The following is a 238,698-nucleotide window of genomic DNA, read 5'->3' as shown; positions in this document are numbered from 1 at the left end:
CCGTAGAATGATTGCATTTCTTACTTTAATGGCGAAAAGATGTATTTTACAACATTGGAAAGAGCTTAATGCTCCAACTACCTTTTTTTGATTTTCTCAGACGATTTTATGTTTGAATTTGGAGAAAATTAGAAGTAACCTTTACGATTCTTCATTTAAATTTGAACAGATTTGGGGACCTTTTATTCGATATTTTCATTTAATGTAATATATACCCTTCTTGTTTTTTTTTCACTGTTTTTAATGGAGGTCGGGATTGAGGACGTGATTTTAAGTTTAACTCTGTTTGGTTTCAAGTTAGCCCATTGCTTTGCCTTGCTTTTAGTTAGCTGCACGGTGGGTTTTTTTTTGGGTTTTTTTTTTCTTTTTTTTCCATTGATATATATAAAATTTAGTATACTATTATGTTATCTTGGTTTCTTATGCTTAAATTACATTGTTTGTAATATTTTCTTTTTGGTATTGTTATCTTTTGGAATTTTATTATACTTTAACATTGTATTAATGTTTATATGGCTTACCTTTTTTGTATACTTACTCAATAAAAAGATTTAAAAAGAAAGAAAAGAAAAAATACTTCATTTACAATTTTCAGTCTTACAAAGACAAAGTAAATTGAAGACATTCAAAACAATACAGAGGAAATACGAACAACAGGAATTCTGCAGATGCTGGAAATTCAAGCAACACACATCAAAGTTGCTGGTGAACGCAGCAGGCCAGGCAGCATCTGTAGGAAGAGGTGCAGTCGACGTTTCAGGCTGAGACCCTTTGTCAGGAAATACTTCAAAGGAAATACAACTAGCTCCAGGTGGAGCACAGACAAAACAAATCAAGAACAAAAAAAGCAAAAAGGCTGCCAGACAATTTACAAGATTAAATAAATAAACTTTCAGATAAAGAGTTGACACAATAGTGACATCACGGAAGCAATGTAAAGCAAAATCAATAAAGAAATCTGGTTAGGCACCACACCCACTCATGAGACTAAACAGGTCAAGGTCACTATGACTGTGAGGTAATATGACACTGAGCCAATAAGGGTTCCCATATTCTCTCAAATGTATTCTGTGTACTGTATTGCGTTCGTGCAGACGCAATCTTTCCATTTGTGTAATAGACAACATCTCCTTGAGCCAGTGTGCGAAGGTGGGTGGAGTAGTCGACTTCCAGGTCAAAAAAATAAGTTTCTTAGCCACCACCATTCCTAGATGCAGAGCAATCTGCGTGTCATGAGGCAACTCAAGAGTCTCTGCAGAGCATCCGAAGATGACTGGGCTGAATGTCTCTAGAATAGACTTTTGGGAGCCGCTCAAAAATTGCAGTCAATTTTTCTATTTTTCTAAGCTCCATGTATCCATCTAGGAGTCTCTTAAAAGACCCTATCATTTCCACCTTCACCACTGTCGCAGGCAGCCCATTCCATGCACTCACCACTCTCTGCATAAAAAGCTTACCCCTGACATCTCCTCTGTACCTGCTTCCAAGCACCTTAAAACTATGCCCTCTCTTGCTAGCCATTTCAGCCCTGGGAAAAAGCCTCTGACTATCCACATGATCAATGCCTCTCATTATCTTGTACACCTCTATCAGGTCACCGCTCATCCTCCTTTGCTCCAAGGAGAAAAGGCCAAGTTCACTCAACCTGTTTTCATAAGGCATGCTCCCCAATCCAGGCAACATCCTTGTAAATCTCCTCTGCACCCTTTCTATGGTTTCCACGCCCTTCCTGTAGTGAGATGACCAGAACTGAGGTCAGTACTCCAAGTGGGGTCTGACCAGGGTCCTATATCGCTGCAACATTACCTCTTGGCTCTTAAAGTCAATCCCACATTTGATGAAAGCTAATACACTGTATGCCTTCTTAACCACAGTGTCAATCTGTGCAGCTGCTTTGAGTGTCCTATGGACTCGGACCCCAAGATCCCTCTGATCCTCCACACTGCCAAGAGTCTTGCCATTAATGCTATATTTTGCCATCATATTTGACCTACCAAAATGAACCACCTCACACTTATCTGGGTTGAACTCCATCTGCCACTTCCCAGCCCAGTTTTGCATCCTATCAATGTCCCGCTGTAACCTCTGACAGCCCTCCACACTATCCATAACACCCCCAACCTTTGTGTCATCAGCAAGTTTACTAGCCCATCCCTCCACTTCCACATCCAGGTCATTTATAAAAATCACAAAGAGTAGGGGTCCCAGAACAGATCCCTGAGGTACATCACTGGTCACCAGCCTCCATGCAGAATATGACCCACCTACAACCACTCCTTGCTTTCTGTGGGCAAGCCAGTTCTGCATCCACAAAGCAATGTCCCCTTGGATCCCATGTCTCCTTACTTTCTCAGTAAGCCTTGCATGAGGTACCTTATCAAGTGCCTTGCTAAAATCCATATACACTACATCTACACCTTTACCTTCATCAATATGTTTAGTCACATCCTCAAAATATTTAATCAGGCTCGTAAGGCACGACCTGCCTTTGACAAAGCCATGCTGACTATTCCTAATCATATTATGCAGATTTATAGATTTTATGTAAGTAAGATTTTAAAATTGTATATGTAAAACAATGTAATACTATAAAGGTTTAAATTAAAAGGTTCATATTGAGACTCTTCTGATAAAGTATCTTTCTGATAAACTGAAATATCTGTAAAGGAGCTCTATCAGCCAGAATTCACCAGGGATATGTTACAGCAGACATCTGTAGTTAAGTTTTAAGAATGCCTTTAAAGGGAAGTAGGACAAGGGAGGGAGATATGACAACTGAAGGCTTGGCATCAATCGTGGAGCAATCAAATTCAGAAATGATCAAGGAGGCAACTGGTAGAAAACATACTTTTGCAGGTTATAGGGCAACTGGAAATCATAAAACAAACTGAAAACAAGAGAACTCTTCTTCCGCCGTCTCCGTCTCCGAGCCTACTTCTTCGGCAAGGACTCTCCCACCCCCACCGATGACTCCTTCTCCCGTTTTCAACCCTCCTCCTCTTCATAGACACCCTGCTCTGGTCTTCTGCCTGCTCTGGATCTCTTTATCGCTAACTGCCGACGGGACATCAACCGTCTTGACTTCACCGCACCTTGTTCCTATTCCAACCTCACTCCTTCCGAACGCTGTGCTCTCCACTCCCTCCGCACTAATCCTAACCTTACTATTAAACCCGCCAATAAGGGGGGTGCTGTTGTAGTCTGGCGTACTGACCTCTACCTTGCCGAGGCACAGCGACAACTCGCGGATACCTCCTCTTATTTACCCCTCGATCGTGACCCCACTAAGGAGCACCAGGCCATTGTCTCCCACACCATCACCGACTTTTATCTGCTCAGGGGATCTCCCATCCACTGCTACCAATCTTATAGTTCCCACACCCTGCACTTCCCGTTTCTATCTCCTACCCAAGATCCACAAACTTGCCTGTCCTGGTAGACCTATTGTCTCAGCTTGCTCCTGCCACACCGAACTCATTTCTGCATACCTCAATACTGTTTAATCCCCCCTTGTTCAATCCCTTCCTACCTATGTTCGTGACACTTCTCACGCTCTGAAACTTTTCGATGATTTTAAATTCCCTGGCCCCCACTTATTTATTTTCACCATGGACGTCTAGTTCCCATATACTTCCATCCTCCATCAGGAAGGTCTCAAAGCTTTCCGATTCTTTTTGGATTCCAGACCTAATCAGTCCCCCTCTACCACCACTCTGCTCCGTCTAGCGGAATTAGTCCTTACTCTTAATAATTTCTCCTTTGGCTCCTCCCACTTCCTCCAAACTAGAGGTGTAGCTATGGGCACCCGTATGGGTCCTAGCTATGCCTGCCTTTTTGTTGGCTTTGTGGAACAATCTATGTTCCGTGCCTATTCTGGTATCTGTCCCCCACTTTTCCTTCGCTACATCGACGACTGCATTGGCGCTGCTTCCTGCACGCATGCAGAACTCGTTGACTTTATTAACTTTGCCTCCAACTTTCACCCTGCCCTCAAGTTTACCTGGTCCATTTCCGACACCTCCCTCCCCTTTCTAGATCTTTCTGTCTCTGTCTCTGGAGACAGCTTATCCACTGATGTCTACTATAAGACGACGGACTCTCACAGCTATCTGGACTATTCCTCTTCTCACCCTGTCTCTTGCAAAAATGCCATCCCCTTCTCGCAATTCCTCTGTCTCTGCTGCATCTGCTCTCAGGATGAGGCTTTTCATTCCAGGACTAAGGTGATGTCCTCCTTTTTTAAAGAAAGGGGCTTCCCTTCCTCCACCATCAACTCTGCTCTCAAACGCATCTCCCCCATTTCACGCACATCTGCTCTCACTCCATCCTCCCGCCACCCCACTAGGAATAGAGTTCCCCTTGTCCTCACCTACCACCCCACCAGCCTCCGGGTCCAACATATTATTCTCCGTAACTTCCGCCACCACCAACGGGATTCCACCACTAAGCACATCTTTCCCCCCCCCCCCCCCCCCCGCTTTCCGAAGAGATCACTCCCTACGCGACTCCCTTGTCCATTTGTCCCTCCCCATCCCTCCCCACGGATCTCCCTCCTGGCACTTATCCTTGTAAGCGGAACAAGTGCTATACCTGCCCTTACACTTTCTTCCTCGATACCATTCAGGGCCCCAAACAGTCCTTCCAGATGAGGCGACACTTCACCTGTGAGTCGGCTGGGGTGATATACTGCGTCCGGTGCTCCTGATGTGGCCTTCTATATATTGGCGAGACCCGACGCAGACTGGGAGATCGTTTTGCTGAACATCTACGCTCTGTCCGCCAGAGAAAGCAGGATCTCCCAGTGGCCACACATTTTAATTCCACGTCCTATTCCCATTCTGATATGTCTATCCACGGCCTCCTCTACTGTAAAGATGAAGCCACACTCAGGTTGGAGGAACAACACCTTATATTCCGTCTGGGTAGCCTCCAACCTGATGGCATGAACATTGACTTCTCAAACTTCCGCTAATGCCCCACCTCCCCCTTGAACCCCATCCGTTATTAATTTATTTATATACACACTTTCTTTTTTTCTCCCTCTGTCCACCTCACTATACCCTCTGGTTTTTCCCCCTCCCCCTTTTCTTTCTCCCTGGGCCTCCTGTCCCATGATCCTCTCATATCCCTTTTGCCTATCACCTGTCCAGCTCTTGGCTCCTTCCCTCCCCCTCCTGTCTTCTCCTATCTTTTCGGATCTCCCCCTCCCCCTTCCACTTTCAAATTTCTTACTAGCTCTTCTTTCAGTTAGTCCTGATGAAGGGTCTCCGCCTGAAACGTCGACTGTACCTCGTCCTAGAGATGGTGCCTGGCCTGCTGTGTTCACCAGCAACTTTTATGTGTGTTGCTTGAAAACAAGAGACAAAGTTTTAAAATTAAGGTATTTATTAAATGGGAACCAGTGTAGGGTGGGGCACAGAAGTGACTGGAGAGAACTGGCAGAGAGTTATGACATGGGCAAAAGTATTTTGCATGACCTTGACCTGAGGCAAAACAGATTGAAACCATGTTAATAAAGTGTATAGACATGGATAAGAGCTTTTGTAACAGCTGAGCTGAGGCATGCGTGAGATTTTGTAATGTCACTGAGTTGCAAAGCGAAGTCAATAGAAGCAACCTATGTGTGATTAGGAGGCTGAGATTGGAGACTGTGAGGCCGGTGACTGAGAGACAGAAGCCCAGTGTTTTGCAGTGTCGGGTTATGGTCCAGAGAGTGGTGAAAGGAGCTGTCAGAGAGCTGCTGTTCAGTCCCTGCAGTTCACCAGACTACAATAGCACCAGTCTTCTCAGTACGTCCTGCAGTGTATTTTATTTCAGGTTCACCAACAGCTGCAGTATTCTATTTTTGGATTACAGAGATGGAAACTGGCAGTCTCCGTGATGTGATCCAAAGCTGATCCTGTGAATTTACTTGACAATGGAGTTTCAATTTCAGGCAATAATTGTATCCTGTGACTAGGGAATGAAATCTCTCACCAGAAGTAAAGTTAGTCCTGACGAAGGGTCTCTGCCTGAAATGTCGACTGCGCCTCTTCCTATAGATGCTGCCTGGCCTGCTGCGTTCACCAGCAACTTTGATGTATGTTGCTTGAATTTCCAGCATCTGCAGAATTCCTGTTGTTTGAGAAGTAAAGACAGTTGTTTTGGTATTCTGAATATTAAGCAGCAGACTCTTTCTCTCCATCTGGTACTGTAAGCCGGACAAGTAGTCTGATGGTTTTGAAGCAGTAGAGACCATCAAGAGAGGTCAATCTGTGCCAAGGGTTGATATATCCATGCACAAATGGAAAATGACACTGTTTTCAGGTGATGCTGTTAAGATGAAGCAGACATACAGTATATAAAGTCAAAGAAGACCAAGTATAATTACAAGATGTAACCGTGTGGATGAAGTAAGATAATATGCTCTACAATTCTGTGGCTGCTGAGAGTTATATAAGAATGTGACCCGGGGCGAGCATGGTCCAATTTGCTCGATGATGGTGGACACATTTGAGGGGAGTACTAGCAGTGGCAATGTAAGGCTGCAGACAGGGTAAGTTAGGATAGATTACATAGGATGCTATGAGTGAATAGCATGAGGCATTATTGATGGAAATCTAACTGGATTTAAACAAAGAATTTCAGGAAGGATGATGAAGGATGCAACATGTTCAAGGATGGTGTATGCAGACAAAGGCAACAGGCTCAAAGGTATTTCTTTTGAGCAATTTGAAAGTCAGGGGATTAGTATCAGCTTGGATGAGAAGTTGAATAAACAAGAGAAAATCTACAGATACTGAAAATCCCAGCAACACAGACAAAATGCTGGAGGAACTCAGCAAGCCAGGCAGCATCTATGGAAAAAAAAAAGCACAGTCGACGTTTTGGGCCGAAACATCGACTGTGCTTTTTTATCCCCCTAGATATTGCCTGGTCTGCTGAGTTCCTCCAGCATTTTGTATGAGAGGTTGAATAGACAACTGTTTAACAAGAAAAATTGTTGAGGGAGCAAGAGGTGGGTCTTTTGGACAAGCTGAGCTTTGAGAGGGTGCAGGGACGAAACCAGAGAGAGATATACCTGTAACACCCTGGTTAAGCACGTTTATTGTATCACTACAGTTACCCCGTTGGGTATTTTATTTTCTGCAGATTTATAGTAAAACGCAGTGCATTCTGTTAGTCAAATTTGACAGTCTCTGTTAAGTTCTCAGTTTCCTTCTCAGTTAAGATAATGAGTCATTTAGTTATCTTAGGTACGTTTTATCAGTCAGTCGGGCTTGTCCTGATAGCATTTTGTCCGGTAAGATGCCATGGAACATTCGGGAGAGATTAGTGGCATCCAATTTCTGGGAGAACGTGGGTTTTTGGGGGTATTTTTGTGGGAGCTGAGGGAGAAGTGAGGTGCAGAGAGGAACGCAATGGACGATGCTTACGGAACCCTGCCCGAAGGAGAGACACTGTTGTGAGAAATTCTTTTGTGCAGACAATTGGTTCCACGGAGGAAGTGCCAATACTTCTGAGTTAGCCAGTGAGATCGTAACGGACTTCGAGGAAAGTTCGATTCGTGGCTGGTGTCTTCCGCGTGGAATGTGGGTGCAGTGTTGTGAGTGATTAAACCGAAGCACACGACTACACAGCAATGAGCTCCGTTTATGTGCACATTCGGATGGACCTGCATGGACCTCGTTTCTGTTACTGTTTGTTAAAGTTGAAATATTTGTAAATAAACTTCCACTGAAAGTTTGTGTCCGTGTAAGTTTCGTTATTTCCTGGTGAATGATAACTTTTGCATAGCGCAGTGTTTATACAGCATTCACCATAATCTTCCTTCCCTTAATGGAACATTCCAACTTTCCTGCTTGTGCTGGACCCGAATCATTCCAACCCCGGAAATGTGTTGCTTATTGGAAAAAGCTGTCCCAGGCATGTTGAGTTAATCGGAGATAGCCAATGAGCCTAATTTGTTACGAGCCACTGGAGAGGGTTACGTACCAAATAGCTCATAACTCTAGAACAGATTAAACACACCCACCCACCACACCCTTCCCAAGCCTTGTAAAAGTCTTATGAAACGCTGCTGTACAGATTCCTGACGAAGGGTCTCGGCCTGAAACGTCGACTGCGCCTCTTCCTATAGATGCTGCCTGGCCTGCTGCGTTCACCAGCAACTTTGATGTATGTTGCTTGAATTTCCAGCATCTGCAGAATTCCTGTTGTTCATTATACACCGTGCAGGTTTTAAGTTGTTTTTATGGGTTTTTTTCTTTTTATACTAGTCTGGTAAGATATAGTTTTGGCATCACCAATATCTATAATTAAATTTAAAGGAATTACTGGAATATGGTTCCAGCAAGAAATTCCTCCGCCAAAACTATGGTATAATTTGTCACCAGGAGTTGACACAGTGGATTTAGACGATAGCGCTGCTTCCTTTCCAGCTCCGGCAACCCGGAAACGATCCGTGTGGCGCTGGCACGTTCTCCCGGTGACCCACGTGGGTTATCCACAGAACGTAAGTTGGTAAATTGCCCCTAATGTGCAGATGAGCGGTAGCAATGAGTGGAGTGGAGTTGGTGGGTATGTGTGGTAAACCATATATGTATGTATGTTGTAACTGGGTTAACTGTCTGGACACACCCCTCTGCTGACTGCTCCTGTGGCTCCTCCCACAGACCCTGAATAAAGGCTCCTGCCACAGTCCAGGACAGACATACAGCATGGACGTGGATCCATTTTACTGTTAATAAAAGCCTTTCAGTATTTACTCTACTTCCAGTCTTTTGGAGTAATTGGCAGTGCATCAGTACGCGAAGAAAATAATGCAGGTTTTCGTAAATAAAATGGCAGAGGCGTTTTATGTTTAAGAGAAACTGTAACTACGCCTTTTATTGTAAAGCCAGATGCAGAATATAAAGCATGGTAAGAAAAAATACAGCAGACCAGCCTCTTAAAGTGAACTCCAACTCAACGTCGATGGTTGTGCATTATGCATATATTTCCACTCGTTACATTAGCTACACAGAAATCCTACCACCCTGCCAGAATTTACCAAAACCAGCACCGTGAGCCTGGCCCGAGCTTAGATGGTGTGCAACATGGCGGACGAAAACAACCGAGCCGGAATGGGGTGTGATGTAGCCTGACATCGAGGTTATGGGCCATTGCAGCCCAGAGGGCTGATGTAAACTGGAGACCGTGGTCAGAGGAGCTATCAGATGGGGTGCCAAACCGCGCAACCCAGGTGCTGACGAACGCTCGGGCCACATCTCTGGCTGTCGTCGATGCTAGGGTGATGACCTCTGGCCTCCGTGGTAACAAGGTGTACAATTAAGAGGACCAACCAGGTCCACGTGGACATGGTCAAATTATCGCTCAGGGTGGCAGTGGTGCCCAAACATGACGGCTAATTTTTGCCCGCTGGCACAACACAGGCTGCACTCCAATCACATCGTGCCACACAATCTTTAGAGCAACCAGTTTCTCTGAGGTCTTAGGGCTCGGATGTGAGAGGCCGTGAATGGAGTTAAAAACAGTATGCCTCCAGTTTGCGGGCACTACGGAGCAAGGACAACTCGTTGAGACATCACACAGGGAAATAAGAAAGAACAGCTTTCCTGAACTTAATGCAGCCAACCGCAGGCCCGTAACTGCTGATCGGTAAGCCTGGACGTCTGGGTCAGTAGCTTTGCCGGCTGCCATGCCGACACAGTCAACCCCTATGTGTACGGCCTCAATGGCTGGCCGTGAGAGGCAATCAGCCACAGCATTATTTTCCCCTTGCTGTGTTGCCTTATCAGTTGTGAACTCTGATACGTAGACTCTGAAAGGTCGCGTTGCTGTCGTGCAGACCAAAGGTCTGATATTTTGGCCATCACATGCATGAGGGGTTTGTGCTTAATGAATGTTGTGAAATGGCATCCCTCTAGAAGAAAACAAAAAAAAACCAGACAGGCAGATAGAAACTGAGAAGCTCACGATTAAACATGCTGCATTTCCTTTCAGGTGGGACAGGGTGCTCGTTGAAGAAGGCATGCGGCTGCCTGCCACACACCGCCGAGCAACTGTTCACGCACAGCACAGTCTCAAGCGCAGTAGTAACGGCTCTAGGTGAAGAGCTCGTTTGGTGTCATCAAATGCTCTTGGTCGTGTCCGCCGACCTCTGGGTCACACCCCCCCCTTTCTTTCCGGACCTCCTGTCCCATGATCCTCTCGTATCCCCTTTTGCCTATCACCTGTCCAGCTCTCGGCTCTATCCCTCCCCCTCCTGTCTTCTCCTATCATTTTGGATCTCCCCCTCCCCCTCCAGCTTTCAAATCCCTTGCTCACTCTTCCTTCAGTTAGTCCTGACGAAGGGTCTCAGCCCGAAACGTTGACTGTACCTCTTCCTAGAGATGCTGCCTGGCCTGCTTTGTTCACCAGCAACTTTGATGTGTGTTGCTTGAATTTCCAGCATCTGCAGAATTCCTGTTGTTTGTGATTGAGGGTATTGCCTTTAAGCACACTATACAGGGGGGCATAAGTTCAGCAACTCACCGAATGAAGCTGTGATAGAAATTCACCGTTAAATAAAGACTCAGTATTGTTAGTAGCGTGGGGTGGTGGGAAAACCATAATAGCAGAGACTTTTGATGGGAGGGTTGTACACACTGACTGCAGATAGGCAATGGCCGAGAAAGTTAATGGTTGACAACCCAAACTGCATTTATCAGGGTTAATAATCAACCCGTGTTGGCTTAAGTGCTCAAAAAGTGTGCGGAGATGTGATACGTGTTTGGATGTACTGTCAACAAGTATGCCATCCAGGTAAACAAAAAGAAAAAAACAAGCCTTTTAATACAGAGTCCATCAGCCGTTGAAAAGTCTGTGCTACATTTTTCAGACCAAACGGCGTGCACAGAAACTCAAGCGGCCAAACGGGGTTATCACAACCGTTTCAGGAATGTCATCCGAGTACACAGGCATCCGATGGTAGCCCCTAAGTAAGCCAACTTTAGAAAAAAGTTACTTTTCCAGCTAAACGTGCTTGGATGTGTGGGACTGGGTAACAATCGGGTGTGGTGGCCTCGTTAATCACAACATGGGCGGCAACCACAATCGGACTTAAGGACCATGTGGAGGGTGAATGATGCCCAGGGGCTGTTTAACCTACGTACAATGCCAAGTCTTTCCATGTTGGCAAAGTCAGCCTTTGAGGTTGCCAGCTTTTCTAGGTCCAGTCTTCGCACGCGAGCGTGGACTAGTGGGCCACATGTGGGAATGTGGTGCTTGACTCCATGTTTTGTGACCGTAGTGGGGAATGTGGGAATGTGGGCTTGGTGAGGTTTGGGAATTCAGCCAGTAGTCGAGTGAACTCACACACGGTGGTGTAGGCGCTTGACAGAGTCGTTGTGGGGAACTTACTGGGGGACCAGGGTAATGACTTAAAGTCTTTGTGCACACAGTGCGCCGAGCAGAGGTCTAGCCTCTTTGGCCAGGATGAAGTCCCACGTATAACGTTGCCCACTGCAACAGAGTGTCACCCATCATGTCCCGTAAGTCTGGATCCTGCTGCTGTTGGCGGCCTCCAATGAGGTTTCATCACTCTTTGCCTTCTGATCAATAGGATATGGGTGGCAGCACACTCATGTGAGCACCCGTGTCACACAAGAAGCATTCAGGATGTCTGTAATGAACAGTAGACAGCCCTGGCAGCTGGAACCCTCACTGTTCAGACCTCTGATGCCCTGACGCGCTGGCACTGTCGAAACTGCAAGGCGGTCGGCACATCCTCGTGTTCCTGCCAAAGCAAGTGTGGGAAAAGCACAGACCCAGCATTGTCTGTTTCACAGCCATGGGTGTGCATGTGTTCGAGGTCCTGCTGACCAGGATTATTGAAGCAGGGAAAAGAGAAGGGATGATACACCTCTGCCTGGCTGAGTGTGAACTATCAGCCATTTACTACATGAAGAATTCTTTAAAAATAAAACAAGGATTGTGATTTCCCAGGGGAGACAGCATGTGGTCCATTAGCTCCGAAGGCTTAGGAGTCCCCCAAGCCAAGCAAGGAGAGGAACTGTTAGGTGTGCTCAGACTCCAACAGTCCGCATGTCATAAAGGCGAGTCTTCAGCGTGCGACACTTTTTGTGTTCAGGCAGGTGCACTCTTGCTGCCGTGGAACTACTGAGCGACGCTACTGCGTAACGTCTGGTGCTGCCTGCGGAGATTTCTCGCAGCGCAAATCGGGGCTTGGCTTGTACAAACCAAGCATTGGCATTCTGCTCCCAAAACTCCGGCAGTTTCAAAGCAACTGCGTTAGCCGATGTGTTGAATAACTCTGGAATCGTCCTACAGCAACGGGGTTACCAATGTAGGTTTTCATAAATAAAGCGGCAGAGGTGTTTTACGTTTAAGGGAAACCATAACAACTCATTTTATTGTAAAAAAAACAAACGTAGAACATCAGGCACGGTAGAAACTTCAAGCCATAACGTCATCACACCAGACCGCATCTTAAAGTGAACTCCAACTCCATGTCGGTGGTTGTGAATTAAAATATATTTCCACCAATTATATTACCCTACAATAACATGGATTGAGGTGGCCAGGATCTGCGTAACAATATTTACTCTTGGTTAGCAGCATACTGTCTCTCTCCATGACTCCAATTCATACAGACCAACCTTAGAATTCTGTTAAAAAATAAAAAATGTTACTGTTCTGATTGCCATGGCTACTTCTTGGGGAGCCTGCCAGCCCTTTGTTAAGTTAATGGAACTGAGATCTCCTCTTCAAAATGAGTAGTAGTTACTATCAGACAATTGTCAAAAAGGGGAGCCATTTAGCATTTACTGAAAACAATTTTGCAAAATTTATTCACAACCATTTCTTTACAGCAAAATGGTGCATAATTATTCACATCCAGGAAGCTAACAGAAATCAAACAATAAGCCGTAATATTGGTGCACGTTTTTGTGAAAATTGGATTAAACACACCCTTTATGTCCACTTTATTTGTACTGTTCTGGCAGAAGTAGAATTCTATATAACTGAGCTGGCTCAGGGATTACACAAGCATTCAGTAAATGCTCAAGAAATCATGGAAGGAATATATTTATAAAGATAATTGAGCACACCAACCCAGCAAATTCAGTTCCTGAAGGCTCCACATTTACTAGCCCTTCCAATAACTTCTTTCAAGAGATCTCCATCCATTTGCCAAAATGCGTCAGTGTTGGTCACAGCAGTCAAATGATTCACACAAAATTTGAAACAAAATTCTTCTAAATCCTACGAAGAAAGCAGAGAATCAAATGATGGTAATACAGGGAACATTGGAAATATTTTGAGAGATCATTTCCTAGATTAAATATTGCAGAACAGTTGTACTTTACAGATGTACAGAGAGTCAGGCAAAGAACATGATGTGACAACTTGCATGTCTTTGGGATGTGGGAGGAATGAAGAGCAGAATGAAAGAAGTACAGTCACAGACTGCACCAGATTCTGGACAGAGCCTAGGTTGCAGAAGCACTACCTCTTGTGCCTCTGTGCTACCCAACGTCATCCAAGACTATGCTGCCATTATCTAAACTTGCACCAGGCTATTGTATTTGAGGTGTAATGGCTCCTGATTAAATAAATAAATGTCTTTGGAGTTGTCAATTCTCCTTTTCTCTGATATAATCCACACTCCTTCAGTTCCAATAATAATCATGATCTCACATCCCAAACCACTAAACTCTAACTTCCTTCTCCAAGTCACACTTCATTTCTTCTTTTAAAAAAATCGGAGCATTTTTTATTTCCCAGCCTTCATATCTATAATTAAATCGTGAGCAGTTTTGGCTCCTTATCTAAGAAAAGATGTGCTGGCATTGCAGAGGGTGCAGAAGAGGTTCACAAGAATGATTCCAAGAATGAAAGGCTTAAGGTATGAGGAGCATTTGATGTCTCTGGGCTCGTAATGCTGGAGTTTAGAAGAGTGATGGGGGGGGGGGGGTGATTTCATTGAAACCTAGTCAGCATGGCTTTGTCAAAGGCAGGTCGTGCCTTACGAGCCTGATTGAATTTTTTGAAGATGTGACTAAATACATTGATGAAGGTAGAGCAGTAGATGTAGTGTATATGGATTTCAGCAAGGCATTTGATAAGGTACCCCATGCAAAGCTTATTGAGAAAGTAAAGAGGCATGGGATCCAAGGGGACATTGCTTTGTGGATCCAGAACTGGCTTGCCCACAGAAGGCAAAGGGTGGTTGTAGACAGGTCATATTCTGCATGGAGGCCAGCGACTAGTGGTGTGCCTCAGGGATCTGTTCTGGGACCCCTACTCTTTGTGATTTTTATAAATGACCTGGATGAGGATGTGGAGGGATGAGCTAGTAAATTTGCTGATGACACAAAATTTGGGGGGTGTTGTGGATAGTGTGGAGGGCTGTCAGAGGTTACAGCGGGACATTGACAGGATGCAAAACTGGGCTGAGAAGTGGCAGATGGAGTTGAACCCAGATAAGCGTGAGGTGGTTCATTTTGGTAGGTCAAATATGATGGCAAAATATAGCATTAATAGTAAGACTCTTGGCAGACTGGAGGATCAGAGGGATCTTGGGGTCCGAGTCCAGGTATCTTATCACCTGGAATGGTGTAAAATCTTGTTTGGGAATGTTCTATAAAGCACAGGCTGAATTTTACTGCATTAAAAACCCTATAGAAACAGGATGCTTCTGTTCAAAAGTAGGTGAGAAGCCATCTCTACTGATCTAAGTCATCGAAGTGAAACTCTGACCTTGTTTCTCACCCTTGCACAACAGCATGCTGCCTGATCCAGGGTATTGGAAACATTTTCTGTTTCCTTTACTGATTTCCAGCATCCGCAGAATTTTGTTTTGAACATTTCATGAACTCTCACCTTAGCATCATATCGTACAGCTGCCGAGAGCAACAAAAATGCGTTCTCCACACTAATGTCCCTCTTGATTATCTCCTGGCACAGCTTCTTCACCCTTTTTTCACAGTAAGATGTAGCCAGATCCAGAAGGCCTATGAACAACAAACTCAGTCAGTACTGTAAAACAATCTGTGTCAAATTCAACTTGTGGTAAACCAAACCATAAACTCAGAGCTAGGTATCTTGAGGTTGCTTCCAAGAAGTTACAAATCATGTACACCACAGCAGGCTACACTGAAGGCTATATTTTGACAAAGGTTAGATCTGTTCTGAGTGCAAAAAGAAACATATAAACAGAAGATATCACCAAGCACTGAGAGAAAGGATAGTATACATCACCCACCATATTACAATGACATACTGCAAAATTACATTTAAGCGTTGGAGTGGATGTAAAAAGAATTTGCAAAAAAGTTCAACACATGCAGTGCAGAGATAAGAGATGACAAGGAAATGAGATGTGTATATTTAGATTGTAAGCAGAAGACAGGAACAGAATTAGGTCATTTGGCCTGTGGCGTCTGCTTTGCCATTCCATCATGGCTCTCATCTTGCTAAGCAGGCCACCATGAACTTGTCAAAGGCCTTCTGAAAATCCAATTCAACAACATACACTCCTTTGTCTAACTTGCCTGTTATTTCCTAAAATAATTCCAATATATTTGTCAGGCAAGATTTCCCTTTAAGGAAACCATGCTGACTTTGGCCTTTTTTTAATCATGTGCCTCCAAATATCACAAAACTTCATCCTTAATAATGAACTCCAACATCTTCCAAATCACTGAAGTCTGTCTGTCTGTGTCTTGTTTTACGGCGGTTGGAATTTTTAACTAGCCTAAAAATTCCTTTCTTTTCTTTCCCACCCTTCTTAAAGATTGGAATGAAAATGCAATTTTCCAGTCCTCTAGATCCATTCCAGAAACTAGTGACTCTTGAAAGATCACTACTTAATGCCTCCACAATCTCTTCAGATACTTTTTTCAGAACCCTGGGATGTAATCCGTCTGGTCCAGGTGACTTATCTACCTTCAGACCTTTCAGCTTCCCAAGCATCTTTTCTTTAATAATAGCAACTACACTCACTTCTGCCTCCTGACACTCTTGAATTTCCGTCATACTTCAGGTATTTTCCACAGTGAAGACCAATGGAAGATACTTATTGACTTTGTCTGCCATATTTGTTCCCCAGTACTACCTCTCTAGCATCATTTTCCAGCAGTATGATATCCACTCTCATCTCTACTCTTTAAATATCTGGAAAAAGCTTTTGGTAAACTTTCTAAGAAAATGCTTTGAAATAGGCAGTTTTGAGTGTCTAAGTAGTCCAGGTCTTTAGGGCCAAGAATCAGGAATTTACAACAATCTTCTGTGCACCAGTGCACATGTGACACACGTTTCCATCATGTTACTGGTCAAATTGAACACAGAAGACAAACAATGGGGCTTAGTGGGAGGAGTTGACTATCAGAAGGGCTCTAGGGGTAATGGTGAAGAGCATGAAGACAGACCCACTGCAGATGATTTTCTGAATGAGAGAGAGTGGCCACGTTCAGCTGGACAATGAGAGATGATGGAGGAGAGCAGTTTCACTGCCATCACAGAAACATGATTGGAATACTTGAATATAGAGCTGTGAGAAAGGTGGATGTGGATTTGGGAGGCAAATCCATCTGGAAAGGAAGGGGAGATTGGAGAAAGGTCAGTAGTTCATTGGAAATTCCTTAAACAATAAGTAATAAATGCCTGCAATCATACCAAAACAGAAAAGTGATTATTAAAACAGCTAGGTAACAGACTGGCAGAATTGGGATATGGAGGATCAGTTTGCTTCTGCTGTCCATACTCTTTCTTCTCAAGCGGTGGGTTATTAGGTCAAGCCTCACACCATGATCTGATGATTCATTATACTTCTGAAAAAAACATTCATAATTGAAATTCATAAGACAGAGAGCAGAATTAGGCTTTGTGGCCCATTAAGTCTGCTCTGCCATGCAACAATGACAGGAATTTGCAAGGGTTGATTAGGAGACATTGTGAGTAGGTAAAGGGATATCTAGAAAGACTTTCAAAAGTAAGATAGGGAAGTTCAGGGGCTGCGTGTTTCTGTTAGAGAAGCGGTCCCCAACACTGGGCCGTAGAGCATGTGCTACCGGGCCACGAGGAAACGATATGAGTCAGCAGCACCTTTCCTCATTCCCTGTCACGCACTGTTGAACTTGGGAACATAGGGTTGTCAACTGTCCCGTATTTGCCAGGACATCCTGTATATTGGGCTAAATTGGTTTGTCCCATACGGGACTGCCTTTGTCCCATATTTCCCCTGCTGAGGTAGAGCGTTCCTATGAAACATTTTGTGCCAAAATGGCGTAAAGTGAAGAAGCAATTACCATTAATTTATATGGGAAAAATTTTTGAGCGTTCCCAGACCCAAAAAATAACCTACCAAATCATACCAAATAACACATAAAAACTAAAATAACACTAACATACAGTAAAAGCAGGAATGATATGATAAATACACAGCCTATATAAAGTAGAAATAATGTATGTACAGTGTAGTCGGGAAGATGAAGGCAAAACCGATTTGTGGAAAAAAATCAGCATGTACGCGCATGCGCATGGCTATGTGCACGTCACGCATGCGCGTACAGGCTATGTGTACGTCACGCATGCGCATGGCTATGTGCACGTCACGCATGCGCATACAGGTGCCTGTGTAAGGTTTCATGGTCATGGTAGCCTCTCCTGGGGTAAAGTGTCCCATATTTGACTGCTACTTCTGTCCCTTATTTGGGAGTGAGAAAGTTGGCAACCCTAACAGTAAAAGACACGTGGAGGTGAGTTTAACCCTACTTGAACACCCCCCACCCCCAATCCACAAGAATATTGACAATATTAAACCGGTCCGCGGAGCAAAAAAGGTTGGGGACCCCTGTGTTAGAGTAAAGGGCAACACTGGTAGAATTAGGAACTCTGGCTAATGAGGCATACTGAGGTCAGGAAAGAGGAGCGATATGTCAAATATAGACGGCTGGGATTAAGTGCTTCCCTTGAGCAGTATAAGGGATGCAAGAATACCCATAAGAAAACTAGGAGGGTAGTTAGGGGACATAAAAGGATCAAACTCCAGCTGTGATTAGTGGAAGAAAAATCATTTTGTAATGCACTGGTTAAGATTTTTCCTGCTATGCTGTAGGTATTTCATTACAGCGGTTCTGTAAGAGCAGTCTGTTCTGCTTTCAGCCTGTTTGGATTTGAGTTGAGATGAGGGGCTTTGTTGTTCAACTTGGGAATGTGGTGTCAGCCAGTCAGGGTGGTGAACTGGGAGAATGCTGGGCGGAGAGGTTTTTGTGACAGACACTGGTGTGGATCGAGGTGTTTTTGGCAGGAGCTGGGAGGGGACGGAAGGGAAGATAGCTGAGGATGCCGTCCCTGTTGCACAAGGAGTTTTGTGCAGATGATTTGCTTCAAGGAGGAAGGGACAGTACTCTCATGGAAGAGCCCATTTGTTTGAAATGAATTTCGAGTGACATTCAGAAGGTGATATGTGCTTTCACGCAGACTGAAGGTGAGTTAAAGCCAACTTCAAGATGAGCTCCAATTTATGTGAACATTTGACTGTTTAATTATGATGAGCCCTTTTGTTTTTTACTTTCTTTTCTTTAATAACAGTTTGGTTAAGTTAACATTCTTAAATACACTTTCTTTATAATTGGATGCAGTATTCAGTCTGTTATTTCTTGATGACAGGCAACTGCATGGGAGCAGTAAGTTACACAGCATTCACACAATTCGGTGTTCAGGTGGGCGAAACATCCCAACCTCGAGAGAGATGCCCAATAAAAAGGGTTTCGCTTTCCCGTGCCACCTCAAGCAGCATTCTTCTTGTGAAACATCAGCAAACAAACTAATACTGACTCCCATAGCTCTAACTTCAACGGCAATCATTGAGCAGTGAGCAGTCACGCATATTGTACCTACGGCATCCTCAGGAGGTAGGTTAACAGAGTCTGTGTAAAGGTATTCGAGGAAGGCACGGTAAACTGGATAGCTAAACTGGTTGATTTCAATCACTTCTTTCTCGTCCTCACTCCAGTAGGACTGGAACATAGTCCGGAAATGTTCACACCTGGAGTTAAACAAAATAAACATTTGCAACAAATTTTACACACCTTAAATTCCAAAAAAAAAGTCACTGGATGAATTTTCAAAGCAGTACCTAATTTTTAGAATAGCTTTATGAACATGGATGAATTTTCCTTCCACACAGAACTTTAAATCTGACGTTTCCAAACTGTCAAACTCCTTGAGCAGAGACTGGGTGACTGTCAGGTGATCATCTTCTTCTATAGAGAATGGCATGAGACGACACAGTTCAGTGTTCCACAACTAAATAGATAAATACCCTAACAAACTAAGTCTGCCTTCAACAAATTTGTCTGGGGAAAGCTTTCCAAGTGTACTGAAAACTCATCTAAATAAAGCTCAACTGAAAACAAACAGGAAAAATTAAGGCACAGAAATCTAATTATTCATAATGCAATAATAAAAGAAAAAATATTAACTAGAGGAAATAAATTGAAATAGAAAATGCAAAAGAAAAATGAGGTTTAAAAAAAAAGTAACAAGAGGGAGAACATCTGAACTTCATGCAGACAGCACCCAAGATGTGGTTGAGCCTGGATTTCTGACACTACTATCTGTACCATCACGTCACCCAACAATGCTACTAATTCCTTTTGGGAACAATTAGTTACTGGACCAAAATAATTAACAGGTCCAAGATAAATGCTATATAATTTATAACTCAAATGTAAACATTTCAGATTTTGAGGGTGTGCCTTCCTCTAATTCATCATGAGCTTACCAACGTGGAGGAGACGCCACATAACTGCTGGGCTCGCAAAGCAAGCAAACACATCATCTGTGCAGGAGAAATGTGTGAGGTGCGGGACAGTCACCGATTGTCCACGACATAGGCCCCACATGTACACTTGACCACTCTGGGTCTTTGCAGCTGAAGTATTAGTGGGATGGCAAGCTGCAATCTCTACAATCCTACCAAAAGAAAATAAAGAACATGAACTGATAGGAAAGCAACAAAGCACAACATAAACACGAGAAAATCTGCAGATGCTGGAAATTCAAGCAACACACACCAAATGCTGGGGGAACGCAGCAGGCCAGGCAACATCTATAGGAAGAAGTACTGTCAATGTTTCGGGTCGAGACCCTTCCTCAGGACTAACGGAAAAAAGAGATAGTAAGAGATTTGAAAGTGGGAGGGGGAGACCTGAAATGGTAGGAGAAGACAAGAGGGGGAGGGATGGAGCCAAGAGCTGGGAAGTTGATTGGCAAAAGGGATACAAAGCTGGAGAAGGGGGAGTATCATGGGATGGAAGGCCTTGGAAGAAAGAAAGGGGGAGGGGAGCACCAGAGGAAGATGGAGAACAGGCAAGGAGTTATTGTGAGAGGGAAAGAGAGGGAGAGGGAGAGGTAAAGAGAGAGGGAGGGAGAGGTAAAGAGAGAGGGAGGGAGAGGTAAAGAGAAGGGGAGGGGAGGTAAAGAGAGGGGGAGGGGAGGTAAAGAGAGGGGGAGGGGAGGTAAAGAGAGGGGGAGGGGAGGTTAAAGAGAGGGGGAGGGGGAGATTAAAAAAATTAGGGATTGGGTAAGAAGGGGAAGGAAGGGGCGTTAACGGAAGTTAGAAAAATCAATGTTCATGCCATCAGGATGGAGGCTACCCAGATGGAATATAAGGTGTTGAGCACAACACAACATATTCCAGGCATTTTTCTATTGAATTAATCAATTCTCATAACTGAGTTTCCATACCCCTCACACATACAGCTCAATATGCTTAAGTATCTGTAAATTGCTCAAATATTTACATTGCTGAATTTGCTTCAACTTTCAGTATCACCTTTCATAATATACCCATTTGGTGGTCAGTCAAGAGGTGAAGAGCATTCCATAAATACCACAGAGAAGCTCGGAGAGAAATTACAGGAAAGACGGTCAAATTCACCTTACCAAGAACCTGGCTCAGCTTTAGTGAAAGGTGGTAAGGGACAGTCTTTTCTTAGGGGTGGGGAGGAACGATGAAGGCATTAAACCATGTAAACAAGGTGGGGAAAGAAAACAAGAATTTTGAACAAATCACTTTATCACATCCAAGATGGTTGTGCATGGGCAACTGTCAGTCAAGATGAAATCATCCACTTAATTTGTATTGACAACTGTATTTAAGTTGGTCTTAAATTTTGCTTACAAAGCATGAACTTTACAAGGCAGAATTCATTTCCTGAAACATGCCCAAATTGATACATTTCTGCTTGTAATCACTAATAACAATAAATCCTGAAGGACAAATTTAAATGAGATAAGAATAGACTTTACAATCCAGTTCACCAAACGAAGACAACTTTTGTGGCCTATTCATTTCTGCAGAAAAAAGTCTTGATGCTGTTCTTCAACCAACTTGCTAGCATTTCAAGCTGTATTTAGCTACATGTACAAATTTCTACTGAATATTTAAAACTCTTGCATATTGATGCTTTTTCCCATTCAAAAGAGCATCAGCATTACAAATGTGCAATTACAAAGCTGAATTGTTAGACATTTAATGCCATTCCCATTGATATATTTTCAATGTCACACTTACAATGTCAACAGCAGTTCATTGGCAAACTCCGAGGGTGGAGATCACAAATCCAGCACCCATTCCAGTGATAAAACAGCTGGATTGTCCAACCTGTTGTCCAGTGATTACTCCAGTAACCGTCAGGACTTGTCTTCCTTTCCAGATGGAAAAATGACCAGATTAGACCACACTTGTAGTGTGTGCAGTTCTGGTCTCTACACTATAGGAAGGCTGTTTTGGGGCTGGAGGAGATCCACCAAGATGTTGCCTGGATTGGAGGACTTCAGTTTTGGGGGAAGGTTAGATAGGCTAGGCTTGTTTGTCCTGGAGCAAAGGAGGCAGAGGAGTGACTTGATAGAGATGTGTGGATAGGGTAAATTGTCAAAAACTTCCTCCCAAGGTAGGGGTATCAAAAAGAAGAGTGTAGGTTTAAGATGAGAGGAAAGAGTTTTTGAAAAGAAGTGAGAGAACCAGAGGGACAAGGTTTTTTTTGTTTACACAGCTGGAATGCACTGCCATAGGTGGTGGTGGAATCAGATACAATCACTACATGTGAGAGGCATTGAGAAAGAGTTAAATAGGCAAAACACAGAAGGATTTGGGCCTAATGTGGGTAAAAGGGACTGGCATTGATGACATGAACGTGTTGACTGTTACGTATTGTGTGATTCCAGATGCTATGAATCTATTAGTAAAGTAGCTTGTCAGTTTCCCAGCTGGCCATTTTCCTCCAGGCTGGAAATGTTGACTGTACTTTTTTTCCATAGATGCTGCCTGGCCTGCTGAGTTCCTCCAGCATTTTGTGTATGTTGCTCGGATTTCCAGCAAATGCAGATTTTCTCTTGCTTCAGCTAAATGATTATTTCCATGCCACTGGGAAATCTCTTCCCCCACCATTCAGCAATCAACTCTGCTGGGATATCATGGTGTTACTCCAAGAGGCCTTTAGCTGAGGGAGACCGGCTGATCAAGTCTGGGTTTCGGTGGGGGAGGGGGGAGATGTGAATTTGGTGATTACTATCCACATAAAGGTCTGTCTAAAATACCAGCTAATAAGGCACAAGTGTATTTTATCCAAGCAAAAGAATAAACTGACCAGTTTTTAAAAAAAAGTCTTCACAATTATGCTTTGTTTCAGATGAATGTCATGGAAAGTGCAATTTCTCATGTATCTTTTCCTGAGGTGGAGGAGGGTATAATGCTGCTTCCCATCCCCACAAAGGGCTCAGCTAAAAGGTGTCACTGAAGATCTCCATGACAACCACCCATGAAAAAAAGGCAGCGACGTCACCAGATCTCCCCCACACATGGATGACCACAGAGAGCACCAGAACAAGGGTGGCACTCAAAGTGCTGTGGGGTTAGCCTGGGCAATTTGGTCAGAAGCTTGCCACTGTCCAAGAATGCTGAGCAGCAAAAGTTCCAGCTGCAGCTTATAGGTGGATTATTCTGCTCATCATCACAGATTCCAGGCTGATGTTCCACAGCAATATTGAACAAAAGGTAAACTGTCAAAGGAGCACTCCATTGGGCAAGACATTAAACTCAGATGCCAAGACATCCCACAGTGCTATTGAGTCTCATTTTAGATCCTAGGACTTGCAATTCCATCCCAGCGCACAATCCCAGGAACTTCCTGCTTCATTCTAAACGGACTACACACACTTTACTCTACTCTTGATTTTTACCATTTAACCTCAGAACTAAGGTCAATAATGTCTTCAGTATGTGCCCAGATTTCTAAAACCAGGAATGATGGCCAATTTTTAATTTTATTAAATTTTTTTAAAAACTGGCAATCATTCCCGGTTTTAGAAAAGCAAAATCTCTTTAATACCCTGTAAAGTTTTAGTTTTTCATTATTTATCCAACTCCCTTTGGAAAGTTACTATTGAATCTGCTTCCATCATCATATCCTGCAGTGCATTCCAGATCAAAACAAGCCACAATACAAAATAATATTTTAATCATTTCCACACTTGATGCAACTAGAAATGAGACTAATATAGTCCTGTCATAAACTGAATGAAATGTTCAGCATTTACAAAAAGCATTATTACCTTTCTTTCTCCAAAACGATCAGCACCGGGACCATCTGGTTCACCTTATTTCCAAAACCCAGCTGCCCCACTGCATTAGCACCCCAGGCATAAAGCAAGCCCTCATCTGTTAGTGCGAGTGTGTGAGCATAACCACAGGCAATCTGTAATCAAAGTAACCTTCATCAACCACAATAAAACCCAAGAACACATTCTACAAAATAGACCTGAGATTAAATACATGGTACTGAGGTGCACTGAGGAACCAACAGAAAGCACGAAATTTTGAAACCACTCAGTTGTCAAGCTGATTTAAAAAACTAATTTAAGATCACCTCAGATTTCACATATTGTTACGCTGCATCAGAGAATACAGAAGCAGGAAGAGAAATTACAAGGCATTTAGTGAATGGAAAACTGTTGGAAGATAAGTGAAGGCTTCGGTCTAGCACAGACCAAGAGTAAATAACCTTTTTTATTTCTTCTATTATGAGATGCAAATGCATTGTAATAAATATTTCAGCTGAATGCTTCACAGAACAGACAGCAGGTATTTTAAGGCACCATCTCCCAAAAACTACAAACTGGGTCCCAGTCACCATGACCATCTGTTGAATCAACCCCCCATCCTGGACTTGCAGCTCTTTCAAGGTTGGACAAAGTCTGAAAGCAAAATGGCCCCGCACAATCTCAGAAAGCCAAGCAAAATTCAAGGTGGCAAGTTAATTTTAACACAGGTTTAAACATATTGTCAACAGTTTTGGGCCCCATATCTCAGGAAGGATGTGTTGTCATTGGAGAGAGTCCAGAGGAGGTTCATGAGATTGATTCTGAGAATGAAGGGGTTAACATACGAGGACTGTTTGGCAGCTTTGCCAGCCTGTATTCACTGGAATTTAGAAGAATATGTGGGGATCTCATTGAAACCTATCAAATTTTGAAAGGACTAGATAGGGTAGGTGTGGAGAGGATGTTTCCTGTGGTGAGGGTATACAGAATTAGAGCGCACAGCCTCAAAATTGAGGGGTGACCCTTTAGAACAAAGGTAAGGAGTTTTTTTTAGTCATAGAGTAGTAAATATGTGAAATGTTCTGCCACATACTGTGGGTATATTTAAGGCAAAAGTTGATCGCTTCCTGATTGGTCAGGACAACAAAGGATATGGCAAGAAGGCAGGTGTATCCGGTTCAGTGGGGTCTGGAGTCAGCCATGGTGGAAAGACAGAGCAGACTTGAAGGGCTGAATGGCCTAATTCTGCTCCTATGCCTTATGGTCTTATAACTCTCCATACGAGGCAGTAATTGCTCACCATAAAATGGACGCCTGGATTCAAGAGCAGGAAACACTATGGATATATTTGCAAAGTGATCTGGATATATTTTCCAGCTGGGAAAATGAGTTGAAAAATGGCAAAGAATTTAATGCAGACAAGTGTGAGGTGTTGTCCTTTGGGAGGACAAACCGGGCTATGGCTTACAATATGAATAGTAAGGAACTGAGGAGTGTGGTAGAACAAAGAGACCTGCGAATACAGATCCATAAATCCCTGAAAATGGCATCACAGGTAGATAGGGTCATAAAGAAAGCTTTTGGCCTTCATGAATCAAAGTACTGAGTACAGGAGTTGGGATGTTATGATGAATCTGTATAAGATGTTGATGAGGCCTAATTTAGATTATTGTGTGCAGTTCTGGTCACCTACCTAGAGGAAAGATCAAGTTCAAGTTTATTGTCACCTGACTACATATATACACTCAAATGAAATAACGTTCCTCCAGATCACGGTGCACCCACAAAACATATATCACCCACAACACACAAAACAAAATATTACATGTACGTGAAGGACGTAAGAAATAAAGTCAATTCAATTCGATTACCAGAAATAATTAAATATAATTAAAAATGCATTTAGCGTGCAGCACAGGTGAACAGAAAATAGCTTGCTGTCTAGTGACAAGACCTTGGTGGTGGTAAGGTGTCTAGTAGTCTCACAGCCTGATGGAAGAAGCTATTACCCAGTCTGGAAGTCTAGTCCTGATATCCCAGTACCTCCTTCCTGATGGCAGTGGGTCAAGAGATTGTGGGATGTCTGGTAGGGATTCTCAACAATGCTTCGGGCCCTTCATATACAACACTCCCAGTAAATGTCACAGATGGGGGGAGGGTGACCCCAGTGACCCTCTCAGTGAATTTTACCATCCTCTGCAGGGTTTTGCTGTCCAATGCCTTGCAGCTTCTGTACCACACAATAATACAACCAGACAGGACACTCTCGATGGTTCTCTTGTAGAAAGATGTTTGAATGGGGGTGGGGAATCTCCTCAGAAAGTATAGACACTGCTGTGCCTTCTTGACTAATGAGGATATATTGTGGGTCCAGGTTAGATCGTCCACTGTGTGCACACCAAGAAACTTTGTGCTCGTCACTCTCTCCATGGTAGAGCCATTGATGAACAATGGAGAGTGGTTAAGCCGCACCTTCATGAAGCCTACAAACGTCTCTTCTGTTTGTTCACGTTGAGACTCAGGTTGTTGTTCTCGCACCATTTGACAAGCCTCTCTCCCTCTCTCTGTATGCCAACTCATCACTGTTGCTGCTGAGGCCAACCACTGTTGTATCATCAGTGATGTGGCTTGAGCTGAATCTGGCAGTGCAGTTTTCAGTCAGCAGCATGAAGAGCAGTGGGCTGAGCACACAGCCCTGGGAGGCACCGGTGCTCAATGTGATGGAACTTGAGATGTTACTGCCTTGGGATCTTTCTGTTAAAAGGTCCAAGATCCAATTACAGAAAGGTATTGAGTATTACTGAGGACAGTTTACCCACTGGCCTCTGAGGAATGAGTGTTAAATCTCAAGTTGAAGTCAGTGAACAATACCTTGGCATAGGAGGCACCATTTTCTAGGTGGGACAGGACAGAGTGGAGATCCAAACCTATGGCACAGGGGTTCCCAACCTGGGGTCCATGGTTAATGGTCAGGTTTCATGGCATAAAAAAGATTGAGATCCCGTGCTGTGGCATCATCAATGGGCCGGTTTGGGCAGCAGATGAACTGGAAAGGGTCTAATATAGCTGGAAGGTGGGATTTTAAATGGTCCATTGCCAGCTTCTTAAAGTACTTCATGATTGCTCAGATCAGTGCCACTGGGCAATAATAGTTTAGGCCAGTTACCATCACTCTCTTGGGCACTGGAACGATGGTAGATTCCTTGATGCATGCAGGGAGCAAAGAGATATTAAAGATGTCTGTTAAGATGCCTTTTAGCTGGGCCGCACAATCCCTCAGCACCTGACCAGGTATGTTGTCTGGCCCTGCAGCTTTTCGTGGGTTTACCCTGATTAGCATCCTCCTCTTCTCAGTTGTGGCCAGACAAGGTGCCTGTTCCTCAGGGGAAGAGGGGGCTTACCTCATTGTCACATTATTTGTGGTGTCAAGACATGCATAGAAGGCATTCCCACTATCAGGAAGGGAGATGTCACTGTCAGTGATGCACAAGGTGGACTTGCAATCTTGTACGGTCTGTATACTGTGGCACATGTGCCCTGTGTCCTTGGTGTTACAAAGGTGCCTGTGAATTTTCAGTGAGTATTCTCACTTTGCTTTCCTGATGGCACAAGAGAAGGCAGCTCTTGCTGACCTTAGAATTGTCCTATCAGCCCACCTGAAGACAGTGTCCTGAACCCCAAGAAGTGCATAAACCTCTGCAGCCAGCCATGGTTTCTGGTTTGCCCTGGCTGTGTAGTGTATAATCATGGTAAGTATCAATAAACTTGAAAGGGTGCAGAGACACTTGACAAGGATGTTGCCGGCACAAGAGACCTGAGTTATAGTAAAAGGTTGAATAGGTTAAGACTATTCAATGGAGCACAGAAGAACGATGGGAGACCTTATAGAATTATTCAAAATTATCAGGGGTATAGGTAAGGTGAATGCTTGCAAGCATTTTCTTCTCAGGCTGTGAGAGGTTAAAACTAGAGGTAATCAGTTTTGGATAAAAGGTGAAATATTAAGGGGGAAACTTCTTCACTCAGAGGGTGGTGTAAGTATGGACCGAGCTGCCAGCGGAAGTGGTAGATGGAAGTTCAAACACAGCAATTACATTGGGATAGATACATGGATGAGAGAGTTACAAAGAGCTGGGGTCTGGGGCAAGTAGAAGATCAGGCTAGCATAGACTAGATGGGTTCAAGGGCCTGTGCTGTAGTGTACTATGACTCCATAATTGATTTAAGGGCACTCAGAGGCAGACAGCTTCAAAACCCTGAGATATTACCTACATTAAAAGGTACTACATAATTTAGTCTCAAATGTCTTCCAGTTCTGCAAAGAAGATTATTAAATAGCACACAACATAGAAAAGGTTATTCCAACAATTTATGCTTCAGACAGTGTCATCAGTACAAGTAACATTCAAGTCAACAGTAACCACAGCATTAAGACTGGATGAATCATATTCCAACTTCTTTCATCTAACTATGCCCAGTGGCAAATTTAACTTAATACTTTTTAAAATAGTGTAACAATGAATTTAGTCACACAAGTGAACACAGCTTAAGGTTGAAGATAACACTGACAGGAACTATAAGGCACACAATGGATGCAAAAGAGACATGAGGATGGTGTGTTGCCTCCCATGTGCTTGGGTCCAGGATGTATTAGAGCAGCTGCAGGTTATTCTCAATGGGGAGGTGGAGCAGCCAGAGGTCGTGGTGCATATTATAGACAATAGACAATAGGTGCAGAAGTAGACCATTTGGCCCTTCAAGCCTGCACCGCCATTCTGAGATCATGGCTGATCATCTACTATCAATACCCTGTTCCTGCCTTGTCCCCATAACCCTTGATACCCCTATCCATAAGATACCTATCTAGCTCCTTCTTGAAAGCATCCAGAGAATTGGCCTCCACTGCCTTCTGAGGCAGCGCGTTCCACACCTCCACAGCTCTCCGGGAGAAGTAGTTCCTCCTCAACTCTGTCCTAAATGACCTACCCCTTATTCTTAAACCATGCCCTCTGGTACTGGACTCTCCCAGCATCTGGAACATATTTCCTGCCTCTATCTTGTCCAATCCCTTAATAATCTATGTCTCAATCAGATCCCCCCTCAATCTCCTTAATTCCAGCGTGTACAAGCCCAGTCTCTCTAACCTCTCTGCGTAAGACAGTCCAGACATCCCAGGAATTAACCTAGTGAACCTACGTTGCACCTCCTCCACAGCCAGGATGTCCTTCCTTAACCCTGGAGACCAAAACTGCACACAACACTCCAGATGTGGTCTCACCAGGGCCCTGTACAAATGCAAAAGGACTTGCTTGCTCTTGTACTCAATTCCCTTTGTAATAAAGGCCAACATTCCATTAGCCTTCTTCACTGCCTGCTGCACTTGCTCATTCACCTTCAGAGACTGATGAACAAGTACTCCTAGATCGCTTTGTATTTCTCCCTTATCTAACTCCACACCGTTCAGATAATAATCTGCCTTCCTGTTCTTGCTCCCAAAGTGAATAACCTCACACTTATTCACATTAAACGCCATCTGCCAAGTTTCTGCCCACTCGCCCAGCCTATCCAAGTCACCTTGAATTCTCCTAACATCCTCATCACATGTCACACTGCCACCCAGCTTAGTATCATCAGCAAACTTGCTGATGTTATTCACAATGCCTTCCTCTAAATCACTGATGTAAATCGTAAACAGCTGTGGTCCCAATACCGAGCCCTGTGGCACCCCACTAATCACCACCTGCCATTCCGAGAAACACCCATTCACTGCAACCCTTTGCTTTCTATCTGCCAACCAGTTTTCTATCCATGTCAATATCCTCCCCCCAATGCCATGAGCTCTGATTTTAGTCACCAATCGGATTGGCACCAATGACATGGGCAGAAAGGGGGAAGAGGTCCCATGCAGTGAGTATATAGAGTTTAGGAAAGAGCCTGAGGAAAAGGACCTCCAAGGTAGTAATCTCTGGATTATTCCCTGCACCATGGCTAGTGCAGGTAGGAATGGGGTGATAGCACAGATGAATGAGTGGCTGAGGCAATGGTACAGGGGACAAGGTTTCAAGTTCCTGGCTCATTGGAACCTTTTCTGGGGAAGGGGTGACGTGTTAAAGAAGGATGGGTTACACCTGAGCTGGAGGGGAACCAATAACCTGGCCGGGAGGTTTGCTGATGCTACTCTGGAGAACTTTAACTATTTTGCAGGGCGCTAGGAACCAGAACTCCAGGTCAGTACAGGAGGGATCTGACCGGAAAGTAGATGCTAGGTAAAGTATTGAAAGGCAGGTATGATGGGTCATATAGTTTTTATATTTTTAATATGAGTATTATGGATAAGGACGATGAACTCGGCGGGAGGAGAGAGTGCAGCGCGCCGCGCGTGCGCAGCCCTCCGGTGAAAAATGATATCGTATCCGTTAAATAGGGGCCGTGGACAATTCTGATTTGATAGAGACAGATGTGAAAGCACAGAGAAACATCTGGAGAAATTTCTGAAATGCCCGTTCACTGCTGTCGTTACTGCGCGATCGTGAATCTTCCAGAGGGAAGGCCTCAAAATCCCCGGCTTTGCCTGCTGTTGGCGACCGAGATTGAGGTCAAATTGCTCGGATAGGGATGGTGCTCGGTACACGGTATCGGAGAGCTGATCGCAGGCTCGAAGTTTTCAGACGACTCGGAGTTGGACTGTGGTCGGGCATGGCAGAGAGAGTTTTTCTTCCTTCTCCCATCTGCGTGAGATGTGGGACATTTGAGAGACTTTGAACTTTTTACTGTGCTCATGGACTTCTTCATCAAGTTATGGTATTGTTGCACTGTTGTAACTATACATTATAATTATGTGGTTTTGTTAGTTTTTTCAGTCTTGGTCCATCCTGTGTTTTGTGATATCACACCAGAGGAAATATTGTATCATTTCTTAATGCATGCATTACTAAATGACAATAAAAGAGGACTGCGTGTCTTCATAATCTAAAAAAAACTTAGACCATGGATCAGTATATGGAACTATGATGCTGTGGCCATTACTGAAACTTGGTTGAGAGAGGGATAGGAATGGATGATTAACGTACCAGAATTTCGAAGTTTTAGAAAAGATAGAGGAGGAGATAAAAGGAGGGGAGGGGATTGGAATTGCACTGCTAATCAGGGACAATATCACAGCTGTACTTAGGGGAGACATAATGGAGGGTCAGGCACTGAGTCCCTTTGGGTGGAAATCAGGAATAGGAAGGATGCAATCACACTGATGGGATTGTACTGTAGACTGCCCCCTCCAATAGCCAATGGGACATTGAGGAACAGATATGTAATCAGATTAAGGAAATGTGTAAAAATAATAGGGTTGTTGTCATGGGGAATTTCAAATTTCCTAATATAAACTGAGACTTTCTTAGTGCAAGGGGTTTAAATGGGGCAGAATTCATTAAGGATATCAAGGAAAATTTCTTAAATCAATATGTGAACAATCCAAAAAGAGGAGGGGCTGTACTGGATCTGGTGTTGGGTAATGGGCCTGGCCAGGTAACTGACCTTCCACTGGGTGAACAGTTAGGGAGCGGTGACCACAACTCCTTAACTTTCAGGACAGCTATAGATAAGGATAGGTATGGTCCTTGTGGGAGAGTTTTAAATTAGAGTAGGGCAAATTAGAAGGGCATTAGGAAGGAACTAAGTGTTAATTGGGAGCAACTTTTCTTTGGCAAGTCCACATCAGAGACATGTGGAGGGTGTTTAAAGTTCAATTCCACAGAGTACAGGAAAGGTATTTTCCTGTTAGAAGGAAGGACAGGGATGGAAAGATAAGAGAACCTTGGATGTCCAGCAAGGTGATGAATTTAGTGAGGAAAAAGGAAAAGTATGTAAAGCTTTAGAAGTTAGGATCAAACGAAGCACACGAGGAGTATAAAGAAGCCAGAAAAGAACTAAAGAAGGGAATTAGGAAAGCCAGGAGGGGCCATGAAAAATCCTTTGCAAGCAGGATTAAGATGAAACCCAAGGCATTCCACACATACATCAAGAACAAGAGGTAACTAGGGAGAGGGTGGACCACTCAGGGATAAAGGAGGGAACATCTGCTTGGATGCAGGGTTTGTGAGTGAGGTACTTTAAGTACTTACCAAGGAAAAGGATATGGAGGACTAGGAGATCAGTGCTGAGTGCATAAATACGTTAGGGCATTTTGAGGTCAAGGAGGAGGAAGTGTTGTCCCTCCTAATGGATATTAAGGTGGATAAGTCCCCAGGGATTTTCCCCAGGTTATCAATGGAGGCAAGAGACAGGATTGCTGGGTCCTTAACCAGCATCTTCATGCCCTCTCTAGCCACAGGTGAGGTCCCAAAGGACTGATGATATTGTACCTCTATTTAAGAAGGAAACAAGGGAAAATCCTGGGAACTATACACTGGTGAGTTTCACATCAGTTGTAGGAAAATTGCTGGAGAAAATTCTTAGGGATAGGATATATCAACAGTTGGCTTAATTAAGGAAAGCCAGCATGGCTTTATGCAAGACAGGTTGTGTCTTACTAACAGGATTGAGTTTTTTGACAAGGTGATGAGAGAGATTGATGAGAGTAGGGCAGTGAATGTTGTCTACATGGATTTTAGTAGGGTGTTTGACCAAGTCTCTCATGGGAGGCTAATCCAGAACATTAAGATGCATGGGGTCCACAGAGCATTGGCTGTTTGGATTCAGAATTGGCTTGTGCATAGAAAACTGATGGTAGTGATTGGAGTGACTTATTTGAGCTGGAGGTCTGTAATTATTGGTGTTCTGCAGGGATCTGTGCTGGGACTATTAATCTTTGTGATGTATATATATAACCTGAATGAAAATGTAGATGGGTAGGTTAGTAAGTTTGCAGATGATACAAAGACTGGAGTCATGGGTAGTGTAGAAGACTTGCAGTTCTGTTGCAGATATGGGCAGAGAAATGGCAGATGGAGTTTAATCGAGATAGATGTGAGGTGTTGCACCTTGTAGGGCAAATGCAAGGGGACAGTACACTGTTAAAGGCAAGATCCTCATCAGCGTTGCTGAGCAGAGATCTTGGGATCCAAATTCATAGTTCTTTGAAAGTGGCTACACCGGTCAATAGGGTGGTTAAGAAGGCTGATGGAATCCTAGCTTTTATTAGTCGAGGCACTGAATTCAAAAGTCAAGAGGTTCTGTTGCAACTTTATAAAACTCAGGTCAGGCCACATCTGGAATATTGTATGCAGTTCTGGTCGCCCCACTATAGGAAGGATGTAAGGATGTTGAGGCTTTGGAGAGGTGCAGAAGAGGTTTACCAGGATGCTGCCTGGTTTAGAGGGCATGTGCTATCATGAGAGACTGGATAAACTTTAGCTGTTGTTTCTGGAGTGGTGACGGCTGAGGAGAGATCTGATAGAGATTTATAAGATTATGACAGGAATAGATAGAGTAGACAGAGAGTCTGTTTCCCAGGGTTGAAATGTCTAATACCAGAGGACATACTTTGAAAGTGAGAGTGGCCAGGTTCAAGGGGGATGTGAGGGATATGTTTTTCACTCATAGAGTGGTGGATGCCTGGTACAGGGGTAGAGGCAAATACATTAGAGGCTTTTAATGGATATTTGGATAGGCACATGAATGTGAGGAAGATGGAGGGATATGGACATGATGTAGGTAGGAAGGATTTGTGTTTGGGTGTTTTAGATTTATTTTTTAGCTGGTTTAGCACAACATTGTGGGTCGAATGGCCTGCTACTGTGTTGTACTGTTCTATGCCAATTACTAACATTCTAGTTGGTGCTCTTTATACTACAGGAAGAGTTGGATAAATTTTATTCAGCTCGTTTAGATCTTCAGATGTGAAAGAGGCAGAACACCTCAATTTTGAAACATTTTATCACTATGATTCCAGCTGTTAATGAAACATTATACCTACATATAATGAAACAAAAATTACAGGAACAATACCTCATATTCCAGTCTCCAACTCGGCGGGATGAACACCAGACTCTCAAACTCCAGTACATGCTGCTCTCTGTGCCTTTTTCCAATTTTCCCTTTTTTCCCTCTTTTCTCATGATCCAACAGGCCACCATCACCCAATGTCTTTCCTCTCCCTCTCCCTATCATGCACATGTTAACCCCACTAGTGTCCCTTCCCACCTCCCTCTTCTGATGCCATGCTCCACTGTCCTTTATCATATTCCATCAGTCACTTCCCACTATTCCTCCCTTCAGCTACCTATCGCCCCTCCCCTCACGTGGATCACCTGTTCCACTCCTCCCCTTCACCTGTTTCTATTGGCTACATCCACTTCCTTTCTGAGTTCAACTGAAGGGTCTCAGCCCAAAAAGTTGACTCTCGATTCCCCTCCTTGGATACTGCCTGACCTGTTGAGTTTGAGCGTCTTCTTTGTGCTGCTGCATAATGAAACACTTCTCTACTGGATATTGCCTATGGAGATAGTGTAAACAACTGTGAAGAAAAGTGCCTTGAAATATATTGTTTCATTAAATCACAATAATTAAGTAGTTTATTTCACTGCCAGATTGCATTGTAATGAAAAGAAAAAATAACTGAACATTTAAAGTGCATTCTAAAGTTCAAAGTCAATTTTATCGAAGTACATACATGTCATCATATACAGTTGCAAGAAAAGGTTTGTGAACCCTTTGCATTTACCTAGTTTTCTGCATTAATTACTTAGGGTTCACAAACTTTTTCTTGTGTCTGTAGAACTCTTGAGATTCATTTTCCTGCGGGCACACTCAGCAAATCTATAGAATGGTAACTATAACCGGATCAACGAAAGATCAACCAGCGTGCAGAAGGCAACAAATAGTGCATATGCAAATATAAATAAATAGCAATAAATAACAAGAACATGAGATAATGAAATTGGCTATGGGAACATCTCAATGGATGGGCGAGTGAGTGTAGTTATCCCCTCAAGGGCATGATAGTTGTGAGGTAGTAACTGTTCTTGAACCTGGTGGTGCTCAAATAAACTACAGAAAGTCTCCTTTGATTAGCAATATCTGCCTCACAAAAGCTTGTTAAACAAAGAACTGAAGAATTTCACATATTCAAAGATGGGATAAAAATATCAATTTATCAATGCAATCACAGACTATTGAATAAACGTGTTTATAAACCCTACTTCATTCAGCATAATACAGGCTCTGTCCTTTACATGAGATCAACACCATTAATAGCAATAAAATGATAGACACAAACTTTACTTATAAGGAGAGATTGCACAACATCACCATAAATGATTTATATGGCTTTACCTACAAGAGACTGAATTGGCTATATTTATTCTTACTGGGTTTCTCAAAGTTCAACCCTACATCCCCGTCGTGAGAGGTAGAAATGGGTAAGGCCGGCTAACAGGGCTCTGGTGAAGCAACATAGACCAATTCCTCTGCACAGTGGATACACTGGATTACAGAAACATTGATGAACTCCAACCATACCATCAACTTTGGAGATGGGAGGTCATCAATGGCCTGTGCTCCACTGGGAGCCAAGGGCCAAAGAAGAAGAAGGTTCTTGCTGGAATGCAGGAGGCTGAGAAATGACCTTACAAAGGTTTATAAAATTGTGAGGGCCACAGACAGAATCTTTCTTGTAGGATGGGGGATTCTGAAACTAGGTCAGTGCTGATCAACAAGCTTCAAAACCTGGGCTTCTGTAACTCCCTCTGCAACTGGATTCTTGGCTTCCTCATTGGGAGACCACAGTCAGTAACAATAGGTAAATAACATCTCCCCATGCTGACAATTGACACTAGTGCACCTCAAGGATGAGCGTTTAGTCCGCTGCCTTACTCTCTCTATAGTCGTCACTGTGTGGTTAGGCACAGCTCAATTACTATCTATAAATTCGCTGATGACACGACTACTGTTGGCAGAGTCTCAGACAGTGGCAAAGAGGCGTACAGGAGTGAGATAAATCAGCTGGCTGAGTGGTGTTGCAATAGCAACCTAGCACTCAACATCAGCCAGATGATGGAATTGATTGTGGACTTCAGGGAGGAGAACACACACCAGTCTTCATTGAGGGGTCAGCAGTGGAAGCACATTCCTAGCTGAGTCGGTTGTTAATACAAACGACATATTTCACAATGTTTTGATATACAGGTGATAAATAAATCTGAAGCGGTAACTGGAAAGAGTGAGCAGCTTCAAGTTCCTGGGCAATAACACCACAGAGAAGATTTATCCTGGGCCCAGTACAGTGATGCAATCATAAAGAGGTCATGTCAGAGGCTCTACTTCAGTAGAATTTTGAGGAAATTTGCTATGTCACCAAAGATTCTAGCAAATTTCAATGGATGCATGGTGGAAAGCGGAAAGCATTCTGACTGGCTGCATCACCGCCTGGTACTCTAATGAGCAGGATTGGAAAAGGCTGCAGAGGGTTGCAGACTGGTTGAGCTAAATCTGGGTCATGCCATCAGGGAGGAGGTACAAGATCCTGAAGACCCCCCCCCCCCACCTCCCCACTCAACATGTTAAAAACAACTTCCCTCCCTTTGCCATCAGATTTCAGAACAGTCCATGAACTTATGAACACTACTTCGCTATTCCTCTTTGGCTCTATTTATTGATATTTTGTAACCTATTGTAATTTATGTCTTGCATTGTGCTGCTACCATAAGGCGACAAATTTCATGACATACTGCCAGCAATAACAAACGGGATTCTGAGAAATTCAGAAAATATTGCAAAGTTGCTATGTAAATAAGTGAAAGCAATAAAAACTTGACTATCATTGTTATTTTAAAAGAATGATATCTGTGCATTTCAAAAGAATCTGAAGAAGAGTCATTAATTAAGAACATTAAAAATAGGAGCAGGAGTAGGCCATCCGGCCCATTGAGCCTGCCCCGCCATTCAATAAGATCATGGCTGATCTGTCCGTAAACTCAGCTCCATCTACCTGCCTTTTAATTCCCTTACTATGTAAAAATCTATCTAACTGTATCTTAAGTATATTTAGCGAAGAAGCCTCAACTGCTTCCCTGGGCAGAGAATTCCACAGATTCACCACTCTCTGGGGAAAAACAGTTTCTCCTCATCTCTGTCCTAAATCTTCTCCCCTGAATCTTGAGGCAATGTCCCCCAGTTCTAGTCTCACCTACCAATGGAAACAACTTTCCTACTTCTATCTTATCTATTGCTTTCAAAATTTTGTATGTTTCTATAAGATCCCCTCTCATTCTTCTGAATTCCAGAGAGTATAGTTAACAGAGATATATTCAACAATGCATTTTAGCAAAACTGCAGTTAGAATATTATGGGTAGCTAAAATAACATCCCATGAAGAATACAAAAATAACAAAAAATTTATAGTTTAACATCACTGATTATAAACAAAGGAAAATCTACCTAAAGGTGAGAACATTTTGAACAAAAAGTATAATAATGAATGTCAGCATGAATTTCAAAGGTTAGATCCTACTTAACCAATTTTAATAACCTTTTGACGTGTCCAGATAGGATAGACAATACTAATACTGTAGATAAACCAATTTGCAAATGTTTAAGGTATAAACGGACGAATAATTAAGATTGGACAATGCAGATTCAGAAGACAGGCAGCAGAATGGGTTAGTAGCTGACTTTAATATAAAAATCAGAAACGGTGAGTAAAAATAATGTACTTCACAATGGAGTACAGTTGTGATTACTGCTGTGCAATGAGTTACAATAACAATTTAGATTTTGGAACCAAAAACACTGATTCTAAACTTGTGATGTTGCCAAGTTATTGAGTGAGGTGGGTTGGTTTAGAATAGACCAGCTCAGAGAACTACAAAATAAAATAAACAAATACATATTTTTGCAGAATGGGCTTATGCACAGGTAGTATATTTTGGTAGCAAGAACAGGGGGTCAGATTACTTGGAAAATACAAATCTAGATGGGGTAGAGGAACAAAAGGAGCTCAGAGTACAAACATACACCAAACATAAGATATTATACTCCAGGTTAGTGTGGAATTCAGAAGAAAATGATGTACACCAAGTTAATGAAAATATGGAACTGGTCATCATAGGGAGTGGTTGAACAGTATTGAACAGTTCTATGGAGGCTGCTAGAGAAGGTCATGTGGTTAGATTTAGATGAGAAAACTCGTGCAGAACATAAACCTGGGCTGAATGAGTTCTTTATGTGTCAAACATCCTAAATTACAGCACAAAACACTTAAAAATACTTTGATATCATTACAACATAACTGCAAGAAATTTATTGAAATATGTAGTAGACATAAAAAGCACAATAAAAATATAATTTCTTAACATCTAACAGTTACCTATTTCAAAACATGTTTTATACAGTTCACATTTAAATTTAGCTCATCTTGTTCCCATAATCCCATCATTGAAAGAACAATTAGCCTATTTAAAAAAAATTAATATTTAAAGTCACAGGGAAATTAAATAAAAGGACAAACATACAATAGAGATCATTTTGCCAGGAGATTAAAGTAAAAATAAACACAAAATTCAAAAACAAAATACTTTCAACCTATGGCACCATTTAAGCATAATAAAACCAAGCAGCATAGATTGATTGCACCAAAGTTGCTGGATTGGAAAACTATGTATAAAGCAAGGCTGAATGGACCATAAATGTTCTTTTAAAAAAAAAACTGCTAAATGATTTTAAAACCTTTTTTACTTCATGCAACTAATAGTTCAAATTAATTTATGATTTAACAGAACAACTTAAAATTCAGGTCACACCATGTTAGAAAAAAAGTTAATATACATTCTCTAAATGAACGAAGTAGTTTATAAGACCATAAGCTATACAAGCAGAATTAGGCCATTTGGTCCAACGCGTTTGCTCTGACATTTCATCATGGCTAACCCAATTTTCCCCTCAACCCCAATCTCCTGCCTTCCCCCCGTATCCTTTCATGCCCCGACCAATCAAGAATCTATCAACCTCTGCCTTAAATAAAGACTTGGCCTCCACAGCTGCCTGTGGCAAAGAATTCCGCAGATTCACCAATCTCTGACTAAAGAAATTCTTCATCTCCATTCTAAAAGTTCGCCGTTCTATTCTGAGGCTGTGTCCTCTGGTCTTAAGACTCTCCCACCATAGGAAACATCCTCTCCATGTCCACTCTATGAAGGCCTTTCACCATTCGATAGGTTTCAATGAGGTAATTCTTCTGAATTCTAGTGAATACAGGCCTAGAGCCATGAAACGCTCTTCATATCACAAGCCATTCAATCCTGGAATTATTTTCACGAACCTCCTTTAAACCATCTCCTGTTTCAGCACATCTTTTCTAAGATAAGAGGCCCAAATCTGTTCATGCTCCAAGTGAGCCCTCACCAGTGCTTTATAAAGTTTTGAACATTACATCCTTGCTTTTATATTCTAGTTTTCGTGAAATGAATGCTAATATTGCATTTGCCTTCCTCATCACAGATTCAGCCTGCAAATTAACCTTTAGGGAATCCTGCACAAGGACTCCCTAGTTCCTTTGCACCTCAGTTGTTTGTATTTTCTCTACATGTAGAAAATAAACAACCCTGTCATTTCTTCCACCAGCGTGCATGACCATACAATTCCCAACACTGTATTCCATCTGCCATTTCTTTGCCCATTCTCCTAATCTGTCTAAGTCCTTCTATAGCCTCTCTACTTCCTCAAAACTACCTGCCCCTCCACTTATCTTCATTATCATCTGCAAGCTTTGTAACCAAGCCATCGATTCTATCATCCAAATCATTGACATATGGTGTAAAAAGAATCAGTCCCAACACAGACCCCTGTGGAACACCACTAGTCACCAGCAGCCAGCCAGAAAAGGCTCCCTTCATTCCCACACTTTGCCTCCAGCCACTGCGTCATTCATGCTGGAATCTTTCCCGTAATACCATGGGCTTGTAGTTTGTTAAGCAGCCTCATGTGTGGCATCTTGTCAAAGGCCTTCTGAAAATCCAAGTACACAACATCAAGCGATTTTCCTTTGTCTATCCTGCCTGTTATTTCTTCAAAGAATTCCAACAGATTTGTTAGGCAGGACTTTCCCTTGAAGAAACCATGCCTATTTTATCATGTGCCTCCCAGTACCCTGACCACATCCTTAATAATCGATTCCAACATCTTCCCAACCACTGAGGTCAGACTAAATGGCTTATAGTTTCCTTTCTTCTGCCTCTTTCCCTTCTTGAAGAGTGCTCTCTATTGTATCTCCTTGATCTCTATTGTATGTTTGTTCTTTTATTTAATTTCCCTGTGACTTTAAATATCATGAGATAATTTTTAAAAACAGCCAAAATAGACTAATTGCTCTTTCAATGATGGTATTATGGGAACTCATTTATATTCCAATATTGAACATCCATACTCACCTGTAGGACACAAATACTTTGTAAAGCAGTCAACCTCCAAGGAATAAGGTGGTTTCCACTGATCCCTGATCCAATCTGGCCATTGCAATTGTTTCCCCAACCAAACACCTGTAAAATGAGGAGGAAAATGCTCAAAATGAATATAGACCTGAAAGGAGGCTATTGAGCACAAGATGCACGTGTTAGCTCTGAAGCAGTTTCATTGCCCTGCCGTTTTACTTCAACATTGCGTTCCACCTTCTCCCCAAATATTTATCCGGTTCCTTTTTGAAAGTCAGGATTGAACTGCATCCACCGTACATCCAGTCAAGGTAATGTGAATTACTGCATTAAAAGAAGTCTCGCTGGCTCCTAACTTAGCACCATGCCTGATACCTACTTCATATCTTTGTACATATATTTAGTTTTATATTACTGGGAGTGTTGATAAGAGTGCCTCAGAGCCCTCTTCTGTGATATTCCTTTTTAGCATGAGGTGAATTGCATAGAAACATAGAATACATCCTTACCTTACAACTACCTAGGCTTACCCATAGTACCCATCTAGGAGACTCGTAAAAGACCGTATCATTTCCGCCTTCACCACCGGCACTGGCAGCCCATTCCACGCACTCACCACTCTCTGCGTAAAAAAACTTACCCCTGACATCTCCTCTGTACCTACTTCCAAGCACCTTAAAACTATGCCCTCTCGTGCTAGCCATTTCAGCCCTGGGAAAAAGCCTCTGATTATCCACATGATTAATGCCTCTTATCATTTTGTACACCTCTATCAGGACACCTCTCATACTCCGTCGCTCCAAGGAGAGAAGGCTGAGTTCACGCAACCTATTCTCATAAGGCATGCTCCCCAATCCAGGCAACATCTTTGTAAATCTTCTCTGCACCCTTTCTATGGTTTCCACGTCCTTCCTGTAGTGAGGCGACAAGAACTGAGCACAGTACTCCAAGTGGGGTCTGACCAGGGTCCTATAGAGCTGTAACATTACCTCTCGGATGTAAACTCAATCCCACAATTGATGAAGGCTAAGGCACCGTATGCCTTTTTAACCACAGAGTCAACCTGTGTAGCAGCTTTGAGTGTCCTATGGACTCAGACCCCAAGATCCTTCTGATCCTCCACACTGCCAAGAGTCTTACTATTAATGCTATATTCTGCCATCAAACTTGACCTACCAAAATGAACCACCTCATACTTATCTGGCTTGAACTCCATCTGCCACTTCTCAGCCCAGTTTTGCATGCTATCAATGTCCCGCTGTAACCTCTGACAGCCCTCCACACTATCCACAACACCTCCAACCTTTGTGTCATCAGCAAATTTACTAACCCATCCCTCCACTTCCTCATCCAGGTCACTTATAAAAATCACAAAGAGTAGGGATCCCCGAACAGATCCCTGAGGCACACCACTGCTCACCGACCTCTGTCAGAATATGACCTGTCTACAACCACTCTTTACCTTCTGTGGGCAAGCCAATTCTGGATCCATAATGCAAGGCCCCTTGGATCCCATGCCTCCTTACTTTCTCAATAAGCCTTGCATGGGGTACCTTATCAAATGCCTTGCTGAAATCCATATACACTACATCTACTGCTCTACATCTACTGCTCTACCTTCATTAATGTGTTTAGTCACATCCTCAAAAAATTTAATCAGGCTCGTAAGGCACGACCCGCCTTTGACAAAGCCATGCTGACTATTCCTAATCATATTATGCCTCTCCAAATGTTCATAAATCGTGCCTCTCAGGATCTTCTCCAACAACTTACCAACCACTGAAGTAAGACTCACTGGTCTATAATTTCCTGGGCTATCCCTACTCCCTTTCTTGAATGAGGGAACAACATCCACAACCCTCCAATCCTCCGGAACCTCTCCCGACCTCATTGATGATGCAAGGATCATCACCAGAGGCTCAGCAATCTCCTCCCTCGCTTCCCACAGTAGCCTGGGGTACATCCCATCTGGTCCCGGTGACCTATCCAACTTGATGCTTTCCAAAAGCTCTAGCACATCCTCTTCCTTAATATCTACATGCTCAAGCATTCCAATCCACTGCAATTCATCCCTACAATCGCCAAGATCCTTTTCCATAGCGAATACTGAAGCAAAGTATTCATTAAGTACCCCTGCTATCTCCTCCGGTTCCATACACACTTTTCCACTGTCACACTTGATTGGTCCTATTCTCTCACGTCTTATTCTCTTGCTCTTCACATACTTGTAGAATGCCTTGGGGTTTTCCTTAATCCTGTTTGCCAAGACCTTCTCATGGCCCCTTCTAACTCTCCTAAAATCATTCTTAAGCTCCTTCCTGCTCGTCTTATCTTCTAGATCTCTATTATTACCTAGTTTTTTGAACCTTTCGTAAGCTCTTTTCTTCTTTACTAGATTTACAACAGCCTTTGTACACCATGGTTCCTGTACCCTACCATCCTTTCCACGTATCATTGGAACGTACCTATGCAGAACCCCACGCAAATATCCCCTGAACATTTGCCATATTTCTTCCATATGTTTCCCTGAGAACATCTGTTTCCAATTTATGCTTCCATTATGCCTGATAGCCTCATATTTCCCCTTACTCCCATTAAACATTTCCCTAACTTGTCTGTTCCTACACCTCTCCAATGCTATGGTAAAGGAGATAGAATTGTGATCACTATCTCCAAAATCCTCTCCCACTGAGAGACTTGACACCTGACCAGGTTCATTTCCCAATACCAGATCAAGTACAGCCTCTCCTCTTGTAGGCTTATCTACATATTGTGTCAAGACACCTTCCTGAACACATCTAACAAGCTCCACCCCATCTAAACCCCTCGCTCTCGGGAGATGCCAATCAATATTTGGGAAATTAAAATCTCCCACCACAACAACCCAGTTATTATTACTCCTTTCCAGAATCTGTCTCCCTATCTGCTCCTCGATATCCCTGCTACTGTTGGGTGGTCTATAAAAAACACCCAGTCGAGTTATTGATCCCTTCCTATTCCTACCTTCCACCCACAGACACTCTGCAGAGAACCCCTCCATGACTTCCTCCTTTTCTGCAGCCGTGACACTATCTCTGATCAACAGTGCCACGCCCCACCTCTTTTGCCTCCATCCCTGTCCTTTCTGAAACATCTAAAGCCTGGCACTTGAAGTAGCCATTCCTGCCCCTGCACCATCCAAGTCTCTGTAATGGCCACAACATCATAGCTCCAAGTGCTGATCCACACTCTAAGCTCATCTGCTTTATTCATAATACTCCTTGCATTAAAACAGACACACATCTCAAACCACTGGTCTGAGCGCGTCCCTTCTCTATCACCTGCGTATCCTCCCTTTTGCACTGTCTCCAAGCTTTCTCTATTTGTGAGCCAACGCCCTTTTCCTCCATCACTTCAGTTGCGCATGCAAGTAATGAATATCAACTGTGGGTGTGCGACCAGAAGATTTGGAACCTGGGAAGCTGAGACTGTGGCTGGAGCAAGAGTCTGGAGTACTTACAAGTTTCAGCTGGTTTTAATAAGTTGAAACACAGAAACCAAAACTTACACAAAAATTCTTGTGTCCTGGAGTAGACTACTCTACCTCATTTTAGCCTTGGAATCATTGCCAGTAGCCTTAGAGCCTCACTTTTCCTTATTATCTGTGGGAAATCTGCCACACAGTAAATACTGCAGGAACTCAGCAGGTCAGGCAGTAGCAATGGAAATCCATGCCATTATCCTTTCTGAATAACAAGGACTAATTTTACATTAAATGTACCCTCTGCTAATTGAATTTTCTGGCTGTGTAAGTCATTTCTCTCTACCTATATGATTGCATCTCTTTAATTTTTTTTCTGTTCTATGAACAAAACCTTCTTTTGTTCTAACCACACACAGCCATAACTAACTGTCCAAGTCCCCCTCAATAAAACTAAGTGGAAGACAGAGTTCCCTACTGCTTCTCACAGGGCTCATTGACAGTGACCTTGCTGTTGGAACTGAACTGGTTACAAGACTGATGCAAGGTTCTGATCACAATTCAACAAATGATACACAAACTGACTTCTAAAAAGAGTGAAAGTATTTTTCACATCTCTGAGGGGTGCTTTTAAAATGCAACTACTGTTGATTTGTAGACAAGGATAAAGGTCAGAGAAAGGAAATTAGCTAAACGGCCAGTTAATCTGTTTGGCGGTGCTGACTCAAAGATAAATGGTGGGTAGGATGGTGAAGAATTTCCTTTAGTGCTGCACCAAAGCATCATCTATATTTTGGATTGAAGTTGTGAAATAAAATTTGATCCCATATCTCTCAAACTCCATTAGTCAACACAGACAGGGTCCAATGAATGGCCAGAAACTAAAGTCATTTTAAATGGCACAACTCTGAACAAACCTTAGTAGCAAAGGAACTCATTGTATTTACACAGCCAGTTTATGAAATAGATAGTAGTAGTGTTTTAATGCAGAGAGAATAAACCAAGGAAGAGCTTTATAATCATGGAAGTGCTTTTGAAGTCTAGTCACAATTATAAAGTAGGAACAGCAACAAGCAATGCACATAACAAATGCCAGCAATTAAACAGTGATGAGATATTCTATCAGAGTCATACAGCACATACAGCATAGCAACCAAGAGCACAGTGACCACCAAATACTGACTTCATGCTACCCCCACATATTCCCTACAACTGCTCCTTAGACTCAACAACAAACTCACAAAAGGGGCAATTTACAGTGACAAGTTATCTTACCACATGGTATGTGAAAAGAAACTGTAGCCCCTGAAGTAACAGTCACAGGACAGACAGCACCCATGGTTAGGATTGAACACAGACCACTGAACCATTAAGCTTTTAGTTTCACGCTCCTTGCTTAATATCAACGTGAAAAGCAGGATTGAAGGAATAAATATTTACATCACTGGAATCACTTTACACTCATGATCTTTCCAGGAAGTGAAAAATGAATACCTGCTAGTGTACTGGATCACAAGACAAGAATTACCTCTCCATTGTCTGTTACAGCCATGGAGAACAGCTGACCACAAGCAATAGTGACAACCTTTCTGTTCTCCAGACCATGCATGACTCTACGCGGTGTTGCCTGGGTTGCGGTTGATCCAGATCCTGATCCTGATCCCACTTGTCCATAATTGTTGGAACCCCATGAATAAACCTGCCATCAAAACAAGCGAAAAAGAACACGTTAAAATGTGCAAAGCAGCTGCATTCCACAGCTAAGTATAAAACCTAAATAAAACTAAGTCTGCCTTGGATCAGAAATTGTCACATGGGAAACTGCTGATGATTCAGAGGCTCTAGCTTCCATAGACTGAACAATAGCCCAATTTATGGAAAATTACTTACAGAATCATTACAGCATGGAGAAAGAACATTCAGCCAATCAAGTCTATACTGGCCCTTTGTAAGAGGAGCCATTTGATCTCATTCTCTTGATCTATTTCACATTGAAGTTTAAATAGTTTTTAAAAAAAATACTTATCCAATAGCTTTCAGAACACTACATTTGAGACTACAACTATCTCTGGCTATCATTCCAGACCACATAACCATATAATAATTACAGCACGGAAACAGACAACCTCGGCCCTTCTAGTTCGTGCCAGACACCCAGAAGTTGCTTGTGTTACTCTTAGCTCTTTTGTCAACCACCTTCATTAAATGTTCCTTGATTCCTGACCATCTGCCAATGGGAACAATCTCTCTCCATCCACTTAGTCAATACTCTTCATAACTTAAATACTGTACGTCTGTCTATCAGATCTCTTCTCAACCATGCTTCCATGCTCCACCTTCCTTTCGGTCAGATTCCATCATCTACTGCCTTTTGTTGCCTCTATCTATCACTTCCCCACCCGTGTGATTATTTCCACCCTTCCCTCCCTACTTTGGACTCTATCTGCCAATCACTCTTTCTCACTTGGATTCACCTATCACTTCCCAACACTTATCCCATCCCTTTTAGATTATGAGAACACTCAGTCTTCTTTTATTGTCATTTAGAAATGCATACATGCATTAAGAAATGATACAATGTTTCTCCGGTGTGATATCACAGAAAACAGGACAAACCAAAGACTAACACTGACAGAACCACATAATTATAACATATAGTTACAGCAGAGCAAAATAATACCATAATTTGATGAAGAACAAACCACGGACACGGTAAAAAAAAAGTCTTAAAAGTCCCCGAGACGATCAACTCCCGAGTCCCCGATAGCAGGCAGCAAAAGGGAGAAACTCCCTGCCATAAACCTCCAGGCACCGTCAACTTGCCGATGCCTTGGAAGCAGCCGAACACAGCCGACACTGAGTCCATCTGTCTGAAAACTTTGAGCCTCCTACCAGCCCTCCGATACAACCTCCCGAGTGCCATCCTCTGCCGAGCGCCTTCGACCTCGCCCCAGCCGCTGAAACAAGCAAAGCTGAGGATTTTGGGGCCTTTGCTCCGGAGATTCTGGTTACCACACAGTAGCAGTGGCAGCGAAGCGGGCATTTCAGAAGTTTTCCAGATGTTCCTCCTTACTGTCACGTCTATCTCCATCAAATCAGAATTGTGCACGGTCCCCTACTTGACAGATAACAGATATTCATCACCAGAGAGGCCGCGTGTGCTGCCATCTTCTCCTCCTCACTTCTTCCCCTCACCTCTTCTCTCACCTCTTAGTTTAGATCAGGGACTCCCAAACTTGGGTCCATGGACCCTTTGGTTAATAGTAGAGGTCAATGGCATAAAAAAGGTTGGGAACCCCTGGTCCAGATGAAAGGTCTCAACCCAAAACATCGACTGTCCATTTCCCTCTCTTACATCTCCTTTTAGCTTCCGGTTTAAGAAGGCACAACCAAAGGCATGCAGCAGTTCCAAAGCACAGTAATTTGATTAAAAACATTACTAATAACACTTTCTTTTAAGAAGTGAATTGTGGTGAACTATTCCCACAAACAATGAAGAGGCAAGCGAAGGCAAAGTGAATTCGCGAGATGTGCCCTGCAAAATCCACACACATGGAGTTGAAGCCGTGCTGGTTGGAGTGGATGATTTGAAGGGGAGAAGATGAGAGAGAGGAGTTCCAATGTCTGTCCAGCTGGCCTGGGCACGAGGGTGGATCGCTTTAAGTGCCCAGTCAATTTGGAGAGGTTGAGAAGAACTTCTTCAGCAGCAAAATCCAGGTCCACAGCGACTCGTTGGTTGGTGTGTTCTAGGCCCAGAGTAATTCACCACAGTGAGGCCCAGGCCCCAAAGTGAGGTACAATCCACTCTTTGGACAATCTAAACGCGGCCGATATAGACTGGAAGGGCAGGGTGTTGAGAGTTGGCCGAGGCTGGGTCGCTCTGGGCACCGAGTCGATTTCCAGTGGTTGAGAACAGCTTCTTCGGCAGCAACATCTAGGCCTGGAGCGATTTGCCGCGGCAGGGCCCAGGTCCTACTGAGGGATACAATCCACTGGTCACACAACTTAAATGTCCGCCCAGATAGACTGGGGGCTCCTCTCTCCATGACACTAAGTCTGTGAGATTGCTCCTGGCTGCTGCACTTCATGTCTGCAAATGGTGTGGTGATTTGCCCTGCTAATATGATGAACTGAATACTGAGGCTTTGGGCCTACTCCGGCTGCTCTGGGGATATGGATCTAAGGACTCAATTTAGTTTGGAATGCTGTTGGTGTTGCTTGCTTCTATTTGCATGATTTGAGTCTTTTTCTTCTTTCTCTGTCCACACTGGAGGAAGGTCTTTATTTTTTAATGTTGAGTTATTTCGGGTTTTTTGCTTTGTGGCTGCCTGTAAGCAAACAATCTCAGGGTTGTATAACTTGTACATTATTTGATAATATGTGTACTTTGAATACTTATAATTTCCCCTTTTGAGAGGAGATCAACACCAACTTCGACAATAAATCCAGACAGTTGATGGCCCTTGTTGTAGCAGACACCCCACCTCTCCCGGAAGTTCCAGGAGTCTCTTGTCTCTTGCATATTGATAGTGGCTCCCTGATGCTTGCAAATTATATACAATATCTCGGAAATCGATTTTTTTGAGAGCGAGCGAAAGAGCGTGAGAGAGAGCGCGCGCGAGAGAGAGAGAGAGAGAGAGACCGCGCCCATGGCAGAGCGTTCCAAAAAAAGAAAATATAAAACGTACGTCACCCCAGACTACACTAAAGTGTACCCCTGCCTAATAGGGGTCAAAAATAATGACAGTGCTGTTCGCTGCACTGTTTGCAACAGTGACTTTTCTATTGCCCATGGTGGGTTAAGACTGTAAAAGACATGTTGAGGTAAATTTAACAGGTATCATTCGTTCATTAGCATAGCTAACATTATTTAAACTAGCTGGCTAGCTGCTAAGGAGCTACTCTACTGCAGTCATCCCACCTCTCCCGGAAGTTCCAGGAGTCTCCCGCAAATTGATGGCGCTACCTCCCTGAAGTGAGTTTTTGCAGGGTGGGATGTCTGCTGTAGAGGAGAGAGTTGTGAGAGCTAGTAACTACTAAATAGGGATGTGGATTGTGCTAACCTGGTAACAGGGAATCACAGACAAAACATATAACTAGAGACATGGAATGCAGCAGTGATGATGTCCATGTTTCAGGAATTTTACTAATTATGTTGCACCATGCATCCATTGTTGTAATAAAAAATTGGATTTACTGTAGACCTGTGGCCAATAATTTTACTCTGTCATCAGGACCTAGTCCGTTACTTAATTAAGTCTTCCTATAGCCACCATTCTGTTAACAAAACGTAGTTTTACTGGTAATCTCATTAACTGAGAATGTAAAAGCTCTACCAAATTCATGCTCAGGGAGATCAGCTTTCACTGGTCTCCTGGTACGCACCAGTTTTTAATAAATTGCCTGTTATTTTGAACACTAACTCTGTGTGATCTTTCAGTTTCCTCCAACATCCCTCATCCCTGAAATTATTTTAGCATGCCTCTTCTGCACTTCTTTAATATTCTTACAATTCTCCCAAGAGCAGCACCAGAACTGAATACCGTAATTGTGGCCAAACCATTTAAGTGCTCTTACCTTTCCTTACAATCTTGGGAGGATGGAATACTATTATATCTACTGCTGCATAAATCAGAAGTGTGTCAGCTGGTGAGTAAACTTTGGAACAAAATGATGGATTTGGGTTACAAATCACTGTCACACTCTGTTCAGTCTTAATCTGCATTAAACGGATAGCCACCCCGAATTAGCTAGATTTCCAGCAGACATTGCCTCCAATCACGCAGAACTCCAAGTCTATCTGAAAAGTCATTTATTGTCTTCCTCTGTCTTCACAATAGTAGTATCCTTTTTATCCTGTGAATTTTGCTTCTTTAGGTCTTCAGAAATATGCTGTCCACCCATAATACTGTATCCATTTACATAGCAAATCATTCTGACCCAGAATATGCTGCCTGCAAAAAGCATGGACCCAGATACCATGGGGAATTGAACCGACTCTCCTCTACTTTCTCAGAAGTTTGTGAAGATTTGGAATGTCATCTAAAACTCTGACAAACTTCTATAGATGTACAATGGGGAGTATATTGACAGGTTTCATCATGGTCTGGTATGGAAACACCAGAGCCCTTGAATGGAAAAGCCAACAAAAATCAGTGGATACAACCCAGTCCATTGTGGGGAAAGGCTTTCCCACCACTCAGCACATCTACAAGAACTATCGCAGGAAATCTGCATCCATCATTGAGGAGGCCCCCACCATTCAGCTCATGCTCTCTTCTCGCTGCTGCCATCAGGAAGGTGGTACAGGAGCCTCAGGACTCGCCACACCTGGTTCAGGAACAGTTACTACCTCTCAACCATCAGGCTCTTGAACCAGTGGGGGTAACTTCACTCATTATTTGTCCCATCACTGAACTATTCCCACAACTTGTGGACTCATTTTCAGGACTCTTAGAAACATAGAAAACCTACAGCACAGTACAGGCCTTGCAGTCCACAATGCTGTACTGAACATGTACTTACTTTAGAACTTATCTAGGGTTACCCATAGCCCTCTATTTTTCTAAGCTCCATGTACCTATCCAGGAGTCTCTTAAAAGACCCTATTATATCTGCCTTCACAGCAGTCGCCGGCAGCCCTTTCCATGCACTCACCACTCTCTGCGTAAAAAAACTTGCCCCTGACATCTCCTCTGTACCTACTTCCAAGCACCTTAAAACTGTGCCCTCTCGTGCTAGCCATTTCAGCCCTGGGAAAAAGCCTCTGACTATCCACAGGATCAATGCCTCTCATCATCTTATATGCCTCTCATCATCTTATATACCTCTATCAGGTCACCTCTCATCCTCCATCGCTCCAAGGAGAAAAGGCCAAGTTCACTCAACCTATTCTCATAAGGCATGCTCCCCAAACCAAGCAACATCCTTGTAAATCTCCGCTGCGCTCTTTCTATAGTTTCCATATTCTTCCAATAGTGAGGTGACCAGAAATGAGCACAGTACTCCAAGTGGGGTCTGACCAGGGTCCTACACAGCCATAACATCTCAGCTCTTCAACTCAATCTCACGGTCGATGAAGGCCAATGCACCGTATGCCTTCTTAATCACACAGTCAACCTGCGCAGTAGCTTTGAGTGTCCTATGGATTCGGAACCCAAGATCCCTCTGATCCTCCACACTGCCAAGAGTCTTACAATTAATAATATATTCTGCCATCATATTTGACCTACCAAAATGAACCACCTCATACTTATCTGGCTTGAACTCCATCTGCCACTTCTCAGCCCAGTTTTGCATCCTATCAATGTCCCGCTGTAACCTCTGACAGCCCTCCACACTATCCACAACACCTCCAACCTTTGTGTCATCAGCAAATTTACTAACCCATCTCTCCACTTCCACATCCAGGTCATTTATGAAAATCACAAACAGAAAGGGTCCCAGAACAGATCCCTGAGGCACACCACTGCTCACCGACCTCCGTCAGAATATGACCCGTCTACAACCACTCTTTACCTTCTGTGGGCAAGCCAATTCTGGATCCATAATGCAAGGCCCCTTGGATCCCATGCCTCCTTACTTTCTCAATAAGCCTTGCATGGGGTACCTTATCAAATGCCTTGCTGAAATCCATATACACTACATCTACTGCACTACCTTCATTAATCTGTTTAGTCACATCCTCAAAAAGTTCAATCAGGCTCGTAAGGCACGACCTGCCTTTGACAAAGCCATGCTGACCAATCCTAATCATATTATGCCTCTCCAAATGTTCATAAATCCTGCCTCTCAGGATCTCTTCCATCAACTTACCAACCACTGAAGTAAGACTCACTGGTCTATAATTTCCTGGGCTATCTCTACTCCTTTTCTTGAATAAGGGAACAACACTTGCAACCCTACAATCCTCCAGAATCCCTCCCGTCCCCACTGTTGATGCAAAGATCATCGCCAGAGGCTCAACAATCTCCTCGTTCAACTCCCACAGTAGCCTGGGTTATATCTCATCCGGTCCCGGTGACTTATCCAACTTGATGCTTTCCAAAAGCTCCAGCACATCCTCTTTCCTCATGTCTACATGCTCAAGCTTTTCAGTCCGCTGCACATCATCCCAACAATTGCTAAGGTCCTTTTAAAACCATATAGCAATTACAGCACGGAAACAGGCCATCTCAGCTCTTCTAGTCCGTGCCAAACGCTTACTCTCACCTAGTCACACCGACCTGCAACTCAGCCCATAACCCTCCATTCCTTTCCTGTCCATATATCTATCCAATTTAACTTTAAATGACAACATTGAACCTGCCTCAACCACTTCTGTTGGAAGCTCATTCCACACAGCTACCACTCTCTGGGTAAAGAAGTTACCCCTCATGTTACCCATAAATTTTTGCCCTTTAACTCTCAACTCATGTCCTCTTGTTTGAATCTCCTCCACTCTCAATGGGAAAAGCCTATCCACGTCAACTCTATCTATACCCCTCATAATTTTAAGTACCTCTATCAAGTTCCCCCTCAACCTTCTACGCTCCAAAGAATACAGACCTAACTTGTTGAACCTGTCTCTGTAACTTAGGAGATGAAACCCAGGCAACATTTTAGTAAATCTTCTCTGTACTCTCTCAATTTTATTGACCTCTTTCCTATAATTCGACAACCAGAACTGTACACAATACTCCAAATTTGGCCTCACCAATGGCTTATACTATTTCAACATTACATTCCAACTCCTATACTCAATGCTCTGATTTATAAAGGCCAGCATACCAAAAGCTTTCTTCACCACCCTATCCACATGAGATTCCACCTTCAGGGAACTATGCACCATTATTCCTAGGTCCCTCTATTCTACTGCATTCTTCAATGCCCTACCATTTACCATGTACCATGTATGTCCTATTTTGATTAGTCCTACCAAAATGTAGCACTTCACATTTATCAGCATTAAACTCCATCTGCCATCTTTCAGCCCACTTTTCTAACTGGCCCACATCTCTCTGCAAGCTTTGAAAACCTACTTCATTATCCACAGCTCCACCTATCTTGGTTATCATCCGCATACTTACTAATCCAATTTACCACCCCATCATCCAGATCATTAATGTATATGACAAACAACATTGGACTCAGTACAGATCCCTGAGGTACACCACTAGACACCGTCCTCCAATCTGACACACAGTTATCCACCACTACTCTCTGGCGTCTCCTATCCAGCCACTGCTGAATCCATCTTACTACTTTGATATTAATGCCTAACGAATGAACCTTCCTAACTAACCTTCCGTGTGGAACCTTGTCAAAGCCTTACTGAAGTCCAGATAGACAACATCCACCGCTTTACCCTCGTCAACTTTCCTAGTAACCTCATCAAAAAATTCAGTAAGATTTGTCAAACGTGACCTTCCACGTAGAAATCCATGTTGACTGTTCCTAATCAGACCCTGTCTATCCAGATAATTATATATACCATCTCTAAGTATACTTTCCATCAATTTACCCACCACTGACGTCAAACTCACAGGCCGATAATTTTTAGGTTTACTCTTAGAACCCTTTTTAAACAATGGAACAACATGAGCAATACGCCAATCCTCTGGCACCATCCCCGTTTCAAATGGCATTTGAAATATTTCTGTCAGAGCCCCTGCTATTTCCACACTAACTTCCCTCAAGGTCCAAGGGAATATCCTGCCAGGACCCGGAGACTTATCCACTTCTATATTCCTTAAAAGCTCCAGTAATTCCTCTTCTTTAATCATCATACTTTCCATTACTACCCTTCTTGTTTCCTTTACCTTACACAATTCAATATCCTTCTCCTTAGTGAACACCGAAGAAAAGAAATTATTCAAAATCTCCCCCATCTCTTTTGGCTCCGTACATAGCCGTCCGCTCTGATTCTCTAAGGGACCAATTTTATCCCTCACTACCCTTTTGCTATTAATACAACTGTAGAAACCCTTTGGATTTATTTTCACCTTACTTGTCAAAACAGCTTCATATCTTCTTTCAGCTTTTCTAATTTCTTTCTTAAGATTTTTATTACATTCTTTATGTTCCTTGAGCACTTCATTTTACTCCAAGCTGCCTATATTTATTGTAGATCCCTCTCTTTTTCCGAACCAACTTTCCAATATCCCTTGAAAACCATGGCTCTCTCAAACTTTTAACCTTTCCTTTCAACCTAACAGGAACATAAAGATCCTGTACCCTCAAAATTTCACCATTAAATGACCTCCATTTCTCTATTACATCCTTCTCATAAAACAAACTGTCCCAATCCACTCCTTCTAAATCTTATTGCATTTCCTCAAAGTTAGCCTTCCTCCGAGCAAAAATCTCAACCCTGGGTCCAGTCCTGTCCTTCTCCATAATTATATTGAAACTAATGGTATCGTGATCACTGGACCCAAAGTGCTCCCCAACACATACCTCTGTCACCTGCCCTATCTCATTCCCTAACAGGAGATCCAACACTGCCCCTTTTCTAGTTGGTACTTCTAGGTATTGCTGCAAAAAACTATCTTGCACACATTTTACAAACTCCAAACCATCCAGCCCTTTTACAGAATAGGCTTCCCAGTCAATGTGTGGAAAATTAAAATCTCCCACAATCACAACCATGTGCTTACTACAAATATCTGCTATCTCCTTACAAATTTGCTCCTCCAATTCTCATTCCCCATTAGGTGGTCTATAATACACCCCTATAAGCATCACTACACCTTTCCCATTCCTCAATTCCACCCAAATAGCCTCCCTAGACGAGTCTACTAATCTATCCTGCCAAAGCACCACTGTTATATTTTCTTTGACAAGCAAAGCAACACCTCCCCCTCTTGCCCCTCCAATTCTATCACACCCGAAGCAACAAAATCTAGGAATATTTAGTTGCCAATCACACCCCTCCTGCAACCATGTCTCACTAATAGCTACAACATCATATCTCCAGGTATCAATCCATGCACTAAGCTCATCCACCTTTCTTACAATGCTCCTAGCATTAAAATAGGTGCGTTTAAGAAACTCTCCACCTCTTCCTCTCTGTTTATCCTTAATGGAGCAAACAACTTTGTTATCTTTTTCTTCCTTCTCCCCTACATCTTTGGTCTGAGTGCTCCCAATCTCTGCCCCTGCCTATCCTCCCTCACACACTGTCTACTAGCTTTCTCTATTTCTGAACTAACCTCCTCTCGCCTAGTCTCTTCAATTTGATTCCCAGCCCCAAACCATTCTAGTTTAAAGTCACCTCAGTAGCCTTCGCAAATCTCCCCGCCAGGATATTGGTCCCCGAGGATTCAAGTGCAACCTGTTCTTTTTGTACAGGTCACACCTGCGCCAAAAGAGGTCCCAATGATCCAAAAACTTGAATCCCTGCCCCTTGCTCCAATCCCTCAGCCACGCATTTATCCTCCACCTCACTGCATTCTTACTCTCACTGTTGTGTGCCACAGGTAGTAATCCCAAGATTACTACCTTTGCGGTCCTTCTTCTCAACTCCCTTCCTAACTCACAATATTCTCCTTTTAGGACCTCTTCCCTTTTCCTACCTATGTCATTGGTACCTATATGTACCACGACCTCTGGCTCCTCTCCCTCCCACTTCAGGATATCTTGGACGCGATCAGAAACATCCCGGACCCTGGCACCAGGGAGGCAAAGTACCATCCAGGTCTCCTGACTGCGTGCACAGAATCGCCTATCTGACTCCCTAACTATCGAGTCCCCTATTACTACTGCCCTCCTCTTCCTTTCCCTACCCTTCTGAGCTACAGGGCCGGACTCTGTGCTGGAGGCACGGCCACTGTTGCTTCCCCCAGGTAAGCTGTCCCCCCCCACCCCAACAGTACTCAAACAGGAGTACTTATTGTCAAGGGGCACAGCCACCGGGGTACTCTCTATTACCTGACTCTTCTCCTTCCCCCTCCTAACCATGACCCACTTGTCTGCCTCCCGTGGCCCCGGTGTGACCACCTGCCTGTAACTCCTCTCTATCAACTCCTCACTCTTCCTGACCAGACGAAGGTCATCGAGCTGCAGCTCCAGTTCCCTAACACGGTCCCTTAGGAGCTGCATCTTGGCGCACCTGGCGCAGATGTGGACGTCCAGGAGGCTGGGAGACTCCAGGACCTCCCACCTCTGACACCGAGAACAACAAGCTGCCCTCACACTCATAGTTCCCCCTTTCCTCAAATAACAGGAAAAAATGAAAACCAAACCTTCTTCGTTTCGCCCGTTTCCGCCTAAGCCCGTTGAGCCAAAGCCCTTAAGCCTTCACTCTGCTGCCGGCTCACTCCACAGCCCGCAAACGCCGCCGCCCGCTGTATAAGGCTGTGCTTCTTTTAAATCTTCCACGCTTCACTGCCTGACGTCACACGCCTGCGCAGTCCCGCCTCTCTGAACTCCGATGAAGAAAAAATGAAAAATTCAAAATGGCTTCCACCGCACTCCCGCTCCGGTTCTCAGACTTCCTTCTCCAAATTAAATCTGAATCAGGATTTCTGACCTTTTAAACCTTCCGCGCTTCATTGCCCGACGTCACACACCTGTGCAGTTTCGCCTCTCTGAACTCCAATGAGAAAACAACCGAAAAATTCAAGATGGCTTCTGCTCCACTCCCACTCCGATTCTCAGACTTCCTTCTCCATAGTGAATACTGAAGCAAGGTATTCATTAAGTACCTCTGCTATCTCCTCCGGTTCCATACACATTTTTCCACTGTCACACTTGATTGGTCTTATTCTCTCACGTCTTATCCTCCTGCTCTTCACATACTTGTAAAATGCTTTGGGGTTTTTTTCCTTAATCCTGCACGCCAGGGCCTTCTCATGTCCCCTTCTGGTTCTCCTAATTTCATTCTTAAACTCCTTCCTGCTAGTCTTATGATTTTCTAGATCTGTCTCATAACCTAGCTTTCTGAACCTTTCGTAAGCTTTTCTTTTCTTCTTGACTAGATTTTCAACAGCCTTTATACACCGCGGTTCCTGTACCTTACTATCCATTCTATCTCATTGGAACGTACCTATGCAGAACTCCATGCCAATATCCCCTGAAAATTTGCCACATTTCTGCCGTACATTTTCCTGAGAACATCTGTTCCCAATTTATGCTTCCAAGTTCCTGCCTGATAGCTTCATATTTCCCTTTACTCCAATTAAACGCTTTTCTACCTTGTCTGGTCCTATCCCTTTCCAATGCTATGGTAAAGGAGATAGAATTATGATCACAATCTCCAAAATGCTCTCCCACTGAAAGACCCGACACCTGACCAGGTTCATTTTCCAATACCAGATTAAGTACAGCCTCTTCTCTTGTAGGCTTACCTACATATTGTGTCAAGAAACCTTCCTGAATACACCTAACAAACTCCACCCCATCTAAACCCCTTGCTCTAGGGAGATGCCAATCAATATTGGGGAAATTAAAATCTCCCATCACGACAACCCTGTTATCATTGCACCGTTCCAGAATCTGTCTCCCTATCTGCTCCTCGATGTCCCTGTAACTATTGGGTGGTCTATAAAAAACACCCAGTAGAGTTATTGACCTCTTCCTGCTTCTAACTTCCACCCACAGAGACTCAGTGGACAATCTCTCCATGACGTCCTCCTTTTCTGCAGCCCTGACACTATCTCTGATCAGCAGTGCCACGCCTCTTACCTCTTTTGTCTCCCTCCCTGTCCTTTCTGAAACATCTAAAGCCTGGCACTCTAAGTAGCCATTCCTGCCCCTGAGCCATCCAAGTTTCTGAAATGGCCACAATGTCATAGCTCCAAGTACTTATAAATGCTTTAAGCTCACCCACTTTGTTCATGACACTCTTTGCATTAAAATAGACACATCTCAAACCATCAGTCTGAGCACATTCCTTCTCTATCACCTGCCCATCCTCCCTCTCACACTCTCAACAAGATTTCTCGATTGGTGAGCCAACTGTCCCTTCCTCCATCTCTTCAGTTCAGTTCCCATCCCCCAGCAATTCTAGTTTAAACTCTCACCATTAGCCTTAGCAAAGCTCCCTGCCAGGATATTGGTCCCCCTTGGATACAAGTGCAACCCGTCCTTTTTGTACAGGTCTCCAGTTCCCTAACGCAGTCCCTAAGGAGTTGCAGTTTGACACACCTGGCGCAGATGTGGCTGTCCGGGAGGCTGGCAGTCTCCTGGACATCCCACATCTGACACCCAGTACAGAACACCAGCCCTGCAGACATACTTCCTATTCCTATTCTACACAAATAACTTGCCTCGACCCGTTATTGCCGAAACCCTATTGAGCCAAAGGCCTCCTACTCTGACTCTCTCTGCTCCATTGACCGCTCTATAAAGCTGTCTTCTTTTTAAATTCTTCCAGCTAACTTGCTGAAGTCCATGTGCCTGCGCAGTTGTGCCTCGATCAAACCCTTCTCATGTTCTCAATATTTATTGCTTATTTAATTTTTGTTTTTTTTCCTTTAGTGTTTTTTGTATTTGCGCATTGGTCATTGTCTGTCCTATTGACTGTATTGTGTCTCTTGTATACCCACAAGAAAATGACACACAGGGTTGTATATGGTGAAATATATGTACTTTGATAATAAATTTACTTTACTTTTATATTTAAAAAAGACAGTCCTTTCAATGAACAAATACTAGCACAACAAAGTGAATGACCTCCCTGAGTTGCATTTCAGTTTTTGAGAAGTGTTGATAAGGAAATCAGATTAAAGCTCACCGTTTTTCATTTCAACCTCAATGGTTGGTTTTTATGATGCTTAAGTGTTTCACCATGTAGATAAAGTTATACTGTATTATGAAACAAACAAAAAACAATGTTGTCACACCACAACATGAAAATCGCCTCTCACCTCTCCATCTGTTGTCAGAACCATAGAATGAATGGAGCCACAAGCCACCTTCACTACTTTCTTATTAGAGAACATGCTGGAAACAAGGAAAGGCAATGAGGCCGGACCACTCGTTCCATTTCCCAGCTGGTAGCTGTTGTTGAGGCCCCAGGAATAGGTCTCTCCATCTGCAAAGGGTACCAGGATTTATGACAAAGTAACTAATTTGTTCCAAAAACTATTCATAGATAAAATCTACAAGATCTTCCACCTGAATGAAAATTCAGATCTTTCATATTCCAAATAATCAGTAGCTAAGTCAGTTTTTCAGAATCAGGTTTAATATCACCAGCATTTGTCGTGAAATTTGTAGTCTTTGCGGCAGCAGTACAGTGCAATAGATAATAATAGAAGAAATATGAATTACATTCAGTAAGTATATATATTAGTTACATTAAATAAGTAGTGCAAAAATAGGAATAAAAAAGTAATGAGGTACTGTTCATGAGTTCAATGTTCATTCAGAAATCAGATGACGGGGAAAACGCTGTTCCTGAATCATTGAGTATGAGCCTTCAGGCTTTTGTAACTCCTCCTGATGAGAACAAGGCATAATCTGGATTGTTCTTAATGATGAATGTCATTAAGAACATGATGATGTTCGTCATCATGGGGTCCTTAATGATGATCGCAGCTTTTTTCAGGCATCTCTCCTTGAAGCTGTCCTGGATACTATGGCGGCTAGTGTCCATGATGAGGCTGACTAAGCTTACAACTCTCTGCAGCTTATTTTGATCCTGTGCAGTCGCCATCACCCCTTCCCCACCCATACCACACAGTGATGCAGCCAGTTAGAATGCTCTCCACAGCATATTTGTGACCTACCAAAGCTCCTTACACTCCTGATGAAATATAGCTGCTGTCGTCCTTTCTTTGAAGCTGTATCAATATGTTGGGTCCTCAGAGACGTTAACACCCAGGAACTTGAAATTGTTCACTCTTTCTACTTCTTTTATGAGGACTGGTGAGTGTTCCCTCATCTTACCCTTTCTGAGGTCCACAATCAGTTCTTTGGTCTTACTGACACTGAGTGCAAGGTTGTTACTGCGATACTACTCAATTAGCTAATATATCTCGCTCCTGTACGCCCTCTCATCACCATCTGAAATTCTGCCAGCAATAGTTGTAAGGTCAGCAAATTTAAAGAAGGCATTTGGACTGTGCCTAGCCACACAGTCATGGGTGTAGAGACAGACAAACTGTGGGCTAAGCACACGCCCATGAGGTGCGCAAGTGTTGACTGTCAGCGAAATGGACATGACTATCCAATTAGATAGTCGAGGATCTAGTTGCCAAGGGAGGTTCTGGAGATTTTCGATCAGAACTGTAGAAGTGATTGTGCTTTTGGAGAGAGGGATCTTTTGTCAGGTTGAGCCCAAGAGTACAATCCCGAGCTAAAACTGAGATTGCTCGTCAGGTCAGGTCAGGTGTGTGTGTGTGTGTGTGTGTGTGTGTGTGTGAGAGAGAGGGGGGGAGAGGGGGGAGAGGGGGAGGGGGGGGGGGGAGAGAGGGGGAGAGAGGGGGGAGAGAGGGGGAGAGAGGGGGGGAGAGAGGGGGGAGAGAGGGGGGAGGAGGGGGAGGGGGGGAGAGAGGGGGGAGAGAGGGGGGAGAGAGGGGGGAGAGAGGGGGAGAGAGGGGGAGAGAGGGGGGAGAGAGGGGGGAGAGAGGGGGGAGAGAGGGGGGAGAGAGGGGGGAGAGAGGGGGGAGAGGGGGGGAGAGGGGGGAGAGAGGGGGAGAGAGGGGGGAGAGAGGGGGGAGAGGGGGGAGAGAGGGGGGAGAGAGGGGGAGAGAGGGGGGAGAGAGGGGGGAGAGAGGGGGGGAGAGAGGGGGGGGAGAGTCTTCCATTCTGATAGACCATTTCAATCAAGATCTCGGAGCTGACACAATTTGCATGATCAGCAGTGCCTCTTCACATCAGTTGAACTGGAAATTAAACAATTGTCTTAAATGCTCTCAGGTTCACGAATATTATTGAGAAAAACCATTGTCCTTACCCAGTCCTTCTCATAGATGACTCTCAGACCAACAGCAACTTTGTTGATATTAAACTGCTCTCTGAAATGCTGCTGCAAGCTCTTCCATTGTATGAAAGTACTGTTTTTCTTTGAATCACTACAGTTTGGGTAAACATGACACCCTCAAGGATGTCCCAGCTGAATTGATTGATATCCAAGCCATTACCTAAAAGTATTCGTTCCCTGGACCACTGGTATATTACGACTACAGAAGCAGCATCTCTAAGTACCCAAGCTGGGGTCCAGGGACCCCTTGGTTAATGAGAGAGGTCCGTGGCATAGAAGAGCTTGGGAAACCTTGCTCTGTAGCAACTTACCAAGGATTCTTTTAATACCTCCGAAACCTAGTATTTCTACGAGCTAAAATGACAAATAACAGGACAATGAGATTAGCATTGCACACAAGCTTCCCATCTGGACTGGGAAAAGCACTGCTGTTTCATTATCGTTACTGGATTCAAATCCTGGAACTCTGCATTCACCAACATTGTGGAAGTACCCACCTAATAGCTGACAACCACTTTCTGAAGCATAGTTATGGACAAACAGTAAACTCTGGTTCTACCAAAGATGTTGTCATCAAAACAAAGAAGAGATACAACTTAAGTTTACCTTCAGTAGCAAGTAAAATATGTGGTCCACTTCCATAACTGAGAGATATTATTTCCTTCCCACACAGAGAATCTATTTTCTTTGGTATTGCTATACTTTGACCATCTCCAACTCCTAAGCAGCTACTGCAATTCACTCCAAGAGTAAATACCTGGAAGAGACAGTTTATGTACAGTTATTGTAAGTATACACCACTCGTGTTACAGAACACTTGCACCTTGTCTAAGCAGTCTGGCTAAACACCTCTTTCTCCAGTAGAAGCAAATCTTCCACATTAACATATCAATCAAAAATAGTGACGAGAAAACCCAGATGTGGTCAGCAGTATATGGATATATTAAAAATAAATATGTAAAAAATTCATTAGAAAAAAGATCTAGGAAAATTATAGCTGAATTCTTAAATGTGAGAAGAGAAAAAAAGTAAGTCCAATTTACTGCAGACTGATCAGTTTGATAAGAGCATTAGAAAAGATTACGAATTATTTGTTGAAGAGTTAATAATAAATTCCAAAGGGGAATTTCACATTTGATCAATCATATTGAAATCTTTGAAAAGTTAACTGTTAAGATAATGCACAGTATATTTAGAATGTGTGGGCACGTGGCCAAGTGGTTAAGGCATTGGACTAGCAACCTGAAGGTCGTGAGTTCGAGCCCCAGCCGAGGGAATGTGTTGTGTCCTTGAGCAAGGCACTTAATGACACATTGCTCTGCGACAACACTGGTGCCAAGCTGTATGGGTCCTAATGCCCTTCCCTTGGACAACATTGGTGTCATGGAGAGGGGAGACCTGCAGCATGGGCAACTGCTGGTCTTCCATACAACCTTGCCCAGGCCTGTGCCCAGGAGAGTGAAGACTTTCAGGCGCAGATCCATGGTCTCGCAAGACTAACGGATGCCTTTATTATATTTAGAAACTAAAAAAATCTTGAAGATGCTGTATAGTACTCAAAATCTTGCATTTCATCCTATTTCAGATGATGCATGCTTTGGTTGGGAGCTTGTGTGTGTTTCGGGTAGAACTGCAGTCAGAACATATGGCGTACGGGAATGTCATCAAACAGATAGGAACATGAATACCTTTACTCTGAGGATTTGAGATGGAAAAGGCTTAGAAGGTTTCAAAAGAAAAATAGTAGGCTGGATGAGTGGGTGTATTTTAGAATTCAGGAAATTATGATCAAGAAATTGACAATTAAAGAAAAGATGGGATATAAGAGACTAGACTGTAAGGACTTCGATAGGTAGCACAGAGAAGACTAGTAGGGGAAAATGGGTGTATGTCACAGCCTGAGATTAGAAAATTTATAATGGGGGGCAAGGAGAAATTCTGATGACTTAGTGATGTAAATTCCACAGTTTTAAACTGTGGCTATAGAAATAACAAATATTCTGGATACTACCTTCCAAAATTCAACACGTTCAGAAATGATTTCTGCAGATTGGAGGATAGCAAACATAACCACACTATTTAATAATGCATGGTGAAAGTAAACTGGCAGTTATCAAAGTAGTATCAATAGTTGGTAAAATGAAGCAATCTATATTTTAAAAAATTAACAAACTTAGAAAATAGCACGATTAAGCAGAGTCAACATAGAATGACTAAAAAGGAAATCAAGTTCTACAGTTTCTGATAGAGTAGATAAGAGGGAAATCAGCAGATGAATCTAGATTTATAAAAGGGTTTTGATCATGTATCACAAAGAAGATTACTGAATAAGGTTAGAGCATGTGAATTTGGAGATATGGACTAATGTGGATATTCAGCTGGTTAACAGTTGAAAAGTAGTTGGATAACAGGTCCTTCTTGAATTGGGAGACTGTGACTAGTGGGTACTTCAGGAATCAGTGCTGAGACTCCAATTATACTCAATCTATGTAGCTAATTCATTGCTGCTAAATTTCTTGATTACATGCAGATAAGTGGGAATGTGAGTAGCGATGAAGAGGCTTCGAGGGGTTATGGAAAAGCTAATTTACTGGGCAACAACAATGGGGAAAAGCCAGAGGATATTTTTAAAATGGTGAGAGAATGGAAAATATTGACATTCAAAGGAATTTAGGCATCCTTGTACATGAAAGTTAATATGCTGGTGTAGCAACCATTAGAAAGACAGATGAAATGTTGGCCATTATTGCAAGAGGATTTGAGTACAGTTCCTCCTTCAGTTATGAACACCCAGCTTATGGATACCTATACAGTACATACAAACGAGCACTCATAAATATCACTAAATTCAAAAAGTCCAACGTTGTTTCCTATAAACAGTAGAACTAGTCTCCTCTCTGATGCCACTTTTAGTAATTGCTCTTCCTTTAGCGGTCTAAATTTTACAAAATGGGATTGCATTGAGCTTTTGCCACTTTTTAGGGATTATTATTAATTATGGGACATCATGTATTAATTCAAACAAGTAGTCTTCACAATAAAACTTATTTACATGCAACTCCCCATAGTAATCAGACACCTTTGTTTCTTCAGAACACAAACTTCCAGTTTCACAGTGGGAGGCCACTTAAGAGACTTGCTTCGGAAGCTGACAAAGTCATTACTCATATTGATACACGTACAGGTTTCCCCCGCCATCCGAAGGTACAGTGTTCCTACGAAATGGTTCATAAGCCGGAATGTCGTAAAGCGAAGAAGCAATTACCATTAACTTATATGGGAAAAATTTGTGAGTGCTCGCAGACCCAAAAATAACCCACCAAATCATGCCAAATAACACATAAAACCTAAAACAACAGTAACATATAGTAAAAGCAGGAATGATATGATGAATACACAGCCTATATAAAGTAGAAATACTTCTCCACAACCATTGCCGCACTGTCCTCTGCAGCGAAAATCTCACGCAAGCGCTCTCGGCAGAAACACGGCGCAAGCACTCTCCAGTAATCTTTAAGCTATGAAGCTGCCAAATCATACCAAATAACACGTAAAAATACACAGCCCACATAAAGTAGAAATAATGTATGTACAGTGTAGTATCACTTATAGGAATCGGGAAGACATCGAGCACACTAACGATGGTGTGTTAGGCTGAGTCGTTGGAGGTTGCAGTGGTCCTCACCCTCTGGGCAGCAAGCCGATGCTGATCTGCGAAGCATGCAGGGGTACAGCGGTAGCTGGGACGCACCCAGCACATCTTTAAGAAAAAAGCCGAAACAAACAAGCTAATTAATTAGGTGCCACCCGGCACGTAATTAATTAGCTTGTTTATTTCGGCTTTTTTCTTAAGGATGTGCTGGGTGCATTCCAGCCAACGCTGCATTCTTCGCGGATCAGTATCTGTCCGCGGCCCGGAAGTTGGGGTGGTGGGACACTGCGGTGTCATCTCGTCGTCTGTTTCCATCAGGGCAAGCATCTATCTCTGCCTGCCTTGATGTCGAAAGTCGAGGTTCGTCGTCTGCTGTGGCTGATGTGGAAGGCTTGCTTGACTGTTGAGTCTCGTGCATTTTTAGATCATACAGTTCTTTGTAAGGACTCAAACCATCCTGCAAATTTGCCCTAAACCAATGTAACCTTTCAAAATTAAAGTCGTACTTTATCATTACAGCGAAAATCTCACGCAGTTGCTTCACGTTCAGTTCCTGGACGACTTCACTTTCGATCCGTTCGCTACTGCATTCGGTTTTGATTGTTATCCTTCCCTCTTCCAATTGCATCAGCTCTTCATCTATCAGTTCTTGGTCATGAGATGCCAAATCATCTTCGTCAACTTCCACAAGCCAAACTCACTTTGTCCTTACTTCGTTCACTGTGATCAAAAGGCTTAATTATGTCTAGTTTTACGCTAAGTGTAACACCCTTACGAGCTCTTTCTAGCTTTTCCGATACCTTAGAACTCATCTTGCTAACGGCTGCTCACAGGCATGTGTCTAAGCAATGCCGGCGAGAATACAGTTCCGAGTCCAGGGGAGGAGTGGTTTATCGGGGCGTGCGCTGATTATTTTCACGCGCTGCCTTTTTTCGTAACAGTGAAAACACCTTTTCTGTTAGCGAAAACAGGTAACTAACGTAGGTCTTTCGTAACAGTGAGGTTTTGAAAAGCGGGGGACACCTGTACAGTGATACTCTAAAAAGTACCCAGAGTAAACCTACACAGTCATGGGGAGAACATGCAAACTCCTTACAGACAGAGGCAGGAATTGAACCCGGGTCACTGGTACTGTAAAGCTTTGTGCTAACCACTAGGCTACCATGCTGCTGAGGGGGTGCAAAGGCAAAACCTTGATAGGTCAGCTATAATCTTGGCCAATAGTGCAGCAGATTCAAAAGGGCTGAATGGCCAAGAGCGCATCCTGCTTCTTATAAACAAAAAATGTAAATAAATTTTAGCATTTAGGATTCAAAGTTTAATTTTTTTCAACATTTGCGTGCTCTTCTGATTTACACCTCAACTAAATCCATGCTTTGTTTCTTCATGCTGCCATCCTGCATCATTCAGCCTCATAATCACACAAATGCCTCCTTTTCATCTTTCCTTTCCCTGCTGCTTAGAACCAATCACTTCTCTAACTTCTCCAGGTTCTGATGAATTGTCTGAAACGTGGCTTCTCTCCAGCCTAGCCTGCAACATTAATTATTTCACAAAATGCTACTTGATACTCTTCTAGCATTTTCTCCTTCTCAAGAGGATGCAAGTGGTATAAACATCACGTGATCATAAACATCAGCAAGACACGATGAAGTGAATGGTCTGTTTCTGAGTTGCATGTCCTTTGGAAAAACTGATCGGAAAGATCATGATTAGCCTGGAAATAAAGGCATAAACGGAGTTTGAGACACAAAGGCAAATGAGATATGCAATTCAAGCTGAACTGAATAATTTAAAGAAACATTGGGCTAAATCTTCCACTAAATATCTGCCAGTTCCATATGGCACTGACCTGTGTAACCATGAGGAAGTTTAGGAGTCTCTTGGCAACACATCCAAATGCTGTTGACCCACAAAGCTTACCGACACTGAAAGGACTACCACACTCTGACTCTGCACCCCTCATTAAATCCAACTGTGGAGCTTGAACTCCAGAGGTTTTCCAGCATATGTGCATAGAGATTATTATTAATTATGGGACACCTTCAGGTGTTAATTCAAACAAGTAGTCACCAAACAGGTACTGCATCTGCAACAGTTAGAACTGCAGGCCTAAGTGGAGAGGAATTCTGCAAGGGAGAGGAGTATTACAAGTTCTCCCCAGATTTTTTTTTAAACTTCTTCGAGTGCAAGAAGGATGAGACTGCGCAGGCACGTGACGTCAACAGGACAGCGAGGAGAGTTTAAAAAGGCAGGTTGCTACCAATGGCTGTCTTTTGGATCGGGACTACAGTGCGTTGTGGGAGCTGAATTCTGAAGGAAGGCAATTTTTTTTAGAAAAAGCTTCTTCGAGTGCAAAAAAGATGAGACTGCACAGGCGTGTGACGTCAACAGGACTGCGCGGCGAGTTTAAAAAGGAGACGACCCTATACAGCGGGCAGCTGTTGGAGCGGGCAGCGGAGTAAGTGGGAGCAGAGTGTAGGGCTTTGGCTTCAACGGGCTTCGGCGGTAAACGGTGTGACGCCAAACAAAGCTATCGGGTGAGTGATGCTAATGAGAGAAATAAGAGAGACAATGGAGAAACATTCAGAATGCTAATAAGAGAGGAGAGAGGGATTGACGGAAAAGAAACACAATCCAGAATATTGACGGACCGTTTGTCTTGAACCTGAACTGTTTGAAGTTTGATGGACAGGCGATACCCCAACAGGGGGATAAAAAGAGCAGGTTCGCGAAGGCACGCGACACACCACGAGATCAAGAGATAATGAGACCCGGGAAAGTGCGGTGTACCCCACAAGTTGATGGGAGTTTGGAGGTCCGGTTCGCGGGACCGACCATAGGCTCACAGGGTGTAAAGGTACGATTGGTGGGAACCTGGTGTGTGTGTCCGCCCTTGCCTGGGTGCTGGGTTCACCACAGAAGAACGGTCGTATCCAGAACGGAGGGGTCACAGGCAGTGACCACAGCAGGATAGAAGACATAAAAGGGTCTGCCCGAAAACCAACTGCGAAGACATCAAAGGTCTGCCTGAATCAAATTGCATCCCCCTCCCTCTCTCCAACGGCACAACAGAGATTACTGTGAACTGTACTAAGCTGAACTGAACTCTGTGTCACTTAAGACTGATCAATTTTACCCTAGACTGCGAAAGAGCTTGGTTGATCCTTATTACCCTAGTTCTGTGTACATATGTGTATTATGATTGCTAACCTGTCTGCATTTATATCCTTACGATTAGAGTACTGTGTTACTTATTTCTTTAATAAAACTTTATTAGTTCCTAGTAATCCAGACTCCAACGAGTGGTCCATTTCTGCTGGTTTGGCAACCCAGTTACGGGGTACGTAACATAAGTGGGGATCTCGTCCGCAATTTTGAATGCCAAATTTGGGACTGGGTAAATTGATTGGATTAAAATTCCCGAAAGAAAGAAAGGGCAAACAGCAGAAATGGAGATTGAGGAATTTCTAAAGGCGCCAACCTTGGAGGCATTAGAGGATACCAGGAAATCCGAATTGGCAACTGCGGCCAAACGGTTGAGTCTTTTTATGGGGAAGTCGACAATGAGGAGAGCGGAGATGCACAGAGCTATCATAGAGCATTATGTATCTAAAGGTGTGTTTCCCCAAGGGGAGCTGGAGGTGGTATCTACGGGCAAACCGGGTGGAGAGGCAGTGCAGCTGCAGATAGAAAAATTGAGACTAGAGCACGAGTTCTGAATAAAGCAGTTGGAACGAGAAGAGACAGACAGAATGGCAAGAGAGAGAGAATTTGAGCTGGAGAGGTTAAGGATGACGCTAGCGCAGGGCCCCATGCCGAACCAAGGTGGAGGGTTCAGGGCGACCCAGGAAGTTAGGCTGGTTCCCCCATTTGAGGAGGTCGATGTTGATCGGTACTTTCTACATTTTGAAAAAGTCACTGCAAGTCAGGACTGGCCGAGGGATAAGTGGGCTGTTTTGCTTCAGAGCGTACCTAAAGGGAAGGCTCAGCAAGCTTCCTCGGCATTTTCCTCAGAAGATGCCCAGAGGTATGATGTGATGAAAGAGGCTATACTCTGGATTTATGAGTTGGTCCCGGAGGCATACCGGCAGAGGTTCCGGAATGTGAGGCAGCAGTGGGGCCGCATGTATTTAGAGTTTGCCTGTGAGATGCAGATGTATTGTGAGTGTTGCTGTGCCTCGAAAGGGGTCACTGGAGATTATGACAGACTGCTACAGCTAATACTGATTGAGCAATTTAAAGGTTGTGTCCCTGAAGGTATGAGGCCCTATCTAGATGAGAAAGAGGCAGAAACTTTAGCCGCAACTGCTAAGTTAGCGGATGAGTACGCGTTAACACACAAAGCAAAGCTTATCCTGAGTAAAAGTTACCAGAAGGGTAGTCGAGAGGGCGGAGAGAGTCCGCCAGAAAAGCCAGAAAGTAAGCCAGGGACTAGTGAGAAGGATAAGGAAGACAGGAAGCAGTTTGGTAGGAAGTCTCTTGGGGTCGTATGCTATAATTGTGGGAAAGCCGGTCACTTTGCATCCAGGTGCTTTGCCCCAAAGAAGGAGATGGGAAAAGGAAAAATGATGACTCCCGACTGGCTGTATTGAGCTGGCAAACAAATCGCTAGGGGAGAAGAGGTCTGATAGAGTTCAGGAAGGACGTGAGAAGTTTATTTTGGCCGGATTGGTGTCGGTGAAGGAGGGGTCAAACCCAGTTCCAGTACGGATCTGGAGAGACACTGGGGCTTGTCAGTCATTGATCTTAAGGAGCGTGTTAGACTTTAGTTCAGAGTCCGAGACTGGGGAGGTCAGTATGATAAAAAGGCATTGGGAAAGGGACTGAAGCAATACCTTTGCACCAGATACACCTAAAAAGTGACTTGGTCTCCGGATAGGGGTGAGGCCCGAACTACCGAAACTACCGATGGAAGACGTGGAGGTCTTACTCAGTAATGACCTTGCAGGCGGAGATGTATGCTCAGTAGTAAAACTGACAAGCCAGCCTGCCAGCATTGAGGCCCCGCCCATGGACTCACAGGTTTATCCCGTTTGCGCAGTGACTCGGCGCATGTCCAGAAAGGCTGCCGAAGTGAATATAGATTTAGCTGAGATGTTTTTACCAGCCTTGTACCAGGAGGGGTTAGAAAGTGAGAAGAAGGAGCATAGTGAAGCGGAAGGAAGTGAGAGAGTTGAGGCAGACTTATCGTTAGCAAGGAAGGAATTTATACAGGCACAGGAACGAGACGAGGAGCTGATGGTTTTGACGGAGACAGCTCTCTCCGAAGCAGAATTAAAAAGGGAGCCAGTGGGCTATTATGTGAAGGAGGGAGTACTAATGAGGAAATGGAGACCAAGTACCGTGCCCACAGATGAGGAATGGGGGATGGTGCACCAAGTGGTAGTGCCGAAAATTTATGGGGATGAGATTTTGAATCTGGCCCACAAGATACCCCTTGGTGGACATTTTGGGGTGAGGAAGACAGTCGATAGAATTATGAAAGAGTTTTACTGGCCGAGCATGAGGGAGGATATTATTGAGTATTGTAGATGTGAGCCGACATAGTTACAGCCTATTAATATGTTAACAGCTTACCACGATAAGAAAGCAGACCTAGTCGGTGTTATCACGAAAATTAATGAGGCTGGGGTGCCACCTGATAAGGGTAAAACCCATCTTGAAAAGATAAATATGGTGCCAACCAGATTGGAGAACTCTATTGTTTTGGCCAACTTTGCTGATAAGGTCTCTCACTTAGCCCCCGAACAGAGCGAGCTGCTAATAAAGCTAATTAACCGGAACGCAGACGTATGTCCGGATGTCCCGAAGCGATGCAAAGGGACAGTACATGATGTTGTTGTCACATTAGGTCAGCCTAGTAAGCAAAACCCCTATAGGATGATTAATTCAGTGACAAAAGGGCTAAAGAACGCAGAAGCGTATATTGGCGATGTAGTGGTCTGGAGTGACACGTGGGAGGAGCACATTGTCGCGGTAGAGGAACTGTTTAAACGGCTGTCTGAAGCCAACCTGACAGTGAACCTCACAAAAAGTGAATTCGGCCACGCGAAGGTCACTTATCCGGGATTTGTGGTAGGACAGGGGCAGCTGGCACCAATGCAGGCTAAGGTGCAGGCTATCTCTGAAGTCCCCACCCGGACAGACAAGAGGACCCTGAGAAGGTTCTTGGGGATGGTGGGGTACTATCGGAAGTTTTGCAAAAACTTTGCAGATATTACCCTCCCTCTTACTAAGCTCTTGCCAAAGAATGCTAAGTTTGTGTGGGACGACCTTTCTCAACAGGCCTTCGAGAGTCTGAAGGCGATTCTGTGTCACCATCCTGTGCTGAATGCACCTGACTTTTCAAGACCCTTCTCCCTAGCAACAGATGCTAGCGACGAAGCAGCCGGGGCGGTGCTGTTGCAGACAGACAAAGAGGAGGTTGACCACCCAGAGGCTTATTTTTCTAAGAAAGTTAATATCCATCAGAGAAATTATTCCACTGTGGAGAAGGAATTACTAGCAATCATACTAGCATTACAACATTTGGAGGTTTATATTTGTCCGGCATGGAAACCACTGATAACTTATACTGATCACAACCCATTAAGTGTTTTTGGCCACTATGAAGGATAAAAACAAAAGGTTACTAAGTTGGAGCCTGGTCTTACAGGAATTTGATATTAAAATAAAACATATAAAAGGAACGGACAATGGGATTGCTGACTGTCTGTCAAGGTGTTGAAACTTAAAGTTCTCTGTATTAGCCGAATAGCTGATGACCCTGTATATTAGTGTGTATCTAATAATGTGCATTCATGCCCATGATTTTTACCCCAGTAAAAATCCTTTGAAGGGTAGGGGTGTGACGCCAAACAAAGCTATCAGGCGAATGATGCTAATGAGAGAGATAAGAGAGAAAATGGAGAAACGTTCAAAATGCTAATAAGAGAGGAGAGAGGGATTAACGGAAAAGAAACACAATCCAGAATATTGACAGACCGGTTGCTTTGAACCTGAACTGTTTGAAGTTTGATGGACAGGCGATACCCCAACAGGGGGATAAAAAGAGCAGGTTCGCTAAGGCACGCGACACACCACGAGATCACGAGATAACGAGACCCTGGAAAGAGCGGTGTGCCTGCACAAGTCGGTGAGAGTTTGGAGGTCCGGTTCGCGTGAACCGACCAGAGGCTCACAGGGTGTAAAGGTACGATCGGTGGGAACCTGGTGTGTGTGTCCACCCTTGCCTGGGTGCTGGCTTCACCACAGAAGAACGATCATATCCGGAACGGAGGGGTCACAGTCGGTGACCACAGTGGGATAGAAGACATAAAAGGGTCCACCCGAAAACCAACTGTGAAGACATCAAAGGTCTGCCTGAATCAAATGGCATCCCCCTCCCTCTCCAACGGCACAACAGAGATTACTGCGAACTACACTAAGCTGAACTGAACTCTGCGTCACTTAAGACTGATCATTTTACCCCTAGACTGCGATAGAGCTTGGTTGATCCCTATTACCCTAGCTCTGTGTACATGTGTGTATTATGATTGCTAACCTGTTTGCACTTATATCCTTACGATTAGAGTACTGTGTTACTTACTTCTTTAATAAAACTTTATTAGTTCCTAATAATCCAGACTCCAATGAGTGGTCTATTTCTGCTGGTTTGGCAACCCAGTTACGGGGTACGTAACAACGGGAAGAGGCGAGAACAAAGCACCAACTCTTTTCTTCTCCCCCCACCCCCACCTTTCGTGAATCGGACTGGACAGACAGGAACAGCAGGGCTCTCACAGCTAATGGTACGAGCTAACGGTTTAAAAAGTTTGTCTGTTTAGTGAGGTAAGTGGGTGAGTAGACTTATTTTTCCTGTTTCATTCCTGTAGAATTAGATAGCATGCCTGTAGGGTTAGTGCTTTGTTCAGGGTGTCAGATGTGGGAATCCTGGGAGACCTCCAGCCTCCCTGATGGCCACATCTGCACCAGGTGCACCGAGATGCAGCTCCTCAGAGACCGTGTTAGGGATCTGGAGCTGCAGCTTGATGACCTAGTGCTTATCAGGGAAAGTGAAGAGGTGATAGACAGGAGCTACAGGGAGGTAGTCATCCCTAGGCTACAGGGGTCAGGAAACTGGGTCACTGTCAAGCGAGGGAAGGGAAATGCCCGGATAGTGGAGAGCACACCTGTGGCTGTCCCCCTCAGCAACAAATATCTTGTTCTGGATGCTGTTGAGGGGGATGACCTGACAGGGGACGCCAATGGTGACCGGGTTTCTGGCACTGAGCCTGGCGCTGTTCCGCAGGAGAGAAGGAGGGAGAAGAGAAATGCGGTAGTCATAGGGGATTCCATAGTCAGGGGAACGGACAGGAGATTCTGTGAGCCTGATAGAGATAACCGCATGGTGTGTTGCCTCCCAGGTGCCAGAGTGCAGGATGTCTCGGATCGGGTCCTGAATATTCTGAAGGGGGAGGGTGAGCAGCCAGTTGTCTTGGTACATGTTGGTACCAATGACATTGATAGGACAAAGCAGGAGGTCCTGAAGAGAGATTTCCAGGAGTTAGGAAGGAAGCTGAGAAGCAGGACCTCCTGGGTAGTAATCTCGGGATTGCTACCCATGCCACGTACTAGCGAGGGCAAGAATAGTAGGATCAGGCAGATGAATGCGTGGCTGAGAGACTGGTGCAGGGGGCTGGGCTTCAGATTCTTGGATAATTGGGATCTCTTCTGGGGGAAGTATGACCTGTTCAAAAAGGACCGGTTACACCGGAACCCGAAGGGGACCAATATCCTGGCGGGAAAGTTTAATAGAGCTGTTAGGGAGGGTTTAAACTAATTTGGCAGGGGGATAGGAACCGGAATGACAGAGCAGAAGAAGGGGAAAACAGAAAGAAATCTAAGATAGTGAGCAGTAAAGATGTCAGAAAAGACAGGCAGGTGATGGGGCAAATTTGTAGCCATCGGGATGAGTTGCAGTGCAATAAAGTTGCAGTGAAATCAAAGTGAAAAGTACCAAATACTGGTCTTAAAGTGTTACACTTAAATGCACGCAGCATAAGGAATAAGGTGGATGAACTTGTCGTACAGCTACAGATTGGCAGGTATGATATTGTGGCCATCACTAAGACCTGGTTAAAGGATGCATGTCTCTGGGAGCTGAACGTCCAAGGATACACGGTGTATCGGAAGGATAGGAAGGTAGGCAGAGGGGGAGGCGTGGCTTTATTGGTAAGAAATGATATTAAATCATTAGAAAGAGGTGATATAGGCTCAGAAGGTGCAGAATCTTTATGGGTTGAGCTAAGAAATCACAGGGGTAAAAGGACCCTGATGGCAGTTATTTATAGGCCTCCAAACAGCTGCAGGGATGTGGACTAGAAATTACAACAGGAAATAGAAAAGGCTTGTCAGAAGGGCAGTGTTATGATAATTGTGGGGGATTTTAACATGCGAGTGGATTGGGAAAATCAGGTCGGCACTGGATCTCAAGAGAGAGAACTTGTAGAATGTCTGCGAGATGGCTTTTTAGAACAGCTTGTTGTTGAGCCCACTAGTGGATCGGCTGTACTGGATTGGGTATTGTGTAATGAACCGGAGGTGATTAAAGAGATTGAGGTGAAGGAACCCTCAGGAGACAGTGATCATAACATGATTGAGTTCACTTTGAAATTTGAAAAAGAGAAGCCGAAATCTGATGTGTCAGTATTTCAGTGGAGTAATGGAAATTACAGTGGCATGAGAGAGGAACCGGCCAAAGTTGACTGGAAAGGGACACTGGTGGGAAAGAGGGCAGAGCAGCAGTGGCTGGAGTTTATGCGAGAAGTGAAGAAGGTGCAAGACAGGTATATTCCAAAAAAGAAGAAATTTTCAAATGGAAAAGGGATGCAACCGTGGTTGACAAGAGAAGTCAAAGCCAAAGTTAAAGCAAAGGAGAGGGCATACAAGGAAGCAAAAATTAGTGCAAAGACAGAGGAATGGGAAGTTTTTAAAACCTTACAAAAGGAAACCAAGAAGGTCATTAAGAGGGAAAAGATTAACTATGAAAGGAAGCTAGCAAATAATATCAAAGAGGAGACTAAAAGCTTTTTCAAGTATATAAAGAGTAAAAGACAGGTGAGAATAGATCTAGGACCGATAGAAAATGATGCTGGAGAAATTGTAATGGGAGATAAGGAGACGGCAGAGGAACTGAATGAGTATTTTCCATCAGTCTTTACTGAGGAAGACATCAGCAGTAAGAGAAGTGTGCACAGTCACAATTACGACAGAGAAAGTACTCAGGAAACTGAATAGTCTAAAGGTAGATAAATCTCCCGGACCAGATGGAATGCACCCGTGTGTTCTGAAGGAAGTAGCTGTGGAGATTGCGGAGGCATTAGCGATGATCTTTCAAAAGTCGATAGATTCTGGCATGGTTCTGGAGGACTGGAAGATTGCAAATGTCACTCCGCTATTTAAGAAGAGGGCAAGGAAGCAAAAAGGAAATTATAGACCTGTTAGCTTGACATCGGTGGTTGGGAAGTTGTTGGAGTTGATTGTCAAGGATGAGGTTACAGAGTACCTGGAGACATATGACAAGATAGGCAGAACTCAGCATGGATTCCTTAAAGGAAAATCCTGCCTGACAAACCTATTACAATTATTTGAGGAAATTACCAGTAGGCTAGACAAGGGAGATGCAGTGGATGTTGTATACTTGGATTTTCAGAAGGCCTTTGACAAGGTGCCACACGAGGCTACTTAACAAGATAAGAGCCCATGGAATTACAGGAAAGTTACATACGTGGATAAAGCATTGGCTGATTGGCAGGAAACAGAGAGTGGGAATAAAGGGATCCTATTCTGGTTGGCTGCCGGTTACCAGTGGTGTTCCACAGGGGTCCGTGTTGGGGCCGCTTCTTTTTACATTGTACATCAACGATTTGGATTATAGAATAGATGGCTTTGTGGCTAAGTTTGCTGACAATACGAAGATAGGTGGAGGGGCTGGTAGTGCTGAGGAAATGGAGAGTCTGCAGAGAGACTTGGATAGTTTGGAAGAATGGGCAGAGAAGTGGCAAATGAAGTATAATGTTGGAAAGTGTATGGTTATGCACTTTGGCAGAAATAATAAACCGGCAGACTATTATTTAAATGGGGAAAGAATTCAAAGTTCTGAGATGCAACAGGACTTGGGAGTCCTCGTACAGGATACCCTTAAGGTTAACCTCCAGGTTGAGTCGGTAGTGAAGAAGGCGAATGCAATGTTGGCATTCATTTCTAGAGGAATAGAGTATAGGAGCAGGGATGTGATGTGATGTCATAAGGCACTGGTGAGACCTCACTTGGAGTACTGTGGGCAGTTTTGGTCTCCTTATTTAAGAAAGGATGTGCTGACGTTGGAGAGGGTACAGAGAAGATTCACTAGAATGATTCCGGGAATGGAAGGGTTAACATATGAGGAACGTTTGTCCGCTCTTGGACTGTATTCCTTGGAGCTTAGAAGAATGAGGGGAGACCTCATAGAAACATTTTGAATGTTGAAAGGCATGGACAGAGTGGATGTGGCAAAGTTGTTTCCCATGATGGGGGAATCTAGTACGAGAGGGCATGACTTAAGGATTGAAGGGCACCCATTTAGAACAGAAATGCGAAGAAATTTTTTTAGTCAGAGGGTGGTGAATCTATGGAATTTGTTGCCACGGGTGGCAGTGGAGGCCAAGTCATTGGGTGTATTTAAGGCAGAGATTGATAGGTATCTGAGTAGCCAGAGCATCAAAGGTTATGGTGAGAAGGCGGGGGAGTGGGACTAAATGGGAGAATGGATCAGCTCATGATAAAATGGCACAGCAGACTCGATGGGTCGAATGGCCAACTTCTGCTCCTTTGTCTTATGGTCTTATGATTATGGTAGGTTTCCATTTCTGTAAACTGTTCATAACCTGAACAGTTTGCAAGTTTAAAATGTGGCCGCACACCAAGTTTCTGCACGGTAGAAGATCTGCCTGCAGCCCCACAGCAAATCCATCCCGTTGGTCTCCCAAACACACGTTCTTATGTTCGGTCTCTAGGTAAAGTCAGGCATTTGCAATTTGCGTAGGTTCTGCGTTTGACTACTTGCACTTTTGATTTCATTGTTCTAATTTAGATGCATTTCATTTTAAATTTTACCAATTTTAAAAACTTTTACAGGATGACTGACTCGTGTTTGTGATTTTTGGACATTCATATTAAAGCTTTTTGACAGTTGGTTCAACTTGGGGTATGGATTCACCAAGTGTCAATGCATTTCAGTGAGGGTTCCAACCAAACCTGCTCAGAGCAGATTCAGTAAACACAAGCAGCAAGGCAATTTGAAGTTGTCTTAGGCCATTACGGGTCCGTACATTAACAATTGAGATAGCATGTCTATATTTGCAGGAGATGAAAAGAACAGGACAAAGTTGAAGAGAACGTAAATGAGAAAGATACTGAAAAAGGAGTAGAAATACATGTCCCCCCCAAGTTAAGAACACCTGACTTATAGACACCATGTTACCATGTTCATACGTGCGACCAGCAGGATGGATCTGTGGATTTACCTGCTATTACAGAAACCTACTGCCAGGCAGAAGGTGGGGCATTTCCACAGGCTTTCTCTCCCCCGCCCTCACACAAAAGAGCCATAACAACGAGGGCTGGGTTGAACCAAGCAGAGCTGGGAGTACCGAGCAGATTCACTCGCTTACTCGCGGAGTCAGCAAGGTAAGCTGGCGACCACTCTTCCTGCACCTGCTCACCCTCCAGTCACAGCTGCTTCTGCGAGCCTCTCCCACACACTGACGTGAACAAGCTCCGTGGAACGGAAGCCTGTTGTAACACAAGGACTGTCTGTAATAATCAAAGATTACATCTTTCAAAAATCTGAAACAAAAAGCTGATGAGACTGAACAATGAAACCACAAATGTATCAAGGTATTAGCCCTCCAGGTTAGGTTAGATTTTGGCTATCTCCCACAAAATTGTTAAGAGCTCTGATGAGGCAAATGCCTGTCAAGTGACTGAGAAATTCTGTAATGAGTCAAGGCAGGAGCACAGGTGGAGAGCCAGTTACCTTAATATTCTATACTAAAATACAACCATCTCATGACTTACATTGTTATCTTTTGTTACATAAACAGCCTCAGTAGCTGAGACGCCAAAGACACAGGCTTGGTAAATCAATTTGAGCTCTTGTGGAGCAAGTAGGCTGAACACGGGCCACTTTCTAACATCCACCATGACTAGATTCCTAAGCAGACCTGATTAACATGATCCTCTGTGATACGATACGGTACCTGGAAGAGGAGGGGAGAAATTAATTTTGATCAGCGTTGCTTAAAACATTCAGTGAAAAAAAATTTACAATCAGAATAAACCTGACCCTGCAGAACCCAGTTAATCAAAGAAAGAAAATTTTAAGACTGCAGCATATAAAAAAATACAAAAGCATTATTTCAATAGAAATAGCTTTCAAATGCTTCAAGGTTCTTGTGAAATGCATTTTATTGTTGTTAAATTAAACGCTGCTACAAAAATCCGAGTTTTTGCTGCACTCAATTATAAAAATGTCTGGTCAAGCTGAGATAGCATTTAACAAGACTACAAAAACAAATTTAGAAAGGATTTGAAATATCCTAGGGCACTCTAGTAAGATAAACACAAATTGTTTCCACTAGAAAGACATGTTAAATTATTTATAATAAAAATCAGTAGAACTTCTGCATGTACCAAAGATTATTGTGTAATCAGTGCTGTTGACAGGTTTGGTCTCAAGAACCTCTGAGAATGGAGCTGAGTACAGATCAGCTGCAACATGTTTGTTAAATTTAATGTTCTCCTGTTAAAATAATTTTCATTTAAAGCTTTAGGTCTTTTCCTCAAAGCAGTTGCAGAGCCTTGAGGACATTCATTCAGTGTCAGAACAATAAAAACAGTAAAGTTCTTCCAGAATACTGTAAATACATCACAAACTATATTACTGAAAATTCCACACGGGGGAGATGCAATACACAATGGTAAAGTGAGACAACAAACTGGAGAGACAAAGCAAATGGCAACATAAACTTTACTAGTACTAAATTCTAAATGTTGAAATAATAGATAAAATCATTATATGTGAACAAGAATATAATGGGAAATATTGATACAAAGGATGATATAGCAACACACAAAATGCTGGAGGAACTCAGAAAGTAAGGCAGTATTCTTATGGAAAAGAATAAACTGCTGACTTTTCAGACCAAGATCTTTCATCAAGACTGGAAAGGAAGAGGGAAGAAACCAGAATAAGGTGGGGGAAGGGGGGAGAGGAAAGAGTTCAAGCTGGCAGGTGATAGGTGAAGCCAGGGAGGGGGAAAGTGGGTGGGTGGGGTACAGCATATGAATGTCTCTTCCACCACAGTTTGCAATGATTACCTACAGCAAACAACCCTCACTCTAACCATGGCATCTTAAATTGAGATCTTCATAGGAATCAACTGAGATCTTCAATTGGAATCAGCAGTCAGATTCATTATTTCAGGCCTTGCCTACTGAGTGCAATGACCTAATTCTACCTCTGTGTGTCTTGTTACTGGGACCTTTACACAGGGCATGTCACCAACACAAAAGCAATGACTACACAGCAACTGCCGATGCACCACTTCAGACTGATTTAACTCCCCCACCCCCCCCCCCCGCCTTGGTCAACAACATTACAGGAAGACGCAGCCCACAACCACCATCTCAAGGGCTAATCAGGGATGAGCAAAATACACTAGTCTCAGCAATGTAACCCACATCCCAAAATGTGGGCTGTGGGCCGCTGGATTTCGTACTGGGCTGGAGCTGGCTCCTCCCATTGTTGCTGCCCTCTGGTGCTCACTCAGTGATAGAACAAGCTGGACCAAGACAACTCAGGGACCTGGGGTATATATTCTTTTCTATTTGTGACTGTATGCTTTTCATAACCATATGTGCAGTTTGTGCTGTGTGCAGTGAACTGTTGGTGATGTGTTTTGCACCTTGGGCCCTGAAGAACACTGTTTCGTTTGGCTGCATTCACGTATACTTATACTTCATTGTCGCCAAACAATTGATACTAGAACGTACAATCATCATAGCGATATTTGATTCTGTGCTTCCCGCGCCCTGGATTTTAAAATAAAGATTCAGAATCTGTATGTATAGTATGAGGCCTAACCTATTTGTGCAACACACATCATAAAAGTTGCTGGTGAACGCAGCAGGCCAGGCAGCATCTCTAGGAAGAGGTACAGTCGACGTTTCGGGTCGAGACCCTTCGTCAGGACTAACTGAAGGAAGAACTAGTAACAGATTTGAAAGTGGGAGGGGGAGGGGAGATCCAAAATGATAGGAGAAGACAGGAGGGGGAGGGATGGAGCCAAGAGCTGGACAGGTGATTGGCAAAATGGATATGAGAGGATCATGGGACAGGAGGTCCGGGAAGAAGGAAAGGGGGGAGGGGGGAAAAAACCCAGAGGATGGGCAATGAGTATAGTCAGAGGGACAGAGGGAGAAAAAGGAGAGAGAGAGAAAGAATGTGTGTATATAAATAATGGATGGGGTACGAGAGGGAGGTGGGGCATTAGCGGAAGTTTGAGAAGTCAATGTTCATGCCATCAGGTTGGAGGCTACCCAGACGGAATATAAGGTGTTGTTCCTCCAACCTGATTGTGGCTTCATCTTTACAGTAGAGGAGGCCATGGATAGACATATCAGAATGGGAATGGGATGTGGAATTAAAATGTGTGGCCACTGGGAGATCCTGCTTTCTCTGGCAGACAGAGCGTAGGTGTTCAGCAAAACGATCTCCCAGTCTGCGTCGGGTCTCGCCAATATATAGAAGGCTGCACCGGGAGGACCAGATGCAGTATATCACCCCAGCCGACTCACAGGTGAAGTGTTGCCTCACCTGGAAGGACTGTTTGGGGCCCTGAATGGTGGTAAGGGAGGAAGTGTAAGGGCATGTGCAGCACTTGTTCCGTTTACACGGATAAGTGCCAGGAGGGAGATCAGTGGGGAGGGATGGGGGGGACGAATGGACAAGGGAGTCGCGTAGGGAGCGATCCCTGCAGAAAGCTGGGGGGGGGGGAGGGAAAGATGTGCTTAGTGGTGGGATCCCGTTGGAGGTGGCAGAAGTTACGGAGAATAATATGTTGGACCCGGAGGCTGGTGGGGTGGTAGGCGAGGACCAGGGGAACCCTATTCCTAGTGGGGTGACGGGAGGATGGAGTGAGAGCAGATGTGCGTGAAATGGGGGAGATGCGTTTGAGAGCAGAGTTGATGGTGGAGGAAGGGAAGCCCCTTTCTTTAAAAAAGGACATCTCCCTCGTCCCAGAATGAAAAGCCTCATCCTGAGAGCAGATGCAGCGGAGATGGAGGAATTGCAAGAAGGGGATGGCATTTTTGCAAGACAGGGTGAGAAGAGGAATAGTCCAGATAGCTGTACAGAGTCAGTAGGCTTATAGTAGACATCAGTAGACAAGCTGTCTCCAGTGGTAGAGACAGAAAGATCTAGAAAGGGGAGGGAGGTGTTGGAAATGGACCAGGGTGAGGGCAGGGTGCAAGTTGGAGGCAAAGTTAATGAAGTCAACGAGCTCAGCATGCGCGCAGGAAGCAGCGCCAATGCAGTCGTCAATGTAGCGAAGGAAAAGTGGGGGACAGATACCAGAATAGGTTTGGAACATAGATTGTTCCACAAAGCCAACAAAAAGGCAGGCATAGCTAGGACCCATACGGGTGCCCATAACTACATCTTTAGATTGGAGGAAGTGGGCGGAGCCAAAGGAGAAATTATTAAGAGTAAGAACTAATTCCGCTAGACGGAGCAGAGTGGTGGTAGAGGGGAACTGATTAGTTCTGGAATCCAAAAAGTAGTGGAGAGCTTTGAGACCTTCCTGATGGGGGATGGAAGTATACAGGGACTGGACATCCATGGTGAAAATAAAGCGGTGGGGGCCAGGGAACGTAAAATCGTCGAAAAGTTTAAGAGCGTGAGAAGTGTCACGAACATAAGTAGGAAGGGATTGAACAAGGGGGGATAAAACCGTATCGAGGTATGCAGAAAAGAGTTTGGTGGGGCAGGAGCAAGCTGAGACAATAGGTCTGGCAGGACAGGCAGGTTTGTGGATTACAGTGCACTGCTGGGGTGAGTCATCTTTTTTTTTGTCAAATATATTAATGTTTCATATGAAATGGTAGCTGATATCATTGGCAAGCCTGTGGATGGCATCAAAATTAGTGGTGCAGTGGATGGTGAAGGCTAGCCAAGGTTACAAAGGATCTAGGTCAACTGGGAAAGCAAGCAAAGAAATGGCAGATGGAATTTAAATTAAACAAATGCAAAGTGTTGCATTTGGGGCAGTTAAAACTAGGGCAGGAATTACATAATAAATGACAAGACCCTGGGGAGTGCTGTACAACGGAAACTTAGTGGTACAGCACAAACTAGTGACACAGGTAAGCAAGGTGGTGAAGGAGGAGGCCAGCACGCTTGGCTGCATGAGATGGAACACTGAGTACAAACACTTGCACAAGGCATCAGTGAGACAGCAGCTGGAATTTGTGTGCCATACTGTTGGAAGGCTACAATTAAACTGGAAAGGACACAAGGATAGTTTGGGATTGGAGAACTCAAGGAGAGAGTGGACAGGCTGGGACTGTTTTCTCTGGAACAACAGAAGTTGAGGGGTGGTCTTATGGGGGCTTACAAAATCATGACATAGATAAGGTGGATGCTCCTAGGAGAGGGTAGTCTAAAACTAGAGGGCATAGAGTTAGGGTGAGGGCATAAAGATTTAAAGAGGACCCGAGGTATGTTATCTGGGAATAGATTCTAATGTTAGTTTCTTTACCACAGCAAATACTTACAGTATGCAACAATATCACAAAGCACTCCGCATTCAATTGATCAATAAGTGCGATATTCTAGATCTGAAAGATTGCTACAGCCGATTTCAATAACAATAGCACAGTGTAAACCAATATATCTGGGATAAAAACTAATAGGAATTACACAATAAACTGGTTCAGCTTCAGCGATATATATATATATATATATATACACCCAACAACAAATGATTCAGATACAACCTACAACAGTGAAACTAACAAGAGTATAACCGTGAAGTTAATTTAACATGAAAAAGCTGGATCAGCAGTGCTTAAAACATGAAGGTTGCGACCCGACTCAGTCCCTGCCTCCTTCTATGGTTCGTATTGTGACGCTCCCCACAAAACAAGCGCTGGAGTTGAAAGATCATCGCAAAACAGTTATTCCGGCAAATGGTCGACATTACCATCCTTCCTAACGTTATGCTTTGCTGAGTGAGTGTAAGAAAAGCAAGAAGCCGCATTACCCAGCACTTCCTGGACAAAAAAAATGAGCGCAACTGTCCGCCACGGCCGCACGCCTCCAGGTACCTCCTTGCTCGAGTAACGCTGAGTCCGCCAGGGCGGAGCCGGCTCGCCGACTGAGGCTCACATCGATCCATCCATCGCTCGGCTCTTGCCGCCGCTGGTCGGACGCGGACTGGGCGTGCAGAGGAGTCCCATGGGCCCTCGATAAGGAGTTGGTGAATCCACCCGGATTCCGTTGTGTCAATGCTGGCCGAAAGCATTGGACTATTGCTTTACTCACCTCTTGCCTTACAATGGAAGCACCAAAGACTGCAAATGGAGCAACTCAGGGAGTCGAGCTGTGTGTGTGTAGAGATTGATGACCTTCTAGGTCAAAACCCTGTGTACGACTTAAAATTGGTCATTCAGATGACCTTCAGGTCCTATACTTGATGATACTATCCTCCAATACTATCTTGCCACAATCATAGAACGAAACAGCAACAAGAAATTGTACTTTTGCCCGCTATGTCTGCAACAAGGATGATGTCAAATTAAACTATATCCTCCTTGTCTCTGCATATACGTGTCCACCTAAAAGCCTCTGAGTCACGGCTATCATATCTGCTTCCGCCTATACTTCCAGCAGCCTGTTCCAAGTACCTACTACCCTCTGTAAAATAAAACTTTCCTCCTCTCACTGTGATCCCCTTGAATATATGATATTTTTATCCTGGGGGTAAAAAAATTCCTGCTGTATTCAGCATTCCCTCACCTTGTTTCACCTCCCCAGATATCTCACCTCACTCCCTACTGAGTTCCACGTGATACTTTTGGCCCCCAGCTAACCGGTATGTTGATATCTTCCTGTAGCCTACTTCACTTCTTACAATCAGCCACATTACCAATTTAGGTACCATTGGCAAACTTCTTAATAAGAACCCCAATGTTTGAGTCTACATTATTTATATATGCCATGTAAAACAAGAGGATTAGAACTGAGCCCTAAGAGACTCCATTCCTATAGTCTTTCATTGACTAAAACCCTTTTATCCTTTCCCAGTGACTCAGTGTTCTCTCTCAACCATCAGGCTCCTAAACCAGAGTGGATAACTTTACTCACTTTCAAGGACTCTACATCTCACGTTCTCAATATTTATTTATTATTGTTTTGTTTTTTCTTTTTTCTTGTATTTCCACAATTTATTGTCTTTTGCACATTGCTGTTTGTGTAGTTTTCATTGATTCTATTGTGCTTCTTTGTATCTACTGTGAATGCCCACAAGAAATTGAATCTCAAAGTAGTAAATGGTGACATATGTATATATTTCGATAATAACATTACTCTGAACTTCCCATAAAATTGCCTGAGTCCCCCTTTGCTCTTAGATCTTCTGCTCTCATCTATGCCTTTGTTATGTCTGACAGTTTCAAAGCATACCTGGCTGACCCCTCTACCTCACTTTATATCAGTTGTAAATATACAACTCAATCCAAATCTCAGCTGCCCATCTTTCAACACACAACATGTAAGACCAATGTATTCCCTTTTCCATTCCAAGCATGATAAACTTGATAATCCAGTAGGTTTCAAAAAGAACAAAGTGGCTTTAATGGACAAAAGTTTTAATTCATTTTGGTAAATAATTGTAATCAAATCTGTAATATAGATACTACCAATTTTACCTAATTGTTTTGTCAATGAATAGCCATTCATGATATTTTACAGAGAATAGTTTTTATATTCATTTCTGGGATCTGGGCATCCTTGGCAGGGCCTGCATTTAATGCCAGTTCCTTATTTTCTCTGTGATGTTGGTGGTGAGCTACCCTCTTGAAATGCTGCAATCCGTCCAATGTAGTTCTTCAGAAGTGAAGGAATTAACAGAAACTCAAGGGGCAATATTTTTATTTACTAAAGGGAGGTATATAAGTGGAATAAGATGCCAGAGGGTGGTTGGGGTAGTTGCAATAAAAACATTGGACAGGTTCATGGGTAGGAAAGGTTAGAAGGTTATGAGCCCAACACTGGTAAGTGAGACTAGTTGAATGGATATCTTGGCCAGTGTAGACCAGATGAGCTGAAGGGTCTGTGTTGTATTACTCTATAACTTACTCAGAAATCTGTTAGAGCAGGAATTTGAGATTTAGACCAAGCTATCATTTTTTTCCCCCAAATCCAGATGGCATGTGACTTGGAGGAGATCAGGTTCTCATGTCCATCTTGGTGGTAGAATTTGTAGATTTGTGAAGTGCTGTCGAGATTGCCAAGGCGAATGACTGTAGTGTATTTTGCAGATGGTATAGACTGCAGCCAACGTGCTCTGTCTTATTGTATGCGGCCATAGGCTGCTTTGTTTGCTGAAGAGTTATGAATGGAATCGGACGTTGCGCAGTCTGACCTGTGACCTTAGAACTGAAGATAATTGGTGATAAAAACATTAAATAGTACAGCACAGGAGTAAGTCCTTCGGCCCACAATGTTGTGCCAAAACAAATAAAATAGTAATCAAATGGCCAACTAAACTAATCCCCTCTGCCGGAATAATGTCCATCCATTTTCCTCATGTTCATGTGCCTATCTAAACATCTCTTAAATATCTCTAATGTATCTGCCTCCACCACCACCACCACAGGCAGCACATTCCAGGCACCCACCATTCTCTGTGTAAAAAAAAACTTGCCCCTCACATCTCCTTTGAACTCACCCCACTCACCTTCAATACATGCCTTCTGGTATTAGCCGTTTCAACTCTGGGAAAGAGATAACATGTGTATACTCTATCAATGCCTCTCATAACCTTATAAATCTCTATCAGATCTCTCCTCAGCCTCCGGCACTCCAGAGGAAGCAACCCAAGTTTGTCCAACCTCTCACGATAGTAATGCCCTCTAATCCAGGCAGCATCTGGCACTTTGCCTGTGGCTGGAGAGGATACAAGGATATTGGTCAAGGTCCCAGCAATCTTTTTACTTCCATCGTTCAATAACCTGGCATATATCCCATCAGACCCTGGGGATTTATCCACCTTAATGCTCTTTAAAAGATCAAATACTACCTCTCCTTTACTTTGAAATGCCCTAGCACATTAATACTCTCAGCACTGATCTTCCAATCCTCCGTGTTCTTCACCTTGCTAAATACTGATGTAAAGTACTCATTAAGGACTTCAACTACATCCTTTGCTTCCAAGGAAATGTTCCTTCCTTTATTCTTGAGGGGTTCCTGCCTCTCCCCAGTTATCCTCTTGCTCCCGCTGTATATATAGAATGCCTTGGGATTTTCTTTATTCCTACTTGCCAAGAACTTTTCATGGCTCCTCCTGGCTCTCCTTTGAGTTCTATCCTGGCTTCTTTATAATCCTCAAGAGCTCTGTTTGATTTTAGCTTCTTAAGCTTTACATACTTTTTCTTCTTGACTAAGTTCGTCACCTCTCTGGACATCCAAGGTTCTCTTACCTTGCCACCCTTGTCCTTCCTTCTGACGGGAACATAACTGTCCTGCACTCTGTACAGTTGGTCTTTAAACATCCTCCACATGTTAGATGTGGACTTGCCTAAAAGCAGCTGTTCTCAATTAACTTTCCTTAGTTTCTATCTAATGCTCTCATAATTTGCTCTGCTCCCATTTAATATTCTCCTACAAGGTCCATACTTATCAATAGCTACCTTAAAATTTAAGGAGCTGTGGTCACTGTTGCCTAACTGTGCACCCACTGAAAGGTTGGTCACCTGGCCAAGCTCATTATCCAATACCAGATAAAGTACAACCCCTCCTTCTGTCAGATTATATATTGATTTAAGAAACCCTCCTGGATGCACTTGACAAGTTCTGCCCCATATAAATATCTTGCACTAAAAAGGTCCCAGTTTATATTAGGGAAGTTGAAATATTGCCCTTTTGGCATGCATTTTCTATCTCCTGTTGTAGTTTGTAGATCACATTCTTATTACTGTTTGGGGGTCTGTATACAACTCCCATCAGGGTCTTTTTACCCTTGCAGTTCCTTACCTTTATCCACAAAGATTCAACACCTTCTGACCCTATGTTCCCTTTTTCTAATTATCTGATTTCATTTTTCCCTGACAGAGCAACACCACCCCTTCTTGATAAACTTGGGAACTTGGCTCCCCTTGTAAAATTAGAAGTAACTAATTCCTTGATTCAGATTTGAATTTTTAATCCCACATAAAGGAAGCGATCAGAGCAGCATTTCTACATTAAGAGATATTGCAAATGTACATCCATTTCTGTGAAAAGTTCTTGGCAAGTAGGAATAAATAAAATCCCAAGGAATTCTATATATACATCGGGAGCAAGAGGATAACTGGGGAGAGGCACGGACCCCTCAAAGATAAAGGAAGGAACATTTCCTTGGAAGCAAAGGATGTAGTTGAAGTCCTTAATGAGTACTTTACATCATATTCTATGGAACTCAATACCTAAAACTATAAGGGATACAGACTCAGTTGACACTTTTAAATGCCAGCTCAAAACAGAATCAGAATCAGAATTGGGTTTATTATCACTGGCATGTGACGTGAAATTTGTTAACTTAGCAGCAGCAGTTCAATGCAATACATAATCTAGCAGAGAGAAAAAATAAATAAAATAATAATAATAAATAAACAAGTAAATCAATTACATATATTGAATAGATTTTTTAAAAGTGCAAAAACAGAAATACTGCATATTTTTGAAAGTGAGGTAGTGTCCAAAGATTCAATGTTCATTTAGGAATTGGATGCCAGAGGTGAAGAAGCTGTTCCTGAATTGCTGAGTGTGTGACTTAAGGCTTCTGTACCTCCTACCTGATGGTAAAAGTGAGAAAAGGGCATGCCTTGGGTGCTGGAGGTCCTTAATAATGGATGCTGTCTTTCTGAAACACCGCACCCTAAAGATGTCCTGGGTACTTTGTAGGCTAGTACCCAAGATGGAGCTGACTAGATTTACAACCTTCTGCAACTTGTTTCGGTCCTGTGCAGTAGCCCCTCCATACCAGACAGTGATGCAGCCTGTCAGAATACTCTCCACAGTAAAACTAGCTTTTGAGTGTATTTGTTGACATGCCAGATCTCTTCAAACTCCTAATAAAGTATAGCTGCTGTCTTGCCTTCTTTATGACTACATCAATATGTTGGGACCAGGTTAGATCCTCAGAGATCTTGACACCCAGGAACTTGAAGCTGCTCACTCTCTCCACTTCTGATCCCTCTATGAGGATTGGTATGTGTTCCTTCATCCACAATCAGCTCTTTTGTCTAACTTCCCCCAGTTACCTGTTTAATTATCCACCACCATTAATAAGTAATTGTGGCAGAATGTCTGGCTTTGTGAGATTTCATAGCTCTGTCAGCTGGCTGCTAGCTTTCTGCTTATCGTTGTGTTATGGCTTCATCTGGTTCGTAATTATTTTTAGATGAGCTTAATGTTGTGCATGACATGCTCTTCTACACTTATTTAAATCATTGCTTGTGTTAGAGGAAGCAACGTGCTGGCTCATGAAGTTTCAGACTGTGTGCTGGTGGTGGACATTTCTCTGACTGATGGTCCACAATGCCTCATAAATCGTCAGTTTTCTACTGGTGGATCTGTTCCAAGTGAATCCCATTTAACATGATTGTAGTGCTCACAACATGGAACACAGAAATAGTACAGCTCAGAAAAAGGCCCTTACGCACCATGATATCTGTGCCAAGCAGGGTGCCGAATTAAATGAATTCCTTCCTCCTGTGTGTGATCCCTATTCATGTGCCTATCTCAATGCCTCTTGAACACTGCCATTGTATTTGCTTCCAGTATCACTCTTTCAGTGCATTTCAGGCACCAACTACTTTCTGTATGAAACAAAACTTGCCCCACATATCCCCTTTAAACATTTCCCTTCTCACCATAAAGGTATGCCCTCCAGTGCCTGGCATTTCCACCCTGGGAAGATCAAAATCAGAATCAGGTTTATTATCACCGGCATGTGACGTGGAATTTGTTAACTTCGCAGCAGCAGTCAATATAATATAGCAGAGAGAGAAAAATAATAAAAAACAAAACATAATAAGTAAACAAGTAAATCAATTACATATATTGAATAGATTTTTTAAAAATGTGCGAAAACAGAAATACTGAATATTAAAAAAAGTGAGGTAGTGTCCAAAGCTTCAATGTCCATTTAGGAATCGGATGACAGAGGGGAAGAAGCTGTTCCTGAATTGCTGAGTGTGTGCCTTCAGGCTTCTGTACCTCCTACCTGATGATAGCAGTGAGAAAAGGGCATGCCCTGGGTGCTGGGAGTCCTTAATAATGGACGCTGCCTTTCTGAGACACTGCTCCCTAAAGATGTCCTGGGTACTTTGTAGACTAGTGCCCAAGATGGAGCTCACTAGATTTACAACTTTCTGTACCTTCTTTTGGTCCTGTGCAGTAGCCCATCCATACCAGATAGTGATGCAACCTGTCAGAATGCTCCACAGTACAACTATAGAAGTTTTTGAGTGTATTTGTTGACATGCCAAATCTCTTCAAACTCCTAATAAAGTATAGCCACTGTCTTGCCTTCTTTATGACTACATCAATATGTTGGGATCAGGTTAGATCCTTAGCGATCTTGACACCCAGGAACTTGAAGCTGCTCACTTTCCCTACTTCTGATCCCTCTATGAGGATTGGTATGTGTTCCTTCGTCTTATCCTTCCGGAAGTCCACAATCAGCTCTTTTGTCTTACTGATGTTGAGTGCCAGGTTGTTGCTGCGGCACCATTCCACTAGTTGGCATATCTCACTCCTGTACACCCTCTCGTCACCACCTGAGATTCTACCAACAATGGTTATATAGTCAGCACATATATAGATGGTATTTGAGCTATGCCTAGCCACACAGTCATGCGTACACAGAGAGTAGAGCAGTGGGCTAAGCACACACCCCTGAGGTGCGCCAGTGTTGATCGTCAGCGAGGAGGATATGTTATCACTAATCCGCACAGATTGTGGTCTTCCGGTTAGGAAGTCGAGGATCAAATTGCAGAGAGAGGTACAGAGGCCCAGGTTCTCCATCATTTATTTAACCTTGCTTTTAACTAACAACTTTGTCTTTTATTTTCATGTTTACTCCTTATCCTATTATAAAGCACTTTGAACTATATGGTTTGTATGAAAAGTGCTCTTTAAATAATTTACTACTATTATCTTAATCTATGCATCTTTATTTTTGAATTCCCTGCCTGGGCAGATGGCCTGATTACATTGCCGACTTGTTTGAAGATATGAGATGAGTGACACCAGTATTTACCAAGAATATGGACAGCCCACCGATTATAAAATCAGAAATTAAAGCAACAGTGAAGAAAATGAAAAAGAATCAGGCATTGGGAACAGGTGGCATTACTATCGAAGTGATTCAAGCGCTGGAAGATTTCGAGATTGAAACGTTGACAGAATTGCTGAATGAAATATACGACAGCGGGGAAATACCCGAGGAAATGATCAAATCAGTGTTTATTGCACTGCATTAAAAATCCTACAGCAATCGAATGCGAGTTACAGCGCACAGTTAGTTTGATAAGTCATGCTGGGAAAGTCCTGCTACGAATCGTTATGATGAGAGCAAGAAACTAACACTTGACACCAGAGAACGCACGAGAGCAGTGCGACTTCAATGGAGATAGTGGAACGCAAAGCGCAACCTTCATCCTTGCGAGCGTACCACTGAAGTCCGGAAAAACCTATACCTATGTTTCATCGTTTATACCAAATATTTCGATAAAGTGACGTGAAGAGCTTATAAAAATCGTTCAGCTCTTGGACATTGATGCGGAAGTATCAGAATCATCAGAAATTTGTATTGGGAACAAAGAGCAGGAATGAGGGTTGAAAACAAGACAAGTGATTTTGTCCAGATTAAGAGGGGAAGTCAGGTAGGGCTGTGTTCTCTCGCCTGGCCTACTCACAGCAAGAAGATTCAAAGAGAAATTAGCAGAATTCCAGGCGCGATAATTGGTGGATACAATTGGAACAACCTACAATACGCAGTGCTGACTGCTACTTCCGAAGAGAAGTTCCAAGAAATACGAAATCATTGAAGAAAGTGCCTAAAGGGGATAGAACATCAACTGCAAGAAGCCCAAATGTACGGCCGTCACAACGAAGGAAGAAATGCAGAAATACGGACTGAAACAATTTAAACAAACGTGGAAGTGCAATTACTCAGCGAGCACGGTAACATTTGACGGTAGGGCTGATGTTTAAATCCGGAGAGGGATTGGGACGCTCGAGCATATGAGCAAGAACATCATCATCTCTATGGGCGGGAAACCCAGAGTGTTGCGCTGCTATGTTTATTCCACACTAACATACCGAAGCGAATGTCGGACAAGGCTCGAAGCTGCAGAAATGTGTTTTTTTGGGAAGAATGATGAAAATATCGTGGAAGAACCGAGTAATAAATGGGAACGCGCCGCGAAAAGCCAGATTAAGAAGAGAGCTGATATCATCAATCAGGAAACTGCAGGTGGAATTTCTGGAGCATGTACTGAGGAAAGAGAAGCTGGAACATCTTGCAGTGACGCGAAAATTGATGGAAGAAAAAGTCGCGGTCAACAGCGCACGACGTTCGTGAATTATGTCAAGGAAAGGACAAGCAAAAAGTTGTTTAGAGTTTATTAGAACTTCTCAGATTAAAGACAGGTGGAAGACCATTCACAAAAGAGAAAATCTGCATATGTTGCAAATCTAAGCAACACACACAAATTGCTGGAGGAACTCAGCAGGCCAGATAGCATCTATGGAAAAGAGTCCAGTCGACGTTTCGGGCCGAGACTCTACATCAGGACGGGGGTGGGGGAGATGAGCTGGGCAGTTGATTGGTGAAACAGATACGGGGCTGGAGAAGGGGGAATCTGATAGGAGAGGACTGAAGGCCATGGGAGAAAGAAAAGGGGGCGGGGCAGGCAAGGAGATAAGGTGAGAGAAGGAAATAGGAATGGAAGTAGGAAATGGTGAAGGGGACGCGGCGTTACCGGAAGTTCGAGAAATCGATGTTCTTGCCATCAGATTGGAGGCCACCCAGACGGAACACAAAGTGTTACTCCTCCAACCTGAGCGTGGCTTCATCGTGACAGTAGAGGCGGCCATGGGCTGTAAAATCGGGATAGAAATGGGAAGTGGAATTAAAATGAGTGACCACTGGGAGATCCCGCTTTTTCTGGAGGACGGAGAATAGGTGTTCGGCAAAGCGGTCTCCCAATCTACATCGGGTCTCACCGATGTACAGGAGGCCACACAGTGCTGACCCCAACAGACTCACAGGCGAAGTGTCGCCTCACCTGGAAGAGCCCTGAATGGTAGTGAGGGAGGAGGTGCAGGGGCAGGTTGTTCCGCTTGAAGGGAGATCAGCGGGGAGGGACGAATGGACAAGGGGGTCGCATAGGGATGATCTGCAGAAAGCAGAAAGTGGGAGCGAGGGGACCATGATCGCCACGTCATACAACACGGCACAGGATAATAATAATGATGACCTGGTACCGACTACCCTATCCCTACTTGTAATAATTTTACACACCTCTATTTCTCAACCTCCCTCACTCCAACGTGTACCCATGACTGCAGTCGTCCAATCCTGGTTAATCACCTTTGCACTCTCTCCGACATGATCCAAAAACGTACCGGTTAGCAGGTTCGTAAACAGGGGATGCGGGAAATCCAAGGCAGAACGCACAAAAATGCTGGAGGAATTCAACACGTCAAGCAGCTTCAATGGAAACGAACAAACAGCCGACGTGTCGGGCCGAGACCCTTCTTCAACACTGAAAAAAGGGAAGTCAGAGTAAGAAGGCGGGGAGGAAGAGAAAGAAATACAGAATAGACGAAACCGGGGCAGGGGGAGGGGTGAAGTAAATAGCTGGGAAACTGATAGGTGAAAGAGATACAGGGCTGGAGAAGAATCTGATAGAGAGGTTGGAAGACCATGGCAGGAAGAAAAGGGGGAGGAGCACCATGAGAAGTGGTGGGCGGCTAAGGAGGTGAGGTGAGAGAGGGAAACAGAAATGGGGAATGGTGAAGGGGGTGGGGGCAATGACTGGATCTAACCAGACAGACTATAAGGTGTTGTTCCTCCAACCTGAATATGGCCTCATCACGTCTCCTTTTCTGGTGCTCGGCGAAGCACTCTGTCAAACTATGTCGGGTCTCGCAGATATACAGGAGGCCGCATCGGACACATCGGCCGCAACAGACTCGCAGGTGAAGTGTCTCCCCAGCTTTAAGGACTGTTTGGGGCCCTGAATGGTAGTGAGGGAGGAGGTGTCGGGGTAGCAGTAGCGCTTGTTCCCCTTGCAGGGATAAATACCACAGGACGAGTGGACAAGGGAGTCACGCAGGGAGCGATCCCTGCGGAAAGTGGGGAGAGAGTTAAATTAACATGAGAATTAAATCAAAACTGGTAACAGTAACCACGGAGACTCCTAGATTGTTGTATGCTGGACACTTAAGAACTCCAAGTGCTGCGGGTCTACGCCCGACAGCTCGTTGGCGTAGGAGCTGGACTCGGTGCTGCCTGGTGCGGAAAGCTGTCGGAGTCGGTGCGTGAAGGCGGCGTGCAGTCTCACAGCGACCGATCGTCTTGTTCTCTTACTTGTGATCGCAACATCCTGTTGGACACCGGTGATGGAGGATGCTGTAAGTCTGGTTCACAGGTTTACTGGCAGGACCAACGGTAAGGAAGCTACATGGCCTTGGTTGTAGTGTGGGCTAGGCCGAAGCCCTGGGCTCGCCTGTTTGTAGTCGCTGAGGAGAGAGGCATGGTGTCCGTGCTGCCCGCCAGTGTTCACTTAGAAGACGAGCTGGAATGCGGTCATCAGTAGACTGCTGAGGGCTTGCTGTAGCCGACAACGTTCATGGACTCGGGGTATATTATTTTTTTGTGTGACTGTATGATTAATGCTATTTATATGTGCCTTGTGTGACTGTTGGTACTGTGTTTTGCACCGTTGTCCCCGAGGAACAGTTTCATTTGGCTGTATTTATGGGTATTCATGAATGTTTGAATAACTATTAAACTTGAACTGTAAGAATATCCTTCGTCCTTTTGTTACATAGGACTCCAGACCCACAAACGTGGTTGAACTTTCATTCTTCCTCAGTTCATGTACAAACAGAGATGGGCCGTACAGCAAGTGTTAGGATAGTCTAAGCTTGTGACCAAATTTAAGACAAAACTTTGAAGGTAGATTCATGCATTCAACAAGCCAACAGTCAAACTATGAAAACAGCTAAACATTATTTATGTGCTAAATTTAAAAGTACCTGTATTATTACATGCAATAAATCTGAGATGATAACAATACTTTTAATCTTCACTAAACAAATCTGCAAAGATAATATCAAAAGACAATTCTTACACAATAGTTGCTATTACATGCCAATGGGTTGGGTTCCCCGGATGCCTATACATCACATTAATCAGCAAAACAAAACATTTAAATGGATGGGGAAAACACGAAGCTGTGATAAATCTTCATACCAGTACACAGATGGGGCAATTCCAATAGTATTTCAGAAGCTCATCGATTTAAACATTCCAGGAGGTAGAATGAAGACCCAAGAAGTTGGATAGTAATAGTATAAATCTGAAACTTAGTAACATCAACAGGTGACATATTGTATAGTGTAAGTGAGAAGGTTATGGTAACCTCTAAATTGGATCAACCAGAAAGCTTTAAATGTGTAATGTAAAGTTTTATACTTTAAATTTCATTACAGATCAAAGAACAGCATGAATGTTAAAATATCTTTAAAGAATTGACAATATTAAGCAGAATTGTTTAATTTTTTAAACAAACCCAATAAAGCTTCTTTCTAAAATCTAAAAAAACCCAAAACAGATGTTTTAGGACACACATCTAAACCTGTCATTTTTGACATTTAAAAAAACTACAGAGTCAACTCTGCAGTTAACTAATGTTGAAACAGAAATGTTGTTACAATATGGTAATTTAGAGATTAAAATAAAACAGAAATTAAAAATACGAACGAGGAAATCTGCAGATGCTGGAATTTCAAGCAACACACATAAAAGTTGCATGATCCTCTCATATCCCTTTTGCCAATCAACTGTCCAGCTCTTGGCTCCATCCCTCCCCCTCCTGTCTTCTCCTATCATTTCGGATCTCCCCCTCCCCCTCTCAAATTTCTTACTAGCTCTTCTTTCAGTTAGTCCTGACGAAGGGTCTCGTCCCGAAACGTCGACTGCATCTCTTCCTAGAGATGCTGCCTGGCCTGCTGTGTTCACCAGCAACTTTTATGTGTGTTGCAAGTAAAAATATAACATTGTTGAAAAATTAAAAGAGAACTCCAAAACTTGCTACTTGGTAGAATGGTCTTCATTATTATGTGAACTGATGGTCACTGTCCATCAAATCTGAAGCCATCGTTGCCTACATCACAACCTGACAGCTCAATTAAGTAATTAGAGTGCAACTAATGCCGATTAGCTGTTACATTCACAAATAACTTCTTCAGAAGTACTTTATAGGCTGTAACCTGTTTTGAGGTATTCATGGGCAGTGAGAGGCCCATATAAATGCAAGCCAATTCTCAGCATTTGACAATAACTTCATGATTTCTCAGGACACAGTTCATGCTTATATAATTAAAAAGAGGAACTATTGCTTATGAATGATGGAATGTAACTGCATTGAATATAACCAATTGTAAAATATAAATCAAATGTAAAATAAATCCATTATTTTGATGGAATTCTATGAACTTTTCTTTACCAGAAACTTCTAGAGGGTTCATTTTCTCCTGGCTGTATTGGCAGAACTGTTTATTCTAATTTTTTCTCTGCACTGATTTTCTTTTGGTGCATTTCCTTGAGACTGAGCCAAGAGTGCCACAGCAATAGTCCTGGAACAACCAGCCACACCCCGTTGAAGAAAGCCAGGTAGACCCAGAGATAAAACCAGTTGCCGGTATTCAGGTTTGGGTTTCCTGTGAGCCACTCCGGGCAGAAGGTCATCCAGCCACCGTACAGTTCACAAACACATAGTGTGATCTGCACAAAGTGCCTGAAATGAGAGAACAGAAAGCAATGTTAGTTCCTTAGCAACACATGAGGAAAGCAAGGTGCAGTGAAAAACAGAAACCAGGAAACATTGGGCATATCACAGCAAACAACTCATTTGGATGAGGAAGAGAAGTGGTATGGGGTGAGGAAAAGAAAGGAAGGCAAAGTTTGAGTTATCACAGACATCCCACTTTCCTGCTGCTTTCTTCCCTGGCTGGGAATTTGCATAATACCTGTTCGTCTTCTGGTCATGGTGAAAAGTAATCAGCCTTAAAAGTTGTCTCTGATTCTCCTCTCTCTCTATACCCCCCACCCCCAACACCCTGCAGTGAGTGCTTCAAGTATTCCTACTTGATGAAGACGTTGGGAATCTTGCTGCTTTCCAGAAAGCACCAGTTTTAGTTTATTTTGGTTGGCAACTGGCACCAACTGAATAGTACTACATGTTCCAAAAATAGCTAAAGTATTAGTTATCAGAAGACTTAATGAGCCAAATGCTGGAGTATATGTCCACCGTTGTCTTTTTTAAATTTAACTTTTCATTGCATTTTAAAAAAAAATCTGATTATACTTTTAAGGATAATCCAAGTTGTGCATATCGTCTGGAAATTATGTGCTTTTATTATGTAAGAGAGGGTCAGGTCCAGTGTCAGAACTCCTAATGATATAATGACACACCTTGCAGCTGCTTTTCCATATTCTTGTCCTAGATTGTAAACCCAGGGAGTGGAATCCATCCCTGGGATTATACCTGCTTCACCCCCTTAGTGTGCAGATGCATCACTGTTTGTGAAACATAACGAAGTGTTACTGGACAGGAGACTATTATAATCAATGCTTAACCAGGGGCAAAAGATCTGCACACTTTTTTATTATTTCAATAATAATCTTTTAATTATTGGAAGATCTGATATCTGCTCATGTTCTGATGCAAGCCATTCACAAACAGAGTGATTACGTTCATGTAATTTCCAGTAAGGGCAGAGGAATGTTGTTTTATCTTACTATTCTGGAGAATGAAAGGAACGTGGAATTTGACTCTAGACTTTTTTTGGTCCTATAGTTTTTTTGTGTTGTGTTTTCACTTGATTGTTGTAATTGTTTTGTGTGGGAGGAGCGATTTGGGGATTGATGTGCCTGTTCCGTTTTTTTGTGTGTGTGGGGAGGAGGGTTTTGGATGTTGATGATTGTGCTGCCTTTCTTTTCTTTCTTGGTTTCATGGCTAGCCGGAGAAGAAGAATTTCAGAGTTGTATATGTCGATGATAAATGAACCTTTGAACCTTTAGTTCCCTGCTCTGCGCTTAACTAAGAGTCTGTGGACAGGACTGTCTTTGTGAACTTCAATTCAGAACTCTATTTGTTTATATGATTTGCTTTTTTAAAAAAACTCCTGCACAATGCGTGTTTGACCTTTTTTAATGGTTTTTTCTTTGGGTTTCTTTGTTTTGTGGCTGCCTGTTAGGAGGTGAATCCCAAGTTTATATAATGTATACATACTTTGATAATAAATGTACTTTGCACGTTAATATTGAGCTATAAATATTGGCTGGATCTATACTGCTATCCATAAAATGTTAATAGGGGTCCTTTGGTGCTTTCATTCAACATTCTTTTTCACCTCGCACTAAGGTACGAGGGGTGATTGATAAGTTTGTGGCCTAAGGTAGAAGGAGTCAATTTTAGAAAACCTAGCTCATTTATTTTTGTCCACATTTACACACTTAGTCCAGCGGTCATGGAGCATACGGATCCCTTCTTTGTAGAAGTCGGTGTCTTGGACCTCCAGAAAGTGGTCCACAGCAGGGGTGATTGATAAGTTCGTCATCTAAGGTAGAAGGAGATGAGTTAACTTCAAACTTTCTGCATTTGCACTGCAGAACTGCATGTGCATGTAACAAGAGCTGTATAACTCATCTCCTTCTACCCAAGGCCACGAACTTATCAATCACCCCTGCTGTGGACCATCTGGAGGTCCAAGATGCTCTCGTTACCTGCACGTGCAGTTCACCTCTGAGTGATGATGCAGAAAGGTTTAAGTTAATAACTCATCTTCTTCTACCATAGGCCACAAACTTATCAATCACCCCTGCTGTGGGCCATTTCTACAAAGAAGGGATCCGTATGCTCCACGACCGCTGGACTAAGTGTGTACATGTAGGAGGGGACTATGTTGAAAAATAAATGTGCTAGGTTTTCTAAATTTGACTCCTTCTACCCCAGGCCACGAACTTATCAATCACCCCTTGTATATTGGCTAATGCATGCATGGGTGTTGTTTTCCATGTTTTAATCAGCTTTTCACTAGACCAAAGAGCAGTAAAAGTACAAAGAATGAGAAGGGCCAGTACCCTCAGCACCATAGCCCTGAAGAGTCATATGGCACAGGAGCCAGCTCATCAATGTGTCGCCTGGCGAGCTGGTCCCATTTGTCTGCATTTGGCCCACAGCTCTCTAAACCTCTCCCATCTGTGTACAAATCTCGATGACTTTTAAACAGGTCACTGCTTTCACAAAGATAAACGAAAGGAACAGAACCAAAGGCAACCTGTGAGAGACAGGACTCAACATCTTAAAAAATGGATGTCAACAATAGAAACTTTTCTAAAAAGAAAAAGCAAATTAATGCAAATTTTGATGAGGTATTCAACAAAGCTGTTACAACTTTGACATTTTGTATAATATTGCAATCTTCTTACCTATAATATTTATCCTTCACAATTGCATAGATAAGAAGCAGTGCTAAAAACCCATCCAGTGCCACTGTCAGGATTTCTAATGATACAATGGTCGGATCAGAGTAAAGCCATCTTGCATCTGCTTTTCCATATTCTTGCCCTGGAAGCACACAGACATTAAACCCAATATCCCCTGGGGTTACACCTACACATGGAGGCACACCAATGACACATTCACTTTCAGCAAAACGTAACAAGCCTTTACTGGAAGGTGTCACACATTTTAATACGCAGGTGGGAAAGGCTGGAGGCAGCATTCAGATTAGCCGGTGTAGTGAGCGTAAACCTGTGGTGCATTGTTGTGCACAGTGCTTTGGTGATAGTTCTATTTTTCCCAAGCAGTTCAGAAGATGCTAGGAGGAATGTTGCATTAGGTCTGTGCTCAATACTGCATAGGGGGCAGTGTAGCAGACTGGAAACCATCACAGCAGATTACATGCAGAAAAGATGACTTTGGAAGTTCAAGAGGGGCTCGCTGGGAAGAGCAGCTGGTATTGTGAAAGGTGATAGTCAAGTGCGTCTAAGGAGTTAGAGTAAGAGCTGGGATGCAAGTCAGGATGAAACCAAAGGCAGAGGGATGGAAAAACAGGAGACTGCAGACACTGGACATCTGGATCACGCACACAAAGAGCTGAAGAACCCAGCATGTCAGGCAGTATCCATGGAGGGAACTGGACAGAACGTGTTTTTAGTCCAGATGAAGGGTCTTGACTCGTCTATTTTCCACGACAGACACTGCCTGACTCACTGAGTTCCTCCAGTCCTTTGCATGTTGCACGGAGATAGAAACCTGATCCACAAGGTTCACCAATGTCTGGAGATGAAGAGTTCAGTGAACACAGATCAAATTGGTTGGATTTACAGTGATATATCGATGTAGGTAGTGAATTGATTGTATATAGTTAAATGCTTGATGATAGCGCTTTATTATTTTTTCAGACAAAATAATGTATATGTGTAAGTGTACATAAAATCAGAGCATCCCACATGGCGATGTTTGATACATTGTTGCATCAAGCACTACCATTAGTTGAGTTACGGGTTTGCAATAAAAGGTGTTCTGTTGATGGCTCCGCTCTGTTACTCCTTGTAAAATAGAAAGGAGCCTACAGATTCCATTATGGTGCTGAGATCGCCTTTATTACTGACCAGTACTTTCAAAGTTTTCTCGCAGATTCAAAGTATTGAGAACTTACACAGAAAAGCAAGAACGTGATTGGATTGATCCACAGTCCCCACCAAGGACATGTAAACAAATGGCCCTTCCTGCAAAGCAAGACAAAAGTAAGGTTAATTGTTTGCCATGTGATATTTAGACACTTCAGTATGTTTTATGTCACTTTGTTCTTCTCAAAAAGTGAGTTGACAAGAACCTTAAGACAGCATCCTCCACTAGTTCCTGGGGGTGGCATAATGGGCAGTAACACACAATTTCATCAATGGATCAAAGGGAACCAAACGTACCTTTAATATGCTGTAGTTTACATTTAGCTCAGATACAAATAACAACTGTCCATAATTTCCATTCAAGTACACTAAACTTTACACTAACAAATATAATAATTTCTACGTTTGTAAATACAGAATTGTAAAAACCACATCAATGGTTTTTATAGTGTCCATATCTTTCCATTTCCAGTATATTTTACACTTGAAATGGAGAGATATAGACATTGTGTAAGCAGAGAGATTAGTTGGTCTGTTGACTGGTTTGGCACCACACTGTGGGGTGAAGGGCCTGTACCTGTGATTTGCTGTTCTATATATTCAACTATAACTAACACGTGTAAATTGGATAGCCCTTTAAATCATTTTAAGAATATCATTTCATATTTGCCATTAAAGTGTCACATTTTAGTGATCTTGTCAATTTCGATGTATAATTCCTTTTCAGTAAGTATGTGACTGGTTTTGCTTACTAATGTCCGGGTCTGACATTAGGGTTAGTGTACTGGAGTGGACTGAAAACTGGTTGACGGATAGAAAAGAAACAAAAACAAACAGGAATAAACAGGTAACACACATCAAAGTTGCTGGAGAATGCAGCAGGCCAGGCAGCATCTCTAGGAGGAGGTGCAGTCGACGTTTCAGGCCGAGACCCTTCGTCAGGACTAACTGAAGAAGAGTGAGTAAGGGGTCTTTTTTTTGGATCAGCTGATGTTAACTAGTTGGATGCAGCAGGGATCCAGACACTCAGAATATACACCAATGGATGAGGGAACAATGGATGTATACATGTACAACTTTTGAATTTAATAGCATTACAGGGAGCTCTCTTGTACCTAGCCAGTGTCCGCAAGTTTGGTCTTTGTAACCAGGAGTTAGCCTGTTATAAATTGAAATGAACTTAAAATGCTTGGGATTTAAAATTATGAGGAGAATGCAAAATGACTTCACAAATTAGATGAGAGGGCAGTCTGCTACTCAAAGATCCCACTTATCCCAGACATTCTCTCTTCCTCCCCCTCCCATTGGACAGAAGATACAAAAGCACAATACCACCAGGCTCAAAAGGACAGCTTCTACCCTGCAGTCATAGACTACTGAATGGTCACCTGACCTCACAATCTGCCTTATGATACTGTACCTTACGATCTGCCCACACCTTCTCTGATACGCTTCCTTCTGCACTTATTATTTGCCCTCGTACTACCTCAATGTAGGACGGCATGCAAAACAAAGTCTTCCCACTGTACCTCGGTGCATAGGACAAATATAATCAATTGACCAACTTAGCCTTTTCTCTGAGGGCGAGCTGATTGCGGGGTGGTCCCACAACAGTAACTCGATCGCAGCAGTGAGGCAGTGACAGGTGGTACTACACACAGTGCGATAGTAAGCCCCGCCACCCTTAGTGTGGCCCGGTTTTGGAACAGTCTGTGTCCAGCTCCGTCTTTATCTTTGGCACAAGAGGAGGCCGTCGACCGACACGTCGGAATGGGAATGGGAATGGGAGTGGGAATTAAAATGGTTGGTCACTGGGAAGTTCCGCTTGCGGCGGATGGAGCGGAGGTCCTCAATTTATATCTATGAATTCTGGTCACATCTTTGCTGCCTTATAACAGCACAAATTACTTCATTTCTCCTGGATTCGAGTCAGGATGGAGAAAAAAACTGCGGAGGGTTGTAGACCCAGGTCACCCCTTCATCAAGGACGTCTTCAAAACAACGCTGCAAAAGAAGGCGCCCATCACGAAGGACCCTCGGCACCCAGGACATACCCCTCTTCTCACTACTGCATCAGAAAGTAGGACAAGAACCTGAGGAAACACACTCACCATTTTAGGGACAACTTCCATTCGAACAGTTCGTGAATCTATGAACAATGCTCACTATTTTACTCCCTTTTTGCAATACCTATTTATTATTGTAATTTTATGTATTACACTGTACTGCCGCCGCAAAACCTCACATTTCACGACACATGTCCGTGCAAACCTGAATTCCCAAGGTTACAAAACTACCTTCGTAACAGCCACCATGGGGCTTTGTAACATGATGGTGCAATGATGGGGCTTTTTTAAAAAAATGCGTTTTTCCAGATTGTTTTCAAACCCATCTTTCTCACCCGTGGGAAAATATCCCCAAACAGCAAAATTACCTGACAGGGGAACTTTAGCCGTCTCACGCCGCGACAGAACAACTTACCAAGGTAAAGTGCACAATGCAGTCGTAGAAGAGCCAGGCCAGGAGCGCCCGGTCCGGTGGAGCACATTGCCGGCCGAAGGACAGCGACAGACCGCAAGCCAGAGGCAACTGAACAAAACACAAGAGCAGCGACCACAGAGCCCCCGGGCTCAGCACCGGGTCCTCCTCGCCCATTCCTGCGCCTCTGTGAACTACCCCATCACCACAAGACGCGAAACAGCTTGTATTTTACCGAACCTCGCGGGAAACACTTGTTTCTCATTCAGTTCAATAACCGAGCCTGCGTTTTCCTCGCCACAGGTCGAAGTGGCTTCTATTGGTATCCAAGTATTCTTTCCTGCCGGGCAATCGAAAGCAGGGTTATTTATCACAACAACTCGCAGCTATCAGACACATCTTGGAGGTATCATAGCGGCTGGCGTTTGGTTGAGGAGGTTATCAGATTGCCGCTGTTTGCACGATGTTATCCCTCCCTGGTGGTCAATGCTCAGCCAATGACACAGCGCGGTCTCCGCCCTCTTCCCCGCCACACACGCCGCCTACTGGCGAGACACGCAACTGCAGCTGCTAATTGTCAGGCCACTCTCCCGAGACATTCCCTTGGCCCCGGAGTCCCGGTGCCTGCTGCCCTCTGCTGGCGGCTGCCGTTAACACAGGGGCGAGTTGTCGCCGCCTGCTGGCAGCCGCCGGTAGCTCCGGTTGTGGAACATTCTCTCATTTCCTGGGTGGCGGGAGGAGCGGAGCAGCGCGATGGCCGACAGTAGCGCCGCCGAGAACCACCGCATCAAAAGCTTCAAGAACAAGGGCCGCGATGTCGAGGTGAGCAGTCCCGGGCCAGGGTGAAATCGGGACCCGCGGCCCGTGGAGTTGGGTGGGCCGGCGAGGCCTGAGGCCTGCGGCCTGCGCTGGACTGGGCGCTGCCGCCGACGGAGCGACCCAGGGAATGTTGTTGGCGGCGCCTGGCAAGCCAAAGCGCTTGAGCCCGACAGCTCCCGGGATGACTGGGTTCAGTGCGGCTATCCGCAGCCGGAGACGCACCCTGCTTGTAGGCCCCGTCCCTGCCCGGGACTAACGACGTTCCTGCCAGATCCCGGGCGAGGTGAGGGTGCGAGTCATAAACACTAGACACCCCGTGGCCGCTGCACACCCCATCGTCACTCCACGCACACCCCACCCCTCCACGTTCAGCCCTCCCCACTCACTCCTCCTCATCTACTTCCACTCCCTCACCATACCCCAACACCCACCTCACTCCCCCTCTCCCCAACACCCACCGAGCCCCCACTCTCCCCAACACCCACCTCACTCCCCCCACCTCGCTCCCCCTCTCCCCAACACCCACCTAGCCCCCTCCCTCCCCAACACCCACCTAGCCCCCCCCTCCCCAACACCCACCTAGCTCCCCCTCTCACCCCAACACCCACCTAGCTCCCCCTCTCACCCCAACACCCACCTCACTCCCCCCACCTCGCTCCCCCTCTCCCCAACACCCACCTAGCCCCCCCTCCCCAACACCCACCTCACTCCCCCCACCTCGCTCCCCCTCTCCCCAACACCCACCTAGCCCCCTCCCTCCCCAACACCCACCTAGCCCCCCCCTCCCCAACACCCACCTAGCTCCCCCTCTCACCCCAACACCCACCTAGCTCCCCCTCTCACCCCAACACCCACCTCACTCCCCCCACCTCGCTCCCCCTCTCCCCAACACCCACCGAGCCCCCACTCTCCCCAACACCCACCTCACTCCCCCCACCTCGCTCCCCCTCTCCCCAAGACCCACCTAGCCCCCTCCCTCCCCAACACCCACCTAGCCCCCCCTCCCCAACACCCACCTAGCTCCCCCTCTCACCCCAACACCCACCTAGCTCCCCCTCTCACCCCAACACCCACCTAGCTCCCCCTCTCACCCCAACACCCACCTCACTCCCCCCACCTCGCTCCCCCTCTCCCCAACACCCACCTAGCCCCCCCTCCCCAACACCCACCTCACTCCCCCCACCTCGCTCCCCCTCTCCCCAACACCCACCTAGCCCCCTCCCTCCCCAACACCCACCTAGCCCCCCCCTCCCCAACACCCACCTAGCTCCCCCTTCCCCAACACCCACCTAGCTCCCCCTCTCACCCCAACACCCACCTAGCTCCCCCTCTCACCCCAACACCCACCTCACTCCCCCCACCTCGCTCCCCCTCTCCCCAACACCCACCGAGCCCCCACTCTCCCCAACACCCACCTCACTCCCCCCACCTCGCTCCCCCTCTCCCCAAGACCCACCTAGCCCCCTCCCTCCCCAACACCCACCTAGCCCCCCCTCCCCAACACCCACCTAGCTCCCCCTCTCCAACACCCACCTAGCTCCCCCTCTCACCCCAACACCCACCTAGCTCCCCCTCTCACCCCAACACCCACCTAGCTCCCCCTCTCACCCCAACACCCACCTAGCTCCCCCTCTCACCCCAACACCCACCTCACTCCCCCCACCTCGCTCCCCCTCTCCCCAACACCCACCTAGCCCCCCCTCCCCAACACCCACCTAGCCCCCCTCTCCCCAACACCCACCTAGCCTCCCCTCTCCCCAACACCCACCTAGCACCCCCTCTCACCCCAACACACACCTCACTCCCCCCACCTCGCTCCCCCTCTCCCCAACACCCACCTCGCTCCCCCTCTCCCCACCTCGCTCCCCCTCTCCCCAACACCCACCTCACTCCCCCTCTCCCCAACACCCACCTCGCTCCCCCTCTCACCCCAACACCCACCTAGCCCCCCCTCCCCAACACCCACCTCACTCCCCCCACCTCGCTCCCCCTCTCCCCAACACCCACCTAGCCCCCTCCCTCCCCAACACCCACCTAGCCCCCCCCTCCCCAACACCCACCTAGCTCCCCCTCTCACCCCAACACCCACCTAGCTCCCCCTCTCACCCCAACACCCACCTCACTCCCCCCACCTCGCTCCCCCTCTCCCCAACACCCACCGAGCCCCCACTCTCCCCAACACCCACCTCACTCCCCCCACCTCGCTCCCCCTCTCCCCAAGACCCACCTAGCCCCCTCCCTCCCCAACACCCACCTAGCCCCCCCTCCCCAACACCCACCTAGCTCCCCCTCTCCAACACCCACCTAGCTCCCCCTCTCACCCCAACACCCACCTAGCTCCCCCTCTCACCCCAACACCCACCTAGCTCCCCCTCTCACCCCAACACCCACCTAGCTCCCCCTCTCACCCCAACACCCACCTCACTCCCCCCACCTCGCTCCCCCTCTCCCCAACACCCACCTAGCCCCCCCTCCCCAACACCCACCTAGCCCCCCTCTCCCCAACACCCACCTAGCCTCCCCTCTCCCCAACACCCACCTAGCACCCCCTCTCACCCCAACACACACCTCACTCCCCCCACCTCGCTCCCCCTCTCCCCAACACCCACCTCGCTCCCCCTCTCCCCAACACCCACCTCGCTCCCCCTCTCCCCACCTCGCTCCCCCTCTCCCCAACACCCACCTCACTCCCCCTCTCCCCAACACCCACCTCACTCCCCCTCTCACCCCAACACCCACCTAGCCCCCCCCTCCCCAACACCCACCTAGCTCCCCCTCTCACCCCAACACCCACCTAGCCCCCCCTCTCCCCAACACCCACCTAGCCCCCCCTCTCCCCAACACCCACCTAGCTCCCCCTCTCACCCCAACACCCACCTCATTCCCCCCACCTCGCTCCCCCTCGCCCCAACACCCACCTAGCCCCCCCTCTCCCCAACACCCACCTAGCCCCCCCTCTCCCCAACACCCACCTAGCCCCCCTCTCCCCAACACCCACCTAGCTCCTCCTCTCACCCCAACACCCACCTCACTCCCCCTCTCACCCCAACACCCACCTCACTCCCCCCACCTCGCTCCCCCTCTCACCCCAACACCCCCCTCGCTCCCCCCACCCCAACACCCCCCTCGCTCCCCCCACCCCAACACCCACCTCACTCCCCCCACCTCGCTCCCTCTCTCCAAAACACCCACCTCGCTCCCCCTCTCTCCAACACCCACCTCGCTCCCCCTCTCTCCAACACCCACCTCACTCCCCCTCTCACCTCAACACCCACCTCACTCCCCCTCTCACCCCAACACCCACCTCACTCCCCCTCTCACCCCAACCCCCACCTCGCTCCCCCCTCCCCAACACCCACCTCGCTCCCCCTCTCCCCAACACCCACCTCGCTCCCCCTCTCCCCAACACCCACCTCTCTCCCCCTCTCCCCAACACCCACCTCGCTCCCCCTCTCCCCAACACCCACCTCGCTCCCCCTCTCACCCCAACACCCACCTCGCTCCCCCTCTCACCCCAACACCCACCTCGCTCCCCCTCTCACCCCAACACCCACCTCGCTCCCCCTCTCACCCCAACACCCACCTCGCTCCCCCTCTCACACCAACACCCACCTCGCTCCCCCCTCACCCCAACACCCACCTCGCTCCCCCTCTCACCCCAACACCCACCTCGCTCCCCCTCTCACCCCAACACCCACCTCGCTCCCCCTCTCCCCAACACCCACCTCTCTCCCACTCTCCGCAACACCCACCTCGCTCCCCCTCTCACCCCAACACCCACCTCGCTCCCCCTCTCTCCCCAACACCCACCTCGCTCCCACTCTCCCCAACACCCACCTAGCTCCCCCTCTCACCTCAACACCCACCTCACTCCCCCTCTCACCCCAACACCCACCTCACTCCCCCTCTCACCCCAACACACTCCCCCTCTCACCCCAACACCCACCTCACTCCCCCCACCTCGCTCCCCCTCTCCCCAACGCCCACCTCGCTCCCCCTCTCCCCAACACCCACCTCGCTCCCCCTCTCCCCACCACCCACCTCGCTCCCCCTCTCCCCAACACCCACCTCGCTCCCCCTCTCACCCCAACACCCACCTCGCTCCCCCTCTCACACCAACACCCACCTCGCTCCCCCTCTCCCCAACACCCACCTCGCTCCCCCTCTCACCCCAACACCCACCTCGCTCCCCCTCTCACCCCAACACCCACCTCGCTCCCCCTCTCACACCAACACCCACCTCGCTCCCCCTCTCACCCCAACACCCACCTCGCTCCCCCTCTCACCCCAACACCCACCTCGCTCCCCCTCTCTCCCCAACACCCACCTCGCTCCCCCCTCTCCCCAACACCTACCTCGCTCCCCCTCTCCCCAACACCCACCTCGCTCCTCCTCTCCCCAACACCCACCTCGCTCCCCCTCTCACCCCAACACCCACCTCGCTCCCCCTCTCACCCCAACACCCACCTCGCTCCCCCTCTCTCCCCAACACCCACCTCACTCCCCCTCTCTCCCCAACACCCACCTCGCTCCCCCTCTCTCCCCAACACCCACCTCGCTCCCCCTCTCTCCCCAACACCCACCTCGCTCCCCCTCTCTCCCCAACACCCACCTCGCTCCCACTCTCCCCAACACCCACCTCGCTCCCCCCTCTCCCTAACACCCACCTCGCTCCCCCCTCTCCCCAACACCCACCTAGCTCCCCCTCTCACCCCAACATCCACCTCGCTCCCCCTCTCACCTCAACACCCACCTCACTCCCCCCACCTCGCTCCCCCTCTCCAAAACACCCACCTCGCTCCCCCTCTCCCCAATACCCACCTCGCTCCCCCTCTCCCCAACACCCACCTCGCTCCCCCTCTCACCCCAACACCCACCTCGCTCCCCCTCTCACCCCAACACCCACCTCGCTCCCCCTCTCACCCCAACACCCACCTCGCTCCCCCTCTCACCCCAACACCCACCTCGCTCCCCCTCTCACCCCAACACCCACCTCGCTCCCCCTCTCACCCCAACACCCACCTCGCTCCCCCTCTCACCCCAACACCCACCTCGCTCCCCCTCTCCCCAACACCCACCACGCACCCACTCTCCCCAACACCCACCTCGCTCCCCCTCTCCCCAACACCCACCTCGCTCCCCCTCTCCCCAACACCCACCTAGCTCCCCCTCTCACCCCAACACCCACCTCGCTCCCCCCTCTCCCCAACACTCACCTCGCTCCCCCCTCTCCCCAACACCCACCTAGCTCCCCCTCTCACCCCATCCACCTCGCACCCCCTCTCACCCCAACACCCACCTCACTCCCCCCACCTCGCTCCCCCTCTCCAAAACACCCACCTCGCTCCCCCTCTCCCCAATACCCACCTCGCTCCCCCTCTCCCCAACACCCACCTCGCTCCCCCTCTCCCCAACACCCACCTCGCTCCCCCTCTCCCCAACACCCACCTCGCTCCCCCTCTCACCCCAACACCCACCTCGCTCCCCCTCTCACCCCAACACCCACCTCACTCCCCCCACCTCGCTCCCCCTCTCCCCAATACCCACCTCGCTCCCCCTCTTCCCAATACCCACCTCGCTCCCCCTCTCCCCAACACCCACCTCGCTCCACCTCTCCCCAACACCCACCTCGCTCCCACTCTCCCCAACACCCACCTCGCTCCCACTCTCCCCAACACCCACCTCGCTCCCACTCTCCCCAACACCCACCTCGCTCCCCCCTCTCCCCAACACCTACCTGGCTCCCCACCTCTCCCCAACACCCACCTTGCTCCCCCCTCTCCCCAACACCCACCTCGCTCCCCCCACCCCAACACCCACCTAGCTCCCCCTCTCACCCCAACATCCACCTCGCTCCCCCTCTCACCCCAACACCCACCTCACTCCCCCCACCTCGCTCCCTCTCTCCAAAACACCCACCTCGCTCCCCCCTCCCCAATACCCACCTCGCTCCCCCTCTCCCCAACACCCACCTCGCTCCCCCTCTCACCCCAACACCCACCTCGCTCCCCCTCTCACCCCAACACCCACCTCGCTCCCCCTCTCACCCCAACACCCACCTCGCTCCCCCTCTCACCCCAACACCCACCTCGCTCCCCCTCTCACCCCAACACCCACCTCGCTCCCCCTCTCACCCCAACACCCACCTCGCTCCCCCTCTCACCCCAACACCCACCTCGCTCCCCCTCTCACCCCAACACCCACCTCGCTCCCCCTCTCACCCCAACACCCACCTCGCTCCCCCTCTCACCCCAACACCCACCTCGCTCCCCCTCTCACCCCAACACCCACCTCGCTCCCCCTCTCCCCAACACCCACCTCGCTCCCCCTCTCCCCAACACCCACCTAGCTCCCCCTCTCACCCCAACACCCACCTCACTTCCTCCACCTTGCTCCCCCTCTCTCCCCAACACCCACCTCGCTCCCCCTCTCTCCCCAACACCCACCTCGCTCCCACTCTCCCCAACACCCACCTAGCTCCCCCTCTCACCCCAACACCCACCTCACTCCCCCTCTCACCCCAACACCCACCTCACTTCCTCCACCTCGCTCCCCCTCTCTCCCCAACACCCACCTCGCTCCCCCTCTCTCCCCAACACCCACCTCGCTCCCACTCTCCCCAACACCCACCTCGCTCCCACTCTCCCCAACACCCACCTCGCTCCCCCCCTCTCCGCAACATCCACCTCGCTCCCCCCTCTCCCCAACACCCACCTCGCTCCCCCCTCCCCAACACCCACCTCGCTCCCCCCTCTCCCCAACACTCACCTCGCTCCCCCCTCTCCCCAACACCCACCTAGCTCCCCCTCTCACCCCATCCACCTCGCTCCCCCTCTCACCCCAACACCCACCTCGCTCCCCCTCTCCCCAACACCCACCTCGCTCCCCCTCTCCCCAACACCCACCTCGCTCCCCCTCTCCCCAACACCCACCTCGCTCCCCCCTCCCCAACACCCACCTCGCTCCCCCTCTCACCCCAACACCCACCTCGCTCCCCCTCTCACCCCAACACCCACCTCACTCCCCAATACCCACCTCGCTCCCCCTCTCCCCAATACCCACCTCGCTCCCCCTCTCCCCAACACCCACCTCGCTCCCCCTCTCCCCAACACCCACCTCGCTCCCCCTCTCCCCAACACCCACCTCGCTCCCCCTCTCCCCAACACACACCTCGCTCCCCCTCTCCCCAACACCCACCTCGCTCCCCCTCTCCCCAACACCCACCTCGCTCCCCCTCTCCCCAACACCCACCTCGCTCCCCCTCTCCCCAACACCCACCTCGCTCCCCCTCTCCCCAACACCCACCTCGCTCCCCCTCTCCCCAACACCCACCTCGCTCCCCCTCTCCCCAACACCCACCTCGCTCCCCCTCTCCCCAACACCCACCTCGCTCCCCCTCTCCCCAACACCCACCTCGCTCCCCCTCTCCCCAACACCCACCTCGCTCCCCCTCTCCCCAACACCCACCTCGCTCCCCCTCTCCCCAACACCCACCTCGCTCCCCCTCTCCCCAACACCCACCTCGCTCCCCCTCTCCCCAACACCCACCTCGCTCCCCCTCTCCCCAACACCCACCTCGCTCCCCCTCTCCCCAACACCCACCTCGCTCCCCCTCTCACTCCAACACCCACCTCGCTCCCCCCCTCTCCCCAACACCCACCTCGCTCCCCCCCTCTCCCCAACACCCACCTCGCTCCACCCCTCTCCCCAACACCCACCTCGCTCCCCTCACCTCGCTCCCCCCACCTCGCTCCCCCTCTCACCCCGACACCCACCTCGCTCCCCCTCTCCCCAACACCCACCTCGCTCCCCCTCTCACTCCAACACCCACCTCGCTCCCCCTCTCACTCCAACACCCACCTCGCTCCCCCTCTCCCCAACACCCACCTCGCTCCCCCCCTCTCCCCAACACCCACCTCGCTCCCCTCACCTCGCTCCCCCCACCTCGCTCCCCCTCTCACCCCGACACCCACCTCGCTCCCCCTCTCACCCCGACACCCACCTCGCTCCCCCTCTCACCCCGACACCCACCTCGCTCCCCCTCTCACCCCGACACCCACCTCGCTCCCCCTCTCACCCCGACACCCACCTCGCTCCCCCTCTCACCCCGACACCCTCCTCGCTCCCCCTCTCACCCCGACACCCACCTCGCTCCCCCTCTCACCCCGACACCCACCTCGCTCCCCCTCTCCCCCCGACACCCACCTCGCTCCCCCTCTCCCCCCGACACCCACCTCGCTCCCCCTCTCCCCAACACCCACCTCGCTCCCCCTCTCCCCAACACCCACCTCGCTCCCCCTCTCCCCAACACCCACCTCGCTCCCCCTCTCACTCCAACACCCACCTCGCTCCCCCTCTCCCCAACACCCACCTCGCTCCCCCCTCTCCCCAACACCCACCTCGCTCCCCTCACCTCGCTCCCCCTCTCACCCCGACACCCACCTCGCTCCCCCTCTCACCCCGACACCCACCCGGCTCCCCCTCTCACCCCAACACCCACCCCGCTCCCCCTCTCTCCCCAACACCCACCCCGCTCCCCCTCTCTCCCCAACACCCACCCCGCTCCCCCTCTCTCCCCAACACCCACCCCGCTCCCCCTCTCTCCCCAACACCCACCCCGCTCCCCCTCTCTCCCCATCACCCACCCCGCTCCCCCTCTCCCCAACACCCACCCCGCTCCCCCTCTCCCCAACACCCACCCCGCTCTCCCTCTCACCCCAACACCCACCCCTCTCCCCCTCCCACCCCTCTCCGCAACACCCCTCCTCCCCCAACACCCCCCCTCCCCCACTCTCCTTCTCCCACCTCCCTTCCCTCTCCCCCCCAAGCTCCCTTCTCCCCACTGCCCCCATTCCCACCTCTCTACCCCTCCCTGGCACTCACCCACCTCCCCCCCTCAACTCCCCCCAACACCCACACCCACCACCTGGTCCACCTCCCCACTCTTCTCCCCAACCCTAACACCTCCCCCCCCCAACACCCAGCTAGCACTGCTCCCCCTCTGTCCCCAGTTCACCATCAGCCCCCTCGCCCCTCTTGCTGAAGCCCCCATCGCCCTACCCTCCCTGCTCCCTCACTCCCCTCCCCCAACCTCCCTCTTGCTCCTTCACCAGCCCCTTCCCATCTCCATCCTCCACTTCCACCCAAAGTGCCCATCATCCCGGAAACTCCCATTCTTCCTCCTCCAACGGCGTGTATCACAGCCAGCAATCCCTAAAGGCCCCAATCCTTGGAACCCTGCCACTATCTGCCCCTTGGTCCCTGCTGTTCCCTCTCTGCCTATCACCCCATGAATCCCCTTCTCTCATCATACTGATGTCTCATTTCCTCTGCACTAATTCACTCCGCCCCGTTCCAACCCTACACTGCTCCCCATCACAGGCCCACTAATTACACGTATCCTTAGATGTTGATCGTGCTTCCTACCTGTTTCTCCATCCCCCGTGCCACATTCCCTTTCTCTCCTCACCCTGTTCACTCACCTTCCCTCTTCCAGACACCTGTACTCCCTCTCCCACCCCCACAGTTGTTTTGTGCCCTCTCCCCTTCTACACGTCCGCATACACACTGTACCATCGCTCTTCTGTGTGGCTGTGTCTGACCCGCTCAGTATAAGAAGCGAGTGAGAAGTAAACTGAGGGATGTTGGGGAAAGTAGGATCATTTCTGCTGTGTTATATGGTTTCTTGCGATACGTTCTCTCCTTCTGTGCAGGCGGACAATACCGTATACCAAGTTTGGGTTTTAAAGTATTATCTGCATGTGCTAGTAACGGAATTGAAATTTGTTGCACAAAGCTTTTATTGTGTTAATGTTGAACGTAATGGAAATAAGTGTAGAATGCAGTTTCTACCTGTGACACAGATGATAAGGCAGTAGGGAGCGTGAAAACTCTTCACACAAAATAACGAGGTCAGGTTGCCTGAGTAAACTGACCACACCAGCTCATCAATGGACCATTTTCTCATTTCATTAATACTCTATATGAACTGAATGTTTATTTTGAATACAATCACAGTACATACTTACTGTCTGTTACGCCACTGCCGATTTGGCCAGCAATGAAGGTCCTCCATCATTTTGACCAGTCAGGGTTGTTAACCCTGAGCTGAAATTGGTGGACCAGCAGTCTATTCTTAGTCTGGCCTCTACCCTTCGACCTATTTGGTATGGGTGACCCTAACAAGAGGTAAAGCACAAGGCCCTGACATGGCTCTCTGGGTCATTGAGTCACACAAGCCTCCAAAACACAACAAAGTTGTGGTTCTCTTAGGGGAATTACAGTTCAAGCTTTGTTCTTAGTTCTGTAAGAGGTCAGATTTATCATGGCTACTGTTGTAGTATATGCCCCAGTGAACTGTGATGCAGCCCCCTTGTTGCACCACTCCCCCTCGTAACTCTCTCCACCTTATCTCCCCTCTTATCCCTAAAGACGCAAGCAAAAGAAACTTAATTTGCTCACTGTGTGCTTCAGCCTGGCTCCAACATGCGGTCTGTTTTCTGGTCTATATTTTCCTGACCAAACAAGAGCATGTTTACTTTGCAGAGTTAAGGAGACAAATTTTGCTTAGTAGAGCAATCCCACTTACATGATGGGGATAAAGACAAGTATAGAGCAGAAAATGATTTCCACTGGAGGGTGAGTTCAGAGCAGAAGGATACAAGGTCACAAGTGGTTGAGAGAATTTACAGGAAGCATTTAATGCAGAATAAAGTGGAAGTCTGTAACTCAGCATTCCAAAAATAACTTGTTAACTTGGAAATGTTATAACTGATTTTTGTTAAAGGTTGTGGACTGAAGTTTAGGTTGGCACAGTGGCACAGCCAGTAAAGCTGTTGCTGCTGCTTGGCTGTGTTGAGCCTCATTCAGTCTTTACCCTCGGTGTGAAGTTTGCGCATTGTCCGAGTGAGAACATGGGTTCCCACCCTGCCCTGCCCCCTGTGTCTGGTTTCCTCTGACATCCAGAAGATGTGGGTTTGGTTGGTTAATTAGCCATTAAATTGGCTCCTAGTGTGTGAGTAAGTGGATCTGGGAAAGTTGAGGGGAATGTAGGATTAATTTAAAATGGGATTACTGTAGGAGTAGTGCCAATGATCAGCATGGTCTCAATGGGCAGAAAGGCCTATGTCCATGCAGATTAATAACAATCTAAATGGTAGAACTGCGTATGTGTATTTCAACGTGGGCAATATTTAACAGCCTGATATTAAACTGACTTGTTAGAGAGAGTACAACTAAACGTTCACTACTTTATAGCACATTACCACCACAGAAATTTGTTGAGAAAGTTGATTAATTCTGTGTGGTTGTTATTCTGTTACAGACGATGAGAAGGCACCGAAATGAAGTTACAGTGGAACTAAGAAAGGTAATAGCATTTTAATGGAGCTTTGTGCTCAATCATTGTAACTTGTTCTTTTAATATGTAACCAGCTGACACAAATCACTTGTTGGGTGACGTATTTCTAATGGTGTAGGTTGTGGAGCCTCTAGCCTGTCCTATTGCCATACCGTTTCCACCTCTAGCATACTTCGAGCAGTAAGCTCTTACGGATATTGTTTTGACGACATCTTTTGCCATGTCAGCTATCCAAGAACTTTGACAAAGCTGATCAGTTAATTCCAATCCATGGATTTTACTTACTTTTGTTACATTACTATTATATATACAATTATATTTTGGAACTTACTACGTCCATAAGTTATTGACTTGTTGCATTGATAATTTATCTTTTAAAAATTGATTTTCCCCTTGGCTGCCTAGTGATGGAAAGTTTCCCAAATATTCCGGAAATGTTTAACTGCAATGTCATTAGTAAGAGGGAACCAGTGAACCCCTTACGTAAGATGTCTCTGTTGTAAGTGTTGCACTGGTGCTTGGAAATGTTTGGATCTGTGAAAAGCATGATAGAGTTCACTAAATTAGATACTGACCTAACTGGCAGGTATACATTTTAATATCTAAGGCCGCAACGTCATTGCCTCGAGGTAAGGTTTCAGATTGGAGCACTGTTTTGAGGTTGGCAGTTTTGTGAACAGTCATCACCAGTAGCTAAGATTTTGAGGATCCCTACGGTGCTGAATTATTGGAGTTTTACCATATTCCTTTTTAGCACTTAAACTTTGCTGGTTTGGTAATTGCAGGTAATGATGGCGAGTCACCTCCTTGAACTGCTGTAGTCCTTCTGATAAAGATACAGCCACATTACTGTTCGGCATGGACTTCCAGGATTTAATCAGCATGCTTTCCTCAAGGGAAAATTTTGCCTGACAAATCTGTTGGAATTATTTGAAGAAGTAACAAGCAGGATACACAAAGAATTGGTTGATGTTGCGTACTTGGATTTTCAGACGGCCTTTGACAAAGTACCACACATGAAGCTGCTTAAGGTGTTAAAAGCACATGTCCCTCCACCTATCTGTGCAAACTTTGCAACAAAACCAAATTGGCAGGAGGCAAAGAGGGAGCCAATGACTAGTGGGTATTCCACAGGGGTCTGGTGTTTGGACTGCTTCTCACACTATGTGTCAATGATTTGGATGATGGAATTGATGGCTTTGTTGCAAAGTTTGCGGATGATACAGATATAGGTGGAGGGGCTGGTAGTTTTGAGGAAGAAGGGAAGCTACAGATGGACTTAAACAGATTAGAATAATGGGAAAAGAAGTGGCAGGTGGAATACAGTGTCAGGAAATGTATGGCCATGTGCTTTGGTAGAAGAAATAAAAATGTAGACTATTTTCTGAATGGAGAGAAAATTAAAAAATCTGAGATGCAAAGGGACTTGGGAGTCCGTGTGCAGGATTCCTTAAATGCAAGGATGTAATGTTGAGGCTTTATAAAGCACTGGTGAGGACTCACTTGGAATATTGCGAGCAGTTTTGGGCCCCTTATCTTATGAAGGATGTGCTGAACTAGCGAGGGTTCAAAGGAGGTTCACGAAAATGATTCTAGGATTGAACAGTTTGTCATATGAAGAACATTTGACGGCTCTGGACCTGTATTCAATAGAATGCAGAAGAATGAGGGGGAGATCTCATTGAAACCTCTCGAATGGGGAAAGAGCTTGATAAAGTGGAAGTGGGAGAGGATGGTAGAAGTGTGTAGGACCAGAGGACACAGCCTCAGAATAGAGCGGTGTCCTTTTAGAATGAAGCTGAGGAATTTCTTTCATCAGTGAGTGGTGAATCTGGAATTCTTTGCCACAGGCAGCTGTGGAGGTCAAGTCTTTGCGTATATTTAAGGTAGAGGTTGATAAATTCTTGATTGGTCAGGGCATGAAGGGATATGGGGAGAAGGCCGGAGATTGGGGCTGAGGGTAAAAATGCATCAGCCTTGATACGATGGCAGAAGACTCAATTAGCCAAATAGCCTAATTCTGCTCCTATATCTTTTGGTCTTGCATCCAATGGTGATGAGAGATGGGTGATGTGTTTTGAAATCAGCATCAGTGGTGGAGGGAATGAATGTTTAAGGTAGTTTATGGGGTGCCAGTCAGCTTCTTTGTCCAGGATGATATTGAGCTTCTTGTGAGCTATTGGCATTGCATACTTCCAGGCCAGTGGAAAGTATTCTGTCATACTCCTGGTTTGTGTCCTGTGGAGGTCTTGGGTGGAGGCTCATTTGCTTCTGACCTGCTCTTGTAGGCTTGGGGTATTTATGTGGCGCTGCCAGTCAAATTTGTGGTCAGTGGTGATGCCGCCCCCACCCCCAGAATAATAATAGTGGCGGTGGTGGGGTGGACTTTAGCAATGGTGATGCCATTGAATGTCAAGGGTAGGTGATTAGACTTTTTTTTGTTGAAAATGATCAATACCTTACCCTTTTGAGGTGTGAATGTTACTTGCCCAGCACGACTGTTTTTATGTTTTGCTGTGTACAGGCACCAGCTGCTTCATTAGCTGAGGAATGAAGTTGGATTTGAACACTGAGCAGTCATCAGTGATGAACTAGTGATCTTATGCTAGAGGCTGCTGAATACATTTAGGAAATAGTCTACACTTTTATTTCCTCTACCAAAGTGCATGCCCCAATGAGTTTCTGCAGTGATGCTCCAGGGCAAGGGTTCCAAACCTTTATTTCATAGACCCCAACCATTAACCAAGGGGCCTGTCGACCCCAGGTTGCGAACCCCTTTTCTAGAGAGATGATAGACTCCAACCACAACCATCTTCCTTTGTGTGAGCTATGACTCCAGCCATTTGAGTGTTTTCCTTTCAATGCTCATTAATATCTGTTTTACCAGGCAGCTTGGTGCCACACTTAGTCAACTGCTGCCTTGATCTCAAGGACAAGTCCTCCACATCTCTCAAATTCAACTCTTGGGTCCAAAACTGATGTGATCTGAGCTGAGTAGTCTTTGGAGAAGGTCCAGAGGAGGTTCATAAGAATGATTATGGGAATGAAAGGGTTAATGCACAAGGAGTGTTTGATGGCCCTGGGCCTGTACTTGCTGGAGTTTAGCTATTGAAAAGCTGAGAGAGAGTGGATGTGGAAAGGATATTTCCTATAGTGGGTGGGTCTAGGACCAGAAGGCACAGCCTCAGAATAGAGGGACATCCATTTAGAACAGAGATGAGAAGGAATTTCTTTTGCCAGAGGGTGGTGAATCTGTGGATTTCATTGCCATGGACGGCTGTAGAAGCCAAGTCATCGAGTATACTTAAAGCTGAGTTTGATCGGTTCTTGGATTAGTCAAGGTGTCAAAGGTTACGGGGTGAAGGCAGGAAGATGGGATTGAAGGGGATAATAAATCAGCCATGATCGAATGGTAGAGCAGATTCTTTGGGCCGAATGGCCTAATTCTGCTCCTATGCCTTATAGTGAAATCCAAATTATACTTTATTGAGTAGGTTATTGGTGAATAAGTGTCTCTTGATAGTCCTGTCAACTAAGACTTCCATCACATTGCTGATGGTTGAGACTAGGCTACTTATTTGCAGCAATAACACCTGTATTTGTCTATGGTGTATATGACTCTTTATTGGTGGCAAGCCAACATAAAATATTGATAAGTGGTGTAATAAATCCTTTAACAAATCTAGTAGCTTGTTTGTCTGCATGAAGCTTTGACAGATTATACGTGAGTTTTTTCCCATCTTTCTACTTCTGATTGGATACCTGCGTCATTTTGAGCTGAAATTTAGAGTCCATTTAATGCAGTGCTTTTAACGTTCAAACCTTCATCCATAATTGTATTACTTCTAGGTTTGACTATTCCAATGTTGTTCTGATTCTTCTTTCTCTTTTAAATCATGACAAACTTCAGATACCTCAGTATTTTGTTGTGTCTTCCAACTGGCACACCTCGCCTTTGTCTCACGGATTTATACTGAATCATGTTAAGCCATGGCTTAATTTCAACCATTTGTTTCTAGATGCTTTCATATCTTTGCGTCTTTCTGACTGGTTAAATGTAAAAATATTTTCCTATGTACAGTTGTCTTATAAAAAATAAATTGTTATTAAATAAGATATGCTATTTGTCATGCACAATTTGCAATAATTAGCCTGCTGATATAGTCAGGCACATTTAAGCTCACGTTCTGATATGTGAGTACATTGTAGATTCTCTTTTCTGGAGATGCCAATGTGACTGTGTAGTAATTGCCCTTTCATTGTGCCTTACATTGCCATCTAAAACGGATTTGCACTCAACTGAAGAGCAAGTTCGACAGGGAGAGGACTGACATGTTTCCCAAAAACGATATCGGCTCAGTACTTGGATACGATAAAATGAAGTTTAAATGACTATTTTAATAACCTATTGGATGAGGATGTACTGGGCTGTAGTTGGCCAGTGATTACAATTTTGGAGTCCAGAGCACGGTGTTTCTGTTATGAATCAGATTAGAGGTAAGGATGCTTGACTCTTTGCTGTTTCTGGGCCAGTTTTGATACTATTTTACAGACTTTTTTTATTATCAAAATATACTTTATTGACAATAAAATTATTTACAGTAACTGTTCAATAACTCTAAATTCTTTACAGACATTACCATTACATTCTATACAGTTAAAAACTTTCATCCACTCACGTGGCACTCTACTGGTTCATATTGTACAATACAACCATTGTTGAGGGGTATACTTCCTGCTGCCCAATCCATCCCACTCCCGCAGGAGAAGAGCCCTAAACTGTGGTCCTTCCCCCACCGGGCCCTTGCGGTGGCTGCACCAAGTTTCAGTGCGTCCCTCATCACGTATTCCTGCAGCCGAGAATGTGCCAGTCGGCAGCATTCTGCCACAGACATCCTGATGTGCTGATAGTACTATTTTGCAGATAAACTTAACTTTTGGCTCAATACAAAGATTTATACCTTTTCCGCAGTGACGGGATGGCACTAGGCTCTACAGTACCAACGACCCGGGTTCAATTCCTGCCGCTGCCTGTAAGGTATTCCTGTGTGCATGTGGGTTTTCTCTGAGTGCTCCAGTTTCCTCCCCTAATCCAAACATTTACTAGTTCGTAGGTTAATTAGTCACTGTATTGTCCCGTGATTAGGCTGGGATTGCTGGATGGCACGGGTCAAAGTGACGGAAAGGCTTATTCAATAAGTAAACTAATCAGAAGTATTGTTCCACCCACTGTTGAGCAGTAGCAAAGGAAGTGATTGAATGTGTTAGTTTGCTAGAACCTAAGGGCCTTTGGTAAAGTACAGAATGGACAGATGAGAGAATTAAGAAAGGTTGGAAGTGAACGTTTATCTATGATACTTATTGACATGAGCTTTGAATGACAAGTGTCTGATATCGGAGTTATTGAGGTGATTTAAACAGTTATTTTACTAAGTTTTATTGATCAAGGTTTCTTTTTTTTATTGTGTATGAACTGGAAGTTTGCCTCCTGAAACCTTTTTGACTGGATCTCTGCAGAATTTACCATAACCACAACCTGTGCAGAGGGTTCTGAAGTGACTGTAGTGACAGCAAGAAAGTACCTGCTGAATGGTAGCAGTTAGATCTTAGTGCTTTTGGCAATTGAAATGTGGGTCCTGGTATCTGTTTACAAGACTGTTAAATTTAGCTGACAGTAATTATCGGCTTCTGCATCCTGCAAGGTGCTGAGTAGGGGATGGGGGTTGAAGAGCCCAGCCACGACATTCACACAGCACATCCTGTCTCCTCAAATCGCATCTGTGGCTGATATACAGACCAATCTGCAGACTGATTCATGAATTTTGTTCAAGAATGCTTATGGCTAACACTCTGAATAAGTGTTGCTTTGGTGACCCAAGGTGCTCGGTAGAGATTAAGACAGCACAGAGATCATACTACTGGAGCCAATGAAGCTGTTACTGCAGCTGGTGTGGTACTTTACAAGGCTAGTGATTCCTGTTGCGGTCTGTGGAGAGTCTGCGCATTCTTGAAGCATGGCAACATTTGCAGGCTGCCTCCAGCACATCCTCAAGCTGTGTTAGTTGTTGACACAAACAACACATTTCACTGTATGTTTTGACGTACATGTGACAAATAAAACTTTATCTTATCACAAACGAGAGAAAATCTGCAAATGCTGGAAATACGAGCAATACACACAAAATGCTGGAGGAATTCAGCAGGCTAGCCAGCATCTATAGAAAAAAAGTATGGTTGATGTTTCTTCCGAAGGGTTTCGGCCCAAAACGTTGACTGTACTCTTTTTCCATAGTTGCTGTCCTCCAGCATTTTGTGTCTGTCACTAAAACTATACCTTGTATCTTTAAATTTTAATTAACACAAAGAGTTGTTGGATTCTGATTTGAGATTCGAGGTGCTTTTGGAAGTCAAAAATGAGACATAAAACTTTCCGCTTCACGGTTGTATATTAAGCGCTAAGACAACAAAAAGAATAGGAAAATAGAGAGAAGGTGATAGGGAAGGAGAAAAGAGAAGAAAAGTAAAAGATGGCGATCTAACGTGCTCTGTTCTTCTACCCTATAGATAACACATTCCATTCAAATTTGTAGATAAAGAGTTAACCAATCAGCTAGCCCCTATTCTAATAATGCATTACCCAGTAAGCTTCCAGGTTAATACAAAGAACTGTAACCACTAGGGGACACACTGAAGAATTGCATATACATAGAAAATTATATAAAAATGCAAGAAAGCTTAAGAAAGTTAAAACTACAAAGAAAGTAACAATTATACAGTGCAATTATACAGTGCAATCCAACATTTCCGCCTTTGATTCTAAATCACACATTTAGAATTATTACATCTAAAAATTCAGAGGCAGAAAAGCTTGTAACATCTATGTTAAGTATAAAATAATTTCAAAAAATCACCTGAGTTATGAAAATATCAAAGAGTATGCATAGGATTGTCATTGTTAGGGAGATTGTCTTTGTTAAGTAGGCACATTCGCGTGAGTTTGACCTACTCTATTAATGATTGGCCTTCTACAAATAGAAAAGGTGTGCAGTTGTAATTCTCACTGGGCTCGTATGCAAACTTGGATCGTTAGCTAAGTTTGGACTCAGTAGTGAGAAGGCCACCTTTCATAAACAATATACATCTAGGGTCAGTATGATTTGGGGTTCAACCAAACAGGAAAGTTGGGATGTGCCAATGACTGGAACCTGGATTTGAGAGAATGTTGTGTAAATATTGCCCATACACAATTATCAGTTGGCAAGCAATAACACTGCATAAAATTATAAAGTAAGTATATTTGTCAATTTCAGCTTTATCAAATAGTTAATAGGGAAAAGAAAAGGGCCATTACAGTTAAGCCAGTCCAATATGCACATAACTGTTGGTGCTCATACTAGAGTATTTGAGGTGTATCCCTTACTCACATGCTGGGCCTATGGTCCGTGTGAAAGCACCCACCACATTCTGAACTTCCCTCGGAGTCCATCTTGAACTATCTGACTCTTGCTCAGGAGTATCGGCCCTTCCTCCTTGGAGCCATTCATCTGCACAAAGCACTGCTTGCAATGAGGACTCTCCTTCCAATGGCATTCTGTGGAATCTGCCTTTCTGCCCCGCTCTGCAACTCCCGCCAAAAGACCCCAAACTAAACTACTGTCCTTCAGAAAACCCTTCCCCACAGTTCTCTAGACTTCTTTCCCATCCCACATTCTGATTGGCTGACACGCATTCCTAAGTTGGACAACATGGCTTCTTATCTTAGCTGAAGTCAAAACATACTTTCCAGCATGGCACACTGCCTTTACAGAAAACTGCTAATATAAACCATCTCACAGCACAGCAGTGGAAATCTTAACTAGGGTATTACACAGTAAATTTTGATAAAGCATATCAGGATAAATATTATGACTCGTAATGTTGAGTAATCCCAGCTTCCTAGACTTAATTGAATCTAGTCAAAGAAATCCCATCCATGAGATTGATGTATTTTAGCTACTGCCTTATAAATATGATCAGCCAAATCAGTTATTTTTAATCTCTCTTTATATTCCATGCAACATCATAAAATAGGAATTAAATCAATGCAAAATGAGCTACTTTTGAAATGTCTCATTTAGTTCCAGACTCAGGAAGTAAAGTCTGTGTGGAAGAGCGATATATGCCCCATTTCCACACACAAAGTGGTATCATTCCATGAATTTAGACCACTTCTTATTACTTAACAGGAATCTTGTTGAACTGCAATATTTTTCTTCTGTATATTGTCTGTTACATGCTCAAGGAGATTTTTTTTGTGAGAATGATGTAATGGTCTTTTGGAGGTCACCTGATGTGATTTTCCCGCCAATGTGAGGTCACGTGATGACATGTACCCCGTGACTATATAAGGGTCGACCCAGGTGACCCAGTTAGTTTTTTAAGTTTTAGATTTCCAGGTAGAACGTGCTGTATCTCCGTTTCTGTTGCGTGTTTGTTTTTGTGACGCAGTTTCATTTTTAAAACGGAGTGTGCGTTCTGTTGAGAGATTCCATATTATTTGGACTGGGAATTTGTGGCTGGATGTGCCAATTTACTCAATTTCAACAGTTGAAGGGAGAGTGAGGAATTTATCGAAGGATCAAGAGAAGTTTGGCAGTTTAATAAAGAATCGACCTTATTGAGTCTTCGTTGGAGGAGTACCTGCATTGAGATAACTCTTGCCAGAAAGAGCAAAGAGTTCATGCAAAAAAGTTCTCTCTCTCCTCCTCCACCCCCTCCCCCCCTCCCCCTCTCCCCCTCTCCCCCCCCCCAGAATTTAAGGTCAGTCCATTTAAACTGATAATTTCTGGCATCGTGAATCCTGTGGACAGAACCAGCAGTAAAGGTGTGTCTGTAAAGAAATCCTTCTCCAGAGAAGCCTCTCCCAATCGAATGTGTAAATCTGTTGGACTTTCGAAGTTATCGCTTTAAGAACTATATCTGACTGTATCACTTTAAGAACTGTTTTCACGTTTAACGCTTTAAGAACCAGAGCTGAGTGGTGAGTTGGTGAACGATTGCATATCTGTTAACTTCCGGCTAAAGTTTTCGTTTGTTTTCTTTTTTCCCCATATCGTTTATCGGTGTTTAATAAATGTTTGGTTATTTTTATATAACCTGTCTCGATTGATATTCATTGTTGCCGTTTACGTAACATGTCAATGAAAATTTCAGAGTCATTATCCCATTTAGTACAATAAGTGTAACTGCATGAACTGTGCCCGACTGGAAAGGTACCTTCTGAGCTCAACCAAAAGGTAGTTTTTATAGTGAACACATGAAAAAATCCAACAGCTTTGTCATGAACCTTAGATGTAGATATAGAGATATCCTGGGAAAAATATGAGTAGGGTCAGATATGATATGATTCCTTATATCATGCTGATTATATTTACAGAAATGATCTAGTTCAAGACAGTATGTGGGGGCCATGATCATTGTATATTTATGTCTTCCCTGAGAATAATGAATTATAGGCATGATGGATTGTGATAATGAATTTTGCTTAAGGAAGAGGGTGCATGTTTGTTCTGGATCTGCAGGAATGTCTAGCATTGAATATTTTAGAGTGTGCTGTATATCTGTATATATTGACATACCTAATAGCTAGAGGCATTAACGGCATCAGCAAATTCATGTGATACTCATGACTATATATATATATAATGAATCATCTCAATTGGTGCATCGTGAGTAGGAAAAATTGGCAAAAATATAACAGTAACAAATAATATTAGAATAAACTTCATAATTTCCAGTAACTGTCGACTGTAGTTTTCTGGCTGATTAGTGATTTGCTCACTGAAGCCCAGCAGCATAGAGGTTACAAGCACATTAACCACAACACTTGTTGTCCTAGTCAGATTCCACTTTAGTTCACTTGGAGTGACTGGCATATATCCATTTATTTTACCTTCTACTTTCACTGTCAAGTTGGTAAGGACCTTCCCATTAAGCTTCCAGTCGTTCCTTATGAGGTTTTTAATCAGGACCCACTCACCGGAAATCAAGGTGTCTCCACCTTCTGTTGGATCACCCCAAGTCACAGAAGCCTCTTGAGAAGCAACCTGGACAGCTTGGGTTAATGTGAGTATCAGCCTCTCTGAGATCAAGGGCTCCTGGCCGTGACATATTTCCCTATTACTATTCCAAATGGCCAGTTTACTTTTCTTGTTTGGGGTTGCTCTGAAACTACTTAAGACCATAGGAAGAGCTGTAGGCCATGGCATACCTTCTTCATGATGCTTGTTGTTTTATGATTCCATTCATTCATTTGACCTGTTCTGATGATTGGGAGTTGTGGATAGTGAAAAGACCATTCAATTTTCAGCAGTGAACATAATTCCTGACAATCATTCCCAGTGAAAATTGCTCTTTGGTCAGAGTCAATTTGATACGGCAATCCCTATCTTGGAATGTAGTCATTGATCAGACTTTTTGCTGTATGTGTGACAGTAGAATTCCAGCTACCACCTATCTTGAAAACTTGTCCACTGTTATCAGTACGTCTGAGTATCCTTGACATTTGGCAAAGTTATGTAGTCCACTTGTAAATGTAAAAATGGACCAGATGGGGCAGGAGCACTTAATTGTGGTAGCTTTTCTGTTGCTCCAGGATTTGTTTTCTGGCATGTCATGCATCTTTCAAATGTTTGTTAAGCTTTTGCCTTGAACTTTGGATTCCATCGCCATTGGGAGAACGTGTTGATAATTTTTTCCACTCTAATGTGTCCTAGGGAGTGCCAGGTAAAAGAGCAATGTAGTTAGAGCTACTAGTCTATGACTAGTGCTGTATCTCCATGCTGCATCATTGTTTAACCTCCCACCATTCTCCATACAGAACCACTTTTCCCAGTTAGAACATTGAGCTTGCATCTCTTGAACATCTTGTACAGCTTCGTTTCCATAATTGCAGTTGTGCTCACTGCATGTGTTCTCTGTACTTAACTTAATTCTTTGACTTTTTAAAAAACTTTAATTTCTTTCACATTTTCTGGTTCTACTCTTTTTGCAATTTCATAGATGAATACATTTCCACGGCTTTCCATTGTATCATTTTGGAGCAGCTTTTACATTTTAATAAAGCAACTTAAAATGGCAATTGTATGACATCCATAAGTTCTTGTACTATTTGACAATTCTTGTTTGGAGTTCATGTAGCTGTAAGAAATCCCCCTTCTCTCTATAAGTTTCCAAAATCATGAACTACTCCAAAAGCATCTTGAGAATCAGTGTAGCTGATCTTCCTTCTGCCACCCTAAAGGCTTCAGTGGAGCTTTCATTCTGCCTGTTGTGTAGAGGTACCAGGAGCCATATTTCCTGATGCCTGCACTTCAGTTTCAGAAAGAACAGCCCATCCAGCTATTCAGATTCCTCCTTCAATTGTTGAGGAGTTATCAGTGTACAGAAGCAGATCTTTGACAGAATAATAAAGCTGGGTACCACGGTAGCGCAGCAGTCAGTGTGATGCTATAGCAGTCCAGGGCATTAGTACGTAGTGTTCAATTTCGATGTCATCTGTAGGAAGCCTGTACATCCTCCCCATGGAGTGTATGGGTTTTGCCAGGTGCTCCAGATTCCTCCCACAGTCCAAAGATGTACCAAGTAGGTTAATTGGTCACTGTAAATGATTGCATGGTTGGGCGAGTGTTAAATCGGGGCGGGGCGGTGCAGCTCAAAGGACCAGAGAGTCTATTCCACGCTGTATTGCTAAATAAGTAAATAACCGACTTGATGCTGTCAGTCACACACACGTAAGAAAATCTGCAGATGCTGGAAATCCAAAACCACACACACACAATGCTGGAGGAGCTCAGCTGGCCAGGCAGCATCTGTGGAAAAGAGTAAACAGTTGACGTTTCAGGGAAGGGGGAAGGAGTCAGACTAAGGAGGATGGGATAGGGGATGAAGCAGTACAAGGTGCAGATGATAGCTGACACCGGGAGAGGGGTGAAGTAAAGAACTGGGAAGCTGATTGGTGAAAGAGATAAAGTGCTGGAGAAGGGGGAATCTGATATGAGAGGACAGAAGACTATGGAAGAAAGGGAAGAGGGAGGAGCACCAGAGGGAGGTAATGGCAGGTGAGGAGAGAAGGTGAGAGAGTGAAACAGGAATGGAGAATGGTGAAGGAGAGGAGAGGGGAAATTACCGGAAGATTGAGAAATCAATGTTCATGCCATCAGGTTGGAGGCTACCCAGACGGTATACAAGATGTTGCTCCTTCTTACTGAGTGTGACCTCATCATGGCAGTCGAGGAGGCCAAGGACTGACATGTTGGAATAGGAATGGGAAGTAGAATTGTAGGATGGCCACCAGGAGATCTCATTTTTTGTGGCGGATGGAGCTAAAGGTGCTTGACAAGTGGTCTCCCATTTACGTTGGGTCTCACTGATTTACAGGAGTATATCCTGTACTGGATACAGTAGATGGCCCCAACAGACTTGCAAGTGAAGTTTACAGTTGAGTTTTTCATTAATCTTATCAAACTGAGGTTTTATTCAGGTAAGCACTCAAACCCTCAGTCAATTGTTCACACATAACTGTAGATTCTGCAATAGGTTTCACCACTTAAACTGTTGTCTTAATTCAATCTCATGTAACATTTAACTTGTGCATACTTTGTATCACTTGTGATCTGAAATATTATTGGTTTGCCATATTGCAACTAAAATTTTGTAGGATTGCTTCAAAATCTTTGTAGGACTTGTTACGTACCCCGTAACTGGGTTGCCAAACCAGCAGAAATGGATCACTCAGTTGGAGTCTGGATTACTAGAACTAAGAAAGTTTTATTAAAGAAACAAGCAACACAGTAATCGAAAGGATAATAAATGCAACAGTTCAGCAATGATAAACACACGTGCACAGAATTAAGATAACAGCATCAATCAGGCTCTATCGTTGTCTAGGGATAAATGACCAATTTCAAAGTGACACGAAGTTCAGTCCAATTTAGTAGTTCAGTTCGCAGTAATCGTTGCCATGGCGATGGACAACGCGGGGGGAGAGAGAGAGAGAGAACGGGAACGACTGATCATTCAGAAATGGCTTCCACTCACAGACCGGCGATAATTGCTCACAAGCAGCTTTTGGGCAGGTCCTTGGTGATGTCACCTGAGGTCACCGACTGTGACCCCTCCTCCAGATGCGGTCGATCCTCTGCAGTGAACCCGGCACCCAAGCAAGGGCGGACACACACCGGGTTCCCGCTGATCGTACCTTTCCACCCTGTGCGTTGTCCGGTACTTCCCACCGACTCGTGAGAGGCGCACCGCTTCCAGGGTCTCGTTACCTCGGGTGTCGTGTGTCCCTGCCTTAGCGAACCGGTCCCTTTTTATCCCCCTGCTGGGGTATCGCCTGTCCATCACTTCAAACAGTTCAGAGTTCAAAGGGGGGAGCCGCTCCAGACAGCTCTCTCTCTCCTGTCCCTTCATTACACATCTTCAAATGCTGTTTCATTGTGTTCCTTATCTCTCTCTTGAAGACAGGTGGCAGACCAACTGCTGATCACACAGGACAGCTAACATCTTATCTATGTGTATTCTCGTCACAGACTGCAGTCTAAATCTTAGTAGGTTACAACTAAAATTTTATAGGGTTGCAGGTGATATTTTAGAAACAAAAGCGAAACAAAATTTTGTAGACTTGCAATAGATATTTTAAATTTGAGCACAATATTAATCTTAATGCTTTTTTTAAAAAAATCTTTTTTTTCTAGAATAGCATAGTAGTTTTCCTCACTTTTAAACCTCTACTAGATGGCATATTAAAGCACAAACTAGGCAGTTTTCTCAGATGATTTGGAATTTATGGAGAAAGCTCTTGCCTCCTTTTAAGTTTACTCTGTCTGGGATTCTTTGAGCCCTAAAATCTTTGCAACCATCCTTTCTGACTATGCCAAATTGTTGGATTCTAATGTTTTTGATCTGAAATTCTTCTGGAAGTCAAGAATGAGACATAAAACTGGTTGCTTCAAGAGAGTAGCGACAAGACGTGAAGACGGAGGAGAGGAAAGAAGAGAAGAAAAGAAAAAAAAGATGGCCCCTAATATGCTCTTGCTCTTGTACCATAGATGACAGACATTCCATTGAAATTTGTAGGTAAGAATTAACCAATCAGATGGCCCCTATTCAAATAATAAGATACCTAGGAAGCTTCCAGAATAGGACAAAGAACTATAACCACTAGGAGATGCACTGAACAATTGCATATATATATTGGTAATTATATAAAAATACAAGCAGGCATGAAAAAGTTAAAACTACAAAGAAAGTAACAATAATGCAGTCTAATCCAACAGAGTGGATTTATGTAACAACATTCACAGATAAATTAAGTCCTAAAAAACCTTTAATTTTTTACTGTCACTGTTGTAACTTATGGAAACATTGTAATCTATTTATGAGCAGTGAGGTCTTGAACAACAATAAAGAACAAATCTGATTATCTGTTTCTGATTTGAGGATAAACGTTGCCAGGTCATAGAAGTCCATCTCTTTTTTTTGTAATCCAATGCATGGAATGTTGTATTTCACTCGGGTATCCATGTAATAGCTAATTCAACAGATCATAATACTTTCTTGGAAGAGTCAATTAATAAGCTCCAAGTTTAACTTTCAGAGGTTAACCTTGTTTTTTGGTGTCACATTATAGATCTTCAATCTTAAATTCTTGATTGCTTGAAAAATTAGATTCAAAGGAGCTTTTTCTCAGACCATTGATGTCTGTTAATTCTTGGCAAATTTTAGATATTGTTAAGCTTTCAAAACTGTAATGGTAGAAGTAATAAAATAATTGAAGGGTTTAAATTATAGGCCTATCCCACCAATGTAAAGTGTGGTTGACCTATTATAGGGAAGATGTATTTCTTTTGCTTAGGTTGAGAGAAGAGGAGCAAACTTGAATTATAAATTAATGCCTGAAAGAGGAGAGAGGAGGAAATTAAAGATGATTGACTCATCCATGGTTGATAGCATTTCTCAGCTATCTGCCACCAGGAAGATCAAGGAGATCAGCCACATGAAAACATCACTATCTGTAAGGACCCTTGAGACGCTGACTTGAATGTACATTGAATTCCTTTCAGTGCTGTCGCACCAATATCCTAGAGCACACTACCTAAGAACATAATGGAAGTGCTTTCAACATGGTGACTCCAGTAGTTCACATCAACACCTGTAAAATAGTTAGGGATGGGCTTTAAATACTGGCCCTTAGTAACATCCACACCTCAAATAGGAAATAAAGAAATGATGATCTCTGAGCCCAATGGCTTGTGATGTTTACTGGTACAAGGAAATTCCCATGTACTTTTTACAGTCCATTTTTCCAACACAGTTAAGAGGAGATGGAAGAATCTCCCACATTTCTATCCTACAAGGATGAATGAACTGGTTTCTACAAATAGCCTTTTATCATCTCCCAATTGCTTTACAGACAACGCAGAATTTTTTCTCAATTTACTGATACATAGGAAACTTGATTGCTAATTTTGTACTGGACATATCCCCTCAAAAAGTATTGTAATAGTAAAATCTGGTTTTCTATCTATGCCCTTTCTCAGCCTGCAACATCAGACTTTCGAACGATAAAAAAAATCCATCAACAAGATCTTTTTGGGTTTGACTTAATGTGTTATCCAAAAATTTAACAACTTTGACAGCACACAACACTCCTTCAGTTTTGCACTTGAAGGCCAATTTTTATTTTGAACTCTGGTTTCAGAAGTGGCGTTTGAACTTCCAATATTTAATTCTGATCTGTGTCCTTCTGCAGAACACCAGGAAGTGACATGGCCCTGGACACTGCTATTTAATAATATGACTATTCTGATCTGATATGACTAGACTTTGTGTGTTTCATGAAGATCATAGATAACATGTTTTAATCACACTATAAGAATGACTGGGAAATATTCTCATCCTGTAATTCCATTAACAATCCTTTGATCCTTAAATGCTCATTACAGTGGAAGAGCTGAGCCTAGAATCTAGCTATTCAGATCTGTGTGACATACACATAGCATCTGCAGTATGCTATCTCAGATTTACTGTAACTACTTTGATGTGAAATGAAGGATATCCTATTGATGGCCAAGTTTGTGGTTTTACTCTTTAAGAGTTGTCCCACATAAGCAGTTGCCCTGATTTATAGATGGCCCAATTAACTGGAATCCACTGTATTCAGTTTGGTCATGGCTGATCAACGCCTCAGCTCCATTAATCCAAATTCCTTACCAGCAAAAACCCAACAATTTCAATTGATGCACATATCATTAACCACTTGAGTTTTTGGGACAAATAATTCCAGACTTTTAATATTCCTTTAGTGGAAAAATGTTTCCTCTTTCACTCAGCCTGGTTCTAATTTTTTCTCAGCTTATTATTAGTTATTGTATTTACACAGTTTAACTTTTGCATATTGGTTGCTTTGTGTAGTTTTTCATTGACCCTATTGTACTGTGAATGCCTACAAAAAAAAATCACGGAGTAGTATTTGGTGATATATATATACCGTCATAATAAATTTATTTTTAAACATTTGTGTATTTTGTCAATAGTATACTGTGCAACCTTCCCAGTTGATAAAAAAAAATGAACAGATAATGTGTGCCTCCAAAATCTGGTCATTTATTCTGATGAGGTGCTGTAAATGTTAATATCATAGAGCAGTGGTTCGTAACATGGGGCATGTGCTCTCCCCCCCCCCCCCCGGGGCCAAGCTGCATTTCCTAGGGCCCATGAGTAAAAAAAACAAGAAACTAGGGGCCACAGGAGTTTCTGAATGGGTCATGATAAGTTTACCATTTCAGTAAAATATCACTAAAATATATAAATAAATAAAAATGAATAAAGTTGGCAAGGCTATTCGACATGTCTGCAGCAGGAGGCTGATTCTATTTGCCTTCTACTGACCTGTGTGTTATAATACTTAGAAAACATGACATGAAGGCTGCAGTTAATGCAATGGGGTAGTCTGCCAGAAATGGCTAAACTGCAGAGGTGAGAACTCTGCCTGCAGCTTTTGTTGTGATTTCCACTGTTATGAATCAGAGTGCATATGAAACTATCAAGCCATCCCCTTGAGTATCTCATCAGTATCAAGGCTTGTTGATGAAACGTCAGATGATGTGGAAAGCAATTAGTTGCACCACTGCAAGTTAAGAAGTTTGCCCTGCAAACCGATGAAAGCACATTACATGATACTAAACTCCTTTTAATGATCTATGTTAGGTTTTTGAATGGTGATCAGGCTAGTGAGGAAATGCTTTTTGCCCAAAAGTTTAAGACCGATAATAAAGAAGTCGAGTCATTTCTTGGAAAACAATATTCCGCTGGAAAATATAACGGCTTGTGCATCTGGTGGTGCTGCTTCGATGGTGGGAAGATAGAGGATTCATTGCTCATTTAAAAATATTGGTGCTTGATGTTCTATGCATCCACTGCCAGCATTAGGTAGCAAAAAAATTGGGAAGATGTTTGCACAACACCCTTGCTTCTGCAGTAATAGCTGTAAACTTCATCAAGTCAAATACACTTCAAGATGGTCTTTTTCAACAAGTTTGTCAGGAAAAGTAAGATTTTGAGTGGCTACTAATGGATACAGAGGTTCAGTGGTGATCAGAAAGCAATTATCTTCATCGCTTTGTTGCACTTTGGGATAACCGTCTTGATGCTGTGAAAAGAGGTAATCTTTGATTATCCTTAACCAAGTTGCAATCAGTTATTCAAAAGCTTGCTGGTTTGCATCAGTTATAAGGACCTCACTAAATAACCAAAGTAACAATATTAAGCGCTTTTACTTTGCTGGTTGGAAGAATCTTAAATAGTGCCTACAAAAATTATTCACTCCCCCCCCCCTGAAGTTTTCGTTTTTATTTTACAACATTGAACCATAGTGGATTTAATTTGGCTTTTTTGACACTGATCAACAGAAAAGACACTTTTGAGTCAAAAGTGAAAACAAATTTGTACAAAATAGTCTAAATTTATTACAATTATTAATCATAAAGTAATTGATTGCATAATAACCCCCTTCAAGTCAGTATTTAGCGGATGCACCTTTGGCAGCATCTTTTGTCTTCATGGTGTAGTTTTTGCCAGGATACTGACTCACCAGCAGTTGGACCTTCCAGATCCAGGTGTATTTTACTACAATCAATTGAAACACCTTGACTGCACACAGGTGATCGCCAGTTAACTAATTATATGACCTCTAAAACCAGTTGGCTGCACCAGTGATGATTTTGTGTGTCATATTAAATGGGGCGGGGGTGAAATGTTTATGCAGTCAATTAGTTTGTCTCTTATATTAGTAATTAATTTAGATCACTTTGTAGAGATCTGTTTTCACTTTGAATCAAGAGTCTCTTTCTGTTCAGTTTCCAAAAAAAAAGCCACATTAAATCCACTGTAATTCAATGTTGTAAAACAATAAAACATGAATACTTCCAAGTGGATGAATATTTTTGATAGGCACTGTATATACTAAAAGTAAAGTATCCTATTCAGAACTTCAAAATAGTTTTATTTTTTGCATACACCTGCAATATATTTAATATGAGAATAATATTTATAACATGTTAAAATGTAAATATTGATTGTATATTAGAATAATTAGTACAGTTGTGTGGGCACGTGGCCAAGTGGTTAAGGCATTGGACTAGCGACCTGAAGTTCGTGAGTTTGAGCCCCAGCCGAGGGGACGTGTTGTGTCCTTGAGCAAGGCACTTAATCACACATTGCTCTGCGACGACACTGGTGCCAAGCTGTATGGGTCCTAATGCCCTTCCCTTGGACAACATTGGTGTCATGGAGAGGGGAGACTTGCAGCATGGGCAACTGCTGGTCTTCCATACAACCTTGCCCAGGCCTACGCCCTGGAGAGTGAAGACTTTCCAGGTGCAGATCCATGGTCTCGCAAGACTAACGGATGCCTTTACTTTACTTTAGTACAGTTGACTATAAAGACACTAGCAACTAACAGGGTGAGGGCCGCAGAGGTAAATGAAAGTCACAAGTGGGCCATGAGCAAAATGGTTTGAGAACCACTGTCACAGAGAATAGAGAATGTTGGTGATATTGAAAGGGCATATTATCTTTCTCTAACTGTTGTGATGCAGTAATGTATACAAATCATGCTTGATTTCTGGATGAAAAAAGGATTACTGAAGTGCACAATCAGTTTCTATCCTAGCACGTTTAAGACAAAGTAGTAGCGCCAATTTTATTGGATAATAAAATTGAGTTTATAAACCTACAATATCTTGCCTTAAATGTGAATGCATGTGTATGTAATATTTATAAATGGGGCGGTTTCTGCTATTTTCGAGTTTACACGTTTCATTACATTGAGGGGAGGAAGAAAAAGTCGTCTTATTTGGGTGTACAAGCAGGGGCTGGGAAAAAGTATCTTAGAGTTACTGATTGCAGTCTTTGCTGTAAGAGGCATTGTTAGTTTGTTTTTTGTGTTGATAGTGGGACAGCTTTCACAGTTGCTTATGGCATTGTGCATAGAACGTAGAACAGTACAGCTCAAGAACAGGCCTTTTAACCCACAATGTTATGCAGAACCAATTAAATTAATAATCAAATGGCCAACTAAACTAATCCCTTCTACATGCACAATGTCTGTATCCTTCCATTCCACTCACATTCATGTGCTTATAGAAATGTCTCTTAAAAATTCCTCATGTATCTGCCTCTGCCAACACTCCAGACACCCACTACTCTCTGTGTATAAATAAATCTTATCTCTTACATCTCCTTTGAACTTGCCCCCTCTCACCTTAAATTCATGCCCTCTGGTATTAGATATTTCAACTCTGGGGAAAAAGATGCTGTCTTTCTACTCTATGCCTATCATAATCTTATAAACCTCTATCAGATCTCCCCTCAACCTCAGCTGTTCCAGAGAAAACGAACCAAGTTTATCCAGCCTCTTGTTATAACACATGCCAGCTAATCCAGGCAGCATCCTGGTAAATCTTTTCTTCACCCTCTCCAAAGCTTGGACATCCTCCCTATAATGGGGTGACCAGAACTGTATGTAATACTCCAGATGCGCCTAACTAAAGTTTTATAAAGCTGCAGCATGCTGACTTTTGAACTCAGTGCCTCGACTAATAAAGGTAAGCGTACCCTGTCTTAACCACTCTATCAACCTGTGTAGCCACTTTGAAGGAGCTATGAACTTGACCCCAAGATCCCTCTGCTCAGCAACACTGTCAAGGGTCTTGCTGTTAACAATGTACTGTCTTTTTACATTTGGCTTACCAAGGTGCAACACTTCACATTTAGCCGGTTTAAGCTCCAACTGCCATTTGTCTGCCTCTATCTGCAACTGATCTGTTTCTTGCTGACTTCTTTGCCAGTCTTTGACGCCATCCACAACACCACCAACCTTCATATCATCTGCAAACTTACTATCCTACCTACCTACATTTTCATCCAGGTCATTTATATACAGTGGTGCTAGGGTTTGTGAGCTCTTCAGAATTTTCAGTATTTCTGCATAAATATGACCTAAAAGGTGATCAGATCTTCACACAACTCCTAAAACTAGATGAAGAGAACCCAATTAAATAAATAACACAAAAACATTATATTTGTTCATTTCTTTATTGAGAAATATGTTCTTGTTGGAAAACATATGTGAACTTTTACTTTCAGTAACTGGTATGACCCCCTTGTACAGCAATAACTTCAACCAAACATTTCTGATAACTGTTGATCAGCCCTGCATGTTGGCTTGGAGGAACTTTAGCCCATTCCTCCTTATAAAACTGCTTCAATTCTGGGATGCTGGTGGGCTTCCTTGCATGAACTGCTTGCTTCAGATCCTTCCACAAGATTTCTATAGGATTAAGGTCAGGACTTGGACTTGGCCATTCCAAAGCATGCAATTTCTTCTGCTTTAGCCGTTCTTCGGTAGACTACCTTGTGTGTTTAGGGTCATTATCTTGCTGCATGACCCATTTTCTCTTGAGCTTCAGTTCATGGATGGATGCCCTGACATTTTCATGTAGAACTTGCTGATACAAATCAGAGTTCATAGTTCCATCAATGATGGCAAGCCGTCCTGGTCCCAAGGCAGCAAAACAGGCCCAAACCATGACACTGCCACCACCATATTTCACAGATGGGAAGAGGTTCTTATGCTACAATGCGGTGTTTGCTTTTTGCCAAATACAATGCTTCTCATTTAAGCCAAAAAACTCTATTTTGGGCTCAGCCGTCTACAGAAAATTCTTCCGATAGCCCTCTGGCTTACCTACGGGGTCTTTACCAAACTTTAGGTGGGCAACAATGTTCTTCATGGAAAGTAGTGTCTTTCTGCTTGCAATCCTGCCATATGCACCATTGTTGTTCTGTGTTTGCCTGATGATAGACTTATGAACAATGACATTAGCCAATGCAAGAGAGGTCTGTAGCTCCTTAGATGTTACCCTAGGGTTCTTTGTGACCTCCTGGAATATTACACACCTTGCTCTTGGAGTGATTTTTGTTGGTCAACCACTTTTGAGGAGAGTAACAACGGTGTTGAATTTTCTCTATTTGTACACCATCTGCCTGCCTTTGGATTGGTGGAGTCCAAGTTCTTTAGAAATGGTTTTGAACCTTTTCCAGCCTGGTGAGCATCGACAATTTTTTTTCTGAGGTCCTTAGAAATCTCCTTTGGGGGCCGGCTGGTGGCAATCGGCAATAGCCTCTGATCTGGGCCGACATTTATGTGCCGGGCGGCACCTAATTAATTAGCTTGTTTATTTCGGGTTTTTTCTTAAAGATGTGCTCGGTGCGTCCCAGCTACTGCTGCACAGCTGCATTCTTCGCAACCCGGTATCGGTCCGCGGCCTGGGTGTTGGGATGGTGGGATACTGGGGTGTCATCTCATTGTTGTCTGTTTCCATCAGGGCAGGCAGGTCATCTTCTTCTATGTCTGCCTGCCTCAATGTCGAAGATCGAGGTTCATCGTCTGCTGTGGCTGATGTGGAAGGCTTGAAAAACGATAGTATGCTTGACTGCTTAGCCTCGCGCATTTTTCTATCATACAGTTCTTTGTAAGCACTCAAACTATCCTGCAAATATGCCCTAAACCTATATACCCTTTCAAAATTAAAGTTGTACTTTTCTGCAATCATTGCAGTAAAAATCTCACACAGTTGCTTCACGTTTAGTTCCTGGACGACTTCACTTTCAGTCCGTTTGCTACTGCATTCGGTTTCGATTGTTATCCTTTCCCCTTCCAATTGCATCTGCTCTTCATCTATCAGTTCTTAGTCATGGGACGCCAAAACCTCTTCAACATCATCTTCGTCAACTTCCACAAGCCAAACTCACTTTGTTCACCACAATCGAAACACTTAATTATGTCTAGTTTTATGCTAAGTGTAACACCCTTTTGAGGCTCTTTTAGGCTTTTCTGATACCTTAGAACTCATCTTGCTAACAGATGCTCAAAATAAATCGACATAAAGCACAGATGCTCACAGGCACGTGTTTAAGCAATGTCGGCTAGAATGCAGTTCCGGGGGAGGAGCTTGGCTGCTTGGGGCGTGTGCTGCCTTTTCTCGTAACAGCGAAAACACCTTCTGTTAGCGAAAACAGGTAACTAATGTAGGTCTTTCGTAACAGCGAGGTTTGGTAAAGCGAACGTTCGAAAAGCAGGGGACACCTGTACCATTGTACATCACAAACAGCAGCGGTCCCAGTACAGACCCCTGTGGAACACCACTAATCACAGAGCTCCAAGTAGAATGTCCCCTTCGGACACTACCCTTTGTCTTCTATGGCAAGCCAGGTTTGAATCCAAGTGGCCAATCCACCATGGATGCCACGCAGCAGGATCTTGTCTGCTGGATGCCCCCCTGCCCCCCCATGAGGGACCTTGTCAAGTGCCTTACTAAAATCCATGTAAACAACACCCTCAGCTCTACGTTCAATAATTACTCTCATCACCTCTTCAAATAACTCAATCAAGATAGTAATTTACGACTTACCCCACACAAAGCCATGCTGACTCTCCCTAATTAGGCCATTGTGTTCCAAATGATCATAAATCCTAGTCCTAAAAATTCTCTCCAGTAAAGTCCTTGCCACTCACATGAGACTCACTGATCTATAGTTTTCAGAATTATTTCTGGTTCACCACGGATTCCCAGAGTTTTTTTTGTTGTAACACACATCAAAGTTGCTGGTGAACGCAGCAGGCCAGGCAGCATCTGTAGGAAGAGGTGCAGTCGATGTTTCAGGCCGAGACCCTTCGTCAGGACTAACTGAAGGAAGAGTGAGTAAGGGATTTGAAAGTTGGAGGGGGAGGGGGAGATCCAAAATGATAGGAGAAGACAGGAGGGGGAGGGATGGAGCCAAGAGCTGGACAGGTGATTGGCAAAAGGGGATATGAGAGGATCATGGGACAGGAGGTCTGGGAAGAAAGACAAGTGGGGGAGGGGGACCCAGAGGATGGGCAAGAGGTATATTCAGAGGGACAGAGGGAGAAAAAGGAGAGTGAGAGAAAGAATGTGTGCATAAAAATAAGTAACAGATGGGGTACAAGGGGGAGGTGGGGCCTTAGCAGAAGTTAGAGAAGTCGATGTTCATGCCATCAGGTTGGAGGCTACCCAGACGGAATATAAGGTGTTGTTCCTCCAACCTGAGTGTGGCTTCATCTTTCCAGTAGAGGAGGCCGTGTATAGACATGTCAGAATGGGAATGGGATGTGGAATTAAAATGTGTGGCCACTGGGAGATCCTGCTTTCTCTGGCGGACAGAGCGTAGATGTTCAGCACACCTTATATTCCGTCTGGGTAGCCTCCAACCTGATGGCATGAACATCGACTTCTCTAACTTCCGCTAAGGCCCCACTTCCCCCTCGTACCCCATCTGTTACTTATTCTTTCTCTCACTCTCCTTTTTCTCCCTCTGTCCCTCTGAATATATCTCTTGCCCATCCTCTGGGTCCCCCCCCCTCTTGTCTTTCTTCCCGGACCTCCTGTCCCATGATCCTCTCTTATCCCTTTTGCCTATCACCTGTCCAGCTCTTGGCTCCATCCCTCCCCCTCCTGTCTTCTCCTATCATTTTGGATCTCCCCCTCCCCCTCCAACTTTCAAATCCCTTACTCACTCTTCCTTCAGTTAGTCCTGACGAAGGGTCTCGGCCTGAAACGTCAACTGCACCTCTTCCTAGAGATGCTGCCTGGCCTGCTGCGTTCGCCAGCAACTTTGATGTGTGTTGCTTGAATTTCCAGCATCTGCAGAATTCCTGTTGTTTTTTTTGTTGTGTTTGTTTTTCCTGGTGGACCACATGACAGTAGTATCAGGATAACTAGGATGTTATAAATTCCCACACTCAACCTAAGAGAGGAATGAACTAGATAATCCAGTGTGGAGGAAACCCATTCCATATCTGTTTCCCCCCCCCCAACTAAATTGGGAACATCATAGTTAGGTGTTATGATGTGACGAAAATGGAACAATTTGTTGTATTGAAAGTTGGTTATTGGCAATGTGTAAAGTTCTGATGTGTTAGCAGTTTAAAAAGTATTGTTATAAAGAAGAGAAAATCTGAAGATGCTGGAAATCCAAGCAACACACACACAAAATGCTGGAAGAACTCAGCAGGCCAGCCAGCATCTATGGGAAAAGAGTATGGTTGAGATTTTGGGTCGAGACCCTTCAGTAGGACTGGAGAAAAAAAGATGAGTAAATTTAAAAGGTGTGGGGAGGGGAAGGAGAAACACAAGGTGATAGGTGAAACCAGGAGGGGGAAGGGTGAAGTAAAGAGCTGGGATACAGGCTGGAGAAGGGGAATCTAATCGGAGAGGACAGAGGGTCGTGGAAGAAAGAAAAGGGAGCACCGGAGGGGGGCAACACACGTCAAAGTTGCTGGTGAATGCAGCAGGCCAGGCAGCATCTCTAGGAAGAGGTACAGTCGACGTTTCAGGCCGAGACCCTTCGCCGGAGGGGGGCGATGGGCAGGCAAGGAGATAAGGTGAGAGAGGAAAAAGGGGTTGGGGAATGGTGGTGGGGGGGGGGCGCGAGGGTTAGTATTACCAGAAGTTGGAGAAATCAATGTTCATACGATCAGGTTGGAGGCTACGCAGACGGAATATAAGGTGTTGTTCCTCCAACCTGAGCATGGCCTCATCACGACAGTAGAGCAGGCCTTGGATTGACATATGTGAATGGGAAATGGAATTGAAATCGGTGGCCACTGGAAAATCACGCTTCTGGCGGAAAGAGCATAGGTGCTCAGCGAAGCAGCTACGTCGGGTCTCGCTGATATACAGGAGGCCACACCAGGAACGCTGGACATAATATATAACCCCAACAGACTCTTAGGTGAAGTGTCACCTCACCTGGAAGGACTGTTTGGAGCCCTGAATGGTAGTGAGGAAGGAGTTGTGGGGGCAGGTGTAGCACTTGTTCCACTTGAAAGGATAATTGCCAGGAGGGAGATCAGTGGGGAGGGACGAATGACAAGGGAGTTGCGTAGGGAGTGTTACCTGTGGTAAGCAGAAAGTGGGGGGGAGGGGGAAAGAGAGAAAGATGTGCTTGGTGGTGGGATCCATTTGGAGTTGGTGGAAGTTACAGAAAATTATGCTCTGGACACGGAGGCTCTGGGGTGGTAGGTGAGGACAGAAACAACTCTATCCCTGGTGGGGTGGTGGGTGGATGAACTGAGAGTAGGTGTGCATAAAATGGAAGAGATGCAGTTGAGGGCAGTGTTGATGGTGGAGGAAGGGAAGCCTCTTTCTTTGAAGGAGGAGGACATCTTCCTTCGTTCTGAGAGCAGATATGGTGGAAACAAAGGAATTAAGAGACAGGGATGGCGTTTTTACAAGTGATGGTGGGAAGAGGTATAGTCCAAGAAACTGTTGGAATCCACGGGTTTATAATACACATCAGCAGATAAGCTGTCTCCAGAGAGAGACAGATAGATCGAGAGGGGGGAGGGAGGTGTCGGAAATGGACCAGGTAAATTTGAGGGCAGGGTGGATGTTGGAGGCAAAGTTAATGAAGTTGATGAGCTCTGCATGGGTGCAGGAAGCAGCACCGATTAAAAAGATGTAAAGTGAGGGTTTAGATTTCCATGTGCTTTTAGTTAGCAGAACAATACTACAATGAGCTATCAACTTCTGACAAAAAGTTATTGACCTGAAATATTATTAACCATATTCTGTCTCCATATATCCTGCCTGACTGACTTGCTAAGTTGCTAGCTTTCTCTCTTGTTATTACCGGTCATATTGGTGAAGGAGTTGAGAGCAGGTAGAATTTTTTTTGTATAATAGGGTATTATATCCGTACACCCATTTGAGAATGCATCACCTAAAAGCAAAGTGTTAACTGCTCACGTTTTAATCAGCTATTTGTCTGAGTATACTTATTTTGCAAGTATGTGCTGTCTGTATTATACTAGTTGATAATGCCATCATTCAACATGCCTGCCAATGATCCATGCCACAATCTATAACTTCAGTAATCTTTGTCTTTACCCTCTTCCCGGTTATAATCACTTCATGTCTCATAAATGGAGCCATGGCAATCTGACTGGTATTCTTTTATAGTTTTGCAGGGCAGTCAAGGTGTGATTTTAATTTTTAAAGCTTGCCCTCATCTTAAGTGGTTTAATTAGAACTAGCTGAGTGCCATTCCAATATCAGAATAATTAATCCTTGTGCAGGACAGATTGTGAGCACTGGAATGTCATGAAATGCAACCCTGCATTCAGAGGCCATGTATGTAGACCTTGCAGCATGTATTACCATGTAATGACTAATGGGATTTCTCTGCACACCATTCTTCCCCTCACTGACAACCATAATCCAGCTGAGACATCCTTGCTCTCATCTAGACTCTCAGCAGCAATCTTCAATAAGGTGATTTTTCCATTTGTGTTCTATTTTCATTGCCTACTGCACTGTTTGTATAAAACCTCTCAACTTATTCTTTTGCATGTGACTTTTTTTCTCTGGTGGCATACTGATAGACTCACACAATGTAGGATTGTGCTGTTCCAGTGAGAATGTGCTAAAACACGAGGACTGGTCTGTCACGATTTGCAGTAAACAAATATAAATCCGATGTCACAAAACTTCTTCTTTTGGAGGTTTTTAAAAAGTTGGACTAAACTGATGTTTAACTATTTGGGTATGTGTATCTGTGCATAACCATGATTATTGAAACAAGAATGCTGACATAGATCATTCTATTCTGCTGTGTAAATGGAACTAAACTAGTCTGATTACTTTCCTGCTAACTTGAGAGCAGCTGTTTAAGTTGATTTGTCAATGGGCAGAGCCTCAGGGAAAATTTTTATGAATTCTACATATGATGTAGGGACTGGGAAGATTTTTAATTGAGTTAGCCCTAATAATGTAATCAAGTTGCTTCCTGGTTAGATTTTTTTTTGTGGTTCAGTGACTAGTACTACAAGATAACCTGAGTATTTAGTTCAAGGAAATTTGTTTAGGCAACTAAGTAGGAAGTACAGTGTAGATCAGTTGTATTCTTGCTTTAAGTCTGAAACGATTGCTTGACTGGCTGTGCACAAAGTGGAATACAACTTTGCTGGATGCTGGAGATTATCATGTAGGGCCTTTAGAGTCACTAAATAATAAAATTCTGGATTGTGTTTGAGCTAGTTATCCATTTGAGAATCAGTTGTCATGTCATTATGAACTGAACTAGTAGGATTGCATAATTAAGTTACTTAAAATCAAAATCAGGTTTATTATCACTGACATGGCATGAATTTTGTTGTTTTCCAGCAGCGGTACAGTGTGATAAATAAAAAGTACAATAGGTTATGATAAGAAATAATAAAATAAACAATTAACACAAGATTCTTCAATGTTAGAAAACTTGAACAACACACAAAGCACTGGAGGGGAATAAACAGTCAATGTTTCAGACCAAGGTCCTTTATTGGAACTGGGAAGGAAAGGGGAAGAAGCTAGAATAAGAAGATGCAGGAAGGGGGAATAAGTATAATCTGACAGATGAAAGCAGGTAAAGAAAAAGTTGGATTGGTGGAGGAGGGGGAATGAAGCAATAAGCTAGGAGATGATAAGTGGAAGAGGTAAAAGGCTGAAGAAGGAATTTGATAGGAGAGGACAGTGGATCATGGAAGTAGGAGGGCACCGGATGGACAGGTGAAGAGAAGGGGTGAGAGGGGAATAGAAAGAGGGAAAGGATGGGGAGAAATTACTGCAAGTAAAATAAATTGATGTTCCTGATTTCAAGTTGGAGGCTACCTAGGTGGAATATAAGGTGTTGCTCCTCCAGTCTGAGTGTGGTCTCATCATGGCATTAGAGAAGGCCATGGACAGATATGGGATGGGAATGGGAATTCAAATTGAGATTGGTGCACACTGGGAAATCAATTACCTTTTTGTCATTTACAGAACAAAAGAGATGAACATCTACTCAAAAAAAGAAATGTACCGCAGGAAGAAAGTTTAGAAGACTCTGATTTGGATGGAGATTTTAAAGCAGTAAGTAGTAGTTTTGATTTTAAGTTTTAAAATCAGGTCTGTGTATAAATGTTATTTTTATAACTATTTTCTAATTAGATTAATACAAATTAAGGCATGTTTATGGTTGGAATAGACCTGCAATTAAATATTATACAGTAAACTTTTTCAAAATTCTTGGAAACTTCAAAATAGCAATTTATTTGGTAGCAAGATTCAGGTTGATTAAAGCATCTGCACTTGATTAGAGTGATATACAGTGCAGAGTAATCTTCCTCAATATAATTCAACAAGTATTTCAAAGTGACGTATTAGCAAAATATATTATTTTTCTGATTATCGTGGGAGGTGAACACCAGTTTAGTATGCAAATCAAGCTTGATTGTAAGTTTAAGAACTAAAAATTCTGTCTTTTACAAATAAATTTTGTTGTAAGTTGTATGTAATGTCTATAGTTTTATTTAATGCTTCCTTGTTAAATAGCCACAGGGGCATTCTTTTATAGTTAAACAAATCACCATATAATTTTGACATTTTGTAAAGTGGGAGATTTGAACCTTTGAAATCGTATCAATCACAAAGAATTGTACTGCTCTTGGATTTGATTTTTACAAAATCTTCTGTCATCCTCTTATTGCAAAAGTATAACGGTTAAGGATGACCAGGCATGAATTTAAAATAAACAACTCCCTTATTAACTTTACATGTGACTAGTTTAATTCACAAATGTGGTCTGCTGCTAACCCTTACCCTAAAAACAATCTTAAAATATTTTTAAAACATCCTTAATTTGAGGTGGTTGCAACTTTAGCATATACAGTGGATTCCAGATAACTGGGACACATCAGGACCAGCACATTCTGGCCCAATTAAGCAGCTGCCGCAATTAGCCAGTTTCATGGAAACAGTTAAAAATGTATACAAAAAAGACAAACTGCTGTTTAAGTGAGTAAAAAATTATGTACACCTACAAGAAAAGTGTACATGAACCCTTTCTGAACCCTTTGCAATTACTTGGTTTTCTGCATTAATTGCTCATCAGATGTGGTCTGATCTTGATCTAAGTCACAATAATAGGTAAACACAATCTGCCTAAACTAATAACAGACAAACAATTGTATTTCTCTTGGCTTTTTTGAACATTGTTTAATCATTCACAGTCCAGGCTGGGAAAAAGTACATGAACCCTTGTATGTAATAACTGGCAGAATATCCTTTTGCAGCAATAACCTCACCAAATGTTTCCTGTAGCTGCTGATCAGACTTGCACAATGACGAGGAGGAATTTTAGACCATTCCTCCATGCAAAACTGTTTCAGTTCTTCAATATTTCCGGGATACCTTGCATGAACAGCCCTCTTCAGTTCATACCACAGCATCTCAATTGGGTTAAGGTCTGGACTCTGACTTGGCCATTTCAAAACACACATTTTCTTCTTTTTAAACCATTCAGTTGTTGATTTACTTTTACGTTTTGGATCATTGTCTTGCTGTAGCATCCACCTTCTATTAAGCTTCAGGTGAAGGACCACTACTCTGACATTCTCCTGTGAGATGTCTTGATACAATTTTGAATTCATTGTTCACTCAACAATTGCAAGCTGTCCAGGCTCTAAGGCAGCAAAGCAGCTGCAAACTATGATGTTTCTTCCAGAATGCTTCATGGTTGGGATGAAGTTTTGGTGTTGGTGTGCAGTGCCCTTTTCCCTCCAAACATAGCGGAGTACATTTCTGCCAAAAAGTTCAACCTTTGTCTCATCTGTCCACAGAACATTGTCCCAGAATCATTATGGAACACCTAGGTGTCTTTTGCAAAATTGAGACGTGCACGGATTTTTTTTGGAGAGCAGTGGTTTCCTCCATGATGCCCTTCCAGGAATCAGTGTTTTTCTTATAGTGGACACATTAACAGAAATGAACTGGAACAGTTTTGTATGGAGCAATGGTCTAAAATTCCTCCTCACTGTTGTGTGAGTCTGATCATCAGCTACAGGAAACGTTTGGTGGAGGTTATTGCTGCTCAAGGAGCTTCTACCAGTTATTAGATATAGGGTTCACATACTTTTTCCAGCCTGGATTGTGAATGATTTAACAATGTGTTCAATAAAGACACAAAAAGTACAATTGTTTGTGTGTTATTAGCCTGGGCAGATTGTGTTTGTCTATTATTGTGACTTGGATAAAGAACAGATCACATTCAATGAGTAATTAATGCAGAAAACCAGGAAATTGCAAAGGCCTCAAACTTTTTCTTGCAATTGTATTTAAATGAAATGCAAAACAAATTAGTACACTAACAATACTACTACAGTACTATAAAACTGTAGTTCCTAATAGTTATCAACAGATGAATTTATCCAATGTACACTCCCATGTTCTTTTGACTGTAAGTGAACAAAATCAGGGCAGGTACCTAGTGCAGATAATGAACTGCTTTCGTGCAATGCTTTCGATGATTGCATCCACCAAATCTTCATTTTCATTGTAATATTGAAGATCATGTTGATACCTTCAAATTCTTCATAGTCCCTAACTTGTTGAAGTAGTGAAATCGTTTTATTTTCACTCTCAGCCGTTTCTGGCATGTCCATGCCTGAATGCTTGAAATTGCAGTGAGCAAAGCAGTTCTGAATTGCTTTAAACACGAGGAATTCTGCATATGCTGGAAATTCAAGCCTCAAATTTGCTGGTGAACGCAGCAGGCCAGGCAGCATCTCTTGGAAGAGGTACAGTTGACGTTTCGGGCCAAGACCCTTCGTCAAAACTAACTGAAGGAAGAGCTAGTAAAAGATTTGAAAGTGGGAGGGGGAGTTCCAAAATGATAGGAGAAGACAGGAGGGGGAGGGATGGAGCCAAGAGCTGGACAGGTGATTGGCAAAGGGATATGAGAGGATCATGGCACAGGAGGCCCAGGGAGAAGGAAAAGGGGGATGGGGGGGAAAAACCTAGAGAATAGCCAAGGGATATGGACAGAGGGAGAATAACCCCATCCATTATTTATTTATATACACACATTCTTTCTCTCTCTCCCTCCCCCTCCCCCTCTCCCTCCTCCTCCTTCTCTCCTTTTTCTCCCTGTATCCCTCTAACTATACCCCTTGCCCATCCTCTGGGTTTTTCCCCCCTTTTCCTTCTCCCTGGGCCTCCTGTCCCATGATCCTCTCATATCCCTTTTGCCAATCACCTGTCCAGCTCTTGGCTCCATTCCTCCCCCTCCTGCCTTCTCCTATCATTTTGGATCTCCCCCTCCCCCTCCAACTTTCAAATCTCTTACTCACTCTTCCTTCAGTTAGTCCTGACGACGGGTCTCGGCCTGAAACGTTGACTGCACCTCTTCCTAGAGATGCTGCCTGGCCTGCTGCATTCACCATCTGAATTGTCTTACTGCTTATTTCTCACTGACTATTAGTGACAAAAATCACTGCTTTATGAACACAAACACACACAACTGTTGCTATTTTAAAAACTGTTCATTTTAAGTACGGTGTAGTATTTACCAGCCACACAAGTGCACACAGATGATGCTAGTTAGAAACTTCGGCAGGGCCGGCTGGTGGCGCAATGACATCGGCCTCAGACCCGGGAACGGAGGTTCCCGGGTTCGAAACCAGTCGGTCCGCTCCCGAGTACGCTTTCCATCCGTGCCGGGTTGAGTGTCGAGGTCGCAATTCGACCTCGTAAAATAAAGGGAAAAATACTGCAAAACTGTCTGTGTGAGGAGTGACACACCACACAGTCTCTCTCTCACTCGCTCCGCGCCTTGTAAAAGACATCATCACAGACTCGCACGCATGCAGGCACACGGGGGGAGAAAAAAGAAACTTCGGCTGCAGTCTTCTGTCCCAGTTAAGTGGCATAGTGTCCCATATAAATGAAGGAAATCCTTGCTATTTTCTCGATTAGATTCTGTTCTTTAAGAGTTGTCCCAAATAAGCAGCGCTCCAATTAACCGATGGCCCAGTTAACCAAAATTCACTTTATTTTACCATTTAGGAAAAGAACAACGTTTTGACCAAATTTATTTTATTTGATTTTGTGACTTGGGATTTGTATTTTAAAGATGCTTGATAAATTGAAACAGATGAATTCAGCTGCAGACGATAACTGATTTTATTTGGGGAATAAATTAAGATGAAAAGGAAAATTTTCCTTAATTAACTGCTTTGTTTGCCTCTATTTCAGGTAACAAGGTTATTTATTATATTTCTTTTTCATTCTGCATTTATTAATGGTTCAGTCTAAGAAATGAGGAAACATTTAACACTGTTTATGCATTGCAATAAATTTGATCTTGTCTCCGAGAGCAGACATACCCTACTGTAGTGAAAAAGGTACTATGCTGAAGTATTCTGACAATGCAATAAATATGTAGATGAAATCCATAAATTGCTCAGATTTGTCATTTTTATGCCATTAGCACATAGCAGGGTTTCTCAGTGGAGCAATTAGCTCTGCATGTAAACATAATATTTCCAGAGCTGCATGACAGATGTAATTTCTAGCGCAGTGAATTTTAACTTGATCTGGGCCAATGGCAATGAGCTTATACCAAAATATGAACTTTGTAACTCAACTATACCTTCTTTCACTTGTTTTGCCATTCTGCCACTGGAAGGTGCAGTGTGGGTGGTTATTTTGTCTCCCAAACATTGCTACTCTGAGTAATTTCTTCTCCATGGTTAACTACTCAAACATTGGTCTTCACCAAAGACTGGGATGATGGAATTCATAAACACAAGAGATTCTGTAGGTTCTGAAAACCTTGGGAAACACACAAAAAGTGCTGGAGGAACTTAGTAGCATCACTGCTGTAAATCATTCGTGCAAATAATATGGTTTATGTTCTGATTAATCCTTTGATATCTAATCAACAATTTAAATTAGTGTTAGAGTTAATATTGATATGCTAAAATTGCGAAACTTGCCCTCATATGGGACATTTACTGAAGAAAATTGACAGTTTTTCTCAGTCTTAATACAGACAGTTTTGAGGTAAGTGCTGGTAGAATGTTCAGTAGACTTGAATAACTTGGAGCTTTTGCTTTGTGCAGCATTTCCAGGTGTTCACACAAATCACTTCATCTTTAGTTGGCTTTGAACAGTTACAGGTATAACTTGTGCAAAATGATAGTAATAAAATCAGCTTACAAAGGAAAGTGTATATTATAGCATAAGCATTAAGTTCATATTATATGTCTACTGTTTTCAAACCATTTCATTACTTATAGGATTTTTTAAATTGAAGATATATTTGATTATTAAATTGGTCACCAAAATTCTTATGTCCTGAAAGGTCGTAAACAATCCTGTATTTGTCTTTCCAGATGTTACATGACTTACTAAGTATTTCTAAAATTTTCTGTTCTTATTTTAGATTTCCAACATATTCAGTTTTTTGCTGTTATTCTGGTGTGTTTTTTCATGCATGATTGACTGAAATAATTTGACTTGACCTGTTGGATTGCTGGGGAATGATGAGGATTATTTAACAATGTTACAAATAGTTGGTATTTCAAGAATTATGGAATACTTTCTTCTACGGTACATAGCAGCTGGTAAATTTGCAAGGGGAAATACTTTAAGGAATACGTATTTGGGAACTTCTGACATAGCTGCAGTATCATAAAATATATGTGTAAATGCTGAATTCTGACATCTGATGCACAGGTTTAAAGCACTCCAAATAAAGTCTAATAATGTGCCATCTAATCTTGGTTTTAATTTTCTTTCTAGCAAAATATAACATTAGATGCCATCCTTCAGGTAGGCAAACTTAATTGATGTTTTTGATGAATTGTAATATAAGGAATTCTGTCATTTTACAAGGAAATTCCAGTTTATTATTTCAGATTCAGAAGACTTGTATATGCTTTTATGCTAATAATGCACCATTTCTGCATATTCTTTTAAAAGTGTAGATACAGACAAGAAACACTCATCCAGAACAAAAATATTAGAAACGTTTAATGGGGTTATGTTATATTTATTACGGCAATGGTGTGTAGTGGTTTGAATCTTGCATTTATTTGATCTTGCTATATGAGTGTAACAACATTGTGCAGACCTTCTCTGTTACAGCTGTAGGTAGATGCCCACTGAACAACACTTTGAAGCTTTCTTACCTTCCGTCATAAAGCAAATTGCACAGCCATTTGTAATCACAGACTTCTGTGGTAGTCATTATAGTATTCGATCATAGTGCCTAATTCACCTTAACCAAACAAGTTTACTGACCGTAAAAGTATTTTTTAACTACATAAAATCACTTTAATACCATTCCCCGTAATCCAGATGGGTTGGTTTTCATTTCTTTAATTATTCGTTTTTTTAAAACTTACCTTTCTTGTATTGCACATTTACTACTCCTGTCCTAGATTCATAAGTTTATTTTATTGTCAGAGTATGCATGTAGAATACAACTCTGATATTCGTCTTCTCCAGATAGCTGTGAAATACAGAAAAACATAGGTGTTGTTGAAAGAAAAGACATCAGCCACCCCCCCCGCACAAAAATGAAAAAGAAAGAAAACTTGCAAACCCTAAACCCTCACTCCTGTCTCTTGCACAAAAGAAACTAACAGATTTCCCATTTGGAAAACGGCAGCTGGAACATTGGAAACCCCAAACCCCCAGCCCACTCCCTCGCAAAAATGAACAGTGACAATAGCATCAAGCCCCCAATCCCTCGCTCTCACACAAAAACTAACAGATCGCCCACACACAGAAAAACGCCAACAAGAACATCAGACCCCAAATCCCCACCCCCTCCCTCGCACAAATCTATAGTGATTTCCATATGATATTCAGCCCAGTGTTCTTATAATGAACAGTATAACATAGAGCATTGCAACTTTGTGAAACACAGTAACCCAGAAACGTTTTAAGGTTTCCTGTTGCTTTTTACCAAATTAAAGCTGAATCATAGATTCATTGGCAAAAGAAATGGTTGTTATTTTTTGATCAGGTTGGGAGTTAACTTCTACTCTTTAAACTGCAGAATGCAACAAATGAAAATCCAGTTATTCAGCTGAGTGCTGTGCAAGCTGCAAGGTGAGTTGGTGTGTTGGTTCTGTGCAGGTGCTAAGTCTGTATGCCTGCACATGCTAGTTCAAATCTGCATAGAATCATTACTTTGCCACTCTGACTGTTCTTCAATAGGCAGGTATTTTGTATTTGGGATTGACAATTAAACATATTGCTACATTGGATGTGTTGTTAATGGCCAGTGGGTAAAATATGGATTTTAATGACTGCATGTTACACTTAACAGCAAACTGACTTTTCTTTGTAACCTGTGACTTGGCAGCAGTCTTGCTGGTACATGGAAATTCATCATTGTGAAAAACTCGTCAGTAAAAGATAACTTGCATCTTTATGCTGCTGATAAACGACCTAAGATGCTATACAAAGATTTATTCAAAAGTTGTTGCAGGAACAAAGGAGATACTTAGAAGGCATGAACTTCAGCATGTTAAATGTCTAAGATTTGAGTGAAAATTCCGGTGCATTAGACCTGATTTGTAGGAAAAGGAGGAATAGATTAGGATATTCCCTTGCCCCTCCCCCAAGAGCATAGGAGAATGAAGGGAGATTGAATAGAAGTATAGAAAATTGTGAGGTGTATAAATAGTGTAAATGCAAGCAGACTTTATACCACTGAGGGTGTGCACGACTAGAACTAGAGGTTATAGGTTAAGGGTGAAAGGTGAGATATTTAAGGGGAACCTGGGGAACCTGAGGACCTGAAGGGCAACTTCGCTGCAAGTATGGAGCTGGTGGATGTGGGTTAGGAGAAGTTTGGATAAGTACATGGATGGGAGGGGTATGTAGGGCTATGGTCCAGGTATATGTCAGTGGCATTAGGCTGAACAATAGCTCAGCATGGACTAGGTGAGCTAAAGGGCCTATTTCTGCTGAAGAGTTCCCTGATTCTATTGTTGTATCTGGCCAAGTGAAAGCGCAACGAGTTGGAGATGCACTTAACTTTTAAACATAAGATAAGTTGTAACCGGTTACAGTGATTGAAGAAGGGCAAGCTCTTAGGAAATTTAAACATAATGATGGTAAAGGAACCAGTATTCAATGTACAGTACTGTGCAGAGGTCTTGGGCACATATACAATTGCAAGAAAAAGTTTGTGAGCCTTTTGCAATTATCTGGTTTTCTGCATTAGTTATTCATAAAATGTGGTCTGATCTACATCTAAGTCACACTAATAGAAATGCTATCGGCCTAAACTAATAATTCACAAACAATTGTACTTCTCTTCAATACTGAGTTCACCACCTAAAACAATCACAGTCTACGTTCAAAAAAGTATGTGAACCTCTGGAGTAATGCCTTCTACAAAAGCTATTTGGAGTTAGGTGTTCCAATCAATGAGATTGGAGTTGTGGGTTGTAGAGGTGCTCATTCCATATAAAAAAGACACAGAAAGTCAGGTTACTGACAGCCTGATCTTCTCAAGAAAGATCTGTTTATGTGCACCATGCCTTAATCAAAACAACTTCCAGAGGATCTTAGAAGAAGAATTGTAGAGATGCATGAAACTGGAAAAGAATACAAAGGCATTTCTAAAGACCTGAATGTTCATCGGTCCACAGTAAGAGAAATTGTCTCCAAATGGAGGAAATTCAGTACTGTTGCTACTCTCCCTTGAATTGGGCGTCCTGCAAAGATCATACCAAGAGCACAATGTGCAATGCTGAAGGAGCTGAAAAATAACCTAAGAGTAACAGCAAAAGACCTGCAGAAATCTCTCAAACTTGCTAAAGTGGAGTTTCCTGGTGGTGGCTGATGGAGTAACGGCAATCCGCCATTGCTCCAACCCTAATTATCTTACTATTTCCAACCTGTCATGAAACTTTTTTAAGTGTGATATTCTTTCATTATGACTGCAAGGAGTGCCAGAGGTACTAAAAAGGATGATCTCCTGCTTTTTTGGACTCTATTATGGATTTGCTGCAAAGTCATACATGAGAAGCCTCTGAGAAGTTTCAACAATTCAGCTCTGAATTTAAACAAATAGATGATAAATTGGATTCTATTCAACAAACTCTTAATGAACACGATAAACATATTAAAAAATGAAGCAATTTGTCATCTCTGGAAATAGAAGTGGATGAATTGCAAAAGCTTTGTGAAAAGCAATTGAAGTCCAACGAAAAGTTAAGACAAGATGATCAACCTAGAAAATAGAAGTAGAAGAAACAACCTACGGGTTCTGGGCCTCGAAGAATTAATCGAAGGTAATCATCCTATGGAATTTTTTTGCTAACTTTTTGCAAGAATTATTTCCGGAAATGTTGATGTCTTTGCTTATGATTGATCAAGTTCACAGATCTCCCGTGTTTAGACCTAAGGGAGATAGACCAAGATCAGTAATAATCTGTTTCCATGAATTTAAAACAAAGGAACTATTAATTCACGAATCTCGTCGAGGAGGCATGATTGACTGTAATGGTCGTAAGATTAGAATGCCATGATGAAGCTAAACTCAGGTTGGAGGAGCAACACCTCATATACCGTCTAGGTAGTCTCCAGCCCCTTGGTATGAACATAGAATTCTCCAACTTTCGGTAATTCTTCTATCCCTATTTCACTCTACCCCCTCCCCCAGCTCCCTCATGGTTCTGCCTCCTTTTTCTACTACCCATTGTTTTCAGGGCTATGACGTCAATGCTTCCCCTCCCCCACCCCTTTGTCTTTCAAATTACTGGTCTATCAACTACAAGCATTCTTCAAATCCTTCTCCAGTTTTCATTCTTCAGTCCTGACGAAGGGTTCTGGCCCGAAACATCGACTCATCGTTTCTGACTGATGCTGCCCGACCTGCTGAGTTCATCCAGCGTACTGAAAGTGTTGCTTTGATCCTTTACAGCATCTGCAGATTATTTTGTGTTTAAGATTAGAATTGTCGAAGATTACTCGCCTGAGGTTATGCAGGAACGTGCTAAATTCAAAGAAGTTATGTCCGTGTTTTTTAACAAGGGTTTCAAGCCTTCCCTTTGTTACCCAGTCCGACTCAGAATCACACTTAAAAATGGTTCTTTTGAATGGTTTCTTTCGACTGTTGAAGCACAAAAGTTTTTAAAATCAGAAGGCTAGCTGTTTAATTTGTCTTTACATGAAGACACAAGATTAAATGAGAAACTTTTAATTCGTGGATCCCGTCGAAGGGGCATGATTGGTTATATGTTGGAATATTAAGATTCTCGAAGATTATTCTTTTGAGGTTATGCAGGAACATGCTAAGTTTAAACAAGTTTTGTTGGATTTTTTTTTTAACAAGGGTTTCAAGCGGTCCCTGGCTACCCAGTTTGACTGAGAATCTCATTAAAGATGGATCCTTCAAATGGTTTCGTTTGAATACTGAAACACAAAAGATCTTTTAAATTTGAAGGCTAACTGCTTAGTCTCTTTTTTTCATGAAGATACAAGATTAATGTTTAATGTCTTTCTGTATGAATAATTACATCTTTTACTTTTGGTAAACCTTTATAACTAATTTCCTTTTGTATTTTTTAATACTGTATTTTTGTTATATGAGAATTGAATTTCTTGTTTGGATATTGTTCTGTCTAGGTTGGAATATAAATAACCTTGAAACTAATTGGAGCAATTACCAGGTTTTTAGAGAGGTTGTCCGTAGTTGTAGATGCCAGCTTCCTATTGGTCGGCCTTCTTTCTTCGAGAGGTGGGCGGGGGTATGGTTTTTTTCTCAGAAGATGTTTTTGAATTTTTACCCAACTTGTTGCTTGGTTACTACTTCTCAATGTTTATGGGTTGGTTTTAACTTGTATTTTAACCCTTCCTTTAAATAATATTAAAAATGGACCAAACTATTAATTTACTCAGTTTTAACGTGAAAGGGTTAAATCACCCTGTTAAACATAATAAGATTTTTGTTTATATTAGGAAACTTAAGGTCCCTATTATTTTCTTACAAGAAACTCACATATGCAAATGTGATAATTTATGTATTTTTAGCCGTTGGAATGGACTTTGTTTTCATTCTTCAGGCCAAATCTCGAGGAGTTTTGATTCTCATAGATAATACACTTTCCTTTGTCCAACATAAAGTAGTGTTGGATACCAATGGATGTTTTGTTATAGTTTCAGGAAAACTAGATAATAATTTAATAGTATTTGCCAATGTGTATGCCCCAAATGTGTGTGTGGCACATGGCCAAGTGGTTAGGGCGTTGGGCTCACGATCTGAAGGTCATGGATTCGAGTCTCGGCCAAGGCAGCGTCTTGTGTCTTTGAGCAAGGCACTTAACCACACACTGCTCCAGTCCACTCAACTGAAAATGGGTACGGGCAAATGCTGGGGGTTAACCTCGTGATAGATTGGCGTCCTATCCAGGGAGAAGTCTCATACTCTCAGTCGCTTCATGCCACAGAAACCGGCATAAGCACCAGCCTGATGGGCCACAAGGCTCGGGACAGACTTTAACTTAAGTGCCTCAAATGTAGATGATCCAGGATTCTTAGAGCTTTTTTGTTTTTACCAGATCTGAGTCTTTATTCTCTGGTGATGGGAGGAGATTTTAACTGTTGGCTAGACCCAATTTTAGACTGATCATCTTCTAAACCAGTGTCTCTTCATAAATCAACTTTGTTTATTCAATCTTTTTGTTGAAGTGTAGTATTGTTGATGTTTGGCATTTTTTACATCCTTTAGATAGGGAGTACTCGTTTTTTTCCCCATGTCCATCATACATATTCCAGGATTGATTATGTTTTTATTGACCAGGGAGATTTCATCAGTTTGTTCCTGTGAATATAAAGAGATTGCTGTCTCAGATCATGCTCCTGTATTTCTATCTTGAAATTTCCCTGGTCTTCCTCAAACAAACAGATTTTAGCGTTTTAATACAACTTTGTTATCTGATAAGGAATTTTTAAAATTTCTAGGGAGGCATATTATTTTGTTTTTTGAAGAGAATAAAAAAGAAGAGACTTCTAATCTTATTGTATGGGATACTTTCAAGGCCTATATTAGAGGACAAATTATTTCTAATACTGCGAGTGTTAGGAATAAAGCTAATAAAGAAAGAACTGAATTAGCCAATCAATTGAAACAATTAGATCAAAAATATTCTATAGCTCCAGATCCTGTTTTATATAAAAGACGTGTTGAAGTTAAAACTAAATATGATCTTCTGTTAACGTATCCAATTGAAACTCAACTTCTTAAAGATGAAACTCAATTTTACATTCATGGAGATAAATCAAGCAAAATATTGGCCAACCAATTAAAAACTTCTGTAGTTAAACGACAAATTAAAGAAATTTGTAAAACTAATGGTGATAGGACAACTGATCACTCTGAAATAAATATACCTTTAGAGAATTCTATTCTGAACTTTATAATTCTGATTCCCCTAAAGATAGTACTGTAATGAATAATTTTCTAGATCAATTAAATATCCCTGCACTTTCTGCAGATAATTGCAAACAGATGGATCAACCCATTTCTTATGAGGAAATTGCCAAGGCTATACATTCATTACACTCGGGTAAGGCTCCGGGTCCAGATGGATTTTCTGGAGAATTTTATAAGGCTTTTTCCTCATTAATTATACCGCAGTTACACAGTCTTTTTGGATTCTTTCAAATTGGGTAGCTTGCCTCAATCTTTCTATGAAGCTTCTATTTCGCTTATCCTAAAAGAGAGCAAGGACCCAACTGAATGCTCTTCATATAGACCAATTTCATTACTCAATGTTGATACTAAAATCCTTTCTAAAGTTCTGGCTCGTAGAATTGAAAATATCTTACCTTCTATTATCTCTGATTATCAGACTGGACTCATTAAAAACTGACATTCCCATTTTAATATACGCCGTGTATTAAATGTTATTTACTCTCCTTCTCAGGAGATATCGGAATGTGTGATATCCTTGGATGCTGGGAAGGCCTTCGATTGGGTTGAATGGAATTATTTATTTAAAACCTTAGAAAATTTTAATTTTGGACCAGATTTTATTCAATGGATTAAATTACTTTATTTATCTCCTGTTCGGGTTCTTACTAATTTTCAAAATTCCAAACCATTTAAACTTCACTGCAGAACTAGACAAGGTTGTCTGTTCAGTCCTTTGCTCTTTGATTTGGCTTTAGAACCCCTAGCCATTGCTTTTGAAAATCTAATGATATCTGTGGTATTTTAAGGAGAGATATTACTCAGAAAATCTCACTTTACGTTGATCATACATTGCTTTTTATCTTTAATGTTGAGACCTCGTTACCTTGCTTACTTCCTTTACTCTCCCGTTTCAGCCAGTTTTCAGGATATAAATTGAACCTACTTGAGAGTGAATTATTTCCTTTAAATAATTTGGTATCAATTAATACTAATCTCCCTTTTAAAATTGGGAGGAATCAGTTTACTTATTTTGGGTGTAACAGTCACTAAGAATTACAAAACACCTGTTTAAAGAAAACTTTTTTTTTATTGAACCATGTAAAAAGGATATCATTAAATTGGACACCTCTTTCAAGATGGTTGATTGGACAAATTAATTCTATTAAAATGAATATTCTACCTACATTTATATATCTTTTTCATGCTTTACCTGTTTTTATTCCTAAATCCTTTTTTGACTCTTGATTCTATTTTGTCCTTTTTATATATGGAAAGATAAATGTCCTCAATTAAATAAAGTTCATCTCTAAAAATCTAAGAAGTCTGGAGGTTTAGCCTTACCTAATTTTAGGTTTTATTACTGGGCAGTAATATACGGTATCTTATGTTTTGGCTATGTTATATTAATTGTGTAGACTGTCCGGTATGGGTTTCTTTAGAAGCTAACTCTGTTAATAAATTTTCTATTATTTCTCTTCTTGGATCCTCACTTCCTTTATCTGTAAGTAAACTAATTGATAGTTTAATAGTTAAACATACTCTGAGGATCTAGATACAATTTAGAAAACACTTCGGTTTATTGAGATTTTCCCTTTCAATTCCCACTTATTCTAACTTTTTTTTAAAACCCTCCATGACTGATTTAGTTTTTAAAGAACGGGACAGGTTGGGTATTAAATGTTTTTGGGATCTGTTTGTTGGAGGAAATCTTTTTTCATTTGAGCAATTGTCAGCTAAATATAGCTTACCCAAAACTCACTTTTTTAGATACTTACAAATCAGAGACTTTCTAAGATCTCAATTATGCATATTTCCTGTAAGCTCAGATAAGAACTTATTAGTTGTAATTTTCAATTTGACATCTTTTCATAATGGTTCAATATCTAATATTTATGGCATGTTACTGGAGATGAGGAATGTTCCTTTAGACAAAATTAAGAATCTCTGGGAACAAGATTTACAGACTTCAATATCTGAGGAAACTTGGAATGAAATTTTTAAACTTGTTAATACTTAATCGCTCGCCATTCCCTCATACAATTTAAGGTGGTACATAGAGCTCATATGACTAAGGATAAGCTATCTCATTTTTATTTGGATATATCTCTGTACTGTGATAGATGTAATAATGGAGAAGCTTCATTAATTCATATGTTTTGGACTTGTCCGAGTCTTGAAAAATATTGGAAGGAAGTTTTTCAAACTTTTTCTTTACTTTTCAAAGTCAATTTTAAGCTTAATCCTCTGACGGCCCTATTTGGTATTGTTGCCGGACAAGATATCAAGCTGAAGACATCAGATTTACATATTTTGGCTTTTAGCTGTCTTATAGCTAGGAGGGTGCTTTTGTTTAAATGGAAAGAAGGTTTTCTTCCTACTCATGCTCAATGGTTATGTGATATTGTGTCATTTAGAGAAGATTTGTTGTTCAATTTCTGAATCTCATCAAGACTTTCAAACATTGTGGGGACCTTTTCTGAATTATTTTCAAAACCTTCAATTTGTTGTTTAAATTCAGATGTTGGCTATTGTTATTTTTTATTATATGAGAAGGTATTTTACCTTTTTTCTCCTTAATAAACAGCTTCGGTCTTGGTAGGGGTTAGATTCTTTTTTTTTGTAATAAATTAGTATATTTCAATATAACTTAATTAACTTACATGAATACAGGGTAATAAGATTGTTATTATGGATAGATATAATGTAATCGGTAGTTTTTTAAAAATTCTTTTTTGACCTTTTATATATACTTGTACTCTGTATTCTATGTAGAAATTAATAAAAAATATTGGAAAGAAACTTGCTAAAGTTTCTGTTCATGTGTTCACTATAAGAAAAACACTGAACAAGCATGGTGTTCGTGGAAGGATACCATGGAGAAAACCACTGCTCTCCAAAAAAGAACATCTATGCACATCTCAAGTTTGCAAAAGGCCACCTGGATGTTCCACAACATTTCTGGGACAATGTTCTGTTAACAGATGAGACAAAAGTTGAACTTTTTGGCAGAAGTGCACATTGCTTTGTTTGGAGGAAAAGGGGCACTGCACATAAACACCAAAACCTCATCCCAACTGTGAAGCATGGTGGAAGAGGCATTATGATTTGCTGCTTTAGGGCCTGGGCAGCTTGCAATTGTTGAGGGAACAATGAATTCAAAATTGTATCAGGACATTTTACAGGAGAATGTCAAGGTAGCAATCCATCACCTGAAGCTTATTAGAAGTTGGATGATGCAACAAGACAATGATCTGAAACAAGAGTAAATCAACAACAGAATGGTTTTAAAAAAGAAAATGAAAATTTGTGTTTTGGAATGGCCAAGTCAAAGTCCAGACCTTAACCCAATTGAGATGCTGTGGAATGACTTGAAGAGGGCTGTTCATGCCAGGTATCCCAGAAATATTGATGAACTGAAAGAGTTTTGTATGGAAGAAGGGTCTAAAATTCCTCCTCACCATTGTGCAAGTCTAATTAGCATGTACAGGAAATGTTGGGTGTAGGTTATTGCTGCTAAAAGAGGTTCTACCAGTTATTACATACAAAGGTTCACATACTTTTTCCAGCCTGGACTGTGAATAATTAAACAATGTGTTCAATAAAAACATGTAAAGTACCATTGTGTGTGTGTGTGTGTGTTATTAGTTTAGGCAGTTTGTGTTTGCCTATATTTGTGACTCAGATGAAGATCAGATCACATTTTTTTGAGTAATTAATGCAGAAAACCAGGGGTTCCTAAACTTTTTCTTGCAACTGTAGGGTGCCTAAGACCTTTGCACAGTACTATAGTAACCTTTTTTTATTGCACTGTACTGCTGCCGCCAAAAAAAACATTTCATGAGATGTAAGTGATTATACACCTGATTCTGATATGGGTCTCTATTGAGAGTGGAAAGGGGGCAGGGAGAGGGGAATCATGGTTGTGAAAAGAGGAAGGGAGAGTGGAGGGAGCAGGAAGCACCAGATAGACATTCTGTATGATCAATAAACCAATTGTTTGGAATTAATTGATCTTGCCAGGTGTCTGAGGGCTAGGTGTGTCTTCAACTGCACCAGCCCCAACTCTTGGCCCACACCCCTCCTGTGGAGCTCCGCCTTCACCATTACCAACATCCTTTGCTCCCGCCTGATTTACAAACAAGCTCTCCGCTCAACATTGTCATATACTGTACTGAGCAAAAGTCTTAGGTACTCAAGCTATATATACATACGCAGTTATGCACAATACTGTATATTAGAGAGCATGTGGATAATAATTGGGGTTGGGGATAGTGGAGTTTTGAACGTTAAAGTTGTGACAGATGGGGCAATGGAAGATTGCCCAAGGGACTGTATTAATTAAGTGGGGTTAACAAAGGATTGGGAATGTAATGTTGAGGCTTTATGAAGCACTAGTGAGGCCTCACTTGAGTATTGTGAGCAGTTTTGGGCCCCTTTATCTTAGGAAGGATGTACTGGAACTGGAGAGGGTTCAAAGAAGGTTCACAAAAATGATTCCAGGAGTGAACTGCTCGTCACATGAAGAACGTTTGATGACTCTGGGCCTGTATTGAATAGAATTCTGAAGAATGAGGGGGGATCTCATTGAAACCTATCGAATGTTGAAAGGCCTTGATGGAGTGGATGTGGAGAGGATGTTTCCTATGGTGGGGGAGTGTAGGATCAGAATAGAAGGGCGTCCTTTTAGAACAGAGATGAGGGAGAATTTCTTTAGTCAGGGAGTGGTGGATCTGGAGAGCTGTGGAGGCCAAGTCTTTATGTATATTTAAGGCAGAGGTTGATAAGTCCTTGATTAGTCAAGACATGAAGGATACAGGCAAGAGATTAGGGCTGAAAAGAACATTGGATCAGCCATGATGAAATTGTAGAGCAGACTCGATGGGCCAAATGGCCTAATTCTGCTCCTTTGTCTTATGGATTTCAGCAGTAAGTAGCTGAAGATAATTGATGTTAATGTGGTGACTTTTAAAATGTCAGGATGAACTAGACCACAAATGTCAAACAATCTGAGTGGTTGGGTAGGGTGTTGATGATGTATTCCCTGTATCTGTACTAGCAGGCATGCTTTCAGTTGGCATACTTACTGGAATTCGCACTCCAAGGTTTCTGTTTCCCTTGTTAAAAGCTGACATTCATCAAAGGTTATGGTAAAATGGATCATTTTCAGGGCTGCATACAAAAATCTTTGAAGGTAGTTCACGTAAACCATTGCAGTTTCATTCCAAAACTACTTTTCCATTATTACTAATTTCTAAAGAATGAACTTTATTATCTGACTGTAATTCTGCAAAATAGCGTTTAAGTTCATCTACCAAACTTTATTACCCTAGCCTCTAAAGTTACACTTGAGTTGCTCAAAGTGATGTTAACACAGTCATTTATTTCTTTAAACAAGCACTTTTCACATCAGGAAACAGGAAGTGCTTCCTTTTGTGACATATCAAAGCCAATCTATTTATACTGAAAAATCTCTTGCTCCATTATAGAATCATTAATCTTCTAGCACTTGTGGCGTCTAACTTTTTATTTCTTCTTTATCATGTTATAATGTTGCATATTGTTTACACACTTTCATTTTATTTAATATGTGCTGAACTATAAACTCTGATTTGCCATCCTAAACCTTTAAATGATTTCTCAATGGTAGCATATTTCATATACTGTATATGTATTCAATGTCAGAACTTTTAATGTAACAGAGTAGCCTATGATAATTATCTTCACTACTTCTCAATTTGAATCAGCCGAAAATGGCCATTTATCAAGGCTTATTCGCATAGAAAATTATCTCAGTTGATTATTTTGTCTGGCAGAATTTCTGTTTGGCTAGTAAAATAAGGAAAATCTGCTGCACCGTTCCATATAACTAAGATATAGTGGATTTTCAAAATTTTGGAAATCTTCTTTATCATCCGTCTTTTAATGTCCATTGCTGTTTTACTTCTTGGGTACTTTAATTGGTGTAAGAAGTTAAATCTGAATTTTTGAAATCCAAATTGTATGCAACTCTAATTCCAATTACTAATTGACAGGAAACAGTGCATAATACGTAATTTAAAGTTAAGGTCACAGTAGTCATTAACTAGTGCTTTGATAACAATTTTCACTCCCAGAGCCACAATTTTATGTTCTATTCTTGTCAGGTTATGATGTCCTAAGCTTGTTTTTCAGTGCATTCTTGAACATACTTGTGTGCTGATTGTTCCTTGCACATCATGTGTGCACTTCCTAGTTTATCAATCTCATATTGCACTTAGTACCGATGCAAGCCACACTTGTACCTTTAAATTGTCTTCAGATTGAACTCTTCTGAAATATCCCTACATGAAAATGTCAGGAAAAAAAAAGTTCAGTTCTTGAACAAAACTAGTATGTCTTTGTCTCTCCTTTCATTCTATTAATTTTAATAATATAAATTTTCAAAAGGTTCCGTTTGACTGAGAAACCAACTATTTTCTCAGATTCCACCCTGTTTCCCAGACTGTAATTATTAGGTGTTAATTTCATCCACAGCCAGTACTGAATTATACTGAACCTTTGTAAACTTGCTTTCTTTTGTGGTTCACAATATGTATTGAAGAAGCATGAGGGACCATATAATGCAGACGATGTGGAAAATAACGTTATTGATCTCTGTAATGAGACATCAACTCAATCTGGGTTGGTGTGGCCTTTCAGTTTTCTACATCTTTGAATTTTGGAATTCCTTATGAAATATTATTAAAAGCCATCATATTTTGGCATGAAAGATACAAAGGCTGCATCCAGATACTTTGACGTCTCTTCATGTAAACAGTTGTACTTTTACTTTCTTCTGAAGAAATATTCCCTATTTAAGTGTTCCCAGTATCAACTATAGGTTTCCCCCGCCATCGGAAGGTAGAGCGTTCCTATGAAATGGTTCGTAAGCTGAAATGTCATAAAGCGAAGAAGCAATTACCATTTATTTATATGGGAAAATTTTTTGAGCGTTCGCAGATCCAAAACTAACCTACCAAATCATGCCAAATAACACATAAAACCTAAAATAACGGTAACATATAGTAAAAGCAGGAATGATATGATAAATACACAGCCTATATAAAGTAGAAATACTTCTCTACAACGATTACCTGCACAGATCTTTGTAGTGAAAATCTCACGCAAGTGCTGTTGGCATAAACGCGCTCTCCAGTAACCTTTAAGCTATGAAGCTGCCAAATCTACCAAATAACACGTAAAAATACACAGCCCATATAAAGTAGAAACAATTTATGTATAGTGTAGTATCACATACGGGAATTGGGAAGACATCGAGCACACTCATGATGGTGTGTTAGACTGAGTCGTCGCAGGTGGGGTGGTGCAGTGGCCCCCACCCTCCAGGCGGCCGACTGATACATTGCCGCGAAGCACGCAGGGGTAGCCTGGAGGCACACAGCACATCTTTAAGAAAAATGCCGAAATAAACATGCTAATTAATTAGGTGCTGCCTGGCACGTAAATGTCGGTGCCGATCAGAGGCGATTGCCGATTGCATCGGCACTGATCTGGGCCGACAATTACGTGCTAGGCGGCACCTAATTAATTAGCATGTTTATTTTGGCTTTTTTCTTAAAGATGTGCCGTGTGCCTCCTGGCTACCCCTGCGTGCTTCGCGAATCGGTACAGTATCTGTCCGGGGCCCGGGTGGTGGGACACGGGGGTGTCATCTCATCGTTGATCAGGGCAGGCAGCTCATCTTCTCCTATGACTGCCCGCCTTGATGTCGAAGGTCGAGATTCGTCGTCTGCTGTGGCTGATGCGGAAGGCTTGCTTGACTGCTGAGCCTCGCGCATTTTTCTATCATACAGTTGTTTGTAAGCACTCAAACCATCCTGCAAATATCCCCTAAACCTACGTATCCTTTCAAAATAAAGTCATACTTTATCATTGCAGCGAAAATCTCACGCAGTTGCTTCACTTTCTGCATTCGGTTTTGATTGTTATCCTTTTTTCTTCCAATTGCATCTGCTCTTCATCTATCAGTTCTTGGTCATGGGATGCCAAAACCTCTTCAACATCATCTTCGTCAACTTCCACAAGCCAAACTCACTTTGTCCTTGCTTCGTTCACCACGATCGAAACGCTTAATTATGTCTAGTTTTACACTAAGTGTAACACCCTTACTCTTTCAGACTTTTCCGACACCTTAGAACTCATCTTGCTAACGGCTGCTCAATGCAACGTGTTTCAGCAATGCAGTTCTGAATCCAGAGCTTGGGGCGCGCGCTGCCTTTCTTCGTAACAGTGAAAACGCCTTCTGAAAGCGAAAACAGGGTACTAATGTAGGTCTTTCGAAACAGTGAGGTTTCGTAAAGCGAACATTCGAAAAGCTGGGGACACCTGTATTAGTTTGCCCTTAAAACTAAGGGATATTGCTATCAATATTCAACTTTCTACTATACAAGACGAAACTGTAACCATTATTGTGTTATGTAATTGCTGTTGCAATTCCTTGCAAATGCAGTTTTCATGCAAGAAACATCATTATTTTATGGTCAGATCGGTCAATTTGTACTGAAAACCCTGTTGTTTCTTAATACAAAAATACCCCACTGTTAATATTTTAAGATCTATGGTGAGCAACTTTATGCACTTGCAGTTACAAATTTTTGTTATACTTTTCAGGTAAAAACATCTAATAAATTTAGTTGTAGAGCATAGAACTGTACAGCATAGAACCAGACCCTTTGGCCCACATTCACTACTTTTTCAGTAGTTTTACTGCTGCTTGGCAATTGGAAGGGAAAACTAGAGGCAAATTTCCATTCCGCCCAAGCTGGATTGTATGGAGTTATAGAGTCATATCCCATAAAAGCAGGCTCTTCACCCACAATAACCATGTTGACCTTTTTGCCATCTATGCTAATCCCATTTGCCCACATTAGGACTGTATAATTTATTGCTTTGTCTATTCATGTGCCAGTCTAAATACATAGTGATTGTATCTGATTCTATGGCCACTTCTGACAGCACCTTCCAGATATCAACTGCTTTTTGTTTTGAAAAAACTTTCCCTCCAGATCCCTTTTCAATATCCTCGTCATACCTTCAGTCTGTTTCTCTTGTTTGTGATATCCACATCATGGTGAAAAGAATCTGACTGTCTACCCTTTGACATGCACATTTTGTATCTCTCTGTCAGATCTCCCCTCGGCCTCCTTCACTCTGGGGGAAAACAAGTCCAGTTAATCCACTGTTTCCCTATAACTGAAGTCCTCCAATCTAGGTACCATCCTGGTGAATCTTTTCACAATATCTCACCATGTTATGACTAGAACTGCACAGTATGTTATCAAGGTTTGTGGAGCTGGAACATAACATTTCAATGTTTATATTTTGCATTCAGCCTGCCAAGAAAGCATGCCACATGCCTTCTTCACAACTCTATTTACCTACATTGCCACTTTTAGAGAACTATGCATTTGTATCCCAAGGTCTCTCAATTCCTCAACATTTCCTAGTACCCTCCATTTATGATGTATGTTCTACCCTTATTTAAAGTCCCAAAATAAGCCACCTCACTCTTGTCAGGATTAAATTCCATCAGCAACACTCTGTTCAATTTTCCGTTAGACATATTTCTGATGTAGCCTTGAGCAACTTTCTTTGTTATCCACAGCCCAGCAATTTTTTTGTCAGTTGCAGACTTGCCAGTGACATCTCCTACATTCACATCCAAGTCACGCAACTAAAGAGATAAAGATTAGCTTTATTTGTCACATGTACATCGAAGCATACAGTGAACTGCATCGTTTGCGTCAAAGACCAGCACAGTCTGAGGATGTGTTGGTGGCAGCCCACAAGTATCGCGATGCTTTTGGTGTCAACATAATATGCCCACCACTTACTCACCCTAACCTCTACACCTTTGGAATGTGGGAGGAAAGTGGAACACCCAGAAGAAAGTCACACATATGTGGGCATAACATCCAGACAGCAGCGGGTATTGAACACCAATCATTGATTGCTAATGCTATAAAGTGTTGTTCTAACTGATACCATGCTAATTTTAATATACTGTGCGGTCAGTAAAATATATCACAAATAACAAAGGTCCCAACATATCCCTGTGTTGTGTATGTTTTGTTAAAATGCATTGTGAAAACAGGAGCAGTTAATGAGCACGGTTTTTATTGGGAATGATGGAGTTACATTGGAAACATCGATGGATAGTTGCATTGATATAATTCAATAGAAGTGGAAGCTTCTTAAATAAAAAAAAACAAGCAAAGTTATGCTAATTATATGTTAATCAGCTTTTAAATAGAAAATAAATTAGGATCAGTAACTTCGTCATAGATTATTATTTTCAGGTAATATAAAGTAATTTTCACCTTTATTTGGAAGCACTTAGCCACTAATGTTTTTCACATCAAGATTTTAATTGAATATTTGGGATGTTGATACTATTCAGAATGTCATTGTAAAGCTGTGCTGCTTTAATTGCAGTTTATTTAAAATTAATTCTTTGTGTATGAGTGTCTACACCTATGTTATGATTAAGATGCCTTATTTATTGTAGATGAAAATGGAGGATTTAATATGTATTTGTAATTTTGTTATTCCTTAAAATCTTGCAGGAAGTTGCTATCGAGTGATAGAAATCCACCAATTGATGAATTAATAAACTCTGGTATCCTACCTGTGCTAGTCCAATGTCTTGAAAGAGATGACAAGTAAGTGTTGAAATATGACAGTCTTCATTTATTGCTTTGCATTGACCTATTAATTATGAAAGATGTGGAAGGTACAGAAATATGCCAGTCATTCAACGTGTATTCCACTTATTGAGTCCTCTCCCATTTCTTTGTCTGTTCCTATCAAAGTAACCTTTTATTAATGTCTCCCTTAAGTTTAGTAGTTTGTTTATTGATTTTCATTTTTAAAATCTTTTTTATTAACTATTATTAAAGATCAACAAAAAATACATTAAGATAATCAAGTCAGTATGTCAATATGTACAATAAAGAATTAAATTAGCAATTAACTGATTAACAAAGCTAAGCAATATATCAATAATAATGAGAAAATATAAAGTGTTAAGAGTATTTTTTTGAAAGAAAAAAAGAGAGGAAAAAAAAGAACCCCTACTAACTAAGAGGGAAAAAACCCTACTAACTAAAAAAAAGGGGGGAAAAACCCCATTGGGAGCACAACCCTGGAGTTCTACGTCATACAAGCTTCCATAAAAGAAAAACATCAATCCACCAACTCAAATCCATTTAAACAAAAATCGGAAGGAAAACATATTAATTAACTCAAATCAGATGATAATAGCAGGCAAAAGAATCCCACCTTTTCTCGAAATCAAATCTGGGATCAAAAGTTCGACTTCTGATTTTCTCCAAACTAAGACATAGCATCACCTGAGAGAACCATTGTATCAAAGTAAGAGCAGAAGCATCTTTCCATTTCAACAAAATAGCCCTTCTGGCCAATAATGTAACAAATGCAATTACATGTTGGTCAGATGAAGAAATACCATGAATATATTGAGGAATTATACCAAACAAAACTGTCAATTTATTAGGTTGTAAATTAATTTTTAAAACTTTGGAAATTGTAGAAAAAATAGATTTCCAAAAATGTTTCAATACAGAACACGACCAAAGCGTATGTCAATGTAGCTGTCTCGGTTTTACATCTATCACACTAACTATCAACATTAGGAAGCATTTTAGACAGTCTCTCCTTTGTCAAATAATAACAATGTACAATTTCCTGCAATATCTTCAGGTCAGACACTTCTTACAAGAATATTTAAGTAATTTTCCATATATACAGGTTTCTGACATGTTAGGTATTATTTAAAAAATGAACCCTTTAGTGAAAGGTTTTATTGGGAAAATTTATAATTTATTGTTACAACAACATAATTACTCTTCACTTAAGATTAAGCGAGATTGGGAGAGAGAGCTTAACATGACCTTCATAACAGAGAGTTAGTTGTGGATTTTGAAGTTAGTTAACTCTTCTTCAATCTGTGCCAGTCACTCTTTAATTCAATTTAAAATTGTACATCGTTTTGTTTATTGATAATAGGATTTAAAACACTGCGCTACAGTGTGACATACATTTGGAGTTAGTGCTTTGAAACATTAAAATGGTGATGTTTACATGTGTTATTTTTATCACACAGCTAAAGCAGGACTTGACTGGCAATGCGTATAGATGTCTTATGCTATTATAATTGGCCTGATGCTGATCTAGATTATGGGAGTTCCGAATTTTGGAAATTTATGTTTACCAGTTATTGAACAAAAATAGTTATTTTCTGTTGCATTATGAGATGTCATTGCTGATGTTTGCCTCAATGAAGTGTATGCAGAAAGAACCCATCACTTTTTTTAATAACATTATTTATAGCAAAAGTTCTGGACTAATAATAGAAAAAGTTTTTTTTCTCTTTCTATTGGCCCAGAGTTTTTGTTGTAGGTTATGTTATGAATATTACAATCATTATTCAATGCATGCAGTTATTCACATGCTCAACACCTAGTGAATACTGGTGATTAGATTTCAAGCTTTATTTTTGTGACCTTGGATCTATAATTTGTACTCTGTCTTTTTCATTTCATAATGGGACCCAAAGTACTAATTGTTGAGAGAATTGTGTGCTAGATAAAGTCCTTATGTCTTCTAGAGTAGTACCATTTATTATTGGCAAGTATGAAACAGGGGTGCTTTGTGTGGATTTACTTTGATTACATGCACATATTGTTTAGACCAAAGCTGTCAGTGGCAAAAGTAGCCTCCAGACCAATAACTTCTGCGGCTCACAACAACATGAATCATTCTTTTCACATCCAATGTCCATGATTAATATAGATCTTTATTACACAGTTTCTTAGCATTTTTAAGTGTTGGTGAGTTGATATTGAACATTTGATACCCTGTAGTCAATTTTTGGTGTTGAATACTGTATATGCTCAACAAATAGAGCAGTGAGATACAGTGGAATTGGAATTTATTGCTGGGATATTAATACATGCAATGCCTTGGAAAAGCTACTCAGCCCCCACAACTATTGTCACATTTTAATGTCACATTTTACTGTCTTATTTTCTACATTTAAAATGTATTGAAGAAGGATTTTTTGAGCTAATCTACAAAATATTGTGTATTATGTCAAATCAAATGAAAAATTCTAAAACCTGTCAACAATTTACTAAAAATTGAAAACCAAAACTGAGGCTGAAAAAGTATCCATCCCCTTTGTAATTACTACACTAACTTTCCTCAGGTGCAATGCTGTATATTACCTTACTAACTCATCCAATTTGTTGATGTAGACAATTGGAGGGTCAGCTGAATTAATACTCCCGCTGTCTCTAAGGTCCAACAGTATGGTAGATTTTTAACAGACCAAACCAAAAGAGAGGCAAAAGAGCATTCAAAGCAAGTCAGGGAAATGATAATAGAGAAGCTCAAATCTGGGGAATGGTACAAGACCATCTCAAAGGCACTGAATGTACCTCGCAGCTCAGTGCAATCCATTGAGAAAAAATGGAAAAATATGAAACCACAGCCACACTCCCTAGGTCAGGCCACCCTCTAAACTTAATTGCCAGAGAAGAATAGCCCTTTAAAAAGGGTACTGTGATGCCAACAATCACTCTGAGTGAGCTGCAGAAGTCAGTGATTGCAACTGGAGATGAAGTTCATGGCTCTACAATCTCTTAAGGCCTTGCACAAAAACGGTATTTATGGAAGAGTATTAAGGAAGAAGCCCTGGCAAAAAAATAGCATTTCCTTGCCCGTAAAGACTTTGCAAAGCATAACTTTTTGGCGTCAACACTAAGCTGTACGTGTACTTTTAAATATATGAAGAGTAAAAGAGTGACAAGGGTAGCTATGGGACCGATTGAAAATGATGCTGGAGTAATTATAATGGATAACAAAAAGATGGCGGAGGAACTGAATGAGTATTTTGCATCAGTCTTCACAGTGGAAGACATGAGCAATATACCTGATAGCCAGAGGTATCAGGGAATAGAATTAGGTACAGTCAAGATAACTAGAGAGAAAGTGCTTGGGAAGCTAAGTGGACTAAGAATAGATAAGTCTCCCGGCCCGGATGAGGTGCACCCAAGGGTTCTGAAGGAGGTGGCTTTGGAGATTGTGGAAGCATTGGAAATGATCTTCCAGTAATCAATGGACTCTGGCATGGTTCCGGAGGACTGGAAGGTCGCAAATGTAGTTCTGCTATTTAAGAAAGGAAGGAGGCAGCAAAAAGAAAATTACAGACCTATTAGTCTGACATTGGTGGTTGGAAAGATATTGGAGTCAATCCTCAAGGACTAGGTTATGAAATACCTCGAGATGCATGACAAGATAGGCCGAAGCCAGCATGGTTTCATGAAGGGAAGATCCTGCCTTACCAACTTATTGGAATTTTTTGAGGTAATCTTGAATAAGATTGACTAGGGAGAGGCTGTGGATGTTGTGTATTTGGATTTTCAAAAAGCCTTCGATAAGGTGCCGCATATGAGGCTGCTTAATAAGATGAGAGCCCATGGAATTATAGGAAAGATATTGAAATGGGTGCAGCATTGGCTGATAGGCAGAAAGCAAAGGGTGGGAATAAAGGGATCCTATTCTGATTGGTTGCCAGTTACTAGTGGTGTTCCGCAGGGGTCGGTGTTGGGGCCGCTTCTTTTTACGATGTATATCGATGATTTGGATTATGGATTAAATGGTTTTGTGGCCAAGTTTGTGGATGACACCAAGATAGGTGGAGGAGCAGGAAATGTTGAAGAAATGGAAAGGTTGCAGAGAGACTTAGTCAGTTTAGGAGAGTGGGCAAAGAAATGGCAGATGAGATACAACGTTGACAAATGTACGATTGTACATTTCGGAAGAAGAAATAATCAGGCAGATTATTATTTAGATGGGGAGAAAATTCAAAAATCGGAAGTGCAAAGGGACTTGGGGGTCCTCGTGCAGGATACCCTAAAGGTTAACCACCAGGTTGGATTGGCAGTAAGGAAATCGAATGCTATGTTGGCATTCATTTCAAGAGGAATAGTGTATAAGAGTAAGGAGGTGTTGATGAGGCTCTATGGGGCATTAGTGAGACCTCATTTGGAATACTGTGTGCAGTTTTGGGCTCCCTATCTAGTTCTGATGTTGGAGAGAGTTCAGAGAAGATTTACGAGGATGATTCCTGGAATGCAGGGGCTAACATATGAGGAGCGTCTGTCAGCTCTTGGATTGTATTCATTAGAGTATAGAAGAATGAGAGGGGATCTCATAGAAACGTTTCGAATGTTGAAAGGGTTGGACAGAGTAGATGTGGAAAGGTTGTTTCCATTGGTGGGTGAGTCCAGGACAAGAGGCCATAATCTTAGAATTAGAGGGTACCCAGTTAAAACAGAGATGAGGAGAAATTTTTTTAGACAGAGGTCGTGGATTTGTGGAATTCATTGCCACATATGGCTGTGGAGGCCCGATCATTGAGGGTGTTTAAGGAGGAGATTGACAGGTATCTAATTAGTTAGGATATCAAGGGATATGGGGAAAAAGCCGGAAATTGGAACTAGATGGGTGAAGAGTTTAGCTCATGGGGGAGCTGCGGAGCAGACTCGATGGGCCGAATGGCCTACTTCTGCTCCTTTGTCTTGTGATCTTGTGTAAATCTAATACTGCGCATCAGCCAGGTAACACCATCCCTGTATGCTGGAGGTAGCATCATTTAGCATCTTTTCAGCAGCAGGGACTAGAAATCTGGTCAGGACTGATGGAAAATTGAATGCTGCTAAAAAGGGAGATCTTGGATAAAAACCTGCCAGAAAGCTTAAACTGGGGAGGAAGTTTGTCATTCAGCAGGACAACGACCCAAAGCACACTGCCAGAGAAACTATAGAATGGCTTCAAATGAAGAAAATTTATGTCCTTGAATGGCCCAAAGTCCTGACAACCTGGCTGAACATCTCTGGCAAGACCTCAAGATTGCTGTCCACCACCATTCCCCAGCTAACTTGGCACAGCTTGACTAATTTTGCAGGAGGAATGGGCAAATCTTGCTCCATTATGTTGTGCAAAGACTTATCCAAAAAGCCTACTGGCTGTAATAGCTGCAAGAGGTGGCTTAACTAAGTACTGAGTAAAGGGGAATTAATTCTTCTGAATTGCTGACGTTTCAGTTTTTTAATTTTTTTAATTTTTCATACTTTACAAATGTTCTCTTTTTTTGGTGGACTCTACTGTGAAAACAGGAGTATGTGATTCACAAATTAAAAATTCTCAGTTGAATTGATCAAAATCCCTGGTTGCAGTGCTCATTTGTATGAAAAAAGGGTTGGGGGATGAATATTTTTACAAGGCACTGTATCTCTATGAAATCAGCCAAGTAGTATTATTTTCTTAACCTTTTTTCAATTGTTGGACGAGAGAGACAATATTTTGTTTTAAATAAATGAAGTTGGTGCCCTTTATTTAGTAGTAAACAGATTCCACAGTATAACATATGGTACATTGAACAGTTGATTCCATGTTGCTAAAGAGTTCTAAAGACTCAATCCTGAAGTTGGTCATAACTCAAGTCTAAACCCAACTAGACCACATCCAAACTGAACCCAGGTTAAGAATAACATACAGTTGGAACCTATCAATTTTGGATCAGGTAGGCACTTGAGGAAAGGACTTTTGCTCTAGCTTGAGGCTCCTCCAGTGTGACAGCATTTTTTGAGATTTTCTGGATGGCATTTGCCACTGGATCTTTTCTTCTTACCTGTTCTCTCTAGGTCAAACACATCTCGCAACCTTGGTTCCTTTTCATTTTCTCAAGTTCAAGTTTAATTATCATTCAACCATACATATGAATACAGACAAGCGAAACAGCATTCCTCTGAGGCCAAGGGGCACAACATAGTGCCAACAGTCACACACAGCAAACAGCACACATAGCAGAAAAGCGTGTAGTCATAAAAATATATAGCCCAAGTCCCTGAGTATAGTGGCCTGTAGGTTTATGATGTACATGATGTTGTCCTGGAGCCTTGTTTCTTCAAGTACAAGCTCACAGCAGTCCCTCATCATGCGCTGGTGCAGCTGCAAACACAATCCAGCTTGTCTTCTACCAGGTGAACACTGGGCAGGACCAGCCCCCAACTCAGCACTGATTCCAGCTGGCATCTCCTCTCCTGAAATTGGAGTTTCCCGTTTAAGCTGGCGCTGGTGAAGCACAGTGTCAACTTGCAGGCAGCAAACCCAACTATTAACTACTTTATTGCTCACTTTTTCTTGAAAACGATCACTACAATCATAGCCTGTAACTTCCCTTTTGGAGTTGAGCTTTCGAACTGCCTGTACAACCTGGCATTTTTGCAGTGTGAAAGTGGAGGACGGTTGTGGCCTGGTGTGTATGGGCCGAACTGAGGCAGTGGGGAACGAGGCAATGTTTGGCTGCCAGAGTGGACTTGGAGGTGATTTGAAGCAACACACCAGTGGGACAGACCTGCAGCACTGGATGATCTCAATATCCAGCAGTATTTTGCGATCCCAAAAAATCCGCAAAGGACAAACAAATATACCTTTTGCTTAGAACCCGAGAGGCCGATACAACTGTGCGAGTTGTCATCTTATTGGGAGACTTTTACCAAGCCAAAGGACTTTTTTCCCCCCCCTAAAACAGACCAGAACTGAACCTAACACAATAGGGTTTTGTTGGGTTTCAATCATGTAGCCAAGCTCCTGGAGTAGTATGTTAAATACCAACTAGAAGCTTTAGTTCTTTCTAGAATTCTAATTTTAATGTGGTGAAAGTGACAATAAAGCCTGTACAATGCCTTTTGCAATTTTGATATTTGTGACTTATCACGGTAGACTTAAGTGCTTATTTATCTTGCAGTCCATCCCTTCAATTTGAAGCTGCTTGGGCATTGACTAATATAGCATCCGGGACTTCAGCACAAACTCAAGCAGTAGTTGAAGCAAGTAAGTGACAGAACTGATCCACTGAAGATATCAACATATTGTTAATTTATTGTTTTGTATTCACTTAATTTATTGCTTATTATTGATTAGAAAATAATGAGAAAGCGCAATGCACTAACGGTGCTAATGTGTAGGAATATTTCACGAACATTTAGCTGTATTTGTCAACAGTTTCTTCAGTTCTACAATGTCAGGCTGCTGAACTTTCCTTGAGCAATGCCCAAGACTCAATGGCAACTTCCTCATGTAGTGCATCTTTATCATACATCATTCCCTCGTTGTTGACAATCTTTCTTGGTGTATTGTAAATCAAAATTCTTGTGACTGTTTAAAAAAATATATTTTGGCTTTTGCAGCTGCATTTCAGTAGCCTTCCCCAGCTCATACTGTGCACTCCCCTGATCTTGGAAGGTTTTGCATTTCTTCAGTTGGTAGGAAAACTAAATACTGTTCTCACAAATCACTTCATCTTTTAAAGTCATTTTGAAGGCAAGGTTGGGCAGATTTTCTAAATACTTTCCTCCCTTCCTCTATTTTCTATGCTGCTTATTTCATCTCTCAGTGAAGTACTTGGGGTGATATATGAGCTATATTATTAATGGACTATATTGAGCAGTGATTTGTAAATTTCTTAACACAATAAACTCAATTTTTAGAATTATTTTGGCTGTACCTTTCCTTCTTCCAGCCTTTTGCACCACTATTCGTGCAAGAAATTTTGATCATTTTGAATTTACATTCTAGAATTCCCTCCAGTAATCTTTCTGCATCTCCTTTCTCCATTATAAAAAAAATGTAAGCTTATCTTTTAGAGTGAGTTATTGCCAGTTATATTACAGATGCAGATGAATAATTAAAATACCAACAGGAGACACGCGTTTAACTTGAATGTTTTCAAGCAAACTCAACCTATGGGAACAGACATTTGGAGGAGTGACTGAAAACTTATCTAAAATAATGATTGAACTTTTTATGGCTGTAGAACAAGAGCAGAAAAGTCTGGAAGATGATGTCGTTGAAATAAAGGACACAGAGGTGGTACTCTTATAGGTCAACAAGGACAAGGCCAAAGAGAAAGTGGAATATTATATGTAATTTAGGTAGGAATTTGTGGAATAACAATGAAAACAATGGAGAAACTGAGTCTAATGTAAAACCAGAGATTTCAGTGAAAGGTTGAAGTTGGTAGATTCAGCAAACAGACCATATAGGGTTCAGAGCTGAGATGAAAGGAAATAATGACAGAATTTAGAAGAGGTAGAGATCAATTATTTTCAGCTGTTTAAGTTTCATGAATTTTGATTGGTTTTGCTGTAAAATCTGAGAGAATGCGAATCAGAATCACTGCCATATGTTGTGAAATTTGTTGTCTTTGTGGCAGCAGTACAATGCAGTACATAATAGAGAAAAATTGTGAATTACAGTAAGTAAATGTATTCATACATGTCCATTCTGAAATCGATGGCAGAGGGGAAGAAGCTGTTCCCGAATCATTGAGTGTGTGCCTTCGGCTTCTGTACCTCCTGCCTGATGGTGGCAATAAGACCAAGGCATGACCTGGGTGATGAGGCTTCTTAATGATGAACGTCACCTTTTTGAGGCATCGCTCCTTGAAGATGTCCTGAATACGACAGAGGCCCTAGCCCATGATGGAGCTGACTAAGTTTACAACTCCCTGCAGCTTATTTTGATTCTATGTAGAAGTTCTCTCTTCCCCCACTATACCAGAAGATGATGCAGCCAGTTAGAATGCTCTCCACAGTATGTCAGTAGAAATTTGCTAGCGTCTTTGGTGAGCTACCAAATCTGCTCAATGAAATATAGCTGCTGTTGTGCCTTCTTTGTAGCTGTATCGATATGTTGTGTTCAGGATATTTCCTCAGAGATATTGCCACCCAGGAACTTGAAGCTGCTGACTCTTTCCACTTCGGATCCCTCCGAGGACTGGTGTGTGTTCCCTCGTCTTACCCTCTCTGAAGTCCGCATTCATTTATTTGGTCTTACTGACGTTGAGTCCAAGGTTGTTGCTGCAACGCCAGTCAATTAGCGATAATCGCACTCCTGTACGTCCTCTCGTCACCATCTGAAATTCTACTAGCAATAGTTGTATTGTCAGCAAATTTATAGGTGACATTTGAGCTGTGCCTAGCCACACAGTCATGGCTGTAGAGAGTAGAACAGTGGGCTAAGCACACATCTGTGAGATGCGCCGGTGTTGACTATTAGCAAGGTGGAGATGTTATTTCTGATCCGCACAGATTGTGGTCTTATGGTTAGGAAGGCAAAGGTCCAGTTACAGATAACTTATACATTTGACTTACTTAGCAGAGAATTGCTTTTTAAGTGGGATTGCATTTCATCTTATATATTTGGTGAAGATCTGGGCTAGTAAGTCTTCAGTAATTTCTTTTTTTTTCATTTTTGCAGAGATTACATAGCTGCTTGTGCGATTGTCAGCAGCAGCATTAACCTGTTTTCTTTCTCACTTTGTAACATGAAAGTGTCAGTAATCTATATGAAGAATTAAATGTAAAGCAAATAGATTTTGCAGTGCAGTATAATTATTGCATGATACTTTTAACTTGCTATTCATTCATCATCCTATTGATGTCTACATGTAATTGGAAGATGAAACCTTTAATCGTGTGCATGTTGTTGTTTCTCCCCATATTGAAAGTAATGGGATATACTACAAAGCTTGTATTCCTATGTTTATATTACCAAAGCCTGAGAATAGTGTGCTGAAATATTTCTCTGCTGAGTTAAGAGAATATGACAACTTTAACTAGAATGGCAAACATTAAAGAAATGCTTTCTTGGCTTTATTGAACAAAATCCTTGAAACGTAACTGCTAATTAATCTGCATCTCTAGTTTCTTTTTTCCATATATTTAGGAACTTTGAAAAGATTGAAGCTGACATTCTGTCTTTTGGTTCTAGATGCTGTACCTCTCTTTCTGCGATTACTCCACTCCCCTCATCAGAATGTTTGTGAACAAGCTGTCTGGGCTCTAGGAAACATCATAGGTTTGTAATATTGGAAAGCCTTCTTTGTGCATTACAAGAACATGGAGTTCCTGATTTTGTTAAATAGAAGTATTAAGTGCAAAAGCAAAAAAGTGAAGCTAAGTTATAAAATTTAATTTTAAATTTACATTTCTTTGCACTGCACTTTATAAAGGAATTCATTGTTTTGGAGAAGGAGCTATGGAAATTTATTAAGAGTGCAAGATATGATTAATATTTGAGATTTGACATAAGTGGAAGTTTTATACAGAGTAGATGCAATTAGGAAATAGTTAACCAAAATACTCTTAATTTTGATCAGAGGAAATGAGAAACTTTTCCATTGACAATATGTTTAATTAGAGTTTTGTCAAAAGCAGTTGTGGAGAAATGTGTTTAAGTGAAGACTGCACTGTGTGGAAGTGTGGTGAAAGCAGAAGCAGCTGGGCCAAGAGCAGTCGAGTGTTACAAACTTGGTACATTCAAAGAGCAAGCAGAGATGTGCATGGCTTTCTTCTTTGGTATACAATTCTACTATCGATTGTTTCTGAACAGGTCACTAAAGTGTCACATTTTTATTTTTAACTGTTTTAATGAGTTGTTGCATTAACATTTTCATCAAACTGTTGTATATGCAACAGCCATAGCATTGCTCCTTTCATCTAACTTTCTAGGTTCTCATCTCTAATGCAAGCCCTTTCATTTCCACTTCTTTAGGTGATGGTCCTCGGTGTAGAGATTACGTCATCTCACTGGGAGTTGTTAAACCTCTTCTGTCCTTCATCAATCCCTCCATTCCCATCACTTTCCTTCGTAACGTCACATGGGTCATAGTTAACCTCTGCAGAAATAAGGATCCGCCACCACCAATGGATACTGTTCAGGAGGTAAAGAGATTGGACTGACTATGGTTATTATGAGTGAAAATACATATGCTTTTGGCTGGCCCAAGTATATTTTAAAATGTAAATTTCTCTGTGCCATAATGAACTCATGAAATTTCAGTATCAGAGACCTGCGGAGATGGCAAACTTGTAAATGTGAAAACATTCTTGTAAAGAGTACACATAATTGAAGTGTGTGCCTATAGTGTTTAGGGGTGTTGAGGTTAGCCTAGCACTGAGAATTAGTATACAACAAAAGTTTTGTTTCTTGCTTTCAAGTGATTATGCTTAGTAGGGCACACCATTTTAGAGGTTGTACATATATGCAAATTTTCTTTGCAGCTAAGAGTCCTCATTAAATATGGCAAATTCAGATACATGCTAAGTATATGGAATTGGTATTGGTTCTGTTATTTTCAATGATGTAAATATTCATATGAAACAATTAGAGCAGAAATGGTACCTTATTTTATGAAACTACAGTATGACAATATGCCATATGGTCAAAGTAATCAGCAGATGTGAATACTTGCAAATATTTAATGCATTTACTGTTATAACATAAGTATACAGTAGTTAAGTTGCACATAGGTTCCTGCAGTAGTAATATGATTAAAAATACTAAATAATAATTTTCTGGTGCTGTGAGTTAATGCATAAATAAAGTTCAAACCAAAATGTGACCTGTTCTTTGGAAAGTCAGGTGGATTCCTTTTGTGTCCATCCAGGATAGCGGTTCCCAACCTTACCATTAACCGAGGGGTCTGTGGACCCCAGGTTGGGAACCCCTGATCTAGGAGGACATGCAGTGTTACTTTAACATGTCGGCTAAAGTATGGTGCTTCTGGCAGTGCCGACATCAAACAGTTCTTCATGAATCATCAACCTACATCATGTGTTCAGTCTCTGGACTGGACCTAGAAAAGACATTCTTTAGATCTGGATGAGCGTGCTGTTAGTGTTGGCACGTGGTTAAGGTGTTGGTCTAGTGATCTGAAGGTTGCTAGTTTGAGCCTCAGCTGAGGCAGCGTGTTGTGTCCTTGAGCAAGGCACTTAACCACACATTGCTCTGTGACGACACCAGTGCCAAGCTGTATCGGCCCTAGTGCCCTTCCCTTGGACAACATCAGTGGCGTGGAGAGGGGAGACGCAGCATGGGCAACTGCCGGTCTTCCATACAACCTTGCCCAGGCCTGTGCCCTGGAAACCTTCCAAGGCACAAATCCATGGTCTCATGAGACTAACGGATGCCTGTTTTATTTATTAGTAACCTTTGTAGTGGGACTGATCAATAGGCATGAAAAACCCTATGGATACTTGGCTCACAACAGAGAAACACATCATTTGGCTTCGTCCTGACCATCACTTCTGGTCAACAGTGATTACTACTTACTTATTCATTGAATGTGGGATTTGCTGGCCATATAGCATTTAGCATCACACATTGTGACACCAAAATAACATGCTCACAGGGCTTGACAGAACAACACAGAACACAACACGCAACAAAATAATAACAGCAAAACAAGCCCCTTTCCTCCCTCCCCGCCCACATACACACGGACAGTCCTCCAACTCCAGGACAGACCTGCAGTCTCTAGGCTTCGGCCATCGGGCTTCAACCACCAGACTACTGATCAACCTTTGGGTTCCGATCTTCGGTATCGGCCCCTGGACGAGCTGGCGATAGGACCCTGAACTCCTGGCTCAAACTCTATGCAAGTCGCACTGACCAGCCTTCATGTCTCCTCGTGCCCCCTGCTTCAATGCACTCTTGGTCGCTGGGCTTAGAGTGCGGAGTGGAGGTCTGGACTGCAGATATCCTTTGTCACCTATCCATATCTCTGTCTTTCGAGTGCAGAGCAGAAGCCTGGACCGCGGATATCCTTTGTCACCCATTCACGTTGCTGGACTTCAAATGTGAAATATCGAACACGGAGCAGAGGCCTGACTTCTAACTCCCCTCTCTGTCCTTAAAACCATCCCTATGAACTTAAAAACTCAACTAAATCCGAGCCACAATCTGGGCAGAGACTGCAGCTTGGTGCCATCTTGAAAAGAAAAGAATGCCATTCAATGATGTTACTTTGTCCTTGGTGGTGTTGAGGTTTTTGATTATGGGATTTACATATTAGAGACAAATGAACTGCAGTCAGTGACATTCCTGACTTTACCTTAAAGCAGTGTAAAGGCTTTGTACAGCTTAAGGTGAACCACTTTTCACAGAATGTCTAATCTGTGCCGTATGCTTATACCCACAATGACTAATCTAGTTTCTGGTCAGTGGTGACCACTGGTGTATTGATGGCAAGGAATTGCACAAGATAAGTCCACTCAGTCAGCCAGTGGCATCTGCACTGGACTTTGAGGCGAGTGGTCCCAAGTACGAATCCAGCCAGCTCCTTGCACGCTTTCCATCCGTGCTGGGTTGAGCGTTGAGCTAGCAGCTCCGCCTCATAAAAAACAGACAGATAGTAAAGAAATGTCAAGGTTGCCACCCAGTGTGCCACGAGGTGTGATGAGCAACAACAACAAGGCCACTTAATGTTGATGGGAGGTCATTAGATTCTCTTGGAGTTAGACATTCCCTGAGACTTGCGTCTTGCAGATGTTGCAAACTACGTTTTGGTCCAAATTTGAATGTTATCCTAAGTCTGGTCATGCAAGATACTGTGCTTCTTCATTTGAGTTGTGAATGAAATGGAATACTAAATATAGTCAGAGAACAATACTTCTGATCTTATTGGAGAGTGAAGTTTATTGATGAAGCATCTGAAGATGGTTGGACTTAGAATACTGTCATGATCTCAGAATGTGTGGTATCCCTGGATGCTGAGAAAGCTTTCGACAGAGTTGAATGGAATTATTTATTTAAAATTTTAGAAAAATTCAATTTTGGACCCGTTTTCATTCAATGGATTAAATTACTTTATTTAGCTCCTTCCACTGGGGTTATCACTAATTCTCATAATTCCAAACCATTTAAGCTTCAACGTGGTACTAGACAAGGCTGTCCGTTGAGCCCTTTGCTTTTCGATCTGGCCTTAACCCTTAGCTATTGCCTTTGGAGAATCTAATGATATCACTGGTATTTTAAGGAGAGACACTATTCATAAAGTCTCGCTGTATACTGATGATCTGCTGCTGTTTATTTCTAATATTGAGACTTCATTACCCCATGCGCTTTCTTTACTCTCCTCTTTTAGCCAGTTCTCAGGTTATAAATTAAACCTACATAAAAGTGAACTTTTCTGTTTGAACAATTTGATACCAAGAAATTCTAACCTTCCTTTTAAAATTGTAAGAAACCAATTTACCTACTTAGGTGTAACAATCACTAAAAACTGAAAGTGTCTATTTAAAGAAAATTTTCTTACCCTATTGGATCACGTAAAAAGGATACTATTAAATTGGTCGCCTCTTTCGTTATCGCTGATTGATCAAATTAACTCTATCAAAATGAATATATTACCTAAATTTATATATCTTTTTCAGGCATTGCCGGTTTTTATTTTTTAAATCTTTTTTTGATTCTGTTGACTATTATATCTTATATATGGAAGAATAAGCGTTCTAGATTAAATAAAATTCATCTTCAGAAAGATAAAAAGAATGGAGGATTAGCCTTACCAATCTTTAGACTTTATTATTGGGCAGTTAATATAAGAAATCTTACATTTTGGTTATATTACATTAATCGTGAGGATTGCCCAATGTGGGTTGTTTAGAAGTTAACTCTGTTAATAAATTTTCTATTATTTCTCTTCTTGGATCCTCACTCCCTTTGTCTCTGAGTAAGTTAACTGATAATCTGGTAGTTAAGCACGCTGTGAGAATTTGGATAGAATTCCGAAAATACTTCGACTTACTGAGATTTTCTCTTTCGAGTCCCATTTTTTCTAATTATTTTTTCAAACCCTCTATGATTGATGTGGCTTTTAAAGAATGGGATAGATTAGGTATTAAATGCTTTCAGGACTTGTTTGTAGAGGGAAGTCTCTTTTCGTTTGAACAACTGTCAACTAAATATAGGTTACCCAAAACTCATTTTTTTCAATACCTACAAATAAGAGATTTTTTACAGTCTCAAATAAGTATATTTCCTAAAAGTTCTGATAAGAATCTACTAGATGTAATTTTTAATGTGAAACCTTTTTATAATGGATCTATATCTAATATTTATAATATGTTGCTGGGAATGAGAAGTGTTTCTTTAGATAAAATTAAAAATCTTTGGGAACAAGATTTTCAGACTTCAATTTCTGTAGAAACTTGGAACCAAACTTTTAAATTGGTTAACACTTCATCATTATGTGCCCGCCACACTCTCCTACAATTTAAAATGGTCCATAGGGCCCATATGACTAAGGATAAGTTGTCTCTTTTTTATTTAGATATATCTCCGTATTGTGATAAATGTAATAATGGAGAAGCTTCACTCATTCATATGTTTTGGACATGCCTGAGTCTTGGAAAATATTGGAAAGAAGTATTTCACACTTTCTTGATACTTTGTAAAGTAAACTTTAAGCCTAATCCTTTGTCCGCTTTATTTAGTATTGTTGGAGGAAAGGATATTATTTTGGAGTCGTCTGACTTGCACATTTTGGCTTTTTATTATTATTATTTTTATTATGGCCAGAAGGGCGCTCTTGCTTAAATGGAAAGATGCGGCCCCTCCTATTCGCGCCCAATGGTTACGTGATGTGATGTCATGTTTAAATTTAGAGAAGATTTCGATACTCAATCTCTGAATCTAGTCGAGACTTTCAAACATTGTGGGGACCTTTTCTGAATTATTTTCAAAACCCTTGATTTGTTGTTAAAGCACAGATGATGACTAATAATTTTTTTTCCTTTTTTTCCTTTACTGATCAGATTCGGTCTTGGTAGTGGGTTAGATTTTTTTTAATTTAATAAAATTGCTATATTTCAATACTACAAATTTAACTTGTATGAATATAGGGTAAGGAGTCTTTATATGCGATTTAGTATAATGTATTGATATTTTTTTCCTGTGCTCTGTATTCTTATATGTAAATTAATAAAAATATTGGAAAAGGAAGAATACTGTCTGATGGAGTTCCTACACTGTTGTCCTATGGTTAAGATAATTGTCCTGCAGCAACCACAATCATCAGCTTGGTTTTTGCCAGGACTTATTAATTTGTAATGATTTTGATTTTACTTAAGGTTTTCATGTCACAGTTGGCTTGATGTCAAAGACACCAACAGTCATGTCACCCACTGGAACCTATCATTGAAAATTTACAGTAGTAGATCATTTGAACAATCTAGTCTGAATCTCATCTTGGCTGTAGGTTTGTGACTTTGCAGGTCATGCCTCTTCAAGTACACCTAGATTCTACATGCCATTTCGGTCAATGTTCCAGACATCTACCACCATCGAGATGAAAACATTCTTTTATATTTTTTCCTCTAAAACATCTGCCAGTTACTTTAAATTTAAGCCTTGTGGTTTTTCACTGTTTTGCAAAAATCTGCTTCCTAATTTATCTAAGTCTCTCATTTTTCCCACAATTGCTATCCCCTCCTCCACCTCCCCATCCTCATCAGCCTTGGCTCAAAAGAAAGCAACATTAGCTTACTAGTCATTATTCTTCTTCAGTATAATTTTCCAGATCCAGAAGTATCCTTGAAAACCTTCTCTAGTGCACTCACTGGTTTCCTATAATGTGGTTACCAACTCTGTACACTGCTTTAGTTGTGGTGTAAATACATGCCTGAACTATAACTTCCCTCCTTTTATATTCTGTGCATTAACTAATAAGAGAATTTACACTTCAAGATCCCTTGTTCCCCCACACTGTTCAGTATTCTCCCATTCATTGTACATTCCCCCTTGTTGCATCGTCTGTAATGTATTACTTGGTACTACTCTAGATTAAATTTCATTTGATATGCTTCTGCCCAAGTATTCAGACCATTGAGTTTCAACAGTCTCACTATCAACTACATTGTTTGCAAACACCTTTATTATCCCTGATTTATTTGTTTTATAAAAACCAGATTATAATGAACTGGTGACTAAATGCTGCTTCAAGCATTGTTTGCCTTGTCAGTGTCAAAGACAATTTCCATATCAATATATTGATTTGAGTGCAGAGTAGCAATTCATCGGATTGGATTTGTCCTGCTTTCTTTTTTTTGTAATTTATTTTTTATTGAAGTTCATCATCAAACAAACATTTCCATTATGGACATGCCATGCCCAGATAATTATCCACGTTGTCAGGTAGAAGTCAGTGCTTGCAGCTATGTAAGAAATAGTCTGGTCAGATGGGATGATTTTGGAGCATGAATCTTCAGCTGCAGCTGTAGTCTGGTTACGACCCAAAGCCTTTGCTGTATGCAGCACACTGAGTCATTTCTTTATAGTCGTGAGTAATGATTCAAGCTAGCTGAAGACTTGCACCTCTCAGGAGGAAACTGAGATGAATCATTCCCTTGGCACATAATGTAACAAGTGGAAAACAGAGGAGGCCTTTTGGCCCATTGTGCACAAACTTACATCCAGTTCAACAGTGTCTTTTGCCTCATTGTAACTTTCCTGCACTTACAGTATATATCTTTTATTTCTTCAGTATTTAAGCATCTATCAGTTTGTTTGGAAACGACTAAGCTTCCAAACTCTCTGTAGCAAATTATACAGATTTGCTGCCTGCTTGGTGAAGAACTTTGATTTCTCCATCTTGAATGGTTGAGACTGACTCCTGATTGTAGAAGCCCCAGATGAAGGAATATTATCGACTCATCTGGTGATGGCCAAGTGGTTAAGGCGTTGGTCTAGTGATCTGAAGGTCGTGAGTTCGAGCCTCAGCTGAAGCAGCATGTTGTGGCCTTGAGCAAGGCACTTAACCACACATTGTTCTGCGAGGACACTGGTGCCAAGCTGTATGGGTCCTAATGCCCTTCCCTTGGACAGCATCGGTGGCGTGGAGAGGGGAGACTTGCAGCTTGGGCAACTGCCGGTCTTCCATACAACCTTGCCCAGGCCTGCGCCCTGGAAACCTTCCAAGGCGCAAATCCATGGTCTCATGTGACTAACGGATGCCTATGTAGAAATAGAAATATCGACTCATCTGACAAGCCATGTGTGTTTTGATGAGATCACCCTCATTCCTCGAAACCTGTGAGATACTTCAATTCTGCTTTATGACAACCCCCTCCCCCCCCCACCAATCCCAGGAGTTACTCTGGTGTGTGTTACACCCACGTTGCTGCAATAATACCCTTCCCTTCGTTAGGGAGATCAGATCCTGTGCACTGTTCCAGATGTGACCTCATCAGGGCACCAAATAATTTTATCAAGACATTTCTGCTCTTGTACTCTTGTCTTCTTGCAATAGAGGCTAACATATACTGATTCCATCTGCATTCTGTACCTGCATGTGAACTTAGCGATGTATCTCCTGGGACACCAGGAGCCCTTTGAGCACCAGCATCATTTGTTCCATCATCATTTTAAAAAGATGCTCTGCATTTCTATTTTCGCTGTGGATGGTTGCAGGTATTTAATCTTTGCCTTTTGCACTCATTGAGGGTGGTGATGCTCATAGATCCTCCTCCTCATTTTTGCATAATTCACTACCTGTGATGAGTGAGTGTGGCAGGACTGAAGAACCTTTGGGGATTTCTTAGCTCTGATAATGGCTTATCTATGTTTTCTTGTAGTTTTGGTTTGCCCTGTAGTGTTCCTGGCGTGCTCTTCTTCACTTCTGATCCAGAGTTAGCCCCTGGTTTTGTAATAATAGTGAGGGACCCTGACATCTAATTGATGTCCTGGTTTGAGTTGCTGCTTCTCTTCTGCTATTGCATTTAGTTCAAGCCTGCCTGGCATTCTTTTGCCTGTATCCCAAGCAATATAGTGGAGAATACCTCCACGTGAACAGTATAGTGGGCAGTCCTGGCAAAGGTGATGAACAGAGGTATCTGCAACTGGTAGATAGATCAGGATGAGGTCAGATAGGATTTTCCTCTGTAATATTCTTTTACAACCTATTCCAGAACTTGGTTAGCAATGTTTATTAATTCAAATACAATCCTCTTGTGAAGCCCTTAATGTTTTACAGAATATTTGCTTCATATGTTATTGTGTAATTTGTTATTTTGGTATTTGTTTTATTGCATAGAAAATTATTGTACTGGATAATAAACCAGTCTAATCCAGTTTTCTTTTTTAAGTGGAAATGATAGACTGATATAACTGTGTAGCTGTTGGGTGAGCTGCCATTGCCCCATCATCTTGCCACAGCCTCTCTCCTTTCAAAGCCCCTGATCCAGCTTCCTGGTCTCCCACATTGATCAATGGCTTTAACCTTCATATCATCCAGTAACTCGTATCCTGCCTGAGGCCATCTAGTACTGCAGGTATCACCTTCAGTTATTCCTCTTTAATGACTTCCCATTTTCCATGTTGGGCTATTTCAGGTCATTGTAAGTTCCTAGCCAATGTTCTCAATGGTCACACAGCCTACCCTCCCTCCTCAACCTCACCAGTCCCTTCTCTATGGCCTTCACCACCTCACATTCCCATTGCTACTATGTTTCCCAGCATACTTGGATCCCCAAGTGTTCTCGCTCCCTCCTCCTCCTACACTCAACTTATAGCCGCCATTCCCTCTGCCTGCACATCCTTGAGACATTTTCCTCCCTCCTGCATTCTCAGGTTGTTGTCAGTCTCCCAACACCCCAGTGCCTGTATCCTTGGGTCATTCTCCCCCTCCAAACCCTGTCAGTTATTCATGTCCTTAGTTGTTCCCCACCTCTCAAACTCCCTCAAACCCTTAGATCCTCCCCCGCCCCCTAACCTTTCTCAGATGCCATACCTTCAAATCTCCACCAGTCCCACACAGCTATCTGCTCCCTCTCCAACCCATCAGGTTTGTCCGTCCTTCCTTGCCCTTACCGTCCCTTTTTGCCTTTCCACCCATCGCCAATCCTCAACTCACACACTTGTCAATTCTTCCCATATTCTTTCACGTTTCCTCTTTTCCCTATTTCAGCCTTTGTACAACCCCTCCGGAATGTATTAGTCATTTAAACTCCTCCCACCCACCATCTACTATTTGCTGACAGGAGACTGCGGACGCCAGAATCTGGAACAACACACAAGAAACTCGAGAAACTTAAGAGGGTCATGCAGCTTCTGTGGAAGGAAATGAACTGTTGACCTTTCAGTTTGATAGCCTTTGTCCACCTGAAGTGTCTAGACTTTGACATGTTGACTGTCCACTTGCCTCTATTATTTGCTGCCTTTTCATCTTTTGCTTTCCCACCTTAGTTAATTATATCATTATTGGCATTGTTCACCAATTATTTGCAGGTTATCTGTAGTACCTGCTTGTTCAATTAAAATGTCAGCTGTGTGAAGAATGTTCTATCATGTAAAATCTTAGGAAATACTTCCAAAGAGAGGTAAAATAACTAATTGGCCTTATGCATGTTGTAATTACTGCCTAGCAGGTTTATTTCATGCTGGTTAATTTAGTCCAAGAACTTAAACACCTAATGTATTGTTTTCTTTTCCCACAGATTCTACCAGCCTTATGTGTGTTGATATACCACACCGATATTAATGTAAGTGATACCAGACTTGCATTAGGGAAAAATATCAGTCTATGGGGACTATGTATTCTCAGATTTGATTAATTTTACTACAAACAGGATTTCACATGTAGACTTGCATTATGATTTAGGAAATTTGAACACAGAACCTTAGATCTGTGAAAGAACATCTCATGTCTTGGGAGAATTCCAAGAACACCCACTGGTGCAAGAAATATTGTCAAATGAGCTTAGAGTTTTTAGAGTATCCCTTTAGTATCTATCAAGTTGTAGAACTTGTGCATCAGCTAATGTTGTTCCGTTCCATCTGTGACTGAGTGTTTTATTGTTGACATAATTCAACAGCTGGTAGAGAGGGGATGTGTTGGTAGTTGAGAGAGATAAAAGAGATCAGGCTGAGAAGTCAGGAAAATCCTCAGGATATCTTGCTCTCTGGCTAGCATTCTGTTTTGAGCACTGATGGAGAAAATAATTTTCCTGTTGAATTCTGCCCGAGCTAAGACCATAGCACCTGAGATTGTGCAGCTGTGCAGAACGGAAGAAGAAAGTTCAAGAGGGAAATAGTTATAGGTGTTTCTGTAACTGGGCAAGAATCTGTGGTTTCAGAAGCAAGTTCAAGAGAGTATGGTACTTTCCTGCTGCCAAGGTAAAGGATAAACTACAGAAAATTCTTAAGAGCAAAGGTGAACATCTAAATTATATAATTCAAAACAAATGGATTGCAGAGGTAGAAAATGGAAGGACTTGCTGCAAGCAGATTTTTAGGAAAGGAATTATGAAATAGAACTTTAAATTGGTCATCTTTGTATGTTTCTCAGTGACATGCTAGTGAGTACAGAAATGGGAGGATTATGCAGATAAATTAATGGCTGGAATGATAATGCAGACTTCTGGGTCAATGCAGTCATTCTCAGGGAGGTGAGGTTACATCAGGGATTGTGCCTTTATTGACTGATTTATTTATATTGTTGTGGCAGATTTAAACCAGTTTGGAAAGTGGGTGGCTCTTCTTCTGGTAGCATGATGTAAAGAGTTCTATAGGAATTGGTGCTGCGGCCTCAATTGTAGAAATGATCATGTAAACACACTTTTAGTGTTGCTAAATTTGCTGATGACAAAGCTAGGTAGGAAAGTTGTGAAGAAGACAAAATACAGAGGGTAACCTGCAGTTTAAGTCTATCAGCAAACGTCTGCTAAATTGATCAAATCTACAGACAGCATGCAGAGTAAACTAGAGTAAACTTTTTATAGAAATGAAGAGGGAAATTAGAAAAATAGGGCACAAAAACTTGACAGGTAAAATCCAAGCAAGTACTCTGAGGTTAGTTAGACAGAAAAGTAGCGAATGGCGTTTCATCCATGAAAGTGTGAGATATTTCAATTAGAGAGTTTCAATGAGATATGGGAATATATGATGAATGGTAGGACCTTGGAGTTCCGAAAGATAGCAAAATAGATGAACAAGGTGGTTAAAAAGGCATACAGCATGCTGTCCTTTACTAGATGCTGAATTTTACAGCAGCCAGGTTATACAATGAATGTGTACAGTAGTTAGGCCACAGCTTGGGCATTATGTAAGGCAATTACACTATGGAAGAGATTTGAGGACCATAACTGGAATAGTTATGCAGACAAATTGGATGGACAAACAAAGAAGGCTTAAAGGGAGAGTTAATTGAGGTATATAAAGTTAGGACATATAGTAAATAGGAACGACCCATTTCTCTTAATAAGATTAAAAATCAAGGGTCTCTGAATTGAGGTAAATAGAAGGATTAGAGGCGAGGATATTTTTTGACCACCTGGAGGGGTGGAATTGTCTGGATCTCGGTCCCTTAAAGGATGGTAGAAATGGAAATCTTTACCACATTTTAAAAAGCGCCTGGGTGTATATTTGAAGGCACAGGGCCTGCAGGGCTATGGCTGAAGCGCTGAAAGGGTGGGATTATTAAATTTATGTGGGTATTTTCCATTTGATGTCTCAAGAAATCATTGAAAGCTGCGGGGATTGATGGAAACAAACAGAAACATTTCAACCAACCTGCAATTGGCTGGGCTTTTAGCCGTTCCCCCTTTGCCAACCAGAAGTGAGGCCTTCTTTGTTAATGCCTCACTTTTGTAGTAGAGTTTTGAGCAGCCAGCAACACAGACCTTCAAGGTCAGCCGAGGTGCAGCAGGTGAAACTAATTACTCAGATTATCAGCTAATATCAGCAAAGGTTTGCTCTAAGGGAGCGGCCTTGTCGAGGGAAGTGCCTTGTGAGAAAAGGGCGAGTCTTTGGCGAGGGGGCTGAGAGAGGAGACTACGCCACAGTTGGAGAGGGGGAGAAGTAGTGAAGAAATGACCACTAGGCTGATTCAGTGTGCTGTGTGCATGATGTGGGAGGTCAGGGACACTGATGGTGCCTCTGGCTCCTGCAACTGTGGAAAATGTGCCCAGATTCAGCTTCTGAAGGACCGTGTTGCAGCACTTGAGAAGCAACTGGATGACCTCAGGTTCATCTGGGAAAACGAGTGTTTTCTGGACAGGACCTACAGCAAGGTCGTTATACCGAGGATACCGGAAGAGAGAACGGGGCAAAGATGAGGAAGGAAAGGATGCTTGAAGTACAGGAGACCCCGGGGGATGTACCTCTTGAAAACAGGTTCACCCTCTTGGAAGCTGTTGGAATAGAAGACACTGCCAGCCTGAGAGGCGGTCAGGTCTGCGAGTCAAAAATTGGCGCTGAAGCAAAGCCGAGGAGACAGACGTCAGGCAGAGCAGTGGTAGTAGGGAACTCCATAGTGAGAGGTACAGAAAGGGGTTTCTGTGGCAACAGGCGAGATTTAAGGATGGTGTGTTGCCTCCCTGGTGCCCGGATCCAGGACGTCATGGACCGATTGCAGGGAGTCCTCAAGGGTGAAGGTGAACATCCGGAAGTGGTGGTGCAGGTCAGCACAAATGTTGTGGGGAAGAAGAGGAAAGACATTCTACACCGTGACTTCAGAGATCTCGGAAGAAGGCTGAAAAGCAGGATTTCCAGGGTGGTTATCGCCGGTTTGCTTCCAGTTCCTTGTGCTGGAGTGGGCAGGAACAGGGAGATAATGGATCTGAATGTGTGGCTGAGGAACTGGTGCAGGAAGCAAGGATTTACATTCTTGGACCACTGGGGTATGTTTTTGGGTAAAGATGAATTGTACAAAAGGGACGAGTTGCACCTTAATAGGCGGGGGACCAGCATTCTGGCAGGCAGGTTTGCCACTGCAACACGGGTGTGTTTAAACTAAGTAGTGGGGGGGAGGTGATGAACTGGAAATATAAGGATGGAGTTAAAGGGAAAGTTGAGAATAAGAAAAGTTAAGAAAGACAGCAGAATCAATGGAGCAGTAAGCTCAAGTAGATTAGTACAGTATGGCCAAGTGAAATAGGAATTGATATGGAGGTGAGGGGAGTAATGAATTAAAAGTATTATATATGAATGCACGGAGTATAAGAAATAAAGTAGATGAGCTTGAGGCACAGCTGGAAATTGGTAAGTATGGTGTTGTGGGAATAACAGAGACATGGCTTCAAGTGGACAGGGCCTGGGAAATGAATATTCAAGGGTATACGTCCTATCGAAAGGACAGACTGATGGGCAGAAGGGGTGGGTTGGCTCTGTTGGTGAGGAATGATATTCAGTCCCTTGTGCGGGGGGGGGGGACATAGAATCAGGAGACGTAGAGTCAGTGTGGATAGAACTGAGAAATTCTAAGGGTAGAAAGACCCTAATGGGAGTTATCTACAGGCCCCCAAACAGTAGTCTGGACGTAGGGTCTAAGTTGAATCAAGAGTTAAAATTGGCATGTCACAAAGGTAATGCTACAGTTATGGGGAATTTCAACATGCAGGTAGACTGGAAGAATCAGGTTGGTACTGGACCCCAAGAAAGGGAGTTTGTGGAGTCCCTCCGAGATGGATTCTTAGAACAGCTTGTACTGGAGCCTACCAGAGAGAAGGCAATTCTAGATTTAGTGTTGTGCAATGAACCGGATTTGATCAGGGTCCTCGAGGTAAAAGAGCCATTAGGAGGTAGTGATCATAATATGATAATTTTAATCTACAAATTGAGAGGGGGAAGGGAAAATCGGAAGTGTCAGCTTTACAATTGAACAAAGGGAACTATGGAGCTATGAGGGAGGAGCTGGCCAAAGTTCAATGGAACAATACCCTAGCAGGGATGATAGTGAAACAGCAATGGCAAGTGTTTCTGGGAATAATGTGGAAGGTGCAGGATCAGTTTGTTCCAAAGAGGAAGAAAGATCCTAAGGGGAGTAAGGGGAGGCCATGGCTGACAAGGGAAGTAAAGGACAGAATAAAAATAAAAGAAGTATAACATAGCAAAGATGAGTGGAAAGCCGGAGGATTGGGAAACTTTTAAAGAGCAGCAGAAGATAACTAAAAAGGCAATACGCGGAGAAAAAATGAGGTATAAAGGTAAATTAGCCAAGACTATAGAGGAGGATAGTAAAAGCTTCTTTAGGTAAGTGAAAAGGAAAAAAAAAAAGTTAAGACCAAAATTGGGCCCTTGAAGACAGAAACGGGTGAATTTATTTTGGGGAACAAGGAAATGGCAGACGAGTTGAACAGGTACTTTGGATCTGTCTTCACTAGGGAAGACACAAACAATCTTCCAGATATAATAGGGGCCAAAGGACCTAGGGTAATGGATGGACTGAAGGAAATTTATATTAGGCAGGAAATGGTGTTGGATAGACTGTTGGGTCTGAAGGCTGATAAGTCCCCGGGACCTGATGGTCTGCATCCCAGGGTTCTTAAAGAGGTGGCTTTAGAAATCATGGATGCATTGGTAATCATTTTCCAATGTTCTATAGATTCAGGATCAGTTCCTGTGGATTGGAGGGTGGCTAATGTTGTCCCACTTTTCAAGAAAGGAGGGAGAGAGAAAACAGGGAATTATAGACCTGTTAGCCTGACGTCAGTGGTGGGAAAGATGCTGGAGTCAATTATAAAAGATGAAATTGCAACACATTTGGATTGCAGTAACAGGATAGGTCTGAGTCAGCATGAATTTACGAAGGGGAAATTGTGCTACTAATCTTCTGGAATTTTTTGAGGATGTAACTATGAAAATAGACAAGGGAGAGCCAGTAGATGTAGTGTACCTGGACTTTCAGAAAGCCTTTGATAAGATCCCACACAGGAGATTAGTGGGCAAAATTAGGGCACATGGTATTGGGGGCAGAGTACTGACATGGATTGAAAATTGGCTGGCTGACAGGAAACAAAGAGTAGCGATTAACAGGTCCCTTTCGGAATGGCAGACGGCGACCAGTGGGGTACTGCAGGGTTCAGTGCTGGGACCGCAGCTGTTTACAATATACGTGAATGATTTAGATGAGGGGATTAAAAGTAACATTAGCAAATTTGCAGATGACACAAAGCTGGGTGGCAGTGTGAAATGTGAGGAGGATGTTATGAGAATGCAGGGTGACTTGGACAGGCTGGGTGAGTGGGCAGATGCAGTTTAATGTGGATAAATGTGAGGTTATCCACTTTGGTGGTAAGAACAGGAAAACAGATTATTATCTAAATGGAGTCAAGTTCGGAAAAGGGGAAGCACAATGAGATCTAGGTGTTCTTGTACATCAATCACTGAAAGCAAGCATGCAGGTACAGCAGGCAGTGAAGAAAACTAATGGCATGCTGGCCTTCATAACAAGGGGAATTGAGTATAGGAGCAAAGAGGTCCTTCTGCAGCTGTACAGGGCCCTGGTGAGACCACACCTGGAGTATTGTGTGCAGTTTTGGTCTCCAAATTTGAGGAAGGACATTCTTGCTATTGAGGTAGTGCAGCGTAGTTTCACAAGGTTAATTCCCAGGATGGCGGGACTGTCATATGTTGAAAGATTGGAGTGACTGGGCTTGTATACTTTAGAATTTAGAAGGATGAGAGGGGATCTGATTGAAACATATAATATTATTAAGGGATTGGACACACTGGAGGCAGGAAGCATGTTCCCGCTGATGGGTGAGTCCAGAACCGGAGGCCACAGTTTGAGAATTAGGGGTAGGCCATTTAGAACGGAGTTGAAGAAAATCCTTTTCACCCAGAGAGTGGTGGATATGTGGAATACTCTGCCCCAGAAGGCAGTGGAGACCAAGTCTCTGGATGCTTTCAAGAAAGAGATGGATAGAGCTCTTAAAGATAGCGGAATGAAAGGTTATGGGGATAAGGCAGGAACTAGATACTGAATGTGGATGATTAGCCATGATCACAGTGAATGGTGGTGCTGGCTTGAAGGGCCGAATGGCCTACTCCTGCACCTATTGTCTATTTAACAGCCACAGTCATTAATGTTTTGTCATGTGGTTAATTTTGTAGAGATGAAAAACATTAATGTTCCATCTTGCTGTACTGTTGCATCTAGCTACAGTCACATTGTACTTGTGGCCCAGAAACGGGCCATTTACCTACCAGTATTCTTGGTGATGCTGTGTGTGAGACCCTTCTTACTTATTATTTTCATTAATAATATACCATTTTTTGTCAATGTATGTATTTAACATCCTGTTAAATGCAATCAATCCATTCATATCATGAGGTAACACACATCAAAGTTTGCTAGTGAACACAGCAGGCCAGGCAGCATCTCTAGGAAGAGGTACAGTAGACGTTTCAAGCTGAGACCCTTCGTCAGAGATGCTGCCTGGCCTGCTGCGTTCACCAGCAACTTTGATGTGTGTTGCTTGACTTTCCAGCATCTGCAGAATTCCTCTTTTTTGCATATTATGAGGTAACAAGTTCTGTATTCTAACCACTCTTGAGTAAAGAAACTACCATTGCCATGATGATATATTAGTGACTCTTAAATGTTTGTTAAAATTACAGGTTACAACTTCATAACTGAATGAATTTTCCCTATTAGCAGTGTTAGACTTGTGTTATTTTGATGAGATCTAATTATTTCTTTTAATACCTTCAAGATACTTGTGGATACAGTCTGGGCTTTGTCCTACCTGACAGATGGAGGTAATGAACAAATACAGATGGTGATTGACTCGGGTGTGGTGCCTTTCCTTGTTCCACTTCTAAGTCACCAAGAGGTCAAAGTTCAGGTAAGAAAGCATGATAAAGGTTACACTGTCCAAAAATGAACAGTAGAAGTGAAAAAACCATGAACAAAATATTTTTGACTCCTATGAGTGCAGGTTTTATTTCTCTGTAAAGACTTTTTCCCCATCCTTATCTTTTCCTTTTGTTATTACAGCTTTAATGTAAGTACTTAATTTCTCATATTGGTTGAGTTTTAAATACTGTGGGTTAAATACAGTGACATGACGGTGGATTGTAGGAATTTTCCTATCATGGGTTGGATACACAGGGTGTGGTTAACTCTCTTGTTCTCTATGGTAATGCACTTTCTTCTACAGATTGTATTAAGGTGTAAAGTGACCTTTATGCTTGAGATCAGTTACTCAGGGTGGAAGAGAGAGAAAGCAGCACCTTCTTGATCACAGCCCAAGTTAATTTGCATAGGGGAATGTTGGGAAATGTGTGGTGGGAATAATAATGATGAAGCAACCATAATAATTCGGAACAAGAATTGTTTTTGAAAATAGTTAAAATTAGTAATTACAAAGCTTGTAATTTTAATGAGCAAGTTGAATAAATATGGATAAGATTAGTATGTTATTATGTTTTCCCTCTTGCATACAGACAGCTGCCTTGAGAGCAGTCGGCAACATAGTGACGGGTACAGATGAACAGACACAAGTTGTTCTGAACTGTGATGTACTATCACACTTTCCCAATCTCCTGACCCATCCTAAAGAGAAGATCAACAAGGTAAAAAGAGAACTGGCATTTTGGCACTGCTGGTGGCATTGTTCATGTGACCATAACAAGATGTAGTGTACTTTTCCCAGTTGTTATGTTAACATTAACAACATTTCAGTTGGTGGATCTCAAATTGTTGCCGCTCTCAGCAATTGGAGATTTGGTCATTCTGATGGTCTCAGTTTGTTCCTTTTCTTTTGGTGAAGAAGGACCTCTTTTTCCTCTTGCAGTTCATACCAGTTGTTGATGTGCATAGATTTACTTTTCCCCCTCTCCAAAAATGTCTTCCCCCCCCGTAACAAACCTGAGAGTATTTTAATATTCTCCCCTCAATTTCCCTTCATCTAAAGCCTGAGTTCACTTTGCCAAATTTGAGTGTAGTGCATGTTTATTAAATGCATTTGAAAAATGGGAATCCATGAGGCTTAGCAAAATGTCAACATCATGAAATTGATCACCACTATAATCTGTAACTTTATAGTCCTGCAAATGCATCACCATACCATCACTGGATTCACACTGGTTCAGTGAAGAATGTGGAAGGACATGTAGCACCATATTTACCTAAAAGTAGGGTGAAGCTGCAGGACTGCCAAACACCAGAAGTGGGCAGCAATAAAAATTGTTAAACAATCACTTTACAGAAACTCTGCAGTCCTGCCTCATGTACTTGTGAACGGAAGCAAACAAACAGAATGTGGTTCCAGGGCTGAGCCTCAGGGTTGTATATGTTGATATAAATATACTTTGATAATAAGTTTACTTTGACTACAAATATGGAAATGTTGTAGTTGAATATTCATACTTTCTGGACACATTTGGATCTGTTAAGACTTCAGCAACAGGCCATACTTAATCATCCAACATCCAAACACAGTGTCTTTCTCACCACCCTGTATATCTGCTGCACCTCAGTTGGTTGCTGCTTGGTTTCACATAGTGCTTCGTGTCTAGAACCTGTGTGGGAATAGCTGAGATCACTGTGGTTTATAGATTGAACCTTGGAAGCCCGTTGAATCTTATCATACTGGTATGCATGTACCTAATCCGCAAGAAATTGTTGGTTGATTGGTGAACGGAATCCATAGTTGATATTTTGTACAAATTGTTTTCGGCAGGAGGCAGTGTGGTTCCTCTCCAACATCACAGCAGGAAACCAGCTGCAAGTGCAAGCTGTGATAGATGCTGGTTTAATTCCCATGATTATTCATCAGCTGGCAAAGGTAAGCAAAAAGATGAGAACTTTGCATAGGTTCGGTTTTCACTTGGAACTGAAATAATGGGAATATTTTAATGAAATAAAATTACTAAATTGGTTTATTATTGTCACATGTACAAACGTATAGTGGAAAATCTTTGCATTGGATGCCATCCATACAGATTATTTTGTCACATTAGTGCACTGGGATAGTACAAGAGAAAAGAATAACAGAACGCAGATAAAACGTTGAAGTTACAGAGATGTTCAGTGCAGACAGACAATAGGTCATACTGAGGTAGATTGTGAGGTGAAGAGTCCATCATATCATATTAGGGACCATTCATTAGTCTTATAACAGTGGGTTAGAAGCTATCTTCAAGCCTGGTGGTACTGCTTTCAGGCTTCTGTATCTTCTGCCCGGCGGGAGGTGGGAGAAAAGAGAATGTCTGGTGAGTGGGGTCTTTGATTATACTGGCTGTTTTACCAAGTCAGCAAGAGATGTATGTAGAGCCCGTTGGAGGCTGGTTTCTCTGATGTTTTGAGTTGTGTCTACAACTCTACGGTTTCTTATGGTCACAGACAGAGCAGTTGAAATACCAAGCCATAATGCATCCAGATGGAACGCTTTCTGTGGTGCATCAGTAAAAATGGGTGAGGGTCAAAGGGGACATGCCAAATTTCTTACTGCCCAAATCTGGAGTCTTCAGCAATTCTTTACTGCTATAACTTAGATGTGCCTGCAAAGATCATCCCCAGGAAAATGCAGTCATATTTCGTGGCCTGATCTAGAATAGCAGGATATTATGCTCAAGTGGCTTGGGAGAAAATGTTTCACGAATACACATTATAATAGTGTTAAACTAAACAAAGGTTCTCTCCATCTTTTATATATCCTGCAAAGATGAATGTAAATTTGGGAAACTGGTAATGTGAAGTTGCCATCTGCAGAGCTACAGGCATCTTCTGCCATGTTGAAACTCAGTTCACGACCACATTTCTAACTAATGAACTGTTCAGGTTACGAGCAGTTCACAGGAACTGGACCCTATCCTGTGGGTGATCTGTACTTGAAATTCTTTTTTGCAATTGTAACTTATTTTACTTTGGGACTTAGTTCTGTTAGTATAACATAAGAACCTGATTATATGAAGTGAAGGAAAAGTTTTCTTTATTGTAGACTGCATTTGCATAGCATTTTGATTTTCCACTTGACCATCAGTCTGTTTGTCAAAGCATTCAAAAAAATGGAACCCTTAATTAAACTCTTAATTTATTTGAATGTTGAGAATTGATAGTTTGAAATGGTTACTGAGGCTGCATTTTTGTTAATGGTGCAGTGAAAGTTGAGCTGCATTGTGTTTCGCTGTAGGGAGATTTTGGAACTCAAAAAGAAGCTGCATGGGCGATCAGTAACTTGACAATTAGCGGCAAGAAGGAGCAAGTAAGTGAAAAAATACTTTTGCAGTCAAAGGATCATGATTTTCACTACATTCTTATTGCTTTTACCCTTTTGCCGTTCCCTTTTTATTCATTCCCTTTTTTATGGATCCTACTTTTACATAGTATCGCTAATTTGTGAGTTAACTCTAGCACAGAAGGAATTTCCCTGTCCTCTACCACTAATCTTTTGGTGGCAGTATTGTATTGTTGCTTTAGCTATTTTTCTGGGTTTTGCTTATCAAAGGTTTTGCTTATCACAGGCACCACCATCAGATATTTTAACTTCCCTTGTAAAGAAAGCCAAGTGTGTGTGTGTCAGAGCTCAAGTGCCTCTTCTCAGGTTCATCATAGTTAAATCTATATTGCTCTGCTGCTATAATCTTGCCAGCTTCTGAAAATATAACACGGAAAAGATAGATCTGGTCCGAGGGTTGAGGTTCTAAATTGGAAGAAGGCCAAATTTGTAGAAGTGAGAAAAGATCTAAAAAGCGTGGATTGGGACAGGTTGCTCTCTGGCAAGGATGTGATTGGGAAGTGGGAAGCCTTCAAAGGAGAAATTTTGAGAGTACAGAGCTTGTATGTTCCTGTGAGGATTAAAGGCAAAGTGAATAGGAATAAGGAACCTTGGTTCTCAAGGGATATTGCAACTCTGATAAAGAAGAAGAGAGTTGTGTGACATGTATAGGAAACAGGGAGTAAATAAGGTGCTTGAGGAGTTAAAAAAAGTGCAAGAAAATACTTAAGGAAATCAGAAGGGCTAAAAGAAGACATAAGGTTGCCTTGGCAGTTAAAGTGAAGGATAATCCAAAGAGATTTTACAGGTATATTAAGAATAAAAAGATTGTAAGGGATAAAATTGGTCCCCTTGAAGATCACAGTGGTCGGCTATGTGCGGAACCAAAAGAAATGGGGGAGATCTTAAATGGATTTTTCCGTCTGTATTTACTAAGGAAACTGGCATGAAGTCTATGGAATTAAGGGAAACAAGTAGTGAGATCATGGAAACTGTACAGATTGAAAAGGAGGAGGTGCTTGCTATATTGAGGCAAATTATAGTGGATAAATCCCCAGGACCTGACAGGGTATTCCCTCGGACCTTGAAGGAGCTAGTGTTGAAATTGCAGGGGCCCTGGCAGATATATTTAAAATGTCGGTGTCTACGGGTGAGGTGCCGGAGGATTGGAGAATGGCTCATGTTGTTCTGTTGTTTAAAAAAGGATCCAAAAGTAATCCAGGAAATTATAGGCCGGTAAATTTGATGTCAGTAGTGAGTAAGTTATTGGAGGGAGTACTAAGAGACAGAATCTACAAGCATTTGGATAGACTGGGACTTATTAGGGAGAGTCAACATGGCTTTGTGTGTGGTAGGTCATGTTTGACCAATCTATTAGAGTTTTTCGAGGAGGTTACCAGGAAAGTGAATGAAGGGAAGGCAGTGGATATTGTCTACATGGATTTCAGTAAGGCCTTTGACAAGGTCCCGCATGGGAGGTTAGTTAGGAAAATTCAGTCGCTAGGTATACATGGAGAGGTGGTAGATTAGACATTGGCTGAATGGAAGAAGCCAAAGAGTGGTGGTAGAGGATTGCTTCTCAGAGTGGAGACCTGTGACTAGTGGTGTGCCACAGGGATCAGTGCTGGGTCCATTGTTATTTGTCAACTATATCAATGATCTGGATGATAATGTGGTAAATTGGATCAGCAAATTTGCTGATGATACAAAGATTGGAGGTGTAGTGGACAGTGAGGAAGATTTTCAAAGCTTGCGGAGGGATTTGGATCAGCTGGAAAAATGGGCTGAAAAATGGCAGATGGCGTTTAATACAGACAAGTGTGAGGTATTGCACTTTGGAAGGACAAACCAAGGTAGAACATACAGGGTAAACGGTAAGGCACTGAGGAGTGCAGTAGAACAGAGGGAGCTGGGAATACAGATACAAAATTCCCTAAAAGTGGTGTCACAGGTAGATAGGGTCATAAAGAGAGCTTTTGGTACATTGGCTTTTATTAAAGTGTTGAGTATAAGAGCTGGAATGTTATGATGAGGTTGTATAAGGCATTGGTGAGGCCGAATCTGGAGTATTGTGTTCAGTTTTGGTCACCAAATTACAGGAAGGATATTAATAAGGTTGAAAGAGTGCAGAGAAGGTTTACAAGGATGTTGCCGGGACTTGAAAAACTCAGTTACAAGAAAGGCTGAATAGGTTAGGACTTTATTCCCTGGAGTGTAGAAGAATGAGGGGAGATTTGATAGAGGTATATAAAGTTATGATGGGTATAGATAGAGTGAATGCAAGCAGGCTTTTTCCACTGAGGCAAGGGGAGAAAAAAACCAGAGGCCATGGGTTAAGCAACATACATCAAAGTTGCTGGTGAACGCAGCAGGCCAAGCAGCATCTATAGGAAGAGGCGCAGTCGACGTTTCAGGACGAGACCCTTCGTCAGGACTAACTGAAGGAAGAGTGAGTAAGGGATTTGAAAGCTGGAGGGGGAGGGGGAGATGCAAAATGATAGGAGAAGACAGGAGAGGGAGGGATAGAGCCGAGAGCTGGACAGGTGATAGGCAAAAGGGGATACGAGAGGATCATGGGACAGGAGGCCTAGGGAGAAAGACGGGGGGGGGGGGTGACCCAGAGGATGGGCAAGAGGTATATTCAGAGGGACAGAGGGAGAAAAAGGAGAGTGAGAGAAAGAATGTGTGCATAAAAATGAGTAACAGCTGGGGTACGAGGGGGAGGTGGGGCCTAGCGGAAGTTAGAGAAGTCAATGTTCATGCCATCAGGTTGGAGGCTACCCAGACGGAATATAAGGTGTTGTTCCTCCAACCTGAGTGTGGCTTCATCTTTACAGTAGAGGAGGCCGTGGATAGACATGTCAGAATGGGAATGGGATGTGGAATTAAAATGTGTGGCCACTGGGAGATCCTGCTTTCTCTGGCGGACAGAGCGTAGATGTTCAGCAAAGCGGTCTCCCAGTCTGCGTCGGGTCTCACCAATATATAAAAGGCCACATCGGGAGCACCGGACGCAGTATATCACCCCAGTTGACTCACAGGTGAAGTGATGCCTCACCTGGAAGGACTGTTTGGGGCCCTGAATGGTGGTAAGGGAGGAAGTGTAAGGGCATGTGTAGCACTTGTTCTGCTTACACGGATAAGTGCCAGGAGGGAGATCAGTGGGGAGGGATGGGGGGGACGAATGGACAAGGGAGTTGTGTAGGGAGCGATCCCTGCGGAATGCAGAGAGAGGGGGGGAGGGAAAGATGTGCTTAGTGGTGGGATCCCGTTGGAGGTGGCGGAAGTTACGGAGAATAATATGTTGGACCCGGAGGCTGGTGGGGTGGTAGGTGAGGACCAGGGGAACCCTATTCCTAGTGGGGTGGTGGGAGGATGGAGTGAGAGCAGATGTACGTGAAATGGAGGAGATGCGTTTAAGAGCAGAGTTGATAGTGGAGGAAGGGAAGCCCCTTTCTTTAAAAAAGGAAGACATCTCCCTCGTCCTAGAATGAAAAGCCTCATCCTGAGAGCAGATGCAGCGGAGACGGAGGAATTGCGAGAAGGGGATGGCGTTTTTGCAAGAGACAGGGTGAGAAGAGGAATAGTCCAGATAGCTGTGAGAGTCAGTAGGCTTATAGTAGATATCAGTGGATAAGCTGTCTCCAGAGACAGAGACAGAAAGATCTAGAAAGGGGAGGGAGGTGTCGGAAATAGACCAGGTAAACTTGAGGGCAGGGTGAAAGTTGGAGGCAAAGTTAATAAAGTCAACGAGTTCTGCATGCGTGCAGGAAGCAGCGCCAATGCAGTCGTCGATATAGCGAAGGAAAAGTGGGGGACAGATACCAGAATAGGCACGGAACATAGATTGTTCCACAAACCCAACAAAAAGGCAGGCATAGCTAGGACTCATACGGGTGCCCATAGCTACACCTTTAGTTTGGAGGAAATGGGAGGAGCAAAAGGAGAAATTATTAAGAGTAAGGACTAATTCCGCTAGACGGAGCAGAGTGGTGGTAGAGGGGAACTGATTAGGTCTGGAATCCAAAAAGAAGCGTAGAGCTTTGAGACCTTCCTGATGGGGGATGGAAGTATATAAGGACTGGACATCCATTTTTCTCTGCTCTTAAACGCATCTCCTCCATTTCACGTACATCTGCTCTCACTCCATCCTCCCACCACCCCACTAGGAATAGGGTTCCCCTGGTCCTCACCTACCACCCCACCAGCCTCCGGGTCCAACATATTATTCTCCGTAACTTCCGCCACCTCCAACGGGATCCCACCACTAAGCACATCTTTCCCTCCCCCACTCTCTCTGCATTCCGCAGGGATCGCTCCCTACACAACTCCCTTGTCCATTCGTCCCCCCCATCCCTCCCCACTGATCTCCCTCCTGGCACTTATCCGTGTAAGCAGAACAAGTGCTACACATGCCCTTACACTTCCCCCCTTACCACCATTCAGGGCCCCAAACAGTCCTTCCAGGTGAGGCATCACTTCACCTGTGAGTCGACTGGGGTGATATACTGCGTCCGGTGCTCCCGATGTGGCCTTTTATATATTGGTGAGACCCGACGCAGACTGGGAGACCGCTTTGCTGAACATCTACGCTCTGTCCGCCAGAGAAAGCAGGATCTCCCAGTGGCCACGCATTTTAATTCCACATCCCATTCCCATTCTGACATGTCTATCTACGGCCTCCTCTACTGTAAAGATGAAGCCACACTCAGGTTGGAGGAACAACACCTTATATTCCGTCTGGGTAGCCTCCAACCTGATGGCATGAACATTGACTTCTCTAACTTCCGCTAGGCCCCACCTCCCCCTCGTACCCCAGCTGTTACTCATTTTTATGCACACATTCTTTCTCTCACTCTCCTTTTTCTCCCTCTGTCCCTCTGAATATACCTCTTGCCCATCCTCTGGGTCACCCCCCCCCCCGTCTTTCTCCCTAGGCCTCCTGTCCCATGATCCTCTCGTATCCCCTTTTGCCTATCACCTGTCCAGCTCTCGGCTCTATCCCTCCCCCTCCCCCTCCAGCTTTCAAATCCCTTACTCACTCTTCCTTCAGTTAGTCCTGACGAAGGGTCTCGGCCTGAAACGTCGACTGCGCCTCTTCCTATAGATGCTGCTTGGCCTGCTGCGTTCACGAGCAACTTTGATGTATGTTGCTTGAATTTCCAGCATCTGCAGAATTCCTGTTGTTTGCCATGGGTTAAGGGTGAGAGGGGAAAAGTTTAAAGGGAACATTAGAGGGGGCTTCTTCACACACAGTGTGGTGGGAGTGTGGAATGAGCTGCCAGACGAGGTGGTAAATGCGGGTTCTTTTCTAACATTTTTTTAATAAGACCATAAGACAAAGGAGCAGAAGTAGGCCATTCGGCCCATCGAGACTGCTCTGCCATTTTATCATGAGCTGATCCATTTTATCCTATTTAGTCCCACTGCCCCGCCTTCTCACCATAACCTTTGATGCCCTGGCTACTCAGATACCTATCAATCTCTGCCTTAAATACACCCAATGACTTGGCCTCCACTGCTGCCTGTGGCAACAAATTCCATAGATTCACCACCCTCTGACTAAAAAAATTTTTTCGCATTTCTGTTCTGAAAGGGCGCCCTTCAACCCTGAAGTCATGCCCTCTCGTACTAGACTCCCCCATCATGGGAAACAACTTTGCCACATCACTTTGTCCATGCCTTTTAACATTCGAAATGTTTCTATGAGGTCTCCCCTCATTCTTCTAAACTCCAAGGAATACAGTCCAAGAGCGGACAAACGTTCCTCATATGTTAACCCTCTCATTCCTGGAATCATTCTAGTGAATCTTCTCTGTACCCTCTCCAACGTCGGCACATCCTTTCTTAAATAAGGAGACCAAAACTGCCCACAGTACTCCAAGTGAAGTCTCACCAGCGCCTTATAGAGCCTCAACATCACATCCCTGCTCCTATACTCTATTCCTCTAGAAATGAATGCCAACATTGCATTCGCCTTCTTCACTACCGACTCAACCTGGAGGTTAACTTTAAGGGAATCCTGTACGAGGACTCCCAAGTCCCGTTGCATCTCAGAACTTTGAGTTCTTTCCCCATTTAAATAATAGTCTGCCCGTTTATTTTTTCTGCCAAAGTGCATAACCATACACTTTCCAACATTGTACTTCATTTGCCACTTCTCTGCCCATTCTTCCAATCTATCCAAGTCTCTCTGCAGATTCTCCGTTTCCTCAGCACTACCGGCCCCTCCACCTATCTTCGTATCGTCAGCAAACTTAGCCACAAAGCCATCTATTCCATAATCCAAATCGTTGATGTACAATGTAAAAAGAAGCGGCCCCAACACTGATCCCTGTGGAACACCACTGGTAACCGGCAGCCAACCAGAATAGGATCCCTTTATTCCCACTCTCTGTTTCCTGCCAATCAGCCAACGCTCTATCCATGTATGTAACTTTCCTGTACTTCCATGGGCTCTTATCTTGTTAAGCGGCCTCATGTGTGGCACCTTGTCAAAGGCCTTCTGAAAATCCAAATATACAACATCCACTGCATCTCCCTTGTCTAGCCTACTGGTAATTTCCTCAAAAAATTGTAATAGGTTTGTCAGGCAGGATTTTCCTTTAAGGAATCCATGCTGAGTTCTGCCTATCTTGTCATATGCCTCCAGGTACTCCGTAACCTCATCCTTGACAATCGACTCCAACAACTTCCCAACCACCGATGTCAAGCTAACAGGTCTATAATTTTCTTTTTGCTTCCTTGCCCCCTTCTTAAATAGCGGAGTGACATTTGCAATTTTCCAGTCTTCTGGAACCATGCCAGAATCTATCGACTTTTGAAAGATCATCGCTAATGCCTCCGCAATCTCCACAGCTACTTCCTTTAGAACACAAGGGTGCATTCCATCTGGTCCAGGAGATTTATCGACCTTTAGCCTATTCAGCTTCCTGAGTACTTTCTCTGTCGTAATTGTGACTGCACACACTTCTCTTCCCTGCCACCCTTGAGTGTCCGGTATCCTGCTGTCTTCCTCAGTGAAGACTGATGCAAAATACTTGTTCATTTGCTCTGCCATCTCCTCATCTCCCATTAGAATTTCTCCAGCATCATTTTCTATCGGTCCTATATCTACTCTCACCTGTCTTTTACTCTTTATATACTTGAAAAAGCTTTTAGTATCCTCTTTGATATTATTTGCTAGTTTCCTTTCATAGTTAATCTTTTCTCTCTTAATGACCTTCTTGTTTTTCTTTTGTAAGGTTTTAAAGACTTCCCAATCCTCTGTCTTCCCACTAATTTTTGCTTCCTTGTATGCCCTCTCCTTAGCTTTAACTTTGGCTTTGACTTTCTTGTCAACCACGGTTGCATCCTTCTTCCACTCAAAAATTTCTGCTTTTTTGGAATATACCTATTTTGCACATTCCTCATTTCTCGCATAAACTCCAGCCACTGCTGCTCTGCCGTCCTTCCCGCCAGTGTCTCTTTCCAGTCAACTTTGGCCAGTTCCTCTCTCATGCCACTGTAGTTTCCTTTACTCCACTGAAACACCGACACATCAGATTTCGGCTTCTCTTTTTCTAATTTCACAGTGAACTCAATCATGTTATGATCACTGCCTCCTAAGGGTTCTTTCACCTCAATCTCTCCAATCACCTCTGGTTCATTACACAATACCCAATCCAGTACAGCCGATCCCCTAGTGGGCTCAACAACAAGCTGTTCTAAAAAGCCATCTCGCAGACATTCTACAAATTCTCTCTTTTGAGATCCAGTGCCGACCTGATTTTTCCAATCTACTCGCATGTTAAAATCCCCCACAATTATCATAACACAGCCCTTCTGACAAGCCTTTTCTATTTCCAGTTGTAGTTTGTAGTCCACATCCCTGCAGCTGTTTGGAGGCCTATAAATAACTGCCATCAGGGTCCTTTTACCCCTGCTATTCCTTAGCTCAACCCATAAAGATTCTGCACCTTCCGATCCTATATCACCTCTTTCTAATGATTTAATATAATTTCTTACCAATAAAACCATGCCTCCCCCTCTGCCTACCTTCCTATCCTTCCGATACACCGTGTATCCTTGGACGTTCAGCTCCCAGAGACATGCATCCTTTAGCCGGGTCTCAGTGATGGCCACAATATCATGCCTGCCAATCTGTAGTTGTACAACAAGATCATCCACCTTATTTCTTATGCTGCGTGCATTTAAGTACAACACCTTAAGACCAGTATTTGATACTTTTTGCTTTGATTTCACTGCAACTTTATTACACTGCAACTCATCCCAATGGCTACACATTTGCCCCATCACCTGCCTGCCTTTCCTGACATCTTTACTACTCACTATCTTAGATTTATTTCTGTTTGCCCTTTCCTCCGCTCTATCATTCCGGTTCCCATCCCCCTGCCAAATTAGTTTAAAACCTCCCTAACAGCTCTATTAAACTTTCCCGCCAGAATATTGGTCCCCTTCGGGTTCAGGTGTAACCTGTCCTTTTTGAACAGGTCATACTTCCCCCAGAAGAGATCCCAATTATCCAAGAATCTGAAGCCCTGCCCCCTACACCAATTTCTCAGCCAGGCATTCATCTGCCTGATCCAACTACTCTTGCCCTCGCTAGCACGTGGCACAGGTAGCAATCCCGAGATTACTACCCTGGAGGTCCTGCTTCTCAGCTTCCTTCCTAACTCCTGGAAATCTCTCTTCAGGACCTCCTCCTTTGTCTTATCAATGTCATTGGTACCAACATGTACCAAGACAACTGGCTGCTCACCCTCCCCCTTCAGAATATTCAGGACCCGATCCGAGACATCCCGTACCCTGGCACCTGGGAGGCAACACACCATGCGGGTATCTCTGTCAGGCTCACAGAATCTCCTGTCTGTTCCCCTGACTATGGGATCCCCCACGACTACTGCATTTCTCTTCACCCTCCTTCTCTCCTGCACAACAGCGCCAGGCTCAGTGCCAGAGACCCGGTCACCGTGGGCGTCCCCCGTCAGGTCATCCCCCTCAACAGCATCCAGAACAAGATATTTGTTGCTGAGGGGGACAGCCACAGGGGTGCTGTCCACTATCCGGGCATTTCCCTTCCCTCTCTTGACAGTGACCCAGTATTCTGACTCCTGTAGCCTAGGGATGACTACCTCCCTGTAGCTCCTGTCTATCACCTCTTCACTTTCCCTGATAAGCACTAGGTCATCAAGCTGCAGCTGCAGATCCCTAACACGGTCTCTGAGGAGCTGCATCTCGGTGCACCTGGCGCAGATGTGGCCATCAGGGAGGCTGGAGGTCTCCCAGGATTCCCACATCTGACACCCTGAACAAAGCACTAACCCTGCAGGCATGCTATCTAATTCTACACGAATGAAACAGGAAAAATAAGTCTACTCACCCACTTACCTCGCCAGACAGACAAACTTTTTAATCCGTTAGCTGTGAGAGCCCTGCTGTTCCTGTCTGTCCGGGCCGATTCACGAAAGGGGTGGGGGGGGGAAGAAAAAAGAGTTGGCGCTCCGCTCTCGCCTCTTCCCGTTTACCGCCGAAGCCCGTTGAGGCCAAAGCCCTACACTCTGCTCCCACTCACTCTGCTGCCTGCCTCGACAGCTGCCCGTTGTATAGGGTGGTCGCCTTTTTAAACTCTCCGCGCGGTCCTGCTGACGTCACGCGCCTGCGCAGTCTCGCCCTTCTTGCACGCGAAGAAGTTTTTAAAAAAACTGCCTTCCTTCACAATTCAGCTCCCACGAAGCTCTGTAGTCCCGATCCAAAGAATAAATTGGACAGATACATGGATGGGAGGTGTATGGAGGGATATGGTCTGTGTGCAGGGCAGTGGGACTAGGCAGAAGATGGTTTGGCACAGCCAAGAAGGGCCAAAAGGCCTGTTTCTTTGCTGTAGTTTTTCTATGGTTTCTAAAACAGATGCAATGTCTAATTAGATGTATGTATAATCATAGCATTATGCTTTTGATTTTTTTGCTCAGTTCTCCTATTTAAAGATATCAGTCTGTAATTGGAGGTACGTTACTTTCTGGTTCAACCATTAATAACAGTACAGCTTCTTGTCCATCCCTTGGAAAGGAATAAACAGTCGACATTCTAAGCTGAGATCTTCCATCAGTCCTGATGAAGGATCTCAGCCTGAAAAGTTAACAGTTTATTCCTTTCCATAGATGCTGCCTAACCTGCTGAGTTTCTCCGGCATTTTCTGTGCATTCCTCTGGATTTCCAGTATCAGCAGATGGTTATTGTTATCTATTCTAGAGCTTGACCAATCAGGAACCTTAAATACACACAATGCTTGGCCTCTACAGCCATCTGTGCAATGAATTCCATAGATTCACAACTCTTTGGTAGAAAAAGATCCTTTCTTACTTCAGTTACAAATGGAATTCCCTTTATTCTGTGGCTGTGCCCTTGGATCCTCAACTCTTCTACTAATGGAACCTACCTCGGCATGTGCTCTGTTTGCTTTTCAGTACCCACTGGGTTTAAATAAGGACTGGGCCCCCACCCCCATCTTTCTGAACTCTCAGTACAGGCCCAGAGATATCAAACACTTCTCATGCATTAAGCCTTTTACTTCTGGGATCATTCATCTGAACCTCCTATGGAACCTCTTCTGATTCCTCTGGAATTAATGAGAGTCGAGGGAAATATTTGGAAGAGCTATTTACAAATGAGTTGGTCTAAAGTATTAAACATAAATGTTTATCTTTTGTTCTAGGTTGAGTATCTTGTACAGCAAAATGTAATCCCACCTTTCTGCAATTTACTGGGAGTGAAAGATACTCAGGTAGTGCAGGTTGTGCTTGATGGACTGAACAATATCCTAAAAATGGCTGGAGAAGAAGCAAGCACAATAGCAGAAGTGATAGAGGAATGTGGAGGTAAATTTTCAGTGCTTGATTTTCTCATTCAGATTCATTTCAGTTTTAGCTGTATTGTTCTTAATCATTTAACTAAAAACATGTAAGTCTAGATCGTAGATGAATTGTTATGTAAGTTTGTGCTCCATTAGCAATCCAAAGTTGGCTATAATCTTCACAATTGTTTCAGTGACATCTAATTTTTCTTTCTATAGGTCTGGAAAAAATAGAAGCCCTGCAACAGCATGAAAATGAAGAGATTTATAAACTAGCCTATGAAATAATTGATCAGTACTTCTCTGGTGATGATGTAAGTAGAAAATAATGTTCTTCCAGTAAGGTGGTTTAGCTTGTAGGTAGTTTGATTTCAAGGGAAATGTGTTCTTAAACTAGACCCTATATTCTTTAATTCATTAGTATTAACTGGAGACACGTGTAACTGCATAAATGTGTATCTCACCTTCCAGCACTGAGATCAGAATTTGCATGTTTTATACGTATTGGGTCCTGGTTTTGCTTTGCTTATGACACAGGCCAGTGTGGTTTTATGAAGTGAAATTTCCTATGGAGTTGTTAGTCTATGAAATTATTATTAGTAGATAGTTGTATATGCTTCATTGTGGAGTATATTTGAGAGAGACAAAGAAGTTTCCTGATAATAAGGGAATCAACTATTTATTTACCAGTGAAGCATTTGTGGAAAGATATCTGGAATTTCAGTTACACTATTTGGTGGCATAATGCTTTTCTTTGCTTGTCTTATTGCCTTGTTAGCAAGTCTGATTCTCTAGCACCATCAATTAGACCTTTTTAATATGTGATTGCTGGCAGTTCTGTGTAACTGGGCCTAATTCAGAATATTAAATTTGGATCATGTATGTCTTCCACAGATGCACAGGGCTGGGAATGCTGGCCATTTTTGCCCAACCCTAGGGACATCTGTGGCAGCTATAGTATTCTTACTGATGAGGTCACTAACTTGCCTAATCTAGGGATCAAAACAGGGTGTTTCAGAATGTACTCTTCAGCAACTAAATAGGTGAACTCATTGAGAGCGTGTGCATGGAAAGGAGTAAGAAGGAATTTTTGCTTAATTCAGTTTTCTTTGTTTTTATCTCTGCATCATGATTGAATTGCACTGTGCTTTATGTTCTGTTGAGTGCAGTAGACTGGATCCTATTATTCCTTGTATGTACCTAAAGAGGAGCTGAGCAATCAGATGTGAAATTCTCTGCTTTCTTTTTCTCCCCCTCACAGTCTGTGCTGAATGAGCTGACAGAGTCAGATAGTGCAGTCAGAGTATGTAGGTTGTTGTAACTCTGGAACATAAAGACTAGGAGTTATCGGTCTTGGTACATCTCATCTCAAAGTTTGTAGGTAGAATGTCTGGCCCTGATGGTGATATGTTAATCTTCCCAATAATTGAAATAATTACTTGATTTTCTTATATATTTGACCTGGTCTTTCAAGCTATCTGGTTGCAAATGAATATTAACTTTTGCTCAGTATAAAAGTATATTCACTCCTTTGGATATTACTTTAATAACTGCTTAGATTTCTTGTTTCATAGTGACTGTTTGATTGCAATCAGTGTTGAGGTTAAATGCTGCTGCTTTAACTCGAAGTCAGATGGTTTGTAGCTGCTCATGGAGATCTTAATATTAAGCATAGAAAATAGGTGCAGGAGTAGGCCATTCAGCCCTTCCAGCCTGCACCGCCATTTATTATGATCATGGCTGATCATCCAACTCAGAACCCCGTCCCAGCCTTCCCTCCATACCCCCTGATCCCTTTAGCCACAAGGGCCATATCTAACTCCCTCTTAAATATAGCCAATGAACTGGCCTCAACTGTTTCCTGTGGCAGAGAATTCCACAGATTCACCACTCTCTGTGTGAAGAAGTTTTTCCTAATCTCGGTCCTAAAAGGCTTCCCCTCTATCCTCAAACTGTGGCCCCTCGTTCTGGACTTCCCCAACATTGGGAACAATCTTCCTGCATCTAGCCTGTCCAATCCCTTTAGGATTTTATACGTTTCAATCAGATCCCCCCTCAATCTTCTAAATTCCAACGAGTACAAGCCCAGTTCATCCAGTCTTTCTTCATATGAAAGTCCTGCCATCCCAGGAATCAATCTGGTGAACCTTCTTTGTACTCCCTCTATGGCAAGGATGTCTTTCCTCAGATTAGGGGACCAAAACTGCACGCAATACTCCAGGTGTGGTCTCACCAAGGCCTTGTACAACTGCAGTAGTACCTCCCTACTCCTGTACTCGAATCCTCTTGCTATAAATGCCAGCATACCATTCGCCTTTTTCACCGCCTGCTGTACCTGCATGCCCACTTTCAATGACTGGTGTATAATGACACCCAGGTCTCGTTGCACCTCCCCTTTTCCTAATCGGCCACCATTCAGATAATAATCTGTTTTCCTATTTTTGCCACCAAAGTGGATAACTTCACATTTATCCACATTAAATTGCATCTGCCATGAATTTGCCCACTCACCCAACCTATCCAAGTCACCCTGCATCCTCTTAGCATCCTCCCCACAGCTAACACTGCCACCCAGCTTCGTGTCACCCGCAAACTTGGAGATGCTGCATTTAATTCCCTCATCCAAGTCATTAATATATATTGTAAACAACTGGGGTCCCAGCACTGAGCCTTGCGGTACCCCACTAGTCACCGCCTGCCATTCTGAAAAGGTCCCGTTTATTCCCACTCTTTGCTTCCTGTCTGCTAACCAATTCTCCACCCACACCAATACCTTACCCCCAATACCGTGTGCTTTAAGTTTGCACACTAATCTCCTGTGTGGGACCTTGTCAAAAGCCTTTTGAAAATCCAAATATACCACATCCACTGGTTCTCCCCTATCCACTCTACTAGTTACATCCTCAAAAAATTCTATGAGATTCGTCAGACATGATTTTCCTTTCACAAATCCATGCTGACTTTGTCCGATCATTTCACCGCTTTCCAAATGTGCTGTTATCACATCTTTGATAACTGACTCCAGCAGTTTCCCCACCACCGACGTTAGGCTAACCGGTCTATAATTCCCCGGTTTCTCTCTCCCTCCTTTTTTAAAAAGTGGAGTTTTATAAAATTCAACGGTAAACCCATCAGGGCCAGGAGCTTTCCCCAGATTCATAGAAAAAATAATGTTATTTCTTTAGATGCCGAGAAAGCTTTTGATAGAGTAGAATGGCCTTATTTATTTAAGGTGCTTGAAATGTTTAATTTTAGCTTGAAATTTATATCCTGGATTAAACTGTTATATCACTCCCCTGTAGCCTCGGTTCGTACTAACTCCTTAAACTCACCTTTTTTTCCTCTCTTTCGTGGTACTCGACAAGGCTGTCCTCTTAGTCCCCTATTATTTGATATTGCATTAGAACCTCTTGCAATTGCTATTCGAGAATCTTCAAATATTACTGGGATAACTCGGGGATTAAAGTCCCATAAATTATCACTCTATGCTGATGATTTACTTTTATATATTTCTAATCCTGAGAGATCCATTCCTGCTGTTTTAGAGTTATTAGCACAATTTGGTCTTTTCTCAGGTTATAAATTAAATCTTAGTAAGAGTGAACTTTTTCCGATTAATAAACATCTTCCCTTATATTATAAATTTCCATTTAAATTGATTAATAATTACTTTTCATATCTTGGGATTAAAATTACTTGTAAACATAAAGATTTATTTAAGACTAACTTTTTACCATTAATAGACCATATTACTCAACTTTCATCTAAATGGTTTCCCTTATATTTAACTTTGATTGGTCGTATTAATGCAGTTAAGATGTTTTTTTTGCCAAAATTTTTATATGTGTTTCAGGCATTACCAATTTTCGTTCCTAAATCTTTTTTTGATAAAGTTGACTCTAAAATTTCTTCATTTATTTGGCAGAATAAGAATCCGAGACTGGGTAAAATACATTTACAGAAAGCTAAGAGAGATGGAGGTTTAGCATTACCTAACTTTAGATTTTATTATTGGGCTATTAATATTCGACATATGAAATTTTGGTTACTTGACCGGGACATACTATCTATTCCTAAATGGGTAGCATTGGAATTACAATCTGTTCAGGGTTATACACTTGGTTCTATTTTAGGTTCCTCTCTTCCTTTTGATTCGAAACGCCTTAAGCAGGTCTCTAACCCGATAGTTAAATATGCTTTGCGCATTTGGTTTCAATTCAGAAAATTTTTTGATCTTAATCAATTCGGGTTAGCGATTCCTATTTTAGGTAACATATTTTTTCCTCCCTCTTTTACGGATCGCGCTTTTCAAACTTGGAAGACTAAGGGTATTTTACGGTTTTTGGATTTATTTTTAGATGGTTCCCTTATGTCTTTTGAACAATTATCTAATAAATATAACTTATCAAGAATACATTTTTTTAGATATTTACAAGTTAGAAATTTCCTAAGTACTATACTTTCTTCCTTTCCAATGCTTCCTCCTATATATATTTTAGATTCGATAATTAACCTTAATCCATGTCAGAAAGGTGCATCGGCTATGATTTATAATATTATTATGAAACTTAGGAAAGCTCCATTTGATAAGATTAGGGTAGATTGGGAACAGGAATTGGGGCTTACCATTTCTGTGGATGATTGGGGGCAGATTTTACAATTAGTTAATACTTCCTCTATTTGTGCTAAACATTCCCTAATTCAATTTAAAGTGGTTCATAGAGCACATATGTCCAAAGATAAGTTAGCGCGTTTTTACTCGCATATTAATCCTTTCTGTGATAGATGTTCGGGGCAGATAGCCTCTTTAACTCATATGTTTTGGTCTTGCCCTACTTTGGAAACTTTTTGGAGAGATATTTTCAATATTATTTCTAAGGTATTAAATATAGATATCTCTCCTCACCCTATTACTGCTATCTTTGGACTACCTAAAATTTCTAGTAATCTTTCCCCTTCAGCCCGTAGAATGATTGCATTTCTTACTTTAATGGCGAAAAGATGTATTTTACAACATTGGAAAGAGCTTAATGCTCCAACTACCTTTTTTTGGTTTTCTCAGACGATTTTATGTTTGAATCTGGAGAAAATTAGAAGTAATCTTTATGATTCTTCATTTAAATTTGAACAGATTTGGGGACCTTTTATTCGATATTTTCATTTAATGTAATATTTACCCTTCTTGTTTTTTTTTCACTGTTTTAATGGAGGTCGGGATTGAGGACGTGATTTTAAGTTTAACTCTGTTTGGTTTCAAGTTAGCCCATTGCTTTGCTTTGCTTTTAGTTAGTTGCACGGTGGGTTTTTTTTTTGGGGTTTTTTTTTCTTTTTTTTTCCATTGATATATATAAAATCTAGTATACTATTATGTTATCTTGCTTTCTTATGCTTAAATTACATTGTTTGTAGTATTTTCTTTTTGGTATTGTTATCTTTTGGAATTTTATTATACTTTAACATTGTATTAATGTTTATATGGCTTACCTTTTTTGTATACTTACTCAATAAAAAGATTTAAAAAGAAAGAAAGAAAAAGTGGAGTTACATTAGCCACCCTCCAATCCTCAGGAACTAGTCCAGAATCTAACGAGTTTTGAAAAATTATCACTAATGCATCCACTATTTCTTGGGCTACTTCCTTAAGCACTCCCAAGTGTTCCCAAGTATTTATTAATGTTTCCTATGAGTAAATGGAGTTAGATAGAAGGAAAACATAATTTCTGTATTAAAGTTTGACATACTTAAGTGAAGTTTCTTAAATTATTTTACTAACTTGCTAAGTAAATGTTAGTGTTTGTTACATCTAATGCTCATTAATTCCATTTCTCAATAGATTGATGAAGATCCAAGTCTTCTTCCTGAAGCAACTCAAGCTGGAACTTTCAATTTCGATCCATCAGCGAACCTTCAAACGAAGGAGTTCAATTTCTAAGCTGAGAAGATGCTGTAGCTTCCCTGTCCCTTGCCTACCCAAAACAGCAAAAAAATTCACCAAGCAGGAGTGTGATGGAGGCTCGAGAGACATCTGCGCATCTCATTTGATGCTTTTTGAAAAGTCTAATTATCAATCACTCAGCAATTGCCAAAATCTGCTACCACACGGATTGTTGACACGTGTGCATGATTCTTGTGAGCCCATGAGTAACTATCATATCAGAAAACAAGAGTAATCCCAACATCGCCTGTGATTCTACCTTTTCCTCCCTGGTCCCTGAGTCCTGTGACAGTAATAGCAGTTTCACTTACAACGTTGCACATTAGACACACAAGATAGTTGCTCTCTACATAGAACAGGAAGATTTCTGAATGATTAGGTATTTATTAATGGGACTTGAAACAAGAGTTGGCTTTGACATGTGAAGTAGGCTTTTTAGAAGACTTTACCTTGTGGCTTACAGTAGAAGGATTTGGAAATATTGTAGAAACACCATTGGTCAAAGTAGTCCTTGGATGAATTGAAATCAGGATTTTTATTTTTCTGGTGACTGCAAAAACGTCTTTTTACCACAAGGAGGTTAATATAAAAAAATCCTGCTTGCATCCATGTTAGATTGTTAAGCTTGCATTGCCTCTCAGACTAGGCTGGAAACTAAACTTAATGAATGGAGCCAAGTTTAATAATGACTTCTTAACAGTTTATGCAAATTCTATGAGGAGAAAACCCCTGCTGATTACTACAACCACTACTAGGAACCTGTGTTTCTTTTTCTCTACCCTGCTCTTTGGAAGTACTTACAGATGCTGTTCATGGTGTTTTACCCACACTGCAGTTATTATTATCAATGTGACTTGAGCCTCTGCTTTAAGCTGAAAGCAAGATTCGCCCATATTTCATGTTCACATTTAGATTTTCATTCTGTTAGATAAATCCAATTCTGTGTACACAAAAGAAAAAAAACACTTAAAAATTAAGCATTTCATCTACTGAGAATCTTGCTTCCAACTGTTAGGTGAATCAGTATTTTCTTTAATTTCAGGTTAAGCCAATCTAGTAGAAAAGTAAATTGCTGGACTTTTAGTGGGTTTAAACTGTGGAGCTTCCATGTTTGCAGTGATACACAGTCTTAGACAGTCTTGCATCACATATTGACCGTTCCTTACTGTGGATACTGCTGATGGCTGTGAATCAACAGCTGTTTTATTAAATCTGGTCATGGACTTGAGTGTTACTGACAAGGATCTAAAACCACACCTTTTTATCAGATGATTAGAACATTGATGAAATGTATAAAAAGGAATGTAAATCTTTACGGAGAATGTAACCTAAGCATTATATAAGGCTGTAAAGAGGCTTACAGTTCAGTATACATCTGGTCTGTTAACAATGAATGCTTTATTTACAATATTCAAGGTGCGTAGAGTGGGTTTTGCGGGTATCAGGCTAGGTGACTCCATTCAGGAATGGGGTTTGTTGCTATGATGACTGGGTGTATAGGTCCCTCCCCTGCCTCTTCCACCCCAGAGTATTATTGTAAAGGGACAGCAGATTGCATTTGATTAATGTCATTATCAAGTGTGGGCAGTATCTACTGTAATCGAATTTGAAAAAATGCAATCAAAGCTCTGCTGATAAATTGTTTTTCATTGATGAACAAAATTGTGCAGGTTTATATCCATCATAATACCTTGCCACCAAGACTGAGCCACTTTAAAGATTACCATATCTTGTATCTTTAAATGATACAAGTTCATATAAAACTGCAAGATTTTTACTTGCTAATAAAACTGTTTTAATGATACAAATAGTGTTTTGGCCTTGTTTATTTATATCCTTTTTATAAATTTTAAATTAAAATCTCTCTTTAAGGTGGCTCATTTCAGCTCTTCTGTCTGAAGAATGAGTTGGATTTCATTGTGCCTTTGTTTTTCCTATATATTTTTATGTTGTAAAATCTGCTACATATGGTAACTGCATAATATTCATTCGCACAATATAGAGTTTAAAATGTTGCGTGTGTGATTTACTATGTGAAAAGATACATTATGCAAATTAACTATGGAATCTAAAACTAAAGCTTTAAAAACTACCTCTTATTTTAAAGGTCTAAAAGACAATAATTCCGCACCCCCTCCAACCACCCCCCACCCTATCCACACTGTCACTTAAATTCACTTTCTGAGGTACTTGTTGGTGTCCTGTTGGCAGCCCTGAAGCCACATGAGACATTTGGACTTTGCCTATCCAATCCTCCAAGCTGCTCAATTAAATCCTACTTGCAGTTATCTGGATATTTGAAAAGGGCTGTCTTTATGAGTAACTCATCTTTAGAAAATGCTTATCCAAATTAACAGGAACTTCCATTTAAACATTATTATTAGTCTGAAAGGCTCCATAGTATGTATTCAGTAGGACCATGAAGATTGAAGCATAGTAACCTCTGATAATGAAGGTCAGCAAATTTCAGAGAGGAAAGAGATCATGTATATTTTACTCACATGGTGTAAGTATTTTGTTTGTGTAAGGTTCCTGTCATGGACTTAATTACACAGGGAAATGCAGAATGTTTGGGATGATTAGTTACATGCCAACGGAAAGACTTGGGTTTTCCTTTACTACTTGGGCTTTCGTTTTCGTTTTATATATTTTGGAGGATAAGTTTGACTGTGCTGCTTCCAGCTACCAGATGGACTGGAGTATATTTGTTAGGGACAAACATATGTGCCACATGCTTAATGTAGAGAATCCACACACATGTAGCTTTTTAGAGATTGTAGAGGAATGCCAGTGTTAGGCCTGACCTTTTTATTTTTGCATCTCTGAACATGCAAGGGTTTGTAAGTTATTTAAAGTCATTAAAATAATTTTACTAATTTCCTTAATTCCATTAGTGATTTTTTTTAAGCAGCAATGTTTTAAAATGACATTGCCATCTATAGAGAATGGACATATCATCAACTTCTCTTACTTACTCCCCATTTTGCCACTGGCATTTAGGGCCTCAGTGAAGGTCCTTCATCTCTGCTGGTGTTCTGGGCTTCCTTCATCATGTCAGAAGCTCCTTCTCAGTTTGCGTTACCGTCAGTCATGCAAGTCCCGGTTGGAGACTCAGGAATACTGTCGCACTCAGATATAGAAGGATTCTTCATTGCTGTTTCTGTAACAATTTTGTTTTACCTGTCAGAATTGTTAGCCCTGAGCAGAATCCCAGAAGCTGAAGAACTGGTGGACCACTCTTAGTCTGACCTCTACCCTTTGACCTGCTTGGCATGGGTGACCCTACCAAGAGCCAAAGCATAAAGCCCTGACTTCAGCCAACACAGCTCTCCGGGTCATTGAGGTACACGAGCCTCCAAACCATGACAAAGTTGTGGTCCTCTTGGAGGTTCAACTGCTCACTCAAGTATAATTTGTGTAGAAATCATACTTTCAAAAAAATATCCCCGTGGGACTTCATGGAAAATTAATCAATCTGAGGATATAGGATATAAAATATTTATTTAAAACAAGTGGATACAGATAAAGCAGTGGTTGGCAAAACAAATGCTGGCAATCTGAAATAAAAACAGAAAATGCTGGGAACCTGAACATAATTACTATCTGATACATTAAACCTATCTTGTTTCAGTGAGGCTGAAAGATTTGTGTATTTATCATTTTCTGTTTTGTATTGCATATATCACAGTTAATTACAATATTATCTTTCATTATTTTCTTGTTCATTGTTGATTTCAACCCACTGCATGATGACACAGTACATACTAAAAGTGAGCCTGTTTGGTGTTTTAACATTTTCCAGGTTGAGGTCCATGTTCACACAAGACGTACAAAAATTATAAGTTATAGCTGAAGTGAAGATGATCACTGAAAAAGTTTTGATTTTCTCTTTGTAACATTTGAATAGCGATTCTTTATGTAAACCAACAATTTGAAAATTTAGTGTGTTGGTTAATCAATTTTTTTTCTTCCTCTGGAATTGAAAACCTCTGATCCCTGTTCTGTTTGATTAGCTGGTCCCAATTTAGCACACCAGCAGAGCAAGACATCCTGGTCTCCTGGCTAGGAAAGGTAGGTCTGGATAAATCCACCAGGGTGACCGTGAGCACAGTTAACCCTCCAGCAGATTATACAGCTGGAATTTAGTCAGGATTGACTTTGTCGTAAGTGTTGCCATTGATAGAGCAGCTTGTGCCTCTCATTGTTGGTTATATGTAAAGACTGGTTACAGCATCTCTTTGTTTAATAAAACCTTCCTGAAGGTGGTCATGGTGGGTCACAGAATACCATGCTGTGCAGAGCTGGACATGAAAAGGTGGTGGAGATGTTCTGAAATGCTACTTGTGTTGTACATTGTGTTGTAAAGGTAAAAACCTTCAAGTCTGGACAAGTATTTTTCCCCTATTCACTGCCCCCTGTTATCTAACCAGCCAGTGAAATGGTTCTTCATGTCCTCAATGACAGAAGGACCCACTAGGCCCGTCTCTGTACTGGTTCTGTGTAAAAGCAATCCAGCTTTCCCCTCCCCTTCCTTTCTGACACTCTGCTGGCCCTTAAATACTGCAAATTGGCCTCTACCACTACTCCTTGCAGGGCATTCCAAGCCTAACGACTGAGTATATTTAAAAATCCTTGCAGTTGTTTCCTAGTTCTTGACCCCTCTACCAATAGTTACAGTTTATCTCAATATACTCTCTCGAAACATTCCATTTTTATTTCTGCCATATCTCCTTTTAGCCTATTTCAAGAACACTCCTAGTTTCTCAGTCTATCCATATAATTAAAGCCCTTTAGACTCTGGAATCATTTTACCAAATCTCTTCTGCATCCTTTGAAAAGCATTTGTATCTTTCCCGAAGTGTGGTGCTGAGAACTATAGTATTCCAGTTGAAGCTGAATCAGTGTTTTGTAAATGTTTATGACTTCTTTGCCTTTAGAGCCTTTTTATAAACCGCTATTCCTTTAACCACTTTCTTCACATGCCCTATCACTTAAGAAAAACATTATATACACACACACACATCCTTGTTCTTGTGCCTCTTTTGAAATTGTACCCTGCAGTTGATTAAGCCTCCTATTCTTCCTACCAAAGTACTTCAGATTTCTTAGCATTAACTTACAGCTGCCACTTTATGCCAACTTATCAGCCTGTCTGTATCTTCTTGAAGTCCACTGCAATCATTCTGTATTCATTAAACCTCCAAGTTTTGTCATGAAAATTATGGCCTGTATTCCCAAGTCCAAATCATGAACATAAATTAAGGATTGCAGAAAAAACATTTATAATTTTCAGATTTGTTATGAAATCTGTTGTAAGTTGTAATTTCTCAAGCGGTTTTGTCAATTACCCACATTAACATTGGGCCAAACATGGGCCAATGTGACTAGTTTGGTGGGCAACACAGTCGCCATAGATGAGTTCAGCCGAAGAGCTGTATGGCGATCTATTAGAAAAAGAGGCTGTGATTTTAAAATGTAGCAGATTTTGAAGTTTCACCTATTCAAATTCCATTTACTACTTATCACATGTTATCTATATATCAAATTCCATTGCCAGTTTCATGGTTCGCGTTATATCCATCCCCTCCTTTATCATGTTTTTGGAATCCTGTTCAGAGTGGTTTGTATCCAGTCTGGCATCAAGTCCGTCACAATGACTTCCTCTGGAGCCTCACTTGTTTCTGTCATTAAAGTGTTTTTTTTTAAATGCTTTTATTGCTTTTTGTACTCTATAGCTTGTGAACTTCAATCTTTTACTTTGAGGCCTACCCATACATCACCCCAATCCTCTTTGATCTACTTTAACAACCAGTTTACATACTTCTATACTTAAGTAAAATCTCTATAGTCCTGCAAATCTGACCTGTTCAAAAGAAGGATATATTGACATTGGGCAACCTGGCATTTTATTCAAGGTCTGAGTTTCCATGTTAGGGTTACTCATTGTGACAGATCTTTCAGATGGGAAGCCACACACTTTCACCCCGTTCATGCAGAGAGCCCATATTTATCAAAGGGATGCTCTGTTAAAATATGTAAATCACGCAATTAATTTGAAAATGGGAAACTTGCAACAGATGTTACGTAGGTAGATGCGAATGGTTTTCAAAATTGATGAGATCCCTTTCCACTCTATCATTGTTGAAATTAGTTATAAACAGTAGTAAATTTATTATAACTGGTATAAAATAACCTGGTTATTCATTTTCAGAATACTTATTGAGGACGTGTGAAAAAGAAAACTGATGTGGACTTACTGCAAAATAAATTCAATAACTTTTCCAAAGAAGTCAAGATAAATAGAATATAGCAGCTGTAATGTATATAATAAATTGTCTTGATGTGGTTAGATATATTTAGCGGTATTATTAAACATGAATAAGCAGAAAGTATATCTTAATTGAATCAGGGATTGAAACATACATGTTTATAAAGATGTGGAGCTGAGGTATTTAAATTCATTGAAGAGATCTCATATGGCAAGGACTGAAGATTTCTGGAAGATATTAACATAAAGTTGGACAGGGAGCATATAGATGGAATTGGTGTGGAATACTTTATAGGATGATATGATGAAAGATGTTAGTATTCTCACAAAGCTACTTATCAGTCAAAGTACATGAAACTACAAGTAAATGAAGCCTGAGCAGCAGGTTTGATAATTAGGTGTGTAGATTAAAATATCCTGGTTGTATTAGAAAATGGTATAATTAGACTACAGTGGGGAATGTCAGTGTATAATTATAGATGGGCATGAACCAGTCAGTGCAGCAAGTTAGTTCTGCGGCTAGGCAACTATTAGGAATCAAATGCCGAAAATATGGGAAACATTCAAGAGTTCAAACAGCATTTATGTTTCAAGTTGTAAGACCTTCCAAGTTTTGAAACATCAACTCCCAGCATTTTCTATCTTTAGATTTCCGACATCTGCAGTTCAGTTGTTCTTTTTTTTAATTTTCATTTATTGTTGAGTGTGTTGGAATACTAAGGAAATTTCTGCTGGAGTAGCAGATGCCAGGAAATTTAAGAGGTTTTGAGGAAACCTCTGAGAAATTGAAAAGGTTTTTAAAAAAAATTCGTTCCGATTAAGAAGTCAGTGAAAAGGAATTTTCAATTTGAAGTTCTCACTGTGAAGGGAAAGGATAAGGGAAACTTGTGCTGTGCTGGATCATTTTCCATCTTGAGGTGGACCTTTGCTCTTCCATGGGATTGGAAGAGATTGTAGTAGGATTTGCTTGGATTGCTCTGGTAAAATCCCGGTACAGACATAATGGGATCATAATGGCCTGAATTTTGTGTTGTAACCTTTTATGAAAACAGTAATTCTGTGCTTGTTGGTGATCACGTGGACATCCTCATTACTTCCCACACATGCATTTTCCCAGCAAGTTCACTTAAAAGTGAGCTAAATGTTCAATCAGGTCTCAGCCTGAAATGCTGACTATGCTTTTCCCTCCATTGATGCTGCCTGGCCTACTGAGTTACTCCAGCAGTTTGTGTTTTTTTGCATCTTTCAGATTTTTTGTTCAGTTTTTACTAGCTAAGTTACGTAGGGAGCTAGCCATAGGTCAAATCTTTTGACTTTCTGTTCTCTGTTTATGGTTATGGGTGGAAATCCATGAAGCAATTCTTTGTGTAAGTATATTTGGTAGTGGCCCCCTATAAATCCCACAGCACAATTTAAGTTTTGTTTTGTGAAATGTTAACATGAATCAGCGTGAAACTAACCGGTTAGAATAGTTTTTAGACCTTGTGTTAGTATTTCGACTGAATCAAACAAGTTTTTCTGCATTTCATCTGCAATTACAAAGCGGCTTGAGAATGGAAGGTAAACTGATGGTAAATGAATTGTAAACTTCACTCATCAAAAAGCTATCAAATTTTCCCAAAATAATTTACTGGTAAAAGTTATAACCAAAAATAAGCCATGATCGTATGTTCCATGCCAAAAATTGAGCTTGTCCTTTAGAACAAATAATCTAATGATCCAAGGAAGGTGAAAAGCCATGAAAAGCATGCATGAAGGCTGAAATCAGAAATAGCCCAGACCTGATGTGTGATCTGTGTTAGGTTATCTGAATTTTAGTATGGACTCGAGCAAGAAAACTGGTCTGCCCCCACCCTCTTCTACATCTTGGGAAGTGACAATAGCAGTAAAATGTAATCTCCCTACCGCCACAATGCATTTTACTGGAAATATTTGACATTATATGGTCTATTAATGTTTTCCATAAGCTTGGCTAAATATAAAATTGGGTTAATTGGAGTTTATGAAAATAGATGCCACTTTCATCAAAAAGCAAAGGAAATTACTAATTATTGTTGTGTAAATATTTATACCTGATACTGATAGTTTACCATTTTAGGCTAATCCGTTAATCAATTGTTTATTTCTTTCCTTTCTGAAATGTCCTGGAACTAAAATTAGAAGATAGCTGGGAATACAAATCCTGAGCTTTCAAATTATATGTTTTCTCCTTTATCATTCCTGTAAGTAACTTTGTTTCTCAAGGAAGTCAGAATAGGTCGTGGCAGAAGAGATTCTTGTGGCATTTAAGTATCTAGATGAATATTTGACTCGCTAAGGCATGCAAGGCTATGGAGCAAGTGCAGTACTTACACATGGAATTAATATAGGCAGGAAGAGAAGAGAAGATGTTTCAGGCCGCAGTCTTTCATCAGGACCGGGAAGGAAGGGGAAGAAGCCAGAATAAGGAATGGTGGGGGGAAGAGGAAGGAGTACAAGCTAGATGGTAATAGGTGAAGTCGGCCTGGGGGGAGGTGATGGTGAGAAGCTGGGAAGTGATAGGTGGAAAAGGTAAAGGGTTGAAGAAAGAATCTGATAGGAAAGGAGACTGGACCGTGGGAGAAAAGGAAGGAGGGGTACCTGGGGAGATAATGTGTAGGTGAGGAGAAGAGGCAAGCGGACAACCAGTGGGGAATGGCTAGGGCTGGGGATTACCGGAGATTAAAGAAATCTATGTTCATGCAATAAGGTCGGAGGATATGACGTGGTGTTCCTCCAACCTGAGAGCGGCAGTAGAGGAGGCCATGGACATGCGTGTCGGACTGGAATGGGGATTGGAATTCATAGTCATACTTTATTGATCCCGGGGGAAATCGGTTGGCCGCCGGTAAGTCCCGCTTGTTGTGGTTGGATCGATATCTGTCCCTCGCTCTCTGTGTGATTCTCATCCATTCATCCGTCCCCATCACTTTACTCTCCCTCCAGGCGGAAGAAGTGCTACACCTGCCCATTTTCAGGTTTTTAGAGTTGGAATACTCTTTCAAAATGTTACTACAACTTCAATAATCCTCCAAAATCTGAAATATAATTTGCAATAACTCAAAAATGATTTTCTGTGTCATGAAAAGTCAAAACTGCACTTGCAAACACAAATAATAATAAATGGAGTAAATAGAGTACTTCTTTTATTAGAAGTTTCACGGATTTATATTCGGAAATTTCAGAATATTTCCCCCATTTTATTGTTACAAATCTTTGAAACAGACTCCCATGATTGAAAACAAAGTGCAGATGATTATCTTGTTTAGAAAAAAAAAGATACAAATGATTAACTACAATTTGGAGAAGAGTTTATTAAAAATAAACTAAGAAATGTATGACATACAAAGAAGGGTTTAATTTTGCAGAACAATGGACTGTTTTTAAATCTTTGGTATACTATGAGAATAAAAAGCTTAAGTATTTAGTTTATAGGCCTGGTAGGAACTTTAAGAATGTTTTCCAGAAAATTACGCCATCAAACGCACGCAAATACTAACCGTAGTTCACTGCAGTTTAAATAAGGGGAACGTCATTTGTCTGTTTGCTACCAGTTTAAAGATGCTTTAAAATTATGTCTCATGCGCATGTTAATATCTGGTTATGTGCTTTAGTATAGACGGTATATGTGAGTAAACCTTGGAAATAATTAGGATTGTAAATCCTTAAATTGTATTTATTTTCCTGTAAATGCCTGCAAGAAAATGAATCTCGAAGTAGTATATGGCAACATATACATACTTTGATAATAAATATACTTTGACTTTGAGATTGTCAATGTGGTTTGTTTATTTTATCTAGCGATACAGCGCAGAGTTGACCCTTCCGGCCCTTCGAGCTATACTGGCCCAGCAAGCCCGACAAACCCGATTATCCTTAATCTAATCACGGAACAATTTACAATGACCAATTAACCTACCTGGTAGGCATTTATACTATGGGAGGTAACGGAAGCACCCGGGGAAAATCTACGCTTTCTACAGGGAGAATGCACAGACGACACCAGAACTGAACTCCGGAACGCTCCAGGCTGTAACAGAGTCGTGCTACCACGGCGTCCTGGCCGCAAGCAACTACTCATCACTGGTGGAGCTTTGACTTTCCTTTGTAGAAGGTTCTTCTGTGAGCTGTGATGCCGCAGACAATCTTGCAGCTAGTGCCCCCGCATTCCGTCCTTCAAAGTCCGCAAACTTCTAACGTGTTCTGAGTGGGCTGTTGTTCCTGTGACATTGCTTCCAAGTAACATGGATTTTTCTGAGACAGTCAAATTCTGAACATCATAGAAATCAGCTTACTTTGCCCTGACGCACAATAACGAGAACGATATTTGAATTAGAGATCAGTACGACAAAACTGAATCCTTTCAGCCTAAGGTTCTAATTGGTTTAGTCATGGCTGATCAATGGCGTAACAACTGCTCTCGGTCGTGACATTTTCAGAGAAGTGGTATCCATGACTTTGTGCAGGAAGACTTCCTGATTTCCTCTACCTTTCCTGCGAAGATGCTTGCAAAAGCCCCAATTCTGAAAACGTAGCTTTAATGTCAAGATTACCAGGTCCTCTCTGGAATTCTGCAGCTAAGGAGATAACTTATTTATCAAGTGTTTTCATCAATTTGATTAGGTTATACCCTTGTGACGTTTAGCCCATTGATGCAGCCAAACTTAAGAAAAATGACATATCTGATGTGTATTGCATTGTAGATAAAGGGGAATAATAACAACCACAATCAAACCCAATGAAACTTAACTGATGTCTAGTGTCATGAATAGAATAACATCACAAACAAGGTAAGTTATTCCAACAATTGTTTTCTAATCTTCACCAAAGGATCAATCTAACCTTTAAAATTTAACCAGTCTTAAGAAATTTGATGTCTGCTAGCCTTGTATCCCATTGCTTCCTTTGTACATTCTCAAAAGCTTTTATTAAAGGCTTGGTATATTAAGGTGAAATTAAACCTCATGCGTATAGGTTTAGAACTGGAGAGTTTGGAATTTTTATTGCAAGTAAATATTCTTCTTCTTCTTCTTGGACAACCCTTGAGATTGAGAATGACTTGTTTCCACCTGGTTTCTAAGGCAAGACCATAAAGCATTGGAAAAGAAATAGGCCATTTGGCCATTGAATCTACTCGGCCATTTGATCATGCTTAATATACTTTTCCCTCTCAACCCATTTGCCTGTCTTCTCCCCGGAATCTTTGTCACCTTTAGTAATCAAGATGCAATTAATCTCCGCTTTAGATATGCCCTCTGACTTGCCCTCCACAGCTATCTGTGGCTATGAATTCTACAGATTCACCACCCATTGGCTGAAGAAATTTCTCCTCATCTCTTTTCTAAAGGGATGTCCTTTTATTCTGAGGCACTGCCTTGTGGTCCTGGACTCTCCCACCACTGGAAACATTTTCTCAGCGTTCACTATCTAGCTCTTTCAATATTCAGTTTTAAAAAAGTGGCTCTTGATGCCAATGGGAACAGCAGAAATGGGCAGGAGGTAGCTGACTGGGCCAATGCATAGTTTGAGAGATGGGGAGTTTCTTCTGCTCCTTCCACAGGGCATCTGTGTGCTTCCATTCGTGGACTTGTGATTCTTAATACAATTCCTAATACTACTCCACTTTGGCCATGGGCCAGAGTACTCAGGGGTCAGTGGGAATGTTGCATTCATTCAGGGAAGCTTTGAGTGTATTTTCTTTCTCTCTGTACAAGCGGTAGTCACTTCCTGTGCCAGAACTTGGCATAAAGTGTTTGGGAGTCCACTGTTGGGCATGTGAGTGACATGGTCTACCCAGGGCTGTCAGCTGAGGGTAACTAGGGCTTCAATGCTGGGGATGTTAGTCTGGGAGAGAACACTGGCACCGGATCGTTAATCCTTCCAGTTAGTTTGGAATTTTATGGAAGCAGAGTAAGGCAGCATATTTCCAATTACTTGAAATGCCTATTGTTGGTTATCCAGATATCAGAGATGTTTGGGAGGGCAGGGATCACTGCTGCTCAGTAGACCATAAGTCTAAAGTCTTAATACCTTAAGTCTTGATCTTCAAACTTTATTTATCTTAGTCAATTGAAGACTGCGCTGGCATGTTGGAGGTGATGGTGAATCATCATGGAAACCTTCCCTTTTCCGCGGCCTAATCAAATCAAGAGAGGAGGCTACACATAGGTCGGGGTGACAGATTTGAAAAGGAGAGTTTGTGGACTTTCACCTTTTTCTGATAGCCCAATAAAATCACAATTCATTAGCAAGGGCAAATAAAATAAGGCAGAGATGAGCGGAGTGGCCATTGGAGTGGAACCGTGTTACAGCGGAGAGGCTTGGGTGTGACAAGTTTCTTCTTCTTCATTCTTTATCTGTTAGTACATAGTTAGTGCAGTCAGAATGGCTCCAGGGGCTGTGGTATGTTCTTTATATGAGATGTGGGAATTCTGGGAGACATCCAGCCTCCAGGATACTACATTTGCACCAGGTGCTCTGAGCTGCAGTTCCTCAGAGAACGTGTTAAGGATATATGAGCATTTGGAAGCCCATAGCCTAATAAGGGAGAGCCAGCAAGGCTTTGTACGGACCAGGTAAAGTCTTACCAACTTGATTGAGCTTTTTTTTGAAAAGGTGATGAGAAAGATTGATGAGGGTAGGGCAGTAGATGTTGTCTACATGGATTCTAGTAAGGCGTTTGACAAAGTCCCTCGTGGGAGGCTAATCCCAAAGATATTAAGATGCATGGGGTCCACGGTGAATTGGCTGTTTGGACTCAGAGCTGGCTTGTGCATTGAAAACAGGTTAGTGTTTGAAGGGACTTATTCAAGCTGGAGGTCTGTAATTAGTGGTGTTCCGTGGGGATCTGTGCTGGGACCTCTGCTGTTTATCATGTATATAAATTACCTGGATGAAAATGTAGATGGGTGGGTTAGTAAGTTTGCTGATGATACCAAGATTGGCAGAGTTGTGGATAGAGTAGTATACTGATGAAGAGTACAGTATGATATGGATCAGTGGCAGATGTGGGCAGAGAAATGGCAGATGGAGTTTAACTCAGATAAATGTGAGATGTTGCACCTCGGTAGGGCAAATGCAAGGAGACAGTACACTGGTAAGGGCAAGATGCTTAACAGTGTTGCTGAGGCAAGAGATCTTGAGATCCAAGTTACCGCTCCTTGAAAGTGGCTACACAGGGTGTCTAAGAAGGCACGTGGAATGCTTGCTTTTAATAGTCGAGTTCAAAAGTCAAGAGGTTATGTTGCAACTTTATAAAACTATGGTTAGGGCATATCTGGAGTATTGCGTACAGTTCTGCTTGCCCTGTTATAGGAAGGATGTTGAGGCTTTAGAGAGGGTGCAGGAGAGATTTACCAGGATGCCCCCTGGTTTAGAGGTCATGTGCTGTCATGAGAGGCTGGATAAACTTGGGTTGTTTTTTCTGGAGTTGGGGAGGCTGAGGGGAGATCTGATAGAAGTTTATAAGATTATGAGAGGTACAGATAGAGTAGACAGGGAGTACTGTATCTGTTTCCCAGGACTGAAATGTCTAACACCAGAGGGCATGCAATGATGATGAGAGGGGGTAGGTTCAAGGGGAATGTGAGGGGTAAATTTTTTACTCCGAGTAGGAGATGCCTGGAATGTGCTGCCTAGTATAGTGGTAGAGCAAATTCATTAAAAGACTTTTAGATAGACATACAGATTTAAGGAAGGTGGAGGGATATGGTCATTGTGTAGGTAGGAGGGATTAGTGTTTGGGTGTTTTTGATTTGCTTTTTAGCTGGTTCAGCACAACACTGTGGGCCGAATGGCCTGTTCCTTGCTGTACTCTCCTATGTAAAACTGTACTGTTCTGAACTGCATTTGCAAATCAGTGACCTTTGGCTCACAGGGTAAGCTGAATGGTGACAGATAGGAGCTCAGAGAGGTAGTCGCTGAGGCAGGCAGGCAGGCATCTGGGTGACTGTTAAGGGAGGGAAAGGAAATGGGGCAGAGAATCACAGTAGCCATTCCTCTCAATAAGTATACTACTTCCGATAGCGTTGCGGGGTGAGGGGGGATGCAGTGACCAGGTCCCTGGCACTAAGACTCAAAAGGGAAGGGTGGAGAAGGGGACTGCAATAGTGACAGGGGACCCCATAGTTAGGGGAGTAGACACGAGATTGATTCTGTGGATGCGAAAGAGACGTTGAGGTAGTATGTTGCCTTCTAGGTGCCAGGTCAGGGACATCTCGGATTAGGTCCACAGAATCCTAAAGGGGAAGGGTGAGCAGCCGGAAGTCTTGGTACCTTTTGACTCCAACGTCATGGGTAGGAAAAGGGAGGAGGTCCTGAAGAGAGAATTTAAGATAGAAAGCTGAAAAGCAGGACCTCCAGGGTAGCAGTCTATGGATTGCTGCCTGTGCCATGTGCCAGTGAGGGTAAGAATAGATGACTTGACAGATGGATGCGTGGCTGAGGAATTGGAGGAGGGGGCAGGGCTTCAAATTTCTGCAACATTGGGATCTCTTCTGGGGAAGGTATGACCTATACAAAAGGGGCAGATTACACTTGAACCAGAGGGGGAACCAGTATCCTTGCAGGTAGGTACGCTGGAGCTGTTGGAGAGGGTTTGAACTAATTTGGCAGAGCGTTGGGAACCAGAGCAATGCAGCTGAAGATGGGGCGGTTGGTATACAACTAGCTGCAGTGTGCAGTGAGACTGTCAGGAAGGACAGGCTAATAGTAGGGCAAAATTGCAGCTAGTGGGATGAGTTGCAGTGTAACATGGGGACAACATCGAAAAGGCTGATGAATACAGGACTGAAGGTGTTATACTTGAATGCATGCAGTAAACAGAATAAGGTAGATAATCTTATAGTGCAGTTAGTTTGGTAGGTATCATTGTGGGTATCACTGAGTCATGACTGAAAGAAGATCATTGTTGGGAGCTTAACATCCAAGGATACTCATCTTATTGAAAGGACAGGTAGGTAGGCAGAGGGGACGGGATGGCTCTGTTGGTAAAAAATTGAAATCAAATCCTTGGAAAGAGGTGACATAGGATCGGAAAATGTAGTATCCTTCTGGGTAGATTTAAGAAACTGCAAGGGTAAAAAGACCCTGATAAGCATTATATATAAGCCTCTGAACAGTAGCCAGGATGTGGGCTACAAATTACGACAGGAGATAGAAAAGTCATGTCTAAAGGGCAATGTTGCAATACTCATGTGGGATTTCAATGTGCAGGTAGATTGGAAAAAACAGGTTGGTGCTGGATCCTAATAGAGGGAATTTGTGGCTTTTTAGGGCAGCTCATGATAGAGCCCACTAGGAGAAAGGCTATTCTGGATTGGGTGTTGTGTAATGAAACAGAATTGGTCAGGGAATCTTTAGGAGGCGGTGATCATAATATGATAGTCTTCACCTTGCAATTTGAGAGGAAGCTGAAGTAAGATGTATCAGTGGAGTAAATGGAATTACAGAGGCATGAGAGAGGAGCTAGCCGAAATTGATTGGAAAGGGGCACTAGCATGGAGGATGGAGAAATAGCAGTGGTTGGAGTTACTGGAAGAAATTCAGAAGATGTAGGATAGATACATCCCAAAGAAGTATTCTGAAAGCAGGATGATGCAACCTTGGCTGACAAGGGAAGTGAAAAACAACATAAAAGGAAAAGGAAGGGCATATATTAGAGCAAAAATTAGTGGGAAGTCAGAGAATTGGGAAACTTTTAAAAACTAACAGAAGGCAACTAAAAAGCTATAAGAAGGGAAAACATGAATTAAGAAGGTAAGCTAGCCATTTCAGATATATAAAGAGTAGAAAAGAGGCAAGAGTAGATACCCGATTGCTGTAAAATGATCCTGGGGCGGTAGTAACGGGGAGCAAGGAAGTGGCAGATGAATTAAATAAATATTTTGCATCAGTCTTTACTGTGGAAGACACTTACTGGAAGTTCAGAAATGAGGGGGCAGAAATAAGACCATAAGCTATAGGAGCAGAATTAGGCCATTTGGCCCATTAAGTCTGCTCTGCCATTTCATCATGGCTGATCTAATTTTCCTCTCAACCCCAATCTCCTGCCTTCCCTCACTGTGTCCATTCATGCCCTGACCAATCAAGAATCTATCAACCTCTGCCTTAAGTATACATAAAGACTTGGCCTCCACAGCTGCCTGTGGCAATGAATTCCACAGATTCATCATTCTCTGGCTAAAGAAATTCCTTCTCACCTCTGTTCTAAAAGTTCGCCCCTCTATTCTGAAGCTGTGTCCTCTGCTGTTAAACTCTACCAGCATAACAAACATCCTCTCCACATCCACTCTATCAAGGCCTTTCACCATTCGATAGGTTTCAATTAGGTCACCCCTCATTCTTCTGAGTTCCAGTGAATAGAGCTCATCAAACGCTCTTTATGTGACAAGCCGTTCAATCTTGGGATCATTTTTGTGAACCTCCTTTGAACCCCCTTCAGTTCAGCACACCCTTCCTAAGATGAGGGGCCCAAAACCGCTCACAATACTCAAAGTGAGGCCTCACCAGTGATTTACTAAGTCTCAACATTACATCCTTGTTTTTATATTCTAGCCCTCTTGAAAGGAATGCTAACATTGCATTTGCCTTCCTCACCACTGACCCAACCTACAAATTAACCTGTAGGGAACCCTGCATGAGGACTCCCAAGTCCCTTAGAGCCTCAGGTTTTTGTATTTTCTCTCCATTTAGAAAATAGTCAACCCTTTCATTACTTCTACAAAAGTGGATGACCATACACTTGCTGACACTATCTGCGACTTCTTTGCCCATTATCCAAATCTGTCTATTGTAAGTGCAAATGCTATTTCTAGGGAGAAATTGCTTAGGAAGCTGAAAGGTCTGAAGGTAAATAAATCACCTGGATTACATGGTCTACACACCAGGGTTTGGAAAGAGGTAGCTGAAGAGATTGTGGAGGCATTATTAATGAGCTTTAAAGAATCACTAGATTCTGGCATGCTTCTACAGAACTGGAAAAGTTGCAAATATCACTTCACTCTTCAAGAAAGGGGTGAGGCAGAACAAAGAAAATTATAGGCAGCGAGCCTGACTTCAGTGGTTGGAAAGATGGAGTTGGATTGTCAAGGATGAGGTCTCAGGGTACTTGGAGTCACGTGATAAAATAGGCCAAAATCAGGATTATTTTCTTAAGGGAAAATCTTGCCTGACAAATCTGTCGGACTTCTTTGAGGAAATAACAAGCAGGATAAACAAAGGAGAATCTATGGATGTTGTGTACTTGTATTTTCAGAAGGCCTTTTCTGTGTATGAGGCTGCTTAATAAGATAAGAGCCCATGGTATTACAGCAAAGATACTAGCATAGAAACATAGAAAATAGGTGCAGGATTAGGCCATTCGGCCCTTCGAGCCTGCACCGTCATTCAGTATGATCATGGCTGATCATCCAACTCAGAACCCTGCACCAGCCTTCCCCCCATACCCCCTGATCCCTTTAGCCACAAGGGCCATATCTAACTCCCTCTTAAATATAGCCAATGAACTGGCCTCAACTGTTTCCTGTGGCAGAGAATTCCACAGATTCACCACTCTCTGTGTGAAGAAGTTTTTCCTAATCTCAGTCCTAAAAGGCTTCCCCTTTATCCCCAAACTGTGACCCCTCGTTCTGGACTTCCCCAACATCGGGAACAATCTTCCTGCATCTAGCCTGTCCAATCCCTTTAGAATTTTATACGTTTCAATAAGATCCCCCCTCAGTCTTCTAAATTCCAACGAGTATAAGCCTAGTTGATCCAGTCTTTCATCATATGAAAGTCCTGCCATCCCAGGAATCAATCTGGTGAACCTTCTTTGTACTCCCTCTATGGCAAGAATGTCTTTCCTCAGATTAGGGGGCCAAAACTGCACACAAGTCACCCTGCATCCTCTTAGCATTCTCCTCACAGCTAACACTGCCGCCCAGCTTCGTGTCATCCGCAAACTTGGAGATGCTGCATTTAATTCCCTCATCCAAGTCATTAATATATATTGTAAACAACTGGGGTCCCAGCACTGAGCCTTGCGGTACCCCACTAGTCACTGCCTGCCATTCTGAAAAGGTCCCGTTTATTCCCACTCTTTGCTTCCTGTCTGCCAACCAACTCTCTATCCACATCAATACCTTACCCCCAATACCGTGTGCTTTAAGTTTGCACACTAATCTCCTGTGTGGGACCTTGTCAAAAGCCCTTTGAAAATCCAAACATACCACATCCACTGGTTCTCCCCTATCCACTCTACTAGTTACATCCTCAAAAAATTCTATGAGATTCGTCAGACATGATTTTCCTTTCACAAGTCCATGTTGACTTTGTCTAATGGTTTCGCTGCTTTCCAAATGCGCTGTTATCACATCTTTGATAACTGACTCTAGCATTTTCCCCACCACCGATGTTAGGCTAACCGGTCTATAATTCCCTGGTTTCTCTCTCCTGCCTTTTTTAAAAAGCGGGGTTATATTAGCCACCCTCCAATCCTCAGGAACTAGTCCAGAATCTAAAGAGTTTTGAAAAATTATCACTAATGCATCCACTATTTCTTAGGCTACTTCCTTAAACACTCTGGGATGCAGAGCATCTGGCCCTGGGGATTTATCTGCCTTTAATCCCTTCAATTTACCTAACACCACTTCCTTACTAACATGTATTTCCCTCAGTTCCTCCATCTCACTAGACCCTCTGTCCCCTACTATTTCCAGAAGATTATCTATGTCCTCCTTAGTGAAGGCAGAACCAAAGTAGTTATTCAATTGGTCTGCTATATCCTTGTTCCCCATGATCAATTCACCTATTTCTGTCTGTAGGGGACCTACATTTGTCTTAACCAATCTTTTTCTTTTCACATATCTATAAAAGCTTTTACAGTCAGTTTTTATGTTCCCTGCCAGCTTTTTCTCATAATCTTTTTTCCCTTTCCTAATTAAGCCCTTTGTCCTCCTCTGCTGGACTCTGAATTTCTCCGAGTCCTCAGGTGAGCCACTTTCTCTGGCTAATTTGTATGCTTCTTCTTTAGAATTGATACTATCCTTAATTTCCCTTGTCAGCCATGGGTGCACTACCTTCCCTAATTTATTTTTTTGCCAAACTGGGATGAACAATTGTTGTAGTTCATCCATGCGATCTTTAAATGCTTGCCATTGCATATCCACCGTCAACCCTTGAAATATCATTTGCCAGTCTATCTTAGCTAATTCACATCTCATACCTTCAAAGTTACCCTTCTTTAAGTTCAGAACCTTTGTTTCTGAATTAACTATGTCACTCTCCAGCTTAATGAAGAATTCCGCCATATTATGGTCACTCTTACCCAAGGGGCCTCTCATGACAAGATTGCTAATTAACCCTTCCTCATTGCTCAATACCCAGTCTAGAATAGCCTGCTCTCTATTTGGTTCCTCGACATGTTGGTTCAAAAAACCATCCCGCATACATTCCAAGAAATCCTCTTCCTCAGCATCCTTACCAATTTGGTTCACCCAATCTATATGTAGATTGAAGTCACCCATTATAACTGCTGTTCCTTTATTGCATGCATTTCTAATTTCCTGTTTAATGCCATCCCAACCTCACTACTACTGTTAGGTGGCCTGTACACAACTCCCACCAGCGTCTTCTGCCCCTTAGTGTTAGCTCTACCCATATCGATTCCACATCCTCTCGGCTAATGTCCTTCCTTTCTATTGCGTTAATCTCCTCTCTAACCAGCAATGCTACCCCACCTCCTTTTCTTTCATGTCTATCCCTCCTGAATATTGAATATCCCTGAATGCTGAGCTCCCATCTTTGGTTACCCTGGAGCCATGTCTTTGTGATCCCAACTATATCATATTCATTAATAACAATCTGCACTTTTAATTCATCCACCTTGTTACGAATGCTCCTTGCATTGACACACAAAACCTTCAGGCTTGCTTTTACAACACTCTTAGCCCTTATACAATTATGTTGAAAAGTGGCCCGCTTTGATTTTTGCCCTGGATTTGCCGGCCTGCCACTTTTACTTTTCACCTTACTACTTTTTGCTTCTACCCTCATTTTACACTCCTCTGTCTCTCTGCACTTGTTTCCATCCTCCTGTTGTGAACTAACCTCCTCTCGCCTAACCTCTTTAATTTGATTCCCACCCCCCAACCATTCTAGTTTAAAGTCACCTCGGTAGCCCTCGCAAATCTCCCCACCAGGATGTTGGTCCCCCTAGGATTCAAGTGTAACTTGTCCTTTTTGTACAGGTCACATCTGCACCAAAAGAGGTCCCAATGATCCAAAAACTTGAATCCCTGCCCCCTGGTCCAATCCCTCAGCCAGGCATTTATCCTCCACCTCATTGCATTCCTACTCTCACTGTCGCGTAGCACAGGCAGTAATCCCGAGATTATTACCTTTGCAGTCCTTTTTCTCAACTCCCTTCCTAACTCCCTATATTCTCCTTTCAGGAACTCTTCCCTTTTCCTACCTATGTCATTGGTACCTATATGTAAAACAACCTCTGGCTCCTCACCCTCCCACTTCAGGATATCTTGGACGCGATCAGAAATAGAAACATAGAAAATAGGTGCAGGAGTAGGCCATTCGGCCCTTCGAGACTGCACCGCCATTTATTATGATCATGGCTGATCATCCAAATCAGAACCCCGCCCCAGCCTTCCCTCCATACCCCCTGACCCCTGTAGCCACAAGGGCCATATCTAACTCCCTCTTAAACATAGCCAATAAACTGGCCTCAACAGTTTGCTGTGGCAGAGAATTCCACAGATTCACCACTCTCTGTGTGAAGAAGTTTTTCCTAATCTCAGTCCTAAAAGGCTTCCCCTCTATCCTCAAACTGTGACCCCTCGTTCTGGACTTCCCCAACATCGGGAACAATCTTCCTGCATCTAGCCTGTCCAATCCCTTTAGGATCTTATATGTTTCAAACAGATCCCCCCTCAATCTTCTAAATTCCAACGAGTACAAGCCCAGTTCATCCAGTCTTTCTTCATATGAAAGTCCTGCCATCCCAGGAATCAATCTAGTGAACCTTCTTTGTACTCCCTCTATGGCAAAGATGTCTTTCCTCAGATTAGGGGACCAAAACTGCACACAATACTCCAGGTGTGGTCTCACCAAGGCCTTGTACAACTGCAGTAGTACCTCCCTGCTCCTGTACTCGAATCCTCTCGCTATAAATGCCAGCATACCATTCGCCTTTTTCACCGCCTGCTGTACCTGCATGCCCACTTTCAATGACTGGTGTATAATGACACCCAGGTCTCGTTGCACCTCCCCTTTTCCTAATCGGCCACCATTCAGATAATAATCTGTTTTCCTATTTTTGCCACCAAAGTGGATAACTTCACATTTATCCACATTAAATTGCATCTGCCATGAGTTTGCCCACTCACCCAACCTATCCAAGTCACCCTGCATCCTCTTAGCATCCTCCTCACTGCTAACACTGCCGCCAAGCTTTGTGTCATCCGCAAACTTGGAGATGCTGCATTTAATTCCCTCATCCAAGTCATTAATATATATTGTAAACAACTGGGGTCCCAGCACTGAGCCTTGCGGTACCCCACTAGTCACCGCCTGCCATTCTGAAAAGGTCCCGTTTATTCCCACTCTTTGCTTCCTGTCTGCTAACCAATTCTCCACCCACACCAATACCTTACCCCCAATACCGTGTGCTTTAAGTTTGCACACTAATCTCCTATGTGGGACCTTGTCAAAAGCCTTTTTAAAATCCAAATATACCACATCCACTGGTTCTCCCCTATCCACTCTACTAGTTACATCCTCAAAATATCCCGGAACCTGGCACCAGGGAGACAAACTACCATCCGGGTCTCTGGACTGCATCTACAGAATCGCCTAGCTGACCCCCTTACTATCGAGTCCCCTATTACTACTGCCTTCTTCTTCCTTTCCCTAACCTTCTGAGCTATGGGGCCAGACTCTGTGCCGGAGGCACGGCCACTGTTGCTTCCCCCAGGTAAGCTGTCCCCCCCCAACAGTACTCAAACAGGAGTACTTATTGTCAAGGGGCACAGCCACTGGGGTACTCTCTAGTACCTGACCCTTCCCCTTCCCCTTCCTAACTATGACCCACTTGTCTGCCTCCCGTGGCCCCGGTGTGACCACCTGCCTGTAACTCCTCTCTATCAACTCCTCACTCTCCCTGACCAGATGAAGGTCATCGAGCTGCAGCTCCAGTTCCCTGACGCGGTCCCTTAGGAGCTGCATCTCTGCACACCTGGCGCAGATGTGGAGGTCTGGGAGGCTTGGAGACTCCAGGACCTCCCACATCCGGCACCGAGAACAGCAAGCTGCCCTCATACTTATACTGCCCCCTCCTCAAATAACAACAAAAAATGAATGCCTCGCCCGTTTCCGCCTAAGTCCATTGAGCCAAAGCCCTTAAGCCTTCACTCTGCTCCCGGCTCACTCTGCTGCCCGCTGTATAACGCTCTGTTCCTTTAAAATCTTCCGTGCTTCACTGCCCGACATCACACGTCTGCGCAGTCCCGCCTCTCTGAACGCTGATGGAAAAAGACAAAAAAATTCAAAAATGGCTTCCTCTGCACTCCCGCTCCGATTCTCAGACTTCCTTCTCCGAATTTGGCTGATTGGCGGAAGGCAAGGAATGGGAATAAAGAGAGCCTTTTTCTGGTTGGCTGCAGGTAACTAGAGGTATGCCACAGGGGTTGGCATTGGGAACGCTTCTTTTTGTTATGTATCAATGATGTGGATGACGGAAATAATGGCTTTGTAGGCAACACAAAGTTAGGTGGAGGAGAAGGTGCTATTGAGGAAACAGGAAGGCTGCAGAAGGACTTAAGACAGATTAGGAGAAAGGGCAAAGAAGAGGTGGATGGTATGCAGTGTCAGGAAGTGTATGGTCATGCACTTTGGCAGAAGGAATAAAAGTGTAGATGTAGACTATTTTCTACACAGGGAGAAAATTCAAATATCCAAGGTGCAAAAGGACTTGGGAGTCCTCCTGTAGGATTCCCTACAGGTTAATTCGCAGGTCGAGTCAGTGGTGAGGAAGGTAAATGCAAATTTAACATTCATTTTTGTCAGGACTAGAATATAAAATCAAGGATGTGATGAGATTTATAAGGCACTGGTAAGGTCTCATTTGGAGTATTGTGAGCAGTTTTAGGCCCCTTATCTAAGAAAGGATGTGCTGACATTGGAGAAGTTTCAGACGAATGAAAAGCGTTATTGTATGAGGAGCATTTGTTGGCTCTGGGCGTGTACTCGCTGGAATTTAGAAGAATGGGGTGGTGGGGAAATCTCATTGAATGCTGAAAAGCACAGAGTGGATGTGGAGAGGATGTTTCCTCTGGTGGGGGAGTCTAGACCAGAGAGTACAGCTTCAGAACAGAGGGGCATCCATTTAGAATGGAGATAAAGAATTTCTTTAGCCAGATGATGGTGATTCTGTAGAATTCATTGTTGCAGCTGGCTGAGGAGGCCAGGCCATTGGGGGTCTAAGACAGAGGATGATAGGTTCTTGATTATTCAGGCCATGAAAGATTACAAGAGGGAAAATGGATGAAATGGCGCGGCAGACTCAGTGGGACGAATGGCCTAATTCTGCTCCTATCTGTCATGGTCTTCACTGATGTGGGAAAAAATCCACCTTTCTCAAGATTTTACAAGTAACTTTTGTTATCAAGAGCAGTGTGGGGCAGTGAGTGCAGGTTGGCAGGTGACCAGATCTTGAAGATGTTGAATATTATGTCTATCCGCTCATGTGCTTGGGTAAGTAATCTGATGGTATCTTGGAGCTCAGCACTTCAGTGTGTGTAAATACAAGCATTATCTGAACGGAGCAAATTGACTGCCTAGCTTCAGGTGACCTTTGTTCTGGTATGTGGCTGCTGTAGATTGAACTGGTTCTTATTAGCTCTAAAGATTAGCTTCACTTCCATGGTTAATTTTTACTGCTCTATTGACTAAGTACTTTTTAATTAGATTATTGTTATCTATGGATCTGAATGTAATTTTTTTAAATCTTTGGGTATAAAAATAGCTGCCTTATGCTAGGTGTCATCTCTAGTTTCTCTCTTCAAGCAGCAGTGACCCTGTCACCGTCCTGTTCCTGTACTATTTGTTCTATCAACTTTTAATAAAATGATTATTAGGCCGCAAGTTTATGCCTCATTCCTGACTTCTAAATTAACTTTGGATTTAAACACCAGACTTCAACAGTAGATAGTCTTTTTTCTCAGGGCTGGGAAGCATGGTTTAATGTGAGAGGGGAGAAATTTAAAGGAAGTTTGGTAACAAGTTTTTCCTTACAGAGGGTGAATAGCTGGAATGATCTACCAAGGCAGGTGGTAGAGGCAGAGACAATTAGATGATTTATAAGTATTTGGACAGGTACTTGGATAGAAAAAGAGTAGAATGATATGGCAGATGGGATTAGTTTAAATAGGCAGCAGTCAGCATGGAAAGGGCTATTGAGGGCCTGTCCCTATCCTATGTGATTCTATGATTTACTAGTATCAGGTGACATTTACTCAGACTGGTTGATGTTCCATCAGGACCCCTGTTTTCTAGCTGTCATTGTGGCCTCGGTCCAGATAGAAACACAAGATATGGGTGGATTATAGTTGAAAGGTTGCAAACTCTCCACTGGCTTGAGTCACTTTTTGTACTTAGGAATATATGACTGCAATTATTTGGAGGTCACACATCTCAGGATACCACGGCAGAAGTTCTTTCAGTGTCCTAAACTTAACCAGATTAGATTATGAGGACACTCAGTCCGCGTTTATTGTCATTTAGGAATGCATGCATTAGAAATGATTTGTCATATTGCACATTGTATTGCCAGAATTGGGAACAATGAATGCAGAATTTCCAGTTTCAAGCTCCACTCATATGGCAAGCCTTTGCTGTGAGATCATACAAGACCATTACTGGTGGCGCCATCTTCTTTATGC

General features: G+C 42.8%; 3 protein-coding genes across 4 annotated transcripts; 1 reads left to right on the top strand and 2 right to left on the bottom strand.

Moving 5' to 3' along the window:
- Positions 1-12,362: 12,362 nt before the first annotated feature.
- LOC134348155 (RCC1 and BTB domain-containing protein 1-like) lies at positions 12,363-82,446 on the bottom strand. Of its 2 annotated transcripts, XM_063051107.1 has the most exons (12): positions 82,322-82,446; positions 77,076-77,257; positions 60,929-61,079; positions 58,263-58,429; positions 44,942-45,112; positions 39,954-40,061; positions 23,608-23,750; positions 19,775-19,965; positions 19,127-19,253; positions 18,885-19,036; positions 14,869-14,999; positions 12,365-13,248 (listed from the first exon to the last, which is right to left on the bottom strand). In XM_063051107.1, exons 2-12 carry the CDS (start codon positions 77,199-77,201, stop codon positions 13,108-13,110), a joined length of 1,608 nt encoding a protein of 535 aa, XP_062907177.1. In that variant the 5' UTR covers positions 77,202-77,257; positions 82,322-82,446; the 3' UTR covers positions 12,365-13,107. The 2 variants fall into 2 exon arrangements, with proteins under 2 accessions (XP_062907178.1, XP_062907177.1); XM_063051108.1 differs by lacking the exons at positions 58,263-58,429; positions 60,929-61,079 and having other exon boundaries at positions 12,363-13,248.
- An 11,129-nt stretch (positions 82,447-93,575) lies between these two features.
- On the bottom strand, positions 93,576-101,928 carry ebpl (EBP like). The gene is made up of 4 exons (XM_063051106.1): positions 101,741-101,928; positions 99,289-99,358; positions 98,054-98,192; positions 93,576-95,357 (listed from the first exon to the last, which is right to left on the bottom strand). Exons 1-4 carry the CDS (start codon positions 101,912-101,914, stop codon positions 95,117-95,119), a joined length of 624 nt encoding a protein of 207 aa, XP_062907176.1. The 5' UTR covers positions 101,915-101,928; the 3' UTR covers positions 93,576-95,116.
- Positions 101,929-101,951: 23 nt separating this feature from the next.
- Positions 101,952-217,569, top strand: kpna3 (karyopherin alpha 3 (importin alpha 4)). The gene is made up of 17 exons (XM_063051105.1): positions 101,952-102,559; positions 113,880-113,924; positions 142,340-142,429; positions 148,142-148,171; positions 149,406-149,458; positions 165,386-165,481; positions 172,657-172,742; positions 175,683-175,769; positions 176,466-176,635; positions 186,188-186,232; positions 193,187-193,318; positions 193,920-194,048; positions 195,158-195,262; positions 196,610-196,681; positions 207,408-207,570; positions 207,765-207,859; positions 213,379-217,569. The coding sequence occupies exons 1-17, from the start codon at positions 102,491-102,493 to the stop codon at positions 213,475-213,477; spliced, it is 1,566 nt and encodes a 521-aa protein (XP_062907175.1). The 5' UTR covers positions 101,952-102,490; the 3' UTR covers positions 213,478-217,569.
- The last annotated feature ends 21,129 nt before the right edge of the window (positions 217,570-238,698 follow it).

Source organism: Mobula hypostoma, chromosome 6 (genome assembly GCF_963921235.1).
Source record: "Mobula hypostoma chromosome 6, sMobHyp1.1, whole genome shotgun sequence".
Classification (NCBI taxonomy): Eukaryota; Metazoa; Chordata; class Chondrichthyes; order Myliobatiformes; family Myliobatidae; genus Mobula; species Mobula hypostoma.
The sequence above is the reverse complement of the archived record's forward strand: the minus strand, read 5'-3'. Positions and strand labels throughout refer to the sequence as shown.

Coding starts and splice junctions, on each gene's coding strand:
- kpna3 (XM_063051105.1), top strand. CDS start 102,491: ATGGCCGACAGTAGCGCCGCCGAGAACCACCGCATCAAAAGCTTCAAG. Junction 176,636..186,187: donor CAATGGATACTGTTCAGGAG/GTAAAGAGATTG, acceptor CTTTTCCCACAG/ATTCTACCAGCCTTATGTGT. Junction 195,263..196,609: donor TTATTCATCAGCTGGCAAAG/GTAAGCAAAAAG, acceptor GTTTCGCTGTAG/GGAGATTTTGGAACTCAAAA.
- LOC134348155 (XM_063051107.1), bottom strand. CDS start 77,201: ATGGTGGATGTTAGAAAGTGGCCCGTGTTCAGCCTACTTGCTCCACAA. Junction 45,113..58,262: donor TTCTGACAACAGATGGAGAG/GTGAGAGGCGAT, acceptor TTTTGATGGCAG/GTTTATTCATGGGGTTCCAA. Junction 19,254..19,774: donor GTGGCGTCTCCTCCACGTTG/GTAAGCTCATGA, acceptor CATTCTCTATAG/AAGAAGATGATCACCTGACA.
- ebpl (XM_063051106.1), bottom strand. CDS start 101,914: ATGGGCGAGGAGGACCCGGTGCTGAGCCCGGGGGCTCTGTGGTCGCTG. Junction 99,359..101,740: donor GCATTGTGCACTTTACCTTG/GTAAGTTGTTCT, acceptor CTTGCTTTGCAG/GAAGGGCCATTTGTTTACAT. Junction 95,358..98,053: donor GTGAAGGATAAATATTATAG/GTAAGAAGATTG, acceptor CTCTCATTTCAG/GCACTTTGTGCAGATCACAC.